Source organism: Peromyscus californicus, unplaced genomic scaffold, assembly GCF_007827085.1.
Source record: "Peromyscus californicus insignis strain IS unplaced genomic scaffold, ASM782708v3 Scaffold_19__1_contigs__length_69161282, whole genome shotgun sequence".
NCBI lineage: Eukaryota > Metazoa > Chordata > Mammalia > Rodentia > Cricetidae > Peromyscus > Peromyscus californicus.
Genome location: NW_026294491.1, coordinates 37282820 through 37556737, shown reverse-complemented (window position 1 = coordinate 37556737; position 273918 = coordinate 37282820). Strand labels below are relative to the sequence as shown.

General features: G+C 44.8%; 2 protein-coding genes and 1 pseudogene across 2 annotated transcripts in view; 2 read left to right on the top strand and 1 right to left on the bottom strand.

The window, feature by feature from the left end:
- The window catches only part of Tmem131 (transmembrane protein 131), a 162274-nt gene extending 152385 nt beyond the window's left edge, over nucleotides 1-9889 (bottom strand). Inside the window, exon 1 of the mRNA XM_052745146.1 lies at nucleotides 9189-9889. Coding sequence (XP_052601106.1) covers nucleotides 9189-9363 — 175 coding nt within the window. The 5' untranslated portion in view covers nucleotides 9364-9889. The remainder of the gene's footprint in view (nucleotides 1-9188) is intronic.
- Nucleotides 9890-84942: 75053 nt separating this feature from the next.
- On the top strand, nucleotides 84943-272792 carry Vwa3b (von Willebrand factor A domain containing 3B). Its single transcript, XM_052745145.1, has 26 exons — nucleotides 84943-85110; nucleotides 90824-91048; nucleotides 100260-100354; nucleotides 103429-103679; nucleotides 106172-106334; nucleotides 114235-114404; nucleotides 117344-117459; nucleotides 155695-155820; nucleotides 173406-173596; nucleotides 180265-180419; nucleotides 186023-186161; nucleotides 187223-187354; nucleotides 194792-194890; nucleotides 198424-198612; nucleotides 204858-204991; nucleotides 207216-207373; nucleotides 216408-216516; nucleotides 216610-216766; nucleotides 229341-229459; nucleotides 235662-235712; nucleotides 236937-237138; nucleotides 251177-251288; nucleotides 259136-259260; nucleotides 260656-260793; nucleotides 262021-262121; nucleotides 271673-272792. The coding sequence occupies exons 2-26, from the start codon at nucleotides 90934-90936 to the stop codon at nucleotides 271911-271913; spliced, it is 3588 nt and encodes a 1195-aa protein (XP_052601105.1). The 5' UTR covers nucleotides 84943-85110; nucleotides 90824-90933; the 3' UTR covers nucleotides 271914-272792.
- Nucleotides 130445-132636, top strand: LOC128114831 (uncharacterized protein K02A2.6-like; annotated as a pseudogene).
- Nucleotides 272793-273918: the final 1126 nt, after the last annotated feature.

Sequence of the window (273918 nt, the reverse complement as noted above, 5' to 3'; positions counted from 1 at the left end):
CCTTACATACAAACTGCTCACACTAACGAATCAAGTTATCTTACAAACTGCTCACACTAACGAATCAGTAGTTAACTTACATAACTTCCCAAACTTTACTGCTGAGAGTTTTTAGCTAGAGTATTCTTTGACACAAACATAGTAGTATAACTATATAGAAAAATTAGTTTTTAAGAATATACCTGACAGGGCTGTAGAGATGACTCCGCAGTTAAGAGTGCTTACTGCTTTGCAAAGAACCAGGCTTAGTTCCTAGCTCTCACATCAGGTGGCTCCCAACTGTAATTCTGGCACCAGGGGATCGGACACCCTCTGGTCTCAGGAATCTATGCACATCATGCACAGAAACTCATGCAGGCACTCTTGTCTCTCTGGTCCCCCCTCCCTAACCCACCTCACTCTCTTCTCTTTCTCACTCCACAGTCTCTCTCCATTTTTTGTTTTTTGAGACAGCTTGATAATGTCTCACTATGTAGCCCTGGTTGGCCCAGAACTCACTATGTAGACTTGTGGTAATCTTCCTGCCTACATGGTATGCACCACTATGTCCAACTCAAAAACTTCGCTCATCAAAGAAAATAATAACAGAATGAAAAGGTAACATATGGAACGAGAGACCATATTTGCAAGTCATTTCTCAGATAAAAAGTTAAATACTCATACTATGTAGAAAACTGTACAAAAAAACCTGGTCAAAGCCCAAGCAAATGATTTAACTAGACATTTCTCCAGAAATAAGTATAAATGGCCAACAAGCACATAAAAAGATGCCTAACATCTCTGATCTTCAGAGAAATGAAAACCAAAACCATAATGGCCTATTAGCTCACACTCTCTAGGAGGGCCACTATCCAAAAATGAATGAATAAGTGAATGAATGAATGTGTCAGCATGGCTGTGTTGAAATTAGAACCTTTGTGTACTACTGGTGTGGTTGTAAAATAGTGTGGCTACTACAAAAAAAATTTTTGACCTCCACTGAAAAAATTAAAAATAAAACTACCACATGATGCAATTTTGGGTATACACTCAAAGAATTGAAAGAAAGTTCTTGAAGAGGTATTTGCACACCTATCCTCATGGCATTATTCATAAAACCCAAGAGGCAGAAGCAACCCAAATGTCCATGGATGAATGGACAGATGAAAAAGGGGGCATGTGTATATAAAGGAGTGTTATTCTGCCTTTAAAAGTTAGAAACCATGGGCTAGACAGATAGCTCAGTGTCTGGAAAGTGCAAATATAAGGAACTGAATGTGACTGCTAACACCCAAGTAAAAAGCTGGGCATGGCAGTACATGTTTGCAATACCAGTTCAAAAGAGGTGGAGACAGGCCTCATCTAATCAGCAAGTCCCAGGACCCAGTGAGAAACCCTGTCTCAAAAAACATGATGGGGAGCTGGGCACAGTGGTGGACACCTTTGATCCCAGCACTCAGGAGGCAGAAGCAGGTAGATCTCTGTGAGTTTGAAGCCAGCCTGGTATACTTACTGAGTTCTAGGACAGCCAGAGCTACATAGTGAGACCCATAGTGTGGTTGTCACCTAACTTCTATGTGCACATACACATATGCACCCACACCCACACATACTCATACCTATACATAGATAGACACAGTTTAGGAAACAGGCTGGTGAGGGTAATAGTGAGGGTAGGAAAGGCAAAATATTGTGTATTTTCTCTCATGTGTGGAATCTGAATTGAAATACGTGTATGTGGCACAAAAGTAGAAGGGAAACTCTTGGTGTGGGGAGGAGGAACAGGGAGGGTTGTGGAGGAGCAAACATTAACAAAGTACCATGACAGCTGTGTGTGAAAATGTCATCATGAAACCCATTATTCTGTACACTAAAAACTAATTAAATAAAATAAACCAGGCTGAGAGCAGCCGAACACAAAAATAATCCCTGCACTCAGGAGGTTGAGGCAAGAAGACTGTTGCGTTCAAGTCTTACCTGGGCTATAAAGATCCTGTCTCTAAAAGAAAAAAAGAAAAAAAAAGCCACACATGATGGCACATGCCTAGAATCTTAGCTACTCTATTTGGGATGCTGAGATAGTAAGGTTCCAAGTTCAAGGCTTACCTAAGCTACCTGGCAAACTCAAGATCAACATAGGCAAGTAAGGAGATCCTGCCATAGTCAAAATTAAAGTTGAAAAGAGCCAGGGATATAGCTCAGTGACAGAGCACTTAACCAGCATACACATGGCCCTGGGCTCAATCCCTAGTATTGAAAGAAAGGACAAACTGTGACAGTGCCTGCCTATGGGCCCAGCATTGTAAAGCCTCAGAAAGGAAGCCCTTGAGTTTGAGGCCAGCCTGGCCCACATAGGGAGAAAATGAAATGCCAACAAATGCTGCAACATAAACTTTACGGACTTATGCCAAGTAAAATAAAACAGGTCAAAAAAGACAATGCTGGGAGAGTCCACTTATAGATTAAGCATCTATCATCAAATTCAGACACCATGGCTGGGGAGCGGGGAGTAGTGGAGAGAAATGGGAATTGTTTATAGGCCAATTCTGCATGATGAAAGCGTTCTGGAAACCTACTGCAGGATGTGAATATACTTTATGTAACTGAACTGTACACCTAAAATAATTAATATGGTAAATCGCGTGGGTTTTATCACAGTTTTAAAAAGACAATGCAGGGTTTACATTCTTACTATGACAGACATATCAAGGGTCCTCTTAGACCTTAGACATTGTTCAGACCTTTGTCCTATGTATTGTATACAGCAGAATGAAGCAAATCAAAGCTTCTCAAATGCCTTTGGAAAAATCAAAACACTAGAGGCATGGTTCTTATGAAACCCTCGGGTTCAAACTGAAGTCTCAAGGAGACTTCAAAAGCAAAATCTTCCTGGGCATGGTGGCACCTGCCTGCAATTCCAGCACTCAGGAGGCTGAAGCAGGAGAATAAGGAGTTGGAGGACAGCCTGGGCAACACAGTTAAGATTCTGTCTCAAACTGAAGCAATGAACAACAAAGCAAATTCTACTTTCAGCCTGCCTTTGGGTTCTCTTTAGTACCAACTTCTGAGACTATTGCCCAGGTCTAGACCAACCTGTCAAACCAATAAGAGCTAAGGAATATTTACCGAATGCAATACTGATTAACCTAAGCAACAAAACTAGGCTCCTAACTCATCAAATACAACAGTCAGTAGCTACCAACAGCAAATATTCAATACCCTTGACTATCCACCAATAAGAAAGTTTCCTTATAAGAATTCTGATGATCTAGAATGGGCTATGAGCATTTTAATATTTACCAAGTTAACAGAATATACAGGAATATGACTTTTTTCAAGACAGGGTTTTTCTGTGTAGCTTTGGCTGTCCTGGAACTAGCTCTGTAGACCAGGCTGGCCTTGAACTCACAGAGATCTGCCTGCCTCTGTCTCCCTAGTGCTGGAGTTAAAGGTGTGCGCCACTGCTGTGGGATGTCTTTCTGTATGCTGTGAATATGTGTTGCTCTGATTGGCTGATAAATAAAGCTGCATTGGCCTATGGCAGGGCAGGATGGACCCAGGCAGGAAAATCCAAGAGAGATAGTGAAAGGAGAAAGGACAGTAAGGGGAGACGCCAAACCGCCAGCCGCCCAAGGAGCAACATGTAATGGGACACAGGTAAAGCCACCGAACACATGGTGTTACATAGATTAATAGCTATGGGCTGAGTTAAGTTGTAAGAGCTAGCTAGCAAGAAGTATTAATAGAATTTGCTGCCGGGTGGTGGTGGCACACACCTTTAACCCCAGCACTTGGGAGGCAGAGGCAGGCAGATCTCTGTGAGTTTGAGGCCAGCCTGGGCTACAGAGTGAGATCCAGGAAAGGCGCAAAGCTACACAGAGAAACCCTGTCTCGAAAAACCAAAAAAAAAAAAAAATTTGCTATTAATATTAAGCCTCTGAAGTGATTATTCATAAGCGGCTGTGGGACTACGGGGCTAGGTGGGGCCAGAGAAACTTACAGCCAGCTACACACCACTACCGCCCAGCTTAGAATATGACTTTTTTTTTTTTTTTTTGGAATATGACTATTTAAAACCAAGGAATTAGCTGGGTATGATGACACACATCTTTAATCCAAGCACTCATGAGGCAGAAACTTGTGAATCTCCTCTAGTTCAAGGCCAGCCTGATCTACATAGCTAGTTCCAGGATAGTCAGGGAGAAACCCAGTCTTAGAAAACATAAAATAAAATAATAAAACCAAGCAACTGCTCCTGCACTGGCACGTTCGCTCTCTCTCTAGTCGGTACTTAACCCAACACCTACATGCATGAATGCTCGCTGAAACAGTGAGGTTTGGCCTGGGAACCAACGGCTCACCTGGGACCCTGGCCTCACCACTTCTCAGCTGTTACTCTGAGCACTATGCCGGTCTCACCATTTTGAGGATCTAGAAATCTTCACAGTCTTCACGTCATGACAGTCATGGTGTACTGTTTACTTTTATGATTTGTTTACTTTTAACCGTGCACTTGCTGTGCGTCTCTGTGGGACAATGTGCATGGGAGTGCAGGCACCCACCCTCAAGAGCCCAGAAGAGGACATCAGGTCTCCCAGAGCAGGAGTTACAGGCAGTTGTGAGCCTCCTATGCGGGTGCTGGAAACCTAATGTGAGTCTAAAAAGAGCAGTCCACATTCTTATACTGAGCTCGCTCTCTCCAGGCCCAGGAGTGAAGGTTTAGAATCATTTTAGCTGTAAACGGAAGCAACATGTGGGAAGAGAAAGATGGTGTCACCCAATATCCTACTGTAACAGATTTCCTAAGGACAACTACATGGAAGTTGAGGTTTTTACCTACTCTTGACTCATCCAGATCATCACAGGTTAAAAAAAAAAAAAAGTGGAGGGTGAGATCACTCCAGGCAAATCTTCATTCAAAAATATGTTCATATTGCAAATGTCTCACAAAAACTCACTGTGGGTGAAGGAGGACATGGAATCACTTAAGTAACTGACCGAGGCAACAGTACACAACTGACTTTGTAGCACGAATCCCAATTGGTCTTAATAAAGACCCAGCGCCAGATATCGAGGTAAATGCTGAAAGATCGATCAGAGAGACAAAGGAACAAGGCACAGGCACTTCTCACCTCAGCCTAAAGCAAAGAGCTCCTGTCTCCTCCCACCTTATATTCCTTTTCTCCGCTATATCACATCCCGTCTCAACCTCCCTAGTGCTGGATTAAAGGCGTGTGTGCCTCCCAAGGACTGGGAGCAGAGGTATGGGATCCCAAGTGCAGGCATGGGATCCCAAGTGTGTGCCACCACTGCCTGACCTCTATGGCTAACCTAGTGACAAGCTTTATTTGTTAGAGCATACACAAAGTATCACCACAGACTTGAAATAAATGAGTAATGAACAAAGACACAACATGCTCAAAGGGAACAGGACTGCACAGAAATGGCAAAACTTGGGAGGCAAGAGGCTGCATACTACGGTGACCTGAGCTGGACAAAAGTTGTAGGAAGAGCTAGCCAAAGGAGGGGTTCACAGGCATTGGCACAACCTGGTAAAGGGTCAAAAGGGAGTCCAATGTGGCCGGGAAATAACATGGCACTAATAACAACTGGGAAATTGGAGGTAGCGTAAACTAATCCTGCCTAGGGCTTTAGTGTATGCTGTTGGCCAGACACAGAGATGAAAACAGACATCCAACTGGCACATGCAGAGCAGTGACAGCTGGCTAGGACACAATGACAACCAAGAAGTACAAAGTCCATTCGTCACATAAGGCCAAGCTGCTCTCAACAGACAGAAAGGAGAATTCAAGGCCCCTTGATTTGGCAAACCAAAAAGAAATCAAGCCACATGGAGACAGTGTTTCGAAGATATTGTACCCCCAAGAGGAGCATGTTTTATCAAGACCCTAGATAACAAATTAGAGGATTTTACATCTGCTTCCAAAGTTCATCTCTTCAGTGGTGCCTACCAAGACTCACTGTAAGAATGTACAGAGAGGGGGAATATTGGAAAGAGGAGGAAACGGGTTATCAGCAAAACAGAGGTACTTCTTCCCACTACAGGACCCCAATGTTTCTGACTACCAAACAGCTTTTGGAAAAAGCAAAATGAACTAACTCATCAGTGAAGTGTTCATTCTGCACTACGTTACTTAACAGGCTCTAAATTAAAATGCAGCCGTTTATCCAAAGAGTGAAACATCTCACTCTCAAAAATCATTTGAAAATATAACTTTACGTCGGAAAGCACACATCTCTCCTAACCGGCTCTATGGCCCTAAGACAAATCACTGAGAGGCTTTTATCTCCAGTCTTCTGGCCGTTAGTCCTAAGCACTTAGTTCTTACACTTAGTACAGGCAACTACCTCCAAGTTTTCACAAACATTCAAGCACAATCAAAATGCTGTCAAAGGCCCCTATCCTCTGGACCAGCGATAACACACTTCACAGATCAGTTAAGATGGGTGTAAAGATAGGAGTCCTTAGGCACAAGGATGTTACGACAAGGAATGGCTCAAGTTCTGTGCAGAAAATGATCATCTAGTTCAAACATGAAGGAGTGACTGCATTAGGCAATCCAACTTTGCCTGCAGCTCTGCTTTAGGAGACAGTGACTTTTACTTTGTCTTGGTTTTCTAGTGAAATTCTACTGCAATGCAGGAAAAATACACAAACATATAAAATACCCAGAGAACCACCGCTAAAATTGCTGGCAAATCCCTTCTTGGATAATTCAAACTATACTACTTGACACAGAAGATACTTGGGGTGTAAATAAATAAACTGAAAGCTATCTTTACAAGTTTGCCCAAACTTGTTAGGGTGGGAAAAAAAAGCCAAAATCAAAAACTCAACAATTGCTCTTCTGGGGCAAATGTTATATTAGTGCCACATCAGAGGCCAAAGACATTGTGTCACAATCCTGGGGGAAAATCAATTCCATTTCCCCTACTTATTAAAAAAAAAAAAAAGAAAGAAAGAGAGAAAGAAACAGCCTGGACTATGATCTAGAAGTGTGTTGAGAGTAGAACATTTATTGGGAGAACTTTTGGGAACACTTGATTAAAACCAGACCCATTTATGAGGGGCCAAGGCCTATGATCTATATTAATATAATTACTTTTATTTTTGTTGTATTTATTTGTTTGTCTGCTTGCTCATTTGTTTTGAGACAGGGTTTCTCTGTGTACCTCTGACTGTCCTAGAACTCGCTCTGTAGACCTGGCTGGCCTCAAATTCAGAGATCTACCTGTTTCTGCCTCCCAAGTGCTGAGATTAAAGGTATGTGACACCACCACCCGACTTACTCTTAATACCTTAAATAACTATCTTGTCCATACAAATTATTCCCCCAGATACAGCACAGTCACAAAGGATGTCTGATTCGGCCAGGCCCAGTGGCTCAATCACTTTTCATACTTAACACCTTGGTAGCTAGTCTGCAGGCTTAGCCCTCACACATATTTATGAATATTAAGAGAAGTGCATGGACACTTGTAAACTATGTAAATGGAGAACGAGCAAAGATATTTTAGGCTGATGTCCTCATGAAGTAAATAGTTATTTACTTAACAGTACCCCCAAAATTAGCATATAAAATGGCAATTGGAAAAAGAAGCAGCTTTAGAAGGATAACACAAACTTAGACTCAATTACGGATTCAGTTCCCTGTGCTACCAGTCCATGAGGCTAGTCATCTCCTCAAAGGCAAGGTGTCTACTGTGCGCCTGCACGATCCACGGCAATCAACAGAAAGGCCGAACAACAGTCCCCCAGGTCTTGGTGAAACACAAGAAGAAAAGCCCATTAAATTATAACTATAAAGGGTTTGCTCAACACACATGTCCAAGTGTTGGCTACCATGGTCACCCATATAACAACACTAAACTAACAGGGGGATCATAAATAATATGAATTATGACAATCTCAGGCATGGTCATCTTAAAACAGCATTTTTAAGCTTAAAATAATATTGCCTCTACCAAATCCTTGTTATTCTCTGATTAACGTTTGTATATTAACCACTGAGGCTGTTTAGAGTTAAATGAGGAAATGCAATTGTTTTTTTTTAAAAAAATAAATAGTAAACTGACACACAGTTGCACTTTAAGGCTAATTTGGTTCATCTTTGCAGCTGCCAGTCAATAACAGTTAAAAAAAAAAAAAACAAGTGAATTTATAGCCACACAGGAAAACAACTTCAAAGTTATAAGGCAAGAAATTACTTTCTTCGTAAGTTCCTCCGGTGTGTAATGAAAGATAATCTAACTAGTTCCTTTACTCTTAAAAAAAAAAAAAAAAAAAGCAATAATCACTGTGAGTGAATTAATTCATGAAGGCTTTGTGACTGCTCACATTTCCTCGAGCTCATGTTCAGAAACAGGTAGTCCAGACAAGAATCAGTTTTGGTCTTCAAGGTTACAAAGTAATTTCTGACTCTGTCAAAGTACCAGTTTTACAATATTAGGGAAGTTTTTAAAATAGGCGTGAGCCTTTAACTGTGAATTACAGGTGAAAGGTTTGCAAGGTGGGAACTTGACGTTTGTTTCTATGGGCTCACACATCAAAGAGAAAGACACGGAATTACGTGAGGATCTTAAACAAGAAATGTAAACCGGCTTCCAGTAGCTTACTAGAGGCAAATGAGATTCTATTTAGGGCTAATAATGAAGCAAAATTCCTCAATACCGCAATGGAAGAGTGAAGAAGAAAACTAAAAAACCAAGAGCCTCTTCAAAGCAATGCCCCGACAAATCTAAATTTTAGAAGCTGTGCAGTGAAACCTTTCCACCAGCCTCGCTATTTTTTTTTAAGCACAGCATTTTAAAGTGAGCTCCGTCTGCATGCCCAAATTAAAACCCGACAAAGGGGAAACAAGGAAAGTGTCCCGCGATTTACCTAGCAGGAGCCACCAAGGAGCCCCCAAAGCGGGGTGCCTTCCTCACCTAGCGGGCCAAGTGGCAAGAGCATACGAGAACTCAGGAAGTTTTGAAATGGCATTGACAGGAGACAAGGGGACCACAAGGGGACGGGGAGGGGAAGGAATCACGGAGCAACAGAGGCACGGCGCGCGGCCGACGCGGCGAGTTGGCTGCCGAACAGCGAGCGGGTCGCCGGCTCGGGACGGGGCTCGACCCAGCAACTTCGCGCCGGCGCCCGCCGCGGGCCTCCCTCGCCCGCCCGCAGCCCGCCGCCGGCCACCCACCTTCCTTCTCGGCCCGCGCCGCGGCCACCACGAGGGTCATCACCAGGTGCAGCGCTCCCAGGAGGCCGGCGGCCGCGCTCCGAGGACCCCCGCCACGGCCGGCCGCGGGCTCCAGCCCGGCCCCGGTGGACGCGGAGGCGGTGGCGGCTGCTCCTCCTCCCGCCCGCTTCCCCATCCTGGCCGGCCGGGGGCCGCCGAGCTCGAGGTCCGGCGCGACCCTTCTCCGCGAGGCGACGGCAGCGGCGCGGGAGCCGTGGTCCGGGCTGTGGTCGAGGTGCCGGATGAGAGAGCGGTTGTGGGCCCAGGGCTCAGGCTCCCGGCGTGGGTCTGGGTCGGTGCGTGCGTGGGAGCGAGAGTGTCAGTCACAGCCTCGGCATCGGCATCGCCGACGAAGAGCCGGAACGGAGAGGCCGCGGGTCAGGCACGGCGGGCGGCCATACTGGAAACGGGCAAGGGCCGCGGGCCCCGGCGCTGGCCTCTGAGGGGCGGGGCGGGGCGCAGGGTCCCGCCCCCTCCGTGCCAACACCTGGGCGGCTCCGCCGGTCTGTGTGTTCGCCGCGGAGTCCGGGAGCTCCGACTCCTCGTCCTGCCCTCAGAATCCCATGGGCTTCACTGACCGGACGGGCCGGGGCGGCCAACCGCACCCTGTCACCGCTGCCCGGCCCGGGAGGAGGAGGGAGACAGGCCAGGTCTGGCCAGGAGTTAAGATGGTGGCTCAAGCTTCCCGGAGGCAGTGACGGCAGTCACGTGGGAGACGGGGGAGGGGGGGTGGGGGGGAGAAAAGCCACGCTGCGCAGCCGCATTGGCGTGTGGGCGGGGCCCGACCGCGCCTCCGACGCGGGGACAAACCCGGGTCTATACTGCAGTGTCGGAGCCTTCCAGAGATTTGAGTGCACGTCCGGAGTCCAGGGCTGACAATCCGTGCCAGTGACTCCTCCGGGTCGCACCTCTGCCCCTGGGTGCCTTTGACGTAGAGAGTGTTCAGGGTCTGATTCAGTTCCTGGCAGTGCTTCCTTGAGAATGGGGATCCGCTGTGTTTATGTGTGTATCTTCCAAAGCATCGTACCCAAGAGGGTGCCTTGTACCTCTTGGCCACAGAAAGCCCTTTTTTTATGTTGTTTGTTTGCTTGTTTGGGGGAATTTTACCATGTGCGCAAAAATCATCAGTTTCGGGGAGGCCCAAGGTCGGGGGTGACTCTTTTAGAAGTCAGACTGGGCTTTCCCTGTCTTAGAATGAATAAGATGTTTCTAGGCACATACTCCTTTCAAAGGTCCAAATCAAACGCTGTGTGCCTTAGTCTCCTGAAAGAAGCCATCGCCTGTCTCCCAGTTTAAAGTTCTTGGTGGGTATGTCTGCTCTCTACAAGACTTAAGCCTTTTTGGGAAGGGGAAGGATGTTACAGTCTGGTCACTTCCTCCAGATCCTAGCCTGAGTCTTTTTGCTTCTCTCAGCTTTTGGTTGAGTTAGTCAATCTATTTAAAAGCCCACATTTGCCTAATGAATGTCTTAGAACAAGCTGAAAAGAAAATAGAATTTCAAAAAGTCTTTTAAAAAGGAACTCAAAGTGCTCTCCTCTGCAATGGTCCTGTTTGTGAAGCAAGTATGTAAATTTATAACTATATTTTGAAGGCGACCTCACCCCTGATGGTTTTTGGGGTTTTTTTGTTTTTTGTTTTTTTTTTGTTGTTGTTGTTGTTTTTTGCTCCACTCCCCTGATGGTTTTTTTGTTTGCTCCACCCCGCAAGGAACAGTCTCATTCAGTAGCCTAGGTTAACCTAGAACTCACTGCATAGCCCAGGCTGAACTGGAACTCACTGCATCCCTTAAAAATCCAGAGAATACAGGGATTAGAGGCATGTATCACCATCCCTGACTGTGCTGATGATTTTTTAAATTAATTTTCTGAATATTAGCACTAAATTTAAGTTAATTTTTTTTCACTGGGAGGGGGAGGGTCCAACCCAGGACCTAAATTTTGTTCTTGATGTAATGAAATAGTAATAATTGTCTCTAAATTGGCTTTTGATATGTGCCTAAGGCAAGAGATTTGTGGAAGGTTTTTTAATACTAGAAGAAATTAAGCCCAAGGATATGTAAGTGTTTCGCTGGGTCAAAGTTTAGCTTCCAGGATGCTGGCAATAGCCCTTCCTCCACTGCCAGATTCAAGGCAGACAAGTCCCTCCAACAGTGAAAAGCTCAGGTTCTCTAAAGCAGGCATCAACCACATCCCCATATTAGCCCCAGGCTCAAAAGCCCCATGGGAAAAAACTTGCATGTGTCTGCCACTGGAGCTTGAACATATACAGACATGTTCAACAGAAGTCAGTTTCTCATGAATTTACTGCCTCTGCAGCGGGCCCTCTTTCTTACACAAGTTCCTTCCAAGATCCCATACATAATTGTGTATTTTTGAACTGTGTTCTCATTTTTAAACGGGTCTTTGCAATACTTGAATAGGCTTTTACCTGACTCTAGAGTCAGTATTTGGGCCCCGGGCAGCCCTAAGAGGGCAAGGTAGTCTCGGGCCCTCCTGGCCTCAATAACACCAATTAAAGAGACAAGCCAGTAAAAAGCAGAGAAAGGAGATTTATTCAATGTGGCCACACCGGGAAGAGGAAAATTCAATTCAGTCTGCCCCAATCCCCCAAGCCCGTTTTAGCGGTGGAACACAAAGTTTAACTTTGAATAGAGAGCAAAAGGTATGCATACCTAAGTAGTCTTGACCAAGGTGAGGCCCTAAGCGTTACTGTCTCCCGTCTCCTTGCAATGTGGTCTGAGAAGCTGTTGGAATTGTGGGAAATCTCTTCCTGGGAGACAGGTTCCTCCTGAGGTTGGCACCAAGGCTTCAGCCTTTCACTTCCCCCAGCGGGAGATTCCTGGGGGAATTCCAATGCCTTTGGGTCCATTGTTGGAATAGCCTGATTGCCAAAGGGAGGGGCACAAGTGTCTCTCCTTAGATTATCCTTGCCTCTGCCAAGATGGTTCCAATAGGACTCACCATACTCAAACCCTCCCCTATGCCTGATGAACGCTGGTGATGTCACGAGGAGGCCACGAGGAGTGTATTGCAGTAGTCGGTACAGATGTCTTGCTGGACGGCTTGGTAACGTTTTAGATGTTAGCAAGATCTGGACATTTGGTAGATCTGGTAAAAGTTAGGGAAAACCCTTTGAGCTTCTGGGTCTCATCCCCAGTGCCAGCCACAGCTGGGAACGTGTTGCAAATACAAATTATGTGGGTCTGTCTGTGACGTTCTAAACGGAGGGTGAGGTCTGCCATCAGTGTTTTAACTCTCTGGGTGATTTTTGATACATGCTCCAAACTGAAAACTGTTGCCCTCGATTATAGGCATTATTAGCACTGGCCACTAAGGGGTTTTGGAGACTCCAAATTTTTTGTTGTTGTTCATTTTTTGCTCTCTACCCAGAATTAGTGAATTACCAGTGTGCAAAGGGACTCCAGTTCGTGGATTTACATCCTAGCCTGCCTTTATTCACTACTAGCTGTATTGTTACTATTAGCTGGGCAAGTTACTCCATTATTGGGGTGCACCATGTAGCTCAGGTCAGTTGAAGAAAGAAGGTGCTCCAAGATGAAATTTTAAGGCCTACGTGGCAGCAGGAAGGTCCAGCCTCTTCTGATGGATTGAACCCCAAACAGCTGTACACAGGCATATTTATTGATTGTTACACAAAGTATTTCCTCATACCAAAGTCCCCAATCTTAATCTGCATGTCTTACTGAAGTAGAGCATCACAATGCCTCCATGACTCCAGTCCTTTATTAGGTATTGTGTGCAATACACAATAATACAAGAGCCTCAGGTGTGCCTGAAGCTTCTTGTGACCAAAGTCATTGGATGGATGCAATGCAAAGCCCCTTCAGCAAAACAATCACTGTTTTCCACAAGGATTCTTCAAGGTCAAAGTACTTCTAAAACAAAAACAGCTGTTCATTCTAATATCTACCCCATACAGTGATTCTGCTAAATTCCTACAACACCCAATTTTTATGGCTTCTATTCACTTATCTGTAAAATGGGTATTATGAACTGCCTAATAACTTTAAAAAATTAAGCAGGATGTGTTGTAAAAAGGACTACTAGGGTTTAGAAGAGGTGGGAGTAAAGGACAGAAAAGTAGATGAACATAACCAATGCATGTCTGAAAATATTACAAGGAATCACACTAATGTCTACAGTTTGTACAGGTCAATAGTTACAGTTTTTCTTTCTTAAAGTTTTTTTTTTAATTGCATTTATTATTCTGTGTGTGTGTGTGTGTGTGTGTGTGTGTGTGTGTGTGTGTGTGCGCGCGCGTGCGTGCGCTACAGCACATGTGTGAGGTGAGAGGACCACTTGGCAAAGTTTGTTCTCTCCTACCGCTGCATGGGTCCTGGGAATTGAACTCAGGTCACTGGTTTTGGTAGCAAGCGTCTTTACCTGCTGAGCCATCTCACCAGCCCCAAGAGTGATGTTTTTCCATTGTTAAGTTGCATTTTAATTTTCCCTATTTGTTTTTGGGGGTTGTGTGTACTGTGGTGCACATGTGGAGGTCAGAACACACCTTTTGGTTCAGTTCCCTCCTACCATGGGGTGTTGGGGACAGAAATAAGGCCATCTGGATAGGCAGCAGGTGCCTTTACGTGCTGAGCTCTCTCTCTGGCCCAAATTATATGTTTGTTTGTAGTTTAAATAAGAATAAAAAGTGTATGTAAAGAATAGAATAATGTCTGGCTCATGGAAGAGTCTCAAAACTAATTATTAATGTATATCTGATTTTCAAAAACATTATATTAAAGAGTGAGGCATCAAAAAAAATCATTGATCAATTTACATCCCAATATCATTACACAAAATATTTGCGGATGCCACAAGGAGAATCCCCACATCAAGGTCAAGGCAGAGCACTCACGATGGCTTCCATCATTCTACCCATTTGGACTCGCCATGGTCTTGGATGGCTGTTCCTACTGCGCTCCTCCAGGCTCGGTGCATCTCAGCGTCTCTGGTCACCGCCATGCTGGTTGCTCCAGGGCCTTTCCTAGGCTCTCCTTCTCCCTGAAGCACCTCCACCTCCTCACCAACACGCCACTGATTTTCCTCCTTGTTTTCAGTTGTCTCACTCATGTGTTCTATAGTATGAACAAAGCCCATGGCAGTTGAGTGGACCAAAGGCATATTGTCTCTAATCTTCAGTCTACAGAGCCATCAGCTCAGACTGAGCCCCAGACTTTGTGAGCTGATTGGTTTCTGGGAGTAACAGCAGCATGCAGGACACCTTCTGATGGATAAGAGAGCAAGGGAGCAGAGCAGATTGTTTTCCCCTCGGTAGGTTTCCATTGGTGCCACTGCTTTAAACAAGAGAAAAACCCAATTTATAAAGCCTACACTTTGAACCTGTTCAGCTATGTATATTACCCCAGGAATGCTCGTGATAGGGCAAACAGGAAGAAGCCTCCGAAGTGGGAGGCTGAACTCCATGATAGTGGTGATCCCTCCTGTCTGAACAATGTTATTTATTGGTTTTGTTGTTGCTGTTGTTATTTGAGATGGAGTCTTGCTTAGAAGCCCAGGCTGGCTTCAAACTCATGACAAGCCTTCTGTTTCAGCCTCCCAGTGCTGGATTATAGGCAGGAACCACCGTGCTGGGCTCCTATCTGAAGATCTGTTTTTACATATTCCTCAATGAAGCTAAATTCCTTTCCAGTTTTCAAATCCACATGAATTAAGGTCTCATCAGTGACCATAACTGTGACCACCAAGCACCTTCACTAATAAACACATAATTCAGAAATAATACCAGAAAAAGTAACTAACACAATGACCACAAATTAATAAGAGTTTGAAGCCAGGTGGAGTTGCAGGGCCCTGGGGAAGCAGAGAGGCAAGGCCATCTGAGTCTACATAGTTCCAGGCTAGGGTTAAATAGCAATACTCTGTTTCAAAAACAAACAAACAAACAAACAAACAAATAATCTTAACAGGAAAAATATCAGCAAATGATTTATGCAAGTTCTTTCCTTTCTTCTTTTTTTGTTTTTTGTTTTTTGTCGTTGTTGTTGTTTTTTGAGACTGGGTTTCTCTGTGTAACAGCTCTGGCTGTCCTGGAACTCACTCTGTAGACCAGGTTGGCCTCACACTCACAGAGATTCACCTGCCTCTGTCTCCTGAGTGCTGGGATTAAAGGCGTGCACTACCACCGCCCAGCTCTGTGTAAATTCTTAAGGGGAATATTTTGTTTAAATTTTTTCCTTTATTAGAAATATTTATTATTTGCTTAGAAAGTGACAAAGGGTCTCATAATTAATAATTTTAAAATAGTAAATAAAATGTATATATGTTTATCATGCATGGCAAGATAAATTGTAGCTATGTACACATTGTGGAATGGCTTCACAAAGCTAATGGACACCCGAATTACCTCACAGGCTTACTTTTTTTTTTTTTTTGAGTAGGAACACTTGAAACTATTCCCTTTACAGGTTTCAACATGTACCTTATTATTAACTCTAGTTCCCGTCTACTGTTATAAAGGTTTGGGGATTCGAATCCCTTTAATAGAACACAGGTAGGGAAATACAATAGTCTCTGATCTCTATAAAGTATCTTCTGACACTCTATGGAAAATATTATTGCACATAAACTGCTTTGTATATGGGAGAAAAATACCAGTTTGGACAATATGATTTTACATGTGAATAATCATAACTACTATGATTAACCCAAAGCCCCATGGGATTTTAGTATAAGAAATACATCTTACTGAGTTCAATCTCCAGCACTGGAAAAAAGAATATGTCATGAACTAGCTTCCCATATTTAGTTGAGGCTGACTTTGGAAGCATCCTTTTCACTTGTGGCCATGATATGACCAATATTCAGCCTCCACACTTTCCTATAGATGAAGTTAGCTGTAAGGAGTGAATGGACTGAGTTCCAAGGAGATACCTAGTGCAAACAGATGCTCAATAGTGTCAATGTTACAGCAGTGAGTATTGCCAAAAGAGGGAATCAGGCCCAGAAGTTCTAGGACTCATCCAAGATAATGGCAGAGCAGAGACATGACTGCTGGGCCAGGGTCTTGTTTTTGGTTCCATCTTCAGGTCCATTTAACTGAAAGCTTTATGTGTCTGGAGGGTTTTATTTGGCAAAGCACTTTCATAATTACCAAAGGTGAAAGAATTAAAATTTTCCTGCTCTACACAAATGATAGCAAAAATCAATTAAGGAGTGTCATAAGAGGTGAGTGAGGGACTGGAGAGATGGCTCAACAGTTAAGAGCACTGGCTGCTCTTCCAGAGGACCCAGGTTCAATTCCCAGTCCCCACATGGCAGCTCACAACTGTCTGTAACTCCAGTTCCAGGGGATCTGACACCCTCACACAGATATACATGCAGGCAAAACACCAGTGCACATGAAATAAATAAATCATTAAAAACAACAACAAAATGAGGTAAATGAAAGGACTCCTCAATAGCGCTTTCACCAAAATGCACCTCGCTATAGCTTGGATGTCTCTGAAATCACCAACTAAAGTATTTCATCTGAGTCATGGTAGGCTGATTTTGCTCATTGGTTTTTGTCAACTTGACATAAACTAGAGTTACCTGGGAAGAAGAAGCACTGACTGAAGAGTTGCCTCTATCGGATTGGCCAGCAAGAAAGTCTGTAGGGCATTTTCTTGATTAATAATTGATATGCTAGAGCTCAGCCTCCCCTGGGCAGGTTGTGCTAGGTTATACAAAAGAAGCAAGCCATGGGGAACAAACTAGTTAAACATCATTCCTCCATGGTCTCTGCTTCAGTTCTTCCTCCAAGTCCCTGGCTTGGCTTCCCTCAAGGATGGAATATAACCTGTAAGCCTAATATACCCTTTCCTCCCAAGTCGTTTTTGGTTGGTGTTTCATCACAGCAATAGAAAGCAACTGAGGATAGAAATTGGTACCAGGAGTGGGGTGTTGCTGTGATCAATTTCAATGTCTACCCCTCCTAATATACATCCACCCAGGCCCCTGATGGATGGAATAACCTAGATCACCACAGCAGAGATAAGAGGGGTTTCTGGAGTGTCTTGCCCTCAGCTGAGATTTCTGACAAGAACTGATAGTTCATTATTTCCACTTTCTCTCAATCTCCAGAACAAGTCATTTGATCAGAGCTAACTTCAAGACGTTGGTGAAATTCAGTTCTCTCACACAGTTGGAAAAAGAAGATGAGACTATTTGAATGTAGTCCTAATGACTATTACAGGTGTTGACTTCTTTTCTTGGGACGGGAGTGAGTTGTATGGAATAAGAAATGAAATGGTAGCCTTCCAAGAGTCTTTGAGTTATAAAGAACAGCCTTACAATTTTATCATTTATTACCTTGATGTGTTTTGTTATGAATGTTTTTTTAAGGTTTATTTGCAATGATGTGTGTGTTGAGGGTTCTGTACACATGCACCAGAAGAGAGTATTGGATCCCTTGGAGCTGGAGTTACAATCAGTTGTGAGCTGTCTGACATGGGTGCTGGGAACCAAACTTGAGTCCTCTGCAAGAGAAGTATACACTCCTAACCACTGCGCCATCGCTCCAGCCTCTGAAAATGTTTTAAAAAGCAGTTGTAGAGAAGTCAGTTTTTAATTTTTGAATTTACACTTTAGTAAAAGTAATAAGAGAATATTTGAATATTGAATGAATTTTTTGAAAAGATAGGTTCTTGTTATGTAGCTCAGCCAAGACTTAAACCTACAGCCTTCCTTCCTTACCTTCTGAGTTCTAGGATTACAAGCATGTCCACCACACCTGCTTAGCCTGACTGAACTTGTTCACTTGTTTTTGAGACAAGATCTAATTGTGTTGGACAGGGTAGTCTGGACTCACTCTCTAGCCCAGGTTGGCCTCAAACTCGTAATTCTACTGCCTCTGCTTTTGAAGTTCTAGGATTATAAGCATGCACTGCCATAGCTACCTATTACGGGTATTTAAAAAGAGACTGTACCTTTCAGAAATACATACTGCAATAGTTGTGAATGAAATGACATAATGAGATTAATTTTAAAATAAACCATAGAGTAGAAGCAGTGAGTAGGGTTACAAATGAGCAAAGATTGACTGTGAGTCAATTATCAAAGCTGGGTGATCAGTGCATAGAGGTTGGTTCCTTAGGCTAGTGTCTATTTTTAGATATGATGGAATTTTTCATTATAAAAAAGAGTGAAACCCACACACAGGTACCACAATATACCCTCAGCTGCCTTAATCCCATCCTCTCCAGGTTTACTTTCTCTACCGATGGATAACAAAGGACCTTAGGCCATTGTTGGTACCCATGGGACCAACCTCATCAAACCCTGGGAAATGTTCACCCAAGGAATTTCTGCACTTGCCAAGCATTTGAAACCTACAGCTTTTGCCCAACCTGGCAGCACCAACAAAGAGACTGGAGCCTTCCTGGGGCAAGATTGCTCATGTAGCTCATATGGCCTAGGTCCAACTCTGCATCAGCTTCTTTCCTCTGCTTACCCGGTGACCCTGGCATGATTCCCACATTCCTTTGCGCTGTAACACAGTGTGTAGAAAGACTTATGATGTCTACATGGTAGTCAGAAGCGTGAGTGTGACCTAGGATGTGACATGATGCCTTAGCAGGAATGTTCTTCCTTCCCGGAAGATCCCAAATCTTCAACACAGATCTCCTCCAAGCCTGCCACCCTTTAGTCAAGCCACTGCATGCCTGTTCTGAATAGAAATGCTTGCTCAGGCAGTACCTGAGCATGTCTGGCATAGGAGCAATCCTCCTGAGAGCACTGCTATCCTGCATGAAGATACAAACATTTATTCTGGGTGACATTTTCTTCCCGGCCTTAGTGGATTGACTATGAACTCCTATCCCAAGCTAGCTTAATCAGACATTTGAAATGTCTTGTTAAGAGAGATGGATATCGAAAATGAGTCTGAATGATATCAGTGACAGAGCTTCTATCTGAAATTCCTACTGCCGATATCCCCAGGGCCCTGTGTACCACCCTCCTGAGGACTGTTGCTTGGTGTCTTAGTTTGTCTTCTGTCGCTATAACAGAATACTGAAGACAAAGTAATTTATGAGCAAAAATATATTCTCACCTTCTACAGGCTGGGAAATCCAATATGGCTTCCAATATCTTCTGGGAACCTTTCTGCAATATGGTAACACAGCAGGGGGGGCTTCCAAGGTGAGGGGAAGGCAAACTCTTTGTTTTTTTAGGAAAGCCAGTGAACTCACTGTGAGAGCCCTAACCTCATGGTCTCATCTACTCCTACCTCACAAAGGCCCCCACGTAGGTGTTCAGTGTGTAACCCAAGTTTTAGGAGACACTTCCAATTCATAGCACTCAGTGCAAACAAATATCTTTCTATACTGAGGTTCTTTCCTTTGCTGTATGTGTACCTTTAATTTTTTAAAATTTCAGTGTGTGTGTGTGTGTGTGTTTTGCCTGAGGGGGTCAGAAGGGAGTTTTGGATCCTCCAGAACTGGAGTTACAGAAAGTTGCCAACAGTTTTCAGCTGCCATGTAGGTGCTGGGAATTGAACCGAGGTCCTTTGGAAGAGCAGTAAGTGCTCTTAACCACTGAACTATCTCTCCAGCCCCTGCTGTGTGTCTTAAAAGATATGGTTTGTTTGTTTGTTTCAGTTTTTAGACAGGGTTTCTTTGTGTAGCCCTGGCTGTCCTAGAACTAGCTCTGTGGACCAGACTGGCCTCTAGATCCACCTGCCTCTGCCTCCCTAATGCTGGGATTAAAGATGTGCGCCATATGGCTCTTTAAAGATATGGTAGGAAGCCTTTAGTTCTTAATTGCTTTAGTCGCTGTAAAGAGACACTATGACCAAGGCGACTCTTATGAAAGAAAACGTTTAATTGGGACTAAACCGGTTTCAGAGGTTTAGTCCATTATTGCCATGATAGGGAGCATGGAGGCATGCAGACAGGGACTGGAGCAGTAGCTGAGAACTTCATTCTGATAGGCAGGCAGAGAGAAGGGGACTCTGGGCTTGGCATTGTCTTTTGAAACCTCAAAGCACACCCCCAGTGACACACTTCCTCCAATAAGGCCACACCTCCTAGTCCTTTTAATCCTTTCAAATGGTGCCACTCTCTGGTGACTAAGCATTCAGTTATATGAGCCTATGTGGGCCATTCTTATTCAAACCACCACACTAATTCACTCTATATGCATGATCTTCCTGCCTTAGCCTCCAGAGTGCTGGGTTTACAGATGTGTGCCTTCATGCCTGGCCCCTGAGTGGGAGCTGAACCTGATAACATTTTTACAGAATGGAATATGGCTGAAGGATGTTCTACTTCAACACTAGATTTCAAAATCTCCATGTCACCCTCCTTCCTCCATCCTCCAATCTCCCTTCTCTGTCTGGAGAAGAAACTCATGACGGAAGTATTGCTTTGGATAGGCCTGCTAGTTGAGACACATCCCAAGCCCAGAGCCAGGGAGGTCATGAAGGCTGCCAGTCAGCAGCTAGGGTGTGTTTAGGAGCTAGATGGGAACCTCCCTCAAAATACCTTCAGGAGGGACTGCACTTGGGTTTTATACTTTACACAGATTGTCAAAAGCAAGTCAACGTGAAAAACAATACAAGACTGTATCCTTCAGAGGCAAATTCATACAAAACAGCAAAAGGTGAACCAAAGGGAAGTCACTTTTCCTGTGCATTTGAACAAAGCTCTGAGAACACCGAGCTATGTGCAACCCGCAACCCCGGCATTCACAGTTCAGTCTCGGCCAGACATTAAAAGGGGAAGAGTCATTGTCAGGAGTTTTCTATTATAGAAGTTTGTATTTTAATGAGGACTGGTAGGAAGAATATGAATATTTTTCAAAGCTGTTTTCCCTACTAAGTGAACTGGGGCTGATGTCAGTCATTCCAACACTTGGGGGAGGCTGAGGCAGGAGGATTGATATGAGTTTGAGGACTGCCTGGGCAATAGAGTGACTTTCAGGCAAGCTATGAGACCCTATTTAAAAAATTCTAAATAAATAAAACCAAGATGTTTTGTGGGGGTTACATGATGAGAAAGTAAGGATTGAAATAAAATAGTAACTATAAAATGTTTTAAATTTGATGTGCTCTCCTTGTCCATTAGGGAAAGAAGTGCAACATCACAGCATAATAGAAAATATCAATATCGCACCATTTAGTTAAGCCCTTGACCCACAAATCTGGACCAATGTTCTGGCTAAAGTGTTTTTTATTTTGAATTAAGTATATATTTACATACAGCTGTAAGAAACTAAAACAGGAAGCCCTGGTTACTTTCGCCTGATACCCCATCCCCACCCCAACCATGATAATGTCTTGGATAACTGTAATGTGTTATCAAAACCAGGAAATCAATGCCAGGTCCATCCATGGAGCCTTTCATCAATCTTAATTCTTTTTTTTTTTTTTTTTTTTTTAGATAGGGCCTCTCTACATAGCCCTGGCTGTCCTGGAACTCTGTATGTAGACCAGGCTTCAAACTCACAGAGATCTACCTGCCTATGCCTCCGGAACGCTGATATTAAAGTCATGAGCTACTATGCCCAGCTTTAATTCATTCTTTTGTTTTGCATGTCTGTGTGTTTACATGTGTGTGGGTGCACATTTGTATGTGTGTGTGCGTGTGTGTGTGTGTGTGTGTGTGTGTGTGTGTGTGTGTACATGTGTGTAAGTCCAAGGTTAAAATGGGACCATCTTCCTCAATGGCTCTCCACCTTATTTATTGAAACAGGGTCTCTCAAATGACCCCAGAGCTCACCGATATGGCTAGTCCAGTCAGCCATCTTGCTCTAGGGATCCTGTGTCCACCTTCTCAGCACTGGAATCTCAGCAGAGCGACCACATTCACCAAGCATTCATGTGGGTGCTAGGGATCTGAACCCTGGTCCTCATACTTGCCAGGCAATCACTTTTACCTGCTGAACTACTTCTCCAGCCCTTAATTTATTCTTCTCTGTGTGTGCCTATTTCTGTGTAATTTGTCACCCGCAGGTGACATGTGACCACTACCACAGTCAACACACCAGCCTGTTTAGTCGCCCTAAGGACTACCCATGATGCCCTTCTGCAACTATGAACACCTTCTTTTTCACTCCTGTAACTTGGGTTCCATTCTCTATTGCTATGATTTTATTATTTCAATAATTTTATAAACCTGTCACTTAGGAATCTGAGGCAGGAGGATCGTGAGCCTTGGCTACATCGTCTCAAAACAAACGGGAGTGTTACGTAAATGGAACGAGAAGGTACACAGTCTTGAGATTGGCTGCTTTCTGCCTTGGCATAATTCTCTTGAGTTCTGCCTAAGCTGTCATCCTGGCCTGACTGAGCTGTGTGATCTGGGCAAGTAATTTAACTTCTCCGTCTCAGTTTGCATTCATGCCTGGGTCCGCCTGCGTCCCAAGTCTCGCTGTCTCCACGACACCATCTGTTTTCCACCTGCAGTCAAGAGGAGGCGTTCCATAGGCTACTGTCGATTTCCCTGTGGAACTTCAGAATGGGACCAAGACCAAGAGCTTCGGAGTCTCACCCTTTTCAGTCATTAAAGTACAACGAGACACACTGTAGTCGTCTCTTGGTATCCATGGGGCATTGGTTCCAAATCCTGGGCACAGAGAGTGAAATTCACAGGTGTACTAGTCCTGCATATAAATGGGCACAGTGTCTGCGCCTATGCATACGCTCCAGTAACTTTGAGTCATCTTCAGGTAACAAACGTAAATGATATGTAAATAATGGCTACAGTTTATTTTTCAGGGAATAACATCAAGAGAAAAAGTCTGTACATGTTCAGTACATTTCCTTTTTTTTCTTAATATTTTCAGTCTGTGGAGTGTTGATTCCTAATATATATGGAACCTTAGATACAGAAGGACAATTTTTTTTCAGAAGCATCAATTGGGTGGTTTTGATATCTAGACTTTGTCATATTTTTTTCTTTTGCTAAATATAATATTGCATATGTTACAGAACCATCATTGTCAATAACAGTTCATTTCTACTATGTGTGTATTTGTGTGTGTGAGTGTGTATTGAGTGTGTGTGTGTGTGTGTGTGTGTGTGTGTGTGTGAGAGAGAGAGAGAGAGAGAGAGAGAGAGAGAGAGTTTGTTGTGCGTGTGTATAACGACATGTGAAAGCAAGAGGTCATCGTTAGATGTCTCAGATCTCGGTTGCTCTCTGTTTTGAGACAGGGTCTCTTCACTAAGCCCAGAACTTACTGTTTTGGCTAGACTTCTTGGCTAGCAAGCCCTCCTGGCTCTGTTTGTCCAGTGCTGGAATGCACCACACACACCACAGTGCCCAGGCTTTACACGGGTATGGGGCTTGAACTCAGGTCCTCACACTTGCGTGCTTGCACTTTACCAATGGAGCCATCTCCCAAACCTTTCTTTCTTTCCTTTGTTCCTGCTGCCATTTTTTACTTTCTCTTTCGTCTATCAAGATGTGTACTTAGGTAGCATTTACTTGCCTTTTTGAGGTCATTCGACTTAGCCTTTGGTCTACTGCTACACCAGTTGGCAGCTTATCTGAGACGATCATGTCCATGAAGTATTTTTAAAGTTCACAGAGCTGTCTGCTCCACGTCAGCCCAGCATCAAAGCCTCCTTGACCACCTCTGAAACAGCACCCTCCTCCTGTGTCTCGTCACCTTCCCCAACTATTTTTACCTTCAAACCCCCTGTCGTCTCTTGACACGTTATGTATTTATTGGTTTGCTGCCTCCCTTTCCCTTCAGAACACAGTTGTCAAGAGAGAAGGCATCTGTCTGTTCCCTGCTATGTTTCTGTTACCTAAGGTGGTCTCTGATGTGTGGTATTGATAGAACAAATGAATGAAGCAAAGGAGAAGGAATGAATGGGTGAGGGAGTGAGGAAGGGCAGTCTGTACTTGGAGACGTGAAGGAAATGGCGCACTTCCGCCCCACCTTTGCCCAGAGGTGAAGAGGTGGAAGTTTATGTCCGTCCTCCTGTGATGGGGTGAAGGGTTCCGTTTACCCGAAGATGGATGGAATGGTGCTCCTCTGCTCTGTGCAGGCTGGAGACATGGGTCAGGGTCCTAAGCCTCCCCGACTCTGTCGCCTCTTTCTCACCCACCTATTGGGTTCAGTTATGAGGCAACCCCCCCAGAGCTGGGTTCTGCTTTTTAGCTGTGTCTGTAATTTCTGTTCTCAATTCCATGGCATGTTTCGGTTCTTGATTCTCAGGCCTGATGTAAGGCCTTTTCTCTAGTTCTTAGGACTAAAAGTTTGGTAATGGAATAGGGTAGTTTGGCTTACAGACTCCTACATTGTGTTTTCTCATCATGAAAGCCATGGGGACATTTTCACGGTAAGGCATCACACTATATACAGTATCTGTTTCCCCCTTAACCAACTATCTAGTTGATGTGATGAATATAATTCATTAAGTTAAATATAATTCATTAAATATGATTCAACTTAAATAATGAATATATATGAGAGTCATATGAATTAATGCAACATTAGTTCTCAGAATCCTTTTATTATAAACAAATAACTCATCCAAAGTTTCTTTTCAATAGATAAATCCTATAACCAAAGTACCAAATCTTGTGAAGGAAGATTTCACAGTACTGCTTGTCAAAGTTTTATAACAAACCAACTTGAGATATTAATATAATGTTAAATTTAAGGGGAAAAAAAGCTGAAGCAGTAACTAACCATCAGGACATGTCAGCACCATCTGCAAAGTCTTCTTGAAGTTCATAATCATGGTCTCCACGCCCAAAGACCCAGTCTGGAGAGTCCCCCTGTGAGGTGCGAGCATGTGTGTGCCCTTGACCACAACTAAACTCCAGCTCTGTCGTCTGTTTAGTTCATGACGAAACTGAAGGTCAGAAAAAGAAAGGACGTTGTCTGAACTCTCCCACAAGAGAAGTGGTTTCACCAAATACATCGCATCAAACTCTGTGTCTGAAACCAGGGGAAGGTTTCTTTGGATGAAGATGCTTAAGACACATTACTGAAATCCATGCTGCCTCTCTCACCCTGTGATTCTGCAACTGAAACCTGTGAAGAGATTCTCAGTTCCTGCTGGAATCACCCCTCCAGGGTCCAGGCTGGTAGTTCTCAAAGGTCATGCTTACATCTTAGCAGAACAAGTTGCCTACGAGAAGGTGTCTTCCTACCCTTTCCATGAGGAGGCTAAAGTCTATGACGTGGGTGGAAGCATGCAGTGGAGACCTCAGTGGTTAGTAGAAGGTCGAGAGAGCAGAAAACCCCAAGCTTGTCATAAATAACTAACAGGATCAGATCTGGGAGGCCCTTAATACACAGAGAATGTTGGCTTAGTTCCCTCAGTGCCTGCGCAGAGAAGGTGGCCTTGTGACATAGCAAACCTCTTCATCATCGATGCCACTTTCCAGATAATTTAAGCAGAAACTGTCTTCCAGCCTGAGTAGTGGCACATACCTAGGCATTGATGCTCAGGGAACTAAACAGGAGGATCATTTGAGAAATTCAAAAGCATTCCGGGTAACATAACCAGACTCTATTTCAAAAACAAGAACAGAACAATCTTGCTTCCAAGCAGTTACTTGTATATCCCCAATATCATCAACTTTCTCAAAAGATCTGGGCAAACCTGCCATTGTAACCTCACTTAACACTTATTAGTTGTTCACTTTGACCCCATCCCATTACGTCTGAGGAGTCTGACACGGTTATCTACTCATATAATTAATATTCACAAAGTGCTGAAGTCATGCCAAGCACTGCTCCGGACTCAGGGTGAGCACTGACAGTCTAGCCATTGTCTTGCAGACCTTGCTTTCTGGTGGCAGTACAAAGCCACAAACCCTGGTGGTTGCAATGTAGGAAAAGAAGAGGGTGTTGGGAAAGTGTTGTGATGGGGGTTTAGATTGTGTTGGGAGATGGGGATCCAGAAAGGCCTCTTTGAACAAGTGGCATGTAATCTGATCTCTAAATGGGTAGTAGGAATTGGCCTTCCAAAGGCAAGGCAAGGTGTTCCAGGCAGAAAGGGACAGCAGGAGGACAGGGCTCAGGGCAGGAAGGGCTCTGGTAGGCAATCTCTAAATCCAAAGGAAGGTGGAACGTTATGGCTAGAATTGCTGAGCTTGTGGGTGAGCAGTGCTAAACAGCTCCAAGGAGACAGGAAGCAGTGAGGTCATGCAGGGCCTCCTAAGCCTGGCTGAGATCTTTGGTCTTGATTCCAAAACCAAAGAGAGGCCACTGAAGGGATTTCAACAGAGAAGAAATATGACCACATTTGTTTTTTAAGAGTATTGCTCTGCATTGGCTGGCGCTCATTAGAACAGAAACCGGAGGAATGCCCAAATGCCACTGCAGTGCTCTAGGTGAGAGATGGCAGTGACTGAAGAAGTTGGTGACCTTGGAGAGAGGGGAAAAATAGTTAGGCTCAAAATACCTTTCTCAGGGGTGGCGAGATGACTTAGGGGGTAAAAGTGCTTGTTGCACAAGCCTGATTATCCAGATTCAATTCCTGGGACCCAAGGCAGAAGGAAAGAACTATCTCATAAAAACTGTGTGTGCCCATGTGCATATGTGTGTATATGCAAGAGTGCATATGTGTGTGTGTGTGTGTTCATGCATACATGTGTGTGCGCATTTGTACGTGTGTGTGCATGTGTAGGTGAACATGTGCACTTGTACATGTTTGTGTGTGCATGTGTGCATGTGTGTGTGTGCATGCATATACAGGTGCACGTGTGTGTACTGCACACACACTAGCAATAATAAAGTCAAACTTTTAAAAAGATACGTTTTGCAAATTGATAGAATCTGATACATAGGCTGTCTGGGAGCTGTGGGACAGGGTCTGTTTCCAGCTTAAGCAATTGCATGGTGCAAATACCTCGCTTTCACTTGGACAAAGCCTGGCTTCTTATCAGCTCTTGTCCCGTTCTCTGCCTGGAAGCTGAAGAGGACCAGGCCACCAGATAAGAGAAAACAGAACTTCCCAGTACCTTGCTTTAGCTCTTTTTCTTCAGAATAATTTACTGTTTTGTCTTTGCGCTGGATACACCGCAGTTTCACTATGACGCAACCCTAGCGAATTTATTTTCCTTATCTTAGTCATAGTTCAGTGTGTCTGTTCAGTCTGAGCGTTCGTCCATCCTTTGATTCTGGTAAATTCTCTGCCGTGTCCTTTTAGTATGTTGCCTTTCCCCATTCTCTCCATCCTCTCCCTTGAGCTCTTATTGGATCTTGTCATTTTTTTTTAGTCACATCATATTGATTTAATTTTTGCAAATTCTGTTCTCTCTCTCTCTCTCTCTCTCTCTCTCCCCCTCCCTCCCTCCCTCTCTCTCTCTCTCTCTCTCTCTCTCTCTCTCTCTCTCTCTCTCTCTCTCTCTGTGTGTGTGTGTGTGTGTGTGTGTGTGTGTGTGTGTGTGTTTTGGTCTCATTCCCTCAGATCCATCCTCCAAACCACTAATTCTCTTATAGTTATTAAGCTTATCTTGTGTATTGAATTTTTGCTGTTGTTTTTTTGAGACAGGGTCTCACTATTTGGTCCTGGCTGGCCTGGAACTCACAGGTACTGCCTGCCTCTGCCTCTGCCTTTCAAGTGCTGGGAATAAAGGAGTGTATCAGCCTACTCAGCTTGAAATTTAAAAAATTTTAATGATTATATATTTTATTTCCCAAACTTCCATTTTTTTTCTCTCTCTCTCCAGTTTCTCTTCCTACCTGATTTCTAACACTCGTTTTCTCTCAGAACATTTCACCTCTCTTGGGCTGTTTTACTCTCATCGATTCTTGGGCTACCCCAGCATCTGCTGCAGCTCCTGGGTTTCTCTCTCCTTGCCATCTCCTGTGGTGATACAGTCCAAATGTCACAAGGTCACACCGCAGCCCACACTGAAGGCAGAGGTTAGAAAACACCATCCTTGCTGACAACCAGACTCCACCCTCTCTAGGATCGAGTTCATATTGTTTCAAAGCCTTATCTGAAGAGACAACTGAAGGTTAGTTTTTCTATAATGGAAATTAGAGTGAGGGAAAAGAAGGAGAAAGTACCTGCCCCAAACACTTGTCAACAAGGTTTTGTAGAAGGGGATTTGATAAAAAGCCTTTGTTTAGGATCTTCTAGCTTTGCCATGATCAAGTTTAGATGTCAAGGTTTAGAAAAACCCCAGCAGTCTTTACCTGTGTTTTGTGTCTCAACTGATGGTCTTCAAGTCCTCCATCTTTTTACCCTCTGGTGCTGTTTCCAGATGATGGAACAGTCTTCCTTTCCTCCCTGTGCATCCCAGAGCATAAGCAAGGAACACATCTGAGAAGATATGGGATGCTGCCCATACCACCGAGGACCATCCAGACTTATAACACATTACACCACTGAGTTACCATGTCCACTTATCTTAAGTGTCAACTGCCTCTAACCCAAACAGCCGTCCTGGCTGCTGTCTTTGAGCAAGTGACTACGGCTGTAACATCATCACGACCTCGGAGGGACTGTTCTGATGTCCTAGTGCGTCCGGAGCTATCCTGCAATGGCTCTCCCCTGGGCCTTGAGTCTAGGAAGTAGTCACAGAAGGAAATGGAACGTGTGTAGGGCTCTACTGAGTAAGGCCATTGTCGTTCTAAAGTTGTGTGTGTACAACAATAGGGAATGCAGCCAAATGTCACATCATGTGGACCAGAGAAAGACTGTGGAAGGAAACAGAGAGACTTAGATCTAGCCTGGCCGTGCTGACTGAGCAGAGGCTGGACCACGCTGGCATGCATGGGTGGATAAGGTATTGCTAGGGAGCAGGAGTTGCACCAGGGGCCTAGGTGGAGAAGGAAGGTAAAGGGGAACTGTTGGTAACTGGTGCTTCTGAGGGGAGGTGGTGGCGGACGGATTACAAGCAGGAAGAGGTGGCGATTCAGATGACTACCTCTCACCGAGCACTTTGTATATCGGGTCTTGTGACTATGTTCCTCCAGTCACCACATTTCGTCCTCTCATACCCTAGGAAGTAGAGAGTGCTGGCGCCCTCACTTCCCAGATGAGGGCCCTGAGGCTAAGGATGGTTAGAAAAGGTGCCTGAAGTTATAAAGATAAAAGTATCGATAAGCATGATCCCTGGCACTCTGATCCCAGAGCTTGGGTTCTCAGTCACCACAAGACGCCACACTTCTGAGGCCTGTGGTGATTCACCTTCATGCTACTAAAAATTGGAACGTGTGTCATCTTGCTGGTTGCTTTCCATTGGTCGTTGCCTTCTTGGAGTAAGATGTTGCTCACTCCACAAATGCCTACCATGCCGCCAATCCTTGACCTCGAGTTGCGGCTGAGGAAATCTAGATGACTCAGACTACTCAGTGCCCTCAAGGAGGTGACAGTCCTGGAAAGAGGTCACAAGATGGAGAGCCGTGTAAACATGCAATTATACCGCAGCATGGCCATAGTGAGGCAGTGGGCACTTCTACAGAGCTCTGGCCAATTCTAGGAGAGGGAGTTGGGGAAAACTTTCAGAAAAAAAAAAAAAAGAAGAAGAATATTATTTTTGATTATTTTTGTGTGTGGTGTGTTATATGCCTGAATATGTCTGTGTGCAAGTGTGGAGGTCAGAGGTCAAGGTTGAGTGTCTTTTCATATCACTACCTTTATTTTTTGAGATGGGGGTGTTTCCTGAACTGGAAGCTCATCATTTTGGACAAGCTGTCTGTCTCCTGAGCTTGAGGGATCCCCCTGTCTGTCCTCCTCACCACCCCTACGCGATCAGTCCAGGGGCTACAGTCACGCCACCTCACACTGACTTTTACATGGATACTGGGTAGCCCAACTAGGGTTCTTCCGCTTGCTTGCTGACAGGCACCTTCTGAGCCATGTCCCCAGGTCCCAAAAGGGACTATTAAGATAAGTTTTGATAGATAAGTGATTAGCAGATATGTGAGAAGGTGTAAAGGGTGCTTGATAGAGCAGAGGAAAATGTTCCAGGGTGTGGCTGTAGTGAGTTCACAGCAGGTCAGGGAGTGAGCACAGTGAGGAGAGGCAGGATTTAAAAATGCCCGGGTTAATATTCATGTATGTCCTGCAGACTACGGATCTCTTTGTGAATGTGCTGAGTTCTCCAGCCAATGAGTGGACATGTTGCATCTTATGATCCCTTCTGGAGATTCACAACATATTTAAACGTGTTAAATATGTTAAAGGTTTAAAGAAATAATATAACACACCAACCTGTATACTTTTTTTTTTTGAGGCAGGGTTTCTCTGTAGCCCTGGCTGTCCTGGAATTCACCCTGTAGACCAGGCTGGCCTTGAACTCACAGAGATCCACCTGCGTCTGCCTCCCAAGTGCTGGGATTAAAGGTGTGTGCCACCACCACCACCTGGCCTATATACATCTTTTAAAACATGTTTCCCAATTTATTTGCCTACAGAATTCTTAAACAAGGAAAGAAGCCTCTGAAGTAACATGCTTTTTGTTTCAGAAACTTATATTTTTTTTATAGTTTTCATTTCTCTGTTGAGATTCCCTCCCTGTCGACTCACCAAAGACCACACTTTGTTTCAGCTCTTGGAGCTGAAGGCTGACGCCTGCCTTCCAATGTCTTCCTAATTCTAAAACCTGGTTCGTTTTCAGCCTGGTTTCAATTGAGTGCTTTTTAATGGAGCATGCTATCTAATTTCTTTGCATGTCCAGCCTTTTTTATTGTTCGCTAGATATTGTTGTCCTGCATTTTAGATAATGTTGGTTCTATTTTCCTGGGAGGAGTTATTGAGATACCATGACGGTTAGGTTAGTGGCCAATCATTGGGACTTTATGTAAAGTTACTTTTAAATTTTTAGTGCCAAAGCTGTTTTCCAAAACCCTTGTAACTCAGCAGATCTCAGCCCCAAGATGCTTTATCCCACACAAGCTTTGATGGCAACTGGCTTTGGGCTTCATGAAGGTGGGCTTGGAGAAGATGGGAAGATAGCAAAGGCAGGAAAGTGCCTAACACACAAACACAAGGGCCTGGGTTTGATCCCCAATACACCCACATAAAAAAGCCCGTTGTGATGGCATGCACCTATAATCACAGCGCTAGGGAGGTGGAAATAGGAGACTCCCTGGGACTTGTTGGGCAGCCAGTCTAGCTGAATTGGTAAGCTCTATGTCCAGTGAGAGACCCTGTCTCAAAAGAAAAACAATGAAATAGAAAGCAATTGAGGAAGACATCTGATGTCAAGTCCTGGCCTCTGCGTGCACACACACAGACAGACAGGCAGACACACACACATGAAAACACACAAGCATGTGCATTGCACACATGTAGACATACACACAGGAGAAAACATGGGTTTGGAAGATCCTGCTCCAGGGCCTTTTCAGGTGCATGCAGGCTTTCCAGTGTCTCTGCTGGAAGCAAGTGATGTTGGTGAAGGGATTTCACTGGTCTCTGGCAAGGCTGACCCTGTTATCAAGTACAGGTTGACACCTGCCATCTCTGTCCTGTTCTCAACACTGTGCTAACTGCTGACTGGCAAGCTAGCAGGGGTCTTGGCCCCGCATGGGAACAGACCATCCCTCAACAACAGATTCATATCATGCAAAATCCCACAAGGACTTCTTGTCCTCTGCTGAGTCCCCTTACAGATTCCAGTCCCTGCAGCTTTGCAGCATTATTATTGTTTGCCTCTATATTCAACTAGAGCATCAAGTTCTGCTTTCTCTGCAGATGGAAAATTTTTCCCAGACAGAGATTTGGACAACTGTGATTCCGACCTTATGGGTTACCTTGTCTCAGTCTTGTGCCATGTATAGTTTAGTGCTTACAAAGAGTTCATCTATATTGTCTCCAGTTTTATGGTAGTCACAGAGGGAGGGATATTGTGAAATCCCTTCCATCATCATCATCATCATCATCACCATCATCACCATCATCATCATCATCATCATCATCACCATCATCACCATCATCATCATCATCATCATCATCATCATAATCAGATTCAGAAGTTCAATGGAATACTTTCAAAAGGCATAGGACACTAGCGTTGTGTAAAATATACTTTGAGATATATCCATGCAAGTTTTGTTTTTAATTTTAGCCACATTTTCAGTAACAAGGACCCAAATCTTTCACCATCTTGCTACAAAAGATCCACTTGGATCTCATTTTCTGTTTGTTTGTTTTTCGGCCCAGGTTGGTCTCAAACTCAGGATCCTGGGCTGGGGATACAGCTCAGTGGTAGAGCACTTGCTTAACATGCATGCAGTGTAGGCTTCAGTTCCCAGCAAGTAAAACAGCAGAAACAAAGAGAAAACCTCATGAGTCTCCTGCCTCAGCCTCCTGGGTTGCACACAGGTACAGCTCTTCTTGGAACTCTGACAGGTCTCTCAAGCTTAGCCAACTAACAGCTCCAAAGGATGGTTTCAAACCTGTCCTTTCCCCAGCCTTCCCATTTTAGCAGCAGACCATGTAACTCACATTGTAGTTTCTCCAGCCCAGGGTCCTGTTATTGATGGCATGCTGGATGAATTGCTCTCATACTCCACATACAATATATTGTCACATCTGGTCCCCAAATATATGCAGAGTCTGGTCACTTCTTTTCATTTCTATATATGTCATGAACTCAACAGCACACTTTCCCTTTTTAAAAATAGGAATACGCATGCATGTTCATTTTATTGTTTATTCGATGTTATATAAATGTGAAAAAATTGTTTTTGCTTTTTTTTGTTGTTCGTTTGTTTCTTGTTTTTTCAAGACAAGGTTTCTCTGTGTAGCTCGGGCTGTCCTGGAACTTGATCTGTAGACCAGGCTGGCCTGGAACTCAAAGATCTGCCTGCTTCTGTCTCCTGAGTGTTAGGATTAAAGGTGTGTGCTACCATGCCCAGCCTAAATTTGAAATTTTTGACAACACTGGGGATTGAACTCAGGACCTTGTGAATGCTAAACAGGATCTCCACCACTGAGCAAAAAAAAAATTAAAGTATGAAAGCAAAATAAATATGCACATACATATGCACAACTATGTATATAAACCTCAGATCTTATATAATACACTGTAAAATGTATATAATGAAGAGTGATAATAAGCACTAATATATCTTATATAACTGTATAACAATATAAAATACAATATCATATTTGTAATGTAATAGTCATATCACTCATTTGCTTAACACTTTCTCAATGAGCCCCATCTTCCTTACAAATAAGAGCAATATTAAAACTAATGTTAGGGGCTTGTCTGAGGCAGCCAACATCTTCTCCCCTGCATGATCCCAAATTGACCTCTCAACTTTTCTCGTGATCCCTTCAAGTCTGTTTTTCACCTGGAAACTAGGGTGAGCCCTTTAAAGCATAAGTTAGCTCATCTCATACTTCTGCTAGAACCCCTCTGCTGATTTTTCCCTTACACTGTGAACAGTTGAACCCTGAATGTCTCTCCTTTGTCTCCTTCTATTCACTCTCTGTCAAGGTCCTTTGACTGTACTAGCCTCCTTGAGGATGTTCCACAGAGGTGTGACTCTCCCAAGAAGGGCCACAGTGTCCGCTGGCTCTCCGTCCTGGTTTGCTCATCCACCAGTGTCCACAGGGCTTGACCCTCACTCCCTGCAGAGGAATTCACTCCTGTCACTCACTTCCTTACACTGTTCTTTTCTCCACAGCGTCAATCACTGCCTGGTGTATATTATAATCTGGCCATTTAGCTTATCTTCTACCAACTCAAGATAAGCTCTATGAGAATAGGGATTTTTTTTCTTCTATTGCTGGAGATCGAGCCCAGGGCTTTTAGAATGCTAGGTAAGCAGTTACCATGGAGCTCTATCCCCAGCCAAGAATAGGGAATTCTTAAAAAAAAAAAATTATTTTGCATGTTTGTGTGTGTGTGGGGGGGTGAGGGTCAAGGGTCAGGTGCATAGGTCCCACTGTGTGTGTGTGTGTGTGTGTGTGTGTGTGTGTGTGTGTGTGTGTGTGTGTGTGTGTGTGTTGAGGGTGGCAGGTCTTTCCCTCCACCATGTGAGGCCTGGGGATTGAACTCGTGTTATTAAGCTTGGTAGCAAGCACCTTTACGTGCTGAGCCATCTTGCTGGCCCCCAGAATTCTGTCTGTTTTCTTCACTGCTGTAGACCAGGCACCTAGGACAGTGCTTGATGCTTAGTAGGCTCTCAATAAATTACACTAAACAAATAATATAACATAGTAAATATACTTAAATTTAGCTTTTTTAGGTAGTTCAGAGTAAGAAATATTTTAAGAGAAAATCCCAAATTACCAACATATTAGTGGGGAAATCTGAATATTTTATTAAATCTTATAAACAAAGATCATCAATTAAAACAACAACAACACTGTGAGTTACTTTCTGTAAGTGACTCAGGACTTCTGGAAGAGCAGTCGGTGCTCTTAACCTCTGAGCCATCTCTCCATCCCTCTGTCATCTCTCAGTAGGGCCAATTTCAAATAAAATCCAGTCGTTACTGGAGCTGGTGGCGCACGCCTTTAATCCCAGCACTCTTGAGGCAGAGGCAGGTGGATCCCTGAGTTCAAAGCCAGCCTGGTCTACAGAATGAGTTCCAGAACAGCCAAGGCTGTTACACTGAGAAACCCTGTCTTGAAAAACCAAAAAACCCTGAAACAAAACAAAAACAAACAAACAAACAAAAAACCCCAACCAACCAACCAACCAAACAAACAAACAATAAAATTGAAATAGAAGACTATATAAAAGAAAGAAAAGATGGAGCTGGAGGGGCAGCTCAGCAATTAAGAGTGTTTGTTGCCCTTCCAGAGGACCTGAGTTTAGTTACCAGGACCCATAGTAAAAGGCTCACAACTTTCTGTAACCTTATTTCCAAGGAACCTGTGTCTCTTTTGGCCTTTGTGAGTACCTGCACTCACATGCACATACATTCACATAATTCAAAATAAAACAAAATAAAGTATTTTTTATGAAAGAAAGAAAAAATGTCAATGCTATTATACAATATTCCCCCCCCCCCAAACGTTTTCTCCTTTTATACAAATACAATGGCATCCGGAGCTGAAAACAGCCTCCATGACATGTAAGTTTTGTGATACACAGGTTTGCTCTGGAGTATGAAAAATGTGTGTGGAGAGGAAAGCCTGTTGCGTTTGTGTTCACAGAACATGACTTCAGGACCGTGGACCCTCACAGGGGAGGTGGCCTGGGTGGGCGTCTGTAAAGATATTTCCAGTCCTGTGTGTACCGGAGGTCTCACAAACCCATAGCAACCCTCAATGAAATCTCAGTGAGAACACAACCCTGAACATTTGTGGGCAATATTAAGGCTTGGTGTAAGGAAGTGGACAGATGGGAATCAGGAAACAGAGCATTTCTTGAAGACACATTAGCACATCCATTCATCCTTCCATCCATTCATCCAATGCGTGTCTATTCCTCTGGTCCGTCTATTCATCTGACTCTCTAAGGTTTGTGCTCTATGGCACGTACTATGGGAGCCTCAGGGGGTGTAAACGAGACAAGAGCACCTAGGTTGTAAGAGAGGGGGAGTGGGTTTCTCTGGTGCAGGGGAGATAAGCAGCTAACCGAGTCAGGGGAGATGAGCTAGAGCCAGAGCCCGACTCTTGATATTCCGATTCTTTCGAGGAAAATGCCCTTGAGATAGAGATAATAGAATCATAATGAGAAGAAAATGAAGGCCAAGTTGCAAGACGTGATCTGAGGGAGAGGCTCATGTGTACTTACTCAAAATGAATTTAGATTTCTTTGAATGCTTTATCAAGTTCAGGGTGGGGGCTAGGTTGTATTTATAGAACTGGGATCGGGAGAAAAAAAATAAGAGGAAGGGCATTAATCACACATACCTCCTTACTCCAAGAGTTTTATTTTACCTCATTAAATAAACATTCTCTCTCTCTCTCTCTCTCTCTCTCTCTCTCTCTCTCTCTCTCTCTCTCTCTCTCCTTTCATGTTGAGATAGGGGTTTCAGACTTTGTAGACTGACCTCGAACTGACGACACCCCCAGCCTTTGAAGAGCTTGGATTACAGGCATGAGCCGCCGCCCTCAGCTTCTGTCTTTTTTCCTTACCATGATGTCTTCTGTATTCTCAGTGGAGCCCAAATGAAACCTGCAACCTGCAGGGGGTGCAGGGGATAGCAAGGGCTTTAAGGAACGCTTATCCCCTTGGCCATGGGACCAGGTGAAAAGAGGCTTAAGTCCAGGTGTCTGCCCTCCTGCAGTGAACCCCACCCAGTTCTCACTAAGCCCAGGGGAGGACCAATTTCCTGAGTCTTGGTAGCTTCTGCCTTTGGATAGTGTCTTGCTTTCTACCCAGGCTGGTGTGACACTCAGAAGTTCTCCTGCCTCTACTACCCAAGTACTAAGATCCCCCTTTTCATCTGCTCTCTAGTTGCCTTGCTTTGGTACGTCAGTGGAGCCTAGAGTCACCGAGCATCCACCTCTACTTGTCCTATGGCAGGTAGGTAGGGTCGGTCAGTGACTCATGTCCTCTTGGCTAGCAGGGATTGGAGTTTGTGCTGTCTATAGACAGCAAGGAAGCCGAAGTTGGGACTTCTAGGGTTGGTGAACTTCCACCCTACTAATAGGCATTCATAGGCAGTGTGAGTAACTGTTCAACTGATGTCAGCAGGACCAAGGGGGAGGTGGGGACTCCACCTCCACTTCTACCTGCACCTAAAATCAATGAATATATGAAAATAAAATAAAAGAAGGGGGTGGGTAGGATTTACAGTCAAAATGTAATAATCCAAACTGTTCAGTTTACAACCGGAAACCACTCATCACACCTCAAGTCACAATGAACTGATTCTAATGCTGAGATGAATCAGAGGTTGGAATTACCTGGCAAGGGCTTTAAATTAGCCATCATAAAAATTCTTCACGGGACAGGGCAGGGCTGAAGAGATGGCTTAGCTGACAAGAGCATATTCTGCTCTTGTAGAGGATAGGAGCTTGATTTCCAAGCACCCATGTTCAGTGGCTAACAGTGTACCTCCAGCTCCAGGAATCCAACACCTTCTTCTGGTCTCTGAAGACACTCCACTCACATGCCAAAGCCTACACACATATACACATAATTAAAAATAAAAATAAACAAGAGGTTAGGTATGGTGACACACACCTTTTTTATTGTTTGTTTTTTTTTTTTTTTTTTTCTGAGACAGAGTTGCTCTATGTAACTACCCTAGCTGTCCTGGAACTCACTCTGTAGACCAGGCTGGCCTTGAACTCACAGAGATCCACCTGCCTCTGCCTCCTGAGGGCTAGGATTAAAGATGTTCACCACTGCAGCCCAGCTGGTGACACACACCTTTAATCCCAGCCCTCAAAAGACAGAGGCAGGTGGTTTCCTATGAGTTGGAGGTTAGCCTGGTCTACAAAGACAGTTATAGGCCAGACCGTGCTGCATAGGAAGACCTGGTCTCAAAGAAAGTGCAAACACCTTAAGAGGGTCTGGAGAGATGGCTCAGTGGTTAAGAGTGCTCAGTGATCTTGCAGAGGACCTGAGTTCCGTTCCCAGCACCCATATTGGGTGGCTCACAACTGCCTGTAACTCCTGTTCTAGGGGATCCGGTGCCCTCCTCTGAACTCCAAGGGCACTTGTATTCACATGCACATATCTCCATACAGAATTTAAAAAAAACACTTAAACAAAATGTTTCAAGAAACAATAAAAAGTGATGGGAACACAGACAAAAATGATAATCTCAGAAAAGCAGATGATATTTATGGTGTGTGTTTGCCCATCTGCTGCCATGTCCCCTGCCATGATGATCATAGACTCTAACACTCTGAAACTGTCATCCCCCGATAGACTCTTTTATAAGTTGCTTAGGTCATGGCCTCTTATCACAGCAAGAGAAAAGTAACTAAAACCGGTGCGTTGATTTGTTTGTGTGTGTATTTGTGTATAGACAAATGTAGACAGGTCCAGAAACAACGGGGATGCTCACACTCCACTATCAATAACTGATAGAAGAACTTAAAAGAAAGTCTGCAAAGATACATTGGCTTTTCCTTGTATGTGAGCAAGTGTGGGTGTGCATACGTGCATGGAGACCAGAGGAGAACATCTCTCCATTTTATCCCTTTGTGACACGGTCTTGTCACAAGAGTGTGGAACCTGGAGCTGTCCTGGTGGGCAGTAAGCCCCAGGGATCCTGTTCCCGCTCCCTGCAGCATTGGGGCGGCGGGTGCATGTGAGCTCATGCCCGGCTTTTTATGAGGTTGCTGGGGTTTTGAACGTAGGTCCTCATGCCTCCACAGCAAGCATTCTTACTGAGCCATCTCCTCAGCTCACTCAGATACAGATTCTCTGAACAGCACCACCATCCAACAAAATCTAAGTTCTAGTTAGAAAACTCTCCTCAACAGCAAAATAATGCTGCTGTTTCTCCTCCTCCTTCTCCCTCTGTGGTGATATTTTATTTGTGCACCCCAATAAAGCTTATCTGAGGATCAGAGGAAAAAGCCAGCCACTACATTAAACGTAGAGATCAGGCAAAGGTAGCACATGCCTTTAATCCTAGCATTTGGAAGGCAAAGATTCATCCGGATCTCTGTGAGTTCAAGGCCACACTGGGAACAGAGCCAGGTGTGGTGGCACACGCCTTTAATCCCAGCACTAGTTAACCATAGAGGTTTGGATGTCTGTACAGACAGACAGGAAGTAATAGAGCTGGGCAGAAAGAGGAAGTGATATAGCTGGACAGACAGAGGAAGTGAGATGGCAGGGCACAAAAAGGATATAGACGTGAGTATACAGGAAGTCGCTCTCTCTTTGGCTGAGGATTTCTTAGTGCTAATAACGTGGCTGGCTTCTTTCTGCTTCTCTGAGCTCTCAGTTTTCACCCTAATATCTGGCTCTGGGTTTTTTATTAATAAGATTATTTAGCAATTCATCTCACATCCCTCTCCTCCTCATCTTCTTCTCCTCCTCTTTCCTTCTTGTCCTTTTCTCCTCCTCCTCCTTCACATCCTGCTCCTCTTCTTCTTTGACTTTGAGACAGGGTCTTGCTATATAGCCCAAGTTGACTTTGGACTTATGGCAATCCTCCTGTCTCAGCTTCTCACCATGCCCAGTTTACATATTATTTTTTAAATGTCCATGGGACAGTCACATTCATAAAGAAATACAAACCTCAAGACATTTTAAAGGCTTAAAATCATGCAAATAAAGACTTAAAATCACACAGATTATGTTCCTGAAATATTGAGATAAAATGGAAAACAGAAAGTCAATGAGAAGCTTTAAAAAAAAGCTGGGATTAAAAAAAGACTTTGAGCGAGATCCAGGAAAGGCGCAAAGCTACACAGAGAAACCCTGTCTCGAAAAACCAAAAAAAAAAAAAGACTTTGAGCCAGGAGGTTCTGGCACACACCTTTAATCCCAGCACTCAGGAGGCAGAGGCAGGTGGATTTCTGTGAGTTTGAGGCCAGCCAGATCTACATGGTGAGTTCCAGGACAGTCAGGGTTACACAGAGAAACCCTGTCTTGAAAAAACCAAATAGATAGATAGATAGATAGATAGATAGATAGATAGATAGATAGATAAATGAAAGAAAGAAAGAAAGAAAGAAAGAAAGAAAGAAAGAAAGAAAGAAAGAGAGAAAGAAAGAAAGACTTTGAAGTGATCTATGGACTAAAGGGAGAGTGTCGGGGCAACAATACAGGAAATGGAATGAAAATGAAATGTAGCATATTGGGATGGCTGCTCTTGGTTGTCAACTTGACTGTCTCTGGAATGAACTATAATCCAGAAATGGAGAGAACACTTGTGATCCTGATCTTGAGGCAAGAAGACAACATGCCTTTGATCCGGATCTTGAGGTTAGATGACATACGCCTTTAATTCAGACTTTGAGGCTGGAAGGCACACCTTTAATCTGGGTCACACCTCCTGCTGGAAGCCCTATATAAGGTCGGTGGAAGAAGGAAGGGTTCATTCTTCTTTGCCTGCTAGCCCTCGTCTTGCTAGCACATCCATTTCTTCATTGGCATTGAAGCCTGCTTCTTTGGGATTCCAGCATATACAGAAGACCAGCCTTGGGGGACTGAGCAGCTACTAGATTCTTGGACTTTCCATTCACAGCTAGCCATGTTGGACTGCAGCCTGTAAGTCATCCAATAAATTTATACACACACACACACACACACACACACACACTCACACACTCACACTCACACACACTCACACACTCACACACACATATTCATTCCATAAGCTCTCTGACTAATACACATGATCAATTTCTTTGGGCTGCATCTGAAAGTGATGTCAAGAGAAGAAACATCACTCCTCCAAATCAATGAAAGTCATGCCATTGAAAATGGCCAAGTCAAGCCGGGTGGTGGTGGTGGCGGCGGCGGCGGCGGCGGCGGCGGTGGCGGCGGCGCACACCTTTAATCCCAGCATTGAGGAGGCAGAGCCAGGTGGATCTCTGTGAGTTCGAGGCTAAAGGGGAAAAATCAGTAGCCCTCTTGAGAATTGCCCTCCCCCCCATCTAAAGGTATCTGGGGATCTATAAATAAACCCAGAGATGACCAGAGATTGAACTCATGTGACAATGAATCTATATATCCTGGACTCAGCTAAACCGTATAATATGGGGAGTAATGGACTCAACTGACCAGAGATGTAACTCATGTGAAAATAGGACCGGAACAATAAATCTGAATGTATATATCCTGGGTTCAGCAAAAGTAGGGTATAGGGAGCAAAAAAAAAATTTGTCTCTGTAGATACCCTGCATCCTGTTAGCCATTAGTAACTTCACGCTTATAGTTCAGCCAGTAACTTCAAAGAACTACATCACCCCAACCCCCTCATCCAATGATATGTAACCCACTGCATGTTAACTTTTCCTATATAAACCCCTTGTAAAAAGTCCTCAGGACTTCCTCCTTCACTCCCTATAACAGAGTGTTGGACAAAGTCCCTGCCTGGGCTTGGCTTGAATAAAGATATCTTTTGTTTTTGCATTGGAAGTCAACTCCTTGATGGGCTTGTTGGGGGGCTCACAATGTGGGCATAACAGAGGCCAGCCTAGTCTACAGAGTGAGATCCAGGACAGGAACCAAAACTACATGGAGAAACTCTCTCTTGAAAAACCAAAACCAAACCAAAACAAAACAAACAAAAAAAGAAAAAAGAAAAAGAAAAAGAAAATGGCCAACTCAGATAGGCAGAACTCTTTCCAAAATCCCCAAGAAAGTGGCAGACATTTCAGAATCAACATTTTTCTTTTCTTTTTTTTTTTTTTTTTTAGAACTCTGGAATTGAACCAAAGGCTTCCATCAATCCCAGAATATTTGTTTAATAAACAAGGTTGCTTTGAGCAAGAACATAGAGTCTTCTAGCATTTCGGTTTTCCCTGTGTGTACCATCTGTGTTCTGTAGAGCCACTGATAACTAATTGCCGGTTCCATTGTGTGATGGTTAGCACTCTGGACTCTGCAAAACAATTGCCCACAGTCATGGTAAAGACCAACAAATAGCCTGCAAACCACAGAAGGAGAAACAGAGGTGAGGAAGCTGTTCAGGATATCCGGGGAGCTGTGACCTGCGGGCTGATTCCTAGGACCTTTACAGCAGGACATATAGGGAGAGTCATTTATCTCATGACTGGGGGTGAGCAGGATTGAGGAAGAGAAAGGGAGGGAGGGGTGGGAGGGAGGGAGGGAGGGAGAGAGAGAGAGAGAGATAGAGAGAGAGATGTTCCCAGGTTCTATCCCACAAAACTCATTGTATAACAATAGCAATAGTTATTTTATTGTTAATAACAATAACAAAACGAATAGCGTCATGGACCAGGGACCAAGCTCTCTGGGGAATTTTCCAGATCTCAACTCTGTAAACATATGATGGAATATTATTCAGCTATAAAAAGGAATCAAGGTATTGGTGAAATTATTAAGGCCACTCCACGTAGTTAAAAGGAGATTTATTTAATGGCGTAACTTACAAATTAAGGAATAGGTAGGTCGCGGAGTCTGGGGAAGGTGTATCACAGTCCAGCGGTGTTCTCTGGAGCTCTGCTCGGTCCACCTCCACTATCCAGGGTCCCGCAACAGAGAGAGTGCCCGCCGATCCAGATCTCGGGTCCCCCTGGCGCCTCCCTTGGCCCCGCCTTGTAGGCGTGACAGTTGCTGAAGTCTCAATGGGGGTTGGAACTTCCAGATCAAAGCTGGAATGGCTACCCACTACATCAAGGGGCTGGAGAGATGTTGCTTAATGGTAGGTAGGGCACTAGTCTAGCATGTTTTAGACTCTGGATCCAATTCCCAGCGTTGGGGGAAAAATAAAAAGGAGCAAAGCATTGATTTATGTTGTGTGAGCTGAAGAAAGCTGCACTAATATCCAAGCGTCTACAAGTCTGAGGGACCGATTAGAGCCGTGTGATTGCCAAGAGTTGGAATGTTGCGGATCCAGAGCGAAAGAATTTTGAGCTAACTTTAGTCTCTGTAATAGCCCTTCATTGTCCTCCTCTGCATCTGCCCTAACATCCTTTGACTACCAGATAATGCCTTTGGAATGTGTTCTTATCAGCCCACCCGCTTCCACCAATCAAAAAGCTAAGAATGCCATCAGAGAGCAAATGAGGGCCACAGCGGAGATTTGCCTGCCTTGTTGTAAGCTGCCTACCCGCATGGCGGTCTCATCGGTGTATTTTGTAATATTGTTGATTTGTGACTTTCGTTCTGTGGCTATGGAAAAGTTGGTGTAATTGCTTCCATGATGGAACAGGTCACTGAGGGACAACCTGATTCCGTGGTCAGTCACAACTGTCCCCAAATAAACTCTTAATCCCTCTGAGGTCAGATTTGTGTTTTACATCAACAGTTTCGTTATTGGAGTATGATGCAGCAATGAAAATACGCTAAGAAGTAAAACCCGATGCAGTAGCTGTCTCCTTCTCCCCCCTCCTTCTTCCTCTCCTCTTTATCTCTATGTAGCCCAGGCTGGCCTCAAATTTGCAATCCTCCTGCCTCAGCCTCTTGACTTTGGGTTTATGAGCCCACCTGGTTCTGTCTATTTTCATGATGTCCCGAATCAGCAAATGCAGAGAAACAAAGTAGATTAGTTGTGGTCAAGGACTCGGAGAGGGCTGGTCAGCAGTAATCATGGCTAAGCCCCTCCGTGGGGTGAGGGGAAGGTTGTGGGGTCATTGGTGGCATGTGCTCACTCTGTGAATGTACTAGAGATTAATGAATTGCGTACTTTATGGGGGTGAATTTTATGGCATGTCAATGATGTAGCTCAGCAATGGAACATCAATGAAAGTGGAAATAGTGAGGCAAAGAGCTGATCCTTCAAAAACCTCAACAATACTGAAAGCTTCTAGGAACTGATTAACAAAGGGGAAAAAAGTACGCAGCTCAGGACGGTCCGGGTTGATTCAGGAGCATCAGGATTCATGGAGAAGTGCCCACAAGTGCAGCCGGGAGAGGCTCCGGGGAGCTTCATTCTCACAGATCCGCAACGTGGAAGGAATGGACTTTCCCCTGAAAAACACGAGCTCCCGAAACTTAATGTAGACAAGCCAAATAACCTGCAGAGCCCCACGGCCATTAAGAAAACCAAGTTTGTGATTTAGGATGACTTCCAATAATATCCAGGTGAGTGTGGTGTCTCTAGAAGATTCTGTTAACATGTAAGGAAGAGTCAGCATCACCTTTATAAAATGTCTCATTTTTTTTTTACATGGGTTAATCTATTCTTTGATTGTATACAAGTGCACATGGGGGTCAGAGGACAACTTGTGGGAGTCATTTCTCTCCTTTGACCGTGTGGGTCCTGGGGACTGAACTCAAGTCATCAGACCTGGCAGGAAGCTCCTGTATCTACTGAACATCTCAGCAGCTCTCTACATCGTCTTCTAGTATCAGTTTTACACAATGGAAGAGGAGGAGACATTTTCATTTACTTCAAAACCAGGGAAAGACAGTCCCCCTCCAAGTGCACAAAAAGAAAAGCACTCTCCACTTCTTTCAAGAACTTACAGGAATCCATTGTAGCTTATGAGCAAATCATGTTCAGCAGTAAGTGAACAGAATTATACAGCATATCCAAGTGGGATTTTCCCTTGTATGCAAGCCTCATTCAGATCAACCAGAGCTTGATACTTGCAACGTTGCATGCTCAAATATAAAAGCCTCATGAACGCCTCAATTGATGAAGGAGATGCATCTGGGAAATGCATTCTTCTCCTTTGTTAAAAACTTGACAACTAGGAATAAAGAAGAGATTGTCAGCAAGCCATCTACAAGAAGCCTGCTGTGAATGCTTTACACAATGTCTCCAAGTTCTCTAGCAAAATCAGCCCAATTAGGATGTGGCTAAAAGATACGAAGAAGCTTCTCGTTAAAGAGACACAGGCTGGAACCCTAGCACTCGGGAGGCTGAGATAGGAGACCAGCCTGGGCTATATATAGAGAGACTGTCTCAAAAACCAACAAAGGTCAGCTGTGAAAAGGTGAGCTACATACAAAAAGGTGTTGAATATTATTAGCTATTAAGGAAATGAAAAATTAAAATCAGAATAAGATACCCACCACCTACTTATCAGATTGCTTAAAGTTAAAATAGTGACATCAAATGCTGGCAAAGACATGTAGAAAACGGGCCAGTTCCACCTTGCTGGTGGCCATGTAAAATGGTGCAGCCCCAGTGGGTTCAGTGTGACAGCTCTCTAAGAGAACTAAACATGCAGTTGCCAAACATCTGGCAGTTGTGCTCCTGGGCTTCTGCTCAGCAGAAACCTGTGCATAGCTGATCTTGCATTTCACAATAATTTAAAACTAGAAGCAGTCCAGACATCCTTCAATGGGTGACCAAACAAATTGTGTTGTAGTTCTCTAATTGGACACATTCCCAGTGGGTGCCTGAAACTGTGGCAGTATTAATACCAAGCCACATGTATGTGATAATGGAAATCAACTCTTCAGTGACTAACAGAGGGTTGGTGTATACACCATGGACCCGCTGGACGACAGGTGAGCCATACTTTGAATGAGATGGAGCTGGATGGTATGGAATGGTGTGAACTTCCATCATGATACTCAGAATGCATGTGATTTAAAATTTCCAAATGGTTTTATTTCTGACATTTTCCATTTAATATGATTGAACTGTAACTGAGCACAGATAACTGAAACAGTAGAAAGAGAAACTACATATCGGGGAGGGTCATCTTGTATTCATGATGTGGAATAATACTCCACAATAAAAAGAATGAACCAATATTGATTTATGCAACAACATGAATAAACCACAAAGGTTAAGTAAGAAAGAAATAAGCCTCAAAAAGTCACATATTATGTAATTCTATTTACACAACATTCTTGAGATGGAAAAACAATAGCTATGTTGATTGCTAGGATCAGGAGATTTGACTGTACATGAATGTAAACAGTAATGAGAGAGATCTCAGTAGTGACAGTAGAGACGATTCTGTCTCCATTGCAGCAGCAGTTACACTAGCATGCAGCATTAGCAATGTCTTGTATGACTGCGGTACATCAGTGAAAACAGGAGCTGACATCAACACACTCCACAGAGCTTATCCGGTTTTACTGTTGTGTGTGTGTATGTGTGGTGTGTGTGAAAAATTTTCCTTCTGGTCCTCCATGCTTCTTGTGGATATCCCAGACTAAATCACGTGCTATGGAGTGTCCCACCGACTCTGAAAGAACATAACAGCGAGATATTTTCCTTTGTTTGGGGAGTGTCTCTGAAGACTCTCCCCTGGGCTTCCTCCTGTCATCCTATCTGTGGTGTCTGTCTCACTTTTACTTCCTGCTGTCCCTCTTAATGGTGATTCTCTTCAGGCTTTAAGGGAAGCTTCTTCCTTTTCAGGCCCCATCACATTGCTTCTGATAAGATGTGTTCTCTTACCTTAAGGTCTGATCATGACTCCCATGGGAGCAAGGCCCTCTCTCCTAATAAAGCTCATTCCTGAAGAATAATTTTCTGTCAGCTCCTTTCCTGAACCAACCAGCCAACCAACCAACCAACCCAACCCAACCTAACCAACCAACCAACCAACCAATGGTTAGATCTCAAACTCAAGACAAATGGCTAACTGAGGTGCTATATCGAAGCTGACACTGGCCAGTTCTCCCAGCATCCCTCAGTACCTGTGGCTCCTCCCAGTTCTCCCAGCTTCATTCAAGTCATGTGAATCAAGCCCTCCCAGCACTTCTCACCCTGCTCTCTACCCTAAACCTCACCCTCCCAGGGTCTGGCCTTCTGCTTCCCTTCCCCCAGCCCGATCTCTATAACTCAACCATTTTGGCTACACCAGTCTCTTGGCCTCCTGACCCCAGGTGCCTTTTGGTCCATGGCTCCCCTCTTGCTCCCTACCCCCTACTCCTCTCATGGTCTAGTTTAGTCTGCCGGCCGTGTTCAGTCTGGATTCTTCCCTCTGCCTGCTTTCTCCCTGATAATCTACAATAAAAATCTTCTCCATACTTAGAAGTAGTCATGTCCTCTTCCTTTCCTTTCATTTTTTTTTTTTAACCAACCAACCAACCAACCAACCAACCAGCCAACCAACCAACCAGCCAGCCAGCCAACCACATACTCATTCAGCTTAATTACCAAAGCTGAACTTCAGTTCCCTGCAGGTGACTCTGTAACCAATTAACCAGTCAAATTGTCACAATATCACACTTCTGTTTTCCACAAAGGCTGTCAGATCACGTTGTTGGGGCAGTTCTCAGAACCTCTCAAGGTTCCGAGGGCTAGCTAATTCATTCCTGTGTTCTTTTTATAATTGCTCAAATATACTTCACTGCATTTAACTGTCCTGAGGAATTTTCCCTTCAGTTTCCCGGGCCTGCTGTGTTACAAAGCACCACAAGCCAGGTGCCTGAGAACAATTGTCATCTGTTGTCTCAAAGCTCTTGAGGCTACGAATCTAGAATCAAGGTGTGGGTAAGGCCATGTTCCCCCTGGAATCTGCAGGGGAAGGACCTTCTTGGCTTCTTGCTACCTGCCTTCTCAAGTGTGGTGAAGACTGGGGCGACTTGACTTGTAAACATGTCACTGTGACCCTCCACCTTCGCATGGCCCTCTCTTCTGCCTCTGTGTATCTACCCCTGTGTTCAAATTTCCTCTTTTTTTTTTTTTTTTTTTGGTTTTTCGAGACAGGGTTTCTCTGTGTAGCTTTGCGCCTTCCCTGGATCTCTCTCTCTAGACCAGGCTGGCCTCGAACTCACAAAGATCCACCTGCCTCTGCCTCCCGAGTGCTGGGATTAAAGGCGTGCGCCACCACCGCCCGGCCAAATTTCCTCTTTTTATAAGAACACCAGCTGTATAATATTAGGGCCCACCCAACGAGCCTATTTTAAATTGATTGTATCTGTAGAGGATATATTCAGTGAAGATCACTCACAGTTGGAGGTACTGGGGTGTTAGGGCGGCAACACATCTGCTGGGGGCATAATCCAACCTATAACTGGGTGCTGAGGTTGGGGGTTGTTGCTGTGTTCTTCTGTGCCTCTAGAACTGGGAGGGTTCCATGGTGCTGCCTTCTTCAGCTGCCTCCATCTTTGGGCAATTGTTTGATAGGATGCCATTCTAAAAGGTCTGCCTGCACTGGGCCTAGTGGCTTGCTTCTGTAATCCCAGCACTCAGCAGGCTGAGGCAGGAGGATTCCGAGTTCCAGGGGAGACTGGGCCATATAGCAGAGACTCTGTCTCAAACAATAACAACATCAAAGCAAAGAAACAGAAACCTGCCCAGTGCCCCGCTACTGCGATTTCTGTCGCTAAGATGTCCCAGGTGTCGCAAGAGGCTGGGGCTCTTCCCTATCAGTAAATGTGTGTGAAGGCTTAGAAAGACTGATGATGTCCTGAGGGCTCTTCAGGTTCTTGGCACGATTTTTAAATAGGAGCATGGGGGTAGGCTGTTCCAGGGTCCCAGTGTGGCTGTGACAGCGGCAGGATACCCCCTCCATGGGACCCTTCATCAATTTCCCTCATCCATGTCAGCTCACCTTGTACTTCTGTCCTTCCGAGAAACCGACTCAGGATCCTGGGCTCACTACGTAGCCCTGTGAAACAAAGAGAGAAAGTCACTTGTGTATCTCTGTGTGGGCACCATGAATGAGTGCCCTTCATTCCCATGAATGAGAAGAACTTGTGTGATATGACATCAATTTCCTGGATGAAACCAGATTCCACCTCAATGCTTTTGCGTGTGATTCTTCCACCTGGAGCATGCGTGCTAAGAAAAGCCCTGAGGTCTTAGCCTTTTCTTAGGAATAAACACATATGCCTTAACGTGCATAAATAAACCCCCTCTCCTCTCTTCAGTTTTGTGGGGTGTGTAGAAGCTGTCTTTTTACACTTATTAGAACCTGTTAATCCCCAGTGACGTCAGACTTCATAACTGAATATTTGATTTTACTTTATGTGTACGGGTGTTTTGACCACCTGTATGTCTGTATACCATGTATGTGTGCACAGAGACCAAGGGCCTGAAGAGGGCATGGGATCCACTGAAACCGGAGTTACAGATGAGTGTGAGCTGCCATGTGGGTGGGTGCTGGGGACAGACCTAGGGCCACTGAATCATCTCTCCGTTTTCCTCTTCATTTCATTGAGACACGGTTTTATATTAGCTCAGGCTGGCTCCCTAACTAACATCCTGCTTTCTCATCACTATGTAGATCGATGCTGTCTGTGCCTTTTCCTTCTCAGCCCTGCTTTTCCCATCATCAGGACTCTGGATTTCACAGTCTAGGCAATCTTGAACCTGCTTGTTCTTCTATTCTTCCCAAATGGGCTCCTTGGTTTTGCAACTCCGGGTGTGGCATTTGCTGTGAGGAATGCAGCTTTCTTCGCTGAGAATGTTCCCAGCCTGACCATCTTCTCTGCATCCTCCCAGAGGCTGCCTGACCTTTATGCCTGTGGAAGCCCTTCCTCGTCTGTTTTGATTCAGGGTTACAGAGAACTAACTCATTTCTTTGAAGATAGAGTCGTGTTCCTGTTCTCGCTCGCCTTCTTGCTTTGGGGTGATTTCTCAGATAAAAGAGAAACTGGCCTCTTCAAATCACACTTTTAAAACCAGAAGTGCCCAGAAATGCTTTGCATATCCTAAGAGCATGACTTTCGATTCTGGTCTTTTGAGTGTCACTTTTAAGTCCTAATTAGGGAACTGGATGCACATTTAAAGTCAATCTCTTCTGGTGCTACCAATGCAAACAAGTCAATGAAAGTGAGACTCGGTCAGACACTGTCACCCATGGATGGCCAAGCTTGCATGTTGTGGAGGCAGTGACAGCCCAGCCCAGTGTGTTCCTCTGCCTGGCAGCTGAAAAGGGTCACGCATTTCATATGCCTCCAGAAAGCAAAAAACGTAAGAATGTAGAAAAACACTATAACACCATTTTGGTTTGACTACAGCAGACTGGTGAAGTACTGTGGATCAGATAGTTTTAAATGCCACCTTGACACAATCTAGAGTCTCCTGAGAAGAGGGTCACAGTGAGGGACTGTCTGGATTAGGTCGGTTTATGGCCACGTCTATGAGGAGTTTTCTTAATTGAGTTAACTGAGGTATGAAAGACCTACCATGAATCATTTCCTGGGCTGGGCCTTGGACTGAATAAAGAGGAGAGAGCCAACTGAGAGTAAGAATTCATGCATGAGCATGCAGGCATATTCTCTCTCTCTCTCTCTCCATCTCTCTCTGTCTGTCTGTCTCTGTCTCAACTTGGATTCGACTAGTTGCTTCAAGCTCTCTCTGCATTGACTTCTCTGTTGCGATAGACTGTAGTCTAGAATTGTGAGCCACATAAACCTTTCTTTTCTAAAGTGCTCTGGTTGGGGCCTCTTGTCACAGTCACTGGAAAGGAAACCAAGATGAGCATCCATTTTTTTGCAAGGACAGATGACATTTTAAAACAAATGGAGGAACTGTCTTTTTGTTTTGTGTTGTTATAACAGAACCCCTGAGACTGAATATATTTTCATAAAATAAATAATTTTACTTAGCTCACAGCTTTGGGGGTTAGAACTCCAACACTGGTTAGCTCATCTGTTTGGCCTCTAACTATGTCACAGCCACGCTGGCTGGTGTCACATTACATAGAGGAGGCTCATGCCTGAGCGCTGAGTGCCATGTATTGAAGAGGAAGGTGCCTGTGAGAGAGATCACATGGCAGAGGACCATGAGAGAGGGCAAGGAGAGCAAGGCAAAGTTACTTGGTAACAAGCCACTCTCACTGTGACTAATGGAGTCCCAAGAGAGCTGCCACACTCTCCAGAGACCTAACTCACTCAGTCAGAACACTAGTCCTTTAAGTCACCTTTGTCACCATTCGACAAGTCAAATCATAACAGGAATCAAAGAGCAAATAGCCCAACTAGGGAGAAGAGTAGCAGCCGATGGTCTCTTAGAGTCACCTGCTCCCAACACCGTTCATTGAGGACTAAGCTACAGCATGCTTGGTTTACATTAAATGTTTATTATTATTATTATTATTATTATTATTATTATTATTTTATTTATTAGGAAAATGAATGGAGGTAGGCAACGAACAGCTATCAAGAGATCTAGTAGCAGCCCAAGAGAACTTGGCTCTGCACCTGCGACATTACAGCTCTCCACAACCAGAGGCGTTCTTCTCATCAGTCCTGTGTATTCTTTACCACAGGAGGTCCGCCATGCCCCACCATGTCCCTGCTCCCACCGGGAACTTCAGAAAAGATTCTCTTTCAAGGCAGTCCTACATGGCTGTTGTCAGCAGGCTTCAGTTCTTCACCCTGTAGGACTCTTCACAGATGGCTCCAGGGTCCTCATAACAAGGCAGCATGTGTCATGGGTCATCTGCTGATAGGATATCAGCCATGTTGGATGAGGAGGACACACTTCTCCAGTATCAATTCCTGTTCACTAATTATGTCCAAATAAAGTCACATCCTACGGAAGGAATCAGAAATCAGCTAATCATTTTTGGAGAACACAATTCAACTGGACACTAGAGAAGGGTCTAGAGCAGGCTCTGGATTGGCAAGGGTTCCTTGAGTCTAAAGTCCCTGCATGAACTCAGATGGGTATATAACGATGTCACCCAGCCGTCAAAGAGAACTGGGCTGGTGGGGTGGACGACCCCAGCCTGTTTGTGAGAAGAGACTTCAGTGACCTGGTGCTCAAGTGTTGTCTGTCCCCCAAGGGTTCATGTGTTGCAAGCTTGGTCCCCAGGGTGGCGATGTTAAGAGGTGGTGACATCTGTAAGAGGCCAGGTCTAGTGACAAGTCCTAAGGTGAACTGGGGACATTACTTTAGAAGAGATTGTGGGACTCTAGTCTCTGTGGAGTCCTGTTGGGAGATATGATCTCCCCGCTCAGGGATGCTCTGCCACTGTGATGTGATCTATCATGAGGTCCTCCCAGAGCCCATCTGGGGAAGGTACTCTGTCCTTGAGCCTCCAGAGCTGTAGCTAAAGAATCCTCTTTTCTTTATAAAGTCGCCTAGCCTCAGGTGTTCATTATAGTGATGGGAAATAGACTAATATACTCAAAGTAAACCAAAACTATAATGAAACAGTGACTCGGAAGATGGTACTTGGGACATGCAAAGAGTAAAGTGCGAATGTTTAGATTCCTAGATACTCTTCTTAGTTGGGATGGTGAAAGAGCTGAAAAATTGTCACTAATTGAGATAGTCCAGGAAAGGGCATCTTGGGGCACCTCAGGTACTTTTGTGTGTGCTACTCATAGGAACAGACTTCCATAAACATGTTCTTAGAAACATCTGGAAATGGAGAGTGTGCAGAAACACTGACCTCAGGAGATGATCAAGCAAACGTTGTTTCTCTGGTGAAGGCAAATATGGCGGCTATGTGCCAGCACAGAGGCCTCCTCTGTTTGTTCTCACTACCTTGCCCTTCCTCCAGGGGCTTAAACGGTTGGAGGCGCAATGTTTGGCTTTAGTGGTGGTTCCTTAGCCTCACATTCCTCTTTGCATACTCCTTCTCTCTCGCCCAACAGCCACATTTTCTTCCAGTGGCTGATTTATTTTAAAACATCGCTCTGCATCTTCAGGGTGACCGCTGCTGAGTGACAGTCATCTGCGACTGAAGGCAGGTGCCATCATGTAATGTAGGCAGCCTCGGGGGTCGCCGCTCCTGGGCTTTATAAGCATTCTAAAACTCATCCCATCTTTCCTTAAAAATCTATATATTTTTTTTTTTTTTAGAACTTCTTACACTGTCTTTACACCATTTCTAGTCCTTCCTTGTCTCCTTCTGACTCCTCCCACATCCCTGCTCCCTTTCAAACTCATGACCTTTTATTCTGTAACTATAGGTATGTATGTATATGTATATATCTCACACCTATTGAGTCTAATTAGTGTTGCTTGTATACACATGTGTTTAGGGTAGGGTTGAGCACTACAATTACTTGAGCTTTTACTTCATGCCTTAAGATGAAATATACACTGCCCTCTATTTTAGGGTATGTGTATGGTGTGTGTGAGTGTGAGTGTGTATATGTGTGTGTGTGTGTGTGTGTGTGTGTGTGTGTGTGTGTGTGTGTGTATGTTTGTGGGTGCTGGACGTGTGCATACAAATGCGTGGAGGTCAGAGGTTGACACTGGGAGTCTTCCTCAAGATTCCCTTGAATGTATTGAGGAGAGTTTTTCACAGGAATCCAGAGCTGACTGGCCAGCCAGCTTGCTCCAGGGATCCCCAAGGACTGCCTCCTGAGTGCTCGGGATTACAGGCAGGCTGCCACGCCCACCTGGTATTCCTGTGGGTGCTCAGGAACTCAGACTTGTCTGACAAACCCTTCACCCACTGAGCCATCTCCCTGGCCCCTACGCTGCCTTTCTTAAGGACTTACCTGCCCTGGAAACTGAATGCATGTCATCTTTCAGCACGTTTTCTAATTTAAACGTTTTTGTCTTAGTGTGCCTTTCCCTCCAACCTAATCTTACCGTTTCCTCTCTTCCTTGTCCCTTCAATTTTATGAGGGTATTGAATTCAAAGTGAAATTATTAATAATTTATTAGTGTCAAGGACAACTCATACTACACAACGAGTTTGTCTCCTCCTCTAAATTTATTATTAAGAAATGTTTCCAGCCAGGAGCCCCAGACTGACGCCCGAGAGCAGTCTCCTAATTTGGGAAAATTGTTCCTGAAATAGCGCTGGCTTCCTTGCCTGGGATGAGCCACCACTGACACAAGTCTGTTTTGTTTTATTTCATTTTAAAGAGGGTTTTAGGAAGGATCTCAAAAACAAACAAACAAACAAACAAAAAAACCCTTATGTGGAGTACAAGAAGGCAGACACAAAAAAGTAGATTTATGTGAAATTTCAGTTAAGTCAAAACTAGTGCATGGTGACAGAAAGCAGATTAGTTGTGGTTTGCGGCCAAGAACGGGAAGAGGGGGAGAAGGGGACTTTTTTTTAGGGTTATGGAAATGTCCTCTGTCGTGATTGTGACGGTGGTTACACAGGAGACAATTAGTCAAGTGCATCAGACTGTGCACTTAATTATATGTAAGTTATACTTCAGTAAAACTGATTTACAAGCCAGAATGGGGATATCATCTGGAGCCAAGAACCGGATGGACCAGGATTCTCAAAGAAGTAGGAATAAATATACGTGCATTTTTGTTTGTTTGTTTGTTTTTTTAACTTAAAGATCTTTTCCTTAGCTATCGTAAATGAATCTATTTGCTTTGTGCCTGAGCAACACCTCTAGCCCTGTATCCTGCTGCAGCCGGTCTCCAGTGGGCTTAGCAAGGGCTTTAAAATAGTCAGAACTAGCTCCTTTGTCAGCCCTGCACGAGGTCCTAGCTTCAGGGGCCTGACTTCCTTTGGGTGCAGCTGTCTTCCCAGCCCCACAGGCCCCTCGCCCAGGTAGGCTTTCCACCTGTGTCTTTAATTCCTTGAGCAAATGTAGCCATGGGCATGTTCTCTATTCTCCTGCGTGGGTGCTATCCAAGCTCCACATGGTCGGGCATATGGATGCCTACAGCAGCCTTCAGGTACACCTGCTGCTCTCTGGGGTCCCAAGCTCAGTCAGGAACAGGGTAGCTGGGCCCCCCCCCCTCTACCCACCTGCTTTCCTTCTATACTCAGGTGGCTGCAGGCAGGCTTCAAGTCCATGGATTTTGCTCCTGCCAGCTGCCTGGATGTGGGCCCAGGAGGAGCCTGACCTGCCAGTCAGCTGTCACTGGGAACTGTGACAAGAACAGAGCTGAGTCTCCCTGTAGCAACACAAGAAAACAGAGAAAACAAACATGGATCGTGACAGACATGGAGCAAACATAAGGCCCACTGTGGGTAAGAATGTGTTTCATCTGTGCCCCCAAATAAAGGGCAAATTGAAGCTCTACTCTTCGGGTCTCAAAGGTGGAGTGCTGACAGGGAGGTGGAGAGCAACCTGAGTCTGGACCTCCATCTTCTTTTGCTTACTTTTCAGAGAGTATCCCTATGTAGCTCAGGCTGGCCTTGGAGTCTCAGTCTGGCTACCTCTGCCTCCCAGCTTCTGAGGTTACGGGTGCGCTAGCTCCTTCATGCTTTCTGTTGGAACACAAACATAAGGCCAGAACTCATAATATGCCCTTTAACGTCCCTTCTTGAGATTCTGCTGAACAACAACAACAACAAAAAACTATGATTGATTACCACGGTCTATAACAGCCTAAGAATGTGTCAGGAGCCTGCTCCATCACAGTCAGCTCTTTCAAGAACCCTTTAAAGGGAATGTTAGCTGGCATGCCCGGTTCTGATTGACCCATGGAACTGGAGTGGCTTTGAGGCAGTGTGATGGACTGGATGTCCCTATGGTGCCACTTTTATACTAAAGATAAGGCTTTAATGTTTTCTAACGTTGAGGCTGTGTTGAGTCAGCTGACTTTCTTATAGGCTCTGTGGCTCATGAACATTTCTTTGGTATAGCCTATATGATGGGTCAATGCAAGCATAAAAGGTGAATCTTTGTGGTTATAAAGGAAGGAAAGAGCCCTGGCAGGAGCAGAGGGCAGTAGCCACAGAAGTAGGGGTGGGTGGGCATGGGCTACACAAGGTAGTCAAGGGGAGGCAGCAGGAAGTGGGCTACAGGGAAACAAAGTGCCAAACCTTTGAATGCTCTCTTGTCCCATCATACTCTACTCATGAACACAGATTTGAAAAAGTATACAATTGAAGAATTATAAATTCTCTTTTGTTTTGTTTTCTGAGACAGGGTTTCTCTGTGTAGCTCTGGCTGTCCTGGAACTAGCTCTGTAGACCAGGCTGGCCTCAAACTCACAAAGATCTTTCTGCCTCTGCCTCCTGAATGCTGGGATTAAAGGGGAGCACCATCATCTCCCCATTAGATTATAGTTTATAATTTAGATGAAAAAGCACTGACATTATAAGTGAAGGAGCACTGAGTCCAGGCACCAGCCCCCAGTGGAGCATATTACCTTATATGCAGAATTTTTAAGGGTGGGAGTGGGCGGAAGTTCAAGGCTCTGGAAAAAATACTGGCTTGGTGGTGGCTTTCTGACCTATTTGTGCAATACTTCCTCACTGAGCCTAACTCTCTTCATTGGTAGGATGGGCATGTAAGCAGCTGCTTTGCAGATCTGTTACGTGAGGGTCAAACAGAAAGAAGCAAACCCCATGGGCACCAACATTTGGGTTGCTCAAGTTATATAAAACAGCACAGATTTGCATTTAACCACACGTATCATCTGGCAGACGTTGCATCATGTCTAGATGACTGAAAGTGACTACCACAAGGTAAAGGCTAGGAGAAGAGCTTGTGTTGGCTTTGCCAAGCTTTTACCGGTTCCATACAGACATGATTGTTTTTTTGTTTCTGCTGAACATTTTCTATTCACAGTTGGGTGAATCTGAGGGTGGGGAACTCTGAGATACAAAGGACCAATTATATGTTTATATTAATATTTTATTAATACTGAGAATTATTCGTCAAACAAACAGAAGGTTCTAAAAGGTGGAGGAAGGGAGATTAGAAACTTTAGGACTTGAAGGATGACACCGTGGTGAATTCCATATATATATGGAATATATCCATACATGGAATATATGCATACACACATACATATTTATATTATATACAAATATACACATACATACATATTTGACATTGTTCATGTATTCCAGGGCTAGAGCAGAAGCTGGATGTCTGGAAATGCCAATGGTTCAGACAAAACCAAAGCAAAGGCCCAGGGGAAGCTCAGTCGTGAAGAACTCAGTGCACATGGAGCTCTAGGTTTGATTCCCAGTACTGCAAACAATAGCAACGATATACTTGCTCCATCTGCCCAGAAGTCCCCTGTTGGACCTTTGGAACACACGTTAGAAATTGTCTTTATTGGAGATTTTCCCCAAGTTGAAGCCTGCCGCTGAGGCCCTTCTCCTCCGTAGATGCAAGTCAAGGCTGAATTTCCCTTTTCATGCAGTTTAGTTACAAAGCCATCTGCATTGGTGCCCATGAAGGCCCTGTGGGGAGCAGTGTCGACACACTCCTGTCTTTAATTGTCAAGAAGGCACAGCCTACCAGGACCCAGAATGTCTACCTGTACCTGGTAATAAGAAGAACCCCTTCTCCCTCAGTGTCCAAGGAGCCATGTGGAGTACCTGGGCTTCTCCCTTCACTTGGTAATAAAGAGATGACAACTCATTTTTTTCCTTACAGAACAATATCAAAAGAAGTAACTAAAATAATTTTAAATAAGACCCAAAGTCTCTTAGAGTAGTGCTTAAGTTGTGTGAGATTCAATTAAAAAAATAGTTCATTCTAACAATAACCTGAAAGTTCACAAACTGGTTTTAAAACAATGAATAAATTCCAACCCTAAGGTGACAGTCACCAAAGTCATCTGATGAAAAATTTAAAGCATCTACAATAAAAAAGAAACTTCAGTGAACAATTATGAATATGCTTGAAACAAGTGAAATCAACTTAGAGTCTAGCCAAGAAATGGGAACTACGAAGAACTATGTGGAGGGAGCTGAAGAGATGGCTCAGGGGTCACAAGTGCTTGCTGCTCTTGCAGAAGACCCGAGTTCAGTTCCCAGTGCCCGTGTTGGGTGGCTCACAACCACCTGTAACTCCAGCTCCAGGGTATCTGATGCCACGAGCCTTCAAGGGTACCTGCACTCACATGCATGCCTACCTCCCCCCACATATACACATAATGAGAACATAAAATAAATCTAAATAAAGAAGCGGACATTTTAGAACTGAAAAGCGTAATGGCTGAAACCACAAGAGATAAGCTCAGTAGTAAAAGGGAAGAAGCCAAAGGAAGAACAAGAGACCATGAAGCTAGAATGACAGAGATGACCCAATTTCAACAACGGAAAATAGACTTAAAGATCCAACGGACTGAACAGGTTATCTATAGGAATATACATGATATCCGTATACATATATGCATGCAATAACAATGTTTAAACAAGAAGGAGAGTGGGGAAGAGTATGTGAGAAGGTTTGGAGGGAGAAAAGGGAAGGGAGAAATGTTGCAGTTAAAGTAGAATCTCGATTTATCTCATAAATTGAGAAATCAGAAATGTTATAGTTAAATTATAATCTCAATTTCAAAAAACATCTAGCATTGGTTCGATCTAATATTTATCATCCTGTGACAAAAGGCCTCATACTTGTCTCATCAGAGTTTCAGAAAGAATAGAGAAAGAGTATAGAGCTGAAAAACGTGCTGAGAGATGCAGGGGCTGAAATACTCCTCAGACTTGACAACAAACATGAACTTAAAAATGACAGAAGCCAAGAATACTGCAAGTGGAATTAAGGTGAAGAAAAAAAAAAAAAGCAAACAAACAGAAAAACGATGATACTGACAACTCACAGATAGTATGGTGAGATGTCTGAAAACCAAAGAAAAGGAAAAAAAATCTGGGAAGAAAAATGAGAAAGATTTTACACAGGGGTGAAGACAACTTTCCTAACAAGAGACCTCTCATCAGAAAACACAAAAACTGAAGGAAGACAGCACAAACCTTGTCACGAGCTGCACGAGAACTCTTAGCTCAGACTCTGTTACCTGGCGTGAATAGTGTTTAAAATCAAAGGACCAAGGCATCCTCAGTAAAGGGAAAGTAAAGAACTCATCACCAGCAGATTTATCCCAATAATGACTGAAGAAAGTTCTCCAAACAGAGAAGCAGGAAACTTACAAAGGCAGGTAAAAGAAGGATCTTGGAGCCGGGCAGGGGTGGCGCACGCCTTTAATCCCAGCACTCGGGAGGCAGAGGCAGTGGATCTCTGTGAGTTCGAGGCCAGCCTGGGCTACAGAGCGAGATCCAGGGCAGCCAGAGATACACAGAGAAACCCTTTCTTGAAAAAAAAAAAAAACAAAACCCAAAAACCAAACCAAAACAAAAAATGGGTCTAGTCTCCTCCCGCCTGATCTTAAGTCATGTTTGATGATGAAAGAAATGGTAATTAGCGTTCTGATGTAGTTTTTTAAATGAACATAGAGGAAATACTTAAGATTGTCTTAAATGTTTAATAAATTAGATAAAAATTCATTAAAAGTATATATTAAAGTAAAGTCATAGCAAACCCAAATAGAAGGCTAAAAACACTCAATGACAATGGCAGCCAGGAAGAAGGGGGCCAGAGACAAGGCCTGGCATGACAATTCAGACCTGTAACCCCAGCACTCAGGAAGCCGAGGCAGTCTGAGGCCAAGCTGGGTATGAAGGGGCACACTTTGTATGCATATTTGTATGCCTATCTGTAAAATGAATAATCAAAGAAGCCCCAGTAGATGGCACACCTATAAGCCCATAGCTGTGTTTTCCTGTTTGCCTTTTGGCCTTGGATCTTACCCACCTATTTCCTTACTTAAACACTCCCTAGTTAGTAGAGAACAGGGATTGGAGATCTTGGATAAATGTATTGGATGCGGGTCCTGCCTCACCCTGGAGTCTTGCTATGTAGTCCAGATACTCTGCCAGCTTAGGATCCTCCTGCCTCAACCTTCTGAGATCACAACTATGTGCCACCATGCTTACCAGCATAGTAGATCTTGAATTCTTTATTCTACTCCCCAAAAACACTTGGAGAGAGGGAACTGAACATCTTAGAGGTGCACTGTGCCCTTCTTTTGGAGGTGGCATGTAGGAGAGGGGACCGTCCAATCAAACCTACCATCCACACATCAAAGAGCCTTCCTTGAACTGAGACCCAGGCATACCTCTCCAGAGAGCTATGAACTTAGGAGAAAATTTTAAACTCTTATGCTTTTATGTCCATGATCCTGTAAGAAAAGCATTAGGGGAAATACTTCCAGAGTCATCTGGAGGATGTCTGTATAGCTCCAGCCCTCAAGTGCAGCATCATTTGATGATGCATAATTTTACTTCAATAACTACAGGTTAGGGAACAAAGAGCTCTTTCCAAGTGAGGGTGAGGATGAAATGAAGCCATGGTTTGAAGAAAATTCCCAACTGCTCAAAAGGAGCAAAGGGTGAGAGGGCTGAGTAGCACAGGGAACATGTGGTAGAGACCAATTTCAGGAAAGTTATCTTCTTGTGTGAGGAGCAGTTCAAGTCCAACAAGGCAGCTGTCTGATACTGTCTTGCCATGGATGCTGTGAATGTGTTGCTCTGATTGATTGATAAATAAAATGCTGATTGGCCAGTAGCCAGGCAGGAAGTATAGTGTATGCAGGATAAACAGAGAGGAGAATTCTGGGAAGTAGAAGGCTGAGTCAGGAGATGCTGCCAGCCACCGCCACCATGAGAAGCAAGATGTGAAGGCAGAACTGGGAAAAGGTACCAAGCCATGTGGCTAAACATAAATAAGAATTATGGGTTAATTTAAGTGTAAGATCTAGCAAGCAAGAAGCCTGAGCCGTTAGGCCAAACAGTTTAAATAATTTAAGTGTCTGTGTGTTTATTTGGGTCTGAGTGGCCGCGGGCCTGGGTGGGACTGGAGATAACTCCAGCAACACTGTCTATCACACTGAATTAAAAATGTTGATCATTAATGAAGAAAAGTAGTTAAACTTGGATAAAACAGGGACTGGAGAGAAGGTTCAGTGGCTAAAGGGCTTGCTGTGCCACCGTGAGGTCTGGAGCTTTGATCCTAGCATCCTGGTCATAGGCTGTGTGTGCTGTGTGTGCCCATAAGCCCAGCTCTGCTGAAGGCAGAGGCAGGAGGATTGCTGGGGCTGGAGTTTGTTAACTTCTAGCCAAGCTGTAAAGACAGGAGCCCCAGGTTCAGGAAGAGGCTATTCCTGCCTCAAAGGAATAGGTGGAGAGTGATAGAGAAGCACACTCAACAACCTCTTGCTTCTGTGCAAGTGTATATATGTGCACACATTCATATGGACACACACACACATAAACAAAATTTGTATCAGCTAAAATTGTATTTTTTTTTAGTTTGCTTATTTCAAAACCCTAAAATTGTCTGCATAAGGGAATACTTTGTTTTAGGAGTGCATCTTTATGATATGTTTTGACTAACATAACTAGAAAGCCATGCCAGAGTGGTATAGGAGGACTTTTCTTTAAGCTTTGTGCTGTCGTAGAACCAGTTTTGAACTGGAAAAAAAAATCTCTTCAGAGATTTAGTAGAGAAGACACTGAAGTCCCAGGAGATTAAAGGACTTTTCCAAGGTCAGACAACTAATCCAAAGCTGGACTGTGACTTGCAAGTCTAGTCCGGGCCCCTTTCCAAGGCACGGCCATGCAGAATTGTGATCCAGGACGGTGGGTTGTTTAGATTACACGGATAGATGGCAAAGCCTTCTCTTACAGAGTCTGGGAGCTGTGTTATTTCTTCCACAAAGCACAGGCTCATGGTCCACGTCCTCTGTAGGTTGGGCACAAGTGGGAAATAAGTGGAGACGTTTAGAAATGAGGTTGAACCTCAGCCCTATACACTGTACCATTACATCCGAGTAAGTGCAGGGGATGATGAAGGATTTACCCAAGGGCTATTATTAACACGGACGGTATGTGAACAGTAGGTTCCACAATGGTTCTCTGGTGGAAGGCCCTTTTGTGCTTTTAAAAAAAGATCCAACCCAGAGGTCATGGTGATGCATGCCTGTAAACTTAGCACTTAGGAGCTGGAGGCAGAAGGATCTATAGTGGGCTATATAGTGAGACCCCTACTTCATAAATGAATACAATCCATTTCTCCTCTCGGAGGGAATAGTCCTCCAAAAAAGCTGGTGGTGAATTCTAAAATTTAGGCTCATGTTTTTAACTTTGAGTAGATAGTGAAATAACAGCAGCATTGTAATTATTGATTTATTTAAGTTTTAAACTTGTACATATAGATAAATTCATTGGGAACATTTTAACACAACTTATGTTTTATTGGCTCTAGGCATACAGGAAACATGGCAGTTGTGCTTGAAGCTCATGTCTAGGTTGTCCATGAGTGCCTTTCAAATGCTCACAAGTCCATCAAATGACACTGGCCATCTCTACAATCCAGTGTCTTCTGCTGTGGCCCTGTCTACTGGTCTGTCCATCATCTACATTATTCAGTTATTTCTTGGGCCCATTCCCACCCTGCTCCTGGTGGATCACCCGCTGTCTCTCAGAGAATGCCACACTTCCATCTTAGCCTCCTTCGTGACACACACATGGCCCTAGAATCCCAGGATTCTGTGTGGAAGAGGGACACAGACAGAGGGAGAGAGGGAGGGAGAGGGAGGACTCACAGTCTACTTTCAAGTAATTTGACATGGACAGTGTAATGGAATTAACTCCTGACCCATCCCCAGGGCCATTAGTTCCTTAATTAGGAATCCATTCCTTGAGCTGGTGAGATGGTTCAGAGGGAGGGTAAAGGCTGTGCAAGATTAACTACCTGAGTTCAATCCTGAGTTTGGGACTCAATAGGTGGAAGGAAAAAGCAGATGCCTGAAAATGGGTGTCTGATCTCCAATGTGTGTTTTGGCATACATGCACCAACATTCACACACACACACACACACACACACACACATACATTTATATTAATAATAATAATAATAATTTAAAAAGAACACACTCTATCATTTAGGGATGGACATGTCTGGCAGGTAGACTTTCTAAGAGTCTAAGAATCGAATTCAAGAAGTCCATCCATCTAGATGGGGAAATTATGTTTTTCTTTTTTTTTTGTAAGCTTCAATCTTTTTGTAGATTTCAAATTGATTGCTTTAAGCTTTCTTCAAGCTGAACACTGGCACTTCCTTTCCTTAGGAAAGTGAACAGCCAACTGCAGACAGAGAGTGATGGTGATAGTCAACTCGGGGATCGTCGCTGCTGATGACACGTTTGCTGCATAAGTCTCAAGATGGTGCTTATATTCACTTTTACTTCCAAATGGTTAGCGTTTGTCTTAGTTTTTATTATTGAAAGTATTAATTTGAAAAGTGCATATATTGCTACAGTAAATTTGTTAGAAATTTTTTTGAGGGGCCTGTGGTGATGGCTCAGTGGCTAAGAGCACTTGCTGCTACTCTTCTAGAGGACCAGAGTGATTCTTAGCACCTACATTAGGTGGCTCATAATTACCTGTAACTCCAGCTCCAGGAGATGTGACACTCTCTCCCAGCCTCCATGAGTACTTGTATGCACATGAGCACACATGCTTGCACACACACACCGCATAAATTAAAAATGTTAGTAAAAATAAATCTTTAAAAATAACTAAAAATATTTTGAGAATTATATTTCAATATAATTGGTTTTCCTTGCATTTCTATGCACTTCATTTTATTAGTTTTAAAACATTTTTTTTTCAATAAGATGTCAACACAAACACAGCTCTCACCTCAAAAGCGTTAAGAGATAGTTTATTCTGGAGGGAAATATGAGCGACCATGACCTGAGGACACAGATTCAGGTCTCCCCAAATTCCACATTCTAATGAGGTGGCAATTTCATGAGCTAATTATAGCAACAGAACCAAAAAAGCCACCTATCAAGACACTTTTCAGACACAATGGTGGACACACCGGGTAGGCGGGTTATAGAAAGATGGGGAGAACGCTCCAGTCTGCTTTGGATACTGCTTTACGCTTCCCTTGCCCTTCGACTGGTGGAAACTAGGGTTTTGTTAAGTTAATACATCCCCAAAGGGTTTTATCTGTTAGTCACAGGTGTTGGTTAGATGCAGAGGTGAGCAAAGAATGTCTATTTATGGGGCTAAAGACGGTTCAAGATAAATTGTAATAGGCTCTGAACCTGCAACATTCCTACCTCTCCACATCACTGGTGTTCTAATCAGCCCACCAGCCTTTGAAGACACAGCTTCTTTCCAGGAATTCTCATGTACAAAGGCTTTCTAGACTGCTAAGAACATTCACGGCACAAAGAGTTCAAGAAACCCTGCTGTAGATGGTTAATTGTCACAAGGAATGTCCAAAAATATTTCTCACTGTTGTAATCAGAGGTGTTCAAGTTAAGTGTCTTACCCTACTTGGTCCTAAATGGGATGTCTTCACCAAACCTCTCCCCTCTGGGTCAGGGATCTGTGTGGAAGAGGAGGCAGAAAGATTCTAAGAGCCAGAGGTGATGGACGACTCCAAGGAAACAGTGTCCTCCGGACCCAACAGGACTGATGCACATATGAATGCACAGAGACCATGACAGCACACACAGGGTCTACACAGGTTTGAGGCAGATGGGGCCCCAGCACTGAGGGGGCGAAGTGGACATGGGCTCCCACCTCTAACCAAGAAGTTATCTGCTGTGGATACCTGCTGGTAAAGGAAAATTAGTTTTCCTCAATGGAACCTCACTGAACATATTAACCACATATCAGGACAGCTCAAGCCTAGCAGTAGACGGCCAACACAAAACAAACTCAATGGTATTTTTGTAGACTTGTTTTAGTCTCATTTTGCTTTGTTTAGGCATTTTTTTGTCTTATTGGTTGATTGTTTTGGGGGTGTTTTTTTATTATTTTGTTTTCCATTTTTAAGGTTTTTTTTTTGGTATATGTGCTTTTTGTTTTGTTTTGAGAGACAAAAAAAAAGAACATAAAGTTGGCTGGATAGGGAGGTGAAGAGGATGTAGGAAGAATTGGGGGAGAATAAAAACATAATCAAAATATTGCATGAAAAAGTCTTTCAATTAAACGAATAAAAGAAAAAAGAGGACATAAATTTGAAAAAGAGCAAGGATGGGGGTACGTAAGAGGGTTTGGACAGAGGAAAGGAATGGGAAGATAATTTACTTATGTTGTAATTCCCCCCAAAATAAAAAAAAAATTTCAGGTAATCCAGGAATACAATGCTTTCTCCTTCTAGGATTTGGACCTGTTTGATTTTCACTGGCTTTTGAGTTGCCAAATTTCTGAATTGTATCCTCTAAAAAGATGTTACAGTTTTAACTCCTGGCAGCTGAGAATGTGGTATTTCTGGAAATAGGATCTTGCAGATGTAACCAAGTTTAGATGATGCTGTACTAGAGTAGATAGATTCTACAAACATGGTCTTCGTAGATGTAACCAAGTCAATCCAGGGAGGGAGGGAGAGAGAAAATAAATGTAAAACATTTTTTCTCAAAAAAAAAAGGTTGTAGTACTCTGTTACTAGAGCTTTGGAGAATAAATCCAATGTATATCAGAGCTCCAGTAAAGTAAAAGAGGGTCATAACCCAACTGACATCACAGACCCAGTTGTGTGACTTTGGGGGCCTCATTTCTAATAAGCCTTGAGCACTGGTGGTTACACACCATCTGGTTGTGAGGTTGTGGGGAAGGAAGGAAATACACAACTTCCACCCACGTCCAACTGGAAAATCCTAGAGACACCAGAAATAGCTGCACAATTGTTGGGCCCCCGAGATCGGCTCAGCTCAGGGAAAACAGAACGTCTCCGTCCCCTTTCATGCCACAGTTGGTTAGGACTGCTCCCATCCCTCAAATCCGGCGAGTGCGATTGTTTCCCTGTATCTTCATTCATAGACTGTCTCTTCCGGAGTCCCAGATTTAAGTCTAGGAATGGCTGGGTAGAGGCCAAACTTATCAAGGAAGCTGTGCTGGTGCCTGCTGCTCTGTATCACTCCCTGAGGATACTCCCAGGGGAGTTCACTGCCTGTGCAGCGACGTGCATGTCTACCCAGGGGTCTGCAAGACCATCCATCTTGCCTGCTTCCCAGGAGTGGCCAGAATTTGGCCTTTGTTGGGATTTTTTTCCCTATATCAATACTATATCAATACTAAACCCTTCATTACCCAAGAGGGCAAATCACGTCATCATGTATTTGGCAGGCACTACTTACCCATACTCTGACCATCTGGTTTAAGAAGGGGTGGTGGAGGATGGGAATAGATGAGGGCAAGGCTGTTTAGTTCCCTGGGTTTACAGCCCACTACAGGCATGTGATACCCTTGCTCTTAAATCTCGTTTCTGTCCTGCTTGGATCTGGGTCCCTATTTCTAGAAACTAGAGAATCCTTCTGCTGCTGAGTATGGTGGAATCTTCTGCCCTTCTCTTAAATGTCTCCTGAAATTTACCTCGCTCTCAACAGACTTATATAAAACTCTTATAACACACTAGAGCATTCTAAGAAACTATCCAGTTGTCACTGGGGAGATGGCTCAGGGGATAAAATGCTTTCTGGGCAGACATGAGGACCAAAGGTTTGGTTCTCTAGCACCTACATAAAAATGTGACCCCAGTAGTCAGGAAGTGGAGACAGGGGCAAGTTGACTAGTTAGACTAGCCAAATCAGCAGTTACTGGGTACTACAGAGATCCAACCTCCATAAATGAAGTGGAGAGCAATTGAAGAAAATAACTGATACTAGCTTTTGGCCTCCAAACACATGTAGGCACATGTTCATATGTCCTTACACACACATATGCACCTAAACATGAGAACATACATAGACATACGCAGGGCACACTACACATACACATAAAGCAAAACAACTCAGAGCAACCAAAAACAGCACTCAGTCTTTCAGTAGTCCCTCATTCCCAATAAATTTATTTTCATGTAATCCAGTCTTCAAATGTCAGGAAAAAATGCTTTTCAACTTTCTTCTCAGTTCTAAAGTCTTTGATGTCACATAAAATGAAAAGGTCTAATCCTGTCCCTGAAATCGAGTTTCTAATTAAAGAAAAACCTGCTGCTCCGCATCTCTTCTGAAGAGGGGCTGGAGAGATGGCTCAGCAGTTAAGAGCGCTGGCTGCTGTTGCAGAGGACCCGGGTTCAGTTCCCAGCACCTCATGGCAGCTCACAATCATCTGCAACTCCAGTTCCAGGGGATCTGTTGGCTCTTCTGACCTCCAGAGGGCTTCTGTACACATGTGGAGCATACACACACACTCTGGAGCACACACATACACATAAAAGAACATAAATATTTAAGAATTCACAAACAGTAACACAATTAAAAATATCTACTCATGAGGTAAATGACTGTGGACTGAACTGACCTTGAATTCCTGGGATAAATTCCATATGGTTATGATGCATCTTTCTTTTTATGCTGGGTTTAGTTTATTAGGATTTTATTGAAGATTTCTGGATATCGATGGTTTGGTTTAAACATCAAGGTAATACTCGGTCTAATTGTTAAGCTTCAAACCCAGGACAAATGGCTGAGGTGCCTATTTAACATCTCAAAGTGGACCTGGCTGCCAGGTTCTCCCAGCATCCTTCCGCCTCTACCTGGTACAGCACATGGATCACAGCATGCCCCCTCCCCAGCCCAGGGCCTGGGCTGCCCTTCCCCTAGAGGCTCTATATAATCCAGATATTTTGGTTACCCGCCCCTTTTGTACCTTTGGCCTCCTGGCTGCTGCACCTGGTTTCCCCTCTCTTCCATCTCCTTTCCCCTCCCCTTCTCCCCACACGGCCTAGCTCCTTCTGGTCATGTCCACTCTGGACTCTCCCAGATGTCCCTTCCTCTACCTATGGCCTCCCTCATCTCTACAGTAAACTTTCTCCTCCACCAAACCTAGGAGCAGTCATGTCCTTTCCTTTCTTATTATTTCTTTTTTCCATTCACTTACAGGATGAGTTGTGAAGTGAGTGCTCTTTACAAACTTTTGGGAAGAATGTCTGTCTGAGTTGTGTGTGTGTCACATCTCAATTATCTAATATACTGTGCTACACTTACTCATAGCATTTCCTCTTAATTGTTTTTGCTTCTGTCATGTAGGTAATAATTGCTGTTCGTTGTCTCCTGATTTCCCTTTCCCTTTCTCTCTGGTCAGTCTGGATAAATAAAGGCTTAGTAGTTTTAAGTAAAGCCTCATCAGTTTCAAAGGTTATACTGTTTTTTCTCTGTTTCTGTTGTCTATCATCAATTTCTTTTCTAATTCTGTCATTTGTTTTGCTGTTTAGTTTGCTATTCTCTTCCCCAGCATCGTAAGACGGAAAATTAGACTATTAATTTATTACTTTTAGGTGTATCTTTAAAAATACAGTCATTTGCTGCAGGAAAAACACTTCCTCTAGGCACTGCCTTGACTGCATCCCATAAACATATTTTCATTTTTAGTCATCTCAGAGTATTTCCTAATTTGTGAGTTCTTAGCGTTTAATATCCATGCATGTGCATTCCCCAAATTCCTTTGGTTTGTTTATATTGAACTCCCATGTGTTTACGTTGACTTTATTTTTTATTTTTATTTTTTTTTTTTGGTTTTTCGAGACAGGGTTTCTCTGTGTAGCTTTGCGCCTTTCCTGGAACTCACTTGGTAGTCCAGGCTGGCCTCGAACTCACAGAGATCCGCCTGGCTCTGCCTCCCGAGTGCTGGGATTAAAGGCGTGCGCCACCACCGCCCGGCCCGACTTTATTTTTTATTTATGTGTATGTATGATGTCTCTGTGGGAGTGTGCACACGTGAGCACAGTGTGCATAAAGCCAGGGGAGGGCATTGTAGCCCCTGGAGCTGGAGTCATGGGTGCTTGTGAGCCCACTAGTGTGGGTTCTGGGTACCAAACTAGTCCTCTTCAAGGGCAGCCAGAGCTCAGCCTCTGAGTCACCGCTCCAGCTTGCACATTATTTTTAAAAATCATATGGTCCTCCTCACAGGAGCTCATTGCTCCGCATGTTTGTGGTTGTGCATTTCAACGTTAGCTCACCTGTGTCTACTTAAGGAAATCTGCATTTCCTGCAAGGTGGAGTTAACAGCAATGAATTGTCTTATATTTTATTTCACGAGCTGAAAATGTCTTTATCTTGCCTTAGTTTTCACAGAAGAACAACAAACAAAATATTTTCTTGAATATAAGCATTAGCATGTTGATCGATATATCTTTTCTTCCAACACTTCTTGAGTCACAGATTCCCATTTCTCGGATGGAAAGTCAGCCACTGATTTTTCTGCAGATCTTTCCTGTATGAGAAGTTAGTTTTCTCTGCTGCTTTGAAGATTTTTCTTTTGTCTTTGTCTTTCAATATTTTTTTATTATTATGTATCTGGCTGTGGGTTTTATTTGTGGTGTATGCATGTACGCACATGTGTGTGTGCATGTGAGTGCATGTGACTGCATGAGTGCATGCATGCATGGATGTGTATGCATGTGTGTGCATGTACGTATGTATTCGTGAATGTGTGTGTCTGTCTTTTTATTGGACATTCACAGTGATCCTGTGATCCTTTTACTCCTACAGATGTGGTGCTCCAGAGATGGTAGGGAAGTTCTATCAAGTCAGTGACATCATTTTTGGCTTTGCCAAATGAAGAGGAATTTCCCTGGTGGAAAATAAGAGGAACTTGAGGCAGAGAGTAATGCCCCTGGGAAGACTGCGTGTGCACGCATAATTTCTCTTGTAGGTCAAATAAGCAATAATAAGTATTTTGTGGTTGGTTTAGTAGGGAGAACAATGAAGGTCATGTTCCTTCTTTCAGGAAGTTGAGACTCCATCTGGAGACACAAAACTACAGCCATAGTGAACCTGCAAGGCAGTAAAATACTACCAAACCAGGAGACTCAGAGTCAAGGTGCTATAGAAATGCTGAGTGGTCTCAGTGGTCTAGAAATGGAGTGGTAGGGAATGCCTCACCCAAAGGGCAGACAGGTGGAGCCTCAGAGGGAACAGAACCAACTGTGCTTCCCAAACACTGGTCAAGGAGATAGATAGCAGGATAGATGTCGATCCTTATGGAGGAGCCACACACATGGAAGACTTGGTGTGGCCATTACAGTGATGGGCCCAGTTATGACCTCTGAGATCAATATATTTCACCTAGTCAGTTAATCAATGAATGTCCGTTACCCTCTTTTCTTTCTCTCCAGAGAAGAGAGACAAGAATGCAGGTAGTTTGTGTAGCAAATAAGACCCAGTAACCGGCAGGCCACTTTGTTAGCTGCAGCCCCCAGAGCCGTGGAAGAACCAGTGCTCCATCCACAGCATCACGTTCCTCGACACAGCAGCATGTCTGTGCTCTGGTAACTTGTGTGTTACTCGTTAGTGAGTTAGACAGAACCCTTCAGGAATAAACTGAGATCCCAGGCATAGAAGAGTCACCGGAGATATCAAAGCAAGAGCTTGCTTAAGGCCAATAAAGATAACTTTCAGTTCATACTATTAAAATATTAAATTTCAAGCTTTAGTTTTGCTGAATTTTACATAGGCCTCACATTCAGAAGAAAACAATGTTTGGTTAAAATTCTTCTCTCTGTCTGTATTCCTAAACACCGATTTCCGGTCCCTGGAGGCAACTAGCCTTGCAGTCCAGAAATAAATATGCAGACAAGAAATCATACATACATTCTTTTCTTTAAATTTTACTTTTTTTAAAAACTGTTTGAGCATTTCATGCATGCACATAATATGCTTTAATCCAATCCCTCCCCTCCAATTACTCCCCTATCCTCCTGTCCTCTACCCAACGTCATGCGCTTTATTTTTTATTTTTTATTTTTTTTGGATTTTTCGAGACAGGGTTTCTCTGTGTAGCTTTGCGCCTTTCCTGGAACTCACTTGGTAGTCCAGGCTGGCCTCGAACTCATAGAGATCCTCCTGGCTCTGCCTCCCGAGTGCTGGGATTAAAGGCGTGCGCCACCACCGCCCGGCCATGCGCTTTATTTTTAAACCCACTGAGTGTGCTCTGTGACGCCTGTATGGACACATGTTTAGGAGCATCTCCTGGAGCATGCGCAGCCTCTCTGAGAACACATCCCTTGCTCTGCCAGTAGCCATCAGCTGTTGATCCCTTCTCAGCTGGGGGTGGGGCTTCACGCGCCCTCCCTCTTTCCCTCCCTCCCTCCCCCTGTCCGTGCTGAGATTTGGGCTGCTTTGACTTTGCATAGGTCTTGAGCAGGTAGTTATAGCTGTTGTGAGTTCGTGTGTGCACAGCCCTGTCGTGCTCAGCAAACACTGTCTTGCCACAGGTGTCTGCTACCTCTGCCTCTTACAGCCTCTCCATCCTTCCGTCTACAGTGATCCCTGAGCTTTGGGGGTGTGATGTCTCATTTAGAGCTGAAGGTTCCACAGTCGCTTATTCTCTGAACAGAAACCAGTTGTGAGTTTCTGTATTAATCTCCAACTATTGTAAAAAGAAATTTCTCTGAAGAGAGTTGAAAGATGCCCTAACCTATGGGTACAACAACTTAGGGGACAGTTTACTCTATGTCCATTTAGGAGACTAATAGTATTAAATTTTCACTAATGACTAGTTTTTATGTCAACTTACCAGAAGGTAAGGACATCTCGGAAGAAGAAATTTTAATGGAGAAAAGACCTCCATCAAATTAGCCTGCAGTCAACTCTGTAAGCATTTTCTTAATTGATAATGTGGGATCGTCCACGTGAATGGTTTTAGGGTATATGAGAAAACAAACTGAGCAAGCCAGGAGAAGTGAGCCAGTAATCAGCACTCCTCCATGGCCTCTGCGTCAGTTCTTACTTCCAGGTTCCTGCCTTGGGTTTCTGCCCTGACTTCTTCAATGATGGACTGTGATGGGGAAGTGTAAGAGAAATAAACTCCTTCCTTCCGGCTGGCTGCTTATTGTCTTGGTGTTTTATTACAGCAATAGAAACACTAAAACAGCAGTCATGGGTTTTCGGCCCAGTTAACAGTACTAGGTATGAGTTCCATTTTGTGGAGAGGACTCGAAATCCACTCAGAGAGTGGTTTGTTACTCCCACAGTGTTCACGCCACTGTTGCGTATATGGATAGATACAAACATATATGTTATAGTTTTTTAGTTTTTTGTTTTGTTTTGTTTTCAAGACAGGGTTTCTCTGTGTAGCTTTGTACCTTTCCTGGATCTCGCTCTGTAGACCAGGCTGATCTCGAACTCACAAAGATCCGCCTGCCACTGCCTCCCGAGTGCTGGGACTAAAGGCGTGCGCCACCACCGCCCGGCTTATTTTATTTTTTTATTGGTGACTTTAGATGCGGATTGTTTAGGGTGAAGAATGTCCTTGTCTTGATTACATGTATTTCCTGAACACAATATTCAACTACAAGAATTTAACCGTTTTAAGACTACATCTGCAATGAAAATGCAAGTTTTTCAATGAAATTAACCCCATGTGAGCTTCTGATGAGGTGCTTTTTAGAAGACAGGAGAGTACTCTTTTATTTGTAATTTCAAGTCCCATTGAGAATATTCCAAGAGTTGTTCATTTTCTTTTCTAGAAAGAATTGTGACTTGCCGTCCTGAACATAAGAAGAAAGCCACAGAAAGGGCCTCGGTTTTGAACAAACCCACACTTTCTGCCATTCCCTCTCTACTGGGACAAGAGCGTATTTCACGCCATTGAGAGAAACTATCTGTCCGGGACTCACACCTGCTCAGACACATGAGATAAAAAGCTCTCTACACAAGTGACTATAAGACAATGACATTTAGTACATTACCAAAAGTGACTGTCTCAGGATGATTCCCCATCTCCTAGAGAAAGTGCCTTTTAAAAGATGATGGTCACTGGTTGACTGGGATGTTGCTCGTTAGTCTTGGTAGCTTGTCTACTCTATAAAGAAACGGTTTCACATCCCTAAAGTGAGTTTCCCTCTGTGGCAACAAAGGCATTTCCAAGGCAACGAACAAACAAGCCAGAAAACCAGTGTGAAAGGCTGGCTTAGGGGCTGCTCTATCTGTGAGTGGGTGGAAGGCGACATTTCAAGTCAAGATGCCAGTTGTGCTGACAGAGCCCCATGACTGGCTATGAAGATTTCTGTCAGGACCAGGAACATTGGGTGTCCAGTTGTCATGAACATGGTATCAGGGACCACTGAGGACTTGGGCTCCCAGCTTTTAGTAAGGGAAATGTGCATCATTAGGGTAGGGCCGGGTTGGAATTGAATCAATGGAAAGATGTCGCTGTTCATTAACTGTGGATAGACTTAACACAGAAAGAATAGAAACAACGATGGTCTTTCCATTCCAGAAACTCAACTTTCAGTCATTATCCACAGAAGGAAGGCCTTGCTTGGTTTTACCTTTCTCTAGAGGTATAAAAGGCACTTGTCAAAATGTCTAGGCTTCTTGAGACACCATGGAGGAAATTCAACTGTCCTTAGAACGAACAATACTCTTACTTCTCAGTGGCTCACATTGTCCCCACAGCACAGCTGACCTTGCCGCGGATCCAACATGTCAGTAATTACAGTCCTGCCTCTTCAGAAAAAGCTCTGAAGTCAACTCTATAAATGCAACACAACTATGTTTTCCACTGCTTTTTTTTTTTAGCTTTTATTTTTAAATAGTTGTAGACTCACAGAAGTTATAAAAGTTAGAGTGGGTTCCCTGTGCTGTTGTCCCCTCTGTTCCCAGGGGTGACACCACATATAACTGTGGTTCACTGTCAAAGGCAGCAAATTGGCATGGACACAGGCCCTCTGCCACTGCTTCCTTGATATTGGAAGGTACAAACCCTACAAACTAGAGGCCTGAAACTCAGGGAAAGGAGCAAGTCCATTGGCTAAGATCGACCTCTACCAGCTATGCGTTCCCCATGCCCCACATTGTCCAGGCTATTCTTGGTTTCAGAACTTAAGTTCCTCAGATAAAAAAACGATGTCTTCTGGCAGATGGACTGGCTCTAGCCTTGACTCCACTGTCCCTGCTCATACAGATGACATTCCAGGTGGTGCTGGGCAGGGAAGAGCGGTGGCCATGGGTGTCTCTCTCTTGCTGTTGAACTTTAATTTATTTTTCAAGACATTTTTTATTTAAATAATTGCAGGTTCACAGGAAGTTGCAAAATAGTACAGAAAAGCCCTCAGTACTTTCCACTCACCATCTCCCAACTATTACATGTTCAGTGCTCATAAGATAATGAATTCTTGCTTTATTCTTATTTTATTATCAAAGTTTCTTGGCTTGGATAAATGACTCAGCGGGTAAAACGCATGCTGTGAGAACAGGAGGACCTGAGTTTGGATCCCTAACACCAGTGTGAGAAGTCCGGTGTGATGGTTTGCATCCCAGCACTGAGAGGGCGAGACAAGAGGATCCTGGGAGTTCACTTACCAGTCGGTCTAGACAATCAGCGAGCCCCTGGTTTAGTGAGAGACCCTGTCTCAACGTTACACAGTCTAGGCACCCCATCCTCCTGCTTCTGCCTCCCGGATGCTGGAGTACAGAGATGAACCACCACGTCCAGTTTGTTCCTTAAGCTGGCGACACCCACCCTTCTTCATTTTCATTTTTTCTTTTGTTTTATTGATTTATTGTTTATTAACTTTTAACTTTTATTTATTCCTTGAAATTTTCATATAATGTACCTTGGTCAGATCCAACCCCCTCCCCACCTCTAACTCCCTCCAGGACCACTGATTACATCTTTGCACCTTCATGTTCTCCTTTTATAATTTCTTATTTATATATTATTGGAAATTATTAAGGTCACTCCACATAGTTAAAAGGGAGATTTATTTAGTAGCGTAACTTACAAATGAAGGGATAGGTAGGTTGCAGGGTCTGGTAAAGACTGCAGCGCAGTCCGGTGGTGTTCTCTGGAGAACTCTGCTTAGTCTACCTCCAGCGTCCAGGGTCCAGGAAACAAGAGAGCAGCGCCTCCGGATCTCGGGTCTTCAGGGTCCTCTCTTGGCCCCGCCTTGTAGGCGTGACAGTTACCGAAGCCTCAATGGGGGTTGGAACTTCCAGATCAAAGCTGGAATGGCTACCCACTACATCTCCCCCTTTCGTCTAAATAAGAAGGTTCTAACTTAATACAAGACTATATACAAAGGAATGGTTATCAAATATTGTCCAGGAGTAATGAGGGACTCTGGGAAGAAAGAAAATTCTAGCTTAGCCTCTCTTGTTCAAAAGTTCGGCTGCTTGGTAACCAGTTTAGTTGAAAAGTAGGAAACAAAGTAACGTGCAGAACTTCAGGATACATCCAGCTCATCCATCTTTCAACCTTCAGATACAGGGTTGCATTAAAAGACTTTAATAGAAAGCTCTGCATCCCAATGGCCACCTTCCCGTTTTATCAGACTCATCTGTGGGGATTATTAATACAAATCTGGACACTGTAGGCAGCTGAGAAAAATGGTCATTATCTTCTTGCCCATCTGTGGGTCACGCCCCGCCCCCTCCATGTGGGCTCCAGTAGCTGAATGTGGTGGCTGTGAAAAAATGTGGCAACGGTAAAAAGTTTCTGAACATGCTAATAGCCAAAAATTAACACAAAAATCAAACCTGTAATGAATCTGAGGTGTTTCTGGAAGGGCTTTCCTGTCTCATATCACAGGACTTTGCTGCAGCCTTGCTTCCGAACACACATGTGCCCTTGGCACTGCCCTTGCCAGCTTCCTATTCAAGATCTGAGTCTGTAGTGTGCTGTGAATTTCAGTCTCTTTTATAGAAAAATAATGGTTAAATCATGGGAAACAAAACACTTGTTAATATTTTTCTATTGTTATTCCTCAGCTTGGAAGTATCAAATACCTTTGGGTCATAGTGTGTTTGGATGTTTTAATATTAAAATTGCCATTTGAGCTTCTCACTTGAGTTTCAAACACTTGCAAGTAGAGCTGAATGGACCAAGGGGGATACGACATGACTTATTGGGTCACACTGCAGCTTCTATCATGAGATTTTTAATTCCTTCCCTTTTTTTTTAAATTTTCCTCATTTAATTTTCTTTTTTTCTACTGAATTTTGTTTTATTTGGGGCCAGGGTGGGGGTGGGACATGCAGCGGTGGAGGGCAGATGTGAAGGGACGAGGAATGAATGGGATCAAGATACATGATGTGAAAAACACATAGAATAAATAAATTTTATTAAAAAGGACATTAAATGAAGTTTGGCCTGGGATTAGAACAGAGTTTCTAAAAAGATCCTAAACATACTTCTGCTATTTTATGCCACACACTGGTATGAAGTAGCGTTCTCAGCACTGCTGGGTATATAATCAAAGCACTGATTAATTTTGAAAACCATTGAAGGTGGTCTAAGAGTCACGCATGGTGGTGCTGGGCTGCAATCCTATCACTTGGGATGTGGAGGCAGGGGGATGAGGAGTTCAAGGCCAGCCTTGATTATCTGTGACCTCCTCCCCTTCCCCTGTCCCAAAAGTATCACATCAAACTGTTCAGTTGGAAGCTCACCCCCACCCATTCAAAACCCTGGCACTCTTGGAAAGCCCTCCAGGCAGCGGCTCCACTCCTGGAGCTGTTCAAGACCGCACCTACAGGGTTTTTAAAAGCCTTCTAGAGAAAGGCCATGTGATTTTTCCTGGTCTCCTCTCCTGGTCTCATCTCCGGGGGCCTGAAAGGTCACCCGGGAATATTTTGCCCAATAAACCCTGTCTTTTATTTTTAATTTGTCTTGATTTGGCTTACTGAGTCGGCAGAGATGCTTAATATCAGGGTACCAAACCAAACCAAACCAACCAGCCAACCAGTCAAACAAACAAACAAAAATGTATTAAATATTCAGCCAAGATTCCTGTGAAAGTAAACATGCCAACTCATTAGTATGCATGTTTGCCTTTGTCTTTAATAAAGGCTATATATATTTATATAAATAAAGACTTAAAAAAAGATCTTTATGATTTGTTATAGGTAAGTGTTTGATTTGTGTGCCTATTTCATATACTTATATTCCTCAGGAGTTGTGTAAGAACTGCTTGGTAGAAAAGGGATCACGAGTGGAAAATGTTTAAGAAACTTTATGCTAGAGAATGGCTGGCTTCTGTGGATATCCATATCCAGGTCTGTGTCCATTCACACATTCCGTTCATGTAGGGGGCAGAGAAAGCCCTGAGCGAGTGAAGTCCTGAGTGACCGTTTGCTGTTGACATGAGCTACCCATGCCAAAGACCCCAGAGCCTCAGACCCATGGAGGAAGAACAAAGCCTTCCCTAGTCCACGTTTAGATGTCAATAGTGTGTACAGAAAATACCCACCATAGCTTTCTCCCCTCTGATATTCAGGGTCTGAAGACTGCTCCCCTGCAGAGACAGCTTCTACAAGAAGCAGCTAAGCCTAGCTCCTTGTTCAGCTGTATATAATAATCCTGCCACCTTGTTTATCCACATGCAGTAACCAGTCTCCTTGTCTAACTCTATGTAATAAACACGCTAAGCTTCTGGTTGCTGTGGCTTCTTTAGCAGAGAGCCCAATCCAGTGCTCTGTCTGGGGATCTGGCTATGTCCGGCTTTTCTTCCTTCCCTGGCTGCCTCACTCAGGTAGGAGCCGAGCAAGGAGGACTGGGAAAGTTCAAATTACTCTGCCTTGTTTGTTGTTTTGATTTTTCTTTTTTTCGAAGGATTCTGACATTTGTCTGGCTCCTTTATGTGATGCATTTAATAAAATCTTTTGAGTGTCTTCACTTTTATATCTGAATGAGAGCAATGCTTTTCTCTTTTCCGAAAACTTATCTTTTGTCAACATCAGAAAGTTTTGTTTTGTTTTTTAAATTATTTACAGGGCTGGGGAGATGACTCAGTGATTGAAATCTGACATACAGGCCTGACAGACAACCTGAACATCACTGTGGAGCCCACAGAAAACCCCCAGATTCTGATATGACAGAGCACTTCCCAATCCTAACACTCCACAGGGAGATGCAAGGTGGAGACAGGAGAATAATCTGGAAGCTCTCGGGCCAGCTCACCTGGAGTTCTTAGCAAAGTGACAGAAAAGAGGGACCTTGCCTCAACAGGGTGGAGGGCGAGAACCAACACCCCAAAGTTGTCCTCTGACCCCTATGAGCCTTCCTGCCTCCAGGCCTATGAGCTCAATAAACCTCCTTCCTTTATACATTGTTCAACCTCGGGTATTCTGTTGTAGCAGGAGAAAATATTTGAAGATAGTGGCTTACCTCCATCTGATGTTTCCAACTCATCCACACAAACTTTCACAGACAAGAGTGGTCTTTCTCTTTTAACATCCACATTTCCCTAATTTACATCACTTAATAAGAGGCTAGCCAGCCTGAATGGATTTGAAAGTACACATACTTGATACGGTAACATACAGCCCCCCTGACTAGATGATCACTGTACATGGCTGACTTGCTATTCATAGACTCAGCTGGTTGTGCTGAGGTCATTCAGCTTAAAATGCTCAGTTAACCTGTGATGTGTCAGGGGAAGTCCAGGTGAGGGAGTGTGGGGAGGAGACCTTCTGCATACTCACACATTTCTTTCTTCTTCCTGGGCCCACAGCTAGACCTCATTTCCCAGCCTCCCTTGCAGTGAGAGTGGCATTGGGACTGAATGTAGCCAATGGCGTGTAAGTGAAAGTAACAAATATCTCTTCTAAGTCTGCCTGGTGAACACGGACCCTTCTAAGCCGTCACTCTCCAGCTTCCTGTCTCCTTCTGCTTCATGGAGACACGAACCTTAAAGTCATTGCTAGAGATGGGAGATCTAGAGACAGAAGGCGCCCCGGTTCTCAGATTACTTAGCTCAGTGGTTCTCAACTTTCCCAATGTGGTGACCTTTTAACACAGTTCCTCATGTTGTGGTGACCCCCAACTATAAAGTTATTTTGTTACTACTTTATAACTGTAGTGTTGCTACCGTTATGCATCATAATATAAATATTTGGGTTTTTCTATGGTCTTAGGTGACCCCTTGTGAAAAGGTCATCCAGCCCCCAAGGGGTGGAGACCCACAGGTTGAGAACTGCTGACTTAGAGGAGTAGGATTTTGAGGTTCTCTATGAACATGAAAGAAATTTGTGTCTACTGTGTTTGATGTGGTCTATGTTTCCAGATTGCCTACTTATAGCAATTTGTGATCACTGTTGCCTCTAAGCTAGTGTCATTGTATCCTCACAGCTGACCCTCTACTTCTACTCACTTAGAGGAAGACGGGTCATTCTATGGAGAGTGTCTTCGAAAAGTTTATCACTGAGCATGAGATGATCACCTTGCTCAACCGTCCTTTAAAGAGAAATCAGCTGAGGATGGAGAGATGGTGCCTTTGGTAAAGTGCTTGCCGAGAAAGCACGAAGATCCCCAAAAGCTGGACATGGTAGCCTTTGCCTTTGATCCTAGTGCTGGGGTGACAGAGACAGGAAGATCCCAGGGGCTTGCTGGCCAGAGCCAGTGTAGCTGAATTGGTGGGCTCCTGGTTCAGTGAGAGACTCTGCCTCGAAGAATAAAGTGGGGAGTGTGCTGGCTAATTTTATGTCGACTTGACACAAGCTAGAGTCATTGGAGAGGAGGGAGCCTCACTTGAGAAAATGCCTCCATAAAACTGGGCTGTAAGCAAGCCTGTGGGGCATTTTCTTAATTGGTGATAGATGGGGGAAGGCCCAGCCCAAGAGCTGGTGATTTGGGTTCTATAAGAAAGCAAGCCACGGCACCCATGCACTCTTCCATCACCTCTGCATCAGCTCCTGTCTCCAGAAGATCCTGCCCTTTGTAGTTCCTGTTCTGACTTCCTTTGATGACAAACTGTGATGTAGAAGCGTAAGCCAGAAAAACCCCTTTTCTTTCCAAATTGTTTTGGTCATGGTGTTTCATGATAGCAGCGGTAACAAGGACACCTAATATCAACTGATGGCTTCCACATGAATATAGAGACAAGTGAATCACACACACACACACACACACACACACAGAGAGACAGACAGACAGACACAGAGAGACAGAGAGAGATACAGAGACACAGAGACAGAGAGAGACAGAAAGAGAGAGAGAGAGAGAGAGAGAGAGAGAGAGAGAGAGAGAGAGAGAGAACAAATGGATTTAGGCTCCTTGCATCCCCGTTCATTCCATTGTTCCAGGCCTTGTCATGGTACAGTGAGCAAAACAAAGATCTCTGCTCCGCCAGAGCTCACGCCCTCAGCAGAAAGACAGACAACAAGCAACATAACCAACGCTACAGATGCTACTGATGACTTAGCAGGAAGAAAAGCCAAGCAGAGCACCATGGACAGAATGTTGGGGAACCCATGTGTGTGACTTTAGCTGAGGTCTGACTGTGCTAAGGGCACAAGTCACATGACTGGCTGGTGGGGGCAGCAATGGACATTTCTTCCATCCAGCTTAGACACTCTCCTCTTATGACTTGTTATTATCTAAGTAAATAAACCTAGATGGGGGGAAGGGAGGCTTTCTTCTCCACTCTCCTGCTCCCACATAAGCAGCACTGCCCAGGTCCAGCTCAGAAAAGGACATGGAGCAGGACTTGAACACAGATTGGCTCTAGCCTTTTGCCCATGTCCTGTGCCCCCACGGGGTCACCAGGTAACCCTACACTAGAGTTAGAGGCTCCTAAGAGAAGAAAAGGCCATATTGCCCCTGGCCATCATCCATGCTGTGGGTGCCTCTCGCAGGAACCACAGGAAGTAGATGACCAGACCAAGCAAGATTTAGGCCATTCACACATATCATTTCCATGTAATTGAAACCTCATTGCAAGTAACAGCCTTTGCCAGGTTATAGCATTGGAGATGTGTTTTGAAGAACGATTTTAAAATGCCAAACCTACGGAACTTTTAGATTTATAAAAGATACCATTGTTCAGTTCTTAGTCTGCTGTCACTGTGTGACATGACTATGCTGCTCCAGACCTGTTTAAAAGTGATGGGAGCCGGGCGGCGGTGGCGCACGCCTTTAATCCCAGCACTCGGGAGGCAGAGGCAGGCGGATCTTTGTGAGTTCGAGGCCAGCCTGGTCTCCAAAGCGAGTTCCAGGAAAGGCGCAAAGCTACACAGAGAAACCCTGTCTCGAAAAAACCAAAAAAAAAAAAAAAAAAAAAAAAAAAAAAAAAAAAAAAAAAAAAGTGATGGGACATCTCAAAGTTGTTGTTAGCAAGAAAATGGCAAGAAAGGCAAACAGGAAACACAATTATTTCATGTCATTTAAGATTGGAGCAGAGCCAGCACTCTGGGAGCTAAGGCAGAAGGATTTAGATTTTGAGGCTATTTTGAGGTAGATAATGTAGCCAAGGATAGCCTGGGATCCTGTTTCAAAAGGAAAAACAATAACAAGGAGGAATGTGCTTGTTCATATATCTCAGCATATTTCTCTATAAAACGAGGATGATTATTTTGCCCGCCCCCACTTCCATGGACATTTTCTCCGTATAAAGTGAGGTAATGGATTTAAAGAACTCAAAATGTTGTTTGCCATTCAACAAATTATAGCAGCTATTCACGATGCTAATTCCTTCAAGTAGAAGTGAACGTTGTAACTGTGGTGTCATAGGTGTGTGCCTATGGGCTCTGCTTGAGAGAAGAACTGCCCAGAGCCTGGAACCTGTCCTCTTCCCAGGAGCCTGGAACCTGTCCTCTTCCCAGGAGCCTGGAACCCATTCTCTTCCCAAATCATGGACACTGGACTCAACAGTACAGCACAGGCATTCTCAGACTTAGGATGGTTTGACGTTTGAGTTTTCAACTTTCCTAGGCAGCAAAAGTCAAGTTCATTGAGTAGGAACTGCACTTTGGACCGGGAATTTGGACCTTTTCCTTCAGGTGCCAGACTGTCTCGATATGAAGCAGTAACAGACAGCGAGAGGTACAGGTCACGGCCAGCCCCACCATCATAAAAGGAACTCAACACCCTACAGTGAACTGTGTCCCTAGACTGTTTTCTGGTCAGCTTGGTAGATCAAATGTGTTCCCAACTTACGATATTTTCAATTTATGACAGTGGGTTTATTGGGAATGGAATCTCCTCTTTTTTTTTTTTTTTTTGGTTTTTCGAGACAGGGTTTCTCTGTGTAGTTTTGGTGCCTGTCCTGGATCTTGCTCTGTAGACCAGGCTGGCCACAGTAGACCACTGTAGTCCCGAGTGCTGGGATTAAAAGTTTGTGCCACCACCACCTGCCTGGAATCTCCTCTTAAATGGAGAAGCAAGTATATATACCAATGTCTGGACCCCACCCTCCCCCACCCTGGCTGTCTCTCTCTCAAGGCCATCTCCAAAGACCAAAGTGCCTCCACCAAGAGTTGTAGCAAAGACTCAGCAGATATTGCTCCTTGATGTAGCTGCTTTTAGGTCCCCAAATCTGCCTCCTTTTCAGTCAGTGCTTCTATTTTTATTCCTTTTCAGGTTCTTCCATACATACACATAATTCCCTCAAATTAATATTTTCTTTTTTCTCTGGGTTTGGAAAATTGAATTTCCTCCCTTCATTATTTATCATTCTCCTGGCCCTATGAAGGAGTCTAATGAAAGTCATAAGCTCAAACTCAGAGAACCTCTATGAAGGAAAAGGAAAGCCGTTCACCCTGAAAAGTAAACAACTCAAAGGTCAATTAACAATGGAAGGGTTGTCACAGTCAGAAGGCAGTCGCCAAGACTTTGGTCCTGACAAGTCATGCTTGCCGAGCACAATTCCTGGGGCCTGAGCTTCCATGGGAAGACTTCTCTGCAGGAGCCCATGGGTTGTTATTCCTAAACTGTACCAATCCACATGAAGAGGGTGGCCTGAGTGAAGGCAGCTTTGTTCAGAGGGTTATTCTCGCTTGGAGGACTGGGATTGGGGGCAGTACCGGTAAAAAAGATGATCTGCAAGTGTGATCTGGACTTTGAATGGTCAACTTAGCAGGTTAGGCGCTGCATTGTTTCAGGATAGGTATGTTAGGACAGCGGTTAACTGCTGGTTGAAGGCAGGCTACCAGTTATCTGTCAAAATGTCAGTTCAAAATAAATCTGTCAAAGCAATGGTGTGTCACTGCTGAAGGAATATCCTGTCCCAAATCACTCACCAAACAAAAGTGGCACAGTTCACCTCTAGCCAGCCAGATTGCAGGCATTAAAACGGTACTTCAAAATGACCTTGAATTTTTCCGCCCTTGGCTTTCTACAATTTAAATAATGCCTACTGTTTTCCTTAGAATGCGTGTTATAGTCACGTAAATCTAAGGGGGTCCCAGTCAACCACAGTGACTCTGTGTGGCTGTGGCAAGTGTCCCAGGAAGGGGACAGCATAGGGTGGAGTTGAAGTGGGACTGCTTGGTGAGACTACGGGGGGGGGGGGGGGGGGGGGGGGTGGGGAGTGGGTGGGGGGTGGGGTTGGGGTTTGGAGGACACTGGGCTACCTGCTCTCTGCCAAGGCCCTTGCAGGGTGTGGACAGACAGAGGGATGATTGTGGCAATGTGGCTGGTGTAAGTTGTTTGGCTTTGTTTTGTTTTGATGGGGTGGATGCAAAGCTGCTATTTGTGTAGCCAAAGGTATGTGATCTAATAGTTCTGCAGGAGAACTTGTAATTAAGTATCAAACCTTTCAATACTTTTTTAAATTACTAAGGCAATAAAAGAATGAAGGAAAATGAACCCCCGAGGATGCAGTAGATTTCTCTGTTGGAGACAGAATTATTTCTAAGGTTAGTTATCTTTTATTACATTTTTGACCCCCAAAAACAAGAAATGGAGCCATCAATGTGGCTTGGCAGGTAAAGGTGCTTGCTATCAAATTTGACAACCTAAATTCAACACCCCTCCCTCCAAACCACAGGCTAGAAGGAAAGAACCAATTCCCACAAGTTGCCTCTAACTGCCACACTTGCATCCACTACCACACACATGTACACACACACACACACACACACACACACAAATAAATAAATAATCAAACATGGATGTGTCGTGAGAAAGCCAAAGTTGTGTTTTTAGTTTTAATGACTGTGCCTAAGACAGCCATTAAACAAAAATGCCTCTAACCTGCAAGCCCCTGGCCCAAGGACAGATACTTACTGAAATGCTATTGTTTATGGGTGATAGCAAGCCACATGTTTTCACTCCCCTGAACAAGTTTGTTTGACACAACTACACCAGATGTGCTTGAACACAAGTGGGAGGGAGGTATGTGGGCAGGAAATAAGTCAGGATATTCACTTGCCCGATTGGACCTGAAGAGAAATACCGTGACCTTGTAGGGTTGTCTTTTTAAGCCTCTGAAAAACGTGACTCGTGGCCATTTTCTGGGAACCCAGAGATGGACCTAGCCAGAGTCCATCCAACTGGCCAGTATTTAATTAAAACTTGCTTCAAATTTGACTGTAAATTGTGGTAGTGGTCTTATTGTCAACCGGTAGGATTAACAGTATGCTTGTAAAAACTCAACAAATGATCTGGCCAGCTCTTTGGTTTTAAAATCTAAAACATAACTTAAAATCCGAACACTAAGGCAATACTTGCTTGTGGAATCTTTTACTAACAGATTTTCACAAGCACGATTTTCTGTGCGAGTGTTTGAAGAATCATAGATATTCATTTCGAGCCATTTGTGGGCTTGTAAGGCAAAAACCAAAGAAGTAGAGTGCAGAAGACAATCCCTATAGGAATATTACTCGTAGATATCAAACACCGCAGCTCTTATCTTAAAGGGAATAAGAGAGTTTATTCCAGAGTCATTTGAGTGACCATGGCTTGGGAACACAGATTTAGTTCACCCCAAATTTGTGTTCCAGCGTGGAAGCAGTTTCACGAAGCTTTTATAGTTTTACAGAGCAAAGAGCATCATAAATCAAGGCAAGTTTAAAATACACTGGAGGGTACATCAGAGAGGCAGGGGCAGCGAGATAGGGGAAGCTTCCCTACAAGCTCAAGATGCTACGTGATGACATTCCTAGCTTTGGATTGGAGGAGTCTGGTTGTCCGCTAAGATAATAGACTCTGAAAGATTTCTATCTGTTAGTCTCAAGATGTTAGTTCCAACACATGGGGCAAGGAATGGCTGTCCCTGAGGGCTAGAACTAGCCTGAGATAAGGTAACTAACCTCTAGACCTGCAACATTCCAACCTCTCTGCAGAACTGAAAATCTAATCGGTCCATCAGCAGACACAGCCTCTTTTCAGGAGTTTTCATTCACAATCTTTTTTTTTTTTTTTTTTTTTTTTGATCACGGTAGCCCTTGCATCCAGAGTTGCAATCTGGCAAAACTGTGAACGCTCATCTGATGGCCCCTTCTGTCTCTGCTCAACCGGCACCCCATAAGCTGAGCACCTGTAATGAACTGCTTCAACTCCTCGTTTCTTTCCCTCAACCATGAAACTAAGATCTCTTTATGACACCGAGGGGGGAATCAAAACAAAAGATGCAAGCTGGGGTGATCTTCCTGAAATAACGTGAGAGAGTAGATTTCCTTCAGCCGGCGCGTCTCCTGCTTCTTCTGCCTGTCTTTTTCCCTTAGCTCCGTCCTGCCTGTACTTCTGCCCAACTTTGTATTTGTTTGTTAGCCTAATTCTTAATAGTCGCCGCTGTCAACTTTCCCACGGTCAGGCATAGAGGACAAGCCTTAGGCCCTGTTGATGTTCTGTGGCCCCTGATCGGCCCTGTTGGTTCCACAACACTAGTATCCCACTGCCTCCAGCTCCTCTTTACTCCTGGCGGGCGCAGTGGTGGGCGGAGCCAGATCCCGAGCCAGGCTGTGATTGGTGGTGTCCTAGCAACCGCGACGATGCGGTCGTCAACAGAGACTGGACTCCTGCAACCCTGCGCCCCGGGACCAGGGACCCTTCGCCAGCGCCAGCGGGAGTCACAGCCTTGCCCAGCAGTGGGATGCTGGTCGCGCCTACCTGCTCGGGTCAGCGAGTCCCTGGAGGGTGGGAGGGACGCTGCTGAACTCGAGCCGCCTGGCTTTGCAGCTGACAGATTATCCAGTAAGTGTGGGACATCTTTCTTCCAGGTCAGAGCCTTCCAGGTTTCCAACAGGTTGTGTAGGGAAAAACAAGTGTGCAGTTTCCAAGCTGGATCTCGCTTCTGCTGAGAAAGAGATAGGCCAGGATAGCTAGGTTTCAGAGTCAGGATCGCAGACATGTATGAGCCCTTCTTACCAGAGGGCTTTCGCCATCCTCACTCCCTGCAGAATCTCAGCCATTTGATGGATAACAAGCTCCTTAAGGCATGTCTATCCACAGGCTAACAGTTATCAGACGGTGTAACACACTAATGAGTATATTAGAAACTTATTTCTAAGAAGCAATGATAGAAACTAAGAACTCCAACCCAAAGCGATCTTCTTGAGTAGAAGCTGTTTGCAACTTTCATTCTGGGGAAAGTCTGTGATTGCCTCCAGTTCAATTCTTCTGAGACATTTACCCACACATCACTTTCTCTTTTTAATATGGACATTTAACTTCGTGTAGTCATTCCTTCCATCTTCTTAGGAACTCCCCACTTCTTCTCATCGATGACCTGTCCCACAGAAGCACTCAGACTCTTAGATGTTCAGTTCTTGGTCCTGTTCTCTCAGCAAAGAGACAGACCATTTTGATCTCCTTAACTCTGCCCACGTTTTTCTGAGGTGATGACCTGAGCCTAGCTTTGCCTTTTAAGGTCAGAAAGATGGGGTGAGGGGTTGTTAAGAATTGTAACAGGCTACATCATGGAACATCATCTCAGCTTCCTTTCTTCCCAGAAGAATCCTCTGATTCAGAGCGCCCACAACACGCCCCACACCCACCCCAGCCCAGATTTTCTTTTTTAGAAACTAGCAAAGATAAAGGAAGTTTGGAGGTATTGATTATGAAATTTACCAAGGGTCTAACCTGAATTAATGGAGTCTAAGTTAGACTCGGGCCAAGGGAATGGACAGCAATGGGATGTCTCTTGGCTTCTCACTATGGGCAGACCAGCAGCAGACACAGAAGGGCTCTTACTTCTTTTGGTTGAGGCTTTTGGATTTGTGCACCCCGTCCAGTGTGTGTGTGTGTGTGTGTGTGTGTGTGTGTGTGTGTGTGTGTGTGTGTGTAGCCCTAGGCTGGCTTCAAGCTCACAGTCCTCCTCCTTCGGTCTCTCAAGTGTTGAGATTACAGGTTTTGACCATTTTAATCTTTCTGTTTTCCCAGGAGCTTTGCCTGACCATGGCTTCAGCTCAGGCTTTACTTCCTTCCTATACTCAGGAAATCCTTGAACTCTATGGCTTGTTAGACAATTCCAATTTTAAAAACTGAGGACAGCCAGAGGTGGTAGTACATGCTTGTAATCCCAGCACTCAGGAGGTTAGGGCAGGGGGATGCTACAAGTTCAAGGCTGGCCTGAGCTACATAGTCAGACTCTGTCTCAAAACATCAAAAATCAAACCAACAAAAACCCTACCACTAGTAACAAATTATCCCACACTGTAGAGCAGTGCCCATCAGTGATAATATTGACTTCTGAGCTTCCCTGCCTCAGAGGAAACTCCTGAGTGATCACACTAAACAAATAGCATAGTCACACCCAGAAAACAGTGTGTCTGTGTTTAAAAGGATAGCTATTTCCTGATCATAACTTTCCTAGAACCTGATCTTTGCCTTGCTTGAAGACAATCAGGATTTTCTCAGTTGCTGTGAGTGGTAGATTTAACTCATCTCAATACTATATGTTGTGCATATTACATAATAATATACTGACAACATTCATATATAGTCTATCCCTGTAGCCATCGAACTTCAGTTTAGTCTAGAGAGGACAGACCTATGTCTGAGGCCACAAGGATGAAGCCTCAAAGAAAAAACTAGACTTCTGGGGCTGGAGAGACAGCTCAATGGCTTAAAAGAGTCACTACTCTTCCAGAGAACCCAATTTTGGTTCTCAGTCTGTAATTCTGGCTCCAGGATTTCCAAGGGTACCTGCACACATGTGGCAAACAGACAGACACACAAATACAATTTTTTTTAGAGGTAGGCTTTTGAGGCTTGCTTAGAGCAGTCTTAGAGGTTTAGTGAAGGAAGATGCTCTTGACACAGGGGCTGAAGGTTAAGACTCCACACTGGACAATGGCTGTCAGCATGGAGAGGAAAGCAGGTGGGCTATGTGTGGAGGACACTGGTTAGGCCCATGCCCCTGCGGGCTTCCTTGGTCTGACAGACAGCTCTTCATTCCCTTTGTTGGGAGATACTTTGTCTCCTCATTTTCTCTGGCTCAGGTTCACTTTCCAGATCCCTTCTCTTCAGGTGTATAAACCTTCTCAGGCTATAAAACCCCAGGATGACGAGCTGAGTCCCAGTGACTCACATAGCTTCTCAGTTCCGACAGAGCCAGCCACATCTTCTAAAAAATTAACTTTACATAAAGTCGTCCGAGCCCCCAAAGGGGCTGGGACCTGTGTTGTAACCAAGTTGGATTGCTTTGTAAAGGATCCAAGCATGTGTCCTTTTTAATTGAATAAAAATTCAAGCAAATTAAAGAATGTTTCCCTTTGGCTTAAAAAACCAAAGGCATGCCTCTTTGTACCAGTCTTTAAGGTTGTAAATGTCTGTGAGAAAACCTAATTAGGGTAGTTTGTATAAAAGCACTCCCTTTAAAACCTAAGGCAAGTCGTCTCAGTGGACAGATCTTCAAGAACAGGTTCAAGTATATTGGTCTGTGCTTGTTTCCATGCTCTCTGATTTATTCTAGACGTCACAGGCCAGGATGATTGGATATTAGGGATTAGAGAAATCCCTGGAGGGTTTGGGGAGTTGGCTCAGTTAGTACAGTACTTGCTGTTGGGACATAGGCATTCGAGTTTGGATCCTCAGCACCCATGTAAAAAGCCAGGTGTAGGGACACCACCTGCAATTCCAGCCTTGGGAGGCAGAGACAGGAGGATTCCTGGAGTTCCATGGCTAGCCAGTCTAGCCAATGGGTGAACTCCAGGCCCAGGGAGAGACCCTGTCTCAAAACAGTAAGGTGGAGAGTGATTTGTGAAGATACCAACTTTGGCCTCTGGTTTCCATATGCATCCATACATGTGTGCGTGTGCGCACACACACACACACATATACACACACCATACACTATGCACACACATGCACACACACAGAAAAAGTGCTTGGAGTAAAAGTGTATCATGAAACAAAGACAGTTACTAGAAAAACGAATTTTTTTGTTAGCTCTTTCCCAAAGATTAAGTGCTTCTACACACACAATACAAACTTGGGCACATTTGTTCTGGGCAGCAGCCTTGGGTCACTGTGTCATGCAGGTGCATTATTCTAGAGGGGCGAAGTCAGTTGCTATAGTAACAGGACAGGCTTATGCTGAAGTTTGCTAGGAATTTGTTTGATTTTTGTTTTGTTATTGAGACACGGTCTCATTATGTACCTCAGCTGGCAACCAAATCTCAACCCTCCCGCCCCAGTCTCCCGAGTGCTGGCATTATAGGCATGTAGCACCACTCCCGGCTCTCACTGAGTTTTGATTCTAATGTTTCCCCTGGATCAGGATGCTCTTCAAGTCATCTTGTCATGAATCCACCGAAACGAGTCTTGTAAGCTTGTTCCCACAAGGTAAGAGTCTCCCCAACCATGTGGATTTGTAGACCGTTGGAAGTGACCCTCTATGGATAGCACAAATTCACAGAAACCTTGACATGGAATCATTATCACTCACAGCTTGGGAGCTGAGCCTGTGGCATGAGAATCAAGGTTAGTGCTCTCTGCCCGAGGCCTGGGGAAGTCACACTAAAGTGCGCTTCACTCTAATGGTAACAAAGTGGCTAAGGAATAGCTTTGAATCCCGATCCTGTTGCTCACTGGCTATGACAGAACCTGTGAAAAAGCTCCTTAAATTCTCAAGGCTTCTGATTCCTCAGGCACAAGCAGGGTGTTAACACCGCTTAACCGCTGTGTTCATGAGCCATCTGTGAGGGAGTGCCAAAGAAAGGGCTCAGCCTAAAGGCTGACTGACAAAAGGAAGCTGCTGAGTGTTTGTTCCCACCAAAATAAAAGCCCTAGAACAGGGACTCTTAAGTTGAAGGGCCCGGACCAGACTCTGAGGCAGTTCTCTTACTAGCTGTGAGGTTGTAAGCCAGTCTGTTTACCCTCCCTGTCTTGGCTTCTGCATCCGTAACATGAGTCTTATCTATCTCGAAAGGTTGTTTGGGACTGATTTTCTTAAAATTTAAATTAAATATTACACGTATACAGATGTATCAGAGTGTGGGTTCATGCGCACGAATGCAGTACTCTTGGAGGCTAGAAGAGGGCGTCAGATCCCCTAGAGCTGAAGTTAAGGGCCATTGTGAGCTCTCCAGTCTGAGTGAGGTCCTCTGAACAGAACATTTCCTTAACCGTTGAGCCATCCCCCTCGTAAGGTTGTTATAAGAATGTATGCTATACTGTACATGTCAAAGCATTAAGTGTGTGCTCTTCACGCTTCTAACTTCTAACTTCTTAAATCGTCGCTGGCTTGGGGCCACCTGATTTTTGTGCTTGACTAAATTTCCATGTCATAACACTAAGATTTTGAAGAAAATGAGTTTCATTTTTTAAAATTTATATATATATTAAAAAGATTTATTTTCACATGTACACATATGTGTGTATGTGTGTCTGTGAGTATATGTGAGGATGTGTGGACGACACCCTTGGCTGGTCACAAGAGTGTTAGGATCTGCACTCCCATCCTCGTGATGTATAACAATCACTCTTAACTGGAACCACCTCTCCAGTCCCTAGAAATCGAGGTTTAGATATTGGAGAGGGGAGTCTATTCGTTATTGAGAAGGCTTCACCGTCTTGGGAAACAATTTTTAAACACCGAACACTGGATATACAGTAATTAGAGCCTTCTAGTTGCACCCAGTTATTGATATCAATTGGTGAACTCTGGTCTTACAAGGTTCCACTTGCTCCCTGTCTCAGGCCCTGCCCAGCTGTGCAGGAGAAGATTGCATTACAGTTTGGGCAGTCTCTTCCTCTTGAGTACACTAGCTATATTTAGGTCAGTTGAGATGAGTTTAATATGCTGCATATTGCTTTGAGTCCAGTTGATCCCAGAACAGCTGGTTCCACTAGCCAGAATGATGAAGTCCAATCAATGTTAGAGTGAAACCCCAGAAAACAAAGCGTTTGGGATGTAGCTCTGTGTGTTCCGGTGGAGTTGAGCTGTCTGCCATCACCTCCCAGTTAGCTAGTCCACCTTGGGTTTTTTTTCTCTCTTCTTTATCCTTGGGTTCAAAATATTCAGTGTGAATATAATCAGCATGCAGGTGTGTAATATGCCTTCCAGGGACTGTGTTTATTTTCCAAAATGGAAGAATCCTGTATTTTTCTAATTATAAAAATAAATCCCACTTTAGAAATGTTCAAATAATGCAAAAACAGAAACACCATGGAAAAGACAAAAACTGCACATCCTTCTACTGCAGACCCATTGATGTTTATCTTTCTAGATTCTTCAGAGCACACATTTATGTACATATATAATATATGGATACCACCTGGTAGTATGCATCTATACTGTCATTTCAATGGGTAAATAAAATCCCACTTCATTACTATACTATGTTTTACTATTTTATAGTAAATATTTACTGTTTTATAGTAAGTCAACGGTGATGTTGATGTTAGATCCCTACTCCGCCAAGTTTTCAGAAGCCCTGAGCTTGACAATTTTTCCTTGCAGGAGGTCCCTTGTGACTTGACTTAGAGATGGAGGAATTAGGATCATCTTCCTTTGTTGTCCCGGAGGAATAGCTGCAGAGGCTGGAGAGACAGAACACCACCAAGACAGGCATGGCTGAGCAGAGTCTCATCTCGTCTGAGCAATGGCTTCAGCTGCATGGGCTTAAGATCAAGAAGCTGACCTTGAAGCAGATCTTGGCACAGATTGGATTCCCACAGTGTGAAGGTACAGTACTCACAGATGGCCTTCAGGGAGCCTAGTTCAGCTCCTGAGAAATCACAGGCCTCTGCACTACTTGCTTGGATTCCACATCTCTGCCAGGGGAAATGCTTGCACACGCTCCACCCCAATATATACACATCATCTAGAAATACAACTGTAACTACACAGATTCAATATTAGTGCTGCTTTACTTCATTTGTGTGTATGTATATGTGTGTATGCACATGTGTGTGGATGTGCACGTGTGTGTAGGCCAGAGAAGTACGTCAGGTGTCACTCTCTATTTCTATATACCTTATTTCCTCAAGACAGGGTCTCTCACTGAACCTGGAGCTCACAGCTTTTTACCATCAACTTCTGTCAAAATTTTGATCTCCTCTCTTTCCCACTCTCAGCACTGGCGCGCTGGCTAGTCTTATGTCAACTTGACACAAGCTAGAGTTATCTGAAAGGAGGGAACCTCAATTGAGAAAATGCCTCCATAAGAGTTGGCTATAAGGTATTTTCTTCACTAGTGATTGACGGAGGGAGGGCCTTGCCAATTGTGGGTGATACCATCCCTGAGCTAGAGGTCCAGGGTTCTATAAGAAAGCAGGCTGAGTAAGCCATGTGGAGCAAGCCAGTAAGCAGCACCTCTCCATGGCCTTTGCATCAACTCCTGCCTCCAGGTTCCTGCCCTGCTTGAGTTCCTGTCCTGACTTCCTTCAGTGATGGACTACAATATGGAAGTGTAAGCCGTATAAACCCTTTCCTTCCCAACTTGCTTTTTGGTCATGGTGTTTTGTTGCAGCACTAGAAACCCTAACTAAGACAACTGAGGTTACAGGTACGTGCAGACATGCCCGGCTTTTTTACATGGGTTCTTGGGGGCGTCAAAACTCAAGACCTTATCCTTATGCAGCAAGTACTCTAACCCCTAAGCCCTCCTCCAAACACCATTAGTTTCATTCTTTGTGTTTGGGGGAGTCATGTGTATATGTGTGCTACATGTGTATGTGTGTATGTAAGTATGTAAGGGGATAGGATTTCCACATCGTGTCTTGACTCCATTTTAATTAATTAACTAGTTAATTAATTAATAATTTGGCTGGGTGTGGTATTGCACACCTTTGATCCCTATACTTGGGAGGCAGAGGCATGCAAATCTCTGTGAGTTCAAGGCTAGTCGGGTCTATGTAGAGAGTTGCAGGCCAGTATGGGCTACATAATGAGGCCCTGTCTCAAAAAACATTTTTATTACATTTTATTTATTTAGCTGAGTGGTGGGGTATGTGGCAGTCAGAAGACAACCCATGGGGGCCAGTTCTCTCCTTTCATCACGTGGGTCCTGGAGATCGAACTCAGGTCCCCAGGTTTGGTGGCAAGTACCTTTTCCTGCTGAGCCATCTCTCCAGCCCTCTACTTTATTTGTTGAAACAGGAGCTCTCATTGAACCCGAACTCCTGCAGTTGGCTGGGCTGGTAGCCAGTGGGCTCTGGAGAACCAGCTCTCTCCACCTCTCCAGTGCTGGGATTAAAGGTGTGCACCACCCTGCCCCAGGTCTTGCCCAGTGCTGAAGATCTGAACTCAGCTCCTCACGTTTCTTTGGCACGCACTTTACCAACAGAGCCACTGTCTCAGCCCCAATTTAATTCTTTGTAATGAAAAGGTAGAAATTACTTTCATTTACGCACACCCCAGCAGAGGTCTTGATTATTGTCTGGGATTCACAACTCCCTTTCAGGTGGATGGAAGTAATTGCTTTATTGATTAAGACAGTAGCTGTGTACTGTCTCGGGAAGAACATGCATTTCTTCTTCAATGGTCTAATGGCTCATGCATTTTTCAGTTTTAAAAAATGAATTTAATTTTTGTGCATGTATGTCCATGTGGGGGTGTGAGTGTGCATACGTGGAGGTCAGAGGACAACTTGTGGGACTCAGCTTTCTCCTTTTCCCATGTGGGTTCTGCGGATCCAACTCAGGTTGTCAGGCTGACAGCAAGCATGGTCATCTGCTGGTCCATCTCACCAGCCCAGATGAATATGTTTCCAAATGTTCTAGCTGCCATGCTGGTTCTCATCTCTCGGTAATGAACATGTGTGAGAGTAATTTTATTTGTATTTTTTGGATACCGCATTGACTTGAGGCATTACTGAGACGTGAGACCTGGGAACCAGCGCTACTGAGTGTCAGTGTGAGAGACAGCCCATTGCATGGGAAGTACCTTCTTCAACACATCTGTAACATGGTATATGAAAGGCATACCCTTAGGACAATTCCGATTATTAGGCAACTCCGAATTAGTCTACAAAACAAATATTTATTCAGCAGCCAGCAATACCATGTTTTGAATCTGAATTCCTCGCCGTCTCTCTTGGCAGCTAGTCTTGTGGTAGTCGATTGAAGTCTACGCCATGCAGTTGCTACAGGCTGACCTGGAGTCCCCTGAATGCAATTCTTTGCTCTTCAGTGCTCTGCCTTCTTGTATATTCCCTCTCGTGAGCTAGCACGGCTGTGTGCTATTTACATACTTATGGACTGGGAGTTTGACTATGGTTTTCTAATATATTAAGAAAATATTGTTGATGACATTCTTTAATGGGCTTTTATTGCTTGTAGAATCTACGTCGATGTCACCTTTTATTTCTAACATGCATGATTTTCATTTCTCTTTATAAATTTTTTTGTTTTTATTTATTTATTTATTTATTTTCACTTTTGTTTTTCAAGACAGGGTTTCTTTGTGTAGCCCTGGCTATCCTGGAACTGGCTCTGTAGACCAGGCTGGCTTCAAACTCACAGATATCCACCTGACTCTGCCTCCTGAGTGCTGGGATTTTAGTATTTTTTTTTCTTAGAAATGTTCTATTTTATTTAGTTTTTATTTTTCTTGAGGCAGGGTCTCCGGTTTTTCAAGACAGGATTTCTCTGTGTAGCCTTGGCTGTCTTGAACTCACACTGTAGACCAGGCTGGCCTTGAACCCACAGAGATCCTCCTGCCTCTGCCTCCCAAGTGCTGGAATTAAAAGCGTTCACCACCTCACCCTGTTTGTTCTCATTCTTTGAGAGAGGTCTTGCTATATAGTCCAGGTTAACCTGGAATTTGAATTGTGACTCAAACTGGTCTTGAACTCTCCATTGTTAGTAGTGTTCTCACTATTTATTGAGTTAAAAATGTCTTTGTGTGTGGTTCTTTTCTCGGATACATTTGTTTTTCAGAATTGTGTTTTTACTTGCCAGGTATCCTAGGACTTGTAAAGATATCTTGTTCGGGATGATTTTTACACTAACTGCTATTGAGTCCACAGAATATCACCTGTGAATTTTCAGGCTCTGGATCTGTATCTCACCATCTACTGTGGTGAATGCCCCGCCTCCATACAAAAGAATGAGTGTTCCACATTGTTTGAGAATATTTGTAAGTGTTGTTTAGGTCAAGAGCATTGAGAGTGTGTTGTCTATATATTTAGTAATTTTTGTGAGTGAATTTGCCTCTTAGTTTGGTCGGTTTTGTTCATGCATTAAACCCAGGGGCTGGTGCATGCTGTGCCAGTGTCCTACCCCTGAACACACCCCAGTTGTCCACCATTTAAAAGCTATTACTGCTTGTTTCTTCCTCATTCTTACTTCACAAGCTGGAGACCAAACTGAAGGCCCTGCCCCTTTTCATATCTATCAGCCTATTTTTGTATCTTTTGTTTAGATTGGAATTTTTTTATTTCTCTGTCTTCAAGTTCATTTATTCTTGATTTTGCTCCTGAACCCATACACTGAGTTTTTAATATTGGTTATTCTATTTTTTTTTTAAAAAGAACATTTAGATCCAGCAAGGGAATGTGGCTCATTTCTCCTTTCTATCTTGAAAAAAACTTTATTATTGGCAAAATAATGGGTTTTGTGACACTTCCATACATACATTTAATGTTCTTTGACTGTATTCTCACCCACATAACCGTCTTATAACCTCTCTTTATCCTCCCAAATAGTCTCCATTCTTTTGAACGTTCTCTATTCCTTGATTACTCTGCGTATGAGAGAAAATGTGATCCTCATCTTTCTGAGCCTGGCTTATTTCACTTAACACGATGTCCTCTGATTCCGTCATCAACACAATTTCTTTCTTCTTTATGCTTAAATAATACTCCACTGGATGCACACCACATCTTCTCTGTGCATTGGTTCACTCACCAATGGGCATAGCTGGTTCTGTAGCTTTAGCTCTTGAGGACAGGGATGTGGTGAGTGAAGGTGTGCCAGCATTCCTATTGCCAGCTGACAATACTTCCTTCAGGTGTGTACCGGGCAGTGGTACCCGGATTATGTAGTAGTTCCATTCTTCGTGTTTTGAGGAACCTCCATCCAACCGTGGCTGGACCGACTTACATCCCCGCCAACAGCACACGGATCCCCTTGTCCCTGCATGACTGCCAGCATCTCTGGGTTGGTGTTTTCTGGATGGTAGCCATTTGGGTTGAGGTGAGATGGAACTTCTACTTAGTTTTGATTCGCATTTCTCTGATGGCTAAAGAGGTTAAACATTTTTTTTTTCATATAGTTATTGGTTAATTGTACTTCATTTGAAGCATCTATTTAGGATATTTGGCCATTTGTTGATTGGATTATTTGTTCTTTGGGTGTTCATAGTTTTTAAAAAAATTATTTCTGTGTGTGTATGCATGCATTTGTGTGTGTGTGTGTGTGTGTGTGTGTGTGTGTGTGTGTGTGTACGCACATGAACAGGTGCCACAGTGTGAATGGCGAGGCCAGAGGATAGTTTGCTGGAGTTGGTACTCTTCTTCCAGGGATCAAACTCAGACAGTTAGGCTTGGCAGTGAGCATCTTTACTAGATGAGCTACCTTGTCTGCCCATTGTTTTTCTTTTTTCTTTTTTTTTTTTTTAAGTTTTTCGAGACAGGGTTTCTCTGTGTAGCTTTGCGCCTTTCCTGGAACTCACTTGGTAGCCCAGGCTGGCCTCGAACTCACAGAGATCCGCCTGGCTCTGCCTCCCGAGTGCTGGGATTAAAGGCGTGCGCCACCACCGCCCGGCTTTGTTTTTATTTTGAATGTGTCTGTGTGTGTATGATATCTTGTATCTTATCAGAACAGAACGACATGAAACAAGAAATCAACAGCAAGAGAACGGTAGAAATTATACAAGCACATAATATTTGAACAACATAATTTTGGACAATTAGTGGGTCGTTGAAGAAATCAAGGAGGGAATCTTAAAAGCTCTCAGAATCATGGAGACAGCAGCACAGCCTTCCAGCACCTTGAGAACGCAGTGAAGGGAGCTCTAAGGGGGAAGTTTATAGCTCTGAGTGCTCACATTAAAAGCAGAGAGGAGCTAGAGAGGTGGCTCGGCAGGTGAGCGTACTTCTTGTTTTGCAGAGGACCAGAGTTTGATTCCCAGATCACATGGTGGCTCACACCATCTGTAACTCCAGTCCCAAGGAGTCCAACTCCCTTTTCCTGCCAATTTGGGCACCAGGCATACATGTAGTGCATAGACACACATGCAGGTAAAACACATATGCAGGTAAAACACACATATGAAAAAGGAGATAGAAAAAGAGAGGGAAGAGAAGGCATAAGAGCAGCAGGGGGCGGAGTCAGAGGAACAGGAGGCGGAGTCAGAGAAGCAGGAGGAGGAGTCAGAGGAGGGGGGGTGGAGTCAGAGGAGCAGGGGGCAGAGGAAGAGGAAAAGGAGGAGGAGTCAGATGGGGCGGAGTCAGAGGAGCAGGAGGAGGAGTCAGATGAGTGGGGAGTGAATTCAGGGGTGCAGGGGGGACAGAGGAAGAGGAGCAGCAGCAGCAGCAGCTCAAATAAACAACCTAATGCCACACTCACAGTCTTCAATGAACAAGAATAAGCCATACAGTATCATTGTGTAGGCACACCACCGTCTAATTACTTTTATCAGTCCATAGATGGAAAGCAGGTTTTTATTCTAACTGGAAGTGAACTTGACAGAACCCAAATTCCAAATTCTCCCCTACTAAACATAGACGGTCTCACCAACCAGTGCCTTCCTTTCGAGAATGGAGAGAAGTCCAGGTTTTGTCTGTTTCTGACTGCCCTTTAACACCTCTAGACAGATGTCTTTGCATTTGATTTCGGGTTTATAGTTGTGTTGGGGTTAGCCAATAAGATGCACACGGTTGTTGTTGGATGCAGAACTCACAATGCGCTTCCGTCACCTAAGTTAGCCTTCCACAGACTTAGCTTCTTCCTGCCTCTTTGGAGTTGAGATAGGATAGATGCTTCTGGCAAAGAAAGACTGAGGTTGCTGACTTGAAGTTCCTGAATTGGTGGGAGGTAAGAAGCTGCAATCTCAGAACTAGAGATTTCAGAGTCTGCAGATCCGTTGAGGGGGTTATTGATAGAATGAAAATATCTATTCTTTACTCTTGGCTGATGAGAGAGTTGGATTTAAGGCTTTACATCTTATCACAACTCTTGTGATTTGGGACCAACCTGGCTAAGGAGGCTGTAAAATGTATCCTTGACCTTACTGTTTCTTTGTTTCTTATTTTTTAGGGTTTTAAAAAAACATTTGTTTGTGTGTGTATGTGTGCATGTGCCATGGCATGTGAGTGGAGGGTAGAGGTCATCCTTCTCCTCTACCATGTGAGTCTGGGGGACTGAACTAAGGTCATGGGGCTTGATGGCAGGTGCCTTCTACTCGCTGAGGCATCTTGATAGCTTCCTTTCCTCTTCTTTCTAAAAGATTTCTTTAAAAATTATTTTTAATTAGGTATATGTGTGTGTCTGGGTATGTGCACATGAGTGCAGTGCCCTAGGAGGCCAGAGGTGACAGGTCCCCCTGGAACTGGAGTTCCAGGTGGTTGTGAGCCACCTAACATGGATGCTGGGAACTAGACTAAGGTCTTCAGGAAAAGCAGTACATGCTCTCAACCCCTTAACCAGTTCTCCAGCCACCACCACCCCCAGCCACCATGACACATCTTAGTTTGGTTTCTATTGCTGTGATAAACACCATGACCAAAAGCAACTTGGGAGGAAAGAGTTTATTGGTTGTATAACATCCCAGGTACAGACTCCCATAGAAGAAACTGTTGGTGGTTCGAATGAGAATGTCCCCCATAATATCTGGCAATTGAATACTTGGTCCCCAGTTGGTGGTGCTATTTGAGGAGGCTTAGGAGGTGTGTCTTTGTTGGAGGAAGTGCATCACTGTAGTTTGAGAGGTGAGCTCTCACCTGTTCCTATTACCATTTCTGCCAGGCCACAATTCCCTGTCACTATGAACTCTAGCTCTCTGGAACCCTAAACCCAAACAAACTCTTTCTTTTTGGTCATGGTGTTTTATCGCAGTAATTAAAAAAAATTACCTAATATAGAAGCCAAGACAGGCACTCAAGATGGACAGGAACTTGGAAGCAGGAACTGGAGGGGTGCTGCTTACTGGCTTACTCCCCATGGCTTGCTCAGCCTGCTTTCTTATATACTCTCGGACCACCTGCCCAAGGATGGCACCCCACACACACAGTGTACTGGGCTCTTCCATATGAAATATTAATCAAGAAAAATACCCCACAGGCTTGCCTACAGGCCAATCTGATGGGCACATTTTCTCAAGTGAAGTTCCTTCTTTCAGATGACTCAAGCTTGTGTCAAGCTGACAAAAAACTAATCAAGACACCTCCTTTCTTTCTTCCTAAAGAGGATTATTCCCTTCCTCTTCAGAGCTGGGAATCCCTGGGTTTGGATCCCCAGCACCCACATAAAAATCCAGTGTAATGGCACACTCCTGCAACCTAGTAGTGAAGAGGCAGAGATAGGGGACTCCCTAGACTCAGGGCAGAGATAGCGCTAGAGTCAAGAACACAATCTCTGGGATTGATTGTCAACAACAACTTTAGTAAAGTCATCATTATTATAAAGATGTCTCTGAGAAGCCTTCCCCCTTTCTTCCTCCCAACCATCATAGTTCATCCTGAGAGGCTCTGTGGTCTACTGGCAATTCCATGAAGGATTAGGCATACATTTTAGGCAACACGGTATTCCCACCCAGTATGCCTTGCTCCTGAAATGCAGAGGGTGCTAGGTAGAGCATATGCCTAGATATTTGCACAGCTGAGCAAATAATTTAGTAGTCCTTTGATGCAGAACTCAGTGTGCATTTCATCCAACTACTGACCTCCCTCTCTCAAGCCTCGGGCAAATCTTGTGGTTCTGACATCATGTTTGGCTCTCCTGGACCAATTACTTGCTCACTTCATTTCACTAAGTCATGAATCAAAACTTGGGTAGTAGGTAGTACCTAAGTTGAAGTTTAACATTTACTCATTATTTCTAGCCAACCAGAATGAAGAAACTACCTTTCATTTTGAAATTTTCATTTGCATGTGTGTAGTGTGGTGTGCATGTGTAGTGTAACATGCTCCTTACATGTGTGCATGTCTATGCCCCTATTTTTGGTTTACTGAGACAGTCTAATATGTATTTGGCTGGCCCTGAATTCCTCATTCTCCTACTTCTACCTCCCAAGTGTTAGGATTAAAAGAATGAGTTTCCATGCCTGGTAATTTTTTTGTAAGTTAAGTCCAGAAAAATTTCAGGCGTTACACACAATGTTCATGCTGTGATTTTGAACTCTGCCCTAATTGTTTTTGATAAAAGTGTAACAGGATCCCAGACGTTTAGTAGGCTCCCAGACCTTAGCACAACTGACCCCATGGTGGAAATGGCATTCAGGTTGTAAAACTCAGAATGTAGACAGCACCATCTGCCAAAAATGAAAACAAGGACCTAACCCACCAAAGTCCATAGTTCTGGACTTTGTGTCTCTAAGTGTGCTAACTTTGCTTTGTGGCTTCTGTAGTTCTGCTTTGACTAACTGTTTTTGTTACCTGAAGTAAGTCAACCCAGAACGTGGTTTTTGTGTTTAAAAACTCATCTTGAGAAAGGCTTGGTGCTTCACTGGGATCCCAAGCACCCACTGTAGTCTCTGGTTGGCTAATAAAGACTTTCTTTTGGTTTAAATCCACGCCTGAGCAAAGAACCAGACAATAGAGCCCATTCTTCCTCTCTATTCATTCATGCTTTTGAGGATTCTGCATGTCATAAGCACTTAACATTTGTCACAGTTCTTAGACTTTATGACTTGGGACAGAATACAAAATCAAAGATTATTGAGAAAAGTGTTTGAAAATAAACAAGAGGCGCTTTGCTGATATACTGTCTTGATTGTCTTTATAAAAATACAGATTATGTGACTTCTTTGAAGAGACTCGTGGCTTCGCGGTATGCCGATGGCCTGTTTCCACAGTTCTACACAGCAGAGGATGGGAGGCTCTACAACGTAAGTCAGAGTTCCCGCAGTGGTCAGGTCTCATGAAAAGAGGCTGTAGTCGCATTCAGATCCCGGGGGTGGTGGTGGTGGTGGTTAGCCAGGCGGTGGTGGCACACACCTTTAATCCCCGCACTCAGGAGGCAGAGGCAGGTGGATCTCTGAGTTCGAGGCCAGCCTGGTCTACAGAGGAAGTCTCAGGATAGCCAGGCTACACAGAGAGATGCTGTTTTGAAAAACAAAGTAACTACAACAACGAAAGATTCCAGGGGTTATGGAGATGCCGGCTTCAGGTTTTCTTTGGGCAGTGGTAGAGTGGTGATGTGTGGTTAAGCACAGGGGAGGGAAGCCCATGGCCTGAAAGAGATGAGAGCAGGAAGCTCTTGATCAGCTGCTTGATAATCAGCTCTTGATTACGTAGCATCATGTTGTCTTACTTTGAAATAGAGGGTAAAGAAAAGACACTATGACATTCTCTGAAGTTACCCAATGGAGGACTAGGGGCAGGTTGGGAGGTGGAGCCCTCCGCTCCGAGAGTTTACTCATATGACACTGGGACCCACAACTGGAGCTCATGGTCTTGTTGGAGACACACGCTTCATCCTGTCCAGAAGTAGATGTTCACCTATGTCAAGGTACATCCGTGTACCACCAGGACTGTTGTTTCCTAAAACAGCCATCCCTTGGAATTCACAGAGGGTGCTTCCAGGACCCCTGGGTTAGTCAAGGTTGTCTAAAGGAATAAGATTACTAGAAAGAATCTATTTCTTAAAAGGGGATTTATTATAGTGGTTCACAGACTTTGGTCCAGCTTCTCCAACAATGACTACCTCCAGATGGAAAGGCCAAAATTTTGTAGTTGTTCAGTCCATGAGACTAGATGTCTCACCAGTCCAGAAGGATTCCTAAGAGCTGCTGGTCTTTTGTCTGCATTGGAATCCTGAAGAAGTGGGCCCTAACACCAGCAAAGGAACGCCTCAGCTACAGGATAGATGAACTTGCCAGCAGGAGTGAGGGGGCAAGCAGGCAAAAGGAAAAAGCTTCTCTCTTCCCTGTCCTTTCATGTGGGCTGCTACCAGAAGGTGTAGCCCAGATTTAGGGTGGGCCTTTCCATCTTAAATGGTCCAATCAAGAAAATCCCTCATGGGAGTGCCAAGCTGCTTGGGTTTCAGCTGATTCCAGATGTAGTCAAGTGGACAATTAATATCCATCACAATCCTCAACAGATACCGAAATCCAGTATGCTCAATTCAGTTATGACGGAGCATGGCATTTGCTTAAAACCTATTTGATTCTCCTTCATACCTTAAGTTATCTCTAGGTGAATCATAATACCCAACATAATATAAATGCTGTGTGAATATGTCTTACATCATAATGTTTAGGGGATAATAACAATAAAAAGCCTGTTCATAGTCAGCATCCGTGCAGTTCACTTTTTTTTTTTTTTTAAAATGTTTTCTACCCTAGGTTGTTTGAATCTGAATATCCCTGTGGATAGGGAGGTCTGGCTGTATTTAATCTTTTAAAATTGCTCTTCTGAGTTTGGTGCACTAGATCCGTTTTTTTTTTTGTTTGTTTGTTTTTTGTTTTTGTTTTTTTTTTTTTTTTTTTTTGGTTTTTCGAGACAGGGTTTCTCTGTGTAGCTTTGCGCCTTTCCTGGAACTCACTTGGTAGCCCAGGCTGGCCTCGAACTCACAGAGATCCGCCTGGCTCTGCCTCCCAAGTGCTGGGATTAAAGGCGTGCGCCACCACCGCCACTAGATCCGTTTTTAACTGGTCCATATTAAAATCCCCGCAGAACAGTGGAACAGATATCTTTGTCCACAGACATTCACCGCCACATCCCGTGATCCTTCTGCTGTGGCTTTTCTTAGGGGGTGCTAACAAACATGTCGAACCCCAGATAGGGCACCGATGACAGACCAAAGAAAGGGTTCCACCCAAGTCTAGCTAAGTGAACCAGGGAATTTACAGGGGTTACTCAAAGGAGCATAAGGGACTCAATAGCAACCGCATCCTGGGGAAAAAGCCCACTATACTAGGCACGGGTGATGAGCAAAGCCGCATCCTTACAGCTCAGTTATCAAGTCCCCTCCCTCCTCCACAGTGCAGGAACTAGCTCCACACCACGGTCTCAGAATGAGGTCTTAAAACAGGAAATGAGGTGTAGCGGGGGCCGGGGGGCGTGGCTCAATGGGAAAAAAAAAAAAGCACTTGTTGAGCATGCGCAAAGCCCCCAGCACCAAGATGCAACAGAGAAGCGGTGCTGGCCCTCGAGGAGCGAGCTCAAGAGAGATGTAGAGAGAGATGCAGATGGGGTGCGGAAAGGACTTTACCAGATCTTTTAAACGTTTGCTCTCTAAAAGGCCTTGCATTGGGTGCCAGGTCTCCTTGCCTGGTCTGCTTGGCGGATGTATACATACAAGACACTGCCTGCAAGTCTCTGTCACCTTTGGGGGCATCCCGAAGGTATCAGTGGCCGCTGTGAATAACTGGGTGACCCAGGTACAGGCGAGGTTGGTGGAGGAGAGATCGGGCAGAGTGACAAAAAGTCACAACTATTAGAATGAGTAACTGGGCTGTTGTTTTTATAGGAATTGGAGATGTTTGCAGAAATACTTTGCAGTGTCTTACACAGGAAAACTTTTCAGTGAGACTTTAAAAAAAATCTGTCTTGGCTGGTTTTTCTTTCTTCTACTCAGTTTTAAAAGTCTTGGCTGGTTTTTCTTTCTTCTAACCAGTTTTAAAAGTGGCCCTGGCTGGTTTCTGTTTTATATATATACTATATATATAAAATATAAAATAAAGCAAGATAAAACATGGAAGTTGGGTTTTTTTTTTTTTTTTTTTTTTTTTTTTTTTTTTTTTTTTTTTTTTTTTTTTAGCACTACAGTTTAAAGAGATCACATAATCTTTCTGAGAGGCTGGAATCTCCTTCCTGGGTCCTGTGGAGTTCGAAGGCCACTACAGACTCCTTCTAGGTGCACAGCTCCAGCCACAGTGACTGTGACTGTGGTTCTAACTGCTTACTTTGCTACCGTCTCATTGTTCTTGACTTTTTTTTCATTCTGATTTTCATTCAGTTGACAGCGAAGTCAGAGCTGATCTACTGGTTTGTGGATTGTTTAACACAAGCTGTGGAGAGTTATAAGCAGCGGATGGACTGGCTTACCAGTGGGAGCCGGCAGATTTTTGGTGTCATCTTGGAACAGAGCATCACCATAGTACTGGATTGCAGTGACATTCTGATGGAGGAACTTAATCTGTGCCAGGATGCTCTAGTAATGATCCTCCAGGAGCAGGTGGCTCTCCTCACCAAGTTCAACATCATATGGTGAGTTCCCAGTGGAAACATTTGTCCCAGTGAAACTTCATACCGACGTGAACATATTCAGAGTTAAGCAGCAGAGCTAACCCAGTTAGCCTGATGGCAAGGGAGGAGGATTATCATAATTCCGTAGAATATACAATTTCAGCAGAAAACCCACGATGAATAATAAATCTTAGGGAGCTTTTATTTGCTTTTCTCGGGGCACCTTAGGTTTCATGGTAAGAGAGATTCAGAAACTTGCTTTTCTTCAATACACTGGCAGGTCAAAAGAGGAGAATATGAATTACATGTTCATATGATATGTATATATGTGTGTATATAGTGAAGGTGTGACTCTCATTTTTAGAACGGATGACATGATTAAAGGCCACAACTTCTGCTCTCTTTTCCAGATTGAATTTGTGCCACACATTGACCTCTCTTTTGAGTGTAACCCCCTTTAATCAGAACAACAGGTGGTTGCCTTTCTAGAATTTCACTTAATTTAGAGTTGTCATGACTGATTATTTCTGGATTCTTGGAGCCACAGGAATGTGGGCCTCCGTGCTAACTCCTCAGCCACACACACCAGTGGTTCCACCTCCTTGACAACACACATCTGGATAAGTGGGTGGAGGGCAGTGCGCCTCATTGAGTTCTCTATTGAATAACGCACTTTTATCTAAATAGAGGACACCTTTGTGGGTGGGGTTTTGGTCCAGATCTTGACTTTTGGCACTGGTACGTTATTGAAGGAATTGAGTTTTTGATGTGCACGAAGCTTTTACCTTCTCCGACTGTTAACCACAGCATGTGTGCCCCTCAACCCAGAGAAGCCCCACCAAGGGGACCCAGGTATGAGGCAGCTCTCCCTGTGGCGATGGGACATTAGCAACAGCCAAGTCAACTTATTGGCATTATAAACACAGATACATCCGAGTGGTTTCTCTTTTTGAGGTGAGGGTGCCCTTCAGTCATTTCTAAACTCTAAATAAATGGTTTGAGCAAATGCTCTCAGGATTTTAAAATGTATGTTCTGCTGAACTAAAAGCAGTACTATTTTTGACCCAGAAACCATAGCTGGTGGACTCTGTGAGGGCAATGAGAGCAATGCCAATGGAAATGAATTCTAAAACAATGAGTTGCTACCAGCTTGTAAACCATAATACTGTGAGTTGTTTTGAATTTGCTATTGATAAAAGTTTCATGCATTCTGCCTGTTTATGAAAATAATTTCTCAGCTGGGCAGTGGTGGTGCATACCTTTAATCCCAGCAGGTGGATCTCTGTGAGTTCAAGGCCAGCCTGGTCTACAGAGCGAGATCCAGGACAGGCTCCAGAGCTACACAGAGAAACCCTGTCTTGAACCTCTTCCCCTCCCCCCCCAAAAAAAGAAAAGACAGTAATTTCTCCTAGTGTTTGTGTGTGGATGTGTACATGATCCTGTGCATATGCATGTGTGTGCAGATGTGTAGAGGTGTCTCTTTTCAATCACTTTTGTAAAAACTCTTTGCTCCTTTGGGAGTCCACCACCCAGCTTCCAAATAAATACACAGAGGCTTATTCTTTCTTATAAATGCCTAGCCTTTAGCTTGGCTTATTTCTAGCCAGTTTTTCTAAAATTATCCCATCTACCTTTTGCCTCTTGGCTTTTACTTTTCTCTGTTTCTGTCTATCTTTTCTTTCCTTCTTATTCCTTGTCTGGCTGTGTTGCTGAGTGGCTGACCCCTGGCATCCTCCTCTCCTCCTTTTCTCCTTCTATTTATCCTCTCTGCCTGGCAGCCCCGCCTATCCCTCTCCTGCCTCGCTTTTGGCCATTCAGCTCTTTTTTAGACCAATCAGGTGTTTTAGGCAGGCACAGTAACACAGCTTCACAGAGTTAAACAAATGCAACATAAAAGAATGCAGCACATCGTTGCATCATTAAACAAATATTCCACAGCATAAACAAATGTAACACGTCTTCAACTAATAATCCACAACAACTCTTCACTTTATTTTTTTTCCTCGTTGAGACAGTCTTCCATGGAACCTGGAGCTCACTGATTGGCTAGACTGGATGGCCAGCAGGCCCAGGGATCCTCCTGTCTCTGCCTCCCCACTTTCGGGATTGCAGTGTATGATGATGTGCTGCCTTGGTATGGGGTTGCTGACGAACCAAACTTTGGTCCTCGTACTTACACAGCAGGCCTCTTACTAACTGGCCATCTCCTCAGCCCCTCGCTCTAGTTAACACTTGTACCTTTTTGTTTGTTTCCACATCACTCCAGTCCTGTCTCCTGGTCACTGTGCCTGTGGAGGTCATAGCACTTTGGAATCACGCATCACACTCAGTCCACTTTCCTGAACAAGACAGATGTGTCTGAACTGGCTCATGCATTTTTCACAGTAACTTTCAGGGGACTGGCAGTCTGGTTTTCTTTCTTACTGAGGTAACTTGTGGTTGATAACAAAGGCTGACACTTGTGTGGTAGTGTTAATCATGGTCTGATGACTGTTACATATGGTTCCTTTCAGGGTTTCTGAAGAGCCAGTGAAATGGCAGGAATGTGCTGTCGTTGTGACTGAACACTCCATAGCTGCTGCCATCTGCTGGGTCAAGAAAATGACTTTTCAGATAATGGCTGTGGGAGAGGCTAGCTGCCTGGATGCTCTGCTGGAAGCTGGGAGAGATGAAACTGTAAGTGTGTATCCATGGCTGGCCCGGGTCACCGAGGTGGCTTCAAGCTTAACTGTATACAGTTGGTGTCTTCACACTGCTGATCTGGGTCTCCTTCTAGTTGCTTCTTGTGGAAACCCTAGCATTATCACTGAGAGTACCTGCCTTAGCTTCCCGTCCAGTTGCTATGATAATATACCCCAACCAAAAGCAATTTTGGGGAGAAGTGATTGATTTCTGTTCATGGTTCCAGGTTATAGCCATCATGGGGGGATGTCACAGCAGCAGGAGGCTGAGAGAGCTGGTTACATTGTCCCCACAGTCAAGGGCAGAGAGAGAGAGAGCCAGAGAGAGAGAGAGAGAGAGAGCTCACAGTGACTCTCAGCTTATCTTCTCTTTTATACAGTCCAGGACCCAAACCTGGAGAACAATGCCATTCACCTTTAGCTGGGTCTTCCCATATCACTGAATGCAATCAAAACAATCTCCCACAGATATGCCCACAGGCCAACCTGATCTGGATAATCCTTCATCAAGCAGTTCCGCCCAGCTGATTGCAGATAGTGACAAGTTGACAAAACTAACCAGCACGAACGATCCCAAGAGCATAATCCCATTCACCCCTGAACCCTAACCAGTCTAGGAGTTCCAGGTTTCAGATAGGGATCAAAGTGAAAGCTTTGGTGATGGCAGAGTTGGAGCAACCATAACGGGGCCCACATACTTGTCCAGTGAGCCTACTCAAGCTTCTCTGTGGGGGTTACTAGAGCCTCGGGACAGAACTTTATGTAGCTAGTTTGAAGAAAACACACAGGAGTGTGGCCAGGCCATGCATTTCTAAGAAAACACACAGGAGTGTGGCCAGGCCCTACATTTCTATGAAAACACACAGGAGTGTGGCCAGGCCATGCATTTCTAAGAAAACACACAGGAGTATGGCCAGGCCATGCATCTCTAACATATTTGTTCTAGTCTTGCTCTCCTGCTGAATAGAGAAATGAATCTCTATTTTATAGGACATGGAGAAAGGCTGGGAGACTCCTCAAAGAATCCTGAGAACAAGGAAATAGCGTTTCCCCTGACACCCACGTTCTGACTCTTTCCCAATTCCTTCTCATCATGGAAGGAGGTGGTATTATGTGTACCTACGCTGCCGAGCCTCGTGTGATGGTCAGCTGCAATTGTCACCTTGACACAACACAGAACCACCTGAGAAGAGAGTCTCAGTGAGGGATCGTCTCCACTGGGTTGGGCTTGTGGGCACGTCTGTGTGGGGTTGTCTTAGTTGAAATGGGAAGAGCCAGCCCACTATGGGCAGCCTAGGCAGGGAGGCCCCTGAGCTATGTTAGAGTGGAGAGATGGAGCTGAGCACAAGTAAGCGAACATGCGTACATTCATTTGTCTCTGCTCTCACTGTGGATGTCACGTGACCAGCTACTTCAAGCTCTGTTGCCATGACTTCCTTGCGGTGATGGACTGTAACCAGGAACTGTGAGCTCAAATAGATGGCTTTCTCATGGAAGTCGAGATTTTTTTTTTTAATCACAGTGACAGAGATGAAACCAAGATGGCACCTATTGTCCATTCTGATATACTGATACACGGTTTTTTTTTTTTTTTTTTTGGTTTTTTGAGACAGGGTTTCTCTGTGTAGCTTTGCGCCTTTCCTGGAACTCACTTGGTAGCCCAGGCTGGCCTCGAACTCACAGAGATCCGCCTGGCTCTGCCTCCCAAGTGCTGGGATTAAAGGCGTGCGCCACCACCGCCCGGCTGATACAAGGTTTTTGATTGGGACCTTTGATAATCAAACTTCTCCTGAGACAGATGAGAGGAGCAGTGCCTCGTGTCTCCTTTAGCCACAAGGCATGCTTCTTTGAGTGACTCTGGTGATGGGAGCCTTTAAGAGAGTGATAGATACAAGGCCAAGGAATTTCTCTGGGTGGGAGGGATTCCTTAGCCAGCTTCAACTCCTCCAGAGTGGGAGGTGGAGGTCCCCTTGGCTTTGATATATAGATGTTAAATACTTGCTTCCTCTATTCTGGAAGACCGGAGTCTCTGTGGGTTTTAATCTTGACGTAGCTGCATCCAGGAATCTTTCTTTACTAAACAAACAAACAAACAAACAAACAACTAAATGCTGCACACCTCCATTGGCCACCAGCCCATGTTTATCAATACTAAGGCGATGGTTTGAAATTGGGAACACATTTTTCCCCCCTCACAAAGCCAGCTGAACACATGTTTTTTCCATTAAAGAAGAACCAAATACAAATCGCTTTGTTCTTTGGCCCTTTGAGTCTGTTTCGACATCTGCAAAATTCCAAGTGTCTAGATCTTAATAAGCATTCAAAATGGAATGTTTCCCAGGCTGTGTGTGTGTGTGTGTGTGTGTGTGTGTGTGTGTGTGTGTGTGTGCGCTTGCATGCCCTGTCTTTGTGGACTTGACTGTATCAATTACCGCTGACTCTGGCTGTCTGATATGACTCCAATCTCCAGATGACCTTGCTTTCCTCCTTCTTCTCCCCTGGGTTCATCCCTACTTTAGAAAATATGAACAACCCAGTGAGTGCCAGGGGTGTCCTACAGAAGAAGAACCAAGAAAGGCTTCCTCAGGTACTGACCACTGCATTCAACCTGTGGCCTAGAGCAAGTCCAAAGCGTATACAAACCACAGAAGTCCTTCACCAATAGCCTCTACCTGTGGGTGATCTCAAGGAAACTTCTAGTAAACACAGCTGTCTTGTGTATTAGAAAATGCCATGCTTTGTCTTGTGGGAGTGAGAAACAGTATGCATGTGTGTGATGGGGTAGATTGGTTCCCCTAAGGGCCCACTCCTCTGCTCTGTGCCCCCTCGTGGCCACCCTATAGAGTTTCAGTTCATCCTTGTGGTCTGCTAGAAAAAGAAAGGACTTAAACGTCAAAATACTTTCGGAATAGTGACTATACCCAACTAGGCTTTTCCTACTGGTGACAACTTGCTTTGAGTTGTCTTCCTCCATCCATGGGCCCTGGAACTCATAGACATTACTATCCAAAAAATTAACACGGAAGCCTGTATTATGTGATGCCCATCTGTGGAGGAGACCATTGGTCTCATTCAGTACTGGGCTTAGTAACCCAGAAGAATGGACAAAAAGGGAGTCCTGAGAATGAGTCTTGGGGTCTCAGAGGAGCCCAGGTAGAGTGTGAGGGGTCTGTTTAAAACCATGTCTTCAGTACTAGCTATTGCAGGGCACAACTGAAGCCCGATTCATCACTGTATCTTGTGCAAAAGGACCTGGTTCATGGGAAGGGCATCCTGTGAGCCATTGAGGAAATGCTTGGCAGGTGAGGACTGGGGTCCTCAGAGCCCAGCTGTGCTGGCCAGCACAGGGTTTCCACAGTACCAGCAGGCCCTGGAAACCTGCAGACACAGAGCACGAAGGGTCTTTGGGAGAAGAAAAGGCTGTTCCGCAGAGTCCTGGTCCTTGGTTGCCTTTGAAAGCTGTCTGAGGAGTTTCGTTCATGCTTTCAGAAGGTCGTCTGCCCTGCAGGATGCCCGGCTTTCTGTTTTTGTTTATATCAGCCTTTCTTTCATGTAACTGGTAGGCACACATTTAGATTTGAGGGTTTTTAAGTCATATTCACAGGAGACTAAGTGAGTGAATTAAAAGACAGACTCTCCAATCCTATGAGGTGCCTGCCCTGCTGATTGCCAGACTGTCAGTCTGTAAAACTGACATCTCATTTGTTTCCTTGGAGCAGTTTGGACAGGTGTGAAATTTTTCCATTGTGTCCCCGATGCCTAATCAGGGCTCTTGAAATGTTTATTGGACAGTGAAGGAATGAAAAGGAAATACTGTCAATATGGTTGAGTTTGGGAGCTAGGTGTAGGCCCAAGCTAGGTTCTGGTCCCGAACACGTGGCGTAGAATTGAGTTTTGTTTGTTTGTTTTCAGTTGAAGAGATGTGGATGGTGCTGGGCCAGGCAGGTGATTTTGCTGAGCCATAGAGGACTCTAGTGGAGACAATGGGTGGAACACAGACCTTCCAGCCTGGAAGGGCAGAGAGTCAGTGATGGTCCAGGGTGTTAGGAGTGATCCGAGAAGCCGACTAGAACTGATCCCAATGCTGGACATAAGGAGGAGTCATCACCATAAGGGAGTCAGAAAATCAAAGTGGTCCAAAGAAGGAAAGGACTGTCAGAGAGACGGGGAGGACCAGGAGCTAGAGCCCCGGGCCCGGAGTTGGTTTAAAATGCTGCAGCGTTGCGCCGCCGTATGAGGAGAGAGGCAGAGTCTTTGTTAGTCTCTTCGCTGCGCTTGGGGCTGCTCTCCATTTCGCTTCTTGAGGCGGGAAGATTTTATGCCCGAGGCTTTGGGATGACTGCCGGCTTGGACAGGTGTCAGAGAGGGTAACTGGAGTAGAAGCAGCAGCTGCTCCCTGTCTGTTTCTTCCTTTTCTTCCTTCCAAAGCTGAGGATGCTAGGAAGAGGCCAAGGTCTCCTTGTCGGGCAGAAGGCAGGTTGCCATGTAATGGTCCAGACTGAAACAGAACATAAAGGTGCTATCCTAATCGTGTGTGTGTGTGTGTGTGTGTGTGTGTGTGTGTGTGTGTGTGTGTGCGCGCATTTCTCTGAAGGCCCGAGGTCTTCAGATGTCAGATATCTTCTTCCTCAACTGTTCTCCACCTTGCTTTTTGAGACAGTGTCTCTGATTGGACTTGGAGCTCTATGATTGACTGGACTATCTGCCCAGTGAGCCCCGTGGGTCTCCCAATTTTGTACCCCAAGTGCTGTGGTTATAGGCACTCACCACTCACGGAGCCTGAATCTTACAAGAGTGCTGGGGATCGAATTCAGGTCCTCATACTTGAGCCGCAAGCACATTATGGGCCGGACCATCCCCCCCCCCAGACCTTGCCCTTCTATTTTATGTGGAATAAACGGCAGGAGCGTTTAGCTCGCTCCCAAGAGGCTGAACACCTCAGTGCGGCGAAGGCAGTTTTCAGTTCAATGACATCTCAGGGGAAAAACATCTCTACACGAGAGTTTCCGATTCTTGGGCCATTGCCAGCAGCAGTGAAGCATCCTGCCAGAGTCCACAGGCACAGCACTCCTCATCTCTAGGTCCTTATCTCCTTTTGCTCTCACAGACACTACAAGGTACTCTGTCTGTTCCTTGTCTTGGGCCATGTGTCATTTCACATACCTATAAGAGGATATTTCTACATTAAATTTGAGCACAGAGGCACCCCGTTTGTACACCTGGCACAAGGGCTGGGTGGCGCCAGGAAGAGGAACAGCCTGGGATGCATTTGCTGGAAGAAACAATCCAGTCATCGTAATGCTCCATGGAATGCTGTTTCTTGGAATTTTTTTTTCTGCCTGCTGGGTGGCTGGTGGGAGGAGATTTACAGCATCCATCAGGCTTCACTTCCTAGCAGTTCTTTTAAAAATCTGGGAGCTAGTGTTGACAGACTGAAGAGGAAGAGGTGTGGGAGGGGGCAGGGCCTTTCTGTGCCTGCTGGAGGAGGTAGTGGCCGACAGTCTGGTCTGGGTTCTCACTCTGGCCATCTAACTCGCAGCCTGGGTCCTTGGTCCCCTGTTCTACTGGCCCCCTTGGACACCAAGTGTGTTCTTTCTGCTGCAGACATAGGCTCCTAAACAGCTGGGCAGCCAACCATGAGTCCATCCCCTCTCTACCAGGTTTAAAGCTGAGGGGGAAACATTGATTGACTAGCTTCAGCTCTAAGGGGCTGAGGTTAAAGCATAAATAAGTCATGGGCCCCAAGAAGCCTGTTTCTCACCCATGCGGTGCCCTTGCGGAGGACTCTGCCCAGTTCTCTGTGGAAGTGATCAGTTACGGCGATTCTGAGGGACAGGTTCAGATGGTGTCTAATCCTGGCTTGCTTTGATTTGTACTTTCGGAGGTTTCTGTAAAATACACATATGAACATTAGAGTAGATTCCCAAAGTGTAGAAAACCAAGCCATGAAGGGTAAGTTGCACTGTCTCATTTTGACCTAAAGCTAGATCACTTGCCTGAGTTCATGCATTCATGTCAGGAGGAGACCAAGAGTGATATCATTGAGGACATGTCTCATGGGCCCCTTTGGTGGGCTTTATATATCCCTGGATTATGCCAAGAACACTTATTTTTGGTGATGTGTGCATCTCCCAGAATCCCTGGATTAAGATGAACATGTCATTGTAGTCAAGGAAGCAAGTAATTTTCATTAAGACTAGTCTTCCATGTTTTCTCTCATAGATGCTCACCCTGGGGCGGGTGGATGTGGAAGAGGCATATCTCTTCCTTTTTTCACTGCTGTGACAGAATGCTCAACAAAAGAAGGGCTCATTGGCTCTCAGTTTAAGAAGGGACATTGTCCATCAGGAAGGGACGGTGGCAGGAGTGTGGCGTGCTTCATGGCAGTCAGGACACAGAGCAGACAGGAAGCAGAACCGGACTAAGACACCCCAAAGCCTGCTTCCAGGGACCCACTTCCTCCAGCAAGGCTCTCCTTCTTAAGGGTTCTAGAACTTTTCAGAGCTGTGTCACCAGCTGTGGGCGGAGTTGTAAAAACAAATGATTTAATGAGGAGCATTTCACATCCAATCTGCAACAGGAAAGGGACAAGGAACAAGAGGGAGACAAGAGAGGGTGACAGAGAGGGTGGAGGCATCCAGGATTTTGTATAATTAGTTACATCAACATAAAAAGGTGTATGTGTAGTGTGTATTTGTGTGGTGTGTGTGGTCTATTTGTGTGTGTGTATGTGTGTGTGTGTGTGGTATGTTTGAGTGTGATGTGTAGTATATGTGTTGTGTGCCTATGTGGTGGTGATGGTATACGTGTGTGTGTAGTATGTACAGTGTAGGTGGTTGTAGTGTGTGTGGTGTATGTGTAGTATGGTTTGTGTGTGTGTATAATGTGTGGTGTGGTATATGTCTATGGAGTATGGTGTGTATGTGTGGTGTGGTGTGTGTGTATGGGGGCATGGAGTGTGTGTGTGTATGTAGTATGTTGTATGGTGGGGGGTATGGTGTATATAGGGAGTGTGGTGTGTGTCTGTGTGGTATGGTGTGTATGTCGGGGGTAGTATGTAGTACACATGTTGTGTTTGGTGTATTCGAGTGTGATGTGTGATATGTGGTATGTGTGTTAATTGTGTGTATGTGTGTGTTGTGTTGTGTGTGTGCAGTGTATGCAGTGTGTGTGTTTGTGTGTGTGTGTGTGTGTGTGTGTGTGTGTAATGTATGGTGTGGTGTGGGGGGTATGTGTGAGTGTGGTATGTGGTATGTGGGTGTGCTGTGTGTGTATTGCTTCTGACATGATTGTCCATTCAGCATTCTACTCTGGCACAGCTGTGTGGAGCAGAGCCGTGTGGGCACATCATTCTCCTGACCAGCTGCATGGAGTCAGGACAGCCTCATTTCCCCAGGCATGTGTTTCCCTAGTGTGGCGAGAGCAGAGGATGAGCCAGCTGGGAATACACCCTCTCTTCTGCATCCTGCCTCAGATTGACAATGGATGAGTTTGTGCTGTAGAGTTCTGGCACCACCGAGGAAGTGGATAATAATATGCTCCCTGTTCTCAGTGGCTGACTGGGCCAAAACTTTGTTGTTTTTTTTTTTCTTGAAAACTACCTTTCCTCTCCTGTCTATGTACCTGTAGGCCTGAGGCAGCAGCTCTTCTCAAATCTGCCAACTATATTCTTCTTTGTGTAGCCCCCGAGGACCGCCACCGCTGTGAAGAGATCTTGAGTGATTCACTTGCTGGCCTTGCCTCTCAACGTCATTGCAGGACACCGAGCATAACTTCTGTTCTTTCTGCCCTCTCTTTTTTACAGCAATTAGAAAACGTGTTGCTGATGAGTCTAGTGCAAGGCTGGGTGTACAGCAGGCCGATAAGCTGTCGTCATTGGTGCCTCTGTCTTGCAGATCGAAGCCATTTACTACTTTGTGGTGGGGGATGTTCCGGAGGAGTCCCAGGAGCTGCTTCTCCAGAGGATTTTGGAGATCCCATATCCAGTCTGCACAGTGTCCTTCAACGCCAAGGGAGAAGAAACCGTAGCTTTCTTAAAAAAGCTGAGCACCAAGACCCACAGCAGGTAGGCAGAAGACGGACTCGGGAGGGCCCGAGCACGGGTGGCCCACTTACAATCTAGATGCTTACCCAGTATGTCCTTGTGTACGGTCTCCATGGTCTGTGTACACTTTTCTTTATCATACATCGATCCAGGTCTTCTGTTTTGACATCTCGCAGTCTTTCAGACTGAAGAGACTGCCCTCTCAGTCAGCTAATTCCTAGAGACAGTAAGTACTGCCTGGAAGTTACAGGCTCTCACGCTCAGGCCAGTTATCACCCCAGGGCCAGACACTGGACTACTGGAGATAGCTCCACACCCTATTGCTCACTGCATATTGGTCACACCAGCCAGTCTTTTCTTGAACATAGAGGTTATTGTATATTAAAGAAGCGGGAATTGTTAGTGATATTGAGGCCTGGACTTAGCCTTTATTGGCACCAAAGACAAGCCGGAAATACATATTTTCACCCACCATTTTGCCTAATAGAGTTGGTGGAAATGCTGTTCCTTGCCCACAGCTGTAGGAATCCTGACTTTCCATGTCTGAAGAGGGTCAGGACTCTTCATGTGCAACAAGACCTTCGAGAATCTGAGCTCACCACCCCAGAAACTTTGTAAACACTTGGAAATCACCAGGCATAAGATTTTGACCCAGGGATTCTGAGTATCCCCAAATTGATAGTAGGGGGCTGCTCATCCACTCTCTCCAGGGTAGAGAGAAAGACAGCTGGCAGAATTCCCTCTCTGCCTTGTCCTTGCCCCCCATCTCCTGGGGAACTTTCTCTAGGAGGTTCAGCGCTCAGGGAGCAACATGTCACAGGCAGTGCTGATTCAGCTTCCGGCTTTCAGATCATCCGTTGCAGGGTGGTGGGTTTGCATAAAATAGTCAGTGGAGGAGTGCCCTCTTCTGCGTGCTCTGGACCCTCACAAGGGAGTCCTGTGCACAGCCCTCGGTGCTTCTGCCTAAGGTGGCGTGGGCTCAGACACACCATGCCTTCTGCTGTTCCTTTGTGCTCAGGGATTCCGGGCCCAGCTAGAAGGCAGAGCATACCCAACTGGGAACAGCCTGCCTTTCTGGTTTTAGCTTGCTGGCTGCCTAGGCCATGGGCTCTCCACTGGCCTCTGATTTCCCACCAGCACAGCGTCCAAGGCTGTGTTCATGTGGAGCCCCCAGTGTGGGGGTGGGTGCTGTGGTGTAAGTAGTACTCTCCAAAGAGCCTTTCATAACTGTGTCTCACCCCATTAGAGGAACTTCCACCCTGCTCTCTTCTCTAATCTGGAGAAGAGATTGGAGAGGGGAAAGTTCTAGACACCCAAGGCCTTGGCACTCAGGGTTCAGGGTCTGCCAGGACAGACCTCACCCACCCCTACACACACACACTTTGCCCTATCAAGTGGTCACCAAAGGAAGAGAACTGGCCATTTCTGCTCTGGAAAGTGCCTACAGGAGGCAGGCATAGGCGGGCTGGGTGCCCCGGCCTCAGGGCCACAGGGATGAGGATGTCTTGGTCACTGCTACCAAGTCACTGTGCCAGTCTCAGCTGAAGCTCTTTAGGAAAATGACAGTCTTGACACAATCCAGGAGGCCCCGAGACTGTCCCCACTTTTGTTCACTTTTCTGTCCACTCCGAGTGGTCCGGCAGGATTCCCTGAGTTGCGTTAGCAGTGACAAGCAGAGGCTGATCTCTGAGTACCACCTGAGTCTTCCTTCGTGAATCATAAGCTGAGGGAGTCCTAGCACTGACAGGGGAGGGGTTTCGGGAGTGCAATCTAGGGCCTGAGGATGTAGCTCAGGGTGCCTGACTGGTGTGCCTGAGGGCCTGTGATCCCGCTGCAGCATTGCACAGAAGGCAGAGAAAGAGAGAAAAAGAGAGGTTAGCCCATCACCTTGCCCCGCACCAACAACCGCAAGCTTTACCGTGCACATGAATCCTCCGGGGATCTTGTTAAAGTCATGTTCTGACTCAGCAGGTCCAGGCAGGAGCCTGGGATCATGGATCTCTCACCAGCTCCCCGGCCGTTCCTGGGACCACACTTGGAGCTGGCAGGCCCTCAAAACTTGCCCACACAGGAATTCTTTTCATTAGCTCTTAAGCTCAAAGCCTGGGGCAGTATGTGTTTGCTGAGTTACAGTTGACTGAGGCCGCTCAGCAACAGGCAAATTAGTTAAGGCTGTCTGTACCCCCGGCTTTCAATGCTGAGCCAGTTGATGCTAATGGCTGCTAGTGGGGTCCCCCATTTGGTGCCTGGGCCATCAAAACTGTGTTAATGTGATGGAGACTTAGAGACAAAATAGCACTATCATTTCCTAGGCTCAACAAATACCATTTGGTTGAGCTAATTAATATAATGAGAAGCCACACCACCACCTAAAATCCCAAGCCATTCTTGTGTGTGTGCATGAGGCTGTGTATGGAGGCCAGAGTCAATGTTGGACATTTTCCCTAGTCACTTGCCACCTTATTTTCTGAGACAGGGCTTCTCACTGAACTTGAAGATCACTGATTCACTTGGGCTGGCTGGCCAGCAAGCTCCAGGAGTCTGTCTGTCTATATCTCATCAGGGCCAGAATCATAGATGTATGCTGCAATTGGCTTCATATTTGGGTGCTGGGGATCCAAACTCAGGTCCCCATGCTTGCTCAACAAACTGAACTGAGCTGTCTCCTCTGCTTGGCTTTGGATTGTGGGAGTTGACAAGACAAGGTATAGGGAAATCAGAGAAGATGGTTAAGGTAAAGAGACTTGGCATTGGGTGTAGAGTTGTATGCCTATAGTCCCAGCTACTTGGGAGATAGAGGCAGGAGGATTGCTTGAGCCTAGAATTTTAGGGCAGCATAGTGAGACCCAATCTTGAGAAAACACAACAAACAAAACCCAGATTTGGAGCACCAAAGACAGCAAATTGACTGAGAGAGTTGATAGGCATGTGCCTAATACAGAACACCTTTCATGTTTCAGATTCCACGCCTTTGCTGAGAGGACAGAGTGTCTAGAATTCTCTGCATTTTCCACAGAGGATGTTGACAGTTCAATGACTTGGAATTCAAGGAAACTGAAAGGGAGACTCCCGCCAGGTACCTGGAATCCTGAAGGAGCAGTATCACTTGTAATCTTAATCATTTCAAGTGGTCTGCAGTACAGTTTGCCAATAAAGGACAAAGTAGGGACCACCCAATCTTTTGCATTATTTCTGTGGTACCAGGGTGCACCCAGTGGAATTTCATAGTGAGTTGGTCTATCTAGAAATGGCTTTAAATGTATCATTCACAATTTCTAAGAGATGTGTCCCTAGCCATGCTATTACTGGTTAGGTCTAAGGTAGGCAGAGCCACCCTCTTGCCTGGGCTAAGCTGGGATCCCTGCACTTCTCAGGATAGTGCTCTGTGTTTCTTGGAATGGAAGCTGTACTTGCAGTGGGAGCCTGCCCTTGTGAGGGTCAAGGCAAAACAGGGACTTTTATGGAGGCTGAGGGAACCTCATTTTTCATTCAGGAATGTGGCCTAGTGAATGAGATCACAAATCAGGGAGAAAGAGAGCTATGATTCAGAAAGTCAGTAATGGAATTATACTCAGAAAGCCAAGAGATGGGAATTCCTTTGGGGCTGATGAAATGGTGAAATGCTAGACACTGAGTAAAGACAGGGAAGGAAGGTCCTGTCTGATTATTCCATGACACAGCCCAGCATGGTACCTAACTATTTGGAAACTGTTGTGGTTTGAATGGGATGTCCCCCATATCCTCGGGTGTTTAGATACTTAGTCCCCAGCTGCTGATGGTATTTGGAGAGGCCTAGGAGTTGTGGCCTTGCTTGGAAGTATGTCACTTGGGGTGAGCTTTGAGGTTTAAAAGCCTCCCACCAACCCCACTTCACTCTTCCTGCTTCCTGCTTACAGTTTAAGATGTGAACTCTTTCCGGGCAGTGATGACGCACGCCTTTAATCCCAGGGAGGCAGAGGCAGGCGGATCTCTGTGAATTCAAGGCCAGCCTGATCTACAGAGCGAGATCCAGGACAGCTAGGGCTGTTACACAGAGAAAACCTGTCTTGAAAAACCAGAAAAAAAAAAGATGTGAACTCTTAGCCTGCTGCTCCCATCACCGTGCCTGCCTGCTTCCAGCTTCCCCACCATGATGGTGATGAACTCTTATCCCTCTGAAAGTCTACTCCCAAAGAAACCCTATCTTCTATAAGTTGCCCAAGTCATGGTGCTTTACCACCACAGCAGAAAAAATAACTCAGACAGAAGCCTAAGAGAGCCAGTGCCTGCTTCTGCCCTCCTGCTCAACTGTAGTTACCAATCAGGCTTCTAGGTTCAGTACAAGGCAAACACAACTCCTTGGGTCTAGGGGAGAAGCTGAAGAGTCCTTGCTTTGCTTAACAGCGTTGCCAAGGCTCAGAGGAGGAGGATGTTCATATCATCATTTGTGCTGTGACATGGAGAAAATGGCGGGATGTCGGGTCAGAAAGCCCGGACCTGACACACGTTTTGCATATTCAAATTCTTCATGTCCCAGACAGCATCATAGCCGGGGAGAGATTTCAGTAGAGCACTGCTCTAGGTAACTGATACGTATTTCTGATCATGAAGTGGGCATGTCCAGAGGATTTGAGAAAATGATTGGTGCTTCACTGGACTGACTAGTCTTTTGTCAACTTGACACAAGTGAGATCATTCGAGAAGATGGGACACCAACTGAGGACTTGCCTGCCCCATACTCCTGGCCTGCAGGCAGAGACTGTGGAGTATTTTGTTTAATTAATGATTGACGTGGGAGGGTCTGCATACTGCGGACAATGCCACCCCTGGGCATGTGGTTCTGGGTTGTATAAGAAAACACGTTGAGCAAGCCATGGGGAGGGGGGCAAGCCAGTAGGCAGTTTTCCTCCATGGCCTCTGCATTAGTTCTTGCCCGGAGTTCCTCCCCTGACTTCCCTTCATGGTGGACTTTAAGCTCTAGAGGAAGTAAACCCTTTCCCCCTCCCCAAGCTGTTTTTGGTCATAGCATTTCTCACAGCAACAGAAATCCAGCCAGTCGGGGGTTCAGTCAGGGTGGAGAACAGGAGCTGTCACCAGCGCCCCCAAGGCTTGTCAACTGTTACAAATGGGACTTGATTTTGACCTGTGCAATCTCTGGGGTCCTAGTCTGTTTGCTGCTGCTGCTGCTGCTGCGGCACTGAGATACCTGAATAATTTATAAAGGATGGAGATGTATTTGGCTCATGGTTCCCAGAGCTGAGAAATCTAAGAGCATGTAGCTGACATGGAGAAAGATCTTTTATGCTGCATGCTCCTAGGGAAGAAGATGGAAAGGCAAACAGGGGAGAAGCTTGCTTTCATATCAAATCCATCCTCACAGTGACTAACCCATACCCACAATAACGCCATTTAGTCATTCATGAGGGCGGAGTCCTTTTGACCTGGCCACCTCTTAGCAAGTCCCACCTCCCAGTTCTGTTGCTCTGGGGAGTCACATACAAACCATAGCACCTGACATCTGGTGACAAAGGAAACATCTGTCCACGTAGCTAGCATTTCCACAGCTACCATCTTCTCAGCCGTGGAAACAGACAACTTACAGTATGGATAAAAATATTTTCTAAGAATAAAGTGTTTGGCATGCCTTCAGTTTAGTGATCATGTGTTCCAAATTTGGGAGGGAGGTGTAAGGTCCTACACGTTCGATCTTGTCTATCCGTCACAATGCCCCAGAAATGCCAGCGTTTCAAAGTTGACTTCTTCCCACTCAAAAACTGCCCAGAAATCTTGGACGGATGATTTTGGTTTAGAAAATGTGTGGTTTCCGATTTCACCGGGGCTCCAGGGGCAGCTCTCCAATCTTTGTTGTTGTTGTTGTTATTGTTATTGCTGTTCCTTACCACACCAGCCGCTACAAGAATTTAGCGGTCCTCGGTCTCCCGAACCTCCAACAGGGTGGTGGCGTCTGACTCCTTAGGAGATAATTTTATCTTCACTGGGGAGAAAGTAGCCTTTCGAGGGAACATTTAGACAAGCACAACTTAGAGAACTCACTTGCCACTCTGAAAGTTCCAGGTGTTACTGACTTTGAATTCTACATACTTGGTTGTTAAAGTCTGGTTCTTCTCCTTGCTCTACCCCAGTGCAGAAACAAAACAAAAACCAGATGAAAGAACCACTCCGAAGCCAAGATAAAGAATAGTTTGTAAATTATAGTATATATATGTATAATATATATAATATATGTGTGTTTATATATACATATATGCATATATTATGATACACATATATGACACACAGACATAATACCGATATTGTTAAGTGTATAGTTCAGCTTTATTAGGAATATTCACTTTCTGAGCAGCTGTCTCAGCTCCCGAACTCTGTCTTTTCTAATGGAAGCTCTGCACCTAATGAAACAGTGAATTTCTCATGTCTTATTTGGTTTGTGCCTCTGTAACAAAGCATCAGAGCCTGGATATTCATAAGGAAGAGAAATTGATTTCTTATAGTTGTGGAGGCTGAGCAAGCTGAGATCAAGGTGTCTCGTGAACTTCCAAGATGATTGCTGTTGCCGCCTCCTCCAGAGGGGACGTGGGTTGTGTCTTCACTTGGCTGAAGAGACGAAAGGTCAGGAAGCAGCCAACAGAGCTCTCTTCAGTGCCCCCCTCTTTCTCTAAAAAGTATTTTATTGCATTGTTTGTGTGTGTATGTGTGTGTGTGTGTGTGTGTGTGTGTGTGTGTGTGTGTGTGTGTGTGTGTACACCTGTGCCACAGTGTGCATCTGGAGGTAAAAAGACAAATTGCAGGAGTGGATTTTTGCCTTCCACCAGGTGGGCCCTGGGTAGCAAATTAAGTCCTCAGGCTTGGTGGCCATCTCCGCTGCCCTAGGAAGAGCGCTACTCCATTTGCAGAGGAAGAGCCCTCATGACATAATCATTTCCCCAAAGCTCTCACCTCCACTTACACTATCACATTGGAGTGTTAGGTTTCACCATAAGAGCTTAGGACATACACTTAAATCATGTCACCCCATCCCTTGATAGCATGGGTTCTGTGATTGACTATTTTTTTCTTTTCACTTAGCACGATGTCATCTCTCTCCTTTAAAAGAACAGTATTTTTTTTTCTAATGACTTTTATTAATTTTTTTTTGGACACAGAGAAATATCTTAGTTGGTAAAGTGCTTGCTGCACATGCCCGAAGACCCAACTTCAACCCCCAACACTCATATAAAAAAGTTGACTGTTGCTGGACACCTATAATTGCTGCGCCGAGGAGTTAGTTGTTGGAGGCAGGAGGGGCCCTGGAGCTTGCTGGCCTGCTAGCCTAGACAATCAGCAAGCTCCAGGTCTCGAAAGATAAGATGAATAGTGGCAGAGTGACTGAGGAAAACACCTAACATTGACCTCTGACTTACACATTCACATATAAAACCGAGGGGGAGGGGGGAAGAGGGAGAGAGAGAGACAGGGAGACAGAGAAACATAGACATAGACAGACAGACAGACACACACACACGCACACACACACACACACAGAATTAAAATAATTCATGTGTATGTGTGTATGTGTGGTGTATACTCATCTCTGTGTATGGATACACATTCCATGCCTGAATATCTTGCTCTAACACTCTCTTCTGGATCTCTTGAGACAGAGTCTTCTACTGAACCCAGAGCTTGCTGTTTTTTGATGAGGCTTCTTGGCCAGTAAGTCCCTGAAATCTCTCCTGTCTCCAGCCCTTCAGTGGTTGAGTTCCAGGCCTTTTTGCCCACACCAGACTTTTATGTGGGTGTTGGTGATTTGAACTCAGTCTCCTCAGCCCTAAATTAACGTTTACTTGTCATTAAAAATAATTTAATTATAGCATTTTTATACATTCTTTGTTTTTGCTGATCCTACTTTCCCATGAGTCTCCTCCACTCCTATTTCCCCTTTCTGGCAAGTTCCCCCTTCTCGTGATCCCCATATACACATACACACACATATATAATAACTGCAAGTCCAGGATCTTCATGTAAGAGAAAACTCGAGTCTGGGTGACTTTATTTAATGCAATAATTCCAAGCTCCACCCATTCACCATTTTCTTGCCACTGCCATTGTTTCATTTTCCTTTGTGGCTGAATGAAATGCCATCATGTGTATGTGTCACATCTCACCTGTCTGTGGGCATGTCTTAGCTACTGTGAAGAGAGCAGCGATGAATAGAGATGTGCAAGCATTTCTGTGATGGGTTGAAATAGAGTCTTTGAGGTATAGACCCAGGAGGGATACAGCTGGGTCATACAGTGGTTCTGTTTTAAGTCCTTTGGAGAAAGTCCACATAGACTTCCATAGTGGCGACACCAGTTTATACCCCCACTCCCTTTCTCCACGCCCTCAACAGCATTTGTTAGCATTTGTTTTCTTGATGATCGTCATTCTGACTGAGGTGTTTCAGTTTTGCCATTGCGGTAATGAAATACCATGACCAAAAGCAACTCGGGAAGAAAGGATTTATTTCACTCACGATTCCATGTAACAGTTCACCATCAAAAGCAGTGAGGACAGGAGCAAACAGGGCAAGAACCTGGAGGCAGGAGCTGATGCAGAGGCCACGGAGGGATGCTGCTTACTGGCTTGCTCCCCATGGCTTGCTCAGCCTGTTTTCTTATAGAACCCAGGACCACTAACCCAGGATGGCAATACTCACATGGGCTATGCCCACCTCCATCAACCACAAGTGAAGAAAATGCCCTATAGCAGTGGTTCTCATCTTTCCTAATGCTGAGACCCTTTAATACAGTTCCTCATGTTATGGTGACCCCCAACCATAAAATTATTTTTTGCTACTTTATAACTGTAATCCTGCTACATTACAATGAATCATAATGTAAATATCTATGTTTTCCAATGGCCTTAAGTGACGCCCCTGTGAAAGGGTCATTCTATTCCCCAAGGGGGTTGCAACCCATAGATTGAGAACCGCTGCCCTATAGGCTTGCCTATTTTATGGAGGCATTTTCTTAATTGAGGTTCCCTCCTCTCAGATCATTATAGCTTGTGTCAAGTTGATATAAGACTATCCATCATATTTTGGTGAGATGGAATCTCAAAGTAGTTATAAATTTAATTGAAGGAATAATAGTCGTGTATGTGTGTGTGTGTGTGTGTGTGTGTGTGTGTGTGTGTGTGTGTGTGTGTGTGTGTGTGACATTTTGCTTATCCATCCATTGGCAATGACATGTGGGTTGCTTTTCTATTTTGGCTATTGTAAATTATACTGCCATGAAATTGGGTTTGCAAATACATTTTGACTCCCTGATGTTCATTATTTGGGATACATACCCCAAAGTGGGATTCATGAATCATATATGGTAATTCTACTTGTAGTTTTTGAGGAGCTTCCCCACTGCTTTCCACAGAAGTGGTATTGTTGTGTATTCCTGCCAACAGTGTACAATTGTCCTGTGTCCTTGTGAACATTTGTTACTTTCTGTAATTTTGATAGTAGCCTCGTAATGGGTGTGAGATGGTGTCTCAGTGCGGTTTTGATATGCATTTCCCTGATGCTTAGTGATATTTTACATCTTTTCAGGAGCCTATTGAAAGAAATATAATGTAGTATCTAAAACTTCCAAATGGATGCAAAGTATCCATGATGATCAAGATAATGATCCAGCCCCCTTCTAGCCTGCTGGAAACTACTCTCAACCATTGTGGGGGATCCTTTTGTGAGCCTTGGTCAGCGCTCAGAGATCACTGGCAGTGCTTAGATGTCGAATTGCTTCAGAATAAGCCACCCCTAGATGGACCAATGAGAGGGCTCTCTGAAGAGAGTAGGTGCTTTCTCACCTATGGGCTGCAAGCCTGAGGTGGTCAGACGACAGTGCTGGATGCAGAGGAGGGAAGGGAGGACAGCGGTGCTGTTGGGGCCTCTTGGCTCAGCACCAGTTGTTTTACAAGATGAAACAGAACACTGTCCAACTTCAACTGACCACCCCGTCCACTGGGCAGGCTCCAGTTTTAGGGTACGCAGAAAGGAGCTGCCCTAATGTCTTGGTTTTGTGGGTTGGGTTTCCTTTTTCAGAAAATTTGTTTCTTATTTTGTTGTTTCCTGTAACGTGTGTCTTTTATTATGCCCTTGCTATTATTTTTAGAATCAGCTTATGGATTTTCATTCCTCTTAGATCTATGGAATTTTGATTGCATTTCTTAATGGTGCACTCTTGCAAATCTCTGGCTCTTGGCCCGGCGTGGTGGTGCACAGGGTCACCACCCAGGTGCATCTCTTCCGTAGCATGCATCCTTTCTTTTTCTCCCTTCTCTGCCCTCTTTTGTTGCGTTCAATGAATATTTCTTTTTCTACGCTTCCCAGATTTCTTTTGTTTAACGTTAGCACACAAAGTAATGGATCTCATTACGCTGTTGTCACACATATGTGGCACTGTACTTTGTTCCTATTCATCCATCCTGGCTCTCCACCCCCTTGCCAGTCTCCCTCCCTCCAGACGGTTCCCACTCTTGCTTTCAAGTCACAGGCATTCTATGGCCTCCTCTTCTTCCCCTCCCCCTCCTCTTCTTCCTTTCACGGGTGCCTTTTCTATTTTCACATCCTACACACACACACACACACACACACACACACACACACACACACACACACGCTCTATACATTTAAATACCTTCAGTATTTATCACTCTGAATCCAGCTGACTTTATTTATTTATTTTACTTATATTAATGATCTCCATTTGTATCTAATGTCCTGAAATGTCATGATTGATTTTTTTTCTCCTTTTGATCAGAAGAAGCCACCCCAAGGTGTACAAATGAAGGGGATTCTCTGTAGAGAATGAAAATTTTCTCAGCCCACAGGCTGCAAGCCTGGTCAGAAGAGGGCGTTGGTATGGAAGGGCAGGCAGTCCCTAAGGGGACAATACAACTCCATTGTTGTATATGTACCACATTAGCTCTATCCATTCAACTGCTGATGGACTTCCCTCCTCCTCATCTGGGCGGGGGTCTCAAGTCTGAGACCCCACTGCCGGAGACCCTAGAGGGTCCCCCTGAGGACTCTGGGTACGAGGAGACCCTGTTGGGCCAGCCCCTTCCCATTCGTACCGATTTTTGGCATAATCGAGGCCCCTTCTCCAGACCTCTGATCGCCCAAATCACTGTTCCTCAGAACTCTGTTAAGGGCCCTTGTTCTTCTGTTTTGTCTGACTGTCTTGTTGATAAATATGAGTTCGAGGCCAGCCTGGTCTACAGAGTGAGATCCAGGACAGGCAGCAAAACTACACAGAGAAACCCTGTCTCAAAAAACCAAAAAACCAAAACCAAAAACAAAAAACAACCCCCCCCCCCAAAGGAGATTCCATTCCCAATAAACCCACTGTCATAAACTTAAAATATCGTAAGTTGGAAACACATTTGATCTACCAAGCTGACCAGAAAACAGTCTAGGGACACAGTTCACTGTAGGGTGTTGAGTTCCTTTTATGATGGTGGGGCTGGCAGTGACCTGCAGCTCTCGCTGTCTGTTACTGCTTCATATCGAGACAGTCTGGCACCTGAAGGAAAAGGTGCAAATTCCCGGTCCAAAGTGCAGTTCCTACTCAATGAACTTGACTTTTGTTGCCTAGGAAAGTTGAAAACTCAAACATCAAACCATCCTAAGTCTGAGAATGCCTGTGCTGTACTGTTGAGTCCAGTGTCCATGATTTGGGAAGAGGACAGGTTCCAGGCTCCTGGGAAGAGGACAGGTTCCAGGCTCTGGGCAGTTTTTCTCTCAAGCAGAGCCCATAGGCACACATCTATGACACCACAGTTACAACGTTCACTTCTACTTGAAGGAATTAGCATCGTGAATAGCTGCTATAATTTGTTGAATGGCAAACAACATTTTGAGTTCATTAAATCCATTACCTCACTTTATACGGAGAAAATGTCCACGGAGGGTGGGGGGGGGCAAAATAATCATCCTCGTTTTATAGAGAAATAATCTGAGATAATATATGAACAAGCACATTCCTCCTTGTTATTGTTTTTCCTTTTGAAACAGGATCCCAGGCTATCCTTGGCTACACTATCTACCTCAAAATAGCCTTAAAATCTAAATCCTTCTGCCTCAGCTTCCAGAATGTTGCCTACATTCCAATCTTAAATGACATGAAATAATTGTGTTTCCTGTTTGCCTTTCTTGCCATTTTCTTGCTAACAACAACTTTGAGATGCCCCATCACTTTTAAACAGGTCTGAAGCAGCATAGTCATGTCACACAGTGACAGCAGACTAAGAACTGAACAACGGTATCTTTTATAAATCTAAAAGTTCCGTAGGTTTGGCATTTTAAAATCGTTCTTCAAAACACATCTCCAATGCTATAACCTGGCAAAGGCTGTTACTTGCAATGAGGTTTCAATTACATGGAAATGATATGTGTGAATGGCCTAAATCTTGCTTGGTCTGGTCATCTACTTCCTGTGGTTCCTGCGAGAGGCACCCACAGCATGGATGATGGCCAGGGGCAATATGGCCTTTTCTTCTCTTAGGAGCCTCTAACTCTAGTGCAGGGTCGCCTGGTGACCCTGTGGGGGCACAGGACATGGGCAAAAGGCTAGAGCCACTCTGTGTTCAAGTCCTCCTCCATATCCCATTCTGAGCTGGAACTGGGCAGTGCTGCTCATGTGGGAGCAGGAGAGTGGAGAAGAAAGCCTCCCCGACCCGATCTAGTTTTACGTAGATAATAACAAGTCATAAGAGGAGAGTGTCTAAGCTGGATGGAAGGAAGTCTTGTTTACTGATCTTTTCTTCTAGAATGTCCATTGCCCACTAGCCAGCCCCAGTCATGTGACTTGTTCCCTTAGAACAGTCAGACCTCAGCTAAAGTCACACACATGGGTTCCCCAACATTCTGTCCATGTGCTCTGCTTGGCTTTTCTTCCTGCTAAGTCATCAGTAGCATCTGTAGCGTTGGTGATGTTGCTTGTTGTCTGTCTTTCTGCTTGAGGGCATGAGCTCTGGCGGAGCAGAGATCTTTGTTTTGCTCACTGTACAAGGCCTGGAACAATGGAATGAATGGAGATGTAAGGAGCCTAAATCCATTTGTTCTCTCTCTCTCTGTCTGTCTCTGTCTCTCTGTCTGTCTCTGTCTGTCTCTCTCCATCTCTATGTGTCTCAAAGCCCCAACCAGAACCTCCTTTACAGGGGCCAGCTCAAGCGACCCAGAGCAGAACGGGGGGCACTCTGCAGCCAGACACTACAGTGGCCCTGTCCCTCAGACCTGCCAGACCAGTGGATGCCGATGGGAATCAACCCTATCACTACTGGCCATTTGTAACCAGTGACCTGTACAACTGGCGTGTGCAGAGTGCCCCATTTTCCAAAAACCCCCAGGATTCAATTAACCTTTTAGAGACTGTTCTTTTCACCCACCAGCCTACCTGTAATGATTGTGGTCAGCTTCTAAGCATCCTGTTCACCACGGAGGAGAGGAATAGAATCCTGGAGGCTGCCCGGAAATTGGTTCCGGGTCCCACGGGAGCTCCCATGACTGATCCAGTGACCATCAATGTTTATTTTCCTTCCACCTGTCCTGACTGGGACTATAACATAGCACAAGGTAAGGAGAGGTTCCACGTCTACCACCAGGCTCTGTTGGCAGGTCTCAAAGCATCTGCACGGAAGCTGACTAATATGGCTAGGGTCTATGATGTTAGGCAGGAGACAAATCAAAGTCCGGCTGTCTATCTGGAGCACCTGCTAAAGGCCTTCTGGCAATATATACCATATGATATCTTGAGGCTGAGGAATCGGCTCAGATGATAATGTTTGCCTATATCAACCAGGCGGCTCCAGATTTTTTTTTTTTTAAAAATTACAGTCTCTAAAATGATTAGGCAAAAAGAATCTTAGAAAATTAATGGCAGTGGCAAAAAAGGTTTACCATAAGAGAGAGACAGATGAACAACAACAACACAATGAAAAAGGCAAGAAAAAGAGAGGGTACAGAAGGAAGAAAAACGAGAAAAAAGACAGGAAAAAAGTTTAGCGAGAATACTAGAACAACAGCAGGTCAGGCATAGAGAAGAACTGAAAGAAATCCTCCTGGTGGTGGGAGTTGGGCCCAACGGACCATCCCAGCATGAAACCAAGAGACCCCGGCCCAAGCCCAAGGTAGGAAAAAACCAATGTGCATATTGCATAGAAGGACATTGGGTAAGAGAATGTCCCAAGAAGAGGGGGAGGATGCCCCCAACTACCCATGTACTCCCCATGGCCCTGGAGGAAGACAGTGACTAGGGGAGATGGGGCTCAGACCCCCTCCCTGAGGCTAGGGTCACACCGAGAGTGGAGGGGAACCAATAAGATTCATGGTGGATACAGGGGCTGAGAACTCCATCCCTCTGACACGGGGAGGGGGGGGAGAGGGGCATATCCACGAAGAAAACATGGGTACAGGGGGCCACGGCACTAAACTCTATTCATGGACTACCCGAAGAACGGTGGACTTGGGAATGGGACGGGCAACCCATTCGTTTCTAGTAATGCCAGAGTGCCCCTATCCACTGCTGGGTCGAGACCTGTTGTCATAAATGAAAGCCCAGAGCCACTTCTCAGATGAAGGGGCTCAGTTATTCCACCAAAACGGGAAACCAATTCAGGTGCTGATGACTACTAGCCTGACTGAGGAATACAGACTTCACCAGAAACCTGCAGCTCCCGAGCCAGAAATAGAAAAATGGCTACAGGAGTTTCCGCTAGCATGGGCAGAGACTGGGGATATGGGGTTGGTGAGACACAGGCCTCCGATATATGTGGAGGTCCGGGCCGATGCAGACCCAGTCAAAGTCTGCCAGTACCCCATGTCCTCAGAAGCAAAGAAAGGAATAAACCCCCACATAAGGAGGTTATTGGCATTTAGGGTCCTAAAACCAGTCCAGTCTGCCTGGAATACACTGCAGTTACTGGTCAAAAAGCCTCATACTAATGACAACCAACTGGTACAAGACTTAAGAGGGGTAAATAAAAGGGTAATGGACATACATCCTACAGTGCCTAACCCTTATATCCTACTGAGCACATTGCTTCCAGACCGGCAATGGTATTCAGTTCTGGACCTGAAAGAGGCCTTCTTTAGCCTGCCCTTGGCCCCCAAGAGCCAGCAATATTTTACCTTCAAATGGCATGATCCGGAAATCGGAGTCAGTGGCCAGTTGACTTGGACTAGAATGCCCCAAAGGTTCAAGAACTCACCCACCATCTTTGATGAAGCTCTACATGAGAATCTGAGTGAGTACTGAATCCAGAACCCTGATATAAGCTTGTTATAGTATGTGAATGATTTGTTGGTTGCAGTGGTTGATAGAGAGACCTGCAGGAGAGGAACTGAGAACTTGCTGCGAGCCCTGGGAGACTTGGGATATCGAGCCTCTGCTCAGAAGGCACAAGTCTGCAGGTCACAGGTAGTGTACCTATGGTATGCTCTAGAAGGAGGCCGGAGATGGCTCTCAGATGCTCGAAAGGAGACAGGGTTAAAAATAGCCATTCCCAAGACTGTCAAACTGGTAAGGGAATTCCTGGGCACAGTGGGGCTCTGCTGCCTATGGATTCCCGGTTTACTGAGCTGGCTAAGCCTTTGTACAAGGCCACCAAAAAATACATCCAACTTTACATGGATGGAAGAGAAACAGAAAGCATTTGATGCCCTGAAACAGAAACTTATAGAGGCACCAGCTCTTGGATTACCAGGTATAAACAAACCCTTTTACCTGTTTATAGATGAAAATAAAGGAATAGCAAAAGGGGTACTCACTCAGACCACAGGGCCCTGGAAAAGACCTGTGGCATATCTATCCAAGAAACTGGATCCCGTGGCCGCAGGATGGTCCCCTTGTCTGCCTATTGTAATTGCTGTGGCAATGCTGGTCAAGGATGCTGATAAACTAATTTTGGGGCAAAATCTAACCATTGTCAACCCGCATCCCCTGGAGGCAGTTCTCAAACTGATCGCTGGCTGAGCAATACCAGAATGACTCATTATCAGACTTTGCTTCTTAACCATCCCAGAATAATGTTCCAAGTGCCCACAGCCCTTAATCTGGCCACGCTGCTGCCAGACCCCAACCTCGAGGCACCACTCCATGACTGTGCCGAGATACTGACCCAGGCACACTGCATTCGTCCAGATCTGCGAGACTTGCTATTACCAGAGGCAGAAGACACCTGGTTCAGGGATGGCAGCAGCTACATGTGAGACAGACAGAGGTATGCAGGGGCCACAGTGACCACCACCTCGGGAGTCATTTGGGCAGAGCCTCTAGCAGCAGGAACTTCTGCCCAAAAAGCAGAGTTAATTGCCCTAACTAAAGCCTTGAGACTGGGAAAAGGAAAAATAACTAAACATTTACACAGATAGTAGATATGCCTTTGCCACTGCAATCTACAGGGGGAAAGGCTTGCTAACAGCAGAAGGAAAAACAATTAAAAATAAACAGGAAATTTTGGAGCTTCTGCAGGCTATATGGGAGCCTGAGAAAGTGGCTATTATCCATTGCCTGGGACACCAAAAAGGGACCAGACAGATTCAAACAGGCAACATTACCTGGCAGACCAAACAGCCAGCGGGATGGCATCCTCCCAAAGGTAACACTGGTCCTGGTGGACCCCGGAGCCAGGAACCTACCACAGACTCCCAAATACACTCCGGCTGACCTAGCCTGGATCCGTACCCTACCTATGGCTCATATAGTAGAGGACCGGTGGAGAACAGCAGATGGACGAGTCATCCTGCCAAGAGAAATGGGGCTGGCGATACTCAGAAAGATTCACCCATCATCTCATTTGGGAATCCGAAGGATGCAAGAGTTATTGAGACAAGCAGATGTAAAAATACAAAATGGCAACCAAGCTATTGAGGAAGTAGTCTCCAAATGCCATGCCTGCCAGATGACTAATGCTTTACCAACCCCTTCCAACCCTGGCACCAGACAAAGAGGGACTCATCCAGGTGCATACTGGGAGGTGGACTTCACTGAAATCAAGTCAGGAAAATTGGGTATAAATACCTATTAGTGTTTATAGATATCTTCTCTGGATGGGCTGAGGCATACCCAACCAAGCATGAGACCGCAAACGTGGTGGCAAAGAAGCTGAAAGAAGAAATCCTGCCCAGGTACGGTTTTCCAGCCATGATAGGGTCTGACGATGGCCCTGCCTTCATCTCTCAGGTGAGCCAGGGAATAGCCACTGCCCTGGGGACTGATTGGAAACGTCATTGCGCTTATAGACCCCGGAGCTCAGGACAAGTCAAGAGGGTAAATAGAACTCTAAAAGAGACCTTCACTGAATTAGCCCTAGAGACTGGCGCAGACTGGGTGGCTCTTCTTCCCTTTGCCTTATTTAGGGAGTGAAATTCGCCCTATCAGATGGGACTTACCCCCTTTGAAATCATGTATGGGAACCCCCCACCTATGATACCAAGCTTGCAGATGGAGCTGGTTGCCTCCCTGGATGACCAGGATCTCCTGGATGCTATCCGGAGGCTCCAACTCACCCATCAAGATGGCTGGCCTAAACTTCGGGCCATTGATGAGGCTGTTTCTACCCTGCCCCCCCCGCCCCCCCAATAGGTTCAGACCAGGAGACTGGGTCCTGATCCGTAGACACCAACGCAGGCCCTTAGAGCCAAGATGGAAAGGGCCCTATGTTGTTATCCTGACCATACCCACCGCTCTCAAGGTGGATGGCATTGCAGCCTGGATCCACTACTCCCATGCTTGACTGGTGGACCCATTCGCCCTTCCAGAAGAACACCTGGACGAGACCTGGGAGGCATCAAAACACCCCTCCAACCCTCTGAAGCTCAAGCTCCATCGCCGAGGAAAAAGAAGCCCGTTCTGCTCCTGCTGCTCTTGTTCCTAAAGACCTCCTACGGGACAAGTCACCTCAACAACCCTCATGCGCCATGGAACCAGACACGGCTAAAAGTCAACGCAGAAACTGGCATCATTGCCAACTCCATCTCCTCGACCAGAGAAGAACCCAAGGACGCCTGGTTCCCAGATCTGTATGTTGATCTCTGCGGCCTGGTAGGAGAAGCATGGGACCCATCAGACTGGGAACCCTTCCCCGGGTATGGATGTGCTTCTCCTGGCCAGAGAAAAAGGACTAGGGAGCAGCATTTTAATGCATGTCATGGTCCTTCCTGGGACTGAGCCCAAATTAAGAAATTCGGGGGCCCAGGGTCAGCCTATTACGCCGATTGGGGTTGTGAAAGCACGGGGCATATCTGGTGGGAGGTCCTGATCAAAACCCATCTGGCCGGCCTTTAATCCCAGCACTTGGGAGGCAGAGCCAGGCGGATCTCTGTGAGTTCGAGGCCAGCCTGGGCTACCAAGTGAGTCCCAGGAAAGGCGCAAAGCTACACAGAGAAACCCTATCTCGAAAAACCAAAAAAAAAAAAAAAAAAAAACCCCATCTGATCACAGTGGGTCGAGGGGACAGAAGTATGCTGGGAACAGGGAGATGTCAACTAAGCAGCAGCTGGGTAGACTGTAGTCCCTGTTATAAAGAACAATTCCCCAATCACCGGTGGGCAACCCCTGGAGGTCACTGCAACTCCTTGATAATTAGGTTCACCGAGGAGGGAAAAAAGGCTGACTGAACTACTGGTAAAACATGAAGGCTGCAGCTATATCATTCTGGCAATGACCCCAGACTCACTTTTACCATCCAGTGCATTCTGTCCCCAGTAAAGACACAGTAGGGCCCAACACGCTGCTCAACCCTCCCTAGCCAAAACACATTACACCCAGAGGACCCAACACTACCACTGGGCCCAGCCATACTACCACTGCGTCCAACCATATTAACTCCCTGTGAGCACCTCTCCCCCAACGGAAGGAGACCTGCTGGTTCTCCCTGCTCCAAAAATCCTTTCTGCTTCTTAACGCCACAAGGCCTAATTTGACAGCCTCTTGTTGGCTCTGCTATGATACTCAACCCCCATTCTACAAGGGAGTAGCGGTCATGGGCAAGTATAGCATTGCCACTGACCCTCAGCAGAGCCACTGACGAACCAAGGCCTCCCTGACGCTCCAATCAAGTTCATTGCAACCACACTCAACCACTTAGGAACCAGACCGGCTATTTGCTGCCTTTAAACGACACCTGGTGGGCTGACTCCCTGTGCACACATCATGGTCCTGAATAAAACCCAAGGGTTCTGCATACTAGTCAGGCTTGTACCCGGCTGATATACCACTCTGAGGAGGGTTTACATAACCTAATTGAACATGTTAACCCCCGCCGCTATAAGAGAGAGCCAGTTACAGCCCTCACCCTATCTGTGTTACTAGGGGCTAGCCTAGCAGGGCTAGGGACGGGTACCACATCCCTGATTACTCAGCAGAAGCATTACTCTATCCTCTGCCTGTCTATTGATGAAGACATAGAAAAACTGAAAAACTCCATCCCACACCTTCAGGACTCCTTGTCTTCCCTAGCAGAGGTGGTCATGCAGAACAGGAGAGGACTAGACCTCATTTTTCTGAAGGACAAAGGGCTGGGCACTGCACTGGGTGAGGAGTGCTGTTTCTATGTGGACCACTCAGGAGTTGTAAGAGAATCAATGGCCAAAGGTAGAAGAAGGGTTAGCTAAAAAAAAAAAAAAAAAAAAAATACAAAAAATCAAAACAAAAACAAAAACAAAAAAACCCCCAAACCATGAAGCTGGTTCGAAAATTGGTACTCCAAGTCCCCCTGGTTCACTGCCTTGATCTCGTCCCTCATGGGGTCCTTGATACTTTTTCCTGGCCATCACCTTTGGGCCCTGTATCATAAATAGACTGCTCCGATGTATGAGGGAGTGATTAGGTACAGTCCAACTTATGGTACAGAGAACTCAAGGCTATATGCCCATAACCGAAAGGAACAGAGAGGGGGATACTTATGAACTAACTGTCCAAAACCCATGATTAGGTTCCATTTAGGCACATGAGAAGCGGGGAAATGAAGAACCAAAGCACCTTCATTTTAAGCAAGCCCCTAACCCCAGCTTGAAACAGGTCTGAGTTTTGAATTCTCAGAACTGCTGACATAGGTTCCAGGAACTCAAAAGTACAAAGTTGGGATGTCTGGAGAGCCATCTGTCCCAACACCAGAGATAGCCTATAGTAAGTTTGACAAACAACTGGTTAAACTGCAGAGTAAGAGAACACAGAAATTCTGGAAAGCCCCTAAAACTTGAGCCGATCAGAAGTGTACCCATACTGGAATCCTTAACTGATGTAACCTTGTGGTTTTTGCCTTTAAAAACTGAGCTTGCAGAGGGGCGGGCACCTCCTCTGGCCTCCGCTGGGTCGGTGTGCTTGACGAGGTCCCTGCTGCGACTTGTACTGCTTTCAATAAACCTTGCTTTTGCATTTTGGAGAGTTCGTGTCTCTGGTGGTCTCTTCGGGGGGTCTCGTGACTAGGGCATAACAGTGGTAGTCCTAATTGAGTGTTTTGAGGAACTTCCACTCTGACTTTTCACAGTAGCAGCATCGGTTTGCATTCCCACTGGTGGTGGTGTGGTTCTGCTTTCTGCACTTCCTTACCAGATCTGAACTCTCAGATCAGGTTTACTTTACATTTCCTTGTGTCAAAGGATGCTGACTACATGTAGGAAAATTTACTGGCCATGTGTGCTTCTTCCTTTGAGAATGGTTTGTTCAGTTTACTTGTCCATTTATTGATTGAATTATTTGATTTTGGTTTTGGTGTTTGAATTTTAGTATTCCTTTCGTGCTTTAGACATTGGTCTCTTTTGGATTTAGATGGGGATCACGTTGACCCTATAGATGGCTGTTGGTCCGATAGCCTTTTCACAATAATAATTTTGCCAATTCATGAGCACAAGAGATCTTCCTGTCTTCAGTGTCTGTAAGTTTACATGGTAGAGGTCTGTGCTATCAACTCAACACAAATTAAAGTCATCTGAGAGAAGGGGACCTCAATTAAGAAAATGCCTCCATAAGATCAGACTGTATACAAGCCTGTAGGGGATTTTCTGAATTGGTGATTGATTGGGGACGGCCCAACCCGTTGTGGGTGGTGCCATGCCTGAGATGGTGGTCCTGGGTTCTATAAGAAAGCAGGCTGAGCAAGCCAGTAAGCAGCACTCCCCCATGGCCTCTGTATCAGCTCCTGCCTCTAGGTTCCAGCCCTGCTTGACTTCCTGTCCTAACTTCCTTTGATGATGAACAGCAACATGGAAATGTAAGCCAAATAAACCCTTTCCTTTCCAAGCTGCTTTGGTCATTTTTTTTTATCACAGCAACAGTAACCATAACTAAGACAAGGTCTCTTGCCTCCTTGGCTAGGTGTATTCCTGGGTGTTTAATTTTTTTCCCCAAATTTCATCTATGAGTACTGTATTTATATCTGTTCCACCATTTCTTTTCCTCTTCCAACTCTTCCCATTTCACTGTTCAAATTCATGATCTCACCTTTAAATATTATAGTTACACACACACACTCATGCACAAATACAAATCTGCCGAGTCCATTTAGTGTATTAGCGCTCACATGTGTATTTATTTAGGACTGTGATTGAATAACCTATTGGGGGCTCATCTCTGGATAAGACTGGTTTTCCTACTCCGAGTAGCCATTAATTGTTTGTATCTCCTCATTTAGAGATGAGGCTTTGTGAGACTTCCCCCACCCACATTAGGATGTCAACTGGTGTTGTCATTATGCAGGTCTTGTTTAGGTAGCCATGGTGTTAAGATTTCATGGGTGCAATTCCCTGTCATGTATAGAAGACACTGTCTCACAGCAGGTGTCTTGTTTTTTGTTTTTTGGCTCTAACAATCTTTCCCTTTTCCACAATGTTCCCTGAGCCTTAGGTGTATGGGTTATCTTGTAAATGTATCAGTTGGGGATGGGCACTCACCAATGAGCTATTCTTGGCATTTTGACTAGCTATGGGCTTCTGTGATGGTCTCGTCATCTGCTGCAAAAAGAAGCTTCCTTGAGGAGCAGTGAGAGCTATACTTTGTCTAGGAATATAAGGACATGTTCAGAATGTACTTGGAATTTTTATTAATTTAGGAAAGCAACTGTAGTGGGTTCTCCTCAAGGGCTCATGATCTCTCCAGCCATAAGTAGTAGTCTAGGTTTACGTGACCAGGCATGAGTTCCCTCCTACTGAGCAGGTCTTAAGTCCACTTGCACAGTTATTGGTTTCACCTGAGATATAAGTGCCATTATTGCACCCTTGAGTATATCTTGCCATGCTGGTCATCACTGTGGTATGTGAGCTTTATAGCCGGGTTGGACTGTTAATTGTGTTTCTCCATTAGCAGCTTGCATAGTGCCTTTGGATACTAAGAGAACTAGTCTGCAGGGAGGAATCTTCTAGGTCAGTCCCAGCTTGCAATTCCTCCAGTTCTTGTGTCCAAAGTATCTGGGAATCTTCAGCAATAGATCTTATCTTCAAGTTCTGGAAGGCAAACAGGGCAATGATAATTGCCTACATGTTTAAGGAGTCTCTTAGACTCTCCTGGTCAACAACTCAAATTTCCCATATTTGGTACTGGGGATTTTTGTCAAATAGTCTATTTTTATTTTTACTTTCTCCTATAGTTCACACAGAGGCCTCTAGTCTACCCTCTTGCTGGGAGATCCTCTAGCATTTCATTCTTTAGTTCTCAAATTTCTGCTTTACAGTCTTCTATCATGGAGGTGATGGATACACATATACACACCATGTGAGTGTATATATGTATGTATATATTTATATACATATATGTATATATATATACACATATATGCATGTGTGTATGTTAATGCTAATCCATGGAGATGTGTTCAATCATCATTTTATTTATTCTTCCACGATATTTTTAGTAGAGTATTCTTCATTTCTGGTTAGTTTTTCTTCTTTAATTTTCCTGCGGTGTCTTTATTTGGATACTGTATTGTAGCTTCTTTTCTACAAGAAGCTACTGTAGAGAGATAATAATTAGGGGGAAGGCTGGGCTTAGTGGCGCATGCCTTTAATCCTAGTACTTGGGAGGCAGAGGCAGGCATATCTCTGTGAGTTCAAGGCCAGTTTGGTCTACAGAGTGAGTTCTAAGTCAATTAGGGCTATATAGTAAAAGCCGGTTACAAGGAAAAAATAATCCTCCACAGTTTCCTTTAATACACCTTGGATTTAACCTAATAAGCAAGCCAAAGATGTCTACAATGCAATTTTGAAAACATTGAAGAAAGACGTGGTAGAAGACACTTGAAGTCAAAATTCCATGCTCATAAATTAGAACAATTATTATTATGAAAGTAGCTGTATTACCGAAAGTAATCTACAGATTCAACACAATACCCATCAAAATTCCAATTCCATTGTCTACAAAGGCTTTGTAAAAATTCTCAACATTTATATATAAGCAAAAAAGACCCCAAGTAGACAAACCAGTCCTGAGGAAAAAAGAATTATGTTAGAGGTCTCCATATCTGATTTCAAGCTATGCTGCAGCGTAACAGAAGCAAAAAATAGCGTGGTGTAGGTACAAAACAGACACATAGATCAACAGAAGAGAACAGAGCACTGGATAGAAACCAGAGCTACACATTTGACAAAGATGCTAGAGGTATCCAGAGGAAGGAAGACGGACTCTTCAACAAACGACCTTGGGGAAACTGCTCAGCCTCATGTCGGAGGGTCCATCTAGATCCCTGCCACTCGTCCTGCGTGACAATCTGTAGTGGAAGGCCCCAAACACTGACATCGTTAGAGGAAATGTAGGATAAAACACTTCAAGATACAGAAGAGATTAAAGACTGTCTCCAAAGGATCAGGTCAACAACTGACAAACGGGGCTTCCATGGAATTGAAAAGCTTCTCTAGAGCAAAGAAAGCATTTGATCTAGCAGGAGCCAGTCCAAGAATGTGAGAGAAAGAGTCTTAGAATTCATGTGGATTTCATCCTGTCTCTAAATTATTGAATAAGATCAATGACATATACTGACCCGTGACTGCCTTCTGATAAAGCCTGTTTTCTCTGTCTCTCTCCACCTCCCTCCTCTCTCTCTCTCTCTCTCTCTCTCTCTCTCTCTCTCTCTCTCTCTCTCTCTCTCTCTCTCTCTGTATGTGTGTGTCTTTCTCCCATTATAATTACCCCCCTTTAGTCTACTCTTAAGTAAGTGTTCCCAAGCATATTTCATTCAGTATCTTTAAAAGTCGCGCTAGTCGTGTGTAGGAAGTAGCAGAATAACTTGGATTCTTTTTTCCAGGAATGAAACAGCCTGGAAGTCATTTTCTGAATGTGCATGGCTGGTGTAGGACAGAGCTGGAGCTCTGAGCCTCGGCTGTCCTCAGCACTTTGCAGTCAGTACAGACACTTGGAGAACTCCGGGAAGACAGGGAGAGTAGTGTTCTTGCTACACAAAGATGTTCACTGTAAGACCATTTTGGGGCCTTCCCTTTAGTCTGCCTGCTGTATACTTAAAAACTAATCAAACCATAAGCATCATATCATTGTATCATTTGAATATTTCATTTTATAGTTAATATTATGGCAAGTGTCTTCTCAACTTAGCACAAAACGTGTTTTATACTATAGACATTCAGATAGTTAAGACTTTTTTTGAACTCTATGATATAATTTTGTCAATCATGGCCTATTAAACATTTTAGTAATATTTTAATGTTTTTCAATTAGTGATATTACATTTATATTTTATATGCTATATTCCCTCCCATATTCTTAGTATTTAAAGGAACAGATTTCCAGCAGTAAAAACCATGGATCAAAATCTAATGCTGGACCAAAGGTTAACCTCTCCTTTGAGTTGTTTCAAAAAGGTTTTGAGATAATACCATTCACATCAATAGTATATGAAGAATATCCATTTCAATTAGCATCAAAACAGCATCTTACTGCTCCAATTAGTCTTTATTTAATGAAGAGATTAATGTCAACTAGTGGTGAACATAACACATTTTGTATTTATTAACTTCTTTCGTAAATTACCATTCTGTCTGGTGTGTGACTTGTGGGTAATATACAGTAGCTATTATGTTTTCTTTCATGTGGCTATTTTTCACACGAAATTTTTAAATTTACATAGCAATGACAGCCTATAAATCTTGTATCTCCTAGCTCCTTTGTGATTTTGTTTTTCTTCTGAAGTGTGTGTGTGTGTGTGTGTGTGTGTGTGAGAGAGAGAGAGAGAGAGAGAGAGAGAGAGAGAGAGAGAGAGAGAGAGAGAGAGAGAGAGAGAGAAATATGGGAGGAAAGAGAAGAAGATTAAACAAAAACAAAAACATTTTTGGTCTAGTTGGATTTATTTTGAAGTGTGATGGATGGGACCGGCTGAGATGGGGTGAGTGGACTTTTCCCTAAACATACACTCACAGTTTTCTCACCGTTCACTCTTTTTACTCTGAATGCACGTGTCATGCTTTGTAGTGAGTAGAGTCTCATCTATGATGGGCTTGCTCCTGAACAGCCTCGTCTGCCCACGGCTCTTTCCCTTTCTACTCCGAGGCTGCCCATGCCTGACTTTTCACATTGCTTTTCCTCACCACCATGTACGTTTATCTTAAGGATGGGCATAGGTTTGGTGTTCTCCGAGCGAATGTGGGTCTGCCGTGTCTCCAGGCTGAATCTTCTAGGGGGACACAGGCAAGCCGCTTCATTCAACCTAAGCTTATTTTTGTTTTCAGTTTCTGTTGACATCCTAAACTTTTGGGGGTTCTCCCCAGACACATCTTCCTTCCCCTCCAGTTTACCAGCACCGATGTAGTGAGCTCTGGTGCTGCAGTTGGAAGAGGCGGAGAAAGGAGCGAGTCAGCAGCAGTTTCCCATGGCCGATTTGCTTGTTGTCGAAGTGAAGAAAACATCAAAATACTCGTAACAATAATCACATTGCATTTGTAGCCCTCAGCAATTGGAAGTACAAAATTATGAATGCACTCTCTAAGTTTTCCAGAGGACTTTGGACAGCCCCATTCTGAATTATTAGAGCCTGGATATGTTATAGATAAATACGTTGACATTAAATCTGATTTCATTTCATCATTGGGTCGATACTCATGGTGGTTTGAATGAGAATGTCCCTCCCAGGCTCAGATGTTTAAAGAGCTGGTCCCCATTTGGTGGCACCGTTTGGGTAGGTTTAGAAGGCACAGACTTAATGGAGGAGGTATGTCCTGGGGGACAGGCTTTCAGCTGTCAACATCATATGTCATTCCCAGTTTGCTCTCTCTGCTTCCTGTCTGTGGTGTGAAATGTAGACTCCCAGCTCTGCCTGCCTGCTGCCCTGATTTCCTGCCCAGAGAGGCTCTTATCTCTCTGAAACTGTAAGCTCCAACAAACTCTTTGTTCTCTAAGTTACCTTGGTCATGGTGTTTTGTCACAGCAACAGAAAAGTAATTATGTGCTTGTTAAGCAGATATACCTAGGAACTCGTATTTCATGCAACAAGTTTCTATAAAGCTGTGATAGGCCGGGCAGTGGTGGCGCACACCTTTAATCCCAGCACTCGGGAGGCAGAGCCAGGTGAATCTCTGTGAGTTCAAGGCCAGCCTGGGCTACCAAGTGAGTTCCAGGAAAGGCGCAAAGCTACACAGAGAAACCCTGTCTCGAAAAACAAAAAACAAAACAAAACAAAAAAGCTGTGATAATATCACATATAATGAATTATTCATGAAGGATTACCAAGTTAGAGGTCTTGTATTTGGGGACGATTCCTTACATCAACGTGCTCCCCAGAACAAACAAAAGGTTGTAGGCTGAGAGGAATTTTGCCTTGTTTCTTATCTCATTGCAAGGGCAAGCAAACACACACACACACACACACACACACACACACACACACACACGCACGCACGCACGCACGCACACCCCTCATGTAAAATCATGTATTCTTTGCTTATTTGGCTTCTCAGAGATGTGAGTTCTTTGGAGGAGTTTCTCCCCCAATTTGATTTTTCTTCCTGTTCGTTTTCCTTGGGCTGTGTGTCCCTTGGGTGAAGCTTCTCAAGTGTTTCGACATGGGCGCTGTATGTGGCTTAGATGGCTCACTGTTATGTTTTAGGTATAAAATGTCCCCTCAAAAGGCTCATGTTTGGAAGTCTTGACCTTAGTACACACGTGGAGTGATTGTGATGACTCTGACTGGATGGAATTCATGGGAGGAGATGGAAACTCTGGGAGGTGAGGCCTGGTTGGAGGAAGCAGGTCACTGGGGCCATGCGTTTGACCGGTGCCTAGGTTTCCCAGACCTTCCTTTGGGTCACTCTGCCTAGAGCCATGAGGTGAACTGCTGTGCCTCGGCCCTTATTCCCACTGTGATGTCAGCCTCTCCTCAGGTCCACAGCAATGGCACCCAGCTGACCACAGACAGAAACCTCTAAAATAAAAAGACAAAAATCAGCCTCTGCTTCCTGAGTGGTGTACGTCAAGTATTTTGTCACAGCGGCCGAGAGTCTGATCAGCACATTTACTTAATGGTTCATCGCACGTTCAGTTTTTCTTACATTATTCTCTGAGAGTCTGTGACCCGTCTTTAGCTAGAAGGAGCTTGAAGAGAGAGAGAGCAAGAAGGAGACCAAGTTCAGAGTCACCTACTGAGTCAGGAACTGTCCTGAGCTGTGGGGCACATGTAACTCAGATATGTAAGCCCTATCAGTCTTCAAGAGAAAGTCTGTGTTGTCCTTTACTCTATGGTTCAGTTCTGTTCAATGACCTTTCCCTGGGACTTCCATGAACTTCTAGGGAAGAGGCATAACCATTCATCCCATTACCCTCTGGGGGTTTCTGTTTGCCTGCACTGTGTCTGGTCTTCCATGTTAACCTGGAGGAAGATCACGTTCCTCCCAGTGCGGTCCCGTCTTCTCCTTTCCATCAAGAGGGTTTTAGTAGCTGTGAGTGGAGGCAGAGGAAACCCTCTCTGGTTCTCCTTCCTTTCCGTCTTTACTTTCTGAAGCCCCTCACTATTTCTTTTTAGGAGCCGAGTGCTCCCTCTACCCCTAATGATAGATTCCTTGTACTTGGACCCCCTTGGGCTTTTGAGTTTCTCGACCTCAGTGAATCTGGAAAATCCCAGTCATTACTATTAGTATTGATAGCATCAACAGCATCAGTTGGCAGTGGTACTGCGGCAGTGGGGATTGACTCTAGAGCCTCGCACATACTAGGCCCGTACCCTTCCACTGAGCTCTGTCCTCAGCCCCCTCTCCACTTAAAAAAAATAAAAAAAGATTTTTGAGATATGATCTCACCGAGTTGTCCAGGCCGACCTTGAACCCACTCTGTAACCTAGGCAACCCTTGAGCCTGTGATCCTTCTGCCTCAGGCTCCCGAGAGCACCTGGAATTACCAGTCTGTGCCACCTGGCTGGGCTCAGCAATGATTTGTCATCATTATTGTTTTCTTTTAAAGTCACTTGGCTTCAGGTCAACTGCGGTTTGTTTGATTAATTTAAAGCAGACTTCTCCTCATTGAACTAATGCTACTCAAGGCATATTTTTATCATGCTGAATTGCATAAGAACCAATGCCAATCAATCATTCAGACACACTTAAGGCTAGTATTTCATTGGCCAGAGCTAATCACATGACCAAGTCCGGCGTTAATGGTGAGGAGGACTGTTCTACCAGCACAAGGCTGAGGAGGGAAGTGAATATTGGATAAACAATAATGCAAGCGATCACAACCTTTCATTGCTGTGCGTCTCTGGTTGTTTTGTTTTGTTTTGTTTTGTTTTGTTTTGTTTTTCGAGACAGGGTTTCTCTGTGTAGCTTTGTGTCTTTCCTGGAACTCTGTAGCCCAGGCTGGCCTCAGACTCACAGAGATCCATCTGACTCTGCCTCCAGAGTGCTGGGATTAAAGGCGTGCGCCACCACCGCCCGGCTAATAGACAGTTTTTGTTGTTGTTGTTGTTTTGTTTTGTTTTTTCGAGACATGGTTTCTCTGTGTAGTTTTGGTGCCTGTCCTGGATCTTGCTCTGTTGCCCAGGCTGGCCTCAAACTCACAGAGATCCGCCTGGCTCTGCCTCCAGAGTGCTGGGATTAAAGGCGTGCACTGCCGCCACCACCCGGCTCATTGGCTGGGAATTGGAATTCAGAACAGGGAAGCGGAGAGTGATAGGAGTGAACTGTCCTGATGGGAGGCAGCTTCCTTTGTTAGGAAGGTACAGGGATAACCATAGAGGATGGGGATTCCTGCTGTGGGAACCAGGAGCCTGAGTACCTGGAAGTTGAATTTTACTTAGTAGTGGTAGGATGATAAGCTGGGCCTTTTCTGGGAGTGATTTCACCCACTCCGTTGTAAGAGTGAGCCCAGAGAGAGGTTTGTAAAATTGGACATACGTCAGTCTCAGAAGCTCCCCTGTGGAGCCGACTACTCTATATTCAGGCGGGATCTGTGCATGTCTTAGAAGGAGCTTCAACTGCTGGCACATTCAGGGATGGCATCCTCTGGGCTGCCTTGTCTGATCCTTGGGCTCCCCCTTAGGTTCTGAAGGCTGGTGAGCCCACAGTAGAGGTCTGGGGATCCCTCAGTCAGGAAGAAGACTTGTGGTATTAGGGTCTGGAGCAGGCTCCATTTCTGTTTCCCTTCTATTCTTGTTTTATCCTAAATTAAAAACAAATTGAAATAATGAATACAGATTTATAAATTTAGATCAGAGTAAAAGTTGTCACCGGGCATCTGCCATCATCTGTCATTAAAATGGAATAATTTTGACATTGATGCAGCTGGCTCAGGCACAGGGCCAGTCATCAAAGCTGACAGTTAACTTGTCTCTGATGGCCAGAGGTGCCAGGCTCTTTAGGTCGGCGAATGCAAGAAACCCAGAGGTGGCATGATCACTTGGGCTCCAAGCCGTACTCAGAGCCGTGTGATTTCACCTCAAGCCAGAGCATCACACGGGTACAAACATCTGCGGCATGAACTTACTTTAATTGGATGTTGTACATGCCACCCGAAGTCCCAACAGCTTAGAGCCTGCTCCTTGTTCCAGGAGAACGGGAAGGGGCCACATGGCACAGCTTTCTTTCATTTCTAGGCTCATGTCATTAGGCAGCCATCACTAATCAGTCCTGAGTAGCTCTTCCCCCTGAGCCTGTACTGGACTCTGGCGCTCTCAGTACAACTGAGAGATCTTAGTTACCAGCCCAGCTCATTGATGAGAAGTAACATGACAAGCAGGCTTTGCTGTGATCATGACCAGATCTCACTGGCCAGATAAAAGGGAAAGATTATGTCATGAACAAACGAAAAGGAAAATGCACCACAGCACAAGGCCGTACCAAAAGGCAGCGATACTTGGCTGGGTCTGCGTTGTTTGTATCTGGTACTTTGGACAACATGGGAACTGGAACAGCTGCTCTGGGGCCAGCAAGATGGCTCAGCAGATAAAAGTGCTTGCTGCCAAGTCTGGGACCCTGAGTTTAACCCGTCGGACCCACATGGTGGAAGGAAAGATCCAGTATTGAAATTGTCCTCAGACCTTGATGCACACGCTTGTGCTCATGCACACGGCTAATAAATACACAAAACTGCAATCAACTATTTTGTTTAAAAGAATAAAAGCTATATAAAATTGTTTGACTATTTTTGAAATTTTCTTTTTTTGTGTGTGTTGGTGGAGGGGCAAAAAGCATGAAGCTAAGGCTATGCATTTTAAAAATATGTTTTATTTACTTGAGCTTACATCAGGTGCTATGTTTAAAGAGGAAAAAAAGCAGCAGTCCTCTTCTTGGCAGACACGTGTGATCTTTAATTAGCCTCTCAGTCTAGTGGCCCATCATTCAGGCCTGGCATCCCGCCTCTCTGTTTCCAGTCTCTAGTTTAATTTAGAAGCGCTGGCTGGTGCCTGCTTGTAGCCGTTTCTATCAGCAGCAGGAGCTTCTCTCAGAATTTGCCTTCCCTCTCCCTAGAACTGAGCCTAATTCAGCTGACGAGGCCGGAACAGCCACCCTTCCAAAGCTGCTACCACATTATGGTTTATGAGGTGGAGAGATGAGATGATCTCCAGACTCCTGCTCCTCCTGCCCGTTCAGTGCCTTGAATTTCTTTTCCTTCCTTAAGACAGGCCTCTTTCAGTGAGGGTTTATCGAGCATCTTCTATGGGATTTAAAGTCTCACTAGGGTGAAGACAAAGAAATTCAAAGAAATAGATGACAAGGCTCCGAACCAAGAGACCCCAGACTCTCTTTTTTTTTTCTTTTGCTCTATGATTCAAGTTGCTTCTTCAGTCATTACTCCCAGAGCCCAGCTGATGTAAGAACCACCCACCTCACCTCCCTCTCCTCTGCCCTTCATTCACACCTTTGAAGATCAGATGGCTCTGTAGGTTTTGCCCCCTCACTAAGAGTGAGCCCCCACGTATAGGGACCCCTGTACTCCTGTCTCCATCTTGGGCTTCTGGCCTGGGCTCCTCGTCTAGGGCTTCCACCTGCAGTGCGGCCTGTCCACTCGATGCTGGACAGTGGTGAGATCCGTTCTAGTCTTAGCTCAGCCATTGCAATCAATCTCAGAACTAACTGAGTGGGTGCAAGTATCCTGCAGGCATCACCTGACAACACAGGAGGTGGAGGGAAATTCATCAAAGGTCTTTTAAAATTTAAACTGAGTTGCTAGGAAAAAGGGAGCTAGTGTGAATCCTGATTACATTTGAATAAACTGGCTTTGATTTCAGGCTGAGAGAGCTCTCCAGATGTGTTTTGTAAGAGTCAAGAGCTTTGCTGGGCTCAGGGGTGTGCAGTGATGAGAAAGAGAGGACTCTCTAAAACGCGGTTTTAGAATAGTCTGTTTGGAGGCATTAGCCAAGTGTCATAGACATATTAGTTATTTAAAAAAAGATAAACATAGTTCCATCCGTAAGGATATCACAGTCAGATATTTTAGGCAGTTTTCTATCGCTGTAGTGAAATACCCAAGGCTGGGGACTTACAAAACGAACAACAGACAACAGTAACAGCAGCAACAAAACCAGGAGATTGCTTAGCTCCCCCCTGAGAAGGCCGAAAGTCCGGACAGGCTGGCTCTGGCTCTAGGGAGGGCCCCTTGACTGCGTCTCATCATGGCATCAAGGCAGGAGTCCGTTTGTCCCTCGCGTCTCTGTTCTCTTTGCCCAGGTTGCCACCGTCTGTTCACCTGGACCATCCGAGAGCCTGGGCGGGTGCTTCTTAGTGAGGGGTGTGTCTCCCGAGAACTTTCAGGTTCACTAAGTGGATATCATGGGACAGTTAGATGACATTTTAGTGTTCTGAGGGGTGGGGAACCAGCAGAGAGTCACACATTGTACCTTCACTTAGAACTCGAATTGCCCATCCTTTGTATTTGGAATTGCTGCTGAGACAACACAACGGCCCATTATGAAACATACATACTCCCTGGCTCAAGAGAGCATGGATTCTTTCCCGCATGGTGGAATAACTCTATATTTGTTTTAAATTAACTAATGGGTCATTTCTGTAGAGAGGGACTGAGTGCCACGCCACACGGTGTCTAAGGCATTAGGGTCGTGAATCCAGATCCAGCCAGCAGGTTTTAAGCACTGAGCAACAGCACAACATTTTAACATATGTCACTAAGAATGTTCTCCTTACCACAAAAGTACTGATTGTACCACTTCCTACCCTACATGGATATAATGTGGCCCCCTTTTGCCATACCCGCACAGTAATTTTAGGTCTCTAGGAAATTTTCTTTCCTGTAAAATATTTTATTGATTCTTTGAGAATGTCCTACAGTGCACTTTGATCATGTTTACCCAGCTCCTCTCAGATCCAGCTCCACCTTACCAACACTCCAAGTTTGGATCCTCTTAAAATGAAAAGAAACTTACTAAGTCCAATTTGTACTGCCTGTATACTTGTGTGTGGAGGCATTCACAAGAGTGTGCTCAACCTACTAGCAGCCACACCCTGGAACTGAAAACCACATCTCCCTCCAGTAGAGACCATTACCTGTCCATAGCTCTTCAGTAAGGGGTAAGGGCTTATGAGCCCCCTCCCTCTTTATGCTACAGTACTGACTGGCTGGAACTTGTACTGGTCTTGTGTAGGTGACCACAATAGGTGTCCCAGTTGTAGCTGAACATTCCATTGGCACCTACTCTCTGCCCCTTGACCAGTAGTGAGTTTCTGCATTAACTACCACCCACTGCACCAAGAAATATCTCCAACGAGGTCTGAGGGCTGCATTAATCTACATGTAGAGAGATAGGAATTGAGAAGGATTTGATGCTGTGGCCATTTGATAAAATAATAGTAGGGTCTTTGGGCTCTTTAGTTACAGGTTCTTGGCCAGAGTTACAGTTCTAGGCCTGTGTTTCATCCTGTGGAATAGGCTTAAATCTAATTAGAAAGTGATTGGTTACTCCCATAACATTCATGTTATTGCACTCACGGGCCACATCACTCACTCTTGTAGTTGGTAGGGTTCACAGCTGGGTAAAAACTGTTGATGACTGTTTTTCTTCTAGCAGTCCACACAGGGTCTCTAGTACTATGAGAGCTAGCCAGCAGGGAGGATGGTTCCTGGTCGGTCCCAGTTAGATTTCTCTATGTCCTGTGACCAGTGTGTGTGCTAGCTTCAGCAACAGGGTCTCACCATTAAGTTCAGATGGGCAACTAAGAGCCACGGAAAGATCCTGTATTATTTTGGGGGTCTCTGGCCAACAACTAGAGGGGAGGTATCCCATACCTGGCACTGGGCTTTTTATTTGACCGCCTATGGCTTCAGGTAGGAGCAAAATCTCCTTTGCAGAGTAATTCCAATTCAGTGCTTCTATATGGAGTGTGTGTGTGTGTGTGTGTGTGTGTGTGTGTGTGTGTGTGTGTGTGTATGTATGTATGTATGTGTGTATATATATATCCATATATATATGTATATATATATGAAGCTTATAACATAGTTTCCAACATGGTTCTTCCTAACATCCTTAGTGTTAATTATACTTCCTCCAACCTACTCCTCTGTCCTACCCTCCCATCCCTCTCTCCATTTGAACCTCCCTTCTCATTAGTTCCCTTTGGTCTCTTGTGAGTTTTAACACAGTTCATAATTTTATCACAGTTTGTAATTTTAAAAATGTATTACTTTCTGAAAATAAAACTCTTTGCTACTTTTTCCTGATGCACACAGCCTTTTCATGGTTATATTAAGGTCTGTTTTAGATCTTCATGGCCAAATAGGAGTACTAGACCCCAGCCAAGTTGCTGCTCAGCTGGATCAGTCCTTCATTCAGGAGTCCTGGGGGATGGGGAAAGGCCACCCAGGGACTGGGCTGGGGTTTGAGAGTCACCATGAGTGCTTTTGTCTACCACTGTCTTCCAGGGCTGCATTGAGTGTCCCTCAGACTGTGCCTTATCCACTTTGTTTATTTTTTCCTTCCTAACCTTAGAGTCAAAGCATTTTAGGTACTCAAGACAATCCTTACACCATAGTGCAAGACCTGGAATAAGACAGAAATGACTTATTGAGGTACTGCCACAGTTAATGTCTGGATTCCCCATGTTCCACTGGGGAAGGTTTCTTGCAGTAGTGGTAGCCATACATTCAGATGCCGGTAAGTCCAGGAGAGAGAAAGTGGCAGGTGGTAAATCAATGTGTCCTTGTAAGGAGCCAAAGAAAGCAAGGAAGGGTTAAATATAATAACAATTCTTGGTCCTGTGCTGAGTAATACGGAGGGCACAAAGCAAGCAGATACATTGTTTCTGTACTCCAGACATTCACAAACCCTCTGCCGGAAGCAGCCTGAGCAGCCAGAGCAGCAGCTGCGACTGCGCAATGAAGACAGGAGCAGGGCTGGAGGCCAGGCTGCCGGGATGAGCTTCGTTGTGAGCAGCTGTCTCCTAAATATAAGCTTCTTGTTTGTGAGGGACTGCCTTAAATTAGACTGGACTGGAGACGATGTGTACACTAACAGCACCAACACTGGCTCATGCAGTCGATGGTGGTGCAGCAGGTGGTGCAGCAGGTGCAGATCTGAGTCCAGGGAACAGAAACTGGAGTTTCCAGGTTCTTGTACCTCTTTACAATACACTGCACGAAGATGCATGGGTACCTAGAGGGGAGGAGATAGCTTATTAAAGGGGGGATACAGAGGATCCTGGAAGTGTGCTATGCCTCCCCTGTTAAGAAGAGAGGAGGGATGGGGTAAGGTCTGCAGGGATCTTTCATGAGTCATTATCATAGTCCCGATTCTCCAAAGTTGGCGTAGCCTGGGCCTTTCCAAACATGCCTCCTGCCTGAACAAAGTTTAGATAGACTAAAGTCAGCCAGGCTTTCCACTGTTGCTAGGTTTCATTTTGTAATTTCTGGGATTTCTTTCTCCGCTATTTTTTTTTTTTTTAATTCTCCTGCATCAGCAGAGCAGTGAGCCTGTCCTAGCAGTAAACAGACAGAGAACTATTAGTTACTTTCCTTTCTGCTGTGACCAAATGGCTGACAGATGTGACTTAAAGGAGAAGGGGTTTATTTTGGCTCACAGTTTGAGGGTACAGTCCATCATGGTGGGGGTTAAGGCCTGGTTGGTGGCCTGAGTGTGAGGCTGAGGGTCACATTGTATCCACATTGCTGAGTGATGGATGCTGGTCCTCAGCTCGAGTTTTCCTTTTTATGCAATTTGGGACCCCATCCTATGGGGTGGTGCTGCCCACATTTAGGGTAGGTCTTCTCAACTATGAACTCCCTTACATTTGTGCCCAGAGCCTTGTGTCCTAGATTGTTCTAGATCCTGTTGAGTTGACAGTCTATGGTAGCGATCGCAACAGTGGTTGTGAATAGTGTATTTCATGGGCAGGAAGGTAGGGATGTTGCAGGAAGCTCAGTTTTCTGGGTAGCTGGTCAATAATTGATGATGGTGGGGTGAGGATTGAGCCTTGGAAGAAGGGTGGGCTAGCCAAGTGTGGTCAAGGGAAGACTGAGTGCCCTGATAGGGATCCCAGGGGTCCTAGAGGGCTGGCAGGACAGTGCCGTGAGTAGGGTCATAAAGGCAGAGTGTTGAAGGGACAATAATGGGGAACCTTGAGTTCTGGATCAGGGATGCTCCCCTGTTCATCACTATATTCTTAGCACCCACGTAGCACAATCAACACATAGTAGGTTGTCACATCTTTGCTAAAGGCAAACATCAACTTGACTATGACAACTGGACTCATCCTGCAGGTGAGATGTAGAAGATTTGACAGAGAGGTGACACTGCCTGTCCCACCAGAACTTGTCAAACTAGCCAGTTGGAGAAGTTAGTACCGTGTGCTCATTAATCACAGTGCCTTCGTGTGGTATCGCTCCTAGATGAGGCTAGTGTTTTAACATGACCCTCCAGATTGCCACCCGGAGGTCAGAGGTCAGTACAAACATGGGCTATTTGGTTGGAGGCTTCTTGGTTATCTCTATGAGATTGCTCATCTTGCTTCTGTCTGAGACCGGTCTTGGCTGGCTTAGTCCTCAGAGGTCAGGATGCATAAGGTTTCATGCAGATTTATTTCCTCTGGCTCAGCTTGAAGAATTTTCGATTCACAGAACCCCCTGAGGCTGCCTGTGCTCATCCTCTGGCCTTTTGTGTTTCTAGTGGGCTTCTCTCTCTCCTGGCTGCAGCTTTCAGATGGCTAGCTAAACCCCGTAGAAGGAAAGAGTCCCTGACCAGAACGCCAGCCCTCCTCACTGCCTGCGTAGTATCCTGTAATTAAATGTCTACATCCCGAGAATCATTCCTTTATACACTCTGGGTTTTCCACCAGCTGGTTTTTGTTCTCCTCTTCTTTTCCTTTTCTGCAAAGCTATTTATAGTTTAATTACCTGTGTTTGAAGTATGTAGAAGTCGATAGTGTCCTGAGTACAGTCCCCAATCAGTGTAGTGAAAATCGCAGTTCTCACCAGAGAGTGACCACCTGGTCACGGCCGCCCCTGATTTCCTGCCCCTGGATGACAGGAGGCTACCATATCTCCTTGGAGGCTTTGCCTTTGATGTGGCTTCGGGTATACTGTACTGAGATGTAAGCAAGAGGAAAGCCTTGTCTCATTTGAAACTTTTGAAGAGTGAGTCCTGCGACTTAACACCTCCCCGCTGAGGCAGGCAGCCGGGCCATCTTGGTTTCACCGAGGTCAGGAGTCCTGTGGACTTCAGGTTTGCATTTGGCAACAGTATGAGATTCTTCTAGAGTCCCAACGTGGAGCTTGGCATGCTTTGTCTCCCTCCTAGAGCTAGGAATTGCTGCAAAGCTGTGCTGACCTCTGTCAGGGCTTGTCACTGGTATCAGGATGAGAGCCATAATGCCATCTTACTCGATCCAGTTACCTATGAGAAAGCCAGGATCCTAGTGTCCCTTTGCATCTGCTCTGTCCTTCTTGGTTACATCTCACAAGTGTCTTGATGGCTTAATGCCAGTCCTTTGGGCTGAGTGGGGAAGTCACATAGGGTGCTCATAGACTGAATGGTGGCCAGTCGCCATCCCTGGTACAGAATCTCGAGTTTCTGTCAATGATGCCATAGACAGGAGTGGTCAGTGGACATTGGGAAGGGCCTCCAGGGCCCATTTCTAGGGAAATCTAACAAGCTACCCAAGTTGGTGTAATCTATGCTGTGTCATTCATGGGTTGATCCTTGACAGCACCCCTCTGCCTCCGTTTACCCAGCTGTAAATAGTGCATAGAATTTGCCTGCAGGACTGTGGTAAGATAAAGTAGAAAAATACTTAGAAAGTCCAAACACAAAGTTGTATAAAAGGGCGGTTTCATGTGATATTGCTCCCAGGTGATAATAATGTTTTATTATTTATTTATTAAAATGAATTCCAAATTGCTACTCTGAGGTCAGAGGTCAGTACAGTGGGGGCTCTTTGGGCAGAAGGCTCCTTGAACCCTCAGGAATATTTCTGTTTTTGTGTGAGCTGGGAAGTCCTCTGAGGTCAGGACACAGGGCGTCGTGTGGATTCCTCTCCTCTGACTTAGACTGGTGAATTTCCAGTTCACAGAACCCACTGAGGTTTCCTGTGCCACCTCTGTCCCCTCACATTTCCAGTGGGCCTTTCTCTCTCTCAGCTTTAACTCTAAGATATCTATCTAAGCCCCTTTAGAAGAGTTCCTGATCAAAAAGACCCATGGCAGGTACCCCGCAAAGGCGTTTATCACCCGACAGTTTGAGCCCTTTGTTGGCTTTTGTGACAAAGTGGCACCCGCACCAACTCAATACATTCTTCAGAATAGAAGGTGGTTTGGGGGGGTTCTTTTTATGGGCCTAGAGTAGTTCTCTTGTGTCTAGCAGGCTATGGCTAAGAGCTTGCCTAGGTGGGGCCAGAATAGCAATGGGTAAGGCCATCTGTCAATCACTACCAGTCCTAAGGTCTCCAGCAAGTGTCCTTTCTTTTACTTAAAAAAAAAACCAACAGTGTGTGTGTGTGTGTGTGTGTGTGTGTGTGTGTGTGTGTGTGTGTGTAAAGTGTGTGTACATGTTTACCTGGGTAAGCAAGCATATGTGTACAGGTCAGAGAACAGCCTCGTGTCAGTCCTTACCTTCCGACTACTTTTGACAGGATCTCTTTATTGTTTGCTACCCTGTGTGCCAGGCTATCTGGTCTCCTAGCTTCTGGGGCTCCTCCTGCCTCTGCCCTTCATTTTTCCCTAGCAGCACCAGACTACAGATGTGCACTACCACTCCTGGCTTTTGTGCACGGTAGGGATTCAAACTCCGGTCTCCATGCCTGCACAGCAAGCCCTTCGGCCACTGAGGCATCTCCTTAGCAAACCCCCTCCCCGTGAGTCCTTGAAGGAATCATTACTGAGGTTTCTGACTGAGAAGAGGATGGTAAGACTCCACCCCACCCTCTTTCGAGGTAAAGTAGAGCAGTCGTGCTGTGCAGAGGAAGTGTACTTTGGAAACCATGACCTGACTGCAGATCCAGTGAGCTTTCAGAAGCAGAGAATGGGGACCTAGCAGGGAATGCTACCTCCACATGTCAGAGTCCATGCTGCTATGTGCCTCGGGCACAGAACAGGTCTCAGTAGATGTGGCAGGGACAGTCAGTTGCCACCCAGACCTACTCCTTCTTAGGACAGAACTCCACCTTTACTTAGGGCCACTGTGCACTCAGTTGTGATGAGGCTTTGGCCACAGGTGGGTAGTGAGGCTGTTGTGTAGAACTTCAGGGAAGGGTGCCCGAGAGAGACTGACTCTAAAGGGGATGTTTGTCCTGCAACCTGTTGTTCTAGACCACCTTAAATCTAGTGTGACTTTCAGGACAGGGGATATGCTGGGGTGGTACAGCATATAACCCATGATGAAGTGTGGGTCTTGACTTTTTTTATTTTTTAAATATTTTTGAGATAATTGTAGATTTACATAGAAGAAGAAATACAGATATGTGAGGTATCATTTAGAGGATTTCATCTCACAAAGTTATAGGATTTGCCATAGCTGGGATTTTCACATTGATACACTCAAGATCTCTTCTTATGTTGGGCTGAGAAGATGGCTCTGTGGTTAAGAGTACTGACTGTTCTTCCCAGAGAACCTGGGTTCAATTCCCAGCACCCACATGGTGTTTAACAACCATTTGTAACTCCAGTTCCAAGGGATCTAGCATCCTTTTCTGGCCTCCGAGGACACTGTTTGCAGGAGGTGCACCAACGCTGACCAGACCTGGACCACTTACCCATGGAGACACAAATGTCTATATGAATTAAATCATACCATTTAAAAAAAATGTCGTGCAGCCAAACCTCACCCTGCACTAAGACAGCAGCAGCAGCTCAGAAAAGAAGGCTAAAAGATCATTGCTACAGAAAAGAAGGGTAAAAGATCCTTAGAGCAAAGGAAAGGCCAGTGGAAGTGACTTCAAGGAGGCTGGATACCTCAGCTAAACCAAGAAGGATCAGGGTCTGTTGCTGCATAGATCCCTCAATTCCACTTGCTCCTGACAGTGACTGTGGCCTTCATGAGATGCTTCTGCTTTCTTTACCTTACCGAAGGATCATGTATAATTTATACTAAACTATTCTGTCTGCCACAGATGTTTACAGGCACTGGGTGCATCCCAACATCTGCACATGTGGTTCATGAAGATGGCAGCATTTCTCTGGGGGAACTTTTTTTTGCTTGGTATCTTGTTGGTTTTTAAAAATAGATATTTTTTTAATTAATTCTTTTAGGATTTCATATATGCATATAATATATTTTGATCGGATTCACCCTCATTCACCCCTCCAACTCCTCCCAAATCCATCCTACCATCCCACTCTCCCACTTCCTCCCATCTTTGTATCCTTATTTTCTTTCGTGTATATACCACATGGAGTCCACTTTATGCTGCCCCTACACTCATATGGATGAGGACATCCACTAGAGTGTGGCTAACCTACTAAAGGCTATATACCCTTAAAGAAAACTGGCCTTCCCTTCCCCAGAAGCCACCAAATGCTAATAACTCCTCAGTTAGGGGTGGGGGCTCACAACCCCACTCCCCACCCTGTGCTAAAAGGTTGACTGGCTCGATCTTGTGGAGGCAGCTGCAGTTGCTGGGAGTTTGTGAGTCAGTGACTCTATTGTGTCCAGAGACACTGTTTTGTCAGGTCCTCCTTGACTTCTGGCTCTTACTCTCTGTCCACCCCGTCTTCTTCAGTGGTCCCTGAGACTTGGAGGGAGGGGTGTCGTATAGATGTTCCGTTTGTGGCTGAGCACTCCATCAACACTTGTCTCTGCACTCCGACTAATTGTGAGTTTCCTTGTTAATTGCCGAGCACTGAACAAGGAATCCCCTCGGATGTGGTCTGAAAGCTGCACTGATCTATGCGTATAAAGATGTGAATTCAGAGGGAGTTTGATACTGGTCCATTTAACAGTATAATAGTGGTAGGTTCACCCCTGGGCCTGTAAGCTCCTCAGCCATGAATTCTTGGCCAGATTTACAGTACCAAACATGTGTTTCCTTCTGTAGAATGGACCTTAAATCCAAAGAGAAAGAGATTAGCTACTTCTATGACATGTGTGCCTCTATCGCCCCATGGGCATATCTTGCCGTGCTGGTTTTTATTGTAGCTTACAGGATTCACAGTTGGGTAAGAATATTGAGGACCTGTAGCCTAAGCTGCCTTTGAACTTGGGCTGTTCTCCCACCTTGGCTTCCTGAGCACTGGGATTACAAGTGTATGCCACCATGCCTAGGTTTCCATGGGGGCTTCCAGTTCTGACTTTCATCAAGAGATTATTTGGGGGAAATATAACTGGATGTTCAGAGATGTCCTCAGTGAGTTGATGTGCCATGCCTGCTAGGACCCTGCAGAGTTTGGGGGGGGGGGCACCTATCTCAGCTGCTCACTTATGTTATGCTTCCCTTTCCAAGGAGCTGGTGTCAGAGAGGATGTGTTTCTCATCTGGAGAGAAATGGAAGAAGCCTGCAGCACACTGACTCAGGTCCGGAAACTGGTGGACAAGTCTCCTCAGTCGGATGTGTCCCCAGCATACTACAGTAGGTGCTGTTTATATATAAGCTTGTAGTGCAAAGGAGTCAGTGATATTGGTGGCTGGGGATGCAGGTGGGAGGGTTGGAGTCCCATGCTTCTAAACAGGAGAACTCCTTAGCTCAGCTCAGAGGTGTTTCTAGGGAGAGTCTCTCGAGCTGTAGGATGTACATACATGTGTACATGCATGTGTATGTGTGCAGATATGTCGACACACATGCTTGTGCTCATTCCTGAAGTAGTTAAAGCTCTAAAGGCAGGAACTGCCTATAGTAAGAGGAGGAAGCAAGGCTTGGCATAGAGCTAGGCTTAGTTCTGAACACAGTACAGACATCCACAGTGTGGGGTAGAGGGGCAGCTGTAAATGGAAAATTACTAAGATGAGATATGACGAATAGGAGGCTTCTGTGTGGACTGACACAGCAGGGTTCTTGCTGAAGGCCGGATCAGATATGGTGGGCATGAGAAATTCCATTGAAATATTGAATCTGATCATTTACCAGTTTGGGGGTGGGGATTCTGGTTGTAGCCTTTTCTTAAGAGTTGTGCTAGCTATGCAGAACTGAACACAGAAGTCTAAAGATTGAGGACATTTGAAAGAAGATGCAGAGAGGCTCAACTCAAGCTCAGTCAGGGGGTAATCTTCCAAGAGGCATGTGGGGCTTTGTTTGTTTGTTTTCTAGACAGGTCGCTTCATGTATCCCTGGCTGTCCTGGAACTCACTCTGTAGACCAGTGTAGCTGAAGTTTTCCTGGTTCTGCCTGGCTCCCATGGTCTTGCCCAGGTCCTGCAATCCCTCAGTCCTGCAGCTGCTCAGACCCAAATAAACACACAGAGGCTCATATTAATTATGAACTGTATGGCCTGATAGCACAGGCTTCTTGTTAGCTAGATCTTACATCTTAAATTAACCCATTTCTATAAATCTATACTTTGCCATGTATCTCATGGCTTACTGGTGTCTTTACATCTTGCTTCATATAGCGGCAGGTGGCAATGTCTCCTCTGTTTTCCTTTCTCCTTCCCCCTCTCTAGTTAAATGTCCCGCCTAACCCTATTCTGCCTCACCATTGGCCAAACAGCTTTATTTATCAACCAATCAGAGCAATATATTTTCACAGCATACAGAAAGACATTCCCCCATCAGACCAGGCTGGCCTAAACTCACAGAGATCCGCCTGCCTCTGCCCCTTAAGTGCTAGGATGAAAGGCATGTACCACTTCACCAGGCGGGGTATCTGGCATGTGAGGACTCAGGGATAGGTCAGCTAGACTTGGCCTTGCCTGCAGACTGAATCCCATCCACACTGACTATGGCAGGCCGCCATCCACTCACCCTCACACAACCACAAAGGAATCTGCATTTATTGCATTCTAATTTAAGGCCACTGCTCTTCTTTGGGCAGCAGAACTTCTCTTGTTGAATGCAGACACAGGCCAGGCAAGAAACTCGTAAGATTTGTCTGGAAGGGATAGGGTCTGTGAGGGTTTGTACTGCCAGTATTAAAAAGAAGTTACTGAAATGTACTTGCATTTCTCAGTCTTCAGAGACCTTTCATGTTCTAAGTAGCAAGGACAGCTGTTGTGCGACACTATTCCTGGGGCAACATGAGCAAATGTCTATTTGCCCAAGATAGGGCGCCCATGACAGACCAAAGTAACAGTACCACCAAAACCCAACTTGGTAAATCCATAAGTTTATTAGAATTACTTACAGGAATAGGGATAACTCAAAGGTAGTGCCTTGCTGATGGTCTATACTGACTATGGGTGATAGCTCACAAAAGCTGCAACAAGCCTCAACTTGTGGGTACTCTACAGATCTGAGAGCCTCCTCTAGACCCCTTGGCTGGTCTGAGGCTCTCCTCAGCAGGCCTCACTGCTTATGTGCTTTTATAACCTTGGGGAGGGAGAGGTTTTGTGTTTTTGGTAAGTTTTAGGGCCTTCCTGAGACTTATGAATTGTTTATTTTCCAGTCTTAAAGGACCCCCTTTTAGAACTCCCACACACACACAGGATTTTTCAATCTAGAGGAAACTGCTACACATCACCAAGAGTGACAAAAAACATCTAGTGAGCACCAACTGTGTGTCAGGTGCTGCCCCAAGGGACTAAGCGTGTGTTTAGCTTATTTCATCCAAAAACAAAACACAACTGCCATGTATCAGGCACTATGGGGGTCCAGCCCCTCGATAGTCCCCTCCCAGGGTACCAGAAAAATCTACAACCAGCTGATAATTAATCTTTGATGAAAAGAAATGAATCTATGTACACGAAACTCCTTAGTTCACACACTTTATTATTCTGTGTGAGTTCTCTCTCTACAAGCTTCTAGTCTGCTCTCATGCCGCGCTCCTTTCTTGCCTGATTTCTCTCTATGTTTATCTACTGCTCCCTCTAAGTTCTATCTTAATTCTCTCATCTTAATTCTGCCTCATCTAGGTCCTTTTCATATCATTCTTACCCAACTGGTACTTCCCCATCTAACTCTTCCTCATCTTCCATCTCATCCACATACTCTCTGGTCAAAATCCTCCTTATCCCTCTCCGTTCTCTGTCTCTAAGTTCTCCATGTTCCTCCTAAGTCTCCCAGGAATCCAGTTATAAACCCAAGTAATAGCAATCCCTTGGTTGAGCAAGGTCACCAGGCTTGAATTCTTGTGTGGTCATAAAGGCAGGTAAGAGTTTCCTCAGGCAGTGGTTGTCAGGCTTCCAGGGTCAAGCAGAGGAGTGATAAGAATCACATAGAGGGGCAGTAATTGTTAATTATCATTTGCAACACAAAAGGGAAGTGACTAACGAATTAACTAAAGGCTAAATTTGGGTAATATCTAAGAAGAGGGATCTTATGTGCTCAACTACAATCTTAAACATGATTGGTAGAAAATGTTAGAAATCTATAAGTTGCTAGGTCAATGGGAGAAAATAAAACTTTCTTCTTTTTTCCTGTGGCTCCTATCTGTTCAAGCTATCTGCCGTTTTTCTGCAGGGTGGGGGAAAGTGTGCTCGGTCGCTAGGCAGTCTGTGTACAGCTAGATTCCTCTGGTGATAGTTGAAGGGAGATCTGGAACTAGAGGTAAGATTTGGGGAAGGAGGAAGTTAAGCTTAATTGGCACATCTGCCAGGCCTTCTCAAACAGGTAGTCTGGATGCTAAGGTCTGTTCTTAGAAAGTACAGAGGTATCTCTGATAAGGTACTTTCCTCCATCTGGGGATGGACCTGGCCGGATGCTGCCAATGATGGTAATTACAGGGAGGCTTGAACTGGGGTTCTGGCTGTGCATAGCTGTCAGCACAGGTTATCTAAATACTCCTTTAGTAGAGGGGAAATGGTGCCCAATAAATGATGGAAAAGCTACAGTAACACACAAGAAACTCAGCAGAAAATGGCTGATAATCAAAAGCCAAAAATCACCAAGGCTCCTTGAGCCTCAGCTTGACCTCTGGAAGGCCCTTGGCTTCTTCCAGGTATTGGCTTTGTCATAATCAGTGGAAATCCTTCTTTGTATATTTTTACGGCTTGCAGCACATCCCTGTTGTCTTCATTTGGAGGTAATGAAACGAAGGCAAGAAGGATTCTGTAAACGGCCAGCAGAGGAGATTCTTCCCAGCTGTCACCCCCTTTTAAGTTAGCAGTGATGCCGTGTCCATCTGAGCAGCCCTGTCCCGGTTACTGCTGCACCTGTACCACTCTGAATTGATGAGCTCCTGCCTTGGTGTCTAAAAGCTCTTCCCCACTACAGAGAAGCAAGCTCAGGGTATCTTTGCCGGTGAAGAACAAGGAGATGACGAGAAATATTTTTTTTTCTCTGTCTTCTATTACCCAAGTATTGTTCGTAAAAATAAAGGGCTGGAATTTTGTAGCAAGAATTTTGTAGCGAGGTTGGCCCGAGTCATTGCCCCTCCGTCTCAGTTTGTAAAATGAATAGCACATCAGTCCGGGAGGTGACTGTGGACATTAAGTAAAAGAATGCAGGGTCAGCACCAAGCAGGTCCTCACTTTCTCCTTTCAACTTAAGGGAATTGGTGCCCGGATCCTCTGTGAGTTCTTTTTTTTTTTTTTTTTTTTCGAGACAGGGTTTCTCTGTGTAGCTTTGCGCCTTTCCTGGGACTCACTTGGTAGTCCAGGCTGGCCTCGAACTCACAGAGATCCGCCTGGCTCTGCCTCCCGAGTGCTGGGATTAAAGGCGTGTGCCACCACCGCCCGGCGAGTTCTTAGGTTAGCGGAGGATCTGGTTTCTTCTAGGATGAAGTGATAACAATAGCTAACGTTACCTGACCGTCACTGTTCTGGGCTCTTCACAGGAAGCTCCTTCTCCAGCTGCCCCCCCAGTCTTCTGAAAAGTTCTGCAATTCTGCTTGGGTTAAGTGGGTAACTTGCCCAAAGTGATGTTACTAGGGTGTGGCAAACCCTTGATCAGAAAGCTATTCCGTCTTGAAACTACTCATGTCTGCCTCCTCCTCCTGCCATTCTCGTTTGGTCCTCCTGTGATGGTACTTGGATTTTTTTTTTTTTTTTGAGAGTGTTCCAGCTGAGAACCTCCTAAGGAGCAGGTTTTGAAATCCCTGAAAGCTACAGTGTCTCTCTGTACTGCTCATGTCACAGAGGCGTCATGAACGGATACAAAAATATATGGCACACATACATACACACTCCCCCCCCCCCCCCCCCCCCGCCAAGTACCACAAAATTAAAACGGAAACAAAATGGATGAGCTGTGAGTCTGAAATTCTATAATGATCTCTAATACCCTTCATTTTAACCTAACACATACATATCCCCCAAAGAAAATAACTCCAAGCAGCCATTTAAAAAATACGCAGGATGTGCTGTACCATTTATACTCTAAAGGGGGAAGTTTGATCGAAGCCATTCCTCCATTGGGTAGTCATCCAAGCTTTTGTCTGAATTTCACCCCCGCATCTTCATGGAGAATGTCTGACTACCCCTTTCCTAAGCCCTGAAAGCCCATGGCCAGTGTGGCAAAGACCCTTTGTCTGCTTTGTGGGAAGGTGGCAACCATTCCTTCAGCTTGACTGCTCAAGGCCTAAAGGATGAAGGAGATGGGGGGGAGGGGAAGGCTTGGATTGTCATTTGGGTAGACTGCAGATGAATTAGACAAAGAGTCTCTGGAGCTAGCTCTCCTCATATTCCTGTCACTGATTCACTCCCGTACTCACCTCCCCTGGGGAGCCCTGGGGTCAGGGACCAGTCTGTACATGTAACCATACCGGGTTGTGTGGGGGCAATATCTGGCTGAGGTGACTCATTATCCTGATGCCTGAGATAAGAAGGCAATAAAGCCCACATTGGAATTGACTTGTTTTAATCTCAAGAGCAGGACATGAAAGTTCCTTAAGGAAAAAAAAAATAACTGACTCCCACCCCAAATAAATACCAAGCAATGTGAAGAGAGCGGACACCAAGCCACGAGGGGGGAGGGGTGACCAACAAGGCCCAGGGCAGAAAGGAGGCGCACAGTCGCTCTTCCCAGTTGATTGCCTCGTGAGGCCATGGGGCATGGAGGAGGGAGCCAGGAGGAGCTTGTCAAAACTCGCTAAGTGTGCAGAGACAGAGCTGAGAGTCTGGAAAGAACAAGGCAGCTGCAGCTCACAGCAGAGCATGCCAGAATGGGAAGAAACACTCGCCCAAGGCAGCAAGCAGAGGCTCCTCCTTGAGAACTCATCCGACTACTGAGCAGTTCACACACGGAAGAAAGTTGCCTGGCAGGTGGGGACTGCTGGAAAGATAATGCTCACATCGCCTCAGGAACAGAGTCAGAGGACTTTGTAACTACGGAGTTGTTACGACTACTTGGGAAGGTCTTAACTTCAATGGTAGGGAAAGGCGAGCCTCAGGTGGAACACTGCTTTGGGCGCTCCTCAGGAAGCCATCAAAATGAGACATGGAAAAAAAAAAAAAACCTGTTTCCAGGTAATATAGGTGTATCTCACAACAGAGCTCAGAGAGATTTACATGGCATGGATCTGCTCAGCACGCACCAAGATAAAATTCACAATGCTTGGCATTCAGCCAAAGATTATCGTACAGGAAAAGAAGCAAGAAAAGGTGACCTTTAAACAGTAAAAAAAAAAAAAAAAAAAAAAAAATCCATCAGTCAAAATGGACAGGGAGAGGCAGAATGAAGTGGCAGCCGAGAGGGACATTCCAATAATGGTCCCTGTGTTGGTTAATTTTTTTTTGTCAACTTGATACAATTTAGAGTCACCTGGGGAGAGGTAACTTTAATTAAAAAATTCCCTCCATCAGATTGGCCTATGGGCATGTCTGTGAGCATTTTCTTTTTTCTTTCTTTTCTTTTTTAATTAAGAAATTTTTTATTCATTTTACATACCAATCGTAGATCCCCCTCTCTCCCCTCCTCCCGCCTCTCCCTGCTCCCCACCCCCCACTGTGGGCATTTCTTCAATTGTTAGTTGATAAAGGAGGGTCCAGTCCACTGTGGGTGTTACTTTCCCTAAGCAAGTGGACCTGGGCTGTATAAGAAAGGAGGCTGAGCAAGTGAGCCAATAAGCAGTGTTCCTCTGCGGTCTCTGCTTCAGCTTCTGCCTCCAGGCTCCAGCCTTTGAGCTCTTGGCCTGTCTTCCATCAATAATGGACTACAATGTAGAAATATAAGCAAAATAAGCGCTTTCCTCCCCCAAATTGCTTTGGTCAATGTTTTATCACAGCAATAGCAAAGAAAACTAGGACAACTGGCCCTCATCATGGCTTCTCCAATTCTAAGTAGCCCAAGCGTGAGATACCTCCCCGATTGGTGAAGGGAGAAAGAATTAATCCCAGGCCTTCGACTTGAAACCCAGTGCAGACCTGCCATAGTGAAAGAGTGTTGGGCAAAGCTATGTGATACCTGCCGCCAGGCCACTCCATGCAGACTGGGCAGCTGGAACTGTGTTGGGCTCTGTGGCTGACGGCTTCCCTCACCCCTACTGTAACCCCAGCTGCAGAGCAGGGAGTAAGACGTAGCTCGCCATGGGGAAGGGCCAGAAAGGTAGCCTGAAGATTTGTGGTAGTGCTCAGTTCCAGGCTCGCTGCAGAAAGACCCAGCAACTGGTAGAAACTGGAGGTGGGCCAGAGCTCACAGATGGAGCCTCTAGATCAGCTCCAGCCTCAGGAAGAGACTTGTGTGCTAATGGAACACATTATATCTGGTTTTGGAGTGGGTTTGAGCACACCCATTCTTCAGCCAGTGCGGACTCCTGTCACTGTGAAATTCAGGGGCGAGCCCATCTTAGCATCATTGTTGATGGCCAAGGGACTGTCTCTACTATTCCCATCCCCCAACTTGAGTGGCACAACAATTACCAAGCCAATGCTTAGAAACGGGCATTAAACTGTTCTACCACCTGGTAGAGACTTGTGCCCCAAGGGGACATGCTTGAGTTTTGGGTTACATCTCTGCCAGCGGTGTGATGGGCCTCAGATATCCAAGACTGTGTGGGTACTTTCAGCTGTGAGACTCTGAGGCAGCTTAGCTTGGCATATGCTAAGATGGTTAAGGGGCTGCATTCACCAACATTACCCCAACCTTGAACACCATAGCATCATGACCCAAGATCCCATCTAATATGAGCAAGACAATCAGAATCACAAGATTTTGTTCTGGAATTGAGCGCTGAACTGTCAAACCTAATGCTAGGCATATGCTAATGGCCTCCATCCTAGGTCTGCCGGTGGATAGGACCTCTGAAATACTTGTGGTGCTAGAAGAAACACCATACTGGGACACTGGACCACTGTCCCATCACCTGTAGTGGTGGCAATGGTCGCGGATCAGGGATTCAACCCATAGCCACGTGGGCCTTGGTTGTAGCCTGGTTGTTGGGCTGGTCTTGGCAGGTTGTTGTTGGTGTAACACAGGTTGATGACATTGGTAGCCATAGTTGTGACTAGGGAGCCATAGCCTGAGACTGATCACTCAGGGTGACTATGTTCAGAGCCAGACAGAATCCTCCAGTGTCTGACCTCAGGCCGGTGACTGTGAATGAGACATGAGGACCTTTGGAGGTCACAGGGAGTGGCTGGTGAGGACAGCCTACTCCCTGGATGTCCTGTCTTGGTTCTTTCTGAGTAACTCACCATCAGCATATTCAAGAAATCTGGGCTTGGGTTGCCCTTTGTTCCTGAAACAGTGACCACATGCTGATGGTAGACTCATGGCTTATTTTCTATCTGGGTGCCACCTAGGGCTGGAATAATGAAAGGGACCACGTGATTTCATGTGTCAACATGCATCTAGCAGGTGTGTCCAACCTTTTGGCATTGAGACATGTGTTGCCACTACAAGATGCATGCTCAAGGTGTTTTAAGTGTGTGTGTGTGTGTGTGTGTGTGTGTGTGTGTGTGTGTGTGTGTGTATGGATGTTTTGCCTACAAGTAGATCTGTTACCCCATGCATGTCTGGTGCTCATGGGGGCTAGAAAAAGAGCATTAAATTTCCTGGGGCTGGAGTTACAGATATCTATTAACTACCATGTGGGTGCTGGGAATTGAACCCGGGTCCTCTAGAAAAGCAGCCAGTGCTCTTAATCACTGAGCCATCTCTCCAGCCCCTCACAGTGTTTTAAACAAGTTTCCGATCTTGTGTTGGGTTGCATCATAGCTATCCTAGATGGTGGCACCCAAAGCTTTCAGGAAACCATGACATGATACCTGGGAAGTATACAGTTTACTTTTTTTTTTAATTTATTTATTATATTTCATTTGCATTGGTGTTTTGCCTGCACTGGAGTTACAGACAGTTGTAAGCTGCCATGTGGTTGCTGGGAATTGAACCTGGGTCCTCTGGAAGAACAATCAGTGCTCTCAACCCCTGAGCCATCTCTCCAGCCCCTTGAGTAAACAATGGATCAAGGATAAAATCAAGAAGAAAATGATTTTCTTTCCTGACATAAAAGAAAAGGGAGAGACAACGTATCAAAGCCTACAGCAGAAGTGATGTCAAGGTGAGAGTGTAGCATCCTGGGCCCCCATGGGGAAAGTGCAAAGATCTAAGACTACCTACTATTGCCTCTCCAGGAGCTAGCGATGGGAGAACAAGCCATGCATGCCCCACATGAATATAGGGAAAGAAAGAAAGACCTGAGCAGAGAGGAAGGAAAAAGGACAAAACCCAGCAAAGATGGGCAAATCAAAGCTGACTCTTCAGACAAACCCTGACTTGGACTAAGTAAGAAAAGGACAGGGGACACCAATAAACAGGCCAGAGAGTGAAAGGAGAACATGACAGCTGACACTCCACAAAGGGAAGAGGTCACCGAGGTCACCGTGAACAACTGTACACCAACGAAGTTTGATAATCTGAAAGCAATGGACAAATTCCTCGACAACAACTTACCAAGACCGAATCATGACCAAACAAAAAAAATCTGTTTGATGATGTGAAGACAAGAACATATTAAGGGCCATTTGTTGTATCAACAGCTGACAATATGCTGAGAGGTGAATTCTATGTACCTTCTCTTAAGATCTAGAACAAACAAGCATGTCCACTTCGTCGCCTTTATTCAGCATAGCTCCTGAAGTGTGAGCAAGAGCAAACAGTTTGAGAGAAGGAAACAAAAGGCATTCAGTTTGGAAACCGGTGAGCTCCAGGTTCAGTGAGAGATCCTGTCTCCAAAAAAAAAAAAAAGTGGGAAGTGATAGAAGATTTTCATCATTGGCTTCTGGCCTCCGCACACATGTGTATGCACACACACATATACACGCAGGCAAAACACTTGTTTAGACATAGAAAATTTGAGTTTATCATTAGCACATGCTATTGATGAAGTGATCCATCACCTGCAATTAGACCGTGTAACTGGTTGAAGTTGTGTCCTGTTGGCTGCAAACAATCACTAAGATTACAAACAATACAACAAAGGAGATGAAATGAGATATCAAATCGAGTAAAAGAAAACTCTTAGGAAAAGAACAGAGCACAGAAAATGGGTCTATGTGGCTGGTAGGGAACAGCAGGAAGGCGAGTGTTTACCTAGCTGCATGCTGTTCAAAGAGTACTGGTTTCCACGAGTTAAGTGTGTGATTGGTTAGTGTGGTTAATTAGACCTCCACACAGGGCCATTGATAAAGCAGAGAAAGAGGTGCTGGCTGCCCAGAGGCACTGGCACGTTCACCTGGACACTCCCTCTGTGTAGGATCCAGGCAGAATCTGGCCTTTGTCATAGAGTATCAAAGAATGTCGACCAACTTTTTTTTTTTTTTGATTATGTTATAGCTCAAACATTTCAAGGGCTCCTCATTCTTTAATCTCAAACAACAAGAGCCCCGAACTTTGCTATCTGATCCCAAGCTCTGACTCTGAATATTGACTTGTTCCAAAATGTCAAATTTGGTGTCACAAGGCTAAAGGCTCTTCCAAGTCCTTCAGGCAAGTTTTGAGAGAGTGTTTATTGAACTAACAGAGAGGGAACATGACCATCTAGTTGGTGCTGTATTAAATAACCAGCAAGATTCTGTTGTAGTTCCGAGCAGTGGTGAGCTGCAGAGAATTGCAGTTAGAAATGTATTAAAGCTGGCTTTGCCATTCCTGCCCTGTGCCTATTGGTAAGACGCTATCTGTGCCGCAGTATCTAAACAAGCAAAATGTGAGCAGTCAAGAAAGCTAAATTTAAAAATGCATAGAGAGCTAGAGAGAGGGCTCAGTGGTTAAGAGTGAGCATGCCCTTACAGAGGGTCTGAGGTCAGTTCCCTGCATCCATGTTGGGCGGCTCATAACTGCCTGCAACTCCAGCTTCAGGGAACCTGATAATCTCTTCTGGATACGCAGGTACTTAAGTGTATCAGTGTGTGTGTGTGTGTGTGTGTGTGTGTGTGTGTGTGTGTGTGCATATGTGCATGTACACAATTTTTAAAATACTAAATTAATCTTTAAAACAATAATCGATACCACTTCTAGAAACTTCTCAAAAACATACAAAAGGAAGACATACTACTTTCTAGTTCAGTCTATGAGACCAGTGTCACCTTCTCACCAAAGCCAAGGACTCTATGAGAAAAGTAAATTTCAATATTTACTACGAAGAAAGAAAGAAAAATTCTGCAAAGTAATGGCAGACTACGTCCACCAGAAAAAAGAATTATACAACCTGATCAAATGAGAGACATCAAAGAAATGTAAGTTCGGTTTCATGTGTGGGGGTGCTTAAAAAGCCAGATGCATTGGATCCTCTAGAGCTAGATTTATAGGTGGTTGTGAGCCAATTAATGTGAACGTTGGGAATCAAACTCAGGTTCTCCACAAAAGTAGCCAGTGCCCTTAACTGTGGAGTCTTCTCTCTGGCCCCTAAAGTCTCATTCTTAACCTGAGAAAGAGCATCTGTGAAATATGCACAAAGGTAACAAGAAATTTCAATGTGGGGAAAATAACCTTCCAACAAATGGCATAGGAGCAACTGGATATACACATGCACAATGCTCTTGGCCTCTTATCTCACCCATAAACCAAAAAAATTACCTCAAAATGCATTAAATACTTCAGTGTAAAAGCTAAATTATAACACTGAGGAACAAACCTACACGCAAATACGTATTGTCTTAGGCTTAGCAGTGGTTTGGCTGTTAACAATAGCAACAGTAGGAGAGAGAAGATAAATGGGACTGTGGTGGTTTGAATGAGAGTGGTCCTCAATGATCCCCAGTTAGTAGAACTGTTTGGGAAGGATTAGGAGGTGTGGCATTGTTGGAGTGGGAGTGGTCTTGTTGGAGGAGGTGTGCCAGGAGGCCCAATCTCTCTCACCCTCTCTGCCTGCAACTTGGAGATCGGATGTGAACTCCCAGTTACTTCTCCAGCACCATGCCTGCCTGCCTGCCACCATGCTCCCCACCATGATGAGAATAGACAAACCCTTTGAAACTATAAGCAAGCCCCAATTAAATGCTTTCTTCTGTAAGTTGCCTTGGTCATGGTGTCTCCTCACAGCAATAGACCAGTGAGCTAAGACAGGGGCCTCAGAAATATGTGTTGTTTCATGCTTCAGTGGACACTATGGAGAAAAGGAGCAGGCACCCAAGAGTGGAAGTATTTAGAAATAAGCTGTTCACGAAGACTCTAGGTGAAGGGAAGCTGAAGGATGGTTACAATCTGGAAATAAAAGGCTGATAGCCCAGCCTTCATTACATACTTATGTGAACTTCAGATGTCACGATTTCCCAAACTCCCAAAGTCTGTTTAGACTTTTCTCTTCTTAGCCTCATCTGTCCACTTTATATCTAAACCCTAAATTGGTCTATAGATCTTGCCACAACCTGACTATTTAAAAACATTTTTTAAGGAAGATCTATTATATTATATTTAAATTTTAGGTGTATAGGTATTTTGTCTGTGCACCACATGTGTGCAGTACCTCTAAGGGCCAGTAGAGGGCATCAAATAGTCGTTTGCCACCATGTGGGTGCTGGACCCTGGTCTTCTCAATTGCTGAGCCATCTCCCTAGCTCCCAACCCAACTGTTTTTAAAGTTGCTGTTTGAGGTACAGGTTGGTGCCCGCCTCAGTGGTCCTCAGCTGTTCCCAGTTGAAATGGCCATTGAGTGCTGGCTCATCGGAGCATGCTGTCTGTGATTCTTCTCCTGCCTGCGGCCTGGGCTCCTGGTGATGTTTTCTTCTTAACCCTATGCGGGTTTGTCACTGGACTGAACTATTGCTCCCCACCACCAAGTAGTCTGCGGCAGGTATTATGGTTGAGCGTCCTCCTGAAGCTGAGGTGCTGCCTTCCTTGAGAGCCGTTTCCCATGCATCTCTCAGAGGGATAAAGCCGAAGAGAAAGAGAGCGAAGTGTGGACCAAAGGGAACTTGTTCCTCCTCCTGTTCTCTTCGTTAGTACTTGACTTCCTTTTCAAACCCGCTTCTTTTCTGTTTCATTTCCTTTCTCCCCCTTTCTTCTCCACCTTCAGAGGATGCTAGGAGCTAGTGACCAGAGGACTGGAATAAACAAATTGGGTGAGCGACATAGCCCTTCATCGCAATGGAAACCATAGTTTGATTTTTACAGAATTAGCAAGAAGGAAGTATAAATAAATAAATAAATAAAATCACTTTACAGTATTCCAGGGGAGAACAGGTCTAGAACTCCCTGGCACTCTACTTCATTCTCCCTTGAAGTTAAGGTTTTCAGACTCTAAGAGGCTTCTGCAAATGACCTGATACTGCCTCTCAGAGCAAAGTCTAGAGCTTCCTGCTTGGATTCAGGCACACATTTGACATTCAACACCAGGCCCCTCAGGGCACCCACCCCATCGGGCCTCAACCCTCACATGTAGTGCCCAGGATGCCAGGGACAGCATTCACTTGCTTTAGCAAATGTGTGTTAACAGAATGTATCAGACAAGCACAGAAATGTGTGTTACTGCTCAGAGGTGGACCTCTGGCTCCTTCTGTACTGTCACTACCTGTCCCCTGGCTTCCACCTAAAGCAGGCTTCATCACCTTCAACCAAAGGACTGCAGCTCCTCGCTGCTGAGGGAGTCACCCCGCAGGAGGGATTGGAATTTCTTAGAGTCCTGTCCATCTCCCTCAGTTCCCAGCTGTGCTCAGTTCTCTTCCCTCCCTCCCTTCCAGTGTGTATCAGGCTCTGGTCTGTAGACCACAAGCCCCTCCCCGCCCCAATACTTCCCTGGACAGAAAGACTCTGGAACCAAATAGCTTCAGATTCCCAAATAACAGGATTGGGAATCGTGAGCCCTTACCCATGCTCTGAAGAAAAGGCTGAAAATAAAGTCATCAATAATCCCCAAGTTTTTTAGGTTCCCCAGCTTTTTGCCTAAGGAGCCCTCTTTCTGAGTAGCAGCAATTGGCACTCAGTGGGGGCGGGGGCGGGGGCGGGGGCAGCGGCAGAGCATGTGGCGTTCACTGCGAGAATCATCAGATTAATGTTATCTCTAGAAACTGAGTGCATTCATTCAGGGACCTGGCACAGCAGTTGAGTAGCTTTCAGTGGAGGAGGGTAAAGGGTGCAGTTTTTGGGGGAGGGTAGTCAATCTTTGATGATACCCCTTAAGGATCTGTCTTTGAGGGTAGGTGTATGAGTGTCAGAAGGGTGGAGTACTGATAAGCCATACCCAATATCATTTTGATTGTGCCCCTGTTTAGACCATGATGTTTTGTTTTTTTTTTCCAAAAGCATTATTTAGATGGCTTCGAGTCTTAGAAAAAACATTTTAAGACTGATCAGTAGGACGGAGAGGACCAGGCAAGTAAATTCTGCAGCACGGACGTGCTCCAGTCTGCTTCCCTTGCACAGAACACTGAGAACATCCTTAGCAAACTGTCATGTGGATGCGGAGGGCCGTGTGATCAGCAAGCATCCCTGTGAGCTCACACCTCTGCAGTGAGCGAAGGCTCCGAAGGTGTGAATTCATGCGGCACTCTTAATTAAAATAACTGCAGGAGAATTGGAAAAGGATCCCTTAGTGAGCGATGCTAATGAACAGATGATGGCCTTCTCCTTCCCTTTCTCAGGCTAACAAGGCTCAGCCACTAATTGGTGTAATTAGCAATGAATGAATATGAAAAATACTTCATTTTCCCCTCATCGCTCCAGCTCGGCACGCCTGAGCTCTCTGCCTTGGTTGCTGGGCTGCCTCTGATTTCCTTTAGGAAGCTCAGTTTGAAGGGGTCTTCACCCCCTTTCAGACGGTAATTGGGAGCCTAACTCCTGCCCTTAAGTGGTTGTACCCTTGGTCCAGCTGGAAGGTGAAGGTTCATCCTGGACTCTTTAAAAACCCTTACTAGGATTGTTTATATGGCTTCCAGAAAGTTCTCTCTCCCCTGCATTTGTACTTATGCTTGATGAAGGGCCTTCATCTTTTCAAAGAAGGTAGCCCCTGAAACAGATTTGCAAAAGGATATGTGTTGCTATGGAAATCATTGAATGAAAAATTTATTTCCCACTGCCCTGACTTAACAGGGGAAAAGGAAGAATGGAACCAGCTACATAAGGAGGGAATAGAGAGGAGCCCAAGACGCAGAGAGTAATTAACAACGGCTGAAGAAGTCATAGGAAGGTTTCTCCAAGGGGGCTGATCTCCCCACCAAAAAAAAAAAAAAAAAAGCAGCCACGTCTCCATGGTGCCAGGAGCTCTCAAGGGAAGGTCAAAGGGCTGGGAGCTCTGGGAGGCATCTGATTCAAACTGCTTGAGAAGGGTAGGAGGACACTGTGGTTTGCATGGAAGCCAATGGCTGGCACTCAGGATGGTGCTCAGAGGGGCTTTGGATGTCACATCGGCTTCCAGTTCGAAAGCAGGAACCAGCTTTGATCAGTTCCAACTCCAGTAGGTGTCAGAGTGAGTTCCGTCACGGCGCTGTACAGAGCTCCGAGGACACAGCTCATCTGACATGCTCATGGGCAGCCTCTTTACATATTATTGAGGACTAATTGACTGCAAGCTGTTTTGTTTCCCTGGTCCTATTCTAATTATATAGCCCCTTAAATGTGGTAAGGCTGGCAGTAATTTAATTTTTCATTTAAAGATTTATTTCTATTAAAAAATTGTGTGTGGTGTGTGTGTGTGTGTGTGTGTGTGTGTGTGTGTGTGTGTGTATGTGTGTGTGTGTGTGTGTGTGTGTGTAGGTGCCCTCAAAGGCCAGAAGAGGACATTGGATTCTTCAGAGCTGGAGTTACAGGCAGATGTGACCTGCCCGATGCAGGTGCTGGGAACCACATTTGGGCCCTCTGCAACACCAGTACATGTTATTAACCACCGAGTCATCTCTCTCACCCTGTCTTGGCTAGCTTTTGTCACCTGGGTACAACCTATAGTTACCTGGGAAAGGGGAACCTCAGAAAAGGAGTCGCCTCCACCAGAACTATCTGTGGGCTTGTCTGTGGGGCATTTTCTCGATTAATGATGGATGTGGGAGGGTCCAGCCCACTGTGGGCGGTGCCGTCCCCTAGACAGATGGGCCTGGGTTGTCTAAGAAAGCAAGGTGAGTGAGTCTTGGAAGCAACATTCCTCTGTGACCTCTTCTTCAGTTCCTGCCTTGGGTTCCTGCTTTGGCTTCTCTCGATGACGGACTAGAAACGGTAAGCGGAAATTAACCCTTTCTGTTAGTTCAGTGTTTGTCACAGTGACGGAAAACAAAAGAGGACAAATCCCAGGAGCAGCTTTTAATGACAGTCAGTGCCTTGTGGTTTCAGGCTCTGAGGACTGAACCCAATTTAAAAAAAAAATGAATCAAAAATATTCTTTTGAAAAAGCCACTGTACCAGTAACGTGCAGGGTTTTGTCACTGTTTCTTAAACAGTACAGTATGACAACTGTTTACAAGCATTGCCTTGTGTCGGGTGTTATGTGTGATCTAGAGATGATCTGAAGTGTACAGGAGCAAGTGTGTAGGTTTTGTGCAAACACTACATCATCATGAGGAGTTTGAGCAGCCTCTGATCGAGGAACTCACAGTGCGGTCCTTGAACCAGTCCTTCCTGGGTACGGGATACAGTGGTACTGATAACCTCTGGAAGACACCAGAGGAGAATATACCTAAAGCTGCTGGATAGCTAGCCTTCTGGGCTATACCCTGTGAGACGAGACGATACGATATGATACGATACGATACGATACGATACGAGACATTCTAGATATAGCTCCAGATACTTCAGCTGACAGATGCAGTTTCTGAGCCCACAGAGCTGAGGGCCACACTCTAAACAGGGATTAAATTCACCAAAGGAGCAAGGAGCTTCATGGGAGTCAGCCTACCAACCTTTGTATGTTGCCTGACCTTGCCAGCCTACAGACTGCATGGACATCCTTCTTTTAACTCCTTTTGCAACACACATTCATGTGACTAAGACACAACTGATTCGAAATCTTGGTCTTCATCTCAGACCTCCCGACTCGCCTGCATGCTGCTGGAGTTTAGAAACCACTGATACTGAGAACTGCCTATGAGAATCCATTCTGGGCCCCGTTGCCACATTGGGGACCAGTATCTACCACATAAACTTTTGGATCCTCTCTCAAAACATTTTTAAATCATATCACTAGTTTTACATGAGTTATATCTAAGCCATGAATTGGGTCTATAGAAATTTAGGCATTAGAAGTCCCTGGAGTAGTTAATAGTGTGAAAAAGAAAAGCCCACCCTTCTCCCATACTGAATAGAACAGATGCATTATGTCAGTGGCCTAGCAGCATAGAATGCATTTCCAATAAATATAAAATCAGATTCTCCAAGAAGACCAAGCAGATACCATCTTCTGTCTGCAGGTGAAGATATTTGCTCGAGTTCAGAATAGCCAAATGGGTGAATCACATTTGAGCCACTTGCCTAAGATAGTAGATGTCCCAGCCCGGACCTGAACCCAGAGTTTCTGACCCTGTATTTGGTGCTTTCTTGACACATGACCCTGGTCGCTCAGCCAGAGCTATTCTGGTGTAAGGCCAGTCCTTATATATAGAGGAGGAAATGAGGTGAAAAATAAAAGTCCTGCTGCAGTATACTTCCTGAAGTATACGTGGGCTCTATGGTCTGGCAGCAGGAATGTCCAGACTGGTAAATATGAGGTTGGGAGTGTTGGAGGAACTGGTCATGCGATATGAGTAGCTGATGAACTATGTATGATTCCAGGATCAACGTCTCTTGAGAGTAAGGAAAACAGAGAAGACACATGGGATTCTCAGAAGTGGCTCCAGAAATATGGCTTGAAGGCTCAGAAGCTGACCTTTTATGATGTCCTTGCTGACTGCTCCTTCCGCCATGCTGATGGAGTTGTTGATATAAAAGGCAAACCAGAAGATGAGTCTGTGCAGACCAGTGCGGTAGGTGAAAGCTGCTGGGACTGTGGGTCTCCTCTTGTTGCCTGGGGGCAAGGTGTGTGTGAAGCCATCCTTGGATCAGATGCCAAGGGAAAGACCACATTGAAAGGTGGCAGGGGAGGGAGTCATCTAGGGTTTCCATGAGACAGATGCCCCTTCACTTTCCACCTTCTCTAAATGGTACCCATGAGAGTCATCAAGGCCGGGGCATGGCTTCTGCATGTCTTAGTCTGTTTTGAGTGGCCAAAACAGAATGCCTGATGCTAGATGTTTTATGAAGAAATGCTTATATTTAGCTCATGTGTGTGGAGCCCTAATACCAGGTAGGTACCATCTGTTTAGCCTCTGATGCAGTCCCCTAGCTCCTAGCTCTGTCACAGAGAAGCAGAAAGAGAAATAGCCATGGGCAGAAGGCTGATGTGCCTGCCGATGACGTCATCATGTAGCGACCTGAGCTCTCACTCTGCAAGACCAGCATTACTTCCTGTCACTAGCAGTCCCCCACGATCTCCTAGCAGACCTTACCTCTTAGGACTTCCCCACCTCTCAGAACTGCCACACAGGGGCCCTACACCACAGACACTTTTGGAGACACACTCAGATATAAGTGATTTATACCCAAGCTACCAGCTGGGCCAATAGAAGTTCAAGTCTTATAAGTGCCTGGATTGTTCAGTATTATGTCAAATGAGAGGCTCTTTGTTCCCCCATGTTGAATGTGAAGGACAAACAGCCGGTGAGTGTGTCAAGAACCAGGCATCTCTGTGGTCCTCTTGAATTTCAAGCATCTTGCAGATGCATTACTCCAGTGAGCACCTGTCAGTATATAGTGGATTTCCAGTAAACATAAAATCAGATTCTCCAAAGACTCATAGCACCAGATGAGTATGTTTCAAGCTCTGAAAAATCTAATTCCATTGTACCAAATGGGGTCCCTAGGGATGCAGCTTCTTTCAGTGTCTGACTCTGGCTCTCAAAGACCAAATTATTCTCAGTATGAATGATTTCTAAGCTCTCACATGGTGCATTTGAGTCATTAGGTCTGAAGCAGGGACAGGATTTTACATTACTTATGTCCTAGCTGGCCCATTTTTGTATTACTATAGCAAAATATCCAAGGCTGGGAAATTTACAAAGAAAAGATGTTTATTTAGCTCACAGTTCTAGAGGTCAAAGAGTATGGGGTAGCATCTGCTCAGTTCCTGGTGCAGACCTCATGCTGTGTCAACTCACTGTGGAAAAGAAGGAAAGCATTCATGGGTAGAAGAGCTCAGAGAGAGGGCAGGGGTGGGGAGAAGAGAGAAGGAGGAGGCAGGTGTGATCAGCAATGGCTGATGTTGGTTTTCAACTTCATTTAGAATCACTGAGGAGGAAAAGCTTTGGGCATATCTGTAAGAGTTTCTAGATTGGGTTAGGAGAGCTGTGAAAACCTACTCTACATGTGAACGAAGCCATCGTAAATGTGGGTAACACTAGTCCATGGCTTGGGGTTCTAGACTGAGTAAAAAGGAGAAAGTGAGCTGAGCACTCTCTGCTCCCTGGCTGCAGATGGGATGTGAGCAGCCGCCTCACGCTCCTGCTGCCGAGGCCTCGCCACCATGACAGACTGTACCCCTCAAACCACGGGCCAAAACAAACCCTCCCTTCCTTCCTTAACTTTGGTTTGGCGGGTGTCTTGTAACAGCCACAAGAGAAATAACAGAGGCAGGCAGGCTGACCTACTTTGTAACAGTTCACTCTCAGGGTAACTAGTTCTGAGACACCTAACCCATGCCTACAGAAATACTTGAGTGTCTGTCAATCACCTTTTAAAGGCACCACCTGCCGGCACTACCATCTTGGGGACTAATGCTCAACATGGTGGGGACAAACCATAGCAAACACCCAGGTGGTGGACCAATGCCTACACATTGAGAAAGAGTCATGCGCATGCGTAGAGCAGGGACCAAAATACTCAGAATCAACTGTTGATACGCCCCGAGAGACTAAGCAATGTCACAGTATAAAGCAGAAAAACAGTGTGTGTGTATGTGTGTGTGTGTGTGTGTGTGTGTGTGTGTGTGTGTGTGTGTGTGTGGTGTGTTTTGGAAATGGAGGACATGAGAGGATCAAGGCCCTGCTCAAATACTGTGTCACTTGATATATTTATCCTTAAAGGCTGTGATTCAGGGTCAAGGCCATTACTGAGAGGCTTGTGGATCCAACGGAGGGGACTTGCATGCTCTGATGTGTCGCTACTCTGGCTGACCACCCAGCTCCTTGTCCGCCCCCATTCCCCATCCCCCCCATGCCCCCCACCCCTACCTCTCCACTCCCCCCCATCCCCCTACCCCCATCCCCCGCCAGTCAGGCTGTTTTCTTCTAGCGGTTCAGTTCAGGTTCGCCCCCGCGTTGTGCTTTTACCTCCTTACCCCTGCATGTTTACAGTGGACTGCAGGAGGAAAATATATAAATTGAATTAGAAAAACGCAGCATTGACGAAAAGCTTGCTTCCTGGCGTATCCTAGGAGGCAGAGTAATTGCCGCAGCACAGGGGAAATCTCATTAGTGGCTTTCCTCCCAAGCACAGTTTTCTAGCTTTGTAGACATCATTCAGTCATGTTCAGGAAGTCATCCGTAACTAAATTTTCACTCAGAAAATATTCGGTCCCGGGTATTTAAAAGTATTAATCCTTGCCGATTTTGACATAGCCCGCTGTGGCAATATGGCAGGCCCTGGGCCAGCTCTAATGCTGAACTTTCCCTTCCTTCTTATCAGTCTCAACGAAAATTTAAGGGCCAGATTGAAGAATGTGGCTTATAAATTGGGGGCTTTGCTCATATTTCTTATGCTAGTGCATAATGACATGGTGAGGGTTGAGAATTATGCTAACTATTCTCTTCCATAGATAGTGGAGGAAAAACATTGTTTCTTCATATTTTCAGACCATAGTCCCCAAATTGGGTTACTCCTAAGGTTGTGCCATGCATTTAGTAGGGAGACACTGTGGCTGTAAAATGGGTAGATCCTTTAGGGTTCCCTGGCAGCCAGGGGGTAAATCCCCTGTATGATTATCTACATAACCACTGGTTTAGATGTGGTATAGTTCTGCACATCTGAGAAATTTATGACTAGGAAGATCTTGTGTAGGGTTTCCAAGATGGATGAAGAGGCGGGGATCATTTCGCTGCCTGGAGCTTCCTTCTTTATATCTTTAAACTGGACATTGTCTGGTACAACCTGAGCACAGAGCCTAGCAGTTAGGAGATGCCCTGTAGAGGTGGTCTTTTCTCTCTCACAGACATTGATGTTAGAGGTAGAGAATCAGCGCTGGGAATGCTCTGTGCTCTGTATCATCAAGATACCTTAGGAAGCAGCCAGAGGAGAAAAGGCCAATGGGTCCAAGAGAGAGCCCAGCCTTGCTGCGGAGGATAAGAATTCAAGGGTCACAGAGGGACAGGAGCCGGGAAGGTCAGTGGTGAGGACAGGGTTTATCAGTTTATCAGTGCTCTCAGTTTTACACTGGAGGGGGATGAAGTTGCTGGGCCTCCCGGCTGGTAGGATATTCTCTTGTGGCAGGTGGGGGCCAGTGTGAATGGGATCATCTGGGCTGCCATGTTAACATCTCCTTCTGTCATGCTGCTGCCTGCTAGCCTGCCTCCCCATGGCTTCGAGGCTCGCTGTTGCTTCACTTGGCTGTGCTTCAGACTTCTAGGGAAATGACATCATCATGGGACTGAGAGATAGGCAGGGAGGAAGCTTTGGTGTGACAGCCCCAGGGGTGTGGTAGAGGACAGCTCCCTTCGCCAGCCACTCCCCTTGGCAGCCTGTCCCTGATAAACCCTGTCCTCACCACTGACCTTCCCGGTTCCTGTCCCTCTGTGACCCTTGAATTCTTATCCTCCGCAGCAAGGCTGGGCTCTCTCTTGGACCCATTGGCCTTTTCTCCTCTGGCTGCTTCCCGACTGTTCTTACCCTGTCATCAGACTGTCACAGCACCTCCTTGGAGCTGTGCTGAGCCCACCTCGCCGGCTCCTGTCCTTGAAGATGAGTTTCTTCCTTGCCACTACCGACTCCAAGCCCTGCTTTCACTCTTCAGGATGTCAGTCCCGTATGGATGACCCTTCTGACGCTCTTGATCTTTCATTTCTTTATCCCCTCTTCTAATGACTTCCTCCTCCTCCACCCCATCACCCCCTCCCTGCCATAGGTGCGCTCTTGACCTTGGTATTAGGAAGAACGGCAAACATAGCCCACACAATCCGTTCTAACCAAACCACTTAGATTACTTTTCTAAGGCATTTCCTCTCTGGCGTGACTACCACCACTCCATTGGCCTCAGTGGGGTCTGCAGGTTATTACTACTGCCACCCTTCCTGTGTCTCTGTGTGTCTGCCCCTCCCACACATCCTCATAACTTGTTTCCATCTTAGATTATTTCATGTATCCAGCACAATCAATCCCACAGCTGTTTAAACCCAACTTTGTGCCATTTCTTGTGAATGGCAGCTGACTGTGCTAGAGAAATCTGAAGGCGAGCACTCAGCCATGAGGCTCAATTTCACTTTGGATTAAGGCTTCTGTCCCCAGGAAGAATTGACCTTGCTCCTATTGAACACTCTCCATGTATACATTCATTTTTCACTCACTCATTCATTTTCCTTATTTTACTTTATACTGTCAATGTTGCCCTTCTAGAGCTTTCCATCAGCTTATAAGCATGCATTTTAGGATTTTTTTTGTGTGTGTGTGTGATGTATGGGTATGTTGTGAGCATATGCATGCATGCATGCATGTATGTGGCGGGAGGGAGTCAGAGGTCAATGGCATGTGCTGTTCTCCATCTTATTTCTTCTTTTGAGAAACGGTCCCTTATTGGACCAGAAGCTCATTGATTGTGCTAGGCTGGCTGGCCAGTGTTTGTCTCTGTCACTCTATGCCAGCCAGTACTGTGGTTACGTGTATGCTGCCAGACCCAGCTATTTCCATGAGTGCTGAGGATCTGAACTCAGGTCTTCCTCAGTCTGTGAAGGAGGCACATTTCCCACTGAGCCCTCTCCCCAGGATCCTGTAGGACATTTGATAGCACACCTGCATTTGATGACCTTTTCCTGCTGTGCACGGGCTCCCATCCCCTCAGAGTGACAGCTACTGGTGTTGGCCTCTCCCTGTGTCTCATTTGCTTCATTCTGTTTCTCCTTAGAAGTCAACTCTTCCAAAGAATGTGACCCATTCTCTTTCTCCAGCTCTTCAGTTCCCTTCCTATGTGCTCTAGAATCTACGGATTATGCAAAATCCCTACTTCTCCCTGAAAGCTGGGATATATGAATTTTTAAATTCAGGGATCAATTCTTTTTTTTTTAAATCTGATTTTATTTTTTTATTAACATTTTCCCCTTTGTTTTAAATGCTGACCACAGTTTCCCCACCCTCCTCTCCTTCCATTCCCTCCCCTCCCCACTCCCATCTACCCCACCTCCCATCTACTCCCCTCTGTCTCCATTCAGAAAGGGGCAGGCCTCCCATGGCACATCAGGATGAGGTGGGACCGAGCTCCTCCCCCTGTAGAAAAGCTGGGCTAGGTAATTCAGCACAGGGAACAGGTTCTCAGGGATCAATTTTTATTCTCTAATTCCTTCCTCCCCACTCCCTTTTCCTCTCCTCCCCTCCCCTCCCTCTCTTTGCAGGAATCACTGGCTTCGATCACATGTGTACTTCTGACCTTGTCCATGATCTCCATCACAGGGCTGTCTATGGAGCAGGCACCAGAATGGTCTCCCTGTGGAGATGTGTGCTAAGAGGTGTACAAATAAAGCAGAGATGGGCGTGCTACCTGGCTATTTTTTCCTTACATGGTTTCCGAGTGGCTGTTTTTATTAGAGTTTTAGCCCCAAAGCGCAAGCCCTGGGATTCCCCACAGAACAGGCTCACCCATGTCCCAATACTCCAGTTAGAGAGGCAGGCCCAGTTAGAGAGGCGATGGTGAATGGCAGAGAAAGATTTCATCAGCGTGGCTTCTGGTCACATTGCAAAGTATGGACAAAGGGGATCGTGGACCCCAAAGTCTGTCTTTGGGGTACCGAATTGAACTGTAGGCTTCATACAGGAAGAACTGGGGCAGAAAGAAAGGGTTGTACACTTCAGCGGTCCCAGGCAAGCTTGATCCGGTTGATCTTGTCTCAGTTCTGGTTCTGCGAGGTTTGAAGTAGTTACTGTCGATGTTGAGAGGAGTGGTCTGGTTCCTGTATGACGGTTACTGCTACTGTGGGGGTGGGGCATCTCATTATAGAGTCATGTGTCTCTGAGGCTCTGCTGTTCCTGGAATCCAGAGTAATTGCAGGGTTACCATACACCTTGAGGCTCCTTTTTCTCCCCGGGTTATTGGGGGTGCGGGGTGGATCTGGAACAGGACAGTGCACAGTAAGATGTTTCAGTTGCTCTTATCGGTCCTTATTTTTGCAGGAAGGTGCAATGTTAGCCATTATTATGTGATACTCAGGCACTCCTTTGGATATTAGCATGTCAATGTGCAAATTCACCAGGTGATGAAGTCAGAGACAGATACAAAATGGAGGCAGAGATGACCCGATTTTATTCAGTTTTTAGTTATTTTGTGGGCCCATGTGAGGAGTCGTGTATTATTATTATTTTCAAGAACCTGCTCTAGCCCATGACTTTGTCCTTTCCTTAGGACACCAATAGGAAGACAGTTCATGCCAAATACTGCAGCAGATTCATCCACGTCCCCTGGAAGGATGGGACCTTGGTCCATGTCAACATTACCAAGGAGAAGTGCAAATGGTACAGTGAGAGAGTTCACATAGCCCTGGCCAGGATCCAAAGGAGGTTGGTATGTTTGTATGTGGTCACTAGTGATCTAGTCTCTCGTGAAGTACTGTATGAGCTCAGTGAAGTGAAGTGGCCAATAGTTTCCATCTGATAGTTTATTGATGACATTATTATTATTTTTTTTTTGGTTTTTCGAGACAGGGTTTCTCTGTGTAGCTTTGCGCCTTTCCTGGGACTCACTTGGTAGCCCAGGCTGGCCTCGAACTCACAGAGATCCGCCTGGCTCTGCCTACCGAGTGCTGGGATTAAAGGCGTGCGCCACTACCGCCCGACTATTGATCACATTATTAACCAAAGGGAAATACCCATACTCAGATTTCATCAGAAACAGAACAGGGAGGTGTTATTGTGTGTGTATGCGTGATGTGTATGCGTAGTGTGTATGCATGGTGTGCATGTGTGGTGTGCATGCGTGGTGTGCATGCATGTGGAAAGGGGACAGAGGTTGGTGTCTAATATCTTCCTCAATTGCTCTCCATCTTAATATTTGAGGCAAGGTCTCCCATGGAACCTGGAGCTCAGTGATTAGTGAGACTGGCTGGCTAATGTCCTCCAGAGAGCTACCTGTCTCTGTCTCCCCAGAACTGGGGTTACAGACACGCATCACTATACCTGACTTTTATGTGGGAGCTGGGGATTGGAGCTGAGGTCCTCACACTTTTGTGACAGGCACTTAATCAGTGGAATCTTCTCCTCAGCTTCCAAAGGAGTAATTTTGAAGTAACGGCTATTAGGAGATTAAGAGATACTTCTGCCTGTGCTTTGGAGGGTTTTGTGGGCCGTGGGTATACTGCAGACTATATTGCATCTCTGTTCCCTTATAGAACTATTTCATCTCAAGGCAACTCTTACGTATTGGAAAATAATCAGATTATATATATATATTAGAAAATAATGAGAATACACAGTCTCCTATCTGTCTTTGTCCTGCTGTGTTCTTACAATCTGCTCTGCTCCTGAGTATGGTGTACTGATACCATGACCTCAGGGTTGACTCCATGTGGATCGTTTAAATTAACACCCTCAGGTTTCAGATGTCAGGGGACAGCTTTAGACCATGGAGATGAAATTCATTTAGGGGTATCGGCCTGAGGTCTCAGTGAACTGGAAAATCAAGAAATTAAAAAACGATGAAAATCCCAGCTCTATCACTTGCTGTTTGGCCCTGGGCGAGTAAGTTAATGTCCTGGGCAAGTAAGTTAATGTCTTTTTGCATCTGTTTCCTTGATTATGAAGTGGGAATGGTGATGACATTTGTAAATCTGCTCTGTGGATTATGCCAGATGCTGAGTCTAATGGGTTTAAGCCAGTGGCAGCCTTGTACAGTCATTTGAAAATGAATGTCCCCTCCATCCTCATGCCGTTTTTATTACAAAGCCATATGAGCAGATTCCCAACTGTCCAGTGTTTATACCCAGAGCCCCAGCATCTCAAAAGCCACATGGTGATGGATCACTCACAGAAAGCTGGCCCTGTGTCCAGAGTCTCCTCTGTGGCTTCAGAGCTGACTGGTTGGTGTTTCTTGTAGGGGACATGCTGCTTACAGCACACTCCACCCTCTGGGTCCCTTTGTCCCTTGCCTTCCTGGTGTCAAGAACGGGCAGAAGCTCTTTTCCTTTTCTATTTTCTGCAGAACTCTGAGAATTGGCACCATCTCTACCTTATATGTTTGGCAGAATTCACCAGTAACACCACTGAAGCCTGGAGTTTTCTTCTCTGTGGAAAGGTTTTGGGGCATAGAACTCGGAAAGCATCAACTTTTCTTGGAAAGTGTGCTATACATATCAGTTGCATTTATAAGTTTCATTTTGTTGGAAGCATTGTGCTAGTCATCCATACTTACTGAATTTCTCTTTAGTTGTTCTTTAAATTATTGAGAAAATTGTCGAACTCACTGAGTCGTTTCTGTGTGGTTCTTTCAGATCTATCAGCTTTTCCTTAAGACTTTGAAACTCTGTTAGTTGGTGCACATATGTTGCAGACTGTTGTATCCACTTGCTGGATCAGCTCCTTTTTCATATAAATGCCCTGTTCAACTCTGCCGAAATTCCTTATTAGGACATGTACTTAATCTGATAGCTGAATAGTTAGTTACTCAGAATAGTTAGTTACTCTAGCTTAACGATGATTATGGTCTCTGTGGTTTATCTTTTCCCATCCTTTTCTCTTTGCCTATCTCTGGCTTGTAATTAACTGGGCTTCTTGGAGACAGTGATTATAGTGTTGTTATGATTTATATTTATTAACGTGGCTAGATTTAAATCTGGAATCTTGTAAATTTTTTCTGTCTGCCTTGTCTCCTTTTTGTTCATTTTTAGCTTTTGTGTTACCTTTTTATGACTCCCCTTGCTCTCCCTGGTTGTCATAGTAACCCTGTCTGTTAAAGTTTTGTCTTGATGTGTGTGACTAGCTGACATTTGTGCTGTACATATTAACCTCCCAGTTTGCCTTCAGACAAGATCATGCCTCTTCGTGTATAAGAATATACAGTGTCCGCCCCCCTCTCTTTTCCGGTTACCATGTACTTCATATGTGCAGCTTCTATGAACCCAACAGTGTAGTACAAATAGTCTAATGTCCTAATCTAATGGTGAAGAATTGGAATAAATACGTTGTATTTGTTCCTGCTTGTTTCTGTTACTCTTTACTCCTTTATATAAATCCAGACTTCCACTGGGCTTTCTTTCATTTCTACCTGAAAAGCTTTGTTAGTATCTGTTGTGGTTCAAGTCTGTTAGTGATGAATTGTATTAGCACTGTTAGAGTGAAAATCCCTTTAATTTACCCCCCTTTTAAAAAAGATCTTTTTGCTAAGTATAGAATTCTAGTTTGAAATTTTTATCGGTTGTTTCTTTTTAAAATCTTCAGTGTATTCTGGCCTGTATGGTTTATGATAAAAAGACTTTTATTCATAGACTCTGAATGCACTGTGAATTTTCCTGCCTCTGGCTGCTTTTAATCACTGGGTTTCATCAAATTCATGATATACTTTGCTGTGGTTTCTTCTCTTCTCTTCTGTTGGTTTCTTTGACCTCCTTGAATCTGTAGGCATACTGTTTCCATCAAAATAGAAACGTTTTTGAATATCTTTTCTATTTCTCCCTTTCCTGTCTGCTGTAGAGTCTACAGACACACTTCTTGTATATTATGCAATTTTGTCTTTCAAATTTTCTGTTTCACTTTGAATTGTTTCTTACTGCTATGCCTAAAAAAAAAATTCCCTGATCTTTTCTTTTGCTGTCTCGCTTACTATTAATGCTATATAATTTACTTTTCGCTTCAGATGCATCTCTCTAGGAGTCCCATTAAGGGTCTTTTAAATTTTATCATTTATTATAATTTGTATTTATACTTGAGAATTCCATTACATATATGTAATGAAATAGAAATTTCCTCCTCCAATTCCACCTGCAACCCCTAAAATATCCCTGCCCCAATTTTATGTCATTGTCTCCTCCTCCTCCTCCTCCTCCTCCTCCTCCTCCTCCTCCTCCTCCTCTTCTTCTTCTTCTTCTTCTTCTTCTTCTTCTTCTTCTTCTTCTTCTTCTTCTAATAACCACTAAGTCCAGTTAGTGCTTCCCATATGTGAATGGGTATGGGACCGTCCATTGGAGCATGGGAAACCTGTCTTGGAGAACATGCTCCAAAAAGAAGGTGTTCCCTACCCCAGCAGCTATCATCTGCCGATAGTTCCTCAGTAAGTGCTCTCCTGGGGCCTGGAGAGTTAAACCCCCCCCCCCCCCCCGCTATGCTGGGATTCTGACTGACTTGGTTTTATGCAGCTCTTATACAGGTAACCACAGCTGCGCTGAGTTCATGAGAATGACACCACGTCCCATCTAGGACTCAGCATCTCACGTGCCCTCCTCCATTCTCTGTCTCTTTCATTCTTTCCACTTCCTCTTCTGCAATGTTTAGGATCTTTTTTTATGCCTTCTATTTCTCTTCTGGTTCTGTTCCTGGACATGCAAAACACATTTGTAGTGACCATGTAACACCTTTTTCTTTTCTACTAATTCTAACATCTGGGTTGCTTGGGGATCTATTTCTGTTGATCAGGTTTTCGACTAATTGTGGATATTCTCCTCCTTCCCCATACACCTGAGAGTCATTTTCTAGTTTTTTTTCCTGGATTCCAGACATTTTGATTTTTTACGTTGTTGGATGCTAGACTTTACTACACTTTTATATGTATTTTGTGATAGTGTTAAGTGGCTTAGACCCAGTTTGAGTTGAAGTCGGAATTTTAAGTTACATGAGTTCAAGTCCACATAGTCTTTACCCTAGGGTTGATTTGGTTTTACTAGTAAGGTAACACTGTTGTGAGGATTCCCCTTGACACTTTGCTCTGATGGCTGGGAAAATGAACTGCTCTTCTCAGATGTATAATCTCCGGTGAGCTTTGGATGATTTTTCCCCTTGGCTTCTGTAATTTCTTCACACACATGCCCTGATCACCACTTAACCCAAATCCCTAGGTTACCCTGCAGATATCTGGACTAGGAATCTCCCACCCCCTGCTCCATGGCCTTTACAGTCTCTCTACCTTTCTAGACAGTAACTGCCATTTGGCATTTTGCCCTACAAATTCTAGTTGCCTAAGACTTGCTGCCCCCGACTCACCAAGACATTTTCTCTGTCCTCTTCCCCCAAGCCTCACCGCGAGGCTTTTCTCGAGGCCATGAGCTTCAGTGCATCCTGGGATGAGCTCCTGAGTGCTGAGTGCAGCAGCAGCTCCGTGTGCACAACCACCTAGAACTTGGTTGTTTCAGGGCCCCAGGGTGGCTCAGTCCTGCTCACAGACCCTACAGGCTTCCAGAGGGAGCTGTACTCAGGGCCTCTGAAGTGAGAGCTGAGAGCCTCCACATAGTAGTGAACTAGAAGTAATTTGCTCATGGCTTTCTTTTTTTATATATATTTAAGAATTTTTTTAATTCATTCTACATACCAACCACAGACCCCCCTCTCATCCCTCTTCCCGCTCCTCCCTCCAGCCTCTCCCCCACCCCATCCCCCACCTCCGCCCCTGCTTATGGCTTTCTTTGCATCTATTTTTCCACTGTATTGGTTGTCTTTGTTTTTGTGTCTGCTTGAATTGGTGGTGGGAAGTGGAGGGGCCCGATAAGAGGGCCAGTCAAAATGTAAAATTTTCTTTTAAAAAAGAATTCTTGTGTGTGTGTGTGTGTGTGTGTGTGTGTGTGTGTGTGTGTGTGTTTGCATGTGTGTACATGAGAGTGCCTTCAAAAGCCAGAAGAGGGTGTTGGGTCCCCCTGAGATGGAGTTATGTGTAAAGTGCCTAATGTGGGTGCTGGGAACTGAATTTGAGTCCTCTGTAAGAGGTGCAAGCGATCTTAAGTGTTCAGCCATTTCTCCAGCCTCAAATGTAGTTTTTTCTACATAAAAACAAACAAACAAACAGCAACAAAATAACAGAAAACAAAAACCTGAAAGTAAAGAATCCATTCACCAAAGATCAGGCATAAACAATGTAGCAGAGCTCTGGTTCTGTGCTCTGGTTCTGTAGCCCTGTGTTCTGATGAAGATGACCTTGCTGTCCATAGACTCCCGCTCCGTTTACTTTGATACTCTTTCCTGTCTAGGATTAAGTGGCTACAAGATGGGAGTCAAGCCCTCTTTGGAAAAGTGAGTGGAGATTGCATCTATGTCCTCATTGACACGTCACACTCAATGAAGAGCAAACTGGACCTGGTGAAGGATAAGATCATTCGGCTCATACAGGTGAGGTGGGGCAGTCACGTTCTTGTGCTGGGGCTGGTGTCTCATGAACACACCCCCGACAGTCATTGTCCGTAGTGGCTCTGGGCAGTGGACAGGACCACACTGCACTAAAGGGTCCCTGAGAAAGTCAGTCCAGAAATGCTCCCATTTGCCATTCCTGAACTCTCAGTGCTCCCTGGCAATCAGACCTGTCCTCTGTTGGGTCCTTTATGTCACCGTCACACCTGGGTCACTGAGGTGTGTGTCAGTATTTCTGTCACAACTTCTGCCTGAAGTTGTGTCTAACCAATGATACACAGAAATCTCTATTGTTTCCCAGATACTTATTATCTTGAATTTTTAATTTAATTACCTATGTCTATTAGGGAAACTGTATGAACTGGCCCCAAAGTTGCAGATGGGTAGGGGGTAGGCCTGTGATGGAGACCGTTTCTGTCCCACTCATCTGGGCTGCCCCTGAATCATTTTCTTGGTAGCAGGTTGCCTTCTGAATCCAGTTTCCATACCTGTAACCAGGTTTCACAATATTGTCGTGAGTCTGTTGTGCTTAGAGTAGAGACTGTTTAAGAAATACAAAATAGAGTGTGCAACCAGCTTCCCTGGGGGTGGCGGGGATGGGTGGGTGGATGGGGGCAGGGGGAATGAAGGCTTACTAAAGGCAAGCGAATAGGTCTGTACCAAATAATAGCTTTTCCCAAGAGGTGGTGGCCAAAATTATGACATTTTGAATTTTCTTTCTTTAAGCATTTAACTTGCTTATTTAGCATAACATTAATATCAGTATTAAAGTCAGTATTTAATGTTACAGTACAATATGGCTTACATATACATATGTGGCATATAATACTATCTATACGTTCATCTGTAACATTTGTAGAGGCCAAACATCCAAACTGTATAATTTTGACTCAAATGCCTTTTTGCAGCAGAAACGTTTTTTTTTTCAATTGAACATAATTTTTAGCTAGCTTTTAGAACTAAAAATGGATATTCTAGAGACTCTCTTCATCTTTGCCTACATTTGAGTGGTTTTATGGTTAAATAATAATTGTCTCTTCCAGGAACAGCTGAGATACAAGAGCAAATTCAATTTTGTGACGTTTGACGGTCAGGCAATTGCTTGGCGGGAAAAACTTGCTGAAATCAATGAAGATAATTTGGAACAGGCTGAGTCGTGGATTAGAGACATTAAGGTAAAATGTCTAGTCTGGGAGAAGTCTGAGAATGTTCCGTGTGTACTGAGTTTACTCATAGGATGGACAGTATTGAGAAATGGAATTGAGTTCCAAGAAAGGCAGTGTCTATATAAGGGCCGTTATTTGGCTACAAAGGTCACATCCATCCAATGTCATTAGTGAGTTTCATAAAGTTTAGATAAGCATCTATTTATAGTCATCATCCCTCGGTATCCATGGGAGATTGATTCCAGGACCTCCCCCGCATCTCATGAGAGCCACAGATGCTCAGATCCCTAATATAAAATGCTGTGAGATTTGCAGAGAGCCCACACAAACCCACCATGTGCCAAAAATCATCTCTGCACAACTCACAACACCCAGTGCAAGTCACAGGTGTTATACTGTATCGTTTAGGGAATAAGAACGGGGGAGGGGGAGGGAGGAAGCCTGTATAGGTCCAAACAGACAATCTTTTATGTGTGTAGATTTATATATAGTATGCATATGCATGTTATGTGTGTCTATGCAGATTTGTGCATGTGAATGCAGGCATACATGAGCCACCAAGCTTGTGTGTAGACCAGAGAATAGCCTTGTGTGTTGACCCTCATCTTCCGCCTTGTTTTAGACACGGCTTCTTTGTTATTTGCTGCTTCCATCCACCAGGGTAGCTATCCCGTGAGCTTCTGGGAATTCTCTGCCTTTCATCTCATCATAGGAGCGCTGGGATTACAGACACACACAATTGCACCCAACTTTTACATGAGTTCTGAGCATTCAAACTCAGATACTCATCGTTTGCAGAGCAAGCCACCTCCCCAGCTCTAGACACAATCACTCGATAATGCACAAGCATATGTGTATGAGCGAGTGTATGTGTGTGTGTGTGTGTGTGTGTGTGTGTGTGTGTGTGTGTGTGTGTGCACATGCATGTGTACTCATTCCACAGTTGGCTGGATCTGTGGGTGTGTAACCTTTGGACAAGGAGAGATGGCTCTCTTTCCAAATCTGTCCTGGGCTCATGTTGTAGCCTCGTGATGAAGACAGATTTCAACAGATAATATGTTGGGTGCTCAGGCATTCAGATCTGTCCCATCTGATACTCCATCAGTGTTTCAAAGGCTCAAAGGGGCCACTGCAGCTGTTGCTAACACTGAACTTGGTTCAGAAGCAATGAGCTCCTGGAGACAGTACAGTCTGAGCATCTAAGGCTGAGAGCAAGAAGAGAGAGGAGGAGGAGGAGGATGATACAGGGAGAGAGTGAAGTCATTTCTCAGGTCTGCATTTTTCCTGGAGATCAGGGAAGCTGTTGTTTCTTGTCATGTGGGCTACTGGGAAGGATGTTCTTCTTCTAGAATTTTCTTTTGCCTTGAGCTTCTCTTAAGTTTGAATGTGCTCCAGAACCATATGGCATTCCAGATATTTGAGAGACACTTAAATATCTGAGACAGAGCTGTTAAAAAGTTACTTAAAATAGCTCACTGCTTGAGTAAAGTCCTAGATTCGCTCAGCAGCCACACCAGACAGTATCTGAGCTCCCAGAATCCTGACTGATTAAAGCAGGCAGGCCCAGGCAGACCCTGGGATGTCCCCAGTTCTTTTGGGATTGTTTGTAAACTGGGAAAGGAAGGAAGTACGTTGAATAAGAAGGTAATATCTTTAAGTAATTGGATATCTTATCCTGGGATAGAGTGTCAAGGTCATACTCTTTAAGTTTCCAGTATTACCAATGTTCTCTTCCTTTTATATACTACCAGTAAGAGGAACTGTGTTGTTAACGGGGAGCTTGCTGTCTAATGAGGTATTATACATTCAGTCTTCTTGGGTGAAAACATCCGTGGGTTCTGCTTTATTCCCATTGGTACTATTAACAGAATGCTAGTTCAGTTTAATCAGAGCCCATGAGATTTTCCACTTAAACATTTCCGACTGCAGTATCTCCTTAGTCTCCCCCAGTCGGAAAAAGCTTCTTGGTCTTCCTTGAATTTACATGATCTTGACACTTGAAGAACACTGATTGATATTTTCTAGAACATTCTTCAGATTTTTGTTTTTGTTTTGTGACACTGGGAATTGAATCAGAGCTTTGAACATACTAGGCAAGTGGTCTCACTGAGCTTCATCCTTAGCCCTTTAAAATTTTCGGTTTGAGGTTAGGGTTGCTAAGTTGCCTAGGCTGGCCTTGAACTTACAGTCTTCCTGTCTCAGTCTCTTAAGTAGCTGGGATTACAGGTGTGTGCCACAATGCCTGGCTTCTTCTGAGGCAATCTCTTGTTGTATAGCCCAGGTTGGCCCAAATCCAGCTTCCCATGAGCCTCCCAAGTGCCAAGATTATAGCAGGAATCACTGTACCCAGGCTACATTGACTTTTTTTTTAAAAACAGCCACCCTGTTTTCATTAGGTTTCTGTATTGCTGTACAGTTGAATTTTTGTGATTCTGCTCTTGGATCATTTCTTATTTCTGCTGGCTCTGAGTGGGCATTGCTCTTCCTCTTGAAGGTTCTTTGGTTAATAACAAAGCTTGCATTTGGAGGCGTTTCCATTGTCCCAGCATAACCTGCTAATGGGCACAGATTTCCCCACCAGCATGGTGGGGGCTGCACTCTATAGATTTAAGCGTTTTACTTGATTTTCCATAATTTTTAATAAGCTCTCAATTTTTCGTGTTTTTTTGAACCATGAATTATTTAAAACCCATTATTTGATTTTCAAGCGTTGGGAGAGTTTCAAGTTGCCTTTCTGTTATTAATTTTGATTCCATGATGGCTGAAGGCAAACTTGGCTTGATTTAAATTATTCTTAAATTTGTCAAGTGTTTCATAAAAATTGAAAACTTACTAGGAATTATGAAAAATTGAGTAAAACACTTAAATTTATAGAGTGTAGCTCCCACAGTGCTGACCATTAAAGAAAAATAACCATAATTGATCATTTCTCCATTGTTTTTTCTTTTTCAGATTCATCAAAGTTTGCTTTGTGTATTTTGAAACTCTGCTGTTTGGTGCACATATATTTAGAGTTGCTGTCTTTGTAGATTGAGTCTTATGTCATTATTTAATGTGCCCCTTTGTCCCTAGTAATTTTCACTGCTCTAAAGCGTGTAGTGAGTCAGGCTTTGTAGAACATGCACATCCCAGCACTTAGGAGGCAGAGGCAGGAGGTTGATGAGTTGGAAGCCTTCTTATATACCTAGCAAGATCTTGTCTCAAAAACAAAAATAAAACTGCAAACAAAAGCCAAGAACAAAAAAAACAACCAACCCCTGAAAACTAAAGTGTACTGTTAACATCGCCATTCCTGCTTAAAAGAATAAACTTACAATGTGTATCACTTTCATCCTTTCATCTCCAGTTTATCCATGTTGCTGTATTTGAAGTGGCTTTTCTGTAGACATTAAGGGATCTGGTCAAGATTTTGTAAGTTCTCCAATCTCTGCCAAGTAATGGGGTATTAAGACCATATGTATGGATTATTGACATCTAAGGCTAATGTCTACCATTGGGTTGTTTGCTTATTGTGGAATCCTTGGTTTCGTTCTTTTCTCTTGCCTTCCCCTGGGTCCTTTGGACGCTTTTAGTGTTCCATTTTAACTTATTCATTTTCCTTTTTACTGTAGCACCTTGTGTGGTTTTCTGAATGCTTGTTCTAGTGGCTTTCCGTATGCCAAGTTGTCGTGTATCACAGGCCCTGATCCTGATGTGTTATGACTTCAAGTGAACAAGCCTGATTTCAATTTGCACCCCTTATGCTCCATACATATTAAAAGTGTAACTGAAATGGCCCTTCTGTATACAGTCATTATTGGTATGCAACCTGCTTAAACTGTAACCCATGATTTGAGAACTTTGGGGAGTTAAGGATGGTCTCCTGGAATGACCTGCATGCTCAGGATTTGATTTTCTATTACGGGTCTTTCGAGTCATAAGCTTCCATTAGCCACCCTTTAAAGATGAGACTCCGCAATAGAGTCTCATAGCTCTCCATCAGCCCCGAAGTGGATATTTTCACCAGATGTGAGTTACGACTGGAGATCCATTTCTTTCAACACTTGAAACAAGTTGGGGCACTTCCTTATGTCTCTGTGGTTTCAGAGGAGAAGTGGCTGGCCCCCAAATCGGAATTCCTTAATAGGTACTGTAATATGCTGTTTCACTTTGGCTATTCATTGGGAGGGTTTTTTTTTGTCATTAATTTTCAAAAATTTATATACAATGTATGTACATACAATGTATCTAGCTATGATTTTCACAGATTTTTTTAACCTTTTTGGGGTTTCCTCAGCTTCTTGAATTATAGTTTTTATAATTTCAGCAAATTGGAGGATTTTTTTAAAAAAAAGATTTATTTTCATTATTTTAAATTATGAGTACGTATGTGTGCATGAAGTGGGAATGTGCATGTAAATGCAGGTGCCTACAAAGATAAGAGGTATCACATCCCCTGGAGCTGTCACACACGATTGTGAGCCACCCAGTGTGGGTGCTGGAAAATAAATCGGGGTCCTCTGTAAGAGCAGTATACATTTATAAGCCCCAAGCCGTCTCTCTGGCCCCTTGGGGATTTTTTTTAAAGCTGTTGTTTTTGAAGATTTTTTAAAATTCTTCACTCCCCCCTCTCTCTTTTTCTGGAACTCTTGCAGTATTAATAATCTATCTGCTTCATTGTCTCAGAGACCTCTGAGGGCATCAGTTGGACCACTTTTCTCAGACAAAAGAGCTATTTCTGGTTCTTTGTGTGATGAGTGATTTTTCTTTATTGCATTCTGGGAAATTTTTATTATTATGTCAGGAGCCTCTAATCCCATTGAAGTCTTCTCATTTAGCAAACAGACACTGTATTTAGGTTTAGCCCGTTCGATCTGGCTTACATTTGTGGGCCTTTGTTCCAGGGACAGTTTGGTTTTCAGACCCCAACCCCAACCCCCCCACTCTCCCCGCCATGCTGTTGGGACTCCCATTCAGTTCCTGCATGATGCCGTCACAGGGGTGCAAGGCAAATCCCTGGGCTGCCCGTTGCTGGTGGGTGACCTTCCGGGGACACAGGAGTCGAAATTGCTGAGTCCGAGTCTCCTTATTCCATAGGGTAAAAAATGCAGGAACAGTACCTGCTTAGCCCGGGATATACGCAGCAGATTTACTCAGCGGGTAAGTTTTTATTATCTTCGGCGCTGCCACCACTTTTTATAACATTGTGCCTCAGGTGGACGCTACAGCAATAAACTTCCTTGTCCAGTCCTGAACAAAATAGGAAGTGGGGGCTCCCATTGTAGTCTCCATTACCTGCTCATCCATTCATCTTTTAGTTGTCTTCTGGTCCAGCTCCACCTTGAGGTGTCTTTAGCTATCCACTCAGATATGCAGCCTATGCCCTGCGTCACGGGCGCAGTGTTAGCATGGTGCTCGGTAGTATCTCCAGGCTCTCAGCACTGCCCTGGGTACCCCTCTCAAGACAGGGTTTGATCTGGTTTGGTAATTTGTGTTCTCATCCAAGCATGATGCATGGCACGTGGGTCTCGGGTGCTTATTAAATACCCAGGGAGAGTTAGTGGAGGCTAATGGAAGAGGCCCAGGGGAGCGGAACTGCGTGGGAGGAATCGTAACATCCCTACCTGTGTCTGGGCTTAGGCAGCTCTCAGCAGAAAGGGCATTCAAGGCCCACAGTGAAGCTTGTCGAGATTTGGATGTGAGCAGGACACTTGTCATTCTTCTGGCCACTGGTCCCCCATCTTCTCATCCTGATTTCTGTAAGGGAGGGTAGAACCTGTTCACCATATGGAAGCTGAAACTCTGGCCTCCATTCAGCTCAGGGGCCAGTTAGGGAGCTCAGGCACCCAAGCTTGGAGTAACCTCCCTGGATTTGAACTGAGAGACAGAGACTCCAGACGGTGAGTCTACCCGCGAGAACCATGACAGTGGTGCCATATGCAGACTGCTGAAGCTTCTTGGGTGGCAGAGGCGGTGGGCTGCTGGTCCATCTCATGTCTGACAGCCCCCGGATTGGTGAGGCTCACCACAGCATCTGGTGGCCTGGTGGTGTTGCAGTGGAGCCCTTGCCAGGCAGGCTTGCAGGAGGCTTGGGGCCCCTGCTCTATGGTGTGAGGTCCCAAGTTATGCTTATTTGCCAGATGGCAATACTGTGAGCCATCCAGATGTCCTTTGCATACATTCCCTCTTGCTTGGATCAATCGCAGTTGTTTTTCTTGCTTACAACTCCAGTTGACTTGATACCCTGGGACTGAGATGAAGGAAGGCTTAACTAGGCTTTGGAAATCTTGAAGTCCTGTGTGTCTTACTGACAGAGATTATATCTTGGTAAGAGTCATTTTTGACTGTTAAGTAAAGTGCTTTCTAGCGAATCTACATTTATCTGATTTCATCCCATTCTGTACTGATTCATGAGATTTTCAAATTTATGATTGTCCGAAGTGTTTGGTGACATTGTTAAAAACCTATCATTATTTCCCCCTGACATACAATGTGTATATTCTTTCTTTTTTATACAAAGAACTGTGGATGGTATTATGATTAATGTTATATGTAAGAGAGAAAATAAGCCATAATTTATTCTCTTTGATTGATTATGATTTTAATTTATACAGTTAGCCATCAGTAGCCATGGGGAAATGGTCCTAGGATCAGCCCCTCCCCATGGATACCCAAATTGACAGATGTGGCTTACACAAAACGGAGCATGTTTGCATGTGAACTGTGCATATTCTTTTGTATCTTTTCAATCACCTTCAAGTTATTTATATACTTACGAAAGTACAGTGAATACTTACTATAATATATTATTTGGGGAATAATGAGTTTTTTTTGACATTCAGTATCTGTGTAATTTTCTTCCTAAATATTTTTAACTTGGTTGATTGAATCCCAAGGGTACGGAACCCATTAGATCCAGATTGCCAGATATATTTGTTTGTTTGTTTTCTGCCATGCACAGAGCAGAACATCAGGACCCCATGCATTCACATAAGACCCAATAATATGCCATGCGTGTTAAGGCTGGATTTGTGCTAGAAACGTTCATGTGTTCGTCATTAGAGCATCAATAAGACCACACTCAAGATGGCCAAATACTGGGTGGCATGAATAAATCCTGAGTTGAAACAAATATGATCCCAACTGGGATACATTCGGGCTGCTTGATTCAGCTCTGCTGACAGAGTTAGCACCGTGCACAAAGACACACAGATAAAAATGCATTAAGACCCCTGTTGTCAAGACAGGAAACCCACAGCCTTGGCTTACAGTAGACCTTGGACTGATGGCACACCTGGGCATTTGGCTTCTTGGCATTGCTGGTCTTAAATCATTTTCTCAGTGAAATTTTGTCTCTGATTTCAGACGCTCTTTTTCTTTTCTTTTCTTTTTTTTTCTCATTGAGCAGAGAATACATTTCACTTGCTTTTGCAATCTCTCTCGTGTGTCTTTTTTCTTCCCCCATAGGTTGGAAGTTCCACAAATACCCTGAACGCCCTGAAAATTGCTTTTGCTGATAAAGAAACACAAGCCATCTACCTTTTGACAGACGGGAGACCTGATCAGGTACTGATTCAAACTGCTAATGGAGAGGAGTTGAAGAATGCCCCGAAAGGGACGGCGGAGAGGGGGATTGAGACCTTTACAGAGGACATCACAAGGCAGAGAAGCTGATCTTGGTGACTCAAACCTGTCATGCCACTTACACAGGAGGCTGAGGCAGGAGGATGGCAAGTTCAACAGCTGCTTGGTTATGGGATGAGTTCAAGGCCAACATAAGCAACTTAGCAAGACCCTGTCTCAAAACTCTGTTTTGAAAAACTTAAAAAGAGGGTTAAGAATATAGCTCAGGGATGAGTACTTGCCTACGCATTCAAAAGGCTCCGGGCTCAATATCCAGGCCCCCCGTACCCCCCCCCCCCCAAGAGATATTAAGAGCTATGTCCCTGGCATAGGGAACCAGTACTGAGGTAAGAAAAGACACCAAGGAACACCCTTGACTTCTATAACTGAGGAACATTTATGGCATAGTGACGGCAGTTGAATGTTTATGCTTAATATGACCCATATTCACAGACCCGGAGACCATGCCCCGGGAAGGAGATGCCTGCCTTCCATTGCACACTGCTTTATGTCTTATGACAAACTAGGACCGTGGAGATGGCTTTCAATTTCGTTCCTTTGAGGACTCAATCTAAACATGTCACCGGGCAACGTCCTTGGTCCTATCCCTAATTTTAGCTTCACCCTTCCTTAAACAAAAGCATGCCTTTCAACTGAAACGTTCTTGCCTTTGTTTAGCCTGCCTGGAAAAAAGTATTTGAAAAGTTTTAGAAGAGCCTGTTCTGTTTCTTTCGAGCTTTGTGAATGAAAGACGAGTACTACAGGCATTAAGTAAATAGGAGGATTTTCCAGGCCAGCACAATGTAAATTGACTGCTAAAGTGAATTAGTATCAACATGTGTCCTGCCTCGGAAGATGTTTACATGTGCAGACTGCCTGTTCTAAAATACCCTGTGTCAAATGACTCAAGGATTAAATACTGAAGCCACCGTATTTTACTGCTGCATTAGATTTATGACAGAGAAGTGTCACGTTAGTGAAATTTAATTTGGAATGCCTTCCCTGTCAACTTCACGGTGATTTCTATTCAGAAGCAGTCTGTGACTCTCTTGTGTGTCCTGGGTGGTGCCGAGGTTTGAGCGATCCTTGCCTTAGGGAAGTTTACGTTTAGGGAATGTGCTCGATGTATACAGTTCATTTTGATACAATCCAGGGGCTGAGATTGTCTGGTCTAGGACTAGCAGCACAGAGGGATGAATTTAGCTATACAAGATGGACAGAAAGCCAAGAAAGGTCCTCTAGTAGAGGCAGGCATTTGTACTGTGTCTGGAAAGGAGAGAAAAGGCTTTCTGAAAAGAGGAGACCAAATTGTCCTGGGTAGTGGGTACAGAAGGGTGGGCATAGGGGTGGGAGGGTCACGCTCAGAGGAACAACCCGGGCATGATGGAAGTGTGCAATGTAAGGTGAGGAAGTCTGATGCAGGCAGTTGTGCAGGTTAAAAGGGTGGGTGTCACCTCAGTGGGGACCTTTCATAGAAACAGAACTTGTCACCCCTCCATAGTTTGGAAACATGATGCCCTGATAATGCTAGGAACAAGTCAACTGTGCCAGAGCTTCTTCTGGGACCTCGACAAGGGCCTGTAAGCAGTGGCAGCTGGTAGCTGGGAAACTGGGGAGGAAGGGACTTCCATTGGAGTCAGTGGGACTTGGTACCTAGTTCAGGAGCAGGCAGTGGGGGAGAGGAGAAGGCTGGAGGTGGGGAGAAAGGGGTTAACTACCTTTTGGCTCATCATATTAGTAACCCAAGTGGAATTTCAATTAAGAGCAAACAGGTCTGGGGTGCTGGTGAGCAGATAATTTGTATACTTGGGCTGCGTGGATGTCCAGAAACGCCAAGAAATATGAGGATGGTTCAGTAGCTCAGGGCTTCCCACACAGCATAGCCTTCCATGGATCTAGACCCTCACATCAGTATATCCAAAGGACATTCATGTAGCTTTCTGAGGATCAGTAGCTTTTCTGAGAGAGACTGTGGGTCATTTAAACGTGGACAGCTGGAGTCCAAATGACAGTTACCTGAAACGGAACTTATAGATGCTTCAAAGTGTTTGGTGTTCGTGTTTACCTTTTCACACGTGGGCCTCTTTACTTTGCATTGTCTGTCAACAGATTCTGTCAACAAAGTAAACAGATATCAGATATTTGTGTTCTGTGTAAAATAGGTTAAGAAGTCCCTCCCAGCCTCCATTGTTTTAGTAGTGGAAAAACAAGTTCAAGCCAACACATGGCTGAAGAGCCCCAAGCTCACTCAGGACATTCTTCCTGAGCTTAGCTGGCAGGAGGGAGGAGCCCTTGGGGGTGGGAATGGGGTGGATTCATTTGTTTGGCAGTTTTCCCCACCTTTGAGGAAGCTCGCTGTATAAGGCCAGTGTGATTCAAAATACTCAGCGGTCTTTTCTTCTTGGATGAACACGTGGATGTCTAGATCCACCGACATCCGCTTACTGGTCGTTTCATGGTCAGGCCAGCAGCGTTAGAAGGCGACACACATCTTTAAAACTCATCATGTTACAAGAATTTTAGAAATGTCAGTCTTCATTAAGGTGGAAAGAGTCTATTACTCAGGTGTCCTCTGGTGGGCATGGGCGAAGTCTAGTCCAGCTGTGGCTATGGTTATTTTAGGACTCCTTCAAAGTCAAAGTCTTTACAAATGGATGGGACAAATAATTTTGCATCCTTCTAAAATGAGAATAATGGATAAAGCCTAACACGGGCCCTATGAAGTCTAGGGGATGGACAAGTCATAGGTGGGGAGCCTGCCCGGGAGTCCTTAAGGTAGCAAGGAAACCCCGTTTCCCGCTTTCCCACTGCCCTGGGTTGATGATGGAGAACAAGCCGCACTGCTTGCTGCTCAGCCTCCTCGAAGGGACTGAAGAGAGCTGGCAGCCTCCGGGAGGAACACAAGAGCGTCCCTGGGCTGAGAAAAGCTTCCCCACTGTTTCACAGGAGTGCGAGAGGCGATGGTCCTCCACTCCACAGCCCAGAGGAACCTGCCAGTAAGCATCTGTGAAGAACCAGAGGGAGCCAGGCTGCTGTGGGACGAGGTTGATGTTGACCTCTGGGGTCTTCCTCGTCAGTGCTCCCAGGGTGTACACCAGCTGTGGCAGTCTTCAGCAGGTAGAAGATAGGAGTGGCCTTGGCATTCCACGGAGCTTGCGGGCCAGTCCAGGGCACGCCATTTCTCGCCCCAGCTCTCTAATGCCACAGGGGGGCGCTGGAACACTGTTCCAGCTTAGCACTGCGGGGCCTGGGGTTGGGTGCAGATGGTGGGCTTCCTTTGTTGCCTTTGGGTCCCCGCGCTCTTTGGTCGGTGGTTTGCATATTGAAGTGAAATAACAGATAGACAAAAGGTCACTCACTGTACGAGCAATTCCTGTCTCAGAATTTGACTGCCTATGGCCAGTACTAAGAGTTTGTCCCATGATACCTTTTTCTTTCTCTCTTACCCTTCCCCGTGACCCTTACCATCATTTCAGCCACCAGAAATGGTGATGGACCACGTCAGACTTTTCCAGACGATTCCCATCTATGCCATTTCCTTCAACTACAACGACGAGGCTGCTAACGAGTTCTTGAAGGAGCTTGCGTCTCTGACTGGAGGGGAGTTCCGTGCTTATGATTTTGGTTGCAAGGATCCCGTCGTTCAGGATGTTGAGGATGTTCAGGTGGGGACTTGGCGTGCCGAACAAGATGGTTCACTCATTCACCCGAGTGTTCCAAGTCTCCGAGATCAGGGCGGCACCAGAGCGGGGGTGGGGGAAGGGTGGGGGTTGGAAGGTGGGGGTAGGGGGTGGATGGGGGTAGGGGGTGGGGTAGGGGTGGGGAAACTGCAGCCGTGTACAAAACCTTGCAAGCAGCCAATGCACTAATGATGCACCAGTGTTTCTCCAAATGTGGCCCAAGGATCTCAGGACACCTGTGACAATGTGGACCACGTGGTCACAGGTGCAAGCCAGGAAGTTGTATAGGTGTATAGGCCCAAGGATCTTAATGTATTTTATTTTCTTCTTTTTTTTTGTGGTAGGAAGCTTTAAATATACACAAAAATATAAAAACACATGGGCCGGGCGGTGGTGGCGCACTCCTTTAATCCCAGCACTCGGGAGGCAGAGGCAGGTGGATCTTTGTGAGTTCGAGGCCAGCCTGGTCTACAGAGCAAGATCCAGGAAAAGGCGCAAAGCTACACAGAGAAACCCTGTCTCAAAAAAAAACAAAAAACAAAAAAAAACAAAAAAAAACCACATGGATCCAATTTAACCACCACTCAATTCAGCAGTTAGGAACATTTTGTCAAAGCTCAGCGGTCCGTTTTAAAAACAAGGATCCCAGGGATCCATATGTAAAGAGAGGGTTTTTTTAAAAATTTTTTTGAAAATAGATATTATTTAATGTGTATAGATGTTTGCCTGCATGTATGTCTGTATTCTGCATGCATGCCTAATGCCTAGGGAGGTCAGAAGAGGGCTTCAGATGCCCCGGAGTTACAGATGGTTGTAAGTCACCATGTGGCTGCTAAGAATCAAACCTGGGTCCTTTGTAAAAACAGCCAGTGCTCTTAACCACTGGGCCAGTTCTTCAGACCATGCATATAATGGCCTTTAACTACTGCTGTGTAAACACATGTATGTCAGAAACATTTAAAAAATTGCAGGTGCTGAATAGCTCCTAACTCCTCAGGGGATGTAACTATGTGACCATCTGATAAAGCAATTCACTCTGATGGGTGAAAGTAAAGAAAGTATTCCCCAATCCTCCAGTCTTGGCCTGAGGGAAATGACACTAGGAACTCTGAGGGAGGAACGTGGGGCTGTTGCTTTTTTGTCTTCTTGTATAAGCACAATTCAGAAACTGATCAACCTTTAGGGTGGGGAGACTACCCGAGTCTGAGGACTGGACCAGGCAGGGGATCAGAGGGAACTGTGCTCTGAGATCACCCAAGGCTGGGAATAGTGATGACTTGGTCAGTGAGAATGGGTCCTCCTTTGGGTATTTTGTAGAATACACAGAATGGTAACGCTTCCATAGTTTAAGTCTTAAGGACAAGGCTTGAAAGGATGAAACTATTTTCAAGTAACTTAACTATATGAATCATAGAACAACTCCCCTAAATAATGATAGGGAGACAAAAATGTCTACATTGTCTGGAAACCAATCAAATATTATCAGGCTTGCAGAAAAGCAGGAAAACATCTACCTATAATGAAAAAAAGCACTGTAGCTGATGTTAAGGTGTGTGTGTGTGTGTGTGTGTGTGTGTGTGTGTGTGTGTGTGTGTGTAGTGCTAATGAAGACAACATGGCTTTGGTGGGTGAATAGCTACATAAACCATTGGAACAGCTGCAGGAATACCCAGGTACAGCTTTTAGAGAGAGGTTCAAAACAGTTCCAAGAAGGAAAGGTTGCCTTTCCAACAAATAATTGGAACAACTGACCATGCACAGATAAAGTGATGAACCTCAACTGAAATGCGGATCTGCATGCACATAGAGATCATGCACATGCAAAGTAGATCATGGGTTCCTACCCCAACTCCCCTCAATGAAGGACAGGAACCTGTAAGATGAAATAAATACTTTCTGACCCAAGTTGCTATTGGTCAGAATGTTTTTATCACAGCAACAGAGAACAGACTAGAACAGCCAGCCTGGGAAATTTAATGAGACCTTTAAGAAAAACTTAAAGATGGTCTGGGAGATGTAGGTCAGTGGTAGAGCACTTGCCTAGCATGTACATCATCCTGGGTTCACTGCCTAGAGCCATAAAAGCAAAGAGTCCACTTAGAAAACCTGCAGACCACATGCAGACATTCTCCTGAAGAGGCCTCACGGATGTGATGAATAAGCACCTGAGAGGGGGCTGGGTACCACCAGCCTTAGAGGAACACAACCCCAACTCCAGGCTCTGTTACTCCATGTCCATCAGAATGGCGGAGGAATCTGAGTGCTGGTGGGGTGAGAAACCAGGTCACTAACACACTGCTGGCTGGAGTACAAAATACAGGCATGCTGAAAAGCAGTCTGGCAGTTTCTATAAAAGCAAAATATTTAGTTACCGTATGACCTGGCCCTGTAGCTAGAGTTTTCCTGCCTGGCCCACAGTCAGGACAAATCTCTGTCACCCGCCAGTCCCACAGCCACTCAGACCCAACCAAGTAAACACAGAGACGTATATTGCTTACAAACTGTATGACCATGGCAGGCTTCTTGCTAACTGTTCTTATATCTTAAATTAAACTGTTCTTATATCTTAAATTAACCCATTTCTATAAATCTATACCTTGCCATGTGGCTCGTGGCTTCCCAGCATCTTCACATGCTGCTTGTCATGGCGGCGGCTGGCAGTGTCTCCCTCTGCCTTCCTGTTCTCTCAATTCTCCTCTCTGTTAGTCCCACCTATACTTCCTGTCTGGCTACTGACCAATCAGTGTTTTATTTATTGACCAATCAGCAACACATTTGACATACAGACCATCCCACAGCATGGTCCTTGGTCTACTGGGCATGCATTTCAAAGAATGAAAGCTTATGTTCATATAAAGTATAAGTAGCCCTACATCTATTTAAAAAGTGAGTTCATAGTTAAATGGTTTCCTCACGGTAACTCCAGCCCCAGATGATTTCACTGCTGAATTGTACCAAATATTTAAGATGAAAGTAATATCAGTTCTGGGGCTGAAGGTGTAGCTCAATGGTAGAACATTTGCTTAGCACGTACAAGGATCTGGGTTTGATCCTCTGTACTGGAAAGTAAGTTGATCTTTGGTGATAGATTCTTCATGTGGGAATTCGTGCAGGAATACAATGCTAGTTTAACATTTAAAAATCAACATATAAGGTGCCATAGCAACATGCTTATTTCTGTATTTATTGTTTTATTTTACATGTATGAGCATTTTGCCTGCATGTGTGTCTGTACACCACATGCGTGACTGGTGTCCTTGGAGGCCAGAGGAAGGCATTGGTTCCCTGGAACTGGATCACAGGTGTTTGTTCCTCTGAGAGAACAGTCCGTGCTCTTAACTGCTGAGCCATCTCTCCAGTCCAATATTGTTATTTTTATTTATCTTTTGAAAATTTCATACATGTACACATTCTTCACTATTCCCTTTGAACTCCCCTAGGACCCACCAACCCACCTCCCTCACGACTTCACGTCTTTGTAAAGAATTACTAATAGCTTCCTGAGTCTAATTAGTGCGGACCGTGTGTGAGTGGGTACGGAGCCATCTACTGAGTCCTAAGCAGCTGTTATCAGCCCATCATTCCTCAGCTTATTAAAGACAAAACAAAACTTAAGTCTAGAGAAATGGCTCGGAGATGAAGAGTACTTGTTCCTCTTCCAGAGGACCCAGGTTCGGTTCCCAGCACCCACATAGCAACTGACAACCAACGGTAACTCCAGTTTGAGGGGATCACACACCCGCCTCTGCCCTCCACAGGTCCCAGGCACGCATGTGGTACACATACATAGCATGCGGGTAAACCACCCATACCCATAACATGAAATAAATCTTTGTAAAAATACAGCCATTTCAACTTATACATTAAAAACTTTTTACCAGATTCCCTGCACATTTCTGTAATAATTAAATCCTCAAATACCAGGCAAGGTGCAAGGATGCGCGCTCTTGCCACTTCACACATCAGAAGCATAGGGAACGAAAGGCACCAGAGTGGAGGGAAGTCTGTCTTTATTTCCATTCAGCAGCGTCATCGAGTTAGAAAATACTGTGGAACACACAAAGGAGTTCCTGGAGCCGATCATTGACTTTAGCCAGATCGTGTCCTAAGAGCACGTGTACAAAAACCAACCTTGTCTCCAACTACTAGTAAAGAACAACAGACATTTTAAATACAACTCACAGACGACAGCATCAGAAACAAAGAAAGAAGGAAACTGTGTGGGGATACATGGGTCAAAGTATGTGAAAGACCTTCACACGGACAGCGGTGAGACTCTGCTGAGGGGTGCGTTCTGAATGCGTGTTGCAGGACTTGACAGTGTTAAGCTGTCCATTCTCTTCCAATGGATCCGTCATTCAATACAATCCCAGTCAAAATCTAAGCGGGATTTTAATAAAAATGAACCAACTGGGGCTTGGGTGACGGACGGGTCAGTGGGTGAGAGCCCTCACTCGCTCTGCAACCATGAGGACCCGAGTTTGAATCCCCAGCCCCCATGTAAAAAGCCAGGCCTAGCTGCAGGTGCCTATAACTCTGGCATTATGGGGCAGAGACAAGCAGGTCCTGAGAGTTTGCTGGCCATCAGCGTAACTGAAATCCGAAGTCTCTGGTTCACTGAGAGCCTTGTGTTCAAGGGAGGAGACAGAACTCCCTGTGTCTGCACCTGCACATTCACATGCATATCACACACACACACACACACACACACACACGCACACGCACGCACACATGCACATGCATGCACACACACGTGCATGCACACACACACGCGCACACACACATACACACCAGCAAACTGATCCTATGGAAAGGCCAAGGATTTATCATTACCAAAATAACTTTTCTGAAGAACAAAACTGGAGGGCAGGTTATCCCTATGTAGCCCAGGCTGGTGGCCTCAAACTCTTGATTCTCTTACTTTGGCCTCCCAAGGACTGTGGTCGCAGGCGTGTGCCACAATGCCTAGCTGAAAAAAAAAATGTTTTTAGATAGGATATAAAAATTGTAATCTGTAGGCAAATAAGTTGATTATTTGGAATAAACCAAAATTAGAAGCTTCTTCTCTGAAAAGACTGCTGCAATATTAAAAAGAAATCCTTAGAGTAGGAGGGGAATATTTTCAAATTCTATGTCCACTGAATGACTTATACCCAGAACATTAAAAAAATTCTCAAAACTCAATAATGAGAAAACTCAAAATATGGGCCAAATTTTTGAACAGGCATTTTATCAGAAAGAATATAGATGGGACCAGGTCAAGGGGCTGCACACCTGTAATCTGCTAGTGAAGGTGCAGGCAGGAGAACCGTGAGTTCAAGGCTAACCTGGGATATAGAGCAAAACCCTGTTCTAGGGGAAAACAAACATTAACAAAACAACATGTGTCTGATAAATAGCACGAAAGGATGCTCATCCTGATTAACAACAAGAAACCCACATTAAAACCACAAATTATGCAAGTGTTAGACGGGCGGAGATTCAGCAGCCTTCTGTGCTCTCTATATTTGCAAGGATGTGGAGGGTCTGGGACTCATCCCTTACCGGCACGATTATAAATTGAACAACCGTTTTGGAAAACAGCTTGGTAGTTCATCAGTGACATCACCATCCACACGATCTAGTTATCCAAGACTCCCGTTTACCAAAAATAATTAGAAGCGCGTGTCCACACAGATGAGTCATACACAAGTGTTCATAGCTTTATCTGCAACAGCCCAAGCCTGGAAAGGGCTCAGAGGCCCATAAGCCAGTGAATGTGTTTTTATATTTACTATACAGTAGAAAACTACTTGACAATAAAATGAATGAATGGTGGGTTCGCACTACAATATGAGTGAATTTCAAAATAATTAGGAGTGGAGGGAGCTCCAAAGGATTTGAGCATTATTGTATGATTCCATCTGTAGCGTTCAGATTAATGTGTAGTGACAGAGTATGTTGAGTAATTGCTTGGTCACTGGGGAGAAGGGTTAGAGGAAGGAGAGTAGATTTACAGGGGTGGGGGTGCTTTGGGGAGGTGGTGGGTATATTTACTACTTTGGTCATAATACCTCACATGTGTGACTGTGTAAATTCCCTTTATTGTGTGACTAATATACCATAAAGTTGGTTGGACATGGCATGGTGAAAGCATCCCATGAGATTCTTTAGGTTTTTCTCCGCCTCATGCTGTCTCTGCCCAAGGTGTTTGCACTCTCCCGGGAGTGACTGTCCACTTCTCCCTTCAGCAGGATGAAGACATGAGCCTTTTGGTTCAGGAAATGCAGCAGGGCTACAGTGACCTGGAGAAGATGCAGGAGCTTTACTCGGAGACCTTAGTCATGGACTGGTGGTACAGCAGAGAAAAGCAAGGAGACAGCAAGTGAGCGGCCAAACCACCTGCCTCCCTGTGGCTGGGGCCTCTCCCCTGCTCCCAACACCCCCTCCGCTCCCTTCCTGCTTCCTCCAGGCCCCCAGCCCTCCCTCTATCCCCCAACTCTCCCCTGCCTGCCCCGCTCCCTCCCTGCTGCCTTCACTCCCCCCCACCCCCACTTGCTTTCCCCTTTCTAAAGGGCCTTGGGGGAATCTAGAGAGAGAAGTATGTAGTCTGGTCCTGTTAGGGTATTTTACAGAAAGAGGATTGTCTGGTAACAGTGAGCTTGAGGTCACATACGCACTGTGTATTCTGTATCCAGTGTAGAAAGCTCCCCATCCCAAGCAGTGACAGGGCAAAGAGGGGTGGGTGCCTGAGATGGAGACTTAGCCCAGAGATCAAAAGCCTGAGGTCTGGGCTTCCTTCTGTGAAATGTTGATAGGTACTTAACTTCCTCTCACACTTTTCCATGCCCTGGGATCTGTTTCTTTATCAGGGCTGTGGTGACAGGTTGGGGATACATACTTCTTCAGTCTTTCTCCAGCCTGTACTGTGCTTCTCATTCATTTGTGATGGTTCCGACAAAACCGCAACCCATCCCAACACTCAGGAAATGTGTCACAGCTGATTCAAGTGATTTAAGGTTGTTCGTACAGATAGTCAGGCCCGTTCTGCCAGGAAAATAGCTAAAAGGGAGATAGCAAACAGAAAGACGGGAGATACATTTATTAACCAGATTTTTTTATTCATCTAAACAAAGTCTTCCTATTAATGAATTAAGCATGAACACAGATATCAAATATCAAATTAGGAGAAAAAGAGGGCTGTCCTAGAGTGGGTTGTCTTAGGAAATTTTGCAGTGTTTTCTTTGAGAATTTGGGGAAGCACAAATGGTTTCTAAACTTCGCAAATAAACTGAAAATCAAATAAGCAAACATCACTTGAGATTAAGCTGGCATCTCCGTTTCTTTCAACTAGCACCTTAACTGTCTTCCTCGTTTAAACGAAGAAAATCTTAGACAAAATGGCCAGCTGTTTCTTAGAACTTGGATTTGGTCTGTTGTCTGAGCAATGGATGTGATGTTGGTTTTTTGTGTTTTCTGTTGTCGGGGGTCGGGGCGGGGGGGTGGGAGGGGCTGGGAGGATCACATGCTGGAGTTGGAGACTTGTTGCTATTGCAACTGTCACACTTCGAGCAAGTTGCTTAATCTCAAGGAGGCTTTACTTTCCCATCTGTAATGTGGGAAAGGGTGGTGACGGGTGGTAGAGCGGATGTGTGTGGCTCACAGTAGGAACTCGGACTTAATAAACAAAAGAGGTGGCTCAGCCTACAGAAGCCACACTTCTCCGTTTAGTTAACGGCACTAGGAAAGTGGTTTCTTCCACTTAGCTATTATCAACAACAGACTACCGTTTTGAAGTTTTCCGTTAGGAAAAAAATGTAGCAGCCTCCAAATCTTTTTTTTTCCTTTTAATGTGCTGAGGACAAACCATGCACCAGGAGAAGTGGGTGCATGAATCCTGGTCCTTTCTGCTGTGGGATGGATGCACAGTGCAGATGTTTTCACACAAAAGACAGACCATGGGGTGGGGTCACACAGCTGTTCTGTGGCTGCTCTTTTCAGAGCCCAGAGACAGAAATGCCTGGGAGGAGACTTGAGCCTTTCTGGATCCCTCCTGGTCTCAGAGATTCTCTACAATCGTTTGCTGCCATTTTTGCTGGTGTGGGAAGTCTGATGTTTAACAAGAGCTTGCTAAATGACACTTCGGTTAGAGAATTGGCTTGGTTTCCATAGCGCTGGCATGCTGCCTCCCATTCCTCCTCACGGCAGCCCCCTGTAGTCAGTGCACAGAAGAAGCTCCTGAATCGAGTGACTTCAGTGAGGTCACACATCTGTGATAGGAGTCGCACTGCCAAACTCAAGGGCTGGACCTGACTATTCTCCTGTCTCCGTGCACCCAGGCATATTAGTGCTTAATTTGAGAGCAGGAAGACTGAGTTTTAGTGAACAGGAAGGTTGGATCAATACATGTCTTTTAGCCTTCCCATTTTGCTGACACTCTTTGTTAAAAGGACTTCCTCCTGAGAGGGTAGCCTGGGGATGCTCACTTCTTTTATTTGTCTGTAGTGTTCAATGTGAATGTATTAATCTGCTTCTCTTCCTTCTTAATGGACATTTTTCTTATATCCTTTTTATTGGTCTACTTAAAAAAAAAAATCTGACCCAAACAGGCATCAAAAGGAAATCTCCTCCGTGGTTTCCAGCCCAGAAAAATGTGCAAACTCTCCATCGGATGCTGACTCAAAGGCTGTGTCACCTCCAAAAGTGTTTAAAGGACCGCGGAAGGTTTTAGATGGGAAGACACAGAAGAAGAAAGTCCTCCATGCAGGTACTTGTGCACAGAACGGCATGACTCTCGGCTGGTTTTCCTCCAGTGAGGTGGACTAAAACCAAACCCACATGGAATTTCTTTTAAGACCCTAATTTAAGCATTGTTTGTTTATTTTGGTGCCTTGCTCATTCCTGGCAAGCCCACCACCTCTGAGCTACCCTAAACCTCTTGTGTGTGTGGTTTTTTTCAATGAATTTTATTAAGACAATTTGCATGATATCATAGCATTACCCCCACGGTAACATCTTACAGAATAATATTATGACACCACAATCAGGGTATTGGCATTGGTAAAACTCAAAGGTTTTGTTGTTCCAGCTTTTCTTGTCCGACTGTTGGGTTTTTATCATATGTGTAGGGATGCAGGGGAATTCCATCCCATGAGGGCCCTTTACATTTCCCCTTTATGGTCACACCTACACATCTTACATACCTTCTCCTGCCCTTTGGGAATCACTATGTTTTCTTTCTAAAATGTTACATTTCAATATTTATATTATATTATATTATATTTATTTGGTTTTTCGAGATAGGGTTTCTCTGTGTAGCTTTGTGCCTTTCCTGGATCTCATTCTGTAGCTCAGACTGGCCTTGAACTCACAGAGATCCATCTGCCTCTGCCTCCTGAGTGCTGGGATTAAAGGCATGCGCCAACGCCACCCGGCCAATAGTTCAGCTTTTAACCTTTACCCTAGTGATGAGGTTTTCATTCATTCATTTACTCACTCATTCATTTAAAATAATAACAAAATAAAATATAATAAGGTAAAACAAAAACTATCACATTGAAGTTGGATAAGACAAACCAACAGAAAAAAAAAAAAAGAGCCAAAGCCGGGCGGTGGTGGCGCACGCCTTTAATCCCAGCACTCGGGAGGCAGAGCCAGGCGGATCTCTGTGAGTTCGAGGCCAGCCTGGGCTACCGAGTGAGTTCCAGGAAAGGCGCAAAGCTACACAGAGAAACCCTGTCTCGAAAAACCAAAAAAAAAAAGAGCCAAAGCACAAGAATCAGAGACCCACTGAATGCTCAGGAATCCCATAAAAACCACTAAACTGGAAGCAGAGGACCTGGTGGAGACCCATGCAGGCCATGAGCATGCTGCTTCTGTCTCTGTGAGTTCATATGAACTTTGCTCATATTGATTTAGAAGGCCTTGTTTTCTTGGTTTCCTCCACCCCCTCTGGGTCTTACATTCTTTCCATCTTCTCTTCTGAGGGGTTCCCTGAGCTCTGAGGGTAGAGATTTGGTGGAGACATCCCATTTAGGGCTGATTGTTCCAAGGTCTCTCTCTCACTCTCTGTATAATGTCTGGCTGTGGGTCTCTGTATTTGTTCCCATCTGCTACAGGAGGAGGCTTCTCTGATGATGGCTGAGCAAGGCACTGATCTATGAGTATAACAGAATGCCATTAGGAATCATTTTATCTCTACATTTTTCTTTTTCTTCTCCTCCTTCTCCTCCTCCTCTTCCTCCTCCTTCTTCTTCTAACAGTATTATTTGGTTTGCCCTAGGTCCCCGGGCTATCTAATCTCAGGTTCTTGGTTACACAACAGTGTTGGGTATGGGTTCCATCTCATGGAGTGGGCCTTAAGTCAAATCATTTATTGGTTGGTTACTCACACAAGGTTTGTGCCACCGTTGCCCTAGCATATCTTGTAGGCAGGACACCATTGCAGATAAGGGGTTGTGGCTGGCTTGATCTTTACATTTCTCTTTTGAGAGCATTCCGAGTACATTCCAGTTCCAAAGATGATGGAACATAGGGATGAAGGCTCTATGCAGACACCCGCTTGACATTTCCGTCTTCAGTGAGTTGTGTAGGTGTTGTCTTCAGCAACGGGGCCTTGCTGACAGTTTGTGGAGATCAACCTATAGTCTTGGCAACAGCCTGGGTTATTTGGATTTCCATGGGATCCCTTTGGCCAACAACTCAATTAGATATAACCCAAACCTGGTACTGGAAACTTCATTTGGTGACATGAGATGGCCGGTTGAGACACTGTCTCCCCATTATTTGGTGATTTCATTTAGATTGCCCTCACATATGTATATATTTTAGGGAGTTTCTACTGTATTAAGTTTTCATATTACCCCTCTGCCCCCTTAATGTTAGCTGTATCTCCCTGTAACCCTTCCCACAATAACAACAACAACAACAACAACAACAAAACAATACTTCAGGGCTGGAGAGATGGTTCAGAACATGAGCGCTTGTTCTTGCAGAGGACCTGGGTTCAGTTTCCAGCACCTACATGGCAACCCACAACTATTTAACTTCAGTTCCAGTGGGTCTGACATCCTCTTCTGGCCTCTGTGGTGTGGGCACCAGGAATGCACATGGTGTAATACATATGTACAGAAAAAATACTAATATACACAAAATAAAAACAAAGCCTTTTAGAAAACTCAATACTTCATTTCATTAATTTTACATGTTGGTAAAGATCAGTGGAACATTTTTATGTGCATTAAATTTATTTTCTGTGTTCTGTTTCATTGATCCATTCTCTTCCCTTTGCCAATACCGTTTGGTCTTGATTTGGTGGGTATCAACATCACAGACAATGATTTCTCTAGTGTTTTATTCTAAAGAATAGTTTGATTATTCTAGGCCTTGATGTTTTTGTGCGAACTTTAGAATACATTTGTCCATTTCAATTATAAAACTCTCTGAGATTCATTAGTAATTGCATGAATTGTATGATTTTGTTTGGCAGATCACCCAACTTGTAAGCATGGAATTTCTCTCCATTCATTTGGGTCTTCTTTGATGTCTAACAGTAGCATTTTGTAATTTTCAGCATATCTCATAAAAATACAGTAGCTGATTTTTGATGACTCTGTAACTGGGTACTTTGCTGAAGAGTTCTACTTTGGGTAGATTTCTTGTCATGTTCTCTAGGGTCATACCATATTAGTAGGGATACTTTTGTATTTCTTATCTCCATTCTTTCTGGCTTTATTTCACCTTCTTGCCCCATTTCAGTGGCTAGAATCTCTAGTACTATTTTGAATAATGGTAACAGTGGTCATCATTTTCTTTTTTCCAATATTGGGGGGAAAGAATTTTTTCCAATTAAATAAGATTTCAGCTGTGCAGATTTTCATCTATTCTTTATCAAGCTGAGAATGTACTCCACTTAACTTTCTGGAAGGTTTTTATTTTGCATCATGAATGGGTACTAGATTTCATTAGGTGCTTTTTCTATGTCAATTGATATCTGACTTTTCTTCTTTGGTCTATTGATGGGATAGATGGCATTGTTTGTTTTCAAATACTGAAGCAGCCTTATATATTTTTTTCTAGTTGACTTTCTGTTGCTGTGATTAAACACTCTGACCAGAAGCAACTTTGGAGAGGAAAGGCTTTATTTCATTTTAGAGTCTACCACTGAGGGAGTCAGGTTGGGAATTTCAGCAGAGACTTGAGGCAAATTCACAGAGGAACACTGTGCGCTGCTTTACCAGGCCCATAATTCACTAACCTTCTCATGCAGCCCAGGATCAACTGTACAAGGAATGGTGGCACCCACACTGGGCCAGTCCTCTTACACCAACCAACAACACTCCCACCCCCTTCCCTTTACCCCAACCCCCCCATCCCTACCCCCCAGGCCAATCTAATCTGCACAGTCCTTCAGTCGAGATTCCCTTTTTGGGTGACTCTAGGCTGTGTCAAGTTGTCAGTTTAAGCTAACTAAGACAACACCTTAAATATTTCCTAAATGGTCTCAGTGTACAGTGATTATAATCTATCACTCCAGTTGCTGATATATTTTGAAGACTTTCATGTCAAAGTTCATAAAAGTTCCTGGTCTTCAATTTCCTTTCTTTTTAAGGACTGTTTTCCGAGTTTTCATGCCAAGCTAACACCATCCTCATCAAATGGGTTGAGTTTTTTCTCCTCTTCCCTTCTTGGAAGAAAGGGATGCAAATTCTGTGTCTTATGTAACATTATCATGGAGACAACTGGACCCAGAAATCTCTGAAAAGAGATTCTTCATTCTGAGCTTGATTTCTCATGGTTTTAAGATGTCCTTATCATCTGTTTTATCTTGTCTGATTTTTGGAAATTCATGATTTCTTTTGAGAACTTGGTCATTTTCTTTCTAAGTTCTTACTTTATGAGGCAAGTTGTTCGTTGTGTTCCTTTATGGATTTTCAGTTGCTGCAAGGTCTGTAGTTATGCCCCCCATGTCTGTTGACATCATGATTTGTGTCTGTCTTCTCCTCTCGTTTGTATTCAGTCCTGTTAGGGGAGTTATCAGTTTTATTTTCTATTTATTTATTTCCCCTAAGAGAATTATATTTATTCATCAAAAATTTTTTTTATGGACAGCGTCTTTGAAATTCTCATCAAATAATTTTAATTTCTGATTTTCATTGATGACATTTTGTTGCCTTTTGTTATTCAAGGTGTGTTTTTCTTACTTCTTGACAGAAGAGTGAATATATTTGAAAACTACTTATTTATTTTAGTTGTGTGTGCATGTGTATATGTGTTGGGATGTATATGGGTGTTGTATGTGTGTATGTGTGTGTACATGTGTATGTATGTGTGCTGGGTATACTTCCATGAGTGCAGGTAACCGCGGAGGCCAGAAGAGGGCGTCAGATCCCCAGGAGCTGGAGTTTACAAGCTGTTGTGAGCCTCCTGACATGGGTGCTAAGAACTGAAGTGGGTCCTCGGCAGGAGCATCATGGGCCTTTTAAAACCACTGAGCCGTCTCTGCAGCCCTAAGTGGTGTTTTGTTTTGTTTTTTTGGTTTTTCGAGACAGGGTTTCTCTGTGTAGCTTTGCGCCTGTCCTGGAACTCACTCGGTAGCCCAGGCTGGCCTCGAACTCACAGAGATCCGCCTGGCTCTGCCTCCCGAGTGCTGGGATTAAAGGCATGCGCCACCACCGCCCGGCTCTAAGTGGTGTTTTTAAATAGTGCCCTGAGTGCTCTGCTGTATTAGAGACTCTGGATCCTATTGAAGTCTTTTATTTTGGCGTGTTGCCACCGTGTTTGTTAGACATGTTGACTATGGCCTGTTTTTGAGGGCTGTGGTTTCCATGATTTAGTAGTTTTCACTGCATTTCTGATAGATTTTTGTGTCTTCACTGGTACTGCTTGAAGTGGCAGCGTCAGGCTCCTCAGACCAGAGTGCTAAGTGTATCTCAGGAACTGCTGCCTCTTGGTGTCTCATGTGTCTAGGCAAGAAAAGGCCATCATAACCGTTGAGGCTCATGCGTGTCCTGTCTACTTGCTTTTGATGACACTGTCCAGAAGGCTAATGGTTTAGCCCTGTGGAAACAAACAGCCTCCATTCCCATCCTTGGCCGAATTCTTTTGCCATCCTATCTCTGGTGAGCCTGACTTTTGCTAGAACTACAGTTTTATGCTTCTTCTAAGTGTCTTAATGACTTTTGTCTCTCAGATTTGGGATCCTGGATATTGACAGGCAGCCATGCACTACATTTAATCTTACCTTAATGTTTAGTGTAGAAAAATAATGAAACATGGTGAGTGAGTGGACAGTGTGGGGAGCAGTTACACCATTGCCAAGTACAGGTTTTCACTTAGTTTTCTTCTGTGCCTCATTGATCTCTGGCCCACAGACATCATTCCCAAGAAAATGTGTCTTTTTTTTTTTTTTTAACTCCGGGCTAAAGCAACAGCCGAGACAGGATCTACCCCCTAGTTACTTAGAAAACCAATGAGCTTCATATGGCAAGCTCCCTTCTCCAGTCATGGAACCCACTGGGGTTACTACTCTGTGGATAAGAAGGGGAAAGAAACCCGGCCATGTGAAGATTTCCCACTAGTAATCATTGCTGCTATCTTGTGGGGAAGAGTGGGTCTGTTGCTGAGAACACAGCAGGATTCATTCACAGATGCCTACTTAGAGTTGTGGTGCTTGTGCCTCTGGCTCGTAAAGAGCACAGAACACGTCTACCACCAGTGCGTTTGGGTTATCAAATGTGGGAAGTAATCAAAACATCTTGCCATAGACTCATTATTCTTTAATGCCTACAAGGAAATGTCAATATTTGGTCAATGCCTTCTTCAGTTGCAAGGACTAACAGAGGGTACAGGATAATGCGATGTAAGCTGCCTGGCAGCAACTGTGGATAGCAGAATTTGTAAAGTGACCTAACAGAGATATCGCACAACTCTTAGGATTATGGATTATGTTGCGTTAACCTAAACACAAAGCGATCCAGGGGGGTTTAGTGTAACCACACAGAAATCCCTTTAAAGAAATGGGAGCTTTCTCTAGCTGGTGGCAGAAGAGAAAGTCAGGGAGACCTGAACTATGAGGGAAATTGAATGCACCATGGCTGACCTAAAGATGGGAACACACATGGTAGACTATGTGCATAGTATCTCAAGGAACTGAGAAAGACCCCTTGCCTGTAAGAAAACATGGACCTCAGCTCTACAACTGCAAGAAACGTCACTCTCCTCTTCTTCCTCCCCCTCCTCTTCCCTCTCTTCCTCTCCCTCCTCCTCTCCTTCCTCCTCTCCCTCCTCCTCCCCCTCCTCTAGTCTGAATGAGCTTAGAAACAAATTCCTTTTCAATAAGGGCACAGCTTGAAATGAATTGAAGAATACAATCCATTATGGCAGACCATCCTCTGAAATGGAAAACTAAAGTTATATGTAATTCTCTTGTGTTAGCCATCAGTCACATTGAAACTGTAACCAGTGGATGTCAGCGCCACCTTGCCGCAGTGCCCTTCACCCTGGAGGTTGTGGGTAGCAGGGGTTACCCTGATCTCTTACTTTGCCTCAAGGCTCCTAAGGCAATAAAGTGAGTGAACACTGACTTATCTCTTCCAGGCAGTCGGGTGACATTTTCTTCATGTTCTCTCTCTCTCTCTCTCTCTCTCTCTCTCTCTCTCTCTCTCTCTCTCTCTCTACTTAGGAGATGGGTCACTTGTGTTTTTCCCACCTGCCTCCCCCCGCCTTTTTGAGACAGGGTCTTTCATTGGCCTGGATCTCTCCTGTTAGACTGGACTGGTGAATCAGCCAGCCCTAAGGAACTCTCACATCCCCAGTGACAGGATTCCTACCACACCTGGCTTTTGCTTTCAAATTGTTTCTGAGGATCAAACTCAGGTTTTCGTAAGTGCATAGAAAGCACTTTATTGACCGAGCCAGGTCTCCAGCCTAAAGTTACATTCATTTAACAAGGTACTTCTATCTAACCAAACACCCTTCCATCCCCAGTTCTATAACCCTCTGTCTGTGGTATCAACAGAATCAACCAAAACGAGCCTGCTCAGAAGCTACATATCCTTCCTCAGGAGCTGCAGTGACATGAAGGACAGTTCCGACTCCAGCAGCTGCATGCCTCCTGCTCTGAGTGACAGAGGCAAGCATAGACGGTCCCTGCCCCAGGAAACCCCATTCATCTTCTTCTTGCCCACTGTTCTATGCCTGAAAGACATGGGTGGGATATGTTGCGGGAAGTGAAAAAAAAAAGTCACACTTGAAACGTTACAGATTCCTCCCTCAAAGGCTCCCCTGTAAATCGGGTAAACCCACTTTAGTGCCCTGGGTCTTCCTAGGGCTAGAGTTCCTAGTGCTTCTTGTGTCTGGGTGTTTGGCACACTCCTGGCTCACTCAGCTACTGTAACATCAGTAGAAATGTTTACTATTTTGTGCTTTAAATCTGAAACTCTCATGCCCAGTCAGCCTCTTTCTGGTTTCAGTTGTCAAACTTTGAAGGCTAAGTGTGAGGAAGGTATGACTCGGCCACTCGGTGGCTAATTAGGTGATTTTTCTTAAAATAATAAATTGAGCCGGGCGGCAGTGCACACCTTTAATCCCAACACTTGGGAGGCAGAACCAGGTGGATTTCTATGAGTTCGAGGCCAGCCTGGTCTATAGGGTGAGATCCAGGACAGGCTCCAAAACTACACAGAGAAACCCTGTCTTGAAAAACAAAACAAAACAAAAAAAATGAATCCTACAGTGTGCTCTCTACATTTCAAACAGTTAATTACTGACTCCTGAGCATAATACACAGTCCCTTATGTAGTAGGAGCACCTGGGTGACAAATGTGTACTTGTGGTGAATCAGGCTCTGTTTGCTTCAGTGCCACTGTGTGGGAAACCTTTCCAACTAGCTTGAGTGTCCTCAGTCACGTGCAACCTGCTAGTGTTCATGTTCTCAACTGGCTACATGCAATGTGCTAGCTTGCATGTTCTCAGCTGCCTACATGTAGTCCGTTCATTATGGGACTTGGCACATGATGAGTAGAACATAGTTTTTTAAGCATTTAACCAACTCACACCTGAACTGCTTCCCTTCTTTCTGGCAGCTGCTAAATCAATGAAGGAATATTCCTTTCCATTTAGAAATCCAAGTTTATATAAGGATAGACATTTAGGCCGGGCGGTGGTGGCGCACGCCTTTAATCCCAGCACTCGGGAGGCAGAGCCAGGCGGATCTCTGTGAGTTCGAGGCCAGCCTGGTCTCCAAAGCGAGTTCCAGGAAAGGCGCAAAGCTACACAGAGAAACCCTGTCTCGAAAAACCAAAAAAAAAAAAAAAAAAAAAGATAGACATTTAAAACCCCAAATACGAATTTCAAAATTTGAACCTAATGATTCCACAGATAACAGTTTTTGATTTTCCCATACGAAGCTGAGGAATCATGAAACAAAGCATCTGAATTGAAAATGTCCATCAAGTCACCCCTCTAGTAATTGTGAGGGAGCCTAGTGCTGAGCAATCACTGGCAAATCATAGTCTTGTTAAACATTTGAAATGGGGTTTTTGAAGAAGGGGCCAGGAATGCATCTGGTTCTTCTATGGGGAGAGTTCTCACTGCACGGTGGGGGAGTGGGTGAGGCAGGGCAGTATCACCCGTGCCTGAGGTGCCCGTGGAGGGGGCTAATGCATTCTGCCTGAGAGCCTGCTCTGGTAGGTTAAACTATGGCCTCTGAAGTGTGGGCTGCCATTAGCCCTCCATCTTCGCAAGCATGATCGATCCTTGATGTCAGCCCCAGTATACACAGCTGCCATTTCATTCCACAGAAAGGAGCATCCTGCTGATGAATAAGTGCCTACATGACAAATTGTCAGAGGGACTCACTGAAAACCGAAGCCAAGTTAATGACCACCGAAGCCAAGTTAATGACCACACGTGAGTGCTTGCATCTAAGGAGGATGTTTTGCTCTGCTTTGTTTCCAAACGGCCAAGTTGCAAGTTTCAAACCCTACAGTCTTGTGTTCTTAGCTCTGCAGACATGTCCTCTGAAAAGTGGCTCCAAACCCATGGCCTGGTGGCCAAGAAGCTCACCATCATGGATGCCTTGACTGGGACCGTAGTGCCCCGAAACGCCACCTATGTTCCCATCCTGAATAAGCATGTTGTCTCCAAGGTCTTTAATGAGGTAATGGGATTATTTCTGTGCCCCTGCTCAGATGATTTTCTTTTTTTAATTTTCTGCTCAAATAAAATAATAACCTGCTTTAGTTTCTTGAGCAATTGCAACAGAGATGTATTGGAAGAAGTTACGCATAGAGGCAGTAAATGAGGGAGCAGAGGACTGGGGACTCTTACGACTTCCCCTTCTCGGGCCAGCCTTTGCTGAGCTGGAAGCCTGCAGTTCCTCGACGCTGCAGGAATGTATGGAGCTGCAGAGATGCTGAAAGCTCTCCAGCTCAGAGTTGTGAACAGGCATCTAGGGACCAAGGGACTGAGGACAGAGGGCCTTTGCTTGAGAGATGGGGCCCTTTCTTTTCCCAAGTCGAATGACATTTTCTCTATTATAGAAGCCACCACAGGCAAGGAGAGAGGAGGTGGGGGGTGGGGGGTGGATCTGAGGTAGTCATGTTCCTGGAGAAGAAAAAGAGCCTCCAGTATGAGAGTGTGGTAAGGTATATGTGGCCAAGGCCATATATGTACGATTAGGTTCACTTGGCCCTTGGTGTCTGTGAACTCTTTATCTATGGCTTTAGCCAATCTTAGATCAAAAGTTGCATCTGTCCTGGGCATGTACATTTCCCTGTTACTACCTAACAGTATAATAGCTACTTACATGGCGTGTGCATTGTAGTGGGTGTTATGAATCATTGATGACTTAAGGGACACAGGAGGATGTAGGGAGGGTATGTACAGAAGCCCCTCCTTTTTACATAAGGGTCTGAGAAGTGTTGGCAGTGGTGATAGTATGTTCTAGAGCCAATACTTCCACCGTGAGGACCATTTGTAACAAGAAGTAGCCGCAGAGTTTGGGAAGCCCGTGTCTTCAGGAAAAACAGTTTCTGAAGCAGCCAAGTTAGAGTGGGATGTGTAACAGAAGAGATGTGGATGTGAGGACTGAGTACCACTGCTGCCTGGAAAATACAAAGAGGCTGGAAGTAGCAACCATCAGGCTTCCCAGCCCTAAAGGGAGTGACATTCCTAAAGGAGCATCCTGGAGTGTTTACAGATGGGATGCTTGGTGTCTGCCTCAGGATGTCTGTGTGGGACGGGGTGGCAGGGGGTCAGAGCAGCTGGAGCAATTCTTAAATTTGGAAAAGATCACCAGGGAGGACAAGGCTTATGGTGCAATTAATTCTTCCTGCTTTTTATGTATTTGGGATTTCCCATGAGAACATCTGGGGAAATAAAAATTAAAGGCAAAGAAACTTTATTTCAGAAAAATCAAGTGCCGAGGGCTCTCACTGGCCTCGACCCCGCTGGGTCAAGCACTTAGAGCAGCAGACAGAGCAATGGGACTCTCTTGTGTTAGCCATCAGTCACATTGAAACTGTAACCAGTGGAGGTCAGCACCACCCTGCCGCAGTGCCCTTCACCCTGGAGGTTGTGGGTGGCAGGGGTTACCCTGTTCTCTTTCTTTGCCTCAAGGCTCCGAAGGCAGTAAAGTGAGTGAACACTGACTTATCTCTCCCAGGCAGTCTGGTGACGTTTTCTTCATGTTCTGTGTATTCCTTTTATTAATATACTTGGGACTTATTTGGAACAAACCTGTCTAATGACTTCCTCCTGGAAGCAGGATTTTCTTGGGCTTATATCACTCCTCCTTGCAACTCTCCCAACGACTTGAGATACATCGGAATGGAAAGTTCTCAAAAACAAATGTGGCAGGCCAGGGAAATAGAAGCATATGATCAAAAGAAGAAACCATAAAGAGAATATTTATTCCCCTAACTACGTCAAAATGGATCCTTGCAGAGGAGGAATGCCAGAGGCAGCGGATGACTACAAGGGAACAGGCTTTTCCAGACACAGCAGGGCAGCTGCATGAACTTACAGTGGTTGTGACAGCATACACAAGACCTATGCAAGATCAAACCAGCTCAAACCAGTCCAAACTCCAGCATGGATGGGGGGTGGCACAAAGCCCTACCCCTAACTGAGGAGTTATTGGCAACTGATGGCTGCTGGAATGGGGAGTGTTAGTTTACTTTAAGGTATGGCCCCTGGTAGGTCTCATGCTCCAATGAATGGCCTGCACCCAAGAGTATGTGGGCAACACAGCGGGACTCCGTGGGTTTAGAAAAAAGTGAGGGCAGGTGGGGAAGGGAGGGTTGGTCTGGGAGGAATTAGAGGTAAATGCATATTACCAAAATACATCATATGAAATTCTCAAAGAATTAATAAAAATGACATTCTGCATAAAAGAATATGAAGTAAAAGCAGATTTAAGAAAACATTTGTAGCATGTACAACGAAGGAAGGTCTTAAGAATTATATTATTGATATGCATGCATGGTTCAGTATATATCAATATGTGCATAAATTGGTGTTCAGCCTGTGCGCGTGCGCACACACACACACACACACACACACACACACACACACACACACACAGGCGTTCGTGCATGTGTATCTTCACCATGAAGGGATACAAACATGATGAATACTCCAGTGAGAAATCTGAGGGAAAAAAAGGGTGGATAAGCCAAAATGACACACAAAGACATTTAACTTTAGTGGTAACCAGATACATGAGGTAAGAAATATGCAGATTGAAAACTAATTGGGTACCCTCTTCCCATCAAATTGGAAAGAAAGAAAATGCAAGGGCCCGTGAGATGGCCTGGTGGATGAAGGCACCTGCCACCAAGTCTGACTTTACTGGGAAGGAGAAGAGTTACTCCTGCAAGTTGTCCTCTGGCCTCTACATATGTGCGGAGAAAGTAAAGCTTTAATTGAGCTCAAGGATTTTCAACTCTGTCTTGAGGAAGCTGGGAGAGGTTTTATCATGGGGAAAAGTCAACTTTGGCTTTTTGCTGCCTAAGTAAAAGACAGTGTGGAGATGTGAGGCTGAGAAGTCATGGCAGTCAGGAGGCAAGACTGGACAACGATGACTAGGCGGCCACACTGGGCCCAGGTGAAGCCTGGTGTGGAGTCACGTTGATGGAACTGGATGAACTGTGTGGGGCTGAGAAAGCGTCCAGAGTGATTCTTACGATTTCACCCACACAAAGGCCTCAAAAGCACCCAGTGGAAGAAACACTGTTTAGCAAATGGTCCTGGCAGAACTGGGTATGCCCCACAGAACAATGAAATTAGATCAACAGCTCTCATCCAAGAGAAACAGCAATTCAACGTGGACCAAAGTCCTTGATTTAACATGTGAAATGCCAGAACTGCTAGAGGAAAACACAGGGAATGCATTTCAAGTCATAGGTGCAGTCAAGAATGCTCTGGACAAGACTCCAGTAGCATAGGCAATTGACCCAGGAGTCAACAAATGGGATGGCATGAGATGAAAATGTTTCTCCACAGCAAAGAAAACTATCATCGGAGCAAACACACAACCAACAGAATGGGAGAAAATTTTTGCTGTACTTCAGACAGGAGGTTGATGTCTACAATATATAAAGAACTGAAAGAATTAAACAATAAAAAATGAAACAGCCCATTGAGAAATGGGATCGTGGAATGAACAGACAGTTAACCAAACAGGAAACAGAAATGGACAAAAAATTTTTTAAAAAGCCTTCAACATCCTTAGCCATCAGGGAAATGCAAATTAAAACCATTTTGATAGTTCCATCTCACCCCAGTCAGAATGGCTCACGTCAAGAAAATGAATGACAGCAAATGCTGGCAAGAATGTAAGGATGGGGAACCCTGAATCACCGCTGGGAGGAGTGTAGCTCAAAAAAATTTAAGACAGGACTATGATATGACCTGGATATAAATACCTAGAGCACTTTATAACCTACCACAAAGATGCCTGTAGCTCCATGCTTATTGCTGCTGTATTTGCAATATCTAGGAAATGGAACCAGCCTAGATGTCAATCAATGGATGAGTAGATAAATGTTGAAGAAAAATGAAATTTGCAGGAGATGGATGGATCTGGAAAGTATTATGATAAGTGAAGTGACCCAGACTCAGAAAGACAGTGATCACACATTCTCATGTGTGGATCCTGTACCAGTTACTTTTCTGTTGCTGTGATAAAAGGCGCAACCAAAGCAATTTAAAGAAGAGAGAATTTTGGCTTATGGTTCCCGAGGGATAAGAGTGCACCATGGTGGGGAGGCATGGCAGCAAGCCACAGACAGCAAGCCACAGACAGCAAGCCACAGAAAGCAAGCACAGCCAGAGCAGGAAGCTGGGAGCTCGCATCCTTTACTGCAAGCACACAGCAGAGAGAAAAACAAAACAAACACCAAGTGGCATAATGCTTTTCATTTCGAAGCCCGCCTCCAATGACACACTTCCTGTAGCAAGGCCACATCACCCAAATCTCTCCAAACAGTGCCACTAACTAGGAACCAAAATGCTGAGACTGCAGGGGACATCTCATCCAAGCCACCATAGATCCCGACTTTTAATATTTACAGTATGTAAATAAAGGGATGTGAGAATAGATGCAAATTGAAGCCAGACAGGAGAAAATAGGTAGGGGCCCATGAGGGGAGCAAGTTATCAAGGAAAGGCAGAAGGGCAAGGAGGACGTAAGGACACATGACCCATAAAGGGGGCTACTTCGGCTGGGAAGATGGAGGAGGCTGAAAGAGAGAGAGAGAAGGGGGAGGAGAAACAACAAAAACAAAATAAATTTCGCTTGAAAAATACCACAATGAAGCTACTACCTTGTATGCAAATAAAAACTAGATTCCAGCCTCGATTGTTCTGAAGGAAAAATTCAGGAGGAGCAGAAGTAAGAATCCTGATCTTTAGAACATTCTAGCACTTCACCTTTGGAAAGCAAGGCCAAAGAAAAGGGATGAACATTTCCCCATGGAAATGTTTGGTACCTTTTGTGGTACCATGCGTTCCCATCACAAGTTGTACAGTTGAGACAGTGCTCTGCCCAGCAAATTCACCCTTCATCATTAACAGAAGGGCAAGAATTCGATGATGATAGAGGTAGACCATAACAAATCTAATCTCAGCTCCAAAGCATAGTTTATGTCTTTAAAATTTTAACTTTTTTTTGACAAATCGTAACTTTATATGTTTACAGGGCATAATGTGATGACTTAATATCAGGTTACAATATGACACGATTAATTCAAGCCAATCAGCATATTTATCACCTTGTTTACCTGTGATTTTTTTAAAATTATGTATATGCATATGTGTCTGCGTGTATGTGCATGTAAGTATAGTGCCCACAAAGGCCAGAGGAGGGCATTGGACCCCCTGGAGCTAGAGTCCCGGGTGCTTATGAGCCATCTGACATGGTTGCTGGGAACTGAACCAGGCAGGGTCTTCTGCAAGAACAACAATTGCTCTTAGCTACTGATCCAACTTTTCAGCCCCCATCTTTTTTTTTTTTTTTGATGATGAGAGTGCATGTTCTCACCTAGATGTAGAATCTAAAAAAGTGGAACTCCTAGAAATAGGGTGAGTGCTGGTTTCGGAGGCTACAGTGGAGGGAGCGAAGAGGAGGACAATGGGGACTTGTTGAGCAAAGGGCACCAAGTTTTAGACAGACGGGAGGCATAGGTTTTGAGATCTGTTGCACAGTAGTGCAACTTCAGTAGTAAATAATGTAGTGTACATTGCAAAATTTACTACAAGAATAAATTTCAAATACCTTCTATTTGCATCTCTTATGCCCTAATATTTCCTTAGACTGGAAGAGGCCCTCAGCTATAAATGGGAAGAATAGGATAACAATATGCTAAAATGTCTCCCAGCTTATTAGAGAGATTTTTTTTTTTTCAATTTGAAATGACCACTTTGTGGAAGAGATGGAGCTGGCAAGCAGGTGGGCCTGGATCTAATCTCTCTGCACTGAGAATTTTAATGGGTTCTCCTCTGTTCAACGCATGACAACATCTGTGTGGGCCAAGAAGCAGTGTCTGGCTGTGTAAGGACTCTTTGTTTCCTTCATGGCTTACTTGGGGGGAATCTTTCTTCTTCCAAAGCACAATGCTGTTTTGCTTTCCAGCGCCCTGGACCAGTAGCAAATTGTCACCTTGGAAATGAAGTACTAAGCAGAAAGGTTGCCCTAGCAACTGTTCATTACAAGATATAAAATGGGCCAGATAATTTTATCTTAGCTCTTTCAAAAAGATGAATTCATCACCAAGCCATACACAGAATAAAATTGCTTTAGCCATTTGATGAGCCTGGAATTCAGAGCTCTTTACTGATAATTGCTTTAAAAAAAAAGAGATTGAAATAATTTGGGAAGATTAGCCTGCATTATTGCAGAGCTGACAGCATCCATCATCATCATCATCATCATCATCATCATCATCATCATCATCTTCATCATCATGTCTGTTATACCATCCCACAAAGGCCTTCTGCCTTGTCCTCCGGGCTCTATGCATAGCTTTGTGCCTTTGCACACCATCTCCGTCATTTTTTTCCTGGAGGACCATGACAAGGTCCCCAATCTATTCTATGATAAATACTTATCATGTACTAGGCTCTGAGAAAAGCATTTGATGTAATTAAAGTGTCTGCCCTAAATCTTAGAGCAACCCGTGAGGTATCTATTCATCTCATCATGCAGTTGATAGGAATAGTAGCTACAAAGAAAACAGGGATGTTGTTTAAATCATATTTTCCTGCTTTCAAATATAGGAGGATTTTAATATCCCCAGCATTCAGGAGGCTAAGCAAGAGAACAGCTGCAAATTTGTAGCCCAGCCTGGGCTACATAGTGAGGTCTAAGCCAGCCTGGGCTACAGTGTGAGACCTTGTCAAAAACAAACTAGCAAAAAACCAGACACTCCAGCAAACAAACAACAAAGACAGGAGGATTAAACATAAAATGACTGGTTGGAAAGCTTAAAATGGTTAAATGACAGCTGTTATAAGAGCTATTTACATATCCATCACACAGAAAAATGAAGTGATATAGATATATAAAAAAGAAGCAGTGGAATGGCCAGATCTTTGTTCTGATCCATGCATGCCCTTTTGTTCTTCCCTTTGGGTTTTAACCACAGCGAGGTCAAACTAAGCATAGCAGAATTTTGTGCCCATTTTCACTCAGGTGTCCCTCAACATCACTCAATGCCAGCAAAGGCTTACTGACTTTTGCTGTTTCCAGTTTAGAGCTAAAATGTGAACAGCAATCAATACCACAGTAACACACGTTCATGGCTTTTGAATGATCTCATTGATGCACCACTTTGCCAGTCAGTTCTGTGACCTCGTCTTCACTTTCTTCAGAGCTTACAGAAGCTTCCATTTGAAGAGCATACCCTTAAGACTCAGTGCTCAGCAGTTTCAACAACTGAGATTTCTAGAACACCATTGTATCCCTATTCAGAAATATGTCCATGTGAGACTCACAGAGCCCTGCATTTTCATTAGACACATCCAATCAAAGCTTTTCCTTGCCGAGTCTGGCACTGAGTGCTGAGATATTTATTGGAAAACACTGAAATTCATAAATTTGATCTAGGTTAAACAGTGAAATTTATAATCATCAATTTCACACTGTTTTCTCAATTTCACATTCTGGGGTTACTTCTAATGTCATCAGGTAAATTCTTTCTGATTTGTGTTCAAAATAATAGCTGTGTACATAACTACACAGGATATTTTCTTCATTTAGTGTCTGCTCTGAATATGTTTCCATGTAATGATGATTTTTGGATAACTTTTAATAACACTTACTAATATAACTTGTAGAGTGGAAGACACAAACTGCTCTTCCTAGAGGACCTGAGTTTGGATCCCAACACACATGTCAGATGGCTCACAAGCTGCCTATGCTTCGAGCTTCAGGAGATCTGATGCCCTCTTCTGGCCTTCATGGGCACCTGCACTCACATGCACATACCCAGCACAGACATGCAGGCTTTCACATAACTAAAACTTTAAAAATATCTTTTTAAAATAACATGTTAAACTGTGACAACATATTGAACTATTCCTCCCATCTTGGAGCAACTTACATGGAGTTCTGAGAATATTCATTTCCCTTTGTCTTTCTGATGTCCTTAAGAAACAGTAGCATACACACATAAAACAAACCAAATAAGAACTTGACCTTTTCTATTACTGTGTGAAAGTGACATGGCTTCATTTTGATATTCAATTATTTTACCATGTTTGAATAAAAAAGTAATAAAGCTCTTAAAAATATTTTTCACATTACTCATATTCAGTAAACCTCTCCCCCAACTGATTAAGTCCTCATTTGTCCCATGCCTCAATTTCTAACTCAACAAATTTGGCAGAACATTAACTTTATATTTTACAATATATCAAACCACTAAAAACTGTTTTGAGCCTCTGTTTTAGTCTTTCATGTTATTCAATAAATATTATGCATATATTTATTATATTTTTATATTTAGTACATTTATTATTCCAACAATTTATTATTGTGTGTGTTATGGGGGGTAGGGCACATGTGTCACAGTGTACATAGAGGCGAGAGTAGTAGATTGTGGAGTAGATTCTCTCCTAGCTTTACGTGGGTCCTAGCGAATTGAATTTAGGTGGACAGGCTTACACAGAAACTGCCTTTACTCACTGAGCCATTTCACTGACTCCCAATAAGCAATACTTACAAAAACCAAATAAAGAGGTCTGGAGCGTGGCTCAGCAGTTAAGAGCACTGGCTTCTCTTCCAGAAGACCTGGGTTTGATTCCCAACACCTACATGCTGGCTCACAACCATCTGTAACTCCAGTTCCAGAAGATCTGACACCCTCTTCTGGTTTTTGCTGGCACCGGGCTCACACATGGTGCACAGACATACATGCAGACAAAATGCTCATACATATAAAATATAAAAATAAAGAATTACAGCTTAATGGACAGTTTAGTTTGCCATATAGCAAAAACTACAATTAAATGTATTTGTCTATAATGGAATTGAGTGAAACATATGTAGAGAATCCCTCTGTTGTTGCTGGCTGAGAGTGAGGATAAATTCTATTGTTGTTGTTGTTGTTATAGTAGTATTTTCATAAAGCTGTTTTCCAGTTAATGGTCCAAGGTATTACACATAAGAGTGGGAAAATTGTAACTATCAGTGCAATTTTGCCCATCTATAAATTCTAGAAATTTCTACCGCTGTGGTCTATCTCTCTATAGATCCATCTCTCTGTTCCTCCCCATCTCCACAAACCACACCCCCATACACCTGTCTAATTTACCTCTCTTGTCACTAAGAGGTGGTTATTAATATAAATTAGTGAGGACTCTAGTTTTGCCTCAGAGAGCTAAAGTAGATGGTGCCTTGGGTTTCCTCTTATTACCAAATATTGTCTGGAAGGACCGCCCCCCCCCCCCCCCCCGCTGAGTTAGAAACGCACTAGGAAAGTCATTTTCAAGGGGGCTGCGATCACATGCCTCTGTTCCCTCCTAAACTCAACCCTTAGCTTCCTCATGAACCCCACTTTCCTCCCGACTTACTCCCCCCAGAGGCCAGGCAGCCTGACTGTGATCCCCCTAAGCCCTGGAATGCCCCTTGTGACACTAAACTTGACATCATAAAGAGAGTGTATCATCTGGCCTCCAAGTAACCACCATGTTGTAAAAACTAAGACCAAGGACTGAAGGTGTGTGGAGTATGCCTTTGTGTTTCCCTAATCCTGTGAGCAGGAAGGAAGGAGGTGGTGTGCACAAGTCAAATTTGAACAACTACACTCAAGACCATGATGGCCATGCAAGACATGAAATCTAAATCTACCAAAGAGGGAAGTACAATATGAATTTGCCTTTGCTTAAGTAGGTGGGAGTCAAGAGGCGAGATTTTGTCTAAGCATTTTTTTAGTACTGATTTATCATTGAACCCTAAACAACGTAAACTAGGAGAGACACATAGAGACTTCCAAAGGGGTACGTTCCTTCCAGGATACAGAAAACATAAATGTCTTTCATCTTTTTTTGGCATTGATTTTTTTTTTCCCTGTCAAGTTTTGTTAGTGCTCTATTTTGAGGGATGATTTTTTTCTTTCTTTTTTTCCCTTCTTCTTTTTATTTTATTTTATTTTTTACAAACTTATGCAATCTTCAGTTTCAAAGCCCAGGCGTTTCACCTTTAACCCCCTGTTCTCTTTCCTTCCCTTTGAAAGGAGTGTTCAGGAGCCGCATGCTGACTCTGTGTGGTTTTTAAGTAGCTGGTTGAACTCTGAAGCTTTTAACTTCATGCCTTTCTCTTCCATTTTATAAATGTTTGCCGGTTTTGCTTATGTGTGTCCTGATGCTTTAATTCTAGAGTGAATGTACATAGTTTAAAGAATCAAATAGTAAAATCATTGAAGTCTTGCCTACCTCCTCTAATTCCCAAGTTTTAGATGTAACAACTTTTGCTCATTTAAAACTCAATGTTACACATGTTTTAGACACTTTTTTTGTTGGTTTGGTTTGGTTTGGTTTTGGTTTTTGAAGACAGGGTTTCTCTGTGTTGCCCTGGCCGTTTCTGGATCTCACCCTGTAGACCTCGAACTCACAGAGATCCGCCTGCCCCTGCCTCCCGAGTGCTGGGATTAAAAGCATGTGCCACCACTGCCTGGCTTGTTTCAGACACTTTTAAAGGTAGTTAAGGAATTGCAAGTAATGTAAAGACCCCCATGTCATCTTTTTTGATTAGTACACCTCCCACCTTCCTCAGAGGTAATCCTTAACCTGAGTTTTTACATATGCCTCAATACAAAAATACTAAACCATGCTTCAGACCTAAAACTACACTGTTAAAACAATATTCAAAATGGTGCAACCTTTATTCTGGGGACTGAAAGTGGAACTTGGGAGGCCAGGCTATTGTTACATCTTAAGACAGGTTAGCAGCTGAACCTTTGAATTGACTGCGGACTATCCCTTCCCTACTGTGAGAGCTGACCCAACGAAAAAGATCCTTAACAACCGCACCCTCTGCACAAGGGCCCAGATCCTCCCCATCCCCCAGATCACACAGACAGACTGTGTCTGGCCCTTCTCTTATCAAACAGCTCGACTTCAGCCAGCACCCATCACAGTTGTTAACAAATGGTTTCCTTCCAACTTCTTTGCAGTTTAACGCTTAGGCACAGCCACCAGTTAGGAAGCCTCTGCACGCACACTGCCAGATGTTGCCTCGTGTGTGACCTTCCTCTTTGACTCTAGTCTTTCGACATTTCTGTTACTACGTATTGGAGCTTCTCAATACCTATCCAGATACCTCTCTCTCATCACCCATTTCTCTGTGTTCTTGTCTGTGGGGGAAGTCCTTACACGTCACCTGCTTCACAAGACCTTCGTTCAATCCATGAAGATTATTTCTTTATTCCAGTTCCAATGTCATTCTTCCAAGCTTCCAAAAAAATTTGCATCCACTTCTTCTTCTTAGAATTTCAGTAAGTTCTTGTATGTCTTGGAGCAGCCTAACTGACACCAAACAATAGGTTCTCATCTTGGTTGAGTGCAAAGTCCCCAACGAGCACAGCTAAGAAAGAGTGAGGAGTGATTTCTTCCTTGCAGTAGATAAAGGCAATGTAGAAGGTCTGTATGCACCGATACCCTCTCAAGGCTTGGTCCCTGGTTATGAGCTATGTGAATGTCCCTTCTTGTTAGTCAGTACCTTCTTCCAAGGAGGAGGGACCCTTAACACAAGGCTAACCTCTGTCACTGAGCCCAACCTGGACCCTTGATCTCCTAAGCACTCATAGTCCCACTTACTTCTAGGAGCTGGACTCTCACTGCTGTGTTATCACCGGACACAGAGCCAGCAACCCATAGCTTCACCCGGACTCACCTGTTTATATTTCTCTTCTATTTTTTTATAACTGTATCCATATCTAGTTTCTTTCTTCTTTCTTTCTTTGCACTAGTATCTTAATTTTTATTTTGCCCAATTTTAGAAGCCAGGGAACACAACAGTGTGAACTGCATCACCTTGATTGAAAGTAAAAAGTCATTTCTTGGGGCCTGAGAGCTGGCTCAGTGGTTAAGAGCACTTGTTGCAGCCGGGCAGTGGTGGGTGGCCCATGTCTTTAATCTCAGCACTCAGGAAGCAGAGGCAGGCAGATCTCTGTGAGTTCGAGGCCAACCTGGTCTACAAAGTGAGTTCCAGGACAGGCTCCAAAGCTACACAGAGAAACTCTGTCTCAACAAACAAACAAACAGCACCTGTGGCTCTTGTAGAGTACCTGGATTTAATTCCCAACACCCACACGGTAATTCCTAACACCCATAACTTGGGTTCCAGGGGATCTGCTGCCCTCTTCTGACCTCCATAGACACCAGGCATGCATGTGGTGTACATACATACAAGCAAAACATAATTATATATAATCATATATATTTCTAGAGATAACACTCAGTTATCACAAGGGTTTCCTGAAACAATTTTGGGTTTTCTTCTGTGGGTTTTGTTTTGTAGTGACGATTTTTAAAAATGTATAGCTTTTAAAATTGAAAGAGAAAGGTTGGTAATTGTATCTTTTATTCTTTGAAGACTTATCATAGTCTGCTTTTCTACACTTATAATGTGGTTTTTATAGTCAGAACAGCACGTACCCATGTAATACACATTTGGAGGCTCGCGTGGACCTATCAGTGACGCTTTGCTCTCTGTTGACATTTCTGTGCAGGTGTCCCCTCTAGCACACATGTGCAGTGACACCAATAAGATGGTATTAATTAACCCCCAGGGAGTCAAACTCAATATCTACAAGCAAAATGTGGAGCAGGCCATTAAATCCTATGAAAAGTGAGTATGCTTCCCAAATGCTCCTGATAGATAATCTGGTTTGGCTTCTTTTCTCTTGTGTTGGCTTAGATTGCTTCATCCGAAACAGCAACTTTTCAAATGACCCAGTATCAATACAAAGCGACAACCCATGCGTGGTCCTCCCGGGTGCTTGGGTAGGCTTCTGAGCTGATCTTTCCAACAATTTTACATAAACCAACTTCCCATCCTCAGCGCTGTAGAAATCTTGTGTTTCCAGGAAACCTTCAAAGTTTTCCTCTTAATGCAGTGAATTTGATCACACTGGCACCTAACACTCTGAAGGATAACTAACAGATGCCACTGCAGAGGCACAGCCACTTCTCCTGCTCAGCCCCCTTCCCCCTCCCCCAAACGAAAATAATCAGGAAAGCAAACTGTCTGACCTGGACTTGGGCAGATTTTGCTTTCTTGTCACATTCTCCAAATACAAAACCAGTGTGCACACAGAATTTACACGATCTTGGGTATTATGAAAACTCCACAAGTGATTTTCAGTATGTGGGAGGGTATGCCTTGGTTACATGCAAATGCAATAGCTTTTGACATACAGGAACTGAGTGTCCATGACCCTGATAAATCTGTAGCCATTAAAGGGGCTACCAGTCCCCCATGAACACTGAGGGGTAACTCTATAAACATAGATTATGGTTTACATGTTTTTGTATCAAGATGATGATTATGTTGACTACAGAGAGAATTCTACACTCAGACAGTTCAAAAGGTGGAGCCTTTCCTCCGGGACAGGTGGCCTGGCTGTCACCCTTGCCCATGACCTACACACCTGCCTAGAACTAGACCTTAGTGTACACACTTAAGGGACCTCTGAAGGTGCCCAGCTTCTTTGGGAAGCTTACTCCAGATTCCGGAAGCTCCGCAGTTGGGTTTTAGTTACCGACATGTGAGATGTGAGAAGGATAAGTAATAAAGCATATAGAGGTTAGTGATGTGGTCAGGCCCCTGCTGACCCAGCCATCACAACTCAGTGTGGAGTGGGCCTAATGTGTACTCAGAGCCCAACTCCTGCCCACAGGGAGCCACAGCTAATCCACAGAAAGGTCTTTTCCCACCCCTGCATGGCTCTCCAATCTTCTTCACATCAGTCTCCTTCCCCGCCCTCCTGTAAGGACTGGACACCCCCTCATGTGAGCCCTGTCAGTGGTCTGTATAGGTCGTCAGCACAGGTGAGATCCTTTATCCAAAATGAAAGGGTCAGGAGAATTTCAGGTTTTCTTCTGTATCTGTATTTATGAATATGCATAAAATTGGATACCCTTGGAACTGGGCTCAAGTCCAAACATTTTCCCCCCCACTATTTGAAATAATTCCATGCCAGAAACAAAGCTGTATGGCGTGGGTGAGATTTCCTACTTGTCACATTGGCACTCAGAAAAGTTGGGATTTAGGGTATTTGGGGATTAGGGATGTTCCCCTTGTTTTCCTGCATCTTTCTGTCCTCCATCTTTATCTTGGTAGCAAGAGGACCTATCCTGAGCTTTCTCCTCTCCCTAGGTCTGGTGCTTACAAGACTGTTATTCTGCTGTCCCTCGACTGGTCCTTTTTCCTAATGGCCTCCTCAGAGAGGACTCTCCACCTCCCCTCTAGTCACTCCCCTATTGTTCTCTTTGTCATACTCTCCACCACTGCCCTGGCATACTGTAGCTCCTTGACAGTCTGGTCCACTAGTGTACGCCTGGGCCAGCCTTGTTTCCCCTTCCGTCTAGTTCTACCAGAGGCCTGTGCACTTGAGTATTTGAAATTCGTTCAACTTTGATGCATTTCCAGTTTGGTTATTAAAATGTTCAAATTTGATTTGGGTATTCAAATGCAATAAAATTCCATTCAAATTCTAATGTAGTTTGTTTGAATAATTCAGATATTTGAGTGCTGTAATCATTTGGTCTGTAAACATCTGGTACAGAGCCACAGGCTGGAGCTTGGAGGTCAGGCAGGGCTTGCATGTTTTGTCCTTAGCCCCGACCAATGCTTACTTTTAGGCAAGTGTGTAATGTTCCTGAGAGCAGGTGACTTATTTGCAGAACCCCCACCACAGGGCTGTTGGGAGGATTGTACAGATCACACGTAAGAAACATTCCACGTAGATCTGCCTTCCGTCCCGAATCTGTTCATCCTAAAATATTCATGACTGTGTGCAGCACAGTAGTCCCTTGGCTGACATTTTCTGAGGGTTTCAGAAAGGAAGGAGACCCTATTCCCAGGCAGAACAACACTCCTTGAGAAAAAAAGCCAAAACACAGAGTAAGTGATTTGTCCCTGCAAGTAACTCTAAGAAACTCTTGCTAATGCTAGAAGAGTATTGTTGCTGCACGTTGAACAAAAATTCCTAAAAGTTCCAAACCTCAGATGCACCAGACTCCAAAATTTTTGAGTGCCCATAATGATGCCACATACGGTAAATTCCATTCCTGATCCCATGTGAAAGACCACAGTTAAAATATTGGTGCATGCACTAATAATTGTGCATACATTTATTTCTGGGCTGTGTGTATAAGGCAGGAAAGCTAAATAAATTTTGTGTTTGAACTTGGGTCTCATCCTTATGGTATCTCATTATGTACATGCAAATATTTAAAATATAAAATCCCAAACATTTATGGATAAGAAATATTCAACAGAGCTGGGCAGTGGTGACACACGCCTTTAATCTGAGCACTCGGGAGGCAGAGACAGGCGGATCTCTGTAAGTTTGAGGCCAGCCTGGTCTACAGAGTGAGTTCTAGGACAGACTCCAAAGCTACACAGAGAAACTCTGTCTCTAAAAACAGAGAGAGAGAGAGAGAGAGAGAGAGAGAGAGAGAGAGAGAGAGAGAGAGAGAGAGTCAACTTGTACTTTCAGTAACAATAATTTTTACATTAATGATATTAGCTTTAGTATGGCTGATGTTTAATATTTAAGTTTATTCATTTAATTAATACTAGGTTTATTGCTTTGGTGTGTATGTTAAATTATTTAATAGTAGTATTAATAGTAACAATATTATACAGAACAAAAACTTCCTGAGCCTTTTAATTCAATAGTTCAATAGTGCTAAAGAATTTTTTTTTTTTTTAAGATTTATTTATTTATTATGTATACAGTGTTCTGCCTGCATGTATGTCTACAGGCCAGAAGAGGGCACCAGATCTCATGACAGATGGTTGTGAGCCACCATGTGGTTGCTGGGAATTGAACTCAGGACCTCTGGAAGAGCAGTCCTTGCTCTTAACCTCTGAGCCATCTCTCCAGCCCAAGAATTTTATTTGTAGAAATGTCATTCCCATTTTTGTATTTTATCATGTGCAACTTTCTCATCATGTGCAAATGATGAGTAGTGGACAAATATACTGTCCCACTTCTCTGTGATGTTTTTCTCCAAAGTAAGCCAATGCCACTTTGAAAATAAATGGTATTATACATCCATAAGTCCATTCAAGCTAGGGATGACCAAGCAAACGGAAGTTCACAGGATGATATAAAGGAGCTATTTCAGACACAGTGTCCATGGATGGATGTCCTTCTGTTCCAGTATTTCAAGAGTCTGGGCTTTGTGTTTCTGAACAAAAGCTTGAATGGTTTTAGGGCTGCTCAGATTCAGAAGCAGTGCTTTTTTTTTTTTTTTTTAAATAGCTTATCTTGATTGCCAAAGTCAAGATCACAGTTCTGAAATCCACAGGAGAAGTCTCAGTTCTAGTCTGGCTCTGTGGCCGTGCTTAAATGACTCTGTTTAAGGTCTTCTCTTTCTTGCTGGTCAGATTTATGATGTGCCCAATAGTTACACGTTGCTTTGTAGACAAGTCATTTCTTGCTACAGCTAGAGCCACAGCAACCCAGTGGATGCACAGGAGCAGCCTCGACTAAGGGGCTGGACCAGCTGCAGAAAGGCCCTCACATTCAGTGCCCTCCAGGTGCCTCAGGGGAATGGTTGTCACATACTCTTGGTGGCTTTGCCATAATCACCCCACCAACTCAATAAAGCATTGATATTTTACAAAACGTGGGCAAGAGGGGACACAGATGTGATGAATATGTGCCTCTGGGAAATATTTTCTGAAGTATTGAGTTCTCATTTGATCCATGCTAGCTAATTGGACCCACTGGACCCACAGTACTAGTGGTCTCTCCGTGCTTCCGGGCTCACCCTTTTGATCCATCCAGAGGGGAGGAATACCTCAATAGGTACTCCTGGTACTTTACATATATTTCTTCTTTGTCCTCTCAAAGCCAGGGATGGGTGCTGTTAGCCTTGTTTTACCCCTGAGAAAGCAGAGCTTCAAAGGATTCTGTCCAACAGGATCACATAGCAGTCCGGTGGGGCTGGGTGCTGAGCCCGACCCCAGATCTGAGTTGCACCGAAGCCCTTTTCTGCCCTCCCAGCTTCCGCGCTACACTGAGTCAGCTTTCAAGTTTAGATGGAAGAGAGTGTTGAATATATTTTAAGAAAAGCACAGAAAACCAAACAGTCTTAGAAGTCCTGATCACTGTTACATGAACCAAGTGACTGAAGAAACCCAGTTTCCTTATGGAACCCAAAAAGCCAAAACCTTCAAGTAAGACCAAAGCATTAGCTGGCCTACTTCTCTCTTCCTGACTCTGTGTTTGAAATCCTTTCATTTCATTTTATTTTATGAGTGTTTTGCCTGAATATGTATGCCTATGCATGCCTGGTACCTGTGGAGATAACAAGAAGGCGTCAGATTCCATGGAAATAAAGTTATGGATGGTTGTGAGCCACCATGTGGATGCTGGGAACTGAACCCAGGTCCTCTGTAGGAGCAACAAGTGCTCTTAATGGCCGAGCTGTCTCTCCAGCCCCCACTCTTTCTGACTTTTTGCCATCACTTACAGAGTCTCTGCCAATGTTGGACACAGTCCATATGCTGTGCACAGAGCAGCTCCCAGAGTTGTCCTAACTGCACCAGGAGGGGATTCGCTTGTCATTCTGAGTTGACGGAAAAGTTGACTGTGTCCTAGCCCAGTCTCACAGGAACGGGAGAAGCTGAGGGCTGGGCCCCAGTACTGTGGCCTTTCTCCCATGTGAGACAGCCTTGTCTTACCCTCCCAGCCCCTCCAGCCTCATGGTGGACAAGCAGGACAGAACAGCACCTCCACCCAAAGTGTGTTCTCTGCGTGCTGTGCTGATGCCAACTGGCCTCAGTCGTCAGAAGAGCACTTCCTGTGGAAGGCAATGTTCCCTACTCTACAAGCTTTACAGCCAACGTTCTGTCCCCTGCTGTCCACAAAGCCCGAGGTGAGGGCATAGTGTCACAGATTGGGCTGGATCCACTGAAAGAAGCATCATTGACTGATGTAACAAAATTGTAACATATGTGCACGTGTATACACGCAAGGAAAGGGGCCACTATTCCAACTCCCTTTCCTCTTGGGCAGGTGGCTTCTCTCTGAGGATGTGGTCAGTGAAGGGCTTCTGTCCCCCCCACTGACAGCTAGCCGGGTGGATGCTTAAGGTGTTTTGCCCGGCTGCCCATCTTTGTACTGCCATCCAGACAACAAGGTGGTTAGACGGGATGATTTGTAGCATGCATCCTAAATGTATGGCTTATGGTCTCATTAGCTCCCTTTGCTCTCAGAATCCAGGCAGAAGAGTGTCTCCGGAAGGCAAGCTAAGAGTGGTTACATTTTCCTTAGGAATCAATACGTAGCGCCTGAAACTTATTTTTTAAATTTAATTTGTATTGCATTTATCGTGTGTGCATATGTGTGTATGAGTGTGAGTGTGTATGTGTGTGTGTATCATAACACACAATGCATATGTGGAAGACAACTTGAAAGGGTCAGTTTTTATTTTCCACCATGTGGGTCCTGGGAAGTCAAAGTTGGCAGCAAGTACCTTTTCCTGATGTACAGTCTGGCAGCCAATGAGAATTTCCTAATGCAGAGATGATGAGGACCAGCAGCTTGCTTACAGCTTGTACTTGAGGGCAAAGACTTCCTTAGTGTATGATACTGCTCCGACCCACCCACAAGACTTCCTCAGTGATGCTTAGGAGGGAGACTTGCCTATGTGATCTCTTTAAGCGGGTGACAGTGGTGTGGTCCAATAATAGTTGGCAGCTGGCTTGGGCTTCCTTTTGCAATCCTTCTCAGAGCCTGAAGTCAACTTCTTGACTTGAAACAAGTTATTGCTCCTAAATTATTGTTACTGTGGTTTTTTTCTTTCAACAGACGCTTAAATAAAATTGTCTGGCGAGCTCTGTCTCAAGAGGAAAAAGAGAAGTAAGTCATTCCATTCCTATCTCCCTTTTGCAACGCCAAGGAAATTCACCTAACCAAAATCAGCTATTTGAACTGTATGTTCCAGTGGTATTTGGAGTGTGTAACACCCCCAGACACTCATCACCCCAGAAAAAGACTACTACTTACCCATAAAGCAAATATTCCCCATTACTCCCTTCTCTATCCGCCGATGACTTCAGTCTGCTTCATGTTTCCATGAATCTGTCTGTCTGGATATACCATGTGAAAGAGAGCACACACGTGACACTTCTGTTTCTGTCTTCTGTTATTTAATGGGAAAATCCAATATTTGCAAAGCTCATGAAAATTGTAACACATATGCACATGTACACATACACATGTGCATGTACTAAGGAAGTTATGTTACACACACACACACACACACACACACACACACACACACACACCACTGATTATCTACTCCCACTGATGAACATTTCAGTTGTTTCTGCTTTTTTTCGGCTGTTATGAATAATGCTGCTACGCTCACGTGAGTGGACGTTTCAGGATGAACACGCTTTTATTTCTCTGACATATATAGTGAGGAGTTGGTTTATCACAGAGTAATTCTATGCTTCAGCGTTTGAGGAGGCTCCAGGCTTGCCGCCACACCACTTCACATCCCTGCCATCTCTGTGCGAGCATTCCCATTCTCACTTTCCCGTGTCCTCACCGTTGGCTGCTGGATGGGAGTGATGGTGGTTGCCCATAATCCTAGTGCTGGGGAGACTCATGAGTTTGCGACCAGCCTGGGCTACGTAAGGAGATTTTTGTCTCAAAGCAAAAAACAAAAACAACAACAAAAAACCCAAACTACTGGGTATGATAGTGTGTTACTTAACTCCAGCTGTACATGCTGATAGATGTGTTCTTAAGCTGTTTGCCCCCATGTGAATGTAACCTAAGATGGCTGTATCACCAGCTGATGTCACTGAGGGACCTCCATCATATCGCAACATGGCTCCGAACAGTGCCAGGCTCATTTTCCATCTGTTTCAAGGACAGTTTCTAATTATAACTAATCTTTGAAAAACCGGAAGCTTCGGGGGCTGGAGAGGTGGACTTGAAGGTGCAGCTGGCTCTGGCGTCTGATGTCTGTGTCCACAGATGATTCTCGGGAGTTTTACTGAGAAACAATACACTTTTTTGTCTTACTACACGTATCTTCTTTTCATTTTGTGGGCTCCTTTCTTTGTGTCTCAGGTTGGATGCAATCAAGCCCATGCAATACTTGGAACACAAGGCAGTTTTAAACAAAGCCCTGGAACGGCTGAATTGGCCCATTTCGTTGAAAGAGCTGTCGATGCTGGAGAATGAAATCTTGGTTGGGAAAATGTACATCCAGCAAGCTATGGAGCTCCAGGAGGCCGCCAGGAAGAACTGCGTGAGCAAGGCCTTGGAGGAGGTGGGTTCCACAGAGTTCTCGGTACCCCGACCCTCCCTGCTCTGGCCATCTCTTACTCCCACCCACCGCATACTGATTTCTAGGAGAGTTAAAGGAAACACCACTTGATTTTTAGCATCTTATTTTTAGGGTAAACTATCTTTCAATTGAAAAACAAAACTGAATTGTAGCATTTTATCCTGAGGAGATGCCTGAACTTTGTTCCAAGCCAGACAGAGCACTCGCCTGAGAATTTTTTTTTGTGTGTGTGTGTGTGTGTGTGTGCTACTTAATCTTTATGCTGTCTTGGATAGTTTTTCACACTTCTTTCAATGTTCATATTTTTATATCTGAAATAAGAGTATTAAAAGCCTTCTGGGTTGTTTTTAGATAAAAGGGGCATTTATGATTTTAGTATTGAAAGCCCACAAAAATGCCATCAGTTTTTAAAGTAAACAAACCTAAAAAGAAAACCAACTCATCACCCAGTTAGCACCATTTGGAGTGCTTCCTATTGGTCTTTTTCCCCTCCTTAAATAAATCTTTTTTTTTTCTTTCTCTTGGCATAGTCAGGATGTCTGTAGTATTTTATAGTCTGCCTTGAACTTAGCATTATTTCATATACTCTGTATTTTCGCCAACTCTTCAGACTGACGTCATTGGTGGGTAGATACAGGATGTGTTTAACTCTTCACTGAGCTGTCTGTCTCGTTCTGGTTTGTCTGTTTGTTTTGTTTCTTCCTCTTCCTCTTTCATTTCCATGAAATGAAACTAAGCGGTGCACACAGTGACTTTGTGAGCATACCGTCTTAGGAGTGGCATTTGAGGACCACGAGGCACAAAAACTGGTGCTATTAAATAGCTGTGCTGGAACACAGCATGCCTCTCTGACTGCACGTAGGTTCTTGTAGCTGTGGGGTAGTCCATCCAGAACCCCAAGGACTAGATAGTTGCCAGGGAGCCATCAAAGGTCTGGAAACCGTTCCGAGACAACTGACGCACAGGGTTTCTTGGCTAGCATCAGCATCTGTGAAATGAGGCAGGGTTTGCCTGGTTTTAATTACCATAGACACTATTTTAGATTCTTGTTTTTGTTTTTCATTACTCATATTTATGTGTATCTGCATGTGGGTTTGTGCATGTGTGTGTGGTACCCAACATGGGTGCCGGGTACTGAACTCAGGTCCTCTGCAAAAGCAATCTGCTCTCTCAACTGCTGAGCCGTCTCTCCAGCTCCTTCACTTCCGTTGTTTTTCTTTATTTTTTTTCCTCCCCAAATTACACGTCCCCCCTCGGTGTAAGAAGCTGTACCTTCTGTACAGAATACAAAAATCTTTTCAGGAAGCATTAGATGTCTATTAACGTTTTTCAAAGAAACTTCTTCAGAAGTATTCACTGCATCCTTGTAAGGCACCCTCTGGCTACCAGCATTTCTCCATTGACAGGCAGGTGCCAAAGGACACCTAAGAATCCAGAGGACAAAACAAGAATTACCTACTTTTCTCTGAAAATATGTTCTTCTTCTACCTCTTCCTGCCTTCTCTACCTTCCATTTACTAACTAAAGTATTTATGAGTATCTCCAAAGTGCCAAGTGTGATGGTAGACACCAGTAATGCCTAGAACACAGACTAAGTCCTGCCCTCATTTGGGTGGGGAGAGCGAGAATTATTGGACCCCAGCAATGGATTTTCTCATTCCAACTGTGGAGGCTCCACTGCCTAACAGTGGAATTTGATAGCTCTTTATTTATGCTTTATATTAAATTTTCAATAGGAAATGTTGTGAATGGAGTGAGAAGAAGCCTCTTATGAACTAGGACAAAGTATGCTAATGAGCTTGCCTGTGAAACTGACAGCCAAAGGCTCATTGTTTATAGGCTATGAGTTAATTGGACTAACCGTTCTATTTCTTCATCCCCTTTCCATAAACTGAATTTCGATAATTTCTTCATTCAGAAATGCTTGTTAACTCGCTGTGAATGGGAGTGTGCTTGCTTGGCACAGGTAGTCACAGGCCTCCCAAAGCGGTACTGTGTAATGACAAAAATGAGGATTTAGGAGAAGATAATTCAGTTTGCTTAATTCTTAAGTGCCTCCAGGGCATCCAGTGGAGACAAGACAGTAATCAAATGCTGGGGGCTCGGGAGAAAGTCTGAACTGCAGACAGATTTGGAATCATCTATGTTACCAAGATGGGGCAGGGGAGACCACTGAAGGGACCACGCCAGGCAAGTTAGAGAAACACGAGGTTCAGTTCAAAGAGCTGCAGTGTGACAGCGAAGCGGAGGAGGTTCAAAGCCCCGGCAGTCAGGCAGACCCAGCTGTTATGTTGCTGTAGCCAAGCCTCTCTAAGCCTTAGAGTTTCCTTGAATTCAAACCTGAAAAATCAAAGTACCAACCTACGAAACCCGTAAGTCCTTCAGACGGTAGGCGGTACTAAGTGTCAACAGGAAACTTATTCAGCACGTCCTAACCTTTATGTTTCTTCCATTATTCAAATTATTGCCGGGCGGTGGTGGCGCCCGCCTTTAATCCCAGCACTCGGGAGGCAGAGCCAGGCAGATCTCTGTGAGTTCGAGGCCAGCCTGGTCTACAGAGCAAGTTCCAGGAAAGGTGCCAAAGCTACACAGAGAAACCCTGTCTCGAAAAACCAAAATAAATAAATAAATAAATAAATAAATAAATAATAAATAAATAAATAAAATTATTATCACTGGGCCAGGCATGGTGGCTGATGCCTTTAGTCTCAGCACCCAGGAGGCAGAGGTAGGCAGATAACTGTGAGTTCAAGGCCAGCCTAGTCTACTTGGTAAGTCCTAGGCAAGCCAGGGCTCACATACTGAAACTGTGGTGGTTTGAATAAGAATGGCCCCCAAAGGCCCATATATTGGAATGCTCAGTCACCTTAGTATGTGTGCCTTGTTGGAGGAAGTGGGTCACTGGGGATGATGGGCTTCAAGGTTTCAAAAGCCCGTGCCAGGCCCAGTGTTTCTCTCTCTTTCTTTCTGCCTGCGGATCAGGATGTAGCTCTCAGCTAATGCTCCACTGCCATGCTCCTCACCATGATGGTAATGGACTCAGCCTCTAAAACTATAAGCAAGCCCCCCAATTAAATGGCTTTTTAATTAAAATTAAATTAATTTTATTAAAATTAAACTTAAAGGCCCCTAAGACATTAAGAATAAATTTCTCTTATAAGATTTGCCTTGGTCATGGTGTCTCTTCACAGCAACAGAACAATGACTAAGACAGAAATCCTGTCTAAAACATGTGTATGTATGTATGTATGTATGTATGTATGTATACATGCATGCATGCATGCATGCACGTTCAGTGAGTGTTTTAAACATCATACAGAATGGCGTCTGAAAGCCATTCCACTTAGCAAGAAGCAGCTTGTTAGTGACAATATCCAAGAGAGTGTCAAGGGAATTGTGGGAGCAAAAGCCTGTTTGCAATGAGCAGAAGGGTGAAGAGAAGTCAAGGAAGCCAGTATAGGAAGCAGAGGCTGTAGTCCACAGATCTTCATCGGGAAGACAAGGAGAAAATGACGGCCAGAACTTGAGGCGTAGGCAGGTGTGCGGGAAGACATTTAGTTTGTATAATATGTCATGGATCCACTTCTCTCTCCTGCAGCATTCGTAACTAAGCCTTCCATTTCATTGATTTGTCTTCACACAGGTTTCCAAAGCCCGTTCTCTCTGGTGGAGGGCTCCCACATGCCCAGCACAATCACCCTAAAGAAATCAACAGGGGGGTATCCTGACGTCCTGTTTCCACAGGTTCTTCCATTTTTATCATGACCTGCTGCAATGGAAGATTCTGTACACTGTTTCCTTAAAACAATACTTATTATTACATATGATATTTCTGAGACTGTTTTGATTCTATTTTTATCATGCCCACTAATTGGATGGCATAGTCCACTAGTAGGCCAAGGTCCAGGGAGAGGCACTTTGGGGGAAGCAAAGCTCCAGATAGCAAAGGCCAGGTTACAGGCCCTTTAAGACCTGAAGCGAACAAAATCCATAACCCACTCAGGTCATTTTGCCCTCTTCGTACATATGTATAGTCTCATTTTAAATTCTTTTAGCAAAGGGCAGTGACTTGGAACAATGATTCTAAGTTAGAGAAGAAAAAATTTTCAACTCCTAAGACCCCCTGAATTTACTGATAATGTGTCGCAATAATGACCAAAGTTCCTTCCCATGGGATCTATGAGAAATGTCCACATGTATTCCGAAGTCAGTCTGCTTGGTCCAACTAGAGTGCGGGGTGGAGTGTGGAGACCTAAGGCTTTTCCGTACCCTCTGCTGCGATGATGCTGTCATTCACTGCAGTGCCCCTCTGGTTCTTGAGCTTGGGATAGCATCGTAACTTTTCTGATGGTGAGGTAAGGAGATGAGGTATAAACACCCTGACCAGGGAGCCTGGCCCTGCTTTTGACCCTCAGGCTCCCATCTCATCTGGATAGCTGCAGAGGAGACAGAAGCTGAGAATCACCGTTCTTACTGCTCTGCCGAGCATCCTGCTCACTCTGTGCTTGAATGCCTAATGATTTCCCCCCGAGATCATAATCCACCAGTTTTATGACATCCCCAGAGACTGGTGCTTGGCTCGCTGACCATGTAATGAAAAAAGAAACCTGAAGTCTGAAATTCTCAAAACTCCCCTCAGGACCACCACCTTGTTGCCATAACTACAGATTTCACTCTCCCTTGCTAAGCTTGCACCCCCAAAGCTGAGCTGTGAAGGGCGTCTGTAAATGATTGCTGACTTTCTGCAGGCTCCATGGGAGCCTGCTCTAGGAAGTTCAGAGTACAGTTCTGAGATTTTCCTAAGAAATGCAGATTGTTCCCATAGCAAATCCTACAGAATCCACAACTAGAAAGATCCAAAGCCCTCTTTAATCCCCATGGCCTTGACCACCTGGGGTGACTCAGAGGCATGACATCTTTTGAAAGCTGTGAGAACCTGTCATCAGCACTCCTGACAAAACATGGGGCATGTGCCCACACAGCTGGCGGCATGTGTTTGCTTCTCAAAGGCATGGCAAATGAGGAATCTGGAGTCCGTGGATTTTATGAATGATGAATTTGGTGTGCTACTTTATGAAAAAAAACTTTCCTGGATAGGGTTAGGAAAATTCACAAAGGAAAGAGGTCTGAGTGAATTGGGCAAGGTGTGACTGAGAGAGAGAGACCATTTGAATCTAGGCCCTTACGCCAGGTTGTGACTTGGACACGTCGTTTAAGAGGAATGCTGGGTAGGGAGACTTAGAGGGAAACATCTTTGAACTGTAGAAAGTGAAGTCAGAATATATATATAGTGAGTACTTTTGTTCCCAGATAGTATTATCTGGACCAGTTGTTATTCGTGCATTACAACCCATTTTGTCTACAGTTTTCAGATTCCCTCTTAAAGAGGGCAAGAGACATCACACCTTCACCCTGCTAGTGAGTCTTTCTCATGCCACAATGAAACAATCTTTCTGCTCTGCTAACATCTGGATCTGATGGGAAGCTCGTTCCCTAGTACTGTGAACATTCTCTGATAGTGTAAGCCCTCTCATGGGAAGATGGGAGGGGCACCAGTCTGGGCTATGCAGTAATAACACTGTCATCTGAGAAAGAATGACATGCGAACACCAGCCGCCACATCCCCAGACCGCAGCGCAATGCTGAGCGAGGATCCGGAACACGTGTAGGTGTGATGGCCTAAATGAGTCAAAATCTCAGACAGACAGACTGAGGGGTGGAAGGGCAGGTGAGAGAGGACAACAAGGAGGACACCCAGCCAACACTGCAGTGCTCCACAGCAGCTAGCATTCCTAGCAGAGGACATTGCTCAGGAACTCCAGTCACTGGAAGAAATCAAAGGAAGGAGGACACACACACACACACACACACACACACACACACACACACACACACACGCACCACAAATGCCATCGACCAAAAGAAATCCTCTGACTGGTATCTTGTTCCAGAGTAAGAAGTCAACGCTGAAGATCCCTGAGGTGGCAAAGGCCACATGCATGTTGTCACTTTACAGCTAAAGGCTTCCCTCCTCACTGGATGGATCCCAGCACTCACCCACCTCCAGGGTGCTCTTTGTGATCAGGCATAGACGCTGCCCAAGCACCATAAACAGGTTGGGAATGGTTGTTAGCCACTTGTCCGGAGGAAGAGAACTGAGTGGGGGAAACATATCAGCGGAACCCAGGCAGGAAGCGAAGCAATCGTATTCGGTCAGTCCATGCAGAGAAGATTAATGCACGGGCTATATCCAAGTGAGGGTAGTCGGAGTCAGCTAACAGGAAATGCTGGGAAACCTGGAGCCCAGCAGCAGCAAGGGATGGTAGAAACTATGAAACCAAGAAGAGGAAAACCGATGCCCTGATTTTCCTCTCCTTTTCCTTTCTGTTCTCAGTCAGTGCCTCCCATAGCCTGCTGTTCCAGAGCCTGTAAGAGACACAGGGACTGGTCCTGGGTGAGATGTGTCTGGGTACACAGAGCAGGGCCCTCAGAGAAGACGGGCAGAGGGTGTGTATACGAGTAAGTGGGTGGAGGGAGAAGAGCTAGCCCAGAGATGCAGATGTCTTCCTAAAGACATGAGAAACATACATAAAACAGGAAACTGGTATTGGGCCACATGCCAGGCAGTGACACAAAAGGAGCATCGGTGACATCCACATGACAGGTCCCTGAGGGTCAGTCACTTTCAGCATTGGATATTTAAGACGTTTGGGGTTTTTTCTGTCTGTGGTTTTTCACTTTAAGAAGCAGTGGCCGTCTTCATGATAGCCCTTGAAGTTGCTATGAGCAGTGGAGCTGGAGGTCTTGTCAGAGATTGTCTCCTCCAGAGCCCAGAGCTGCCCCTGGTGTCAGGGAGGGGACGGACGGCGGCCATCTTCTGCTTTAGGGCTTCATCCCTGTAACATCCCCCCCCCCCCCGCCTCCCCGAGCATCATAATAGCTGTTTACAAAGTGTCACTAACCAGGATACGCAAAAGACCAGACAACTCCCTCCCTGTGTGTGATCCGCTCAGAAACAGCACCCCGGGAGGGAAGTAGAAGCCGCAGGGAGTTTTGGGGGACCTTCATTTCTCATGCTGTTTCCAAAAGGTACCCCATTCCCTCAGGAGGAGCAAAGACAGCTTCTATTAGAGAAGCCATCCCCCACCTCCCTCTGGTTTTGGAAAGCTAAGTATCCACAGCTGCTGAAAGGGGTTGGGGACAAAAGTCCATCTTATGCATGACGGCAAACTTGCTATTTGAAACAACCTTTGGGAAAAGACTTGACCTCTTCCTAAGGACTAAGGAAATCCTGCTTAGAGCTCATTTCTTTGACGCACTATCTACCTTCTGTTAAACCCACAATTTCCCGGAGAGAGAAATACCACTGAGACTAACACTCCGTGGACACCATCAGTGGACTCCCAGAGCTGGTCAGTTTATCTCTCTTCACTTACAGTTTTCTCTACATTATTTTCTTCATTTTCTCTACAAAGCCTATTTTTAAAAGAATAAAGATCTTGAATGTCCTTAGGGTTGGAGGAAGACCCTGGGAATCTGCCGGGGTGGGGGTGGGGGGAGTGGGGGGGTCAGAGAACACGCCACACTGGCCCTGTCCCATTCACCAAGCCTCCACGTGGAGTTATATTATTTACAAAGACAGTTTGCAAATTTTCTGGTCTCATAATTGGGAACCCTAGAGAGAAGGGTCAAAGCATGCTGGCCTTCCATGCATTATCTTAATTACAGTAGTCACAGACCTCCTTGGCCAAAGGACATGGCAGGGGCTGCTAAGCAAACTGGGGGTGCTGCTAGAGTGATTTTAGGGTTCTGTATGGTAGAGCTCAGTGATTCCAGGGAACAAAAACACTTGGTGATAGTTGTTTTATATATAATTTTGAAATGGAGATTAGTAGTGGTTAAACTGTAGATATGTAGCTACAACTGGTACAGAAGCATGCTATGACTGAATGGGAAAGTTAAAGGGATCAGATATCTGGTAGCTTTACTGTTTCTACCAATCTAATCCCAAGAACATGAATTGGAAAGAAGCAATGGCGTGGTTGGAGGGTGGCATCTCTTGGGATCTTGGCATACATCACCCAGTGACTGAATCTGGAAAAATCAAGTTATTCTCTGGATTTTGAAGGCAAGGCTGAAGCCTCTTCTCCATGGTCGCTGCACTTCTGGCTTCCTCTGTGGACCAGGTTGCCACCCTTCTTCAGGGTCTAAGCTTAGAGATATGTCAGCCAGTATTTCCTGGTCTCTCTGTTTCTTCTGATGTTCTCATCCTGTGGATTTCTTTGTAAAAGTCAATGTTGGGTTTGTATTCCGAGCACGCACCTGGGTGAGGTGAGGCAAGAAGGAGATAGGCTAAGGTGTTCTTTGGAGTGGACTACACAGCATCTCTAAGGCCATCAGCACAGCTCAAAAAGCAGTGTTTTGGGGAAACGTCAAAATTCTGGCTGGAGGAACAGCTTGTCTGACAGTCCTGACGATCTGTCTTTCTACCCTGGGAGGCCCATGTTCTGCTTGTGTGGCACAAACTGTCGTATTGGTGCATGCCCTTGAGATGTGCTTTGCCTTGACGACTCAGTTTGTCAGTCATGCTGAGGTACGGAAACACCGCCGAGGAAGCCCTGTGAGTGCCCTTTCCATAAAATTACATGCTGTGGAACAGACTAGAAAGGAACTCTTGCCAATGGCAAGAGCAGTTGGAAACCTGAACAGTAAATGGGAGTCACCGGTACTTCAGTGTTAGCTGCGTCCCAGAACGATTTGAAGGGAACAATACTTTTAGCGGTTTAGAAAGGCCTCAGTGGCATTTAAAATGAAAGCCAACACTCTCCCGACTGTGGCCCGCCCATTGTTGCTACCCATGTAGGGGAAAGTCTCCACAGAGTGAAAGGCTGATGAACATCAGATGGACTGGCAATCGAGGAACTACAATGGGGAAGAGAAGAGAAAAGAATCTGGTATTTTAGGCAAACCGACTTTCATAGCTCAAACCCATTTTAAAAATGTAAAATAAAAAAAAAAATTCATCCCCGTCCTTCCGGCTGGACCATTAAGAGATTGGGACCCAGAGGTCAAAGAGGTCTAGTTAGATGAGTGCTGGGATAGTCTAACTGTGAACCTCAAGACAGGACTTCAGACATGGATTCTAATGAGCAGCTTGTCACACTGATGAATCCTAAAGTGGAAACGGCCTCTCTGGAATTGCTGGGCGCATGTGACTTTTTTGGAATAGCAGACTGTGGTCTTTCTGGAGGCAGGCAGACTCCTGGGCAGCCAGGTTGATCTGTGATGATCTGTATGAACATTGGTGTTGAGAAGCAGAGAGATCGTGAACTTTACATGAAGGTGGGGTATTTAAGCCATCACTGATTTAACTCAGTATGTTCAGGTCTCTCAGTGTACCCAGTAACTAGAATATTCTACAAGGACGCTTACGGATTTTGACCTGCAGGATGCTGTGGGTAAGAAATCTGTGGAACTCATGTTCTCAGTTCCAGCCCTGAAAATATGAGCAACACATTGGTCTCCATGTCCTGGTACACACAAGGCTTAGCTATCTCCTAGAGTGCAGAAGTCGATCTTTCCAGACAGAAACACGAAGCTAAAGGATGGTTGAGAGCATGCGGTATTTCTAGAAAGGTCAAGAGATGCTGCCTGTTCACACAGCCAGCTACGCAGCGTTTGGAAATGTATTGTCTGTTTTCTGGTGCAGACCCACCCTCCTGAGGCCTTTTTCATACTGCAGAAGGTTATCCTGAACTTCCTATGAGGCTTTAGGTTTTTCTTCTGAATGAAAGCCTAGGAATAAGGAGGTAGCATCCACCACTGATGTTACCAATGCTTCTGGTGATGCTGGACCATTGGTAGACTGATTAGATCAGTGAATGTACAGCTTCCAAAGAAGGAGTGTGGGTGGGACACAAAATCTGGTTAGATGGGACTATCATAACAAATGAGCAGTGTGCATTGTACATTTTGGATCACACCTTTGGAGACTACAGGAAACACTAATCTAAGGATTAGATTATATCCCACAGGCCACTGAAGAGACCTTAACCCTTAGTTCACTGATTGCCCATAGCTGAAGATCCATGTCTGAATTTTTATCTCTGAAGAAGCAGACCATATGTTTACTCCTTTTAGTGAATCCCCAAGGCGTCAGCAAACAGATTGCAATGACCAATGACTGCAAACGACCCACTGGCACAGCACTGAGGAGATGAGCCACTTAACTAACTGAACCCAAACTGTTCTGAATGTGTCAGGACTCAGGAACTGCCTAAGGTTTATTTATATGCTTATGGTCATCTCCATCATGCATTGGAGACCTCCCAAAGCGAGAGCCTGCGGGTGAACTCATAAAGTATCGTGCTGCATACTTTCTTCGTGATAAAATTATAGCACAGCAAATTCACAGCTACGGTTTTATGGCTCCGCACTGCAGAAGACAGCCTCAAAACACTAGAGAAAAAACCACTTTCTGTTTAACAGTTTGTGTCCTGAAGAAGGTGGCATTTGACGGTCTGTAAAGAGGAGAACCTGCAGAATGATTTTGATGGGCACTCTAATAATTACTAAGTTGATGAATGACAAAGGAAAAAGAATACCCCAGGATAGAAGGCCCCAACTTCTGCAGCATAGAAATTTGGAGGTGGGAAAGGGCTATTAGGTTCATGTTTTGGTTTAAAAGTAGATCCAGGGTTAAGGATGTGGCTCAGTATAGACCCAGAAACTTCTATGCATATTCTCTCACTCCCTCATATGCAAAACATTGTGATTGAAGTTATATAGAGCAAGCCAGAAACAAATGGCCACCTATTTTTACCTTCCCCCTGCCAAAAAAAAAAAAAGCAAATTTGTGGGAGTATGATTTACATGTCATGAAATTCACCTATTTCATTTCAGTGTTTTTCAACAAAACTGACCTAGTTGGATTTCTGTTACTGTGATAAAATGCTTTATTTCAGTTCACAGTCCCAGCGTACCGTCCATCGCTGCAAGGGAGTCACAGTGGTGGGAACTCCCAACAGCTAGACTCACATCACACCCACGGTCAAGAGCAGAGAGAAACGAGTGCATTCACGCTCACTTGCTTGTTTGCCTGTCGCTCAGCTCCGTCCTCCCACTTTTACACACACAGTTCAGGATCCAGTGCCTAGGGGATGGTGCTGCCCACAGTGGGCTGGGTCTTCCCAAATCAACTAACTCAATCAACCATGACAATTCCCCCTCCTCTCCCACACACATACATGTCCAAAAGCCAACCCATTGTAGAAGGTCTCCCCAGTTGAGACTCTCTTCCTAGATTCCAGGTTGGGTCAAGTTGACAGTTAAAGCCACATATCACATTTTCCAGCCATCATCTTAAAATCTGATCACACCTTCAGCTCCAGGTGATTATTAATCAACTTCTAGCTCTGTAAATTAGCTTTCTCTGTGTATTTCATATGTAAGTGCCTGTATACAATCTTATTGTATACCACATTATGTTTATCACCTTTCCAGCTACTAGACACTTGAATACCTTTTTATCATCATGAATAATGCTGATATCAGTACTTGTAAGTCTTTGCATGGTTATAAGATTCCATTTATATTAGCAAAATGCCTATTTATCAGCCATATGGTAAGTTTACTGTATCAATTTTTCCCTCCAAGTAAGAATTTTAATTGGCCACAATTATTAACCTTTTAATGGACTCTTAATACTATTCCTTTGATCCGTATGATTCTCCATACCTTAATGCTACACTTTCTTCATTATTGTAGGTTATAGTAAGTTTTGAAATAAAAAAGTAGAAAATGTCCAAATTATTTGTTTGCAAAATTGTTTTGGATTTGGGGCTGGGAGATAGTTCAGTGGTTAAGAGCATGTACTACTATTGCAAAGGACTTGAATTCAATTCCTACTACCCACAACAGGTGGCTCACAACTGCCTGTAACTTCAGCTCCGGGGGATTTGAGACCTTCTTCTGGCCTCTGTGGATACCTACACCCATACGCACATACCACTGCGAGCTCTCTCTCTCTCTCTCTCTCTCTCTCTCTCTCTCTCTCTCTCTCTCTCTCTCTCTCTCTCTCTCTCACACACACACACACACACACACACACACACAGGCACATAATTAAAAAATGTAAAGCTTCTTTTTGACATTTGTAAGATAATGTTACTAGTTTCTTCTTGTAGTAGATATAGCTAAGACATTCACTCCATAACTCATATGACACCATCTGGAAATAAGAAAGCTGTCTTTTCCTCTGTCCTTTCTGAAATTCCCTGAAAGTGGCTATGCCCCTGTAAGGTTGTCACTGAGTTGGGCCAGAAAGGAGTTATTTGGTTCAGAAGATGGACACTGTTCCTTCTTAAAACTCTATTTTCTCTCTGTCATTTGTTAGTTTGTCTCCAAGTATACTGGCCTTTCCTCTGATAAGAGAGTTCTATTACTAAGTAGATACAATGTTTGTATATTCTATTTTATCTCTAAAATTTCCACTTATATCATGTAGCATTAACAGTTTATATGTTTCTGTTGTTTTTAAAAAAAAGTTGTCATCGGGCGGTGGTGGCGCACGCCTTTAATCCCAGCACTTGGGAGGCAGAGCCAGGCAGATCTCTGTGAGTTCGAGGCCAGTCTGGACTACCAAGTGAGTTCCAGGAAAGGCGCAAAGCTACACAGAGAAACCCTGTCTCGAAAAACCAAAAAAAAAAAAAAAAAAAAAAGTTGTCGTTTAAGAGTATTTACACTTGCCTCATGGGCTATGGTTACAATTGCTGGTTTTAAGTCTTTATTCATCATTTTAACACCTAGGTCATCTCAGTATTGGGACCTACTGGTTGCCTTTTACCTGAAGACTTGCCCACAGTTTATTGTTTACTTATGTTACATTTTTATTGTATAATGGACATTTTGAACATTGGGCTTCAAGATTTTGTTTTTAAACTCTTTGTTGAAGGCTGAACATTTTTACTAAAACTTGGTTACCCTTTTACTTCTATGGGCACTTTCTTCTTCTCTGAACCTTTAGAAGTGGTTCTCACATCAGTTCAGTTTCAAAAACCTGATATACCCTCTGGGTTGCCCTCACTCACATCACTGGAGGCTTAGTCTGGTGCTCTGGGTCCTGGGCAATGACGTACATTTTAGTTTAATCTCAGAGCATTTGCCACGTTTTTCTTTCCTGCACATGTGCACTTCATGGGTGAGCCCAGCTTCCCCTCTGGAACTGACCGCCTGATCTTTAATCTTAACATAACACTTCATATGGCAACAAGTGACGTCATGTAGCGATGATGCTGACGATAATGGTCCTCCACTTTCTGTGCCAATCTCACTCCTCAGAAGCAGCATCCGTGAAAGGTGGGCTTTTAGTTCTTGGGTTCAAACTTGCTTGTTCCTCTAAGTCATGACTCTTCATGTTTACACAATAACTTTCATTCTACTTTATGATAATATCGGTCTCGTTATTCCCTTCTCCTACCTGCATTCTGCGATATTTTATTTTAATGTGCTAAAGCCTATATTTCTGGATGTGTCAGATTTCTTCTTTAGTTCCTGACTCCACATGGTAGTTCCCTCTGTGCCAGGGCTTTGTCTCTCTGCTTATATATTATTATAAATTATATGTATATTTATTATATGTATCTAAATCTATATATTTTAGAATGGAAGAACTGGATAACTGATTGATAAAAAGGAAACTATATGTTATATAAATTATGTATTATAAACAATATATACATTATTATATATTATATAGCCATATAATTGTAATTATATGTAATATATATTTTTTAGTTTAGAATGAAATAATATAGATATATATATATATGTAGAGAGAGAGACAGAAAGATAGAGAGCCAAAGTTAGCCTTATGAAAAGGACGTTCTTGAGTTAATATAGGACAGAGGTGTCCCGGATGAGTATGTGGCACACATGTGACGACTGTAAGTCTCTTTCTCTTCATGATTTGACTGTCTGCATTACCTTTTGCTCATCACTTCTTCCTGTTGGTCTTTTTCAGGAGCAGAAATTACAAGGGTGTCCAACAAAGAGGGTCAGATCAAGGAGAGTTGATCCCCTGAGAGGTCAGAAGGTCATCGCCAGATGTGAGGAGAACGGCTTCTATTTTCCAGGTACATTTTTCAGACATCGCTAAGCGGCCTGGTTACTGGGGAGCAGAGGTTTCCACCCGAGCTTTCCATAGAGCACTGATGTTTCATGAGCTTGACTAAAGATATTCTGCTTCTCAAATAAAAAAAGAGTTCCTTCTCCCCATAGATGAGGCAAAAGAATAGTAGAAAATGGTATTTCTTTTCATCTCTCATTTGTACAGTGAACACATTTCTGTTATAACCTGCTATGCTGCATATGTGTGTAATATTCTGAACACACCAGTCTACATCTATTTATTTGTGAGGGGAGGGGTGGGCACAGGTGCCATGGCATGTGTCTGGGGGGAGGCGGTAGGGGCCCAGAGGACAACTTGCAAGAATAGTTTTCTGCGTCTACCATATGGGTTCCGGGGATCAAACTCTGGTCATCAGTCTTGGCCACAAGCACCTTCATCTCCCAAGCCATCTCACCAGCCCTGGAAGTGCCTGTGTAATACAATGAACAAATACATGAATGTTCTTGTCTTCAGGGTAGTTGTTTCTAAGGGATATTAGGGGAGCCTCCAAATAAACAGTAAGAGCACATAACACGTTAGATATAGTACGGTAAGGGGGAAACCAAGCCACAAAGAGAATTGAGTGTGTCACAGAGAAGTGCAATTCTAAACACTGTGCTTAAGAAAAGGCTCCTGAGGGATATGACATTGATACGGACATAAAAGAAGAGATGCCACCGGGTGGCAGTGGCACACACCTTTAATCCCAGCACTTGGGAGGCAGAGCCAGGCAGATCTCTGTCAGTTCGAGGCCAGCCTGGTCTACAGAGTGAGATCCACGGCAGGCACCAAAACTACACAGAGAAACCCTGTCTCAAAAAAATAAAAAGAAAAATAAAAGAAGAGATGCCATCGTTAGATTATCTGGAAGGAAGGCTCAAGGCTGGGATGCAAGGGACGAATTTCAGGAAAAGCGGACAGACTAGCACAGTTGATTTGAGAGGTGTTCCCAAGACATCCCTCAGGATGTGGTTTTGAAGGAACCAGCTCGGTCCGTTCAGCAGGGAATGACAGTGTAAAGGGGGCTTCATAGACAGTGAGAACAGTATCTGGCAAGAGCTAGAGGTGACTAAAGATCCTGTGTCTGGAGACAGAAAAGCACCACTGGCTGGGACCAGGAACACAAGAGAACAGTGGGAACCAATAAAGCTGTCTTAGTCAGGGTTTCTATTGCTGCAGTGAAACACCATGACCAAAAGCAAGTTGAGGAGGAAAGGGTTGATTTGCCTTACACTTCTACTTTACTGTTAATGATTTAAGGAAGTCAGGACAGAAACTCAAACAGGGCAGGGACCCACAGGCAGGAGCTGATGCAGAGGCCACAGAGGAGTGTTGCTGACTGGCTTGCTCTTCCTGGCTTGTTCACCCTGCTTTCTTATAGCACCCAGGACTACCAGCTCAGAGGTGGCCCCGCCCACAATGGGCTGGACCCTCCCACATCAATCACTAGTTAGGAAAATGCCCTACAAGCTTGCCTACAGCCTCATCTTATGGAGGCATTTTCTCAACTGAGGCTCCTTCCTCTCTGATAACTCTAGCTTGTGTCAAGTTGAGATAAAATCTAGGCAGCATAAAAAGCTTTTCAGGGAGGTTAGTATGGGGTCACTCCCAGCAGGTACTTTTAAGGAGTTTGCCCTTGCTCTCAGGGCATTGGAAAGTCACATTTAAAGTTGGGAGAAAGGCTGGAGAGATGACTCAGTGGCATGGATGGAAAGATGTGGATATGTGCTTAGGGTACGAACTACAGGTGCCTGTGAGATGCGCAACAGAAAATATTAGAGAAGCCATTGGAGTCTGGGGTCTGGAAAGGGACTCTGGATACAGAGTCTGGAGACATCGACATAAGGATTGTCACTGAAACATGGGCAGGGTCAACAGGCAACAGATGACTGGAGAAAACCTAGAGACCCCTATAAGAAACAAAAAAATTCAAGTGCTGAAACCGAGCCATTCATGAAATTTAATTAGCTAATCTCTCTAGGTAGTGAAAAATAACTTCAGCAAAACATTTGGCTTCCGGTCAGCATGTGAATAGAACTATTGACTAAGATGTCTTCTTTGCTATCTGGCAAACGAACTTGGAGCTGATTGGATGAAAGGAAATGCAGAGTCAGGCATTTGAAATAGCTCCTGTGTGGAAGCATCAAAGTGCTGCACTGGGGTGCTGGGCTGGGTGGGGGTGGGAAGCTTCCCTCCCTTGGGGCGGAGAGGGGATCACAGGAGGCCCCTTCTAGTGAGAATCTTGAGTTTCTGAATGTAAGCCCTGGAGAGGATCCTGTGTGAATCTGCCTTGTAAGCGGAATGTAGGACTGCATTCCAGATGGATGGTTTACGGACTAGGGTCTGATTGCTGGCCAGGACTCCAGGGGAATGAAGACTGGCTCAGACTTCCCCAGGATCTCCGCTGTGTGGGCCCAGGCTGGGGGACAGAGAGACAGGGTTAACGGCACAGCCACCTAAAGTACCTGAGATCGTACGGCAATTTGTCCTTAAATGTGTAATGGGAGCCAGCGAGTATCCTCATAACTGCCTGTGAGCTGCCTAATCAAAACATTTCAATTTGCAGCTGTGATTGAATTCCAGTAAGTCGACGTGGAGGAAATGAACACTTGAATTTAGTTACAGAACCCGTAATTTTGATCCGCGGCTAGTCAATAAACATTCACGCCACCCAATTAAATGGCAGTCTGTGGAGTTGGTCCGTGGGGAAAGCACTTGCCATGGAAGCACGAGGACCAGAGTTGAGGTCCCCAGAGCTGACGCTGAGTCAGCCGCAACAGCGCGTGTCTGGAATGCCAGCATCCCCCAGGGAGACAAGAGACATAGAGGAGAATTCCCAGAAGCCCGTGGGGCCGCGACCCTGGCATCCACAGTGGTGAACAAGAGGTTCTCAAACAAGGAATAAGGGGAAGACCGGACACCCGAGGTTGTCCTCTGACCTCTACATGTGTACCAAGGCATGTGTGCACCTGTACTCACACATACAAACGCAGCGCACGGGAGAGCTGGACGGACATAGATTCTCTGCCTTTTCCCACCCTTCAAAGTCAAGGGATCGTTTTTAAATTGGAGACTGTAACTTCTCCTGCAGAGTCAGTTTTCCTTAAAAAAAAAAATTAAACTTGTAGAAAAGTTACAAGAAAAATGGAGGAGAAAAAAAAAAAAAAGAAAAATGGAGAATTCTTAAATTCCCTTTATCCAGATTTACTAATTTTTAACATTTTGTCCCATTTTATTATCTGTGAGTCTTTTACTTTTTCACATTTTCACTTTCCCTTCCTGCACACAGACACACACACACACACACACACACACACACACACACACACACACACCTTTTCTGAACTATCAAAAGATTAGAGGTTAGATAGCACTCATCACACATCACAACTCTCTTTCTCAAAAATGCAGGTACTCTCCTGATGGAACCACAATAAAAATGACCTTCAGGGAAGCTGACGTCACTGTGCACCTTCATGGGTGTTCCGCCTTTGTTACTTACCTGCCAATGCCTTGTGCTTTTTCTTTAGTGCAGATTTAATTGAGAGTCACGTGTTACGTTTGATTAACATATACCCTTACTGTTTGGTTGTTGTTTTTTTTTTTTTTGGTTTTTCGAGACAGGGTTTCTCTGTGTAGCTTTGCGCCTCTCCTGGAACTCACTTGGTAGCCCAGGCTGGCCTCGAACTCACAGAGATCCGCCTGGCTCTGCCTCCCAAGTGCTGGGATTAAAGGCGTGCGCCACCACCGGCCGGCCGGTTGTTGTTTTTTATAAATAGGGTCTCACTATGTAGTTCTGAGTGGCTTAGAACTTGCTGTGTAGCCCAGGCTGGCCTCAAACTCACAGAGATCCACCTGCCTCTGCTTCCCAAGTGCTGGGATTAAAGGTGTGCACCACGACACAAAGCTCCTTAATCTAGAATTTTTATTTAACCTCTTCTGTAAACTTTCATGATGTTAAAATTAAAAGTAAGGGTAATTACAGGATGGCCTTACTTGGTTTTGTTTAGCTTAGACTCAATACATACATTCTTGCCCAGAAGACAACCTTGGTGATGTCACTCAGGTGTTATCCTGTCCAGAGGCACATGATGTCCATTTGTCCTCCTTAAAGATGGTAACTTGGACCATATGGTTGGCATGAGTTTGTAATTTCTCCTCTTAAAAAAAAAAAAAAAGGCCGGGCGGTGGTGGCGCACGCCTTTAATCCCAGCACTCGGGAGGCAGAGCCAGGCGGATCTCTGTGAGTTCGAGGCCAGCCTGGTCTCCAAAGTGAGTTCCAGGAAAGGCACAAAGCTACACAGGGAAACCCTGTCTCGAAAAAACCAAAAAAAAAAAAAAAAAAAAGGAAAAAAAAAAAGCCAAATAGGTTTTTTTTTTAATTTTATAATCAATTTAATTTTACATATCATCCATGGATTCCTCTGTCCCCTCTCCTCCCACCCATTCCCCTCCCTCCCCCCAATACACCCCCCATTCCCACTTCCTCCAAGGCAAGGACTCCCCTGGGGATTCAGCTCAGCCTGGTAGATTCAGTTGAGGCAGGTCTAGTCCCCTCCTCCCTTCACCTAGGCTGAGCAAAGTGTCTCAGCATAGGCCCTAGGTTCCAAAAAGCCAGCTCATGCACTAAGGACAGGTCCCAGTCCCACTACCTGGGGGCCTCCTAAACAGTTCAAGCTAATCAACTGTCTCACTTATCCAGAGGGCCTGATCCAGTTCCATGGGGGCTCCTCAGCTATTGGTTCATAGTTCATGTGTTTCCACTAGTTTGGCTATTTGTCCCTGTGCTTTTTCCAATCGTGGTCTCAATATCTCTTGCTCATATAATCCCTCCTCTCACTCGCCGATTGGATTCCTGGAGCTCCATCTGGGGCTTGGCCGTGGATCTCTGCATCTGCTTCCATCAGTCACTGGATGAGAGTTCTATCATGACAGGGTGTTCGGCCATCCGATCACCAGAGTAGGTCAGTTCAGGCTTTCTCTCGACCATTTCCAGTAGTCTATTGTGGAGGTATCTTTGTGGATTTCTGGGGACCTCTCTAGCACTTTGCTTCTTCTTATTATTCCCTTGGGGTCTTCACTTATCATGGTATCTCTTTCCTTGTTCTCCCACTCTGTTCCTGATCCAGCTGGGATCTCCCGTTCCCCTAAGCTCTTTCTCCCCCGACCCTTGCCCTTCAACATGTAGAAGGCTGCAAATAGATCCATATCTGTTGCCATGCACAAAACTTAAGTTCAAGTGGATCAAAGACCTCAATATAAATCTAGCTACTCTGAACCTGATAGAAGAGAAAGTAGGAAGTAGTCTTAAACGAATTGGCATAGGAGATCACTTCCTAAATATAACACCAGTAGCACAGACACTGAGAGAAACAGTTAATAAATGAGACCTCTTGAAACTGAGAAGCTTTTGTGGAGCAGAGGACATGGTCAATAAGACAAAGCGACAGCCTACAGAATGGGAAAAGATCTTCACCAACCCCACATCTGACAGAGGGCTGATATCCAGAATATATAAAGAACTCAAGAAATTAGACATCAAAATGCCCAACAGTCCAATTAAGAAATGGGCTATAGAGCTAAACAGAGAATTCTCAACAGAGGAAGCTCAAATGGCTGAAAGACATTTAAGGAATTGCTCAACATCCCTAATTATCAGGGAAATGCAAATCAAAACGACTCTGAGATACCACCTTACACCTGTCAGAATGGCTGTGATCAAAAACACTGAAGACAGCTTATGCTGGAGAGGATGTGGAGCAAGGGGAACTCTCCTCCACTGTTGATGGGAGTGCAAACTTGTACAGCCACTTTGGAAATCAATATGGCACTTTCTTAGAAAATTGGGCATCAATCTTCCCCAAAACCCAGCTATACCCCTCTTGGGCATATACCCAAGGAATGTTCAATCATACCACAAGGGCACATGCTCAGCTATGTTCATAGCAGCATTGTTTGTAATAGCCAGAACCTGGAAACAACCTAGATACCCTTCAACTGAAGAATGGATAAATAAAATGTGGTACATATACACAATGGAGTACTACTCAGCAGAGAAAAACAATGACATCATGAGGTTTGCAGGAAAATGGATGGATCTAGAAAAAAATCATCCTGAGTGAGGTAACCCAGACTCAGAAAGACAAACATGTTATGTACTCACTCATAGGTGGATACTAGATGTAAAGCAAAGGATGACCAGACTGCTACTCACAACTCCAGGGAGGCTACCTAGTAAAGAGGACCCTAAGAAAGACACAGGGATCGCCCAATGACAGAGAAATGGATGAGATCTACATGAGCAAACTGGATGTGTGTGTGGGGGTTAATGAAGGCCAAATAGGTTTTAATAGACAATTTATTGGTGGCTCTTTCTGGTGACTGTTGGTCTAAACCTCCTAGTCCTTCCTCATGAAAAGGTCTGATTTAAATGCCATCAGTCAGCAGAAAGGCAGCGTTGCAGTATTGAGTTGGGTGCCCATTGCCTGAAAACATGTCCACACTGGTGCACACTCAGCCTGGCTGGCTGTTACTGTTAGCCTCGGGATCATAACAGGGACTCCCATGTAGCCATATCTATCCCATGAGTCGAAGAGGAAAATGACTACTTCCTACAGGTTGGAAGTGGCCAGCTGATGTGTGGCCTGTCCTGTCCAGATGTTGACAGGCAAGGAGGAAGACTCATTTCAAACATGATGAGATCATTACTTATGGAAACTGGGTCATTCTTCCAATGACAGAAAAGAGTTTTTCACCAGGGAATTCATAGTGTTTTCTGCCCTGTGTCGTAAGTACAAGTTACGATGGGAAAAAATAAGCAAGGAAGGGTGGCAGGATACTCCTCTAAATGTTTCTAGCCAGCTAACACCAAGCTTTTATTCACCTGAATTCCCTCTCCTGTATTAACTGCTTGCCTGCAGTCACTCAGCTTGCCGGCACCTCAGCTGCCCTGTCTTTCCACACAGGATTTGAAAGGATTAGACTGCTGGTAAGACTGTTGTGACAATGGTCTGGGGCCACACACTACACTTGGTTAACTGCAGGTGCTTACCTTAAATGTACATGTCCTTGTGTTCAGTCCTCAGCACAACAATATGCAAAAGTGAAGAATATAAAATTGGCCAGACATGGTGGCACATGCCTTTAATCCCAATGCTTGAGAAGCAGAGGCTAGCCTGGTCTACATAGATAGTTGTAGGCCAGCCAGAGCTACAAAATGAGACCCTGTTTCTAAATAAATAAAATTATAAAAATTGAAAAATATGTGTAACGTTCTCTTTACGTATAATGAAAAGACAAACTGCTTGTGGCTGCTTTTTTTTTTCCTTCCATTTTTTTTTTAGGAAAGCCATGGGGTATGTTCAGCCTGGTGATCTTTTCATTTATCTAATATCAAATGAAAAGGTGATTGAGGTGGGCATTTATATTTCCTCTTTACTCTCACAATTTAACAGTGCCTACACTCAGTCTCTTTAGAAGGACACGGGACTAGAATAAATAGATAAGATTTGGTTGTGTGTGTGTGTGTGTATGGGGGTGGTGCCCAGTAGGAAGCTGTTCCTAGAACAGTCAGCAGGATGGGATACTGCTGGTGCTGAATGAGTGGGCTCTCCTTCACCTCTGAAACCAGAACATTTTATTCCTCCGCTTTGTGTTCAGCCCCAGAAGGCATCGGACTATATCCGACTTTCCCCCTGCAGGGATCAAAGGGGTGTGCTGATTTAAACAGGCCTGTGCTTTGACTCAGCACAGACCATGGGGTGGAGCAGAACTGCTGCTGTCATCGTGTTTTGTTTCTTTTGATCCTTCCAGGGGTTGTGAAGAAATGTGTGAGCCCCACTCACGCGCTGGTAGACTTCAGGTATGGAGAAACCACGATTGTGCCCATCTCCTTCATCACACCCGTTGGGGGTGCCATGCCCTGCCCACAACTTCAGGTACCTACTCTCTGATCCCTTCTGGGACCCTTGATACAACTGGTTCTCAACCTGTGGGTCAGAACCCCTTTGGGGGCAAACTATCCTTTCATAAGTGTCACCTAAGACCATCGGAAAACACGTTTATGTTATGATTCATAACAGTAGCAAAATTACAGTTATGAAGTAGCAACGAAAATAATTTTAAGGTTGGTGGTCACCACAGCATGAGGAACTGTATTAAAGAGTCACAGAATTAGGAAGGTTGAGAACCACTGCTTTATACTGTCCACAGGGTTTTGGATTACAGAGGATGGCAAAGGCCCCTATGTGGCCCTCTTGGACTCCTGTAGGGAGCTTGTCTGGGCAGGAAGAACAGCAGCCAGTTTCTAGTCCCTATCACTTGGCAATGTCTCTGCTTGTGACTGATGTGCCAACTCCCTCTTAATGTAGCCATCCACCGTGTCTAGTGGCTTATCTAATGTCTTGTGACACTTGTCGTGAGGGGGAAGGAAACCGTGGGGCTACCAGTGTTCCTGGAGCTTTCACTGCAGAAGGCTGCGTTATGTTATGTGTATCAAGGACAGAACTAGTGATTTCTGTGACCTTGTAGTCAGCTGCTGCCAACCTGTGATGTCATAATGCAGTTACTCCGAGTGTGCCTTCCACGAATGAGACAGATGAATACGTTCTCATCTGATTATAAATGAATCGGGCTCTACACCATGCCCAGTTCATCTGCCTGCCACTGTCTTAACACCAAGACACGGGAGGGCAAGGCCCAAAAGGAAAGCCTTTCAAAGCCTCAGTCCTGCTGTTTCCTGCGTGGTGCAAGCCAGGGAGGGACCGTGTGGGTTATCCTTGGTCTGTTCCTTCTTCCTGGATCAGACCCACAGCACACCTCCCGCACTTTCCTCCTGGTGACTGACAGGTACACGGCAGCCTCACTGTGTCCTTTTGCAAAATCATCTATACCTCTGTGTAACCCTCACCATGGATTCCATGTCTGTGCTGGGACTGACATTCTTTTCCTGTGTCTGGGGGACAGCCCTTCTAACACTGGGGACACGGTCCCCATCTCTTTATATCAAACACCCTGGACACTCCTTCAGCCCCAGTCTTTATTTCTACTGATCTCTGGAAGTTTCAGAACCCTAACCATCTTGCTGACTCTCAGTTGCCAAACTCCTACCAAAACTGGGTTTTCCAAAGTGCTCACAAAATTGCAGGTGTGGCCCAATAAACTCAGAGAATTCTGGAACCCTTTCTTGTCTGATTTTTTTTCAAAGCTGTATATCAGAATTTTATCACCAGTACCTACCAGTCATCAGGGATTATTGTGAAACAAGCTTATATTAAATTATGTGTGAGCTCTGCAAGCAAATTATTTGCTGTGGACTGTGCTTTCTTCTACAGGTTGGGGATTATGTGTTTGCCAAAATCGTGACAAACAAAGGATTTGACTTCTATGTCCCCGCCATCGTCATAGCCCTTCCAGATCAGAGTGTGCCTTCAGAAAAATTCTATACAGTGTTGAAGTGTAACAACCGCCGAGTAAGTGTCCACCCAGAAAAGGGCTTTCCCCCTGGGCTGAGGATGGCTGAGACCTGAGGGGACGCAGCTGTCTGCTCCTCCTACTCAGGCATCCCTTGTGGTTTGGACTCTACTCGTGCTGAGAGCACTGTGGTCTCCTTGCTTCTATGGGAGGATCATTTGTCTTGCCTTGTCACACTGCAGTTGACAGCTGGACAGGCTCACTCTGAGCTCACTCTCTCTCTCTCTCTCTCTCTCTGTATGTATGTATGTATGTATGTATGTATGTATGTACGTGTCTGTATGCATGGTCAGGTGTGTGTGGAAGCCAGGGCTAAATCTGGAGCGCACACATTCAGCTGGTCTAGCTAGCCAGGGATCCTGTCTGGGATCACAGATGGGCTGCCGTGCGTACGCCCGCAACGTTTACGTGGGTTCTAGGGGTCCAGACTCCACTCCTGTTTGCACAACAATCTCTTTATCCCCTGAGACACCTCCCCAGTCTCAGTACCACGCTGTGTGTGTGACTTCTTGTTCCTGCCTGTGCTCCTATGCAAGCCCTTAGACACAGGCACCTCCTGGGCCTTTCTCAGTCTTGTCCTCCCCTGCTACCTCATGGTCTGTCTGTTGGATGAGCATTCCCAGTGTGTAGTGCTGCTTGAGAATGTCTGCATGGGAAGAAACAAGCCAGGGACGTGTGAAATGGTGGTCCTGAGGCATGCCTCGGGGACAGGGGGAGGGTACATAGCAGATGGTCTGAGGTCCCTCAAGAAAGGCCTCAAATTCCAGGGAGTGACTTTGTTGTTGACCCTCAGGGCAGGAAGTCCCTGGGGGCCAGAATGCTATAGTCAGGGGAAAGGACATTGAAGATTCTCATAAAGATTCTGGGAAACCTCACAAGGGAAAGCAGGACTTTCAGCGACAGGGTCATGGTCACAGCTATCTAAAAAAGAGATGGTTGAGGCTGAAACCAAGATAGAAGTGTGTGTGTGTGTGTACATGTGTGACTAACCTGAGCAGGCCTTGCAGTTGATCTAGAATTTAGATGAATGACAGAGGAATTAGCAATGACTTTTATTCAGCAAAGATTTATAAGTCAAAGTGAACTTAACCCACTCTCTTGAGTGGCACCCCAAACGGGGGTAATGACTAGTAGCTAACGATAGCAGCTTGAGCTGGAATAAAATTGTTCATGAATTGGGGACTTTCTGGGTTCAAATGACGTGACCTCTTTTGGTGTGATTACAGGAGTTTTGCCCTCGGAGTGCACTTATAAAGATCAGCCAAAACAAGTATGCTCTCTCTTGCTCCCAGATAAAAGCATCCCCAGTTGAGAAGGACCGAGCTGTGTGAGTACACCCAACCTCTACCTCTTAAATATCAACTCATATCTTTGCATCTTTATTCCCTCGCTGAGATCTACACCTTCTGAGTAGTAGGGGAGGGGAGGAGAGATGGAAGGCTCAGTTCTGCGATCATTAGTCAGTCAACCTCCTACCACTGAATGCCGTTGGTCATTCCATCTGGTTCTAATCTCAGAGTCAACATTATTTTCACTGGCCCTTCATAAAAACATTCAATCCTGCCATGAAAAAGGAGTGATTATGCCATTCAAGACCTTCTAATTAAACTTCACTTGGGAGCTGTCCCCTAACTGTCCCTTCCATATAGGGAGGTGGAAGTGAGGTACTGAAGTGGCTTACCAGATGAGCGTGTTGGTGGGTGATTTGGGATTCCCAGGGTCTACACAGTGAAGTTACTGAGAGATGTGCAGGCAGACTGGCCCAGGGTCAATAAGAAAGACTTGAGGTGGAAGAGCAGACAGAACTCAAGTCCGTGGTGCCAGCAAGGGCAAGGCTGACGTCACAGCACCATGACCTTGGAGTTAAAGGCACATAAAGAAGAAGCAAATGTGAGGTTTGAGCAAGGGTTGTGATGAGGGGATCCAGGAAACACCTTCCGGTTCTACAGAGTGAACATGTTGTTCGGGGTGTGAACCTTTTATTCTGTGCATAGCCTTTGGCCTTCATTCATCTTCATTACGGAAATGAAATGCTTTGTATTCCCCAGTTTGGGGCATGTGGGACTCCTAACCTTTCTCTGTGATGTCAAAAAATATCAGTGTCTCTCATCCTATTAAAAACTGATCTACGTCTGCCAGTTCTGGAGGCCCATTCCTCCATGCCCTGGGTCCTTACTCTGTGGGTGACCACTGCATCCTACAATACTCTCTCCTTAGCTTCCCCCGTGAAACCTTCACCTCAGAGGAAAAAACAAGTTTCCCTTGAATTTACCCACAGAGTGTGTATATATGTGACTGTGCATATTTCCTCCCTCCCTCCCTCCCTCCCTATCTGTCCCTGCCCCCTCCCCCGTAACTGTAGTGTGATCTAACTCACACTTCACTTCTCACCAGTCTCTTCTGCAGACTTGGATAACCTTGTCTCCATTCAGTTCCCTCCCTAAATGTGGACATCAGTTTTCCCTAGCCCCCTTACCAGGAAGGGATTCCACAGAGCCCAACTGGGACCTCACACATGCCCCAGCCCGCAGGCTTTGCCCACCCTGACCCTGCTTGCTCTCGGGATGGCACCAGGCTTCTGAACCTGCCTTCTCAAGCCTGCCATGGCTCCCTGGGTCTTCTCTCTGCCTTATTTGTATGAACACCATTGCTTCCATGATGCCACTTACACCAAGGACCCTGTGTCTCTTTCTCTAACCCAGTCTGTGGCTCTGCATCAGAGTTACAACCCCCGAGAATGGACCTACAGTGAGTCCTTATGAAAGCTGTGTGGGTGTATGTAATGGGCAACTGCAGTAGATAGCTACAATGGAAAGGACATTTTGGAAACTGAGTCATAGATCCATAACCTGCCCCACTAGGGGCTGTAGGTCTCAGATGAGATTGTTGATGGCTATGCTTGGCACAGTGTAGGTATTCTGCGTGATAGGATTGGCATTACTCCCAAATGCCCACTGAACTGTGTGTGTGTGTGTGTGTGTGTGTGTGTGTGTGTGTGTGTGTGTGTGTGTAGGTGCCCATGCATGTGCACATGGAGACCACAAGAGGGTGTTGGGCCTCTTCCTCTGTCACTTTCCACTTAATTTTACAGGCAGAATCTCTCACTGGCTGACCAGTGAGCTCCCAGGATCCCCAGTCTCCACTCCTCAACACTAGGGTTGCAGGCACATGTACCTATGCCCAACTTTTACGTAGTGGTCGGGAGTTTGAACTCAAGTCTTTTCACAACAAGCCACTCCCCCAGCTTCCCACTGACTATTTCCACCTGACACTACAGGAGTTCCAATTCAATCTACGCAGACTGAACTCAGTCCCCACACCTGTTCCCAACCCGGGACTCCTTGTCTCAGCTCCTCTTCCTTCCATGGAATTGTCCAAGTGGACATCTGCCAGTCATTCACCACAGCCCATCTGCCTTCAAGTCGTTGTGATCCAGGCTTGGAGATCGTTTTTTTTTTAGCTCTGTTGTAGCTCAGTGCTTTGGGCAGAAGCTCCAAGTTGCTCTCATCTAGGCCTGCCCCCAAACCCAGGCATGTTCATTCCCTGGGGGGGCTCAACTGATTGATTTTGTTAGAGTGCAAAAGGTTCTTGTATCATCTCCCTTACTTAAAAACCCTCAGATCTCACCCCCATCTGGGTCCCTCTTATCCTATTTTAACCTCTAATTAGTGTGGTGTTGCCTGTCTCCCTAGTCTCTCTTGTTCCCAGTCACTTCTAACCAACCCTCCAGGGCATACTAACTACTTCCCAACACCACGCTTTCTTAGGTCTCCGTGCTTTGCATAAACTGGGTGTTACTTTCTTAGAACACTATTCCTTAGCCGCCTGGGAAATCCAAGATTGGACTCAAACATTCCCAGTACCATGAAGTGTCCTGGTACCTAGCTAGCTTCTTGCATGTACTAAGGTGACCATGTCACATCTTGTGTAGATTTTCATTCTGGAAAATTTCCCTTGTGCTAGCCTGTCTCAGTCCACTTTCTGTTGCTATAACAAAATGCCTGAGGCTAAGAACTTTTCAAAGGAAGAAAGATGTTTATAGTTCAATTTTGAAGGTTGAAAGTCCAAGGTCAAGTAAGTCCATCCATTTGGCCTCTGGTGAGGGCCTTTCTGGTCCTATCAGAACATAGCGGATAGTATCCTATGAGTAAAGGGTCGAAACATGGTAAGATGAGGAAACTAGAGGGGCTAGACTTGCTCTTGTCTGTCAACTTGCTCACCCCAGGAAAACCCAATAATCTCTTAAAGGGGCCAGTCCCCAGTGACCTAATTGTCTCCTACTGGGTCTCACCTTTTAAAGGACCCATCACCTCTCCACATGGCCACACTGAAGACCAACCCTATAGCATATGAACCTTTGGAGATAAATATCTTTAAATTCTAGTCCATGATAAAAGAATATGACTATTAGTCTAGGTATTGACTATTTTCACTGAACGCAACATTATCATTAATCATTTTTTAATTAAAATTCATTTCTTTCTGTATGAAGGAAAAGCTTTCGTTTTGCACATTCCCTAGGCCTCATTTAAATTTCTTAGTTACTAATTATCTACTCTCTCCTCTAGGGCTCACACAGGAGATATATTCATTGACTCTCTAATTCCCTTTTTTTATTTATTTTTTTGTCTCACTCTCAATGCTTTCCTAGGAGCAACAAACTATGTTTCCTTTTCCTAAACAGGAACCATCTTCAATCTGCTAATTCCAGAGCAGAATCGGTCTCCGCTTCTATAACCAGGGCTGAATACAAGAGTGGAATGTAGCTGTTTTCTAGTCTCTCCCTTCTTTTAGGTCTTCCACTGGTACCTAATTCACACTTACCTCATGTACCATCTCCTTTTGGATGTCTGTAATAAATCCTCGGGCCTTTATACCAAGGAGGCCGTTATTGAGAATCCTGATTCCTCATGTTCATGTCCCTGTGTCATTCAAGAAATGTACCACAGGCACATTAGTTTCAACGAAACATTAGTTTCTGGTATTGACTCAGTTGTGCCTATCAAATTCAGGGGTGATCAGCCAGGGCCCTTCACCTCCAGACACCTGGGTAGACCAACATGTACAACATGCTGGCCTCTGTCATCTCATCCTCTTCTCTTCCTTCTTGAGGCCTCCAGCTGTGACTAACAGAGCATTTCCTGCAGAAAGATCCTTCTCCTAGTCCTTGATGGAGGGTATAACCAGTGAAAGATAGGAAGGAGACTATTCAGAGGAACACTAAGATCAAACCTAACTGACTAGAGTTTGTGCAGTATTCCATTTTCAACCCGTGCTTGACAGCTAAGGGACTCTTGGAGACTGGCTTGCAAAATACGTCACCATGTTAACAAAAGTCCAGCTCTCAAGGGACCATGCCAGCATCCCGTTGTTTGCCTCAGGAGACGTGTGACATGGGTCCTGGCTGCTTCTTTCCTCGTGTGCCACCCACTAAGAGCGTGTCTTCTGAGGGGACCCACCTTCTCTTCCTTCCCTCTTCCTCTCTGTGTCCCCAAGCTTCCCTCTATGTTCTATGGCTTCATACATGCTCTTTCCGAGTGAAAATAGTCTCTCACTAGTCTAGAACATTCATCTCAAGAAAACATGTCATTTCTCTCACGTGATCCCAGGAGCTCTTAAGAAGCAAGCAGAACAGTAGGAATTCCCCACCACCACAACCCCCTATCCGGCATCCTCTGCCCTCACCCAGGCAGGAATTTCCCTGGCTACCTCTTTGGGGGTCCTGTTCCTTCCTGTCAGAGGGCTGTGGTCTCTGTTTGCTGCAGGGGAAGGCAGAGCCTGGTGGGTTTGATGTTCTGGCGTCTAGTTTTCTCCCTGGAGGGAAATCACCTCAGCCAGGTGGTGTCACAAAGCTATCTCCAGACTGGGGTGTCTGGCAGGTCTGAGCAGAATCCACATACCTGGTGCCCCGTAGCAAACCTCTCTAGCAGAGCTGGAGTCTACCTGCCCACTTGACAGAGCAAGGCCAGGGCAAGTCAGTCCTCTAGAAAGATGTTCTCTTGAGAGGGTGTGTGATTTCTTAATTGGAATAACAATAATAGCAACAGTAGTGACAACATTCCAAACGTGGGATTGTAGGAAAGCCACATAGGACTAGTCCTTTTCTTTGGGCTCCAGAAAAATCCATCTTATGGGAAGGAAAAATCAGGCACCCAAGGGGAAGGGATCGTCTTCCCTCCCTGCTTGATTGCCACTGTGTGGTCCTAGGGACATTGTCCTGTGTGAGACTGCCCAAGAGAAGACTTTCCCAGGCCTTGGAGGTGGTTTGTTTGAGTCTGTGGTCAGCTCACTATTCCCTGCTGCACACATTAGCCTCCCACTGTCTCTCCTTGGAGCAGCCTGGTGACTTCCCATGGATTCAGGCACATGTTTCCGTGGGAGGGGCGATTCCCAAGTGACTTAGCCTCCTTCCTGGATGGTGCGGAACAGCCTCACACTGCCTTCTCAGCAGCAGGGTAATGAACTCATTGACTGAAACATCAAGGGCCAGCGCCACTTCTGACATCGCAGGGACATGTCACTTCCCTCACTCTGATGTAATCTCTCCGGACAATGCTTCCTTCCCTGGGAGGGAGCTGGGCATTTGAAATTAGTGAGTTAGGACATCTCATCATTTCTTCATCCCTGCAGACGAGAGCCCCATTTTCTATCCTGGAGCCAAGCCTTGAAAAATGAGCAGTACAGCCAAAACCTCTGCCTGTGCATGTCCTATGTTCGTCCATAGGACAGAGGCCATTTCCTACTTTCAAGAGAACGCTAAGGTGTCCTCAAGAGTCACAGAGACTCTGAGACCCTCTCAATCTTCAGCTCCTTAAGCTGTCAATTCAGAGGCCTTCTTATTCTCCCTGAGACATCTGTCTGGTGCCTATTCCAGAGCAAAAGAGACACTTGGAACAATGTAGAAAAGAGGCCTCTGGGGGCCAGCAAGAGAACCAGGATATTGGCAAATCTTGATCATGACTTCTCAGCACTTTCTCTTAGGAAGTGGGACCAGAACCTTCTAAAGAGCCAGTTAAGACACGGTGCCTGGCTTCTCATTCTACCCCACTGTGCACGCTTTGATCCTGTTTAGTGGATTGCAGTTTGGGCATCCCTAATCCAAAAATCCAAAATCCAGCATGCTCACTTAGTTGGGGTTTTATTGCTCTGAAGAGACACCATGACCAAGAAAATTCTTACGAAGGAAAACATTCCATTGAAAGTGGCTTACAGTTCAGACATCTAGTCCATGATCATCATGGCGGGAAGACACAGTGCTGGAGAGGTAGCTGAGAGTTCTACACCTGGATCAACAGGCAGCAGGAAGTAAATGTTACAGTAGATCTGGCTGGAGCATTTTAGACCTCAAAGCCCCTTTGTGACTCACTTCCTCCAATAACACCACACCTACTCCAACAAGTCACACCTCATAGTGCTAGTCCCTATGAGCCTATAGGGCCATTTCATTCAAACTACCACACTCAGAAATTCAAGCCTTTTTTCAAACAAACCTGATGTCACGAGCAGAAAGCTTCACACCTAACTCAGGTGTTAGGCTACAGTCACAATTCAGAGCCACCAAAGACACAGTATACATTAGCTTACACAGGATGCACAAAGGTGTGTGAGAAACAGACTGAACTTCATTGTTCAGACTTGGGTTCCCTCTGCAAGGCGTCTCATTACTTATACACAAATAATCCAAAATCTGGAACACTTCTGGTTCCAAGTATTTTGGATAAGGGACGTTTAACCTTGTATTCAACCAAATCTATAACCTCTAAAATAATTAATCCATCACCTAGTTTAATGCTTCTTTAGTGTGAAACTGAACAAAAGAAAGTCATTGAATGGGTCACGTCCAATCATGGTTATGGCTTATGTCCATGAGGTCATGACAGCCCTTCCCATCTCCATAGTGGTTGCGGCCAAGAAGCAGAGTAAGGTGTAGGGGGAGGCCAGGGGTAGGAGCTTGCACATCAGCCCCATGTGGAGGATGCACCCTTGTAGACTGAGGCAAGCCAGTCTCCAGCCCGATGATCTTCTGGCCTCCTTGGGCAGTGCACACACACAGAGCGCACTTAAATACATGCAGGCAAAACACTCAAAAAATAAAAATAAATGAATTAAAAAAGTTTTCTCCTGATCAAACCTTTTTTTCCTAATCATGACAACTTGTCTTGTTTTATTCTTGTTCCAAAAGTAATACGTAATTAATAGTACTTATAAATTAAAGGCAACTGGAAAACCTTTTGAAATCCACAGCCTAACATGTCAAAAATAAGCACAGTATTTTGGTATGCATTCCTCTAGATTTTTTTCATCTGCTGTGTTGATTCATATTTTTCTTCAAAGCCAAAAGCTCTATTGTTTTTCCTTATCATGTATAACAGCTGCAAAACGTATTTTAAATGTGGGAAACGTGGGGTCGGAGAGATGACTCAGAAGTTAAGAGCACTAGCTGCTCTTTCAGTGGATCTGGGTTCCATTCCCAGGACCCACATGGTGGCTCACAATTATCCATATCTCTAGTCCCAGGGGCTCTGATCCCCTCCTCTGGCCTCCACAGTCACCAGGCACATGTGTGGTACACAGACATACATGCAGGCAAAACATCCATACACATAAAAGTGAATAAATAAATAAATACATACATAAATACATGCAATTTTTTAAATGTAAAAAGGTGGGGGACATATCGATTCTATTGTAATCCATTTCCCAGAGGCAACTTTTTCTAGTTTACTTCAAGGTGTCTTACGGCTGGAGGCTTTTCTGCATCCTGCAGCCACTTATAAAATAATCACTCAGAAGCTTATATTAATTATAATGTTTGGTCAATGGCTCAGGCTTATTACTAACTAGCTCTTACAACTTAAATTAACCCATTTTTATTAATCTATGTATGGCCACGTGGCTGTGGCATTAGCAGTCTGCTGGCCTCTTGCTCCTTGGGCAGCTGGATGGCGTCTGCCCCTGACTCCACCCTTCTTCTCCCTGTCCCTCTGCTTGGATTTCCTACCTGGCTCTTATCCTGCCTTGCCATAGGCCAAAGCAGCTTTAATTATTAACCAATGGGAGCCACACATATTTACAGCCTACAGGAAGACATCCCACACCAGTGTCTAGTCTTCTTTGCTCATTTACAACCCTCATAGCAAAAATGAAAACATGTGTATTCTCTTTTGTAACTCTTCTCCCACTTACTAACTTACTGTGTGTTACCTCTTTCCATAACAGTAACCCTGCCATTTCATCATTGCCTGCCTAAAATTCCATTAGGAGCTGGCCTATAACTCATTCACATGACCAGACCCTGCAAAAGTTATTCATGTATTGCTTCTTGGCCCCTCTCCTCCCCCTCCCTCAGCTCCTGCCAGCAGGTAGATAGGTCTCTCTCTGCTTGTGCTTTTAGCGCCTCTGGAAAACCCCTGCTACCTCCTTGCTGCTCATTTTCTTAAGAAGCTGTATGCTCCAGAGCCAATCGATGCTAATGGGTGGCTAGTGGAGAAAAACCGAATAGAACCAACGTAGCTTCAAGGAAGGCAGCAGTGTGAGGCCCAGTGGAAGTGAGGTTGATAAGAGCTCAGATTTCACAGGGCAGGTGTCCTTGGTATGACCTTGAGGTGTGGCCTCCATGTCTCCAGGCACGTGTTCTCCCACAGACTTGACATCTACACAAGCTCGGACCTCCGCATAAGCCAGTTGTGTGGGACGGGGCAGTGGTGGCGCACGCCTTTAATCCCAGCACTCGGGAGTCAGAGCCAGGTGAATCTCTGTGAGTTCGAGGCCAGCCTGGTCTACAGAGTGAGAGCTAGGACAGGCACCAAAACCACACAGAGAAACCCTGTCTCGAAAAAAACAAAACAAAACAAAAACCAAAAAAACAAAACAAAACAAAATAAAAAAAAAGATAGTTTGTGTGGGGGATTCAGGAAGTGTTACCCTTACTGCTTGAGCCAATTTTTTTTTAAGTTTCTCTTGGGAATTCCCTTCTGATTCTTGTGCCAGTCTTTGAAAATAATCACCCGTGATATACAATCTTGATCCAGTACAGAGTAATTTGAATAATGGGGTCTTCTGTTTGAAAATAACTAAGAGCCTTTTCCCAGCTCATCTTTTTCTCTCACATCTCCCAGAAGAACTGGAAACAGTAACGATCCAGAGTTACTTAGGGTAAAACCAAAACAAAAATGTTCTGCGTGGAGGCAGGGGTGGTCAAGAGAATGGATGCAGAAGTGTGAAACAAAAGTGAGGTTTAAACCCAGGTGTTCAGTGCTCTTCACACAGCCCGGAGGTTCTGGAAAAAGAGAAATTGACCAATCAGTGGGCCACGGTGAGTGGGCTAAAATGACGTCATGGCATTCCCAAGATGCTGTCTCTGTAGAAAAGCCACTACTTGATAACTCAGCCTTGTCGGGTCCATCTTCTAAATAAGCCTCTATCTATGACATCCCATAGGCAGACCTGTGCTTTTTCTATTAAATATAAGGAAAAGTCACATCACTGTTGGCATTTGGGAGTTTCTGATGATGCACCTTGATCCACACGATTTGAGAAACCTCCTCTGTGATAGAGCTGGGCTGGCGCATCTGTAGTGGACAGTGGGTCAGTGCTGAAGCATGTGCTGGGGCATCTGAGCTTGAGTTAGCTGTGTCTTGACTGTCTGGGTAGGGACTGGGTCCACATGGTTACGTTTTCTCTTCTGGGTGGGGCTCCTACATATGGACATGAACTGAATGGAATTTAAGCCTAGTGTCCAACACCTAGGGCAGTGGACAAAGCTTAGATACTTCTGCTGAGATGAGCGGGAGATCTCTGCACACACACACCGTAGCTGTCAAGTCCAGGGTGTGCCTGAAATCAGCCTCAAGCTCTCCTCTGTCTCTCTCTCTCTAGGGGAGAAGCAGAGACAAGTAAATCTTGCCCACTCTGGACAGTGACTGAAGAAGACTTTGGAAATTTGAAACAGTCGAGGCAAGAGACCCTTAGAAAAAAGAAAAAGAAGCCCACCAAGAGATCATTTCTCCGGGAGATGATGTCCTCAGATTCGGATGGCTCTTCCCATGGCACCAGGTCCCCAGAGTCTAACCCCAGTACCTTCCCTGTGCCCAGGGTGGGGGATTGGGAGGCACCCTGAACCTACATGACACTTGGAAACCTCTTTCAAGAATAGTGTGTATATGTGAGATCATCCCCCGGTTTCCAGGCCAGCATAGGTCCCAGCACAACAAAACCCCACCCCCACCCCCACCTCCCCCGTCATGCTGACATCCACTTTCCCAGAGAAGGCTCTCCACTAGAGGCCTAGGACACTGCCACCCTCGCCTTCGCTGCTACACCGCCACCAGGAGCAGCCCTGCCCTGGCAGATTCCAGCCACCCACAACGCAAGGGGCTGAAGACCCATGGCTGAGGAGCCCTAGGACACGCATCCTAGTGGCAGCTAACTTTAAGCAAGCCACGGTTCCTCTAGGGCTTCACAGATCCCAGCCTCTGGACCCTGTGGAGCAAGCCTCTCTGCTGAGGTAAGGCTTGCCTTCCTTCCATCCAGTGCCTGCCCTGTGGATGAGAACCAGCTCCCCCTCCCCCAACCTACTGTTTGAGCTTAGGGATTTTTTTTTTTTTCTGACCATTCTGTATCCTGCTCCCCCCACCCCCACCGCCACAAATTGTTCTCGGTCTTTTGATACGCTCTGCCTATGTAACAGCACTAGCTTGACAAGCAACCGTCAGAATGTCCTCAGGGTTTTTGGGGGGAGTCCGTGGAGTTAGGCCCCACACCTGCGACCTTGTTTTAAATTGATTCTTCCTTGTGAACTGAGAATTCTGCCACACAACATGAAGGCTGAAATTAAGACCGGGTTGGTAGCTTGTCTGAGATCTGGAAGACTGAGCCCTCTCTGTGTTACTGTATTCTGAACACTTTTATTGAGCCCTTCCTAATTGGTTCTGTCTGTAGTCTGTTGTAGGTACCTCTAATTGAGTGCCGAGCCTGAATAAAACCTCTTACATTGGGAGCCTTGCTCTGGCTGCTCATTTGCTACTGTCTTCTTTAAACAGTCCAGTACCAGTTCTGCTCCATAATGTCAAAGCTGAAATAACTCTCTCCAAGTCTCAGTCCTTGAGCTATAAAAAAACAAACAAACAAACAAACAAAAACCTTTACAGGTCACTAACAAGAAAAATATTGTAGACCTTCAGAAAACAGAAAAGATAGGAAGAGTTCTGATATTCAAAAAGTGGACATGCTAATTAAACATGGTGTTCATGTTGTACCCGTTTCGTGAAACCCCCAGAGACCACCAAGGAGCCGGTTTCCGATGCAAGCACATAAGGGTCCTTTTATTGTCAGGTTCAACCTGGGCCACCGCACGGCAGATGGAAGGAAATGTGGCAGTGGCCACGAGCCCAGGTGTAGAGAGTTTTTATAGGGAAAAACCACAAGCCGGGAATTACATGCTTGAGATTGGGTGGAAGGGATATGGGGCAAGGTGATTTTTTGAAACTGTTGATCTAGACTTTGGGTGCAAAACCACATTTGAAACCATTGGGTTAGACTTTTGATGGGGAACCACAACTCGATGAACAGGATTATCTGGACTGCTCAGTAGGATTATCTAGATATCAAGGGCTATAAACCACAGACAGAATGTCTGCAGGAGGATACTGCTCTGTATCTGTTTGAGTTGTCATGGCACATTCCTGAGGTCCTTCCTGGAACTGAGTACAGCAGGTGGTCTAAGATGGAGTCTGTGTTGCCTTCACATTCACATTCCTGAAAGCTAAAGCTGAGGAAATGAGACGAGGAACCCACTTCCAAAAATCATGGGAGAACAAGAAACATCCGCTCGGGCTTAAGCTGAAAATGATGAGGAAAAGAGGAAGGCGTTGAAGAGTTCATGAAAGTGGGAAGCAGGCAGAGAACCTGTGGGAGGCAGGTTGCACCTCCCCAGCCCTTGCCCCAAAGACAAAACTCAAGCCCTTGTTGGCAGGACAGCCCTGAAGCAACTTTCCTCTCTAGTCCTGAGAGAAAAGCCTGAAGGATGTGTGGTGGTTCCCTGCACAGGCACACTGGTGGGGAGGAAGACGTCCTTCAGTCCCTGAAAGCGTGGACACCCTCATGCATTCATTCAGTTGCTCAAC

Excerpts from the sequence above, each read along its gene's own strand:
- Vwa3b (XM_052745145.1), top strand. The coding sequence starts at position 90,934 with ATGGCTGAGCAGAGTCTCATCTCGTCTGAGCAATGGCTTCAGCTGCAT. Across the intron at positions 187,355-194,791 it reads CGTGGATTAGAGACATTAAG|GTTGGAAGTTCCACAAATAC; the intron begins GTAAAATGTCTA and ends CTTCCCCCATAG. Across the intron at positions 204,992-207,215 it reads GAAAAGCAAGGAGACAGCAA|GCATCAAAAGGAAATCTCCT; the intron begins GTGAGCGGCCAA and ends TGACCCAAACAG.